This window comes from Carlito syrichta, unplaced genomic scaffold, assembly GCF_000164805.1.
Source record: "Carlito syrichta isolate Samal-C Ts95f unplaced genomic scaffold, Tarsius_syrichta-2.0.1 Scaffold93688, whole genome shotgun sequence".
In the NCBI taxonomy this organism is placed as follows: Eukaryota; Metazoa; Chordata; class Mammalia; order Primates; family Tarsiidae; genus Carlito; species Carlito syrichta.
Genome location: NW_007037784.1, coordinates 829,118 through 1,059,375, shown reverse-complemented (window position 1 = coordinate 1,059,375; position 230,258 = coordinate 829,118). Strand labels below are relative to the sequence as shown.

Below are 230,258 nucleotides of genomic sequence, written 5' to 3'. Positions count from 1 at the left end.
TCCATCCTTCCATCCACTCATCTATCCGTCTATCCATTCATCATCCATTTCTCCACCTCTGCATAGGCAAAAGAGATGTCTAGAATGGTATTTTTTAATATTCAAGGTTTATTCAGCAAGTCGAGGGATGGTAAAGTAAACTATTATACGCTTTCTTTTTGCTCATTATCTTTTGAACTATCGCTTAATTTTAGTTATAAGATTATATCATATTTGCAAAATGATAGTCTTTTTTTTCTTTCTAACTTAAAAGTATTCAAGCTGATCTAGGCAAGTTGTATCAGCTCTCTGCTCCTTGGTTTCCTCATCACCAAAGTACAGATGGTATTACCAACATCTGTGAATAGTGGGAGGAGGATTAAATAAGATAAAGCAGACAGCAGTGCTTGGCCCATAATCAGTATTCAGTAACTGTTGGCTGTTGCCACCATCAATGTACTTTGTAGCGATGTCTACCACATAAATGCCTGACTAATACTAGCCTCTCTTCTAGTTTTTTCTTCCCTTGCCACTACCCTATAAAAAGCCCTTGCAGTTGGAGGAATAGAGGACTTGGCACGGTATCTATCACATACTTAGCCCTTTAATTGGTAGTTACTGTTGTTCAACCTACAATACCTCTTGTCTGAGACTTCACATCTTGTGACACCTTTTCTCATAGAAAAGGTGTGTCATTTTAACCTGGATGCACATGTTTGCAGGAGAGGGTGAGGACTTCTTAGGATGCTTATCCAGAGGTCCACACCCTAGCGATGCTCCTGATTTTGATTTTTCTCAGGGAGATGTGAGCTGAGGAATATTCCATATCGTCCACAACTCAAAACAGGCATTTCTGCACAGCCTCTCCTGGGATGGTCCATGTGAATTGTGAAAGCCTGTCCTAGTCTCTACATAGAGAAGACAGCCTTGTTTTTGAACCTGTTCTTTCTGCAATTATATTTGTGACACACCTTCATAGATAGAGTTAGAAATAGGCTAATTATCTTCTGTTGTGCTAAACACTAAGGTGTCCTGAATGACGGCCCCTTTCCTGGGTTTCTCAGGTAGGTCTCCCAGACTTGAATGGCTTTAGCTTGAACCTGGGAGCCACTAGGAGCAGACTTCTGTTCACTCAGCTGTGCTAACAGGGCGCCGAGCCCACTGAACTCAATGACAAATGGAATCATGTAAAACTAGAGCCTTGACCCAGTGAAGGTGGGCCAGATTCTGCTATGTGATCATCGTTTAGCAGAAGTGCTTGCTGAAGAGTAATGACACCACTAGGAATGAGGACGAGTTATACTGAAAACGTAGTTTGTGCTTTTCACGAACCCCTGACCCTGGGAACAACTCCAGTCCAGCACCTTGGAGAAAGGCTTGTGTGGGAAGACATGGAAACTGTTCCTTTAAAGAGGGGATCTTTCAGTCCACCACAGCCAGAGCAAGCGTCTTACAATGCAGAATGGCTTCCCTTTGCACTTAGAAGAAAATGCAAACTCCTGCCCCCCCGACCTGCAAGGGCCCACAGGATCTGGCTGCTGCTGGTCTCTCTGACCTCATCATATACTGAGCCCTCCCGCATGCATACCTTCCCATCATGTGACCTCCCTTCAGCTCCTCTGATACTCCTAGCACAGACCCACATTGGGGGCTTTGCATCTGCTGTTCTGCCAGATTTTTGATTGACCTATTTTCATCATCCCTGTTTCTATTCAAATGTCAACTCTCAAAGAGGCCACCACTGTCCACTCTGTTGAAAGCAAGGTAGACACTCCATCTCTAACATATTACTATGTAATATTTCATTAGCAGCACACATCATTGTCTAAAATGACCTGACTTATATATCATTGAAGGTATGTTCCCCTATCCCTGGCCCTCCCCAACTGGGATATGAGCTTCTTAAGAACAGAGACTTTGTTGGCCTTCTCAGCTGTATCACCAGCACCTAGAATCATGCCTGGCACATAGTAGGTGCCCAAGAAATATTTGTTGAATTAAGGAATGTGTGAAAGAATTACCTTTCCTCCAGCTTGATGGAATATAATTTAAGATAGGGTATGCTCAGAGGTAGAATAAAACTTCCTTCATTCTCAGTCTCTCCTAAGGCGAAGGTAGTCAACATATGACCCTGACGTTTCAAAAAGTTTGGAGGGGGGAGGGTCCCTGTAACATTCTTTTAGAAGTCGGGAATACTATAATAAATTCAATTTTCCATCTAACCAATACTTATTGAGCCCATACAGTATGCAAGCTCAATTCTAGATTCTGGCAAGCAGCAATTAGTAAAAGGACAAAAATCTCTGCCCATGACAGTGCTGGCATGGGCAACATGGTGTGCTTTTGAAAAGAACATAGGCCTTAGAGTCAGAAGGCTGAGATTTTAATTCCTGTGCCATCATACACTAAAGGTCTGTCTAGGCAAGCTACCTGACCTCCATGCATCTCTCTTTCCTCATCTGTAAAATGGGCACAAAGCTGACCTCATGAGAATATTGAGAGGATTCAGTGAGATGATGAATGTAGGGTCCTGGGCAAAAGAAATGAATGAATGGGATTTTCTTTCCTTTCACTTCCCATTGTGATTAAACATCCCATGATAGTCTTCAGAAGATTGAAGTGATCTCACAGCACAGAGCTATAAGCACAAGCTCCAATCAGGATCCAAAGGTGTTAGATTCAAATGAGTACATAATGAATCCAGGCTCCTCTTTGAGCCTTGATGCAAGGCAGCCTGCAGTTCTGGCCCTAGTTTGTGCTTGAGAGCTGATCTGTCATCAGTGCCCACGGTGTCAGGCTGGGGTACACATGGCTAACGCGACTAGAGTTGCCATGTTGTACAGATGGAAGCTGTCAGGGCGCAGCCAGAGTGTACAACATCCAAGTGACACCTTTCTGTTTTCCTGTGATGTTGTGCCTTTGACATGTAGCAGACCACATGGACCTCCTGGGTCTCTGCCCATCAAGAGGCTTCTCCGTGAAGGGCGGGAACTTGGTTTACTCTGTCTCATAGCAGGATCCCCTGGGTAGCCAAAGAATGTCACTGCACACACAGACACCCCCTAAAGCCAAACAGCTGGGGGACTCAGTTTTTGATGAAGACAGTTATATTTCATGCTTTTGAACAATTTGGACACTGTTGTCACTTTTCCTACCTGCCAGCAAATGTCCCTGAATCAAAGAACTCTTCCAGCATGCTTTGCTCCGGGAGGTGCACACTGGACTTACTAAGCAGCTGCACTTTAAGTGTGTTGCTAACCAAAGGCATGTTCAGGGTCAAAGGCACTTAGCTGTTTGTCCCAAGCTGTGATTGGGAGTACTTGATGTGTCCATAGATAGTCACGGGTAGGCGGAGTCATCATTTCCTCTGTCCAGGTCAGGAATTTCAATGAGCTGATCTGCATAGTTTCTCTGGATCAGAGTCAGCAAGAAAACAACACTAATAATAGCTGATGTGTGTTAAGGGCTTGCTACATTCTAAGTTCTTTACAAAAATTGATGTACTCCTCATCAGAACCCTATGAAGTAAGACATTTTTATCTCCTTTTACGAATGAGGTAACTATGGCACAAGACCCTTCTCAAGGTCACAAGACTAGTAAGAGGTAGAGCTGAGATTTGATCTCAGATTTTCTGAATCCTAGGCCCTTGCTCTCATGCACTCCAACCCTGAAAGAGCCCTGGAAACCTTTTGAAGCATGACTTACTTTATCCATTCTGCTCACTGTGGTATCCCTGGCACCTAGCACAGAGCCCAGAACTTAGTGGTCGCTAAGACAGACTACACACCTTAGTTCCCCCCACAGATTGCAGCAAATTGCAACTCTGGTCTGCCTGACACAGCTCTAAGATGAACGGGTTTCAGAGTCCCTGTTTTTCCTGCTACCGAAGCCTCCCACTTCCAGTCCTGAGCCCACCACACAGACAGCACCAATTTCATCCAAGAATAAAACCTGTTATATAAGCACATGGCAGACATGGGGTGAAGAGAGGAGCAGCCTGAGCGTGCACTTGGCCACTCCTTGTCTCCAAAGGATACTCGCAGAAAGAACTTTTCATCTCCCTGTGAGCCTCCCTCGGCATGCAAACTTTCCTTCATCTCCTCTCCTTGGCGCTTTCTATATTTTATTTTATTTTCGTCGTGCACATTATTTGAAGTTACTATAGCAACGTGTCACCAGCTGGTATCGCATAGTAATGTTGGCATTTAGGTAGCAAGCTTCCGAAGTTGGCTGTCTCCCTCCCTCTGCAATCTCATCACTCCCACTAATCTTAGGTGACTAGGGGAGCAGCAGTCATGCCTCCTCCCCTATTTTGTTTGGTTCCCAAGGTAGGGCAAACCGATGGCTTCTTCCTCAGTTCACTTGGCACTGCAGGGGTCCTGGCTCTGTGTGTGTATGTGTGTGTGTGTGTATGCGCATTAGAGGATGTTAAATATGTTTTAAGTTGAATATTGTGCCCCAAAGTTATTGACATCAATATGGTGATAATGATAATGGTGGTGATGATGATGATGGTGACTTCTTAATGCAAAAGAGTGGAGTGATTTGGGGGTAGCTACTCTCCACTAGCTACAATAACCTAGTGTCCCAGCAAATTAATTTTGATCACACAACACTGAGTTTCTCTTTTTTTCCCTTGACATAAGAGACCCTGATTATTTCCCTTCACAGACTTCGGGTCTCTCCCAGGTGTGCAAGACCTCCCTACGTACAGATGGACTGAATGAATTAAGAGGATTGATTGTCTTGGACCGCTGGAGAGGGATGTATACAACAAATAAGCCCTGCCACTCCAGGTGTTAAGTACCCCCTCATCAGCCAAGTGCCTGCGATGGTTGTACTTATTTTTACACGTTTGACCTAGTTTCAAACCGTGTCTCTTCACGCTGTGATTCATTAGCCACATTTTAAGCCACCCCTTTTGGAGCGAGGTGACACCGGCTGGTTTGCGCCAGAGTCTCAGATACAATTTCTCTCTGGAATTTAATATTCAAGTCTCCCTGGTATTCTGTTTTAAGAAGCAATTTCCCGTCCAGGCACCTGGCATGCTGCTTGGGTATGGGTGACTGGTTGCCTCATGCCTAGGGAGTAAATAGATGTCGATTACAGAATTGTTGCCAGGGATGCAAGCAATGGGATTCTCACTAGCCCAGACCACAGGGGATCCCTCCACCCCTCTGTCCCCCAAGAAGTATTCAGGCTTCTCCAGGCTGCCGACAGGACTGGGAGTTTGAGTTCCTACACTGTAAAGTTTGAACAATGTCAATGTGAGGGCTGTCTGAGTTGCCAGGGAAAATGCACCCTGATCGTCACCCCCCTCCCAGCCTCAATTCTTGAATCTCCTAAAAATGTTAAGACATGGTGGATGTGGATGCAAGGTCTCAAACTTGTACAGAGGGAGGGAGTAGGACACAAATGCCATTTCAGGGTACCACTGAAAAAGGGACAGATGTCAGGGGAGCCTAATGCTATTCCAGCAGTCTCTCCTTGTATGCCAAAGAGGTGGTTTTTAAAATTCAAATGACAGAGAAGAACCTTTTCTGAATGTGAACCTGCTGCTGGTGCCTCACTTTATTTCTGGTAATAATCAGTCACATCGGGGTGACTCCCTACAGATCTGATACAAAAGTGGACTAGATACACCATGGTAGAAAAAAAGGTGTTTCCTATTGGAAGTAAACATTGTCATTTTTCTTTAGCAGCCAAATGCAGGTAACTTGCCCAAACTTCATTCACATTGCACTACAGATCACTTCAAGGCACCTTACTGAATTTTTCTCCGTGGTAGTTAGGACGAAGAAATTAACGAGCTGATAAAAGTAATTGTGATTGATTAGTGAACTATAACCCGCTGACCAACTCCTAATAAAAAGATAATGGTTTCTTTCATAAAATGGTCACTCTCTCTAGCTGAGGACTAGAATCCCCCTCCCTTACTTTTTTCTTGTGAAACCAAGAATGGAAGTTTTTCTAAAGGAAGCTTAAGACAATGCAGCCTTTTCAAGGTAATCCCAGGCAACTTGAGACCCAAGGTTTGTTGTTTGCTTTTTTCCCCCCTTCAAAATCAAATCAAGCCATTGGAAATAGCAAGCATTCCATATCTGTGCATTTGGGGCAGCCTGCAGTTCTGACAATGGTGGATTTTCTACTACACACCACCACGCACACACATATAAGCTCACAATTCCAGTACTCATTGAAACCAAAGCTTTAAAAGTAAACTGTTGTCAAAGAGACGACTGCATTTTCTCTTAGAGGAACATCGATCATGAAAAATAAAACCTACCCACATCTCTTACCTTGAAGCAGTGGAATTACCTGCAGAGAATGTCTCCTTTCCCTTGCACGACGAGCCAGGCTTTGACCAGCAGCAGGATTACTCCAAAAGAAGGAATAATAAGTCCTTTATATTGTAATTTTCACTGTTTATATGCAAGAAGTGTAGTGGGTCTGCTCACGTAGGAATAAATAAAAAACCGAACAAACTGCACGGCAGCTACCATGTGAAAAGAAAAGCCCTCTAGTGGCCACAGGCTGAATTCCTCAAGGAAGGGAGGGAAGAGCCAGAGGGAGTGGAGGAAACGCACACTTGTGTGTACGTACACACATACACACACATATCACACGTGCGCAGGCACAACCCCCCCACCCCGTGCCCCCTAAACTCTGAGATTTCTTCTTTCTTGCCTTGGTCTGGCTGGAGGTATAAACGATAATAATGCTCATTTCTTGGTTTAAGTGGGACCTGGTTAAGTTAGCAGTGATGGTGGTGTTCTGTCTGACTTGAAAAGTGTGGATAATTTCACACACTCATTACCACCTCTTGAGGACCTGACCCTGAGAGAGGATCTACTTTAGATCTTCAAGGAGGTGCCACCCAGTGTAGAGGCTGCAGTTCCCCATCAAGAGGGCGTCATCAGCCATTGCTCCTGAGATTCCTGGCTTTGCCCTCTCTGCCAGAGTTGCACGTTTTCTAAACATTTATGGTGCGTGAGTGTGCTGGTCACAGGCCAGTAGGGTCATCTTCCCCGGGCACATGACCTGTGACATTGTGTAGGCCCCTTGCTTAAAAGGACCCTTGGCTGTTTAAAAATTCTGAGTAAGTTTAAACAAGGGCCCTGCGTTTTTACTTTGCTCTGGTTCCCCTACAAATTACATAGCTTGTCCTGCTGACAGGGAAACATGCTATCCCTAACTTCATAATTGGAAAGGACCTGGAAGCACATGAGAATCCACATCTTTGGAAGCTGCTTTTGGGAATGTGAGTTTGAGGAACATGCACTTTCCCAAAGGCTTCCTGGGAAGAATTCAGAAGGAGCTTCCTGGGGTGGTCAAGGCTGTTCCTCTACCACTGCAACTAAACTGGAAATTTGGGGAGATACTCCAGGGGGACCCCCAGAAAACGGAATTTATTAAAAACTGTGTATTTATTCTTACATGTTTAAACTTCAGTCACATTTAAAGTACTCTCTGTGTGACAATACACCTACTGAAATGCTTTTTTCACAAATAAAACAGATTTTGAATTTGTCGATTTGGATGCCTTTTAGTGCTTCTGTCGTTTTTTGTTTCACCTCTTCCACACTGGCAAAACGTTTCCCTTTCAGGACTTTTTCTAATCTGGGGAAACAAAAACAAAGTTGCTTGGGGCGAGATCAGGTGAATAGGGAGGGTAGGGTATGGAGGTCATGCCATTGGGGGTCAGAACTGCTGAACACAGCGCAGTGTGGGCAGGTACAATGTCATGGTGAAAGAGCCAGTCACTTGTTTGCCACAACTCTGGACATTTCTTCCACAAATCGTGATGCAACCTTCCAAAAACCTCCTGATAAAAATTTTAGTTGACCATTTGTTCCAGAGGAACAAATTCTGAGTTTACTACAAGAAGCCCACCTTCCAAAAGATGATTCTGGGTTTTTTTAGGGTCTCCCCTCTTATATACACACAGGCATACTTTGTTTTATTGAGCTTTGCAGACACTGCATTTTTTACAAATGGAAAGTTTGTGGCAATCCTTCATGGAGCTAGTGTGTCAGTGCCATTTTCCCAACAGCGTGGTGCTTACTTCATGCCCCCACCCACATCGCGTTTTGGAAATCTGAGCAATATTTCAAACTTTGTCTTTCTTAATATATGTGTTATGGTCAACTATGATCAGGGATCTTTGATGTTACCATTGTAATTATTTTGGGGTACCACAAACTTCACTGTGGCAAACTTCACTGTTGTCTTATTTTAAGAAATTTCCACAGCCACCACAGACATCAGCGAACACTAGCCTGATCAGTAAACAGCCATCAACATTGAACTAGTCCCTCTACCAGCAGAAAGATTACAATTCACTGAAGGCTTAAATGATTGTTAGCATTTTTTAACCATACAGTATTTTTTAGCCATATAGTATTTTAAATTAATGTACATTATTTCTAAACATAATGCTATTGTACATCTAACAGACTTCTAGGATTAGTGTAAACCTAACTTTTATATGCACTGGAAAACCCAAAAGTTTGTGTGACTACTTTTATTGCAATATTTACTCTATTGTGGTTGTCTAAAGCTAAATCTAAAATATCTCTGAGGTATGCCTGTATATATTTCATAATGGCTATATATTTTTAACCAAAAGGCAGTGGTTTGAAATACACCCCCCCTTTTTTTTTAATTCAAACACGATACTTCCAGCCAGCCCATCTTCCCAAGCCTTCGCTGGACTGGGACACAATGGAACTTCCTTTGACCAAGATGGCAGCCCCAGTGGAATCTTGCAAGACTCTCAATGACTTTCCACCCCTGGTGGATTCGTGGTCAGGCTTCCTTTACCAGGTTCCAGAATAGATCTCCCTTAAAGCTACTTGCAGACACTAGCACAGACAGAAAACTTACCCTCATATAGACTCATAAAACCTTGGAGGAACAAAAGCTGTGCTGAAAATTTTGGCACATAAAATGGTGTGTCTTTCCCTCTGCTCCCAGGGACTCCTCTTCAAGTCCCTGCCTTGATTTCCCTCTTATTTGAATCCTTCTGCCACTTTTTCTGCTTTGCAGATTAAGTGTCTTTGGCTTTTTCTCTCAAGGATGTTCATCTTGCATTTTCAGCTAGATGACAAACTCATAAACAGCAAGGGCCATCGCTTCTCATTTCCTTCATACTTCACAGCCCTTACCAAGGGCGAGGCTCCAGTAGGTGCTGGATTCTCGCTGGCTGGTCCATGGTGATCCAACAACGGATCCCTCCTCAGAGACACTTAGTTCATTTCAAGGTACAACAGGAACCACCGGCTTCTTTTGATACTCCTCTGGAGGTAGATACGAAGGGATTATTGTCCCACTTGATAGATGAGACAACTGGGACTTACATATGTAAAAATCATTCATCAGAAAATGAAACTCTCTCCAGGACCTTGATTGAGGCCATCACTCTGGACACTCATACAGTGCTCTTTTCTCAGTGTACAAGCAGCAGGTAGGTAATAGACCAGTCTTGTTTTTATTTCTGAAACTCCAATGACAGTCCCAGGCACACACAGTGTCCAATAAGTGCTTTTTGATGAATGAACCATGAGGAGTCACCTCCTCACAGGGAAGTGTCTCGTGTTGTCCTGATTGGAGTGCTTCTCCATTCTTGGAGGACCTTTTTACCTTTGCCTGGGATGGTTGTGTGTCTTCCAGTTTGGCGTGAAGGAAATAGAGAAGATGAATCCCATGATCCTCTCTCCACTATTTCATGGAATTTTTCTTTGTTTCTTTTAGAGTCATTTTGTGGCGTGTATGACCGCCATCTTGAATCAGATGGGCGACCAGCACTATTCCTTCTATATTGAGACCTTCCAGACCAGCTCTGAACTTGTGGTGAGTCTGCAGGATGCTTGGGGTGAGAAAGAGCTTTTGAGTCTCAGGAGTGTAAGGCAAGAAGGTCTCCCCACAGACCTCAGGGGAATAGTTTTCGTTTCTTTACAGATGTGCACTTCTGATTCCCTATCTCTAGTGTTTCTCACCTCTGTCATGTGTCTTCAGTCTACGTCAGAGTCGAGACCTGAATGTCTGACACATAGTCTAGATGTGGCTTAACCAATATTTGTTGATGAATCATGAATGTCTTGGGGTTTAAGAGCATGACTGTCAGAGTCATACAGTCTTAGGTATGCAGCTAGGATTTGTCACTGGCTAGCTATGTGACCACGGGCAACCTAATCTCTCTTAAGACTCAATTTCTCCATTTGTAAAGTGGGAATAGTATCATTTATGTTACAAAGTTGAGAAGAGTTTATGTGAGAGCACAGTAGCTACTATTAAGATCACAGGGGCATACAGAAAATTGGCCTCTGAGCCTGTTTCTTCTAGCTTCTCAGGACATATCTACTGCAGGACTATCTGCCTGTGGCCTGGGCTCATATCTCCGCAATGAATTACTTCATGAACATGGAAACCAGCCCGTGTGCCTGTCCTGGGGTATAGCAGAGCACTCTTTGCCCTCAGTGACCTTTGTCACGATCTCCTTACTACTTCCAGGATCAGGAGTCCTGCTGCCCAGGGTCACTCTCAATTCTCCTGGAGAGACTAAAGGTACCAAGCACTGGACACACCTCAGGGCATAGCCTATTAAAAAAGGAATCATTAGAAATCCAGTGCCCTACTCCTTCGTCCATTCAACAGTGAGACACTCCCCACATTGGAGTAGGATTGGCAAGAGATGAAACCTTTTCCCCAGCTTCCAAATCCTTTCTGGCTTGGGACACAGAAATAGAAAAATAAGAATCCTGATTTTTGATCCCCTATGGAAGGAAGGTTTCTGGGGAAGGAAAACCGAAAGGGAATTCTTATTGAACATATACCTTCCTTATCTAATCCTCACAACAGTATAACATAGGTGTTAGGAGTTGCACTGTGAATCTACAATCTGCTTGCTCAAGGCCCCATAAGCTAGTGTGTGACAGAGTTGGGATCTGAACCTCGACTCTGTCCCTTACGCCATGCTACCCTTCCAGAAGCCATGTTTTCCATCTATGACTTCGAAGCCCTCTCCATTCCTGTAGGAAGGGGGTGTGCCTGTGTGACATCCACACTTCCCCATTGAGGTTGAATAATAATACTCACCATCATCATCATTACGCACGTGTTGAGCATTTACAAGAGCCCCGGCTCTGTGTGGAGTATCTTGTAGACAGTAGGCACTTAACCCTCACAGGAACCCTTGGAAGTAGATATTATCCCCATTCTGCTGATATGGAAACTGGGACTTTAAGGATGGAAGTAATTTTCCCTGGAAACAAAGATTACTGGAAAGGAACAAATGCCATTTCCGGAATTTTGCAGTTTAGCTTAAAGCAGTGATTTTTAAATTATGTTCATCCTAGTTTTACTCTCCTCCACCATTCACATGCACACACACACACACACACATACACACACACAAAATTCAACCAGAGCTGTTCTACTTTTATGCTTTGTTTTGGTTTGGGTTTTGGTTTGGTTTGGTTTTTTGAATCAGAGTCTCAATTGGTTGTCCAGGCTGAAGTGCAGTGGCATGATTACAGCTCATTGCACCCTTAACTTCCTGGGCTCAGGAAATCCTCCTATCTCAGCCTACTGAGTGACTGAGACTACAGGTGTGGGCTACCACAACTGGCTAATTTTTAAATTTTTTTGTAGAGACAAGGTCTTCCTATGTTGCTTAGGTTGGTCTCAAACTCCTGGGCTCAAGCAATCCTCCCACCTCAGCCTCCCAAAGTGCTGGGATTACAGGCATGAACCACCATGCCTGGCCTACTTTTAAGCATTTTATATATTGGGTTTCAGGGGATACTTTCTTTGAACAAAGAATTCTGCTGTTAAAACCACTGGCTTAAAGAAAGAACTCTGAATGGGTTTCCTCTGGATTTTATATTTTGCCTAAAGTATACTGGTGTATGGCTTCATTACCCCAGCTCAAGAAGGTCCCAGTGCCAGTGGTTCCAGTATTAGTTCTCTGGACATGTCTTTAATTTGTGTTCTCCAAAGATAGAGAACAGTATGGCCCACTGCAAAATCTAAAGACGTGTGTTGAATTCTACTTTGAACCTCTTCAAAGAGAGGAAGAGTCCCCGCCATGGTGTTTCCTCTCATTCGCTCAAGTGCGTGTGTGTAATGTTTGAATTAGCTGTGTTTACAACGCTGCCAATTAAATGTTCATTTTAATAATAGTTTGTTTGCTCAATGACCTGAGATGCTTTCATAGAGTGTAGATATTTCTCAAATACATATTTGGGAAGATGATTATAAAATTGCCACATCAGTGAGTACGTTTACTTTTTTATTCCCAAGACAGAATTAATAGTGCTGATTTTGAAAGCGTTGTCACAGCCCATATTCTCGTTGCACTGATATTCATGGAATAGTCTTCCGGTGGCCAACTTGCACGTTTCCACTTAAAACCCACTGCTGTGGGTTTCATTGAATTTATTTTGTGAGAGGCTGTGCCCCTTTCCTTTCTCTCCCTTCAAAAAATAATAAAGAAAAAAAAAATGTAAAGGGCCCATGAGATCTCAGCACCTCCAGGCAGTTCCTATGAAATAGGATGCCATTCGTGTCATGCTTTGCTGTTTCAGGACTTCTTAATGGAGACCTTCATCATGTTCAAGGACCTCATTGGGAAGAATGTGTATCCTGGAGACTGGATGGCTATGAGCATGGTTCAGAATAGGTGAGCTGCCCCCTTGCTTCCAAAAGCCCCCTTACCTGGAAGTCACCTGAATGATCACTGGTAGAGATAAAGTAGGAATTGTTTCTCCTTGGTGAAAAGTTAAAATGTTAACATATCTTTCTTCCTACCTTTAACCCCAGGAAAGAGCTCCTCACCCATCTTGAAGCTATTCAAAAAGTCCTCCCCACTTTCTCTAGTCTTCAAATCTCAGTTAAAAAATCATACCTTTCTGTGAAGCCTTCCCTAAACTCTTGAGAGAGGAGAGCCTAGGAAATCATTTTAAAAATTATATATTTTAAAAAACATATTTAAAAAATCATAAAATTCATTCTGTGACATACAGTAAAATAAGTTTAGGAAGCACTGGATTAAACAACTGGGTAGGCTTCTGTGCTGCAGGGCTTCTCAGAGCTTTTAATATGCTAATGTGATTTTTCTAAGAGGATTTAGGATACAACGTTTGTCCACAGAACCATATGGTGTACATTTGGTATGTCTGTATATGTATGTATGTATAATACCTGTTAACATCTCATGGACTGTCAGTGTAACCCAAGTATAACTTGGATCCCATATGACCCAGCACATCATAAGATAAAAGTGATCACAAGCCGTTTCAGCCTTTATTGTGAGATCTCTAGCATCATGCTACTAAAGTGAAATCCAAATCATAACACTCACGGTGTTTCCTAAGAGTTCCTTTCTCCATTCCTTTGACTTTTGAGCTCTCTCTCATGCTGTGGTTTCCCTATTCCTTTCGCAGAACCTTATCCTCAAATTCTATTCATCGTTTCCTTTAACGCAGCATCTTCTTGGCTCTTCTCTTTCCTTCTTCTCCCCTTTTCTTTGACTTTTTGTATTTGTTCTAGCTCCTTTCCATGAGATGCCCTTCATCTTATACTGGCTTCCAGTTTTATCTCTTTCTACCTATCAGCCTTGATTTATATTTTAAAAAAGCCAGGCATTGACTGGCAAAGACAGAAATATCTCTAGAGAGTGGAATAAGGGAAGATGTTAAAAAGGCAAAAGCAGAATTCTCTGAAGTGGAAGGAAAAGGGGGAAGATGTTACACATTTATATCCTAATAATTGTGTTATTGGATATAGTCTGGGAATTTCTATCTCATGCACATCTGAAAGCTGACTCCTATCCCTGACAGCCTCCATCCCTCACCTGTCCATCTTCTCAAAAGTGATCCTCCTACTGCCTGGGTACCTTAGTGCCCAGCCATGTGACTTAATAAACACAGTTTCCTACAGTGTTCCTGGGTCAGCTTTAGGGGCTGGTGGAGAGGGGGGATGTTTGTCAAGGCAGAAGGAAGTTGACACTGTGAATCTCTGCTATGGTAGAAAATCATCTGAGCAACACAGCATCAAAGAACTTTCTCAACTGGGGCCAGCCCTCCTTTGATTCTCCCTGTTTGTATCCCACAGGGAGGAGACTGGTTTTTGAGATGACTAAAGGACTGGTGGGAACTAGGCCCAGGCCACAACATGGGCCAAAGGCCTGTTCATCCTCAGCTCTTATGTCCGGGCCAGCTCCTGTGGTTATGAGACCTGTGCAGTTGTATAAGACCTCATGCTCTGAAGGGCCCATCTTCGGTTGGCTAGTCTGGGATCATCGGCTTGTAGTTCTTAATAATTTTTTGACAAGGGGACTCCAAGGCTGCAGTGTACCTTTTGTGCTGAGCCACACTAGTATGTTTCTGGTCATCCCTGAGTCCGTGTTCACTCATCTCAAGTTGAGGTGGTCGCCACCTCATACACTGCATGTAGGTACCTTCACTGTTTGCCAGCTGATCAATAACGTCTCCAGTTGTGCTAGATGACATGAGGCATTGGGAGATGCAGCAGTGGTCATTTGCTTCTCACCCTACGTTTGAGATACACTCAGCTGCTCGTGGTTGCCTGCTTGTCCACACTTCTGTGGTTTTTCATCACATCCCCAGATATCCCTCCTCCCTTCTAGAACAGGCTCAGGATAAAAAGCACCCTTCAAATTCTTGACCCTACTTTGTGGATCTTTCTAAGACTTCCTATTATAGCATTTGCCCCACTGTATAGAACTACCTCTTCATATGAGCGATTCCACCATCAGGGAATGAGGATAAGTATAGTGTGCAATTTATCTCTATGTTTCCAGCTCCTAGTACGCAGACATTCATAAATATGTATCATAAACTTTGTGTATCCAAAAGATACTTATTGTTTAAGATTATTAAAGAAATCCGACTCAAACTTCCTAAGGAAAAAGAGAATTCACTGACTCAGATAACTGAAAGAACCCAGAAGTATGGCTTCAGGCAAGGTTGTATCCAGATGCTAAAAAATGACATAAGAGGCCGGGCTCGGTGGCTCAGCCTGTAATCCTGCGCTTTGGGAGGCCGAGGTGAGTGAATTGCCTGAACCTGTGGATTCGAGACCCACTTGGGCAACTTGGTGAGACCTCATCTCTACAATAAATCAAAAAAATTAGCCAGGCATGGTACGCAAGCCTGTAGTTTTGGCTACTTGGAAGACTGAGGTGGAAGAATCACTGGAGCCCAGCAAGTCGAGGCTGCAGTGGCCAGGAGCGGCCATTGTACTCCAGTCTGGGTGACAGAGTGAGACTCCAACTCAAAAAAAAAAAAAAGAAAGACATAAACCTGTGTCTCTGTCTCTGCTTTTTGTCTCTCTTGGCTTCATTCTCAGGCAGGCCCTCTCTTTCTGGTGGGAGAAATCAGCTCTAGAAATTGCATATATATATGTATATATATGCCTTGTTGGATTTAAAACCCAACAGAAAGGGAAAGTCTCTTTTTTAATAGGTGCAGCACACATCCCCAGAGTGCTCTTTAGAGGTCTGGCTTGAGTTATAGGTTACATGCCCATCTGTTAGCCTCTGTGACCAGCAGAATGAAATGTGCAGTTAAGTCAGGCTTGGATTTCATGACCCACCTTTGGAACTGAGGTGATATGGTCAGTTCTACCCAAACCACAAAATCAGGGAGCAAGGTGGAAGGCAGGAGAGAAGTTCTCCAGAGAAAAATCTCAGAGGTGTTACCAGAAAGAGGACTAAATAGTATGTAGGCAAACGCACAGATATCCACCACTGACACAGGATCAGGAAGGCTGGAGCCCTGACCAGGCATGTTCCCCCTTCCAAGCTGTTATCACAATCATTCTGGAAGAAACGCATGCTGGTCCCCGTGGGAGTGCCTAGAGGAACGTCCCCTCCTGAAATCCCAGCTTGCTTCGGGCTTGAGTCATTTTTGGGACAGACCCTCAAAGATGACACAATGGTCCTTGTTTCTTCATACCTAGAAAATTAGAATATAATTTTTTAAGGGAACTACGAAAGTAGAATTGTCTCCTAAATAGAAACATTTGTATCTCTGAAAGATCAGCCGAGTACTTATGTTCTTATATTAAAAAAAAAAAAAAAAAAAAAAGACTCAAGAACACAGCCTGGAGTTTAGACTCCTTAGACTCCTGCCACTTTCCCTTTCTTGGAAAGTCATTTAACCTCTCAGAGTGTCAGTTTCCCTATCTGTAAAATGGGGATAATGCGAGTCTTCATGTCATGGAAATTTCTTTGTGTATATGAAAATAGAATGAGTTATTTCTTAGCACAGTGTCTGTATCTAGGAAGAACTCAATAAATGGTAGCATTGCCATCATTGGGGGATAATGACAGATTTACCTTGGACTAGAGAAGCATGTGCTAATATCAACCAGAAAAGATGTCTATTTTTCATCTTGCAGGCACATAGCTCAATTTGTCAGTTTCCTTCATCTTCTGACCTCAGTGATCTCATATATTTATGGAGCACATGAAAGTTTCTCACTGTTTTTGCATTTTGTGTGAATTATAATAGCTAACATTTATGAAGCACCTACATCCATCCCTGTTGTAAATGCTTTACGTATATTAGCTCATTTAATCCTCACAAAAACTTTAAATAATGTAGAACTATTGTGATCCGCATTTTATGTGTGAGGAAGCTGAGGCCAAGAATAGATAAGTAGCACAATCACTGTTGCATTGCTAATAAGAAACAGATGCCATTTGATCACAGTCCATACCCTAAGCCTCCACATTATTAAGTATTTTGTACAGATACGCAAACTGAAGCGCAAAGAGGCGAAGCTTGCCAAGGTAATGCAAACGGTTAGTGGAAACTTTCGACCTAATTTGGACAAATAGAACAGAGCCCATGGCTTAGCTCAGACCAGGGTGCCCTGGAATACCATTTTTTCTTCTCCAAAAATACACAACTAATTCATGTGTCTAAGGCCAACTTCACTTATCAGTAAGTCTGAACATTCCAACTAACTTTCCTCCCTCCCTCTCTTCCTCCCCTCCCTCCCTTTCTTCCTTCCCCTTTTATCTAAATGTTTTATAATTTGCCTGCATTTATAATTTTTCTATTATCACTTATGATTTATGTATGTATACATTAGTCATCTATTATTTATTTATCTATTTGTTGGAAAAGGGAGTAGACTCTCTAGCTTTGAATGTCTCCCCAGCTGTGTGCTGTTTGTGAATGCAGACGTAGTGACACATCTACTCAAGAAATACTTCCTGTTAGACCATTTTTTTCTTTTGGGTAAGATGCAATGCTCAGTAAGATCTGATTTACATGATGCAGTTAATTTTTCAATGATCAAGTTCTTTACAGTGTTGTAAATGAACAAGAAGCCTAGAAGCCACTTTTCCCTCTTCCCTCTGCACCTCGACCTGGAAATTCAACATTTTGAGAAGCCTTGGGGACTAAAACACATCCCTAAAGTTTCCCTAAATGCAAACAGCCAACAAATATTTATTGTATGTCATGTGCATCCATGGCTCTAGGAAACGAGACCCAGTTAAGCTACAGTCCCAGAAGGCAGGCAGAGGGCTTTCAGTCTAGCAGGGGAGACAGTCAAAATTTCTGTGGAAATGTGACTAAGTGCTACAGGCACTGTCATGAGTTCAGAGCCCAGGAGCAGCATGGAGAAGACTCATGACTGCCTGGATTCAAATCCCATCTCCACCATTTAATAGTTTTATGACTTGGGGAAAGTTACTTAACCACTCTGAACTCAGTTTTCCTTGCTGTAAAATGGAGCCAATAATAGCACCTATCACAAAGGATGTTTGTGGGGACTACAGTGAAGTAATATGCAAAAAGTCGTCAGAACAGTATTTGGCACACAACAAGCACTTCGTCCTGTTGGTTACTATTTTTATATTCCTACGGTCTGGGTGTGTCTAAAACACTTCACTGAAGAGGAAAATCTGGACTCGATCTTACCTACCTTAGGTATACAGTAGGGCCACAGCAATTGACCCTAGGAGGTGAGTAGAGCAGGGCTCAGCCATTCGCTAGTGCTTCCATCAGAGAGCTGATGAGCCCTGACACTCACTTGCCCTTCGTCCTATGTACCTTCATTTGTAGTGACTATTTATTCTTGCAGTCCCACCTCCTTCAACCCACATCATCCGGAAAAAAAAAGAAGCCTCTTCGTGGTTTTTTATTTTTATTTTATTTTTTTTATAGTTTTTGGTTTTCAAGAAACTTATTTCATCAGACCTTCTGAGGGCTCTAGAACCCCACATTTTTTACAAAGTCCTCAAAAGGTTGTAAGTTTTCATTTACAGTGTGGTTTGGAGAAGCAATTTTAACTTTCTTTGTGTATTAGATCACATATACAATAAAATTAAAAGTCATGTAATTAAGCATAAAATCTCTTTACAAAAAATATCAATAGATACCTAAATACCATATGCTTTTAAAAATGAAATCCTATGTACATAGTTGTCCTCACAGGTACTGCAGTTCCCTGATCTGCAGTGTCACTTGGGGTGGTTTCCGGTCTTCACAGTTTCTTTCACCAGAGCAGCACACCTAATCCTCACGCCAGCCGACTGCCGGACTCCAGATCCTGGGAGCTTGCTGCATCCCTAACTGGAATCCCAAATTATGCAGGAAATGTCGGCAGGCACTTGGGTGAGCCCTACCCTGACACGGAGCTGGAATTTGCTGATTCACTCTAACCTTTCAGTGCAGGGAGCATTTTGTGTGTTGCAAAGGAAGCGGCTTAAAGGCTCTGGGAGAAGGGGTATCTCAGTGCCTCAAGAGAGGGATAAGACCTCCTGTCTCCAGGCCAACTCTTTTAGTTCTTTCTTCAAGTTTTGACCAGTAGAATCGACTACAATCCCATGAGCCACCTGGGGGAGGGGAATGGGATTCAGAGCGGCCTTTGTCCTTCCTCAGTGAATATCATCAGATGGGGCATGCCTGCCCTAGTCATGCCATACAATCAGTGGGCACGGGCTGGTTCTGTTATCACACCAGAGTATTACCTGCCCAGATCCACCTGCCCCAGAGCTGAGAGGCAGCAGGCACTGAAGGATAATGCTAAGAACAACTGACATTTACCAAGGACTTCCTCGTGCTGAGGCACTGGGCCCCCCTTCACAGACTGCATCTCAGTTAGTCTTCACACATGGTCCATTTTATGATGGGGCAGTGGAGATTCACGGAGGTCAAGCACCCAACCTGTGACTACAGCCCAGCAGAATGGCTGATTGGGGAGGTGGCCCCGGAAACCTCATAGAAGCCTCTGTGTACCTTCCATCCCTGGATCCAGGCCAGAGAGTTGTGCATGTAGTGTGTACAGGCTGACAAGGGTTTGTTCTGCCACATGGGGGGATGTAGAAAGCTGAGGACCCCAGCCGGCAGCCACCACGAGGACTCATGCGGAACAGTTTTCAAGATACCAACACCGGGTTTGGGTCCTATTCCTGCCATCTTCTACTCACAGCAACTGCCTTCTCTATTTCCCTGCTCCATTGCATGTGGCTTCTGCTTCCTCGTGTAATCAGCTGCTCATGACTGCTGCTCATGGCATTCTTTCTCCTTTTGGACTGCCTAGAAGGATTTGATTGGCTTCTGTTCAGACTTGGGTATCCCCATTGGGCAGTACTGCCTATAAGACCACCTGTGGGCTGCTGGCCTCTCATGAAAGACTTTGAGTCAAGTGCTGACCCTTGGGCCCGGTCAACTGTGAGCAAAGGCAGCAGGATGGCATAGCAGAGTGTGAAGGACCATGTGCGTGGTGGTCGTGCGTAGAAGCAGGCCAGTACCAGAAGTTCATGTCAGGCCAAGCTTCCAAGGAGCCAGGGCATCCTCCTAAAACAAGCGCTTTAGAAAAAGGTCAACCTGAGATTGGGTATGTACTCTGCTGCTTATTAGCTGTGTGAATGTGGGGAAATTGTTTGGTCTTTCTAAGGCTCAGTTTCCTCTTTTGTTAAATGAGTTTAGCAATAGTTCCTGCTTCAGTGTATAGAATTAAATGAAATACTGTCTGTAGAGCTCTTACATAGGATATATACATGATAACTATTGATACTTCCATCATTGTTAATATTATTTTTATATATATTTATTTGTATAGACTTAGGGAGTATAAGTGTGGTTTTGTTACATGGATATATTTTGTAGTGGTAAAGTCTGGGCATTTATTGTTACCATCACGTGAACTCACTTGAATAGTATATATTGTACCCTTTAGGTGATTTCTCATTCCTCATCTTCCTCCTAACCTTCCACCTTTCCAAGTCTCTAGTGTCTATTATTCCACTCTCTATGTCCATGTGTACACATTCTTTAACTCCCATTTACAAATGAGAACATGCAGTATTTGATTTTCTGTTTCTGAGTCATTTCACTTAAACAGCCTCCAGTTCCATCCACATTGCTGCAAAAGACATGATTTCATTCCTTGTTATGGCTGAGTAGTATTCTATGGTGTATGCATATATATACACACCACATTTTCTTAATTCAGTCATCTGTTGATAGACACTTATGTTGATTCAATAACTTTGCTATCATGAATAATGCTCCTGTAAGCATATGAGTGCTGGTATCTTTTGATACAATGGTTTCTTTTCCTTTGGGTAGATACCCAGTAGTGGGATTGCTGAATCAAATGTTAGTTCTACTTTTAGTTCTTTGAGAAGTCTCCATACTGTTTGGGAAAATTTGCTAGCCTTATGCAGAAGAATGAAACTGGACCCATCTCCCTCATCATATACAAAAATTAGCTCAAGATGAATTAAAGACTTACATGTAAGACCTGAAACTATAAAAATTCTGCAAGAGAACCTAGGAAAAATTCTTCTGGATGTCAACCTAGGCAAAAAATTCATGACTAAGACATCATTGGTATTGTTAATAAAGTGTGTTCACAGCTTGGCTTGAACAGAATTGCATAGATGTACTTGTGGATAAAATCGCATAGTGTTAAATCCGTAGATTCTAAAGGCAGCCTGCCTTCTTTTAAATCGTGATTCTACATGTAATGATTGGGTTATTGGGAAAGTTACCTAAACTCACATCTCTAAAATGGAAACCATATCTAACTCAGAGACTTAATGTGAGAATTAGAAAAAATAATGATGAAAAGAATTTATGCAGCACACTTAGCTGAGCACATAGTTGATAACCATTGTGATTGATATTACTTTTATACAGACTGCTAAGCATCATGGATGAGCTACAGGGAGTGTTAAATTGAAATCTGATAATGAACTTTGTTTTCAACAATTCACGTTCATCACTGAGAGTAACAGTTGAGTGTGTTTTCATTCCAACCCACTTCACCATATTAGTGTTTAGGCTTTAAATACAAAGTTTAAAAAGAAGAAGAAGGACCTACTTTTCCAAACCCAAACATGGGAAACCAAAGTTAAGTGACATTCTGAATCCTAGTGTGTGGCTGTGGAAGAATCTAGAGAGAAGGAGGAACCTTGATTTACGTACTACTAATCCCTGATATCAGCATAAGGGGCTGGTCAATTTCCTGGTTATTGGACTGGCCTTTGAGAGCTGGAGACAGGCTGAGGTTGACAACTAAAATAATGACTGTTACTGGAACTACTGATAGCTTTGTTGCGGCTAGGAATATAGAAAATCTTTCATTTTGGTATTGTATTCGAGATTCTGAGATGTGTATACATAATATGACAGCCACTCAATGCATTTCCATCTGGGGAATCAGATAGCTAATCTTTAAGGGGGAAAATATAGATGTTGTTTCAAAGGCCTATTAGCAAATGACAGAATAGCAAAACCAAAGAAATCTCACTTTTTGACAGCCTGATGGGGTGGCAGATTTTTTTCTGTCTTTGCAAAGTCCTGCCTGCCTCAAAACTGGCTGCTAACTGCTTCCTGTCCATTTTGCTGTCGGCCCCTGTCTTTAGAAGAAAAATGAAGCAATCCAAAGGGGACCGAAGAAACCTCAGCTACTGAGTTACTGTTGTCACTGTGTGTCAGTAACACTGTGTGTCAGGTGCTGAACTCAGCACTTACCAAGACTTTGCCCATGAAACCCTGCAGTGACCCTGTGAAAGAGGTTACATTACTGCTATTTCACAAGGGAGGAGACTGAGACTTCAGAGGTGATATTAACATGTCCCAAATCTACACAGCTGGAAAGTGGCAAAACCAGGAATCACGTGTGTGTGTGTGTGTGTGTGTGTGTGTGTGTGTGTGTGTGTGTGTGTGTGTTCCCAAATCCTGTGCTCTCAATATCAGGTTACGCTGCTTCTGCATTCAGCAAACATTTAAGTGTTTAGTGAACACCTGACCCGGCATTCTTGGCAAAGTATGCCCAATATAGCAAATAATGTGGATACCTTACCCACCCAAAATGTAATACAGTTCAGTGGACATTTCCCACATATCCTGAGAGCTTCTTTCTTTCTCTGGGCTTTCTCTGGCTGCAGAGTGCTCAGCTCACCTACAGGGCAGGACAGAGGTACCAGGGACTTCATGCTCATAGAAACAACTTTCAACCAGTAAGGGGCTGGTGTTAGTGGATAAATAGCACAGCTGCTATGACCCCTGTGAGAGGACACTTCTGATATGCACGTGTTCTAGAAAATCTCTTAGAGGTGCCCAGACAGAATTGAACCCCAATTTTTGCCCACATCAATAACCTGCTCGCACCATCATTTTTTGATCAGCTTCCCAATATGACTCAGGTAGGCCAAGTGGGTGTTTCCCCGGACCAGCCAATGGACAGATAGTTATTGATTGTCCTCTGTTAAAAAGTGATAGATAGTAGTATGGGTAAGATCTGGTCCCTGCTCTCTAAGAGTTGACAAGCACACACACACAATAGCCGCATCACAACCATGAGACTTGGTTCAAGTCAGTGGCAGTGGGTGTGAAGTAGTTGAATCCTGGATATATTCCGAAAGTATTGCTAAGAGTATGTGCTGACAGGCCAGGTGTAGGATATGAGAGAAAGACAAAAGTCAAAGGTATTGTTACCAATGTTGTTGTTTTTCCTTTGAGCATTTGAAAGAATGGAGTTGTTCTTAGCTTAAATGGGAAGACTCCGGAAATAAGTATTTGGAGGTGGTGAGAGTAGGTGTTAAGAGTTTAGTTCTTTTTTTTTTTTTTCCATTTTCATTTTAGATCCAGGAGGTACACATGCATGTTCATTACATAGACACACTGTGAATGGTGGGGAGTGGGTCTCAGATGGGCTATTCCCCAGATAGTGAACATTGTACCCCATAGGCAATTTCTAAACCCTAACCACCCTCCCCCACCTCCTTCTCTGCTGGTGTCCCCAGTGTCTATTATTTCCATCTTTGTGACCATTTAGCTCCTGCATATGAGTGAGAACATGTGTTTGGTTTTCTGTTTCTGAGTCAGTTCACTTAGGATGATGACCTCCAGTTCAATCTATATGACTGCAAAGGACATGGTTTCATTCTTTTTTATGGTTGTATTTCATGGTGTATATATACTCACATTTTCTTTATGCATATATCTATGTGTATGAGATGACTATTAGTCATCCAAGTAGGGATATAGAGTAGAGAGCTGGAATGCAAGCTATTGTTTATGGGAGAGACCAGGGATCAAGATACAAATTTGGGGGTCAATACCACGTGGATTAGGGGGTACATGAAATTATGGGGAGAGTCTCTGATTTCAAGGAGAGTTCAATCTAGTGGAGGAGACATGTCACTGAGTCGTACAAGGAAAACATCCTAGATCATGTTGAATGCTGGGAAAGGGAATTGCAATGAGTATCCTTTGTGGGGAGGAGACACAAAGATGCAGCAAGACCCTGCCTTCTGGAAGCTCACAGCCTAAAAGAGAAGACTTGGCTGCATACAGACAGCAGGAGATAAAATGGGGGTAGCCAGAGGGGTATAGGAAACACCCTCAGAGACTGGAGGAGATCACAATCACTTAAGGCTGGAGGAATGATAGATGACTTCATGAGAGAGGCTTTGGAACCAGACCTTGAAGGATAAGCAGAATCTTGACTTTTAGAGATTAGATCAGGAGGAGTCTTCTACCCAAAGAAAGAACATGGCTAGGTACTCAGAAATAAGTACTCAGAAATAAGGTTATCTAGAAAAAAAAGGTTGGGATCCAGTTGTGAAGAGTAGTGACTATCAAGATAAGAGTTTGGATTTTACCCTGTGGCAGTGGGGAGCCATTGGAGTCAGTGACATGTGGTTGGAGCTGTTCCTTAGCCAAGGTGCCTTTGAGGTTTAAGGGACAGAAGATAGGAAGCCACAAGACCAGTCAGTAGGGCTTGGCAGGGAGGAAGGAGAGAATGAGGTAGACAGGAAGATATTTAAAGAGACACATGATTTGATAACATACCAGAATGTGAGGGACATTTGACTTGTATTATTTCTTGGAAAACATACTGGAGAAGAGATTTATACAAGAGGTATAAGAGATACACAGAAGAATGTTCATTGGAGCATTGTTTATCACAGAAAAAGCTGAGAAACAACAAAAAGATCCATCAATAAGAAACTGATTAAACACACCATGATACATTCATACAGTGGAATGCTCTTCAGTGATTAAAAAGGATGATGTATATCTAGGTTCATTGGCATGAAAGGAGCACACAATTTATTGTCGAGTAAAAAAGACAGGCTGTGAAACAACATTTATTGTATAACCCCATTTATCAAAATGATATCTTTAAAATATCATTCGTGCATATATGTCTAGGGAGACCTTTGAAATTATGTTCATCAAACTGTGGATGACAGTTTTTGATAGAGGATAGCATTTGGTGGCATGTTTGTTTGTTTTGGGAGGGGGTGATTTATCTTAACATTTTTTCCAGTTGGCATGAATTTTCTGCCATAAGCTTATAATATCTTAGACATACGCCTATGCTAATTTTTAAAAAGAAATCAAACAGTTCATGAATTCTTACAAGGCAAACAGCTCCAGGTCTTGTGTGAGCAGTTGGATTTTTGCTTGTTTGTTTTTTTTTGGTTTTAAGTTGGGGTCTCATTCACTCTGTTGCCCAGACTGGAGTGCAGTGGCATAGTCACGGCTTACCACAGCTTCTAACTCCTGGGCTGAAGGGATCTACCTTCTTCAGCCTCCCGACTAGCTGAGGCTACAGGTCCCTGCCACCATGCCCAGCTAATTTTTAAAAATTTTTTGTAGAGATGAAGTCTTACTATATTGCCCAGGCTGGCCTCAAACTCCTAGCTCAAGTGATCCTCCCTCCTTGCCCTCACAAAGTGCTAGGATTATAGGCATGAGCCACCGAGTCCAGCCAAGTGTGAGGGTTAGCTGATGTCTCTAAAACAGTGTTTGGTCTTTGAGCCTCTCCCAGAAACAAGATAGGTCTGGCACAGGGCAGAGGGTGGGGAAGAGCCTGAGGGATCATGTTCAAATGGTCTAGTAACCTTATCCTCCCTTCCAGGGTCTTCCTGAGAGCTATCAACAAGTTTGCAGAAACTATGAACCAGAAGTTCCTGGAACACACAAACTTTGAGTTCCAGGTGAGTATGGGATGGGCACCAGAACGGCCCTGGGAGCTGCCAGGGCTGCTCTGGCATCTTGGGCTGATTGCACCTCAGACACATCCTGAGCCCAGCCCACAGAAGATGTCAGTGTCTCTGGGGATTTTCACAGAAGGGTGTGAGTGAGGAGGAAGGTTCTTGGGTTTTCAACCAGAGCCTTGATTAAATAGTCATCAACTGAACAGCTTATGCAAATATGACTATATAATGGGCCTTGTGCTGATGAGAAGATGTGTTCATTCATTGTCAGAAGAGTACTGCCTTTTAAAAACATAACACCTTTTTTCTTTTCTATTCCCTGGAGCCAAAATGCAGCCAATCATAGCCACTGAAAATCATTTACAATAAAGCTTCCAAGGGCATTTTTGTGGCTTCCTGATTCCTTTAAAAGTCACATTTATGCTCAACCAAAATCTAGACCTCTGAGAGATTCAGGGACATAAAAGCATGTCCCTGGGGCACACAGAGGGACATACCTGCCCCAGGTTCAAGTCCAGGTCCAAGAAGAACAAACTCTTCGAAGCCTGTGGGAAAGTCTGGACTGCTGTCTCTGGCTGGAGATATGAGAGTGAAGGCCCCCAGAGGGGATCCCCTCCAGAGAAGTCCCTGACCCCAGGATCTCTTGCAGTGGAAGATTATGGAGTAGAAGTCACTGAGCCCGGTGAACTGGGATGAAGGGATAAAGGCGTTTTCCTGCCTGCTCATCTAGGGTGTTCAGTTCCCATCTGGGCTTTCGTCTCCTACCAACTGAGCAACTTCAGGCAAGACCTGGTCTACATCCATGCCCCCAGATGACTCACCTGTAAATTGCCAGCCACTACCCTCTCTACTTCGTAGGGCTTTTCCAGAACTGGAATGTGACAGGTGGCTTGCTGGGAGAATCCACTTATAAAGTTCCACAAGTTTCTGTTCAGATACTTCCTCCTTTTGGAGACCTCCCCTGCCTGACTACTCTCTGAGGGTCACCCCCACCAACCCTGTGGTCATTTGACATCACTTGATCTCTTGGAGTCTCTTCATAGCACTGAATGTCATTGGAAATCATCTTTTTTACTCATCTTCCCACATGTTTTCCCTCTTTCCTCCGGTAGAATGTAAATGTCCTGAGTGCGAAGACCTTGAGCTCACAGTAATGTTGTGCACTGTGCTGGGCACATAGTAGGTCTCCTTTGAAAAGGTGATGTCTGGGCTGAGGCCTGTGAGATTTACCCTACTGAGAGCACCAACCTCATAAGTTTTGGTTGAGCTGAGAGTGTGAGCATTATCTTTGAACAAAATTCTCTTGCACTACCTGGCATTCAGATCAGGTAACTGAAGCATAATGAGAATGATGCTAAAATGAGTAGCTGTCATTTTCTGATGGCTTAAACCTGCTGGATCTCATGAGAAGCTATGGAAGGGCATTATCTTTTTCAGTCCCTATGAGCTAGCTACTAATATATTATATATATATATTTTGTGTGTGTGTGTGTGTGTGTGTGTGTGTTTATTTCTGCTTTAAGGACCCTGGAGGTAAGACTAAGGGATGAGTAGATAGCCTGATGTCACATAGAACATCATGCAGAGTTGGAACCAGAACTCAGCAATGGTTGGCACCAAGGCCCACACAGATAACCACAGCCACACACCAGATATGGGGTTTCACTACTATATTGGGTTGACCACCTGGCAGGGTCTGGGTGGCAGTTTACCTCTCCATTATAAAACTTTGACAGGGGAACAAACATGTCTCTCCAGCTGTTTTGAAGCAGGATAGATGTTTGATTCTCTTTCCAATGTGGCCCAGATGACTGCAGTCTCTGGTTATGGGTGCACACAGAAAAGTTAGTAAGGCCATAGCTTTTTTGGAGGGGTGACTTGGAACAACATACCCAGGGCCCAGCGATGGCAGCATTTGGGCCATAAAACTGCAAGCTGTTTGTTTGTCTCTTTCCATGGGCATCACCAGTAGCAGCCTTGGACTTGCTGTCCTGACTTCGCTCACCTCCATGGTCGGAGGATATTTTCCAAGAGAAGCTCGGCTTCAGTCCTTCCTGTCATTCCATTAAGTCTTATCCTGTTTCCCTGAAAGAAAATCTGTATCTGAGAGACACACAGAGATTGAAGGTTTCATACATGGAAAGTTTGAGCTTATGAGCCATATGACTTTAGGCAAATTACTTTACCCCACGTGCCTCAGTTTCCTCAACATTAAATTAGGATTTTCATAGTAGGATGTCCTATTGCTTGGAGGATTAAGTGAATTAATTCATGTGAAGCACTTAGTATAGTACTGGGATCACAGTAGCCATTTAATAAATGTTAGCTAATAATAATACTAATAACAACATTATTTTAATGATGGTTATGACAATGACCCTAAGTGAGTCAGGGCTGGAAACTCATGTCAGTCCCTGATAAACAGGACAGTAGCGGAATCCTGTTTCTGTCCACTACAACATTGCCTGGGACTGTCACACCCACAAGTAAAACAGGAGTATGGCCAATGTTCCAAAGTAAGTCTCTTTTTCTAATGAGGCTTCTGTAGATATTTACTGAAAAGTACCCAAAAATAGGACCATTTTTTCAGGTTTATCTTTGTTCTACCTTTTCTTCCCCCTGTGTGAGAATGAATTTGTTTTCTGTACCCTGCCTGGAACACACCTTGTCTTCTTCTTATGGTTTCATTAATTATGCATTTAATATCAGCAGGAGCGGCATCCGTCACTGAAGCTGCCTGCATTGGCAGTCCCTGTCCAGGGGAGGGGCAGGTGCAATGAGATTATCCCTAATGTCTTTTCCAGACCCGTGGCTTTGTGATTCAAAGAGCAGAAAGCCAGAAGCTCAGTGGGTGCCACCTGCAGGTGACAAGACTTAGGAATAATACAAATGGTGTTTTCTACTTGGGGCTAAGGTCACTCGCATTTCTGGACCCTAGTCAGGATACTGGACCTTGGTGTTTGCATCCATTCACATGGTCAGAGAAGACCAAGAGAAGATTTCAAATTCAACTAGGCAAGAATTTTTGTTTAAGGGCAATTCTCACGGGTCTAGGCTGTTGCAACATTATTTGAGGAATTCAAAAGCAAAGCAGAACATTGCCCTGCCCTCAAGGATCCTGGAATCTCTATAGAAGGCTATATAAATCCATCGTCTAGCATCTAGTCTTTATCGGGCATCTATTTAGGGTATTTTGATCCTTATCGTAATTCTGCTAGGGAGGGATATACCCATTTCACTGGCAAATAAACTGATCTTCAAAGAAGTGGTTGACTTTTCTGTTAAAGGTCATCTAACCACTAAATGGGCCACTTGGATTCAACCCCAGGCCTGTCTGCAAAGCCCATCCTCTTTCACTTTTCTGTTCTCTTAGAAACAAAATGCCTTTAGATTCTAGGATACAGCTCTATTTAATTTAGAGAAGCACTCTCTGCCCTTGCTAGTTCTTACTAGCACTGGGCTAGAGAGCTCTAAGATGATTGGCTGTACATGAGAATCCATGCTGAAACTCTGAGTTGCTCTGGAATCAGTGGTTATACTGGGGCCCTTTCTGTTGTAGGAAGCTCTGTGATTGGTACTGAGATCATTCTCTGTACTTGAGAAGCTCTGGGTGTGGTCGTTCCTGCCTAGACCCTGAGGCCTTTTTGGATTAGTTTCTGGACACCAGCTCATCTTGAGATCATTTTGGAACCTGTACTGGAATCTGCGCTGTGAAATGAAAAACTTCCAGAATATCCCGAGCTATTAGTGGAAGCCAGTGTGGTCTTTATAATGGAAAATGTAACCAGTAGTGCCAAAAAAAAAGGAGGTGAAAGAGAAACACATACACAGAGGGAAGAGTCATGGAAGCAAAAAGCTCGTAGCACCCTCATAGGGTCACCACGCAGAAAGATGGGCACATGCCTAGGGGCTATTTTCCTAGCCCCTGGTTGCTCCAGCTTTGGGCCCCAGACAACCTCTGGTGTGATGTTCCTTGCTTGAGTCCGTCCTTGGCACCTTCCACTCCCAGAATCAGCTTGCCCACTGCAAAGGAGGGCAAGCTGATGCATATCAGCAATGCTGGGTGCTGGGTTTTTATCTTTTTTAAAAAATTAGAATTTGGGAAAATAATAACACAATTTAGAAAGAAACCCATTGAGAAAGACTTCGGTGGGATCAAAAATCCTTGATCTCTCTTCTATAAAGACTGTAAAACATCAGATGAACCAAGGAAAACCTTAACCAACAACAAAGGCCAGGGGAAATTGAGAAAGATTTTAGCAGAAGATCAGGATGGTAAAGAATGCAAGTTCTATGCCGGGCTCGGTGGCTCAGCTTGTAATCCCGCGCCTTTGGGAGGCTGAGGTGAGTGGATTGCCTGAGCCCATGGGTTCAAGACCCGCCTGGGCAGTGAGACCTCATCTCTACAATAAATCAAAAAATCAGCTGGGTGTGGTAGCGCATGCCTGTAATTCTGGCTACTGGGAAGGCTGAGGCGGAAGGATCGCTGGTGCCCAGCAGGACGAGGTTGCGGTGGCCGGGAGCGGCCACTGCACTCCAGTCTGGGCGACAGAGTGAGACTCCAACTCAAAAAAAAAAGAATGCAAGTTCTAGGGTCAGATAAACTTGAATTCAAATGCACCTTCACCATTCTGTAGCTGTGTGACCTTAGGTAAGACATGTAACCTCTCCAGGTCTCAGTTTCCTGATCTCTAAAGTGAGGAGAATAATAATACAAATCTCATAGCTCCTTAGGAGGATTTAACAAGAATGCATGCAGAGCACTTGGCCCATTCATGAACTCATTCAACAGATTTCCTGTGCACATACTGGGTCAGACATGACGCCAAATGCTGTGTATACACCAGTGAACAGAAATCTGAGGTTCTTGTCTACGTGATGCTTATATCCAGTAGGGGAGACAGAAAATAAGTTAATTTTGTTTAAAATATGTCATAAATGCTGCAAGTTGGGTGTAATGAGTGTGAGTAATGGATGGATCAACTTTAGTCTGGGTGAACGGGGATGACACCCCCGGGAATTGATCTGATGTTGTAAGACTTAAGAGTTTACGAGGCAGTGATTTCCTCATTTAGTCCTTGCAACTACTCCCTTTAGAGAATGTTATCTTCATTTTCTAGATGAAGAAACTGAAACTCAGAGAGGTAGGATAACTTGCCAGGGATAATGGAGCTTATCGTTGAGTTGGAAAGCAACCTAAAAAGATCTAAAAAACAAACCACACAGACAAAAACAGCAATAAGATCTACATAGACCCTGTGACTTACCAATTTCAACTCTAGGAATGTATACTGCAAATATGATTTCCCATGCATAAAGATGTTGATTAGTGACTAGTAAAAAAAAAATTGGAATCAAGCTAAATGTCTACAAATAGGGAATTTGGTTAAAATTAAAGTACATCCTTATAGCAAAATATGATGTAGCAATAAAAAAGAATGACACAGATCCATATATGCTAATATGGAAACATTTACAAGATATATTAGTAAGACAAAAAAGCCATGTACAGCAGCAGAATATTTTTAAAAAGATGTCTACACATATATTTGTTTATGCGTTAAAAATTTCTGAAAGTCTTTCAAAGGAATTGTTAATATTTTCTTCTGGGAAATTAGACTAGGGTTTAAGGTAGGATGGAAAATCACTTTCAACTATTTAATCTTTTTTATTATTTAATTTTTGTAGTCTATGGGTGTATATTACTCATAGTATTTTTGAGAGTTAAGTAAAAATAGCTAGATTCTCATTACAACCACTAGTAATATGACTTCAGGTGGTTTTTAACTTCCTGGACCTTGTGTGTTTACATCTATGAAATATGTGCGTCAGACCAGATGACCCTTAACTTTATTCCAATTCTAACCCTCTATTGTCCTATGATTTCAAAACATTAAATTCCCAATCAGAAATCACCTCACCTCTTCCCCAGGGCAAAGTGACCTGTGGGATTTGCTAAAGAGACCCCATGGCTTCTCTGAGTCAGCTAAGCTAGGCACTTACTAGAAATATCACCAGGAAGCTTATAGCAGAATATAAAAATCTTGTAGAAAAAAAAGCTAGGACCTTTGGAAGAATATCTCTGATACTCTGGTGATCAACAAATAAATATTTTCTGGAGCCAAGCTGTATTCAATCCATCGTGCTGAGTATGGCTTTGGGTTACAAATCAGTGGAAGATGGGACCCTTGGTCCTCATGGCACTTACAATTGGGGAAGACAAGACATATAAATACCCCATTGGCAGCGCCACATCAATACCACCCTTCCATTTGATAAGCACATGGAGTGTGCCAAGGTCATGATGGATGCCTCATGCTTGTATTATCTCATCCAGCGTTTATAAGATTCCTTTTTGGTGGGTATCATTAGTTTTGCTATTTTACAAGTGAGGAAAATAGAGGTTCAGAAAGGTCAAGTAACTACCAAAGGCAATCCAGCTAGTCAGAGATAGAAGTGGTTTTCATGCTGTGATCTGCAAGACACTGACAGGTATGTTCTTGACCTGGACAATGCTGTCATGGGAAGTGAATGGCGCGCAAGGCCAGGTGCAGAACAGTGGACCAAAATCTGTGGTTGCAAAAAAATAAGTGCTCCTCAAATTAGGAAGGGATCAGCCAGATCCACTGTAGTCTGCTTCCTGGGAAGTCTTCATGAAGGAAGTAGGTCTTGCATTGAGCTTTGATGGAAGAACAAGACACAGACACTGTAGGTATGAGGACCACCCTGAGCAAAGCCACAGGGACCAAAATGTTCCTGTGAGCCTCTGTGGAGTAGTAGCTGACCAGCCTACCTAGACAGGCAGTTTGTTGAAGGAGGAACCCCTAAAGTCCATGGAAGTTGTCTAAGGCCTTAAAAGCCAGGTGAATATTTCTGGTCCTGATTCTTTGGGAACAAGAGTCAAGGAAGGTTTGGGGCACAGACATTATGCCTGTCCAGCAGTATCTAGCTGTGGCCAATGCTCATCTGCACAGAGCCACTGACTATGACAACCTTCCTTCAGAGCCTCCTGGGCAGAACTGGGCAGGGCTGTGGGTGAGGTGCTTAGGTGTGTTATTTCTGATCCACTAAGAAGATGAGGTACAGCTATGGCCTCTTAGTCCATAAGATTCTTCCAGGACAAGGGCCGAAAAACAAAAAAATAGGTCTGTTTCCATGAGAATTGAGAACATGTCTACTCAAAATCTCATATAAACATGTTCTTATGGCATCAGTCATAATGGTCAAAAAGTAGAAACATCCCAAATGTCCATTAGCATGGATGTGTCTTCAAAATATTGTACCAAGTGTAAGAAGTCAGACACAAACGGTCACATATTGTATGTCTTTATGTGTATGAAATGTCTGAATAGGCAGATCCACAGAGACAGAAAGGGGATTAGTAGCTTCCAGGAGCTGCTGGGGGTTTGGAAGAGAAGGAGAGAAGGGAGAATGACTGCTAATGGGTAGAGGCTTTCTTTTTGGGATGACAAAATGGTCTAAAATTAGAAAGCAGTGATAGTTGTATTACCTTGTGAATATACTAAAAACCACTGAACTGTACACTTTAAAAAGTGAATGTTATATGTAAATTATATTTCAATTAAAAAAGAAAATCAGGAATCTGGTGCCAGCGAAAATATTTTTTAAGGATTAATTCAGAAAGAGTAAAGGCCAGCATGAAGCTCAACTATATTTGACATATCTTATGTGTTGGGGCATTTCTGGAATTGTTCTCAGAAATAATAGTAATTCAATTTGCTGTGACAGATGTCTGTTTCCTCTTGTACCCCGATTCCTCTTACACAGCCCCTAAAATCAGAGATTCCTCACTTTGAAAATGCTCTTGCAAGCTGGTGAAGCAGGTTCTAGTATTTGTCCCTCCCATTTAGTGCCAACAGACCATGTGTGTGTTTTTCTCTTTCCCTGGCTTGGTGTTTCATGTCCTGGTCTTAAATGTGAGGGGATATGAGCTCCCAGCATGAGCTGACCACAGCAACATGTTTCCAAACACCCTAGAGCAGGAGTCCCCAACTCCTGAGCCACAGAGTGATCCATGGCCTGTTAGGAACTGGGCTGCACAGCAGGAGGTGAATAACGAGTGAGCAAAACTTTCTGTCAGATCAATGGCATCATTAGTTACTCATAGAAGCACAAACCCTCTTGTGAATGGTGCATGTGAGGGCTCTAGGTTGCACACTCTTTATGAGAATCTAATGCCTGATGATCCTCCCAGGCCCACCCCAGTGTGTGGAAAAATTGTCTTTCATGAAGCCAGTTCCTGATACCAAAAAGTTGGGGACTGCTGCCTTAGAGGACCTGCTCCCTCACCAGGCACCTGGGGGAAAGACAGTCTGAGCAGCTGTGGACAGGAGACCTTGACCTGCACTGTGTGTGTGGATAATCAAGGTTGCTATGGAAACAAGGAGGTTTGATGCTAAGTGGTACAGGAAAGCCTTTGGAAGACTTCAAGGAACATGATCTGACTTGTTTAGAAAGATCCTTCTAGTCTGTGTGGAGAGTTGACTTTCTGGGGACCATAAGCCAGGAGGCTGCCTCACTGTACCCCAGGAGTGGCTTGGTCTTTTAGGCCCTGGGAGACAAAGGTCTACCTAAAGAAAAGTGTATTTGCTCAGCCAAAGGTAAGTTGCACGAGGGTAGACATTTCTGGCTGTGTCACACTGTCCTGCTACCACCCTGTGGCAATTCCTGGGCACTTAGAAGAAATATCCGTTAAATGCATCCTCAGCTGGAGATAACCATGGTGTGTTTAGGAACCCCAGACATCAATCCAAAGGTCTGGGTGCAAGTCCAAGCTCTGCTTGTGTATAACAAGCTGAGTGACCTTGGATAAAATACTTAACCTTGCCAAGCCACAGTCTCTTCATCTGAAAAAGAGAATAATAAGAGCTATCAAGTTTTGAGGGATAAAAGGAAGAGGTATGGGAAAGTACTTGTCCCATGGTAAAAATGGAGTGTTTGCTTTGCTTTCTTCTGTAACTGGAACCAAAGCCCACTTGAAAGTCATACTTTGGGCAACAATAATGTGTTCCATGATCAATGGTAGAGTTGTCTTTTCCTGGTCTTGGCCATCTGCAAACTCTGATGATGGCCATCTGCAAACTCTGAGTCAAGGATGAAGGTCTCAATGGCAGAATGATTTCTCTAGCTAATGTTACCCATCCTCTTGCTATATGGTGTTGAGGGGGGCCTGAAGTGGGTGGGCTTTGTTAAGCAAGACTATCTTCCACCTGTTTCCCGCAGGGTCTTGGCATCTCGTAACAATTGCCCTGAGCACTCAAGGCTCTACCATTGGCTTTGGTACCAAAGGAACCACTCGAACAATGAAAAGCATGACAATAAGGCTAATGAGTATTTTTGAACTCTTACTGTGATTCGTGTCCTTTAAACACATGATTTTGTGTCATCTTCACTGTAGCCTGCTGCAGGGGATACCAGAGTCATCCAATTTTGTAGACAGATTCACTGAGGCTCCATAAAATCTTGGTTTGGAGCGACACCTCTCTGGTTCTGAAGGCTGTATATCAATTTCGCCATCCCTGGGGCCAATCTTCCCAGCATTCGCCATGTGCTGACTCCTATACCTACTCTATTTCATGGCAAGCCGATGGAACAGGTTCTAGTATTCATCCCTTCCATTTAGCATCAACAGACCATGTACATGTGAAAATTATGATGAGTCTACATACACTATACCTACAAGGGTGCCAACTCAAATGAGCATCAGAATCACCTGGAGCATTTGTTAGCCTACAGATTTCAAGGCCTCACCCCCAGAGGTTCTGATTCTGTAGATCTGGGCCGGGACCAGAGATTTGCATTTCTAACAAGTTCCCAGGTGATGCTGCTGCTTCTGCTAGGAGTCTGGGGACCATTAAACTAAAGGGAAGGACAAGAGAAAAATATCTTGAGACCAAATGCAGGCTGGTCCTCTGAGCTGTCAGGTGAAAGGACTTCAGAGAGGCTGTGAGCCCTTGAACAACCTTACCCTTCATCCCCCTGTCCTTCAGGTCAGGAGCCAGCTCACCAGGGCAACCAGCTAGGGTGAGCTATTTGTCTTTCAACAGACAAAACAAAGCACAACAACAATGACACACACTAAAAAAAATCCCCAAATCCTCTTCCTTGCCTGTACCCTGCTGTCTGCAAGTGGACGTGGTCAGTGCCTAGAGAAATCCATCCATTGTCCTCGCTTTGGCCAGGATGTTAATTTCAGAGTCGGTGCCAGTTAGAAAATTGCAGTGGGCACAATTAAACTGGTTCTGCCTCTATCTTCTGCCATCTTCATAAATTATTCACACTCGCCAGCGCTGAATATGCCTTCCCACTTCAGACCCTCTCCATAACTGTTCTTCTGCTCTTTCATTTACAGCTGTGGAACAACTATTTTCATCTGGCAGTGGCTTTTATCACTCAGGATTCTCTGCAGCTGGAGCAGTTCTCGCACGCCAAGTACAACAAAATCCTGAATAAGTAGGTTGCATTTTTGGATTTCCTGAAGAGGAGAGGGGTTTCATGAGATGCTCTGAGATGGTGCCTGAAGCAAAGGTTTTTGTTCCTCCCAGGTATGGGGACATGAGGCGGCTAATTGGCTTCTCCATCCGCGATATGTGGTACAAGCTCGGTGAGTCGGCCCACACATCCAGACATACACATCTGCACGCGCTAGCCTCCTGCTTGAAGACCATCTGGTAGAGGGCCACAGGGGTTTCAGCAGTGGGAGCTTGGGATAACAGTTTATCACTGTGTGTGTCCTAGTCCTTAATAAGTGCCTAATTGTGCCTTGAATGAGAGGGGTTGCCCACCCCCATCTCCCACCCCATTCCCCACCTTATAAGCAGCTGTGACTCTACTGCTTGATGCTTCCTGAGAGATTATGAAGTCAAGTGGAATTTATTAGAGAGAGCAGGATTGCTGTGGGAACCCATGTGCTCACCCATCACATTCATGCTTGCTGCTGATTGATGGACCATTCTGCAGCTTGCATCCTGGGTCCTGCTTCTTGTGTGATGTAGTCCACAAAACACCCCCTAACCTCATGGGGGAGAATCGGTTCTCTGAAAGATGAGAGGACCTTTTGAACTGAGCAGTAACCCCAGAAGCTGTGTCTGCCTCAGTGAACCACAGGAATCCTGTCTAATTACCTGAGCGATACCCGCCATGGAGGGAGGGATGGAGCCATGGAGTCATTTACTGAGAGTCTGAGTCAGGCCTGTGCTAAGGAGATCTTATTTAATCTTCACATCACCTCCTGCAAGATGGAAATATTTCCTTCTCCTTTTGTTGATCAAGAAGCTCAGAGAGGGAAGTAACTTGCATGACATCAAACAGCTGGAAATCTCCGAGCATGGTTTTGATTCCACAAGGACAGGGACCATAAACCTTGCCCATGGTCTGACCCCTCCTCCATAAATGTGCTGCAAGGATAGATGGATACATGGATTCATGGATGAATAGATGGATGGGTGGGTGGGTGGATGGATGGATGGATGGATGGATGGATGGATGAATGGATGGAGAGTAATAAGTTGTTGATTTTTGTGCTCCCTCCTTGACTCTCTGATGCAGAATTTCTCTGCCCTGGTTTTGGCTGACTTTTGACCCTGCAATAGAGAAACTTACAGGGACTGTGCTTATCTCTTGGATTTAACCTCCATTCTCTCCCCAGACTTTGCTTCTTGCTTTCCCCAGACCTCTTAGTGCCTGTCAGTCCCCATCATATTTTTCAGATAGCAATTACTTGCCTTTCCAGCAAGTTCTATCCACTGTGGGGGAAGCATGGCACAGTGGGTAGACTCTCATCTGTCTAGATTCTGTGGGTGCTGGTAACATCAGACTCCAGCTAAGAGCATGTGCTGGACAGCAGGGAGGTAGCAGGTTGACACACAAAGTCCAAGGCAGAGGTGAGAGCCCAGCCCAGAACAGACTGCCACATCTCTGCCTTGGGCTTAGCCCTGATATTTACATACTTTGAGGCCTAAAGCAAGGTACTTAACATCACTGAGAAAAGCACCTTCTCCTGGACTGCTCATAAGGGTTGTAAGAGCAAAAATAGGGGAGAGTGAAGCCATGGAAGCCACCACACCCACATCTGAGCTTTAATTCTTATCCTTACCCTCGCCCCATTAGGATGGACTCTGATTTCCCTGTTCTGCCTCCTAAATCCTCAAAGCCAGGCCTGTGTCACTAAGGCCTGAAGGGCAGGGCTCAGGTAAATAATGTGAGAGAGCAAAGGGACTGGGCACATTAAACTCACAGAAACTCCCTAAAGCAGGTGCTGTCAACTATAAACATTTGGGGTCGGATGATTCTTTGTTGTACGGGCAGTCCTGTTGCTTTGTTTTTTTTGTGTGTGTGTGTGAGTTGGAGTCTTACTCTGTCACCCATACTGGAGTGCAGTGGCTGCTCCGGGCCACCGCAGCCTCGACCTGCTGGACTCCGACGATCCTTTCGCCTCAGCCTTCCAAGTAGCTGGAACTACAGGCGCGCGCTACCACGCCCCGCTGATCACCAGGTTGCCCAGGCGGGTCTCAAACCCATGGGCTCAGGCAATCCACTCATCTCAGCCTCCCAAGGCGCGGGATTACAGACTGAGCCACCAAGCCCGGCTCTGTCCTGTTGCTTTGTAAAGTGTTGAGCAGTCTCCCTGGTTGTGACACTGTAAGATGACATTAATACCTTCTTTAGTTGTGACAACCAAAAAAGTCTCTGGACATTGTCAAATGTCTCCTGGAGAGAGTGAGAACCATTTCTGCCCTGTTTTTCTTGTTTTTCTGAGTCTATTTTTTGCTTCTCCACTTTGGTTAATGACTAGGATATAAGGATGTATGTTTCAACTGCCATTGCTTTGCAGTGAGGGAGAGGGAAGATGGTGCAAGGTGGTAGCCGCAGTAGCTGGCACTTGGCCTCAGGGTCAGGAATATGGGGAGGAATAGGGCCTAGGGCAGAGGGAAACAGACATGCACTGCGCACTGCGAAGACAAGAGACAATCGTTGTTCCTCTCCAAACAGTTGCTATCCTATTGAAATGCAAGCCCGATGCTGTCACACCTTCCGGTTTTTCCAGAGGAAGCCGGGTTTTTCAATGCATTTTCCAATGTACAAATACTAATGATCACTAATGGAACGTATACAAAACATCAGATGTGCCCAAGGAAACAGGAGGGTCGGGATTCAGTTCACTTCTTTGCAGTCTTTACTCAAGAACCACAGAGACTGGATCAAGCTGCTGCAGGCTTCCCTCCCACCCCGACACCCCAGGCCTCGCCAGAATTGCAAAATAGTGATCTGTGCTTTGTCTGTCTCCAGTCCTTCCACACATCCTGCTCTTTTCTAAATGTCCTTCATTGCCATTGTTTTGCACACAGACGATTTTATTTAGATATAGATTATGTTTTGGCAGGCATTTCTGCACTCCCAATTATGCTGATGATTGAAAAGATGTTACCAAATATTCCACCTGCTTAGAATCACAGAACATCAGAGCTGGAAGAGCCCTTTAGAGATCATGTGGTACAGCGTTTTTTCAAATATTTATTTTTAGCTGAGGACCAATAAACAAAATCTCATGCTTAATAAGTAAATTGGACAAAAGCAGAGCTATTCTAATTGAAGTGAGTTGGGTGGACTGCTTGGAGCTCCCCAGGTAGACCCCTGAGGGTTTTCTGGGGTGAAATCTGAATAACTGCAGGGGATAATTGGAAGCTGCTGGTCTGGTCCAACCCACTATTTTACTAAGGGGGAAACTGAGGCCCAGAGAGCAGAAAGAGTTTGTACAAGGTCAGGTAATAGATTAGAGGCAGAAACCAGACTAGCACCCTGGCCAGAGTGTTTGCTCTGAAGCATCACAGACTCCTTGCTGTTGGCAAAAACCCATAGGATGAATTAATGCATTTAAGAGAGATGTATCAGGGGGGACTTCCCCAAAGAGCAGAATTATCTTTTGGAGGGCAGGCCCCTATAGTACAGGTTTCTTCCACTGAGTTAGTGTTCTAGGAACCCATCAGCATCAGTGTACCAGCTAGCATTGTTGTGAGAGGCTGAATTGTGGAAGGAATGTCCTGAGTTATGGCAGACAGGTGACTGGTTCTTCAACCATGACAATGCACCTGCCCACACCATGCTGAGTATTCAGCAGTTTTTGACCAAAAACAACATGACCCCCCCATGCCCCACCCCTATTCACCCATTCTCACCCCGAGTGACTTTTTTTTGTTTCCTGGGATGAAAACAGTTTTGTTTTTTTTGTTTTTTTTTTTTAAAAAAGCAGAATTTAGTGAGAGGACAGAAAAACTCCCATAGTGGGAGGGGACCCAAGGGGTTTGCCCAAAAACAGTTCTTCAAGGGAAATGTTTTGCTGATGTGGAAGAGGTGAAACAAAAAAACAGCAGAAGCACTAAAAGGCATCAAATTTGATGAGTTCAAAAACAGTTTTGAGCAGTGGAGAAAGCATCTTGATAGGTGTATTGTATCAAACAGAGAGTACTTTGAAGATGGCTGAAGTTTACGCATGTAAGAGTAAATACACAACTGGGCTCGGTGGCTCAGCCTGTAATCCCAGCACTTTGGGAGGCCGAGACGAGTGAATTGCCTGAGCCCACGGGTTTGAGACCAGACCAGGCAACTTGGCAAGACCTTGTCTCTACAATAAATCAAAAATTACTTGGGTGTGGTAGCGCGTCTGTAGTTTCGGCTACTTGGAATGCTGAGGCGGAAGGATTGCCAGAGCCTAGCAGGTTGACGCTTCGGTGGCTGTGAGTGTGCCACTGTCCTCCAACCTGGGTGACAGAGTGAGACTCCAACTAAAAAAAAAAAAAGAGTAAATACACAATTTTTTAATAAATAAATTTGTGTTTTGGGGGGGGTCTCCCTTTATATGTCAGGGTTTGATGTTGGTTGTAAGAAAGAGGCATAGACTGTCACTGCCTTGATCAGAGAAGGTTTTTCTTGGAAAGGCAAGGAGAAGCTGAAGAACCGGGCTATGAAGGGACAGAGTCCAGAGCCCTCGAGGGTCCGGGGAAGGTGGTGAGCCTCTGGCATTGTCTTCAGGATGCTCTACCCCTGCATTGTTCTGCTAAAGATCCAGTCTCCAGAGAACACTATACTATTGGCCTTCCTTGGATGCACTCTTGGTGATTCCCCCAAGGTTACGTTCATCGAGAGAGGTAGAGTTTCCCAAAAGAAAATCCTGGAAGGAGGAGGTATGGATAGAGATTGGACAAAAGCCACAGATGTCCACAGAAAACAAGATGGAAAGGATGCTTTGCAAAGACAGCGCCCCTCACTTCTTGGCCTGCTCCTGAGGAAGAGGAAAGTGTGTCAGCCTGAAGTAGTTTTCTGGCTACACCAGCCTTCCACTTATGGGTTACATGGCTGCTTTCTTCTTGCCTGTGTCTGTCAAGGATAAAAGAGCAGAAAGCAAAGGCAGAGGGAATGGGTGATTCCCCCATTCCCACTCTGCCCTGTACTCTATGAAATGATGGCATTAGCAAGCTTCCTTCTAGTACGCTAATGAGATTAGCTTGATAATCCAAACCAGAACTAGACACTATACATTAGGGGCCAGTGTCGTGAGACCACTACATTGACTAATGATAGGTCTTAATGTGCAATTAATGGAATATCCAAGGCAGAGAAAGTCTTAGAAACTATCTGTAGCAGACTCTGGTGACTGCCCATGCAATAGTTATGTTCCTCTTCTTCCTTGCTAACTGAATCCTGATTTTTTTTTTTTTTTAAGGATTGCAATTTGCTCAGTTAACAATGTCTTATAGCAGGTAATGGCCATGTGACCCAGGTCTGTCCATGAAAATCAGCAGAAACTGACTATTTGGATCAGGAAAATATTCTTTTTCCTAATAAAAAAAGAGGCAGGGAAGGACCAGATTAAATTAATACAACACTGTTTTTGCCCATAGCCCCATTCCCTCTTGCTTTCTGGAAAAGGACAAGATGCTTGGAGGGGCAGTAGCCATTTTAAAACCCTAAGGACAAAAGTCACATTCTGACATAGAGGGGCAGCTCTGGACTGAACATCTTGTGACTTCTTATTAAGGATGAAAATTAAAGCTTCAAGTTAACCATGACAGTCAGATTTCTGTGACATCTCTAACTGATACATGATCTGTGTGATAGGTAAGGTTGCCAAGTGAGGCCCAGAGCAGCACAAGGACATTCTCAAGGTCAACAACAAATCAGTGTCTTGAGATGTTGCTAAAAGAAGCTGTCTTGATCCCAAATTCAATGTTCTTACAAATATTTTTTTTCAGAATATGCAATTTTTTCAGAATATGAAATAGCCAACGAACTATATTTTTCAAAGACTACCAATAATGAGTAAATCATAATGCATGTTAGTTTTTTAAATTTTGTTTTAATGCCAGAAGCAATCAGGGCATCATCATCATGATCATCAGTGTCATCACCTTCTTCTCATCAAGAACAACTTGAGCAACCCTGTGATTAGAAGATAGCTAATTGCAAAGCTATAATCTCAGGCCTGAAGATTATTTAACATCCTTCAGGGGAAAGTCTAGACAAATGTGGTCTGTGTGTGCGTGTGCATGTGCGTGGTTTTGGGAGAAGAGGTATGGGTAGGGAGGTCTTCACGGGGAGAAGGACAACGTATTGTTGAGGACCCGGCCACTAAAGGGTTAATGCCATTTGTGTTTTGGGATCCTGGGGCTATGCCAAACAGAATATACTCTTCTCAATAGTGTAGCCTCATAACATTTGATTTCTTCTTGGTGTGAAGCAATGCAAATCTTGCTAAAATAGCTTTGCAGGTCACCCTCCCACAATCACTTGGGTTAACACTGGGCTGCTTGCTAACAGTCATCACGAGAAAGGAAGACACGTGTCAGCGGCTGGCATCTTGGCCTCACCTGTGGCGAAGTCGCTCCTGGCAGAACTGTGATAGCAACTGGGCCCTTACTGTTTACACATCGACAGGGTGCCCAGCTCGGTGCCAAGCTTCAGGACATGGTGGGAGGGATGGGGAAGCATAAGGCAGGGTCCATGCCCTACTGTCAGGCTGGGAAAGGCAGCAGTATGGGTGTTTAAAGTGAAACGTGGGTGGAGACTCAGGAGTTTGGGCAAAATGAGGCCTATAAGGACAATTCTGTTTGGGGAAAGGACTTCTGAAGTGGGCACCAAAGTTGGACCATGTCAGGACTGAAGGAAGGACAAGGAATGGGTAGGAACACCAGGAAAGCAAATCGCTAAAGCTAGCACGGCTTCTTAGAGTTGGGGAGAAGGTGCTGGGTATTAATAGGAAATGGGCTTGGAGAGGTCAGCTGTGCATTCATTCATCTGTTCATTCATTTAACCAGTGATATCGAGCTCTGTGGTCGGTCCCCCCCATGTCCCGCTTCCAAGAACCTGTGGAATATGTTACCTAACATGGCAAAGAAGACTTTTCGAGTGTGATTAAGTTAAGGCTCTTGAAGATGGTAAGAGGATCTTGGACTTTCCAGGTGGGCGCAATGCAGTTATGGAGTCTTCCTAAGTGAAAAACAAAAGCAGGAGAATTGGAGTCAGAGAGAGCTTTGAAGGAGCCGTGTTGCTGGCTTTGAAGATGGGGGATGGGGCCATGAGCCAAGACACACAGGGAGCCTCTAGAAGCTGGAAAAGGCAAGGAAATAGATTCTTCCTCAGACCCTCCAGAAGGAACCCAGTCCTGCACACACCTTGACTTTAGCCCAGTGAAACCCTTTTTAATCTTCCTACCTCCAGAATTTTAAGAGAACAGATTCATGTTGTTTTAAGTCACTAAGTGTATTGTGATTTATAACAACAACCATAGGAAACTAACACATGCACCCTCTAAATGCCAGGCATTATTGCCAGTACCAGGGGTTAAAACCAAAATTATGTTAAAGTATAACCCCTGACCTCATGGGCTGGTGACCATTGCACTGGATAGTTACATACCAGTTGCAGAGTTATTTAATTGTTGTAGTAAGTGGCAAATAGCCCTAGAGAAGAAACTTGGAGTACCCCAAGAATCTGTGATGGACTCCTGCCTAGTGTGTGAGCCAATGATGGCCTCCATGAGAAAGAGCCAAAAGCCCAGAGCTCCAAGCAGTGCTGTCCTATAGAAATAGAATGTGAGTCACCTATTTAATTTTAAATGCTCTAGTGTTTGTTAAAGTTTAAAAGTAACAGTGGAATTAATTTTAACAATATATTTTATTTAATCCCATATTCCAAAGCATTATACCAACATGTAATCAACACAAAATGTTACTGAGAATTTTTTTAGTCTTTTTTTTGGAACTCATTCTTTGACATCTGGTAGATTTTTTTTTTACACTTAGAGCACATTTCAATTTGGACTAGTCACATTTCAAGTGCTCAAAAGACACATGTGGCTAGTAGCTTCCATATAAAATAGCATAGCTTTAGAGAACGAGGAAGGATTAACTAGCAGGGGCGTGGGTGGGGTAGGATTCTCAGTGGGAACAGGATCCAGGAGAGGGAGGGAAGGCTCGAGGCAGAGGAGGGCACATGTGAAGGCCCAAGGAGAAGGCACAGGGTGCACCAGGGGAGCGGGAGGATGGGCAAGTGGGTGGCTTGAGATGGAGTAGAGATGGGGCACAGGACCACACAGACCTACAAACTTGATCCCAAGAGCAATAGAAGCCATGTACCAAAAAGCTGTGAATCAACATGATGACACTGGGGGCTTTTCAGACATCTTTGAGGACGGATGATTAAATATTTCAGTGGGATAGAGAGAAGGTTGGAGGGTTATGAACATCAACCATGATGGAGAAGGTAAATCCACTCTGACTCTTCTCCCAGTTCAGCTGTTTACCCCAAAGGTGAACAAATAAAATGACCAGCCTGAAAATTTCCATGAAAAGCTCCAGGGAGCTTCATGAGGCTGGGCCTTATCCTTTTGTATTGATCCAAAACCGGCATAAGGCTGAACCTAAAGTACTCATCATCATCATCATCATCATCATCATCATCATCACCACTTCTGAGCTTTTTGTATGTTCCAGACACTGCAAAGCCCTCTGTGTACATGAACTCTTCCAAGCTTCTCAACAATTCTACCAGGTAGATATTATGATTGTCTTCATTTTACAAATGAGATTGTAGAGGCTCAGGGAAGGTAAGTGACAAGCACAATGCCACCCAGCCATGGAGTGGCAGTGGAGGGCCTGTCCCAGGTTGTCAGACTCAGAGACTCTGCAGGGCCTGGAGGGAATCTGGTGCCAGGCGCATCCTGAATATTGAGGGGAGAATTGGTTGCCTGTCTCAGCGTATTGCCACTAGGGAGCTTTCAAAGCCCGAGACAGAGGAGCAGGGAGATCTATGTTCTTCCCCTCTTGAACTGAATGAGTGATTTTTTATTATTATTATTATCAGTGCAGCTTTGTTTCAGAGTCCCCAGGAGCCTTGCTGGACCCTGAAGTCTAAGGAATTCTAACTTGTCCTCATCCTTGCTCATGTAAGGGTCTGTACCAACCTTTAGAGAGCCATGTACTATCAGTCAGAGCATTCCTCTGTCCCATGTCAGCCTCAAAAGACCAGCGCAAGCCCAACTCCATTCTCAGCCAGATTCACAAAGGCTAGCCTCCTGGCCTCCCTCCCTCCCCTCCCTCCTTTCCTTCCTTTCCTTTTTTTCTTTCATGGTAATCTTCTTAATCCTCTGTCTTTCGCATTCCATCTTACAGTCCACTCCTGAGAGGCCTGATGCATGAGGTCATTATACAGATGAGACACTGAGGCCAGAGAACACCCAGGACTCCTATCTACCCACACACCTAAGCTCCTTTCTGCCCTCTCATGACTGCCAGATCCCTTCCCAAACCCTGTGCCTTTTGGCATTTGGATCTATCGTGCTGGCTTATGGCACTTTAAGAGCCTTTTCTAATTGGTTTTGCAGTGAGATCCAGCTTCAATTATATGAAAAATCCCTCTTACTAACTCCCTTCCTTGCCTTTTCTAGAATACAACAGCAGGTATGTCTCTTACATGAAGACTTGTTTTTAATGAGTTTATATTCAACTAGCCACAGATATGTTCTGTATGCATGTATGTATCATCTACGTAGATAAAGACATATACCTTTGGATTACTTGAACACAAAATCTAATGTGTTAAAATAGCCATTTGATGTAAATGAATATGATTTCTTTGGAAGCAATGTATGGGCCATTGAGATCACACTGTACAAGGGGTGACCCAAAATAGCCCAGAATTTGTTTATTTAAAAAATTGTGTATCCTTACATTTTTAAACATCAGTCACTTTCAAGATACTCTCCATTTGATGCAATACACTGATTGAGATGCTTTTTACACTGCTCAGAACAGTTTTTGAACTTGTCAATTTTGATGACTTTTAGTGCGTATGACATTTTGTTGTTGCTGTTATTTGTTGTTGTTGTTGTTTGTTTGTTTCATCTCTCCCACATCAGCAAAACGTTTCCCTTGGAGGACTTTTTTCATCTGGGGAAACAAAAACAAGTCACTCGTGGCGAGATTGGATGAACAGGGAGGGGGGGTCACTGGGGTCATGCCCTTTTTGGTCAAAAACTGCTGAACACTCAAGTAGTGTAGGTAGATGGGCTTGTAAATCACCCATCAAGAAATGGGCAAATACATTGAAAGACTCTCCAAAAAAAATTCATTGAAGCCGAACGCAGCCTCTTGCAACAATGCTAGCTGGTACAATGATGCTGATGGGTTCCTAGAACCCTTACCTAACATGGGAAGCCTGTACAAGGGGCCCACCCTCCCAAAGACAATTCCAGCTTTTTTGAAGGTCCCTTCTCATATTTAGAGATCAACATCTCTTTCTCCTTTTCCTTATTCTGTCAAATAGCTCCTCAACTGTCTGCAAAGAATGCAGATCAGAAGTATCTAAGAAATCTCAGGTCTACAGCACGTCTGCCTTTATTTTAAACCATCTTAAGTAGATCCTTATTGTACTACTATTGTATACCCTCCAATATTCTGAAGGCCTTTGTTGCATAAGCAATTTCTTTATTCTGCAGTGGCTTTGCTGACAGTTTCCCATTTACCTTCTACCAATTTTTGCACTCTATTTTGAATTGTAAAACCCCACTGTGGTTTGAGAAAGAGTTGAAGGACGAAATCAGAAACCAAGATTAGCAATTACTATAAACCTGCCAGAAAGTAAGTTGTTGTTGTTTTCTATTTGGGCCAAAGCAAAGACTCAGGGCTTAAGTGTAATCCATGCATCATATAATGAAGCTGATATCCTAGAAATGTGTCTTTATAGTCCACTGAACTCTGTGCCTGAGTTCACCCATTTCATTCTCGCTAACTGAAGGTATTCCTAGGATGATGGCTTTTTTATCTGAATTCAGGGGGAATACTCCAACATTAAGCCTCATTTAGACTGAATGAAAATTCATTTTCTTGCTGCCTTCCTTCCCTGCTCCTTTCCTCAGCTTTAATCGAAAGCAACCGTGTCAGGCCACACGGCAAACCACCTGAGTCTCTACACCCTCACGAGCTCTCTGCCCCAGGGGAGGACCACACATGCTTATCCTGATGATGAAGAAAACAAGGGTGGGCTCTGACGTTTTGGAAAGGAAAGAGGCAGCAGCTGATGAAATACAGAGGGTGCCAGCTTCGAGGACAGGGTTGCTTGAATATGCCTACTCTCACCTCCCAGAAAATCCCTGCTATTCTTAAGTGCTCATTTGTAGTCCCTATCTGTCACTTCTGAAGTGTATTTTCTGAGGAGTCTGCTCTGTTCTGCTCAACAAGAGTGCCCTTCATAGTTCATTTTGACCAAACACCATAACAGTAATGACTAACACCGTAGAAACTATGCCACATGCCAGATATTGACGTAGGCATGTGATTAATAATTCACTTATCCTTCAATTCTTCACAACAAGCCTATGAGATTACTATTATTAGTCCATGTTATAGGTGAGGCCACTGAGGCCCCAAGGGGTGAGACAAACTTGCTCAATGTTACACAGCTAGCTGATAGTGGAGTCACTACAAATTCAGGCAATCTAGCTCCAGATTCAGTGCCCCAAACTACTGGACAACACTGCCCTGCCACAAGGCATGAATTCTTCTTTCTAAAAACATGCAGACATATTTCTACATGATCTTCTTAGCAGCTGGGTATTGCGGTTGCATTTTTATGAGACACATATCCAAGTCTCCCAGCCAGGTAGAGTAGGAGCTAGACAAATATATTTCATCATTCCACAGCTATTTACTGAGCATTTAGTATGTTCTGTGCTCAGTGCTACAGATACAATGATAAGACCGGACATGGTCTCTCTTCTCACGAAGCTCTTGATGGGGGAGGCAGACATTAATCAAATAATTCCACAAATAAGGGCATCATTTCAATATTGGGTGAGGAGGCAGAGCACAAGAAACCAGTGCAGATATCTGATCTAGCTGGGGGTGGGGTGGGGATGCACAGGTAGGTGGCTTTGCTCCCAGAGTAAAGAGTGTTGGAGCTGAGATAGGAATGATGAGGGGACACATCCAGGGGAACCCACATGGACAATGGGGAGGGTGGGGAGCTGGCAGGAAAAAGTATTCCTGACAAAAGAACGAGTAGCAGTGTGTGGTCTCCTTGTAGTGGGAAGCCAGGTAAAATTGTGATATCTGAGCCAGACCAGAGAGGCCAGAATGCCAGGAGCCAGGGGAGGAGGACCAGAGGAGCACCTTAAAATGAGGCAGAAGAGAAAAGAATTTGTGGATCGTGTGATCCTCCAGCAATGTTTTAAATCTCACTGTTCCAACTGCCCACACTATTTGAGTAGGTCCTTAGTAGCAAATTTTGCCTTCCTCATTTCCTGAAGCAGTGGGGGGGAGAAAATCACATTTTAAAACATCTCAGAAACATGGCTTATGTTGCAGACAGACATAATTTCAAATGTCCCTGTGGTTTGCCGTCACGAACACACTCAATCATGGTCCTATTTGCAGAGCTGATAATGCAGGTGAAAACCCTTGTAAACAGCAAAGTGCTTTCCACACGCCCGTGTTATTACCCTTAATAATGGGGCTCATTTTGGATGATGCATGTGCCTCTTGCAGGAGTTAATATATGTAAAGTGTTCAAAACGGTGCCTGGCTCACAGCAAACAACTATAGAAGTGTTAACTATTGTTTTTACTATGTTGCCTCCCTTGTTTTTCTTTCCCCAGCTCGGTTTGGAGAGAATCTGGGCATCACCAAACTGTTTTTTACAACCTGTCCCTCTTTTCTTTCAGGCCAGAACAAAATCTTCTTCATCCCGGGCATGGTAGGACCTATATTAGAGATGACACTTATCCCTGAGACTGAGCTCCGTAAAGCCACCATACCAATCTTCTTTGACATGATGCTATGCGAATATCAAAGAAGTGGGGATTTCAAAAAGGTAAAAAATGAGGCCGGAAACTCAACCAGCATCCTGACCCCCAGCCCATGTCCCCATAATGATAGCCTCGTTCCTTCTGCCTGCACTTCAGTCAGAGGCTCAGCGGTAGGACAGGGGACACATAACCACATGCCCGGAATAAGCCGGATGATCAGATTTGGTCAGTCTTCTATCACACTTTTCTATCCAAGAACAAGATTAAAATGCACTTTCTTGCTGCGCATTTGCTTCATCCTTTCTGAGAGTCTAAGAACCCAACTTCTCTACCTGATGGTTCCCTAAAGTGTGCCCCAAGGGCCTACCCTTCCAAGCCACCCCACTCTGTACCCGCTTTGGGCTAGCATATTGTCTTCTGGGCAAACTTCAAAGAGCTACATTATCTGGAAAAGCCAACTCTTCCAGGAATCATCCTTGGCCATGCATCAGATTTGACAGCAAAGGGAGTTAGGGGTGCATCACTAAGGGGGGACCTGTGTGTGGTCAGAGCCTCTGCAAAATACAAGGATCATCATCTTCATTGAATATTTGGTGAGATTTGAAGCACAAGGACCATTTCCTGGGCCCAGTCCCATTAGAAGCACCCATTTCCACCACAGACTCCTGGCCCTACTCAGGAATTTCACCCAGTTTGGAAAGGTTGGTCTTTAAGTCCTGTTGAGGCTGCCTGAGCAATGCATTCCCTTGGACCTCGCCACGTCTTCTCTGCCTGCCTCCTCACCTAGTTTTACGTCTAAGCAGACTCCTCCCCACTCTTCTCCTCCCAAGTGTTTCTCATTCTGCACCATATCCTGCGACCTAAGAATTTTCCATGAAACAGGTACTTAAAAGGCAATAGATTCCAAACTGCCTTTTTAAAAGATCCTCAGGAATATTTTCCTTCCTTGCTCATGAATTCTCTAATCCCCACCCAGTAGAGTCCAAACCCTCCTGGCAGCATTCAAGGTCCTCCCTGCTCTGACCTTTTGCAGAACTTTTCAGTCCCCCCCTCTTGCTTTCCCCCCACCTCACCTGCAGCTCACCTGGATAGTATTGCCTATCTGTCTTGATGGGTGTCCTCCTTTATGCATATTTTACTTCCTGCTACCTCTCTGCACAGTTGCAACCCTGCCTACCAACACCATCTAAACTCCTACTGATCCTGCAAAGCCCATCCCAAGTGCCATGTCACTTCAGAGGTCTTTGCTCCCCGCTCTATGTCATTTTATCTGTCTAGGACATGACTGTTAATATGCTGTCTTGCTTTATACCATTTCTGTGCATCTTTCATCTTCCTCATCCTCAACTAATAATAATGAAACAATGATGATGATGATGACGACAATGATTGGCTTTAACTTGGTGTTTACTCAGTATCAAGCACTATGACAGCTAATTTGCACATATTAGTTCATGCAGTCTTTTTTATTATGACTCTGTGGAGTAGGTGGCATGATCACCCCCATTTCAAAGATGAAGAAAACTGAGACTTAGAGAACTGAAATCACCTGCCCCAAGTCACACATCAAGCATGTGGCAGAACAGAGGCTGTGACACACAGGTCACTTCAATTCTCAAATCCCTGCTGTAACCACCACTCTCCAGTCCCCAGTATCTCACAGTAATGTGGACAGATACGAGACTGAGTAATGCCCACTATAGTGCTTTCTCAAAATATGTCCCGTGGAGCACTAATCCTACAAGACGCTCCAGGAAAAAGGACTGGGGGTTAAATACCTTTGTAAGTCACTGCATATGGTGACCCTCTTGGAGAGTCTAGTGCACATCCACATAGTCAAGGCACTGAGACCTTCTGCAGCAAACAGACCAACTTTATTTCTCAAATTTATTTGTGCAAGAAACATCTATCGGATCCACCATTCTACCAGTCCTATTTGGGATAAGGTCGTTCTGAAAGGAATAAGAGCCTAGTTTAAGAGCGGTGATGATACTACTTTGAGAAAGTGCTTTCCCTCTCAGGGATGTAGAAGACTCTAGAAAGGCCACTGACCAGCTGCCTCTTTGCAAGGAGCCTAGAAAGAAATCAGACTGAGGAGTCCAGGTGGAAAAAGAGATAATATTGGGGAAGTTAGGATTGGGGCTGCCGGTGGAGGGTGAAAGCCTGGATTGAGTATTTGAAGGCAGTTGGAAATTGGCTGCCTTTTAAGCACCAATTTGGGGGTGGTCTCTGTGCAGCTTGGGACCATGGGATGGGCACCCAACATGATATGAAGGGCACTTACCCTCAGACCCACTTCTGAGACAGCCTGGTGCCTTAGAAGAGTTCCCAGGAACAGGTGTGCAAAGAAATCACCTAAAGTACCTGATGATAGGCAAATGCCCGAAAGAAACAAGACCTGGCTCTTGCCTGGATTGTGACCTGACACATGTGCTTGGCAGGCTCCTGTCCTCAGAGGCTTGACTCTGATGGGATTTTCCTTCCCCAAAGGGTTCCTGTACCAAGGCTTCTCCGAGACAAGCACCCACCTGTTTTCCATGCACGGGGTCACTCCTTGGGCTCCTAACTCCCACAAACGTTCATTTTAAGCATGTTTCCCCATCCCTTCTCCTAGTTGGTCACTCATCAAAAGAGACAGGCCCATTAGACTGACTAACAGGGCAGATGCCCATGTGAAAACCAGCCAGTGTGCTTGGTGGGGCTCAGCTGGGAGATAAGCAGGCGTGAATTTTGGTTCGGGATAAGCAGACTTAGAAGATATCCCCAGGAAAGGGAAAATGACCAGGCCCTGCAGGGCCCCCAACAGCCCTAGTGGCCAGAACCAGAATGAACCCCCAAACTAGGGTCTGGAATTCAGGAGAGCTTATGTGCAAACTGGCGTTAGTGCATAATTCCAGAATAATCAGATAAGAACCAGGTGCCCAGAAGAAGACACAGTTCCCTTTCTAAAATGCATGTTTCTTAGATGAAATAGTAGAACCTCAGCCTCCCGAGTCACTGGTATAAGCACGAGTCACTGCACCTGGCTCTAGGGCTTAAGATTCATAGTGGGTCTCTATAGAATCTGACTTCTGCCAAATTAACTTGTGGATACTCCTTAACAAATAGCCACCTCGCTGGGTTAGGTAAGGAGTCAATGATGTAATAGTAGTTTTGTAGCTGTGAATGAAAATGGAGTTAATTTGCAGTAGCCAGAGATGTATCCTAAGCCCTGCATAGTGATAGTGTTGGGGGAAGGCCTGTTGGTAATGAGATAGAGCATGTATGTGGGACAGGCTACTTGTGTGGGACCTTGGGCCTACCCAAGCTCAAGTTCATGTATCCTTTAAAATGCAAGACAAAGGTCCTATTTTGACTCAAACTTCTCATTTGTAAAATGGGGAGGACGATACCCTTCTCCCTTGGCAGTTGTAAAGATCAAATGAGATTATGATGTGTATGATGATGACAATGACAATATCATGATGATCATTGCTACCAATTACTTAGCACTTACTATGGGCCAAGTGCCATGCTTGACCTTTTAAATATGTTTTCCCTCTAACTTCTTACAGCCCTACTGTGGAAAACAGATGCTGTTTTAGATCTCCATTTAATAGATGGGCAAACGGAGCCTCAGAAAGCTTTATTAACTTGCCCGAGGTCATGCAGCAGGGGAAAATAGTCAAATAAAGACTCTATTCAAGGGCAAGGCCTGTGTCACAGCCCCTCCCGAGCACAGCACGAACCCTGCACTGTGCCTGACTGTGACCTTAACCCTCCAGGCCACCCCAAGGACACAGGCAAGACGTGGCATCATCCAACTCTGCATGCTCTCTGGCACCCTGTAATTTCTCTCCCGGCAAGCTCTTTTGTGACCCTGAGACAAGTGTTTATTTACTCCCTCCACATCTCTGCTTCAAAGAAAAGTTCATCTCACCAGGAGTAATAGTACCAGCATCTCCCAGCGAGCCACTCAGACGAGCAGGAGGGCTGGTGTTCTCCCCAAGAGCCGCTTTCCAGTAACACTCAGCAGTAATAATGATAACACTAGCTGTAGTCACAAGTCAAGCAAGCACAGGGCGCCTGAGATCTCATGCACTTTGCTGATGCTTTGCATGGTAAATCTCTGCTCCTCGTAACCACTCCATGCTGTAGGTACTACTGTTATGCCCATTATATTGATAAGGGGTCGACAAACTCTCGCCTGCAGGCCAAACCAGTCCTGCCACTTGCTTTGTAAATAAAGTTTTATTGGAGTACACCCATGCCAGTTTGTTTATGTGTCATTATAGCTGTTTTAGTGATACAACAGCAGAGTTGAGTAGCTGCAACAGAGACCATCTGGCTTTGCAAAGCCTAAATTATTTATTCTCTGGCCCTTTACAGAAAAGGTTTGCTGGCCCCTAATATAAATAATGAAATGAGAATCAGAAAGATCTACCAGCTTTCCCAGGATAGAGAAGGGATTTAAAGCCAGATAGCCTAATAGGGAGACCTATTTGTGTAGTCCCTCAACTGTATTTTTCCTGCCCTAAGCTGGGCACAGAAGACATCTCTAAGCCTGATAGCCCCAGCCCCCAACAGTGGACAGCTCTTAACATTAACAAATGCTTGACAGGATGCACTATATAAGGGGTATGATTCATTTGCAGACTGGCAACCCAGACTCTCGCCAGATTGGCTGGCATTTAGGTATGGGCTCTTAATTTCCTTCCTTTCTTCATCTGAGACTTTAGACAGGTCACTTAAATCCTCTGAGCCTCCACTTTGTCATCTGCAATAATATCTGATATTTACTGAAGGTTGTACCAAGCAAGGGCTGGCTACTTCTGCGTGCTCCTTCCTCCCTTCCTTCCCCCGTTATTCCTTCCTTCCTTGAAGATGCAGTGCTCTGTCACATACCTCTGTATCTTTGCACATGCTGTGTCCTCTGTTTGGAATGCCTTTTCCCTTTTGACCTTCCTGCAAAATTTCTATTTAACCTTTGGGAACAAGCTCAAATGATAGGGGCTGTGAGATGACTTCCCTGGCTCTCCTTCCTCTCTCTGTTTCTCTCTCTGTTTCTCTCTCTCTGTGTGTGTGTGTGTGTGTGTGTGTGTGTGTGTGTGTGTGTGTGTGTGTTTGTGTCTGTCTCTGTCTGCCTCTCTATCTCTGCCTCTCTGACTGTGTGTGTGTGTCTCTCTCTCTCTCTCTGTCTCTGTCTTTCTCTTTCTCTATCTGTCTGCTTCTCTCTCTCTCCCTCTCCCCGCCCCCCCAGCACTTATCACTTGCTGTTCTCCACTCTCTGGACACACCTAAAACACAGACATAGTATCCTGACCCATTTTGCATTCCTAGATCCCAGCACTGAATCTGGGAGAGAATAGATGCTCCCTAAAGCTTTGGTTGAAACCCTGGATTGATTCATTTCAACATTCAGCCCTCTAATGTTACCATTGCTTTTCATCTCCCCCTTCTTCAGTTTGAAAACGAAATCATCCTGAAGCTGGACCACGAGGTGGAAGGGGGCCGCGGGGATGAGCAGTACATGCAGCTGCTGGAATCCATGTAAGTTCAGCACCTGTGAGCCAGAAGAGACTGCGACAGTCCCCTGAGGCGAGGGGTTCTGGACTCCGGGGGTTTCCGAGTGACTCCATCCTCCCCTGGAAATCAATTCAGAGGCTCGTGGGTATTGGGAACACTCAATTTTTGGAAGAAATCTCACATTTCTCTCTGGAGTGGCCATTTCTTTGGAATTGATGGAATGAACCAGATAAAAAAGAATCTTTGCTTTGCTGGGAAGAAGAAAATAATCTACCAAAATGTCTGCTTTTATTACGCCTTAAGTGTGGAGTAATGGTTGCTCTTTTCCCCTTTTTTCTTTTTAAATTTGTGGCATATATTGATCGTGACCTATGTTTACTGAGCACAAACAGCCACCTAGCAGGACACTGTGTAACGTGCTATGTGATACCTCCTTTAATCACACTGATTCTCTTTGATGCCCATTTCACAGAGGTGAGGCCTGAGGCTCAGGGGAGGAAGCATATTGCCCAGGGAAACTAGGACAAGCTGAGATCCAAGGCTGACTCTGCCTGACTTCAGCCCCCAGGCAGGGGGTGGGCGGTGGACAGTGCATAGTGCCCAAGCCCACTGAATTGGAGTCAGGATATTGTTTGAATGGCTTTATTGAGATGTCATTCACATACTATACAACTTACCCAAAGTATATGATTCATTGACTTTTAAGCTCTCCACAGAGCTGTGCAATCATCACCACAATCCGTTTTATTCCATTTTCATTGTCCCCCAAAAAGAAACCTTGTACTCCTTAGTCACCCCCCAACACATACACGCTCCTCCATCTCCCCAGCCCTAGGCCACCATTACTCTACTTTCTTCTCCGTGAACTTGCCTGTTTTGGACGTTTCATATACTTGGAATCATACGATATATGGCCCTTGTGGCTAACTTCTTTTACATAGCGTAGTTCTTTCAAGGATATAGCATAACGTAGTTCTTTCAAGGTTATAGCATGAATCAGTACTTAATTTCTTTTTATTGCCAAATATTATTGTACTGTATGGATGTACCCCATTTTTTTTATTTTGAAGCAACCAGTTTCTTATATATTCTTTTTTCCTATTTTTTTTTTTTTTTTTTTTTTTTTAGATTCAGCGGGTGCAATGTGTATGCTTGTTGCATAGACATATTGTGTTCTGGTGGGGATTTATTCGCCCGATAGTGAACATTGTAGTGAATAGGTAATTTCTGGACCCTAAGTACCCCCCTGCCTCCCTTCTTATTGGTGTCCCTGGTGTCTATTATTTCCATCTTTGTGGCTATTTAGCTCCTGCTTGTAAGTAAGAACATGCAGTGTTTGTTTTTCTGTTTCTGAGTAAGTTCACGTAGGATGATGATCTCCAGGGCCATCGACTTTGTTGCAAAGGACATGATATCATTCTTTTCTATGATTGCATAGTATTCTGTGGTGTATAATACCACATTTTCATTATCCAATCAATTGTTGGTGGGCACATAGGTTGGCTCTGTTATTTTGCTATTGTAGGTTGGCTCTGTTATTTTGCTATTGTGAATAGCACTGCAGTGAACATACAAGTTCAGATATCTTTTTATTTTATTTTATTTTATTTTTTTATTTTTTTGAGTTGGAGTCTCACTCTGTTGCCCGGACTGGAGTGCAGTGGCCGCTCCCGGCCACCGCAGCCTCAACTTGCTGGGTTCCGGAGATCCTTCTGCCTCAGCCTTCCAAGTAGCTGGAACTACAGGCGCACGCCACCACGCCTGGCTAATTTTTTTTTTGATTTATTGTAGAGATGAGGTCTCACCAAGTTGCCCAGGCGGATCTCGAATCCGCGGGCTTAGGCAATCCACTCACCTCAGCCTCCCAAGGCACGGGATTACAGGCTGAGCCACCGAGCTTGGCTCTAGTATCTGTTTAAAATATTGATTTATTTTCCTTTGGATAGATCCCTAGTAGTGGGATTGCTGTGTCAAATGGTAATTCAATTTTTAGTTCTTTGAGAAATCTCCATATTGTTTTCCACAGAGGATGAACTAGTTTACAATCCCACCAACAGTGGATGAGCGTTCCCTTTTCTCTGAAACTTCACCAACACCTGTTGTTCTTTGACTTTCTAAGAATAGCCATTCTGACTGGTGTGAAGTGATATCTCATTGTGGTTTTAATTTGCATTTCTCTGATGACTAGAGATGTTGAGCATTTTTCATATTTTGTTGGCCACTTTTGTGTCTTCTTTTAAGAAGTGTCTATTCATCTCCTCCTTTGCCCACTTTTTGATGGGGTATTTGTTTTTTCATGTTGAGTTTGAGTTCCTTGTAGATGCTGGTTATTAGCCCTTGGAGGTGTAATTTGCAAATATTTTCTCCCATTCAGTAGGTTTTCTGTTCACTCTGTTGAATTTTGCTGTGCAGAACATCAGTTGAGGGGTGTTTAGACTGTTTTCATGCTTTGACTATTGGGATTGATTCTGCTATGAGAATGCATGCGTGGGTTTTTGTGTGGACGTATGTTTACAGTTCTCTTGGGTGAAGACCTAGAAGTGGATCTGCTGGGCCATGTGGTGCTTCTGTATTTAACCTTTTGAGGACACATCCAGACTATTTTCTAAAGGGATGCACCATATACATTCCCACCAGCAGTGTACGTGGGCTCCAATTTCTCCACATCCTTGCTAACATCTGTTCATATCAATCTTATTGATTCTAGACATCCTAGGGTGAAATTATATTTCCTTGTGGTTTTGAATCGCATTTCTCTGATGACTAATGATCTTCACCGTCTTTCCATGTGCTTATTGGTTATTTGTGTATCTTTGGAGAAAGACATTGGGGTTTGATTCCACCGCTTAGCAGCTGTAGGACTTTGAGCAAATCACACATCTCTGGCCTCAGTGTCCCCCTTTCTAAAATGGGAATAATAAGCTGTTGTGGTTATTCTGAGGACTTGATAATTATGAGGCATCTGGCACACAGCAGGTAAATACTTAATAAATATGCTTTAGTTCCCCGGCCTGACTCCCAGTTTCTGTCTTTGATTGCTTGGTAATTGTCCCTTCCCCCGTGGGGCCATCTCCAAGGCTTAGGAATGGGGCCCAGACTTCCCAAATCCCCCTCCTAACTGTATATGTTCTGATTTGTATGATTCTCTGATATTACTCTGGCTCTAGATTCTTTCCTCAATCCCTTTTGAATATTTTAACTTTAATGACAAAAGCAAATGGAAGGCCTTGCTCTGACCCCCGTAATGACCTTTTGATCCCGCCCAGCCATACAGAGCCCAGCGGGCAGGATGGAGCCCTGGGCAGTGCCATCTCAGCTGGCCCCTGCCCCTTCCTATCACTGTGCATGGCCCTGACTCAACACCTAGAATGCAAATGCTGTTTGGTGGGAGGAGAAACCCACCATCTAACCCTCAGATGGATTTCAAGACTGATTGCCCAGAGGGGAAAAAACATTTGGTCTGAGTCAGTGTTTATCTTAAAGTTCTAAACAGGAAAATCTAAATATTGACCAGAAGTGAAACCCTGTACGATGCTGGCAATTTCCATTTTTTATAAGCGGGTGGGACGCTGCAGCAGTCTTCAGATGATCAGCAGGGTTTTCAAATCCTTCCTGAATGATTATTTATAAAAGGAGTCCTTAGAGGTCGCGGAAATTAAAGACAGCTCATTATTTCTCTCCTGAGATAGAATGTGAATGATTTTCACGAAAAACTAATCAAGCCCAACCCAGGGAATCAGGGCCCCATTTGAAATCCAAGGAATCCCAGTTCCTGTTCCTTTCTTTCACCTTTCTGAGCCTCAGTTTCCCTATCTGCAAATTGGGGATAAAAATATTATCCAGCCCTCAGAGTTTTTGTTGGGATTAAATAAGAAGAATCATGTAAAGTGCTTAGCACAGTTTCTGATACTGAGTAGGTAGACTAGAAATATTAGCTATCACTAGAACAGACTGAGTATCCCTTATCTTATGCTTGGGAGCAGAAGGATTTTGGATTTTTGTCTAATTTTGGAATAACTTGTATTATGGTTACTAGTTGAGCATTACTAATCCAAAAAATCCCAAATCCAAATGTTCCAATGAACACTTCCTCTGAGCATCATGTTTTGGATTTTGAAGCATTTTGGGTTTTCGGATTGGGGTATTCAGCTTGTATTCTTATTTTCCAGGTGGCTAGCAATGTAGTCATTTGAAGCCATGAGCCTACCCATCTTTTTCCTCCAGGCTAGTCATCTCAGTTCCCCCAGCTCCTCATTTGGGGCCTCCATGGACTTAGGGCCCCCACTGAAGCACTCCTGTGAGTGTATGTCTTGGTTATTGGATGGTGTCTTGGCGAATAGAACAGAGCTTCCCTCCCTGTGGCAGCTGCAGCCTTGCATCAGGGAGCAAGGCCAAGGGCATGGAGAGGGACTGAATTTCAGTCCTCATGTGCCCCTGTACAGTGCACGAGCTGTGCAACCTTACACAGTGTCCCAGTTCTCCCTGTTTTCAGAGCTCTCCTTGGAGCACATTGTCATTAAGCTATACATGTCTTAAAGTGTAAGTCTCCCATTAAATGGAATAATGAGATCACCCCTACCTTCCTGTATTCAATATTTCTAGAAGCAGTGACAGAACTAGAAGGCTAAAGGAGCATAAGTTCTGAGACAGAACATGAGTTCTGAGGCCTGGATCCTACCCAAACCAGTTCAGTACCTGGAAGAGGGCCTGACACACTCCATACATAGTTTTAACAGGAATAGATAGAAGTTCATCAGCTCTGAGAGGGTAAGGGCCAGGTCTACCTTTCTTTGACGGCCTCCCATGTTGAATGCAGATGAGTTCCAGGAAGGTGTGCACCTCCTCTGGTCCTCCCCGGGTAGGAGCAGAAACAGAGTGGCAGGGGTCTGCCAACCGCCGCTCCCCACTACACTGAGCATCTTCCCATAATTCTCACAGCTCATCTTCATTGCCACTTATACTCCATCAGAGGAGTTCAAAGGAAGAACAGCTGTGTGACCTTGACAGGTCCAGCATTAGAACCCAACCCCATGGGCCTCGTGCCTCGTTTATAAATTGGGATTATAGTAACGCCTACTTTAAGGAGAGTTTTTATGAGTATTATTCAAGATAACTAATTAAGCATACTTAGCACAGGGTCTGGAACACAAGAAGTACTCGATTAATGGTAGCATCATGATATATTATGGCTAATTTTTATCTCTGTCTCTGTTCCCCCTGCTAGACTGTGATCTTCTGTGTCTTAACAATCTCTGAATCCCTAGTTTCTAGAACAGCGTGCCTTGAGGATGGATGGATGGGTGATTTCTAACCAACTTTTCCACCCTTTTTGCCAATCCTAGACAGTGAGCAGTTTTCATGCTATTTGCTAAAGAATAGAGAAAGTAAGAAAGCCAAGACCTAATCCTTCTAAACCCTGGTTTCTCAAAGTGTGGTTCATGGACCAGCAGCATTTACCTGAGAGCTTGTTAGCAGGGCAGACCTCAGGCTGCAGCCCAGATGTGACGGATCAGAATTTGTTAACACCATACCCATGACGTCCCTGCACATGGGAGTTTGCAGAGCACTGGACAAAATCAATAGTTCTCCACGTTGGCTTCAAGTTGGAATCTCCTGGAGAACATAAAACAAAAAGTACTCCTGCCAACTCAGTGTGGGCATGGGGCTTTGTCAGAGCACCCCTGGTGACTCTGTGTGGCCAGGGTTGAGAATCTCAGGCCCTGAGAACCTCAGACACTGAGAACCTCAGGCACTGAGATGTCTTCTGTCCTGGGAGGCTGTCAGGAATCACACAGCAAACACTGGGAATAAGTTCCACTGCATTGTCATGAGAGAGGGTTGCAGGGCTGGAAGTCACTGTTCCAGAATGAGACAGACACAACTATGGCTGAGACAGACAGGGCCGTTGGCACCTCCCGAGAGCCAGGGAACACGTGCATCTCCCAGGGCAAAGATGGATCTGCCATATCACAGTCACAGTCTGAGCCATCACCTCCTTGCAGCCTGGCTTGGCTTCTGGGAGGAAATGAGCCTCGGAGTCCTTGCTTTTGTCACCTTTACCCTCCTAAGAACTCTTGGGACTTACACTGCCATGGGGAGAGGATCCAGAGACTAATTATGCAGCCCAGGTAGCACTTGTCTACAGCAATGACTGATAACATGCCTGATAACATGCAGCAGGGTTTCTCTGCAAGATACTATCTACCCCAGATTGAGCAATGTTTGACTTGATTCCCAAGGTCTCCACTTAAGCTTACTCCCAGAGTGATCGTGGGAAGAGCCTTTAACCTTTCTCAGCCTTGATTTTTTCATCTGTAAAATGGGAGGAATAATTTTCACTTATCAGAATTACTGTGAGGATTCCTTAAGAAAAGTGATTACTACAGTATCTGGTGCAGAATAAGGAATTAATAAGAAGCCACTACTCAAAAGTTTATACCATCTGTCTCTCCCTACCTAACCTGTGGCTTGCCTGACGGTAGCCAATGGTTCTTTTTATGTTGATATCTTTCTTGCCAGCACACAATCCAAGAATAGTACCTAGCAATTAATAGATGCTTAAGGAATGTGACATGTTTTATTCTTGTTTTAAAAATCTAGAATATGAATATTACAACAAACATAACTTTAAAAAATAATATATACATATTTAAAAAGAAAAAAAAGAAGACTTTCTTCCTCTGTTCTCCTACCTAGTGCCTTGTCAGAACTACCGCTAAAAGTTAGGTATTTATCCTTCCTGGAACACTTATAAACACACAGAGACACATAATGCCCACATGCACTTATGAAGGGGGACCCAAGAAACCCCCAGAATTTATTCATAAAATATTGCATATGCATTCTTACATGTTTAAACGTCAGTCACCTTCAAGGTACTGTCCGTTTGATGCAATACACCTATCAAGATGCTTTTTCCACTGCTCAAAACAGTTTTGAGCTCGTCAATTTTGCTGCCTTTTAGTACTTCTGCCGTTTTTGTTTCACCTCTTCCACATCAGCAATACATTTTCCTTGGAGGACTTTTTTCATCCAAGGAAACAAAAAAAAGTTGCTCAGGGTGAGATGGGGTGAATAGGGAGGGTGGAGCACAGGGGTCATGTTGTTTTTGGTCAAAAACTGCTGAACACTCAGCACAGCGTGGCCAGGTGTGTTGTCATGGAGGAAGAACCAGTCACCTGTTTGCTACCACTCAGGATGTTTCTTCTGCAAATCATGACACAACCTTCTCAAAACTGGTATCCTACTGACAATGGGTCCCTAGAACACTGACCTAGTGGGAAGCCTGCTTACTTACAAGTGGCCCACCCTCCAAAAGATAATTCTGGGTTTTTTGGGGGGGGTGGTCCTCCCTCATACATGCAGTGTTTGGTGGTTGAGACATGGATGCTGGAGCCAAACTATTGATACTACAAACTGTGTGACCTTGGACAAGTTAGGTGACCTCCGTGCCTTAGTTTCCCCATCTTCAAAAGTCCCATCTCATAAGACTATGACAGGAGATTAAATGAGTAAATACTTGTAAGATGCTTAGAACATCTAGGACGTGATAAGCTCAATGTCAGTTGGTAAATAAAAATAATGTTCTGAAAATTTACTTTTCTCATTTAACTATTTCATAGAACTTTTCATGCCCAAACATATTGCTCTCCCTAATATTTGTATCGGCTTTGTAGTATTACATTTGGTGAATATAGCTTAATTTATTTGACCATTTCCCAATTGATGAATATTTAAGATGGAACTATCTATTTCACCATTAGACACAATTTATTAGTATTATAAATATCATTGCACACTTCTGGGAATATTTCTGTAAAACAGATTCCCAGAAATAGAGTTGTTGGGTCACAGGATATATGCATTTATTTATTCTTTATTTCAGTAGCTCTAGGGGGTACAAATAGTTTTTGGTTATGTGGTTGCATTGTGTGGTGGCAAAGAAATCTGGTCTGTGAGTGTACCCACCACTCCCACCTGTGCACATTGTACCAGGATATGCGCATTTAAAAACTTTATAGACATTGTGAAAAATGTTTCCCAGATAAGTTGTGCTGATTTACTCTCAATGTGGGTATGTAAAAGTGACTATTTGCCCATACCACTGCTTACACTTGGAAGTTATCTTATTTTTATTTTTTCCTATTCCTATGCTAATAAAAAGTGAATACTTGCTACATGCTATGGATAAATACACGTATAAAAGAACAAAATAAGCCAAGTCATGAACAAGGGGAACTTGGATTCACTGACTCTTTGCCCCTGCTTCCCCCCGCTCCCCACCCTCCATCCCCTCACCTGCTCTACCACCCCGCACAGTCTTTCCCCCAGCCCTGAGCTCACCACCCTCTCCTTCCATCCCATCCCCTCATGCCCCGCACCCCAGCACAGTCCCCCCCACCCCCAGCCCTGAGCTCACTGCCCTTTCTCCCTGCCCCATCTCCCCCTCCCCTCAACTCCACCCCCAGCTCACCACCCTTTCCTCCCACTCACAGCCTGATGGAGTGTGCTGCCGAGCACCCAACCATCGCCAAGTCAGTAGAGAACTTCGTGAACCTGGTTAAAGGCCTCCTGGAAAAGCTGCTGGATTACCGGGGCGTGATGACAGACGAGAGCAAAGACAACCGCATGAGCTGCACTGTGAACCTGCTGGTGAGGGCTCGCGGGTCCCCCACTGTCCTAGTCAGGCATGAGTCCTAGGGCAGGCTTAGCTTGGGTCTCACGATTCTTTTTGGTAGGGAAGCGGTGCTATGGGCTTTGGAAGTCAGATAAACGTAAGTTGAATCCCTGCTCTGTCATCTAACAACTCTGTGTCCGGAGACCATCAGTTCACCTTTCTGTGCTTCAGTCTCCCCATATATAAATTGGATTAATGAGCATTCCCTTTAGCACTTAACCACGTCACATAGAAGGAAGATGACCGTATAGCCTGGTTAAGAGGTGGAGCTTTGGAGTTGCACAGCCCATGAGTTTCTCATAATGAGCAGGATAAACAACTCAAGCGAACGCTCTCCATTCTTAGTTTGCTTATCTGCTACATGGGAAAAAAAAATAGTTCCTATTTCGGTAGGTTGTGTAATCCTGGCCCATGGTTAAATGCTCAGCATGCGTTAGTTTCCTTCTCCTTATAGAATGGAGTAACATGAATAACTGGAATTACTACTGCTATGGGCCAGGTTAACCAGAGCAGCTTATCCTAAGCTCATGTTCTTAATCACTGTATTCCACTAGCTCCCATGTCCTGGCTCCCAAAACAGCCTCTCGTGTGCTCTGTGTTCAGTCAAGAGACAGATGGCAGCAACCAGAATGCTTCCTGCCCACCTGCCAGCCCACCTGAAAATGCTTTAAAAGAGTCAAGTTGACCCACAGGCCATGTGGCATCAATCATATCAACCCCTTGTCATTCCCAAGGCTCCAGAAATATAAGTCCTATCTCCATAGTTCTGTCGTTTGGCCTCATCTAGCCCTAACTGAACTCTTTTTAACAGCTTAGATATTGCCATTGATTTTCCAGAATGCTAAGGGGAGTTTAAAAATCCTGATTATAGCAGAAAGGAATTCATTGCTAATAACTCCACAAGGCCCAATTTACATAAAGAACAGGAAGAGGGCTTTTCCCAGAGTTTAGCAGCTTCTCTCTAAGGAAAGATAGAGTTGGTTGAAGAAACTGACCTTGGACCGTCAGACTAGCATCAGAGAGGAAACTGGGACAGACAGTTCCCCAAGCTGACAGCGTCTGCTAGTTTTTGGTGTGTGACTGAAACGTGATGTCAGGGAAGAGGGCAGGATGGTGGGAAGGAGGTCATGTCAGGAGAGCTGATGTGGAATATGATTTGCCGCCTACTGACTATGGGCCCTGGAACATGTCACTTTCCCTCTCTGAACCCCAGATACAGGTGGGTGCACTAGATTAAAAGAGGGTCTGCTCCTGGCATGGCTCTGAATCTGTAAGGACTTGTTTTAAAATGCCACAGGATTGGGATCTTTGAGAGTAAAATCCAGGGAAACTACTAGTCTAAACATCCCTGAGCTGAAGTTGGGACCCGGCTTCCTAGGTATTGCCAAGTTTATTTATTTATTTCTGTTTGTTTGTTTTTGTTTTTCAGAGACATAGTCTTGCTCTGTTGCCTAGGCTGGAGGGCAGTGGTGCAATCACAGCTCACTGCTGTCTTGAACTCTGGGCTCAAGTGATCCTCCCACCTCAGCCTCCCGAGTAACTGGGATTACAGGCATGATGCATGCTCAGATAATTTTTTAATTTATTTTTTGTAGAGACAGGGTCTGGCTATGTTGTCCAGGCTGGTCTCAAACTCGTGGGCTCAAGTACAACTCCTTCTTCAGCCTCCTAAGTTACTGGGACTACAGGCATGCACCACCATGCCAGCTAATTTTTAAATTTATTTTTTGTAGAAATGGGGTCTGGCTATGTTGTTCAGTCTGGTCTCAAACTCTTGGGCTCAAGCGATCCTTCCGCCTTGGCCTTCCAAATCACTCCTGGGATTACAGGCACAGCCACCATGCCTGGCTGGTGTCGCCAAATTTAAATGTTTTGACGTGGAATCCCATTATAACTCCTGCTAGCTTTGCCCTATCAGGAATTATGATCTAGTAACTAGGATGCTGTTACTCACTTTCCATCTCAGGTGCTTCCAGGTACGAGGCCTGAGCTTTGAAACATCAAGCTAGGCTGCCTTTCAATGTGTGCTTGGTCAAAGTTTACTGCCACCATCTTGACAGCCCACCTCTCAATGCAGCAGTTAACTGGACTTCAGCAACTGATACACAAGGCCAAGACACTTCCTCTGTCCTTTGTCGTCTAAGGCTTAGGAAGTGACTTTCAGGACAGAATTTTCCAATTAGGCTGTTTGATGCATCCAGAAAGAACATTTCTTTCTTCCATCTCAGGGTGCCCAGAGAATAAACAGCAATCTTCTCACCTTCATCACCACACCCTTGACCTGTGTGGCTTTGCAAAGAAAAACACTCATCACTGTTTTTCTTCCTCTTCCTAGAATTTCTACAAAGATAACAACAGGGAGGAGATGTACATAAGGTAAGATTTTTATTTTCTAAAACCCAGACCTGCTGTGTCACCCCCCACCCAATCCCCCAATATCCATCGATGGTTCCCTGCTACCTTCAGGATAAAATTTAAATTTCTCAGCCAGGTTCAGTGGCTCAGCCTGTAATCCCACGCCTTTGGGAGGCTGAGGTGAGTGGACCCACCTGGGCAACTTGGCGGGACCTCATCTCTACAATAAATCAAAATGAGCTGGGCGTGGTAGCGTGCACCTGTAGTTCCAGCTACTTGGAAGGCTGAGGTGGAAGGATCGCTGGAGCCCAGCAGTTTGAGGCTGCGGTGGCCAGGAACAGCCACTGCACTCCAGTCTGGGTGACAGAGTGAGACTCTAACTAAAAAAAAAAAAAAAAATTTACATTTCTCTTCTTGACACTTGGGCCCTCTGTGTTCTGATTCCTGTGAATTCTCCCAGACCCAACTCCTTTCATAAATCTATAATCAGCCCCATAAGTCTACTTAGAATTCTCTGACCTGCCATACTATCCTGCTGTAACCAAGATCATACTTTTCTTAAGAGTAAATATCTTGCAGGTTGAGCTGGTGGCTGTCATTGGCATTTGTTGCAGGGCTGGCTTATGACACCCTAGTACAGGCATGTAGGCGGACTGTGGGCTCGCCTTGTTTTGAAGGGGAAAAAATACCAAGATGCATGATGCCTGCTTCCTTGCAGACATTTAAAAGATATTTATTTGAATATATCATGAAGGGTTTTTTTAGAACATTAGCCTGGAGCAAAGAACTCCTTTGCCAAATTTTCTCAGAATCTCATATTTTTTTCTGCAAAGTTTTTTTTATTATTATTTTTACTCATTGCAAAAAATGTGTACTTATTACCAAAAAAGTCATAAAATGCAGACAAGCAACACAAAAAGTGAAACATATTTTCATAATTCCTATATATTTCCAGACCTTTTCATATATATATATTTAATTCTATGCATGCATATTTTTCAAAAATGGAATTATATCACTCATAATTTATTCTTTGCTTTTTTTATTTGACAAGAATTTCGTGTCAATATCAGTTTTAATGAAACTATAAAATATCTTTTCCAGAATATACCATAATTTATATAGCCAAGCCTATGTTGTTGAACATTTAGGTTGTTTTCAACTCTTTTCTATAATAAATAGCACAATGACAAAATTCTTGGATATATACCTGTGCACAAATCCTTATGAGGCTAAGGCTCCTGAAACAGAATCAACCAGAAGGTTAAGGAGCAAGGCATTTATAAGGCTTTTGGCATATTCTGTCAAAGGGTAGAGACTTCAAGTCTAAACTCATTCTGCTATTACTGAATATATTTTTAGGTGTGTAGCTTAGCATTATTCCAGAAATAGGAATTATCATTTGGAAAAAAACAAACAAACAATCCCATACTTTGTCTTGAGCTTTGGGTATTTACAGCATCATTAGACATGCCTAATTTTAGCAGTGTAATGCTTTGGGGTCTAGACGACCTAGGGTCTTCACCCCATTTCTCTGTGACCCTAGATACATTACTCAGTCTCTCTGGGTTGAGGTTTCACTCTCTGTAGACTCTCTTCAGCCTACCTTCTGTTTTGAGGATTAAATGAGATATTATGGGCAGCGTGACTGGCACATGGTTCCCTCCCTCCATCCTCTTTTAATTCTTCCCATTTTAGAAACACAGATGGCAAATCCCAGACCTCCGCAAGCTTTGGAGTTTGGAAGCCTGTAGTAATCTAGGAAAACCATATTTGCCTAAACCAGACGGCAAACAGAGGATATAGTCTGAAAATCTGTTCTCGTTGGCAGGCAGAGTATTTCAAAACATCTTTTAATTGGTTGCCAAAACTTAAAAATCTGGGGACTTTACATATAAATCAAAATGTCTTCTTCTGAAAACCTCAGATGGTGTGACAACACTGGGCTCTCATCCTGTTCTGACAATCATCACCTGAGCTGGCTGGTGGCAGCTGGAGCTCTGTAGTCGTGACACCACCTCTGTTCCTGATTGTACTTCAACCATCCACCTCCCGCTAGCTTCTGGCACCTGGAAGGGTTTGCATTTGGTGTCCCTGGCTGAGCTCATTCTGGTGTCTTCTGTTGGGCTCCATAGTAGATCACCACACCCTCGAGTTAAAAAAGAAGAGGAGGGGGTGCCTTGGCCCATGAAAAAGTTGAAAGTAGCAGGGGACCAGGTGCGGTGGCTCACGCCTATAATCCCACTTTGGGAGACCAAGGCAGGATGACTGCTTGAGCCCAGGAGTTTGAGACCAGCCTGGGCAACATAGCAAGACCTTGTTTCTAAAATAATAATAATAATCATAAAAGTAAGAACATAGCAGGGAAGATCTCCCCTGGGCTGCTGTTTTTGGGACTCAGCCATCTAGGGTTCTAGGAAAGAAGGATGGGCAGGAGGTAAGGCAGGATTAAGCCACATGTGTACGCAAGGGTGTTGCTAAACTCCAGACTCTCCACATGGAGGCCGTGTGCAACCTCACTGTTGACTCTGATCAGCAGAACATTAGAGAGAGGAGAGTGGAAAGGCCAGGCCTGTGGAAGCAGAACTAACTGGGCTGAAAGTCTACTTCTACCTATTTCTGGTTCTGTCTACCTTAACTCCGATCTCTGTTTTCTCATCTTAAAAGCATTGTTGGAAGGATGAGTTCACAAAATACATGGTATAATAACAAAGCACCCATTGGTTGAATGAATGAATGAATGAATGAGTCCTTCTGCTTGGGATGCTCCCCCTACTCATCCCCTTCCCCTTCCTAGCTCAACTGTCATGCTGTGGAAACCTTTCTCGAAATCCTTCCTTTCCCCACCTGAATAAATTCTGCTCTGCTAGTACCCTGGTCCTCTCCTTCACAATATGTAACACAGCTGTGGTTTTGCAGTGCTTTATTTGATGATTTGATTCACATCTGTCTCTTCTTCTAGACTCTAAATTCCAAACCCTGAGAATGGTGTCTGTTTTTGCCACCCTTTATTTATCTCTAAGTCCTGGTACAGCCTGGATGCCCAGTACAGCTTTGCTGAATGAACAAGTGAATCAGCAAACAGTTACTAGGATGTCCTGGACACTTAGACGTCCAGGTACCAAATAACCACGAGATGACCTTTCTTCCCTTCTGACTCATTGACAGTCCCTTCCCTGAGTTCAGGCAGCCAGGGACACCAAACACTAGCTCCTCCTTTGGTAAAACCTTTCTTCTTACAGGAACCAAGGTCTGGGCATTGAGACTGGCATTGAGTGCACGTGTCTGAGAAGTCCTGTATTCCCTGGGGAGACAGTGAGTCAGGGTGGAATGCCGGCACCGTGGAGGACAATGCCTCCCCTCTCAGAGAAAGAGTCAGCATCTTCCCTTCACCACATTACCAAGAGCTGGGTTTAAGTAAAATACTCCTAATGAAATGCAAGTCGCCAAAGCAGCGGTTCACTGACTCTGGATTCTGTTTCCCACAGTGGCAAGAGTGAGTGTTTTGCAGAAGAATCTAGTTCACAATGATAATAGGCAACAGCTGTCGTTGCTCAGTGCCAGCCACAGTTAATCACTTTCAGCACACACTCATGTTTCTTAGTAGCAGCACTAGCTGTTACTCACTAGGCTTTTTGTATGTTGCCCATAGTCTGCTTGGCCCTTTATATGTCAAGTAACTTTATAGGCAAGTTTTGTGAAGGTTGCCATTTTACAGATGGGCAAACTAAGGCACAGAGAAGTTAATTCACTGCCCCTTATTACCTATTATGGATCAGTTATCTAAGAATTTACCAAAGCACCATTTCTTTGTTCCTGTTCCAGTCCTCAATACCCCTCAACTCTATCATCATCAAGGATTCATAAGTAGAGTGTCACTTTGCACAGGAACAGGAAGTTAGAATGTGATTGTAGTTGAACAGCTGATCTTCCTACTGACACACAGCTCAAGGCCTCCATAGGAACAACCATCCTACAGCCCCCTCATCTATTTCCTTTTATTACCAGAAACTATACTTTCTTTACACCCAGAGAATGCTGAACAGAGGACAGGGGCTGCCTCTGCAGTTATTGTGGCTTGTTTATCCTTCTAGAGTTACACAGCAATGAAGAATGGAGCCACAGTCCAGCACTTCCATCTTTGAGCACATGACTTCCAATACATTGTCTCTCCTTCCTTTGTTTCTCTTACTTGTCATATTGTGTTGGCTGGACTCTTCAGTATCAAGGTGCATACTGGCTGGATGGCAGGCACCTCACTTTTCCAGGTCATGGTTTTCCCACCTGAAAATGGAAATCCCCCATGGACGCATCCCACAGGGTTGTCGTGAGGATTCAATAATCCAAGGCATTTAAAATACTCAGCATAGGACCCAGCATGCACTAAGTGCCCAACACTGGCTACCACCATCACCGTGCAGAGGGCTGGATGTCTAGGGTGGAGGACTTCCTTGTGACCTGGAGAGGTGCCCGGTCATTCTCTCTGGCCTCAACCATGCCTACCAGATGCCTCCTTATCACCAAATGCTCAGCACATTTCTTCCCAAACAGATACCTGTATAAACTTCGTGACCTTCACTTGGACTGTGACAATTACACAGAGGCCGCGTACACCCTGCTGCTGCACACCTGGCTCCTCAAGGTACTATCCCTCTGGTTGAAAGGGATTCATACCAGGATCCTCACATTGCCCTCAAGAAGTTGAAGAGTTAACAAAAAAAGAAGAAGAAGGGCAACAGAATAAGCCAAATAAATTTTGTTTTTCTCTGTGTCCCCAAACTCTTGACATGGCAGGATACTTTCCTACCTTACCGGATCACAATCACTTTTGGGAAACCTTTACATTTAGCAACAAGAGTGACCCCACCCCCAGGATATGTTGTGCAGTTTTATAAAATATCCAGACTCTTATCAACTATAAATCATTAGCATGTCCACTAAGCTGTGTTCTTTCTGTTGAAAACTTTGCTGAAGCTAGACAAAATTAAAATGATTTCTTTTGGCTCTTGAAGAACTAGGAGCATATCTCAGAGGGTTTGTAAATACCTACAAACCACACATGGGGAACCAGCGGAGAGTCAAATACAAGAAGTCCCCCACATATGAACCTTCAAGTTAAGAACTTGAATAGTGTGCACTTGTGTTTCTCTATGTGCTATTTCTCTACACTAGGTGTTGGCACAGCCTGTTAAATATATACAGTACTATATAGCTGATTGTGTTAGTTGGGTACCTAGGCTAACTTTGTTGGACTTAAAACAAATTGGACTTACAAACACACTCTTGGACTGGAACTCGTTAGTATGTTGGGGACTTCCTGTAGGTGCAACTCAACCAAAATCAAGAGACACCTCACAGGTGAAAATTTCAGACCAGCATCTCCCTGACAGACCACCAGTACCTAGGGTGGCGGGGAAGCCAGTGGAGGGTGTTTGCAGGGTTTCATCTCCCTCTTGGTCAGTAAGGTTCTGATATCTTAGGTTTCCTTGTTTGTCTGTTTTGGTACATCAGTGCTTCCTGAAGGGCAATCCTCTAAAGTCCCGGATACTCATGCCCTAAAGGGGCAATCTCCCTAGTGGTACCCCAAGTTTCCAGAATCTGCTGAATTATGGAGAGGTGGAGAGAATGAAAGGACAGGGCCTGGGGAGGGCAGTTTCAACCTTTCATCCTGGGAGTACACGAACCCTCAGCAGCCGCTGGTCCTGTTTGACCTCCTGTGTCCTCTCTTGGCAGTGGTCCGATGAGCAGTGCACGTTGCAGGTAATGCAGACGGGCCCACAGCACCCCCAGACCCATCGGCAGCTGAAGGAGGCACTCTATGAGACCATCATAGGCTACTTTGACAAAGGAAAGGTAATTTGTCCCTGCCCCTTCACTCTGTGTGGAGACCCCGGCCACTGGAAGGACAGTTTTCTTTTATACCCTGCATCCAATCCATCCTTAACTCTGGCCAGCTGTCCCTCCACATCCTCAATCTGCTCATGTCCCTCCATCTCCATTCCTTCCATCTCCATTTAAGGCATCATTGGGCCTCAGAAACCGATACCCCAAGATATGGCATTTTGGTATGCTGAACTGAAGAAGTCACGGGTCCCTCTGACTCCCCTTTCTCCCCTGCCCCCACTAACTATCCCCAAAGAAGCTGGTTCCCCTCCCTTTATCTGACTGTCTATTGCAGGAAAGGAGAGGAAGAATGTAACCACACCCAGCCCAACCATTTTACAAAATAATGCCTGACTCTCAGGTTCATCCAACTTCTCAAGAGCATTTACAAATCCAGCTCTGATCCCCCATCCATTCATTCTCCCAAGTGTCTCTTCATTTTCCCCTAGTCATTTTTTCCTGATCAGCAGTAATCATTTGTTGGCCCACAACAGCATTCCTCTTCTCCCCGTCCCATAACCTGTTTTGCTGGGATCCAAGCCCCATTCTTTCTGTAACTTCAAGATGGTATTTAAGCTTCTATAATTCATTGGGAAGTCAGGTCTTCATTCTGAAGACTCCTGTGTATACACATGAAATAAATTTGTATGCCTTTCCTTCCGTTGATAATCTGTATACAGCCAGTGATCTTTCAGTGAACCTTTAGTGGGCAATGGCCATGGCCCCCACAGCCAACATGGCTCCTGTGCCTCTGTGATGGACCCTAAGCAGTTTCCCTGCTTCCTTGACTGTCTCTGACAAATCTTCCTCCATAGAGGAAACAGGGCAATTATAAAACCCAGATGGGGTCATGCCATCCCCCTGCTTAGAATCATCTCAATGGTTCCCATATTCTACATAGAGTAAATTACACAATCTTTCTTATGGCCCGTAAGGCCTCACATGAGCTATGCCCTCACTATCTCTCGCGTTCCATCCCTGCCAGGGTCCCTCTTGCTCACGTGCAATATGCCAAGCTCTTTTCAACCTCAGGGCCTTTGCACCTGCTTTTCTCAGTTTGAAGCGTTCCTCATCCATAGCTTTTCATAGGACAGCTGGGCTTTTCTCACTGCTGGGTCTTCACTTGGATGTCACATCCTAAGGCGACTTTCCCTGACCGCCACCCGACAAAGCAGCACCACCCTGCCCCGAGCACTGTCATTATGAGACATCATCTTTTAAATGTATTATTACTTGTTTATTGTCTGGCTTTCCACTTTAGAATGCCATGAGGGCTAAGACTTGTCTAGTCCACTAGTCCACTGCTGAATGCACATTGACTAGAACAGAGCCTGGCTCTCAGGGCCCAATGAATGGATAACTGCATGGTGGTGCATCATTGACCTTTAGACAGCAAGGAAACTTGGTTGGGTTTGGTCAGGAGATAGGCCAGACTGGCTGCTGCCCAGCCCCAGCCTCCGATAGAACTTCAGGAAGCACGAACCCAAATGATGCCATTCATCTGACAGGAAGTACGGCCTGGTGGCCACAGGCTCAGGCCTGGGTTTCAGTCCTTGTCCTTCTTCTGTCTACATGTCCTTTGACCTCAGAGACCCCCTTTCCCCACCTATAACAGTGAAATGCAAATAATTCCTCTTTCTAGTTGTACTGTGAAATTATAGGAGAAAACGTACGCAGAGCACTGGCATAGAGCCTGGCACTTAGTAAGGCCTTGTTAAATATTTTTGTTTGTTTGTTTTTTAGATTGAAAAATGTAGTTTATTTAGAAAGGAAATTAGAAAGAGATTGAGAGAAAGAGAGAGGATATTCACCTCCCCAAGGTAGGGAGGGAGGCCAAAGCTAGGAAACGTGGTGGCCATAGCACAGAGTTTAACGAAGCAATGGCCAGACCTTGTTAAATGTTAATGAGTATCATGGTCACCTGACTCCACCACTTACCCCATCAGTCCTTTCTTGAGACCCCCAGCCAGCTTACCTACAGCCCTGCCTGTCCTCTGAATTGCAGGGCTCTGTACAGCTCATCAGGACATAATTTCACACCTGATTTTGTTCTGTCCTGTCACAGCAATTCATTACATCCATCTTAGTCTGATCTCTCCACCTCCCTGAAAGGATAAAATGAGGTAATGTCTGTAGAAGGACTGATAACTTCCCCAGAGTCTAGTAGTTGGAGAACAGTGCTTTTATAATTTACAATTCTAAGCCTCTTGAGGGCAGAGACTCTGCCGGCTTGTGAACCTGCTGCCTTGCTGGGCATTGTCAGAGTTTACTATTTTATTTTTTTTATTTTTTTGAGTCGGTGTCTCACTCTGTCACCTAGGCTGGAGTGCAGTGGCATGATCACAGCTCACTGCAGCCTCAACCTCCTGAGCTCAGGTGATCCTTTCACCTCAGCCTCCCAAGTAGCCGGGACTACAGGTGCATGCTACCATACCTGGCTAATTTTTAAATCTTTTTTGTAGAGATGAGGTCTCATTGTGTTGCACAGGCTGGTCTCGAACTCCTGGGCTCAAGGAATTCTCCCACCTCAGCCAGAGTGCTGGAATGACAAGTGTGAATTTCTGCGCCTGGTCCTATTTCTTTATCAGCTGTCTGGTTTGGTCACAGTGTGAACCCCAAAAGCAAATGTTGGGCTTTGTCCTCAGCAAGGTATTCAGTTCAACCCACTCTGCTGAGCAGAGAGGAACAAGTTGTAATCCCTAACTTCAAGGAGCTCCCCATCTAGTTGACGAAACAGACGTGCCAATAATGGTCTTCTCTGAATGTTGTCCTTTGGAGTTGTGCAATAATGGGAGAAAAGGCAAGAGGACAGGGAAGTGACAGAGTACTTTAGGAGAAAAGAGGAGGGAACAGATGAGTATGGCTCACCCTGAAAGCCACTACTGTGGAGGTTTCTAAAATGAAACCCCAAATCCTCAGCACCCTCTTCAGCTTTCCTTCCCCACACTTCCTCAGAGAAACTCATTGCTCCAGACACCTAAGATGGCTTTCCATTCCATGAATTCATCTTGTCGCACCTGATGGACTCCTCTGCATCCCTCAAAACCCAGCTCTCTCATCTATTGATACATATGTTTTACTCATTTAGGTTCCATAAGTGCAGAGAATGTTCTTATTCATCTTTATATCTGCTCCATCACTGCACACCACACCATGTCTAGAACCCAGCAGGTACTCAATAATGAATGTAGAGACTCAGAGAGAGCAGTGATTGTCAAGGATCTGGAAGGAAATCCCCTGCATATGACTTCCTGTCTCGCCCTTTCCCTGGCCTCTTAGTGCTCTTAACATATGGCAGGGCATTTCTTCTCCCTGTGCATAATATGGTGAGAAGCAGGCAATGCTCTCTATTTGAACCTGACAGTCTCCCTGGGCTAGCCCAAAGGACACCTATAACCTTCTAGATCAGGGCAAAGAGCAAGCCCAGTCCAGCCCAGCCATAGACTTGGTTCCTCTACACATAAAGCATCTTTATGCTACTTGCTAAGCTGTCTGTGGGTTTACAGCCACAGCTTCTCTGCTCAGCACTTGGTTTTATTTATTTTTATGCTTGGATGCAGAGAGAGCACTTTTGTTACAAAGCTCATTCTGCATTCTGGCAGCCTTACCCCTCTCCTCCTCCTGCCTCCCCCAGCTTCTTCATTTTCCAATTTAAACTGAAGGTGAAATGTGACGGGTCTCCCCCAAGACTGCTAGACCTCAGTCAGCCCTGCACCTCCCCCTGCTTCTCTGCAGGGGTTCCTGGCCCCCTTCGGTCTAAGACAGTGTGGGGAATCTGTGAGCATCTGGCCTAAGACAGAGAAGTATCCCCTATGTCCAGGGTTTGTTTTTTCAGATATTTTTCTTTTGAGATGGAGAAGACCTACCATAAAAAGTCTTCATTATTTGTTAATCCTTTTGTAACCCCCACATTCATCTCTATGCTACGCCCTGCCCCAAAACTCCTACCCACCAGATAACCCCATTCTGAAGTGACAGAATTGGCAGAGTGGAAGAATTCCAGACCTGGACATCAGGAGAACTGAGGTCTAGCCCCATCTTGATCCCTTGAAATTCTGACCTTGGGTCCATGGTCACTTCACTGTGAACCATTTCTCCTTAGAAAATGTGTCCAGCACCTCAGTAGGGAAGCTGAGGGAATCAGAGGTTTTATTCATTAACACATAGGAGGCAGAAAGTGGGAGGTAGGCCACGGAGACGCACACACTTGGGTCTGCATCCTGTCGCTGTTTTCTTTCGGGCATTTGACCCAGGGCAGCTGGCATTTGACACAGGGCTGGGTCTCTCTGAACCTCCATTTCTCACCTGGGAAATGAAGTTTTCAGTTACCTCTCAGAGTAGCTGTGAGGAACCAGAGAGCATGTAAATAAAGCATGTAGCCTCGTCAGTGCCATTACTTATCAAGAAACTAGGGTGGGAAGGCAGAGGAAGGTCATCCTCCCTGGGAAGCCCCTGGCTCCCTCTGTGTAGGGGATGAATCTGAGTCAGAGCAAGGTTTAAAGGCTCAGTCCCAGGAAGCACAGCCAGGCGGTCCCTTCCTTGGCAAGGGCTCTGCAAATCCTGGGGCACTTCCTCACCTCAGTCCCTGTGACCTTTCTGCAGATGTGGGAAGAGGCCATCAGTCTGTGCAAGGAGCTGGCGGAACAGTATGAGATGGAGATCTTTGACTATGAACTGCTCAGTCAGAACCTGGTAAGGTGTTCCCGGGAATGTGGATGCCCGGCATGCCAGGTGCTCAGGGCCTCGGCCCACCCCAGAACCTAGGGACAGGGGCTGGGGGCCAGGTGGGGAAACAGAAAAAGAATGGAACCAGGGCCTGAGCATGACTGTGCCGAGTGCTTCCCTTGAGTTGGGAATGTTTCCAAAGAGAGGCATTGTGGGAAACTCATCAGCCACTGTTCCTAGGATGGAGCATTGAGTACCTGCATGGCACTGGGACTGTTGCCGCCACACCCCCAATAAACACTGTGCCACATTTGCAATGAAAGTTCCACAAATCACTAACCCAATTAAATAAAAACACAAATTTGTGCTTTCTGATGAACAGATAAATCACATTAAAATGCTTCCCATCTGGAGACTGTCATTAGCATCCCGACGCTTGTGATTTGGTGGAGGAAGTGGAAAGGGGGGCAACTGAGCCTGCTTGTGCTGCAGAAGCCAGACCTTGCGGGGAGCTGGACTCTGCTGGGAGATGCAGAACTTCGTGGCTGCTGTACTCCCCCACCCCCACATATTTCCTGGCTGCCTCAGTGCCAGGACCCCCCAGGGCCCCTTCTTAGCTCATTTAGAGAGGCCAGTCCAGCCATTTCAGAGTCACAGTTTTTTGGGTAGTGGAGGAGGTATGGTGATCTCATTAAAAACAACTGAGCTGTTGGCTGTTTTTCTGTTTATAAGATATGATGCAAATAGATACACACACGTTTGCACCAAGACACTCAATGTCTGCCACACATGTATATCCACATAACTGTTTGTTGACATGGAGACACACAGGCATTCCAAATGTGTGCATTCAGGTGCACACACGTGCCCAGGGCACATCCATGCATACATGCATATACACTCAGGGGACATTTACACATGCACACATACACCCAGGGTACATGCATGCACACACATGCACAGAGGGTACATGCATACATATATAGGGGTACATGCATTCGCACACACACAGGGTACATGCATGCTCACACACACACACACACACACACACGGTACATGCATACACGCATACACGCACCCAGGACGCATGCATGCACATGTCTGCTCAAAAATCCACATGACACAAGCACCTCTCTAGGTCCACATATATCTTCCAGATTGTATCCAGTTGAAGATAGAATCAATTGTGAGATGAACTGTTTTTTGGGTTTTTTAATGTGCCATGTCATGATTTCTTTAGGGCCAACTGCAATTGTAAGATGCCATCATGTAAAAAGTAAGACTCAAGCTGTTTTCGGAGATGTTAAAATATGAAAAACACACACCCCTCAGGATGGGTGGAAATGATAGGTATACTGTCTATATCCAAAGACGCTTCCCCATCCTTAGGCCTTAGTTATACACACCCCAGAGTGCATGGAGGTGGGAACAGAGGGGCATGATGGGCCAGAAGTGACTGAGTGGGTTCAGCTTCATGCTTACTGGCTACACTGAGATACCATTGTTACGAAAAGGGTACAAGCAAACACTCTAGTGCAGGTAGAGTGATGAACACAGCACCTGGCATCCTGTAAATTCAGCTACTATTACTCTTGTGATTATAGACATAGCACAGATATGCAAATGTGTCTTGACTGTGTCCTCTTGAAGTTGAATGTGCCTTTGACACACATCTATGTTGTGACAAGTTGTGTTTTCTTCTCTTAGATCCAGCAGGCAAAATTCTATGAAAGCATCATGAAAATCCTCAGGCCCAAGCCAGACTACTTTGCTGTTGGATACTACGGCCAGGGATTCCCCTCCTTTCTGCGGGTGAGTTTGTGGGTAACTTGGACACCAGGCTAAGGCCCCAGAGCCTTGGTAACTCAACCATCCTGTGCTTTGAGGATCTGTTTGTTCTCAAAAGTTGTGCTCCCCTCTGAGCACTTCCTCCCCCAGAAGGTTCCCCAATCAATCCCCCTATCATAATCACCAGTATCTATCATCTGCTGTGTTTCTCTAACTACACAGTAACAAAGCTGCCTTGTAAGGTAGTGAATTCCCTGTCTCTGGTATGAGATCTTCAAAGAGGATGGAGGATGTATGCTGCCCACAAATTACTATAGAACAGTCATCCTCAGACTTTTTGGCTTCAGGACCCCCTTTCTTTCTTAAAAAGTATTGAGGATCCCAAAAAACTTCTGTATCTGTAGATCATCTCTATATACATATACAATAAAAAATTAAAACTAAGAAAATTGTTTGAAATGTGACCATTTTTTTTTTTTTGAGTTGGAGTCTCACTCTTGTCGCCCAGACTGGAGTGCAGTAGCCGCTCCCGGCCACCGCAGCCTCGACCTGTTGGGATCCGGCGATCCTTCCGCCTCAGCTTTCCAAGTCGCTGGAACTATAGGCATGCGCTACCATGCCCAGCTGATTTTTTTATTTATTGTAGAGATGAGGTCTCGCTGCCCAGGCGGGTCTCGAACCCGCGGGCTCAGGCAATCCACTCACCTCAGCCTCCCAAAGGCGCGGGATTACAGGCTGAGCCACCGAGCCCGGCTGTGACCATTTATTTAATGGTCACATTAATAATAAACTCATCACACATGAACATAAACTGTGTTTTAAGGAAAAATAAGCCAATTTTCCAATTTAAAAAATCAGTGAAAAGGGGTGAGATTGATTGATATTTATGCAAATCTCTTTAATGTCTGACTTAAGACAGCAAAACTATCTTCCTGCTGTGGCAGTCTGTTGTGACCACTTATCGTACAGCTTCTGGAAAGCACCACTTTGCACTCATGAGAGCATGAGAGGGAAAGAGGCACACACGGTTTTAGTGTGATTGTGAAACAGTCTGACCTTGGGTTCCTGAAAGGGTCTTGGGGACCCTCAGGCATCCCTGGAACAGATTCTGAACCACTGCTCTAGAGACTTCTTCCATCTCCATTACGTGGGGAGTAGGATTAGGTCACCAGTAGGCTTCCTTCAGTCTGTGAGTCTATGGGTCAATTCTGGGTGAGGAAGATACAAGAGAAGAAGCAAGTCTGGTCTCTGACTTCGCTTGATTGAGTCCAGTCAAGGATATAAACCACTCGCCATTACCAGTTGGAATGGGCTATGGGCATAGGTGATCACCCTGAATAGTGGACAGGGTGCATGGTGAGGGTTTCCTGGGTGCAATGGAAATGACTTCTCCAACCTATGTGAAAGTTCCCTGGGGGACTTAAAAATGCAGATTCTTGGGCTCAACTCCCATAGATCCATTTTGGTGGCTCTGGGGGTAAGGCCTGGGAATCTGAATTTTTGAAAGTCTCTGAGACTCTTCTGATGATCAGCTAGGTTTGGAAGCCCTGTTATATAAAGGTAAGTGACATATGTGGGTTTAGACAGAAGAACTTGAGGGCTACTTGAGGCAGGACTGATGGCACAGACATTCGGAGTAGCATTTCTCAGCCTCTGCAATATTGACATTTTGGACCTGGTGATTCTTTGTTGTGGGACTGTCCTGCGCATTGTAAGGTATTTAGCTGCATTGCTGGCCTCTACCCATGGGTTTCAGTAGCACATCCACCCCCAGTAATGACAACCCAGAAATGTTTCAGACATTGCCAGTGTCCCTTGGGGAGGTAACATCACCCCTAGTTGAGAACCACTACTCTATAAGAGACTGACGTGGTTGGGAAGGGTAAAGAGTGTGTTTCTGGGGATTGAGGTCCAGAAGCTGGGGGATGAAGAGCCAGAATGCTGAGCCCTTCTAGCCCGCAGGCCTAGACCATGTGGTCCATGAAAGGCAGAAGGGACATTTTGTGGCTGTGTAGATAGGAAAGTGGGTAGGACACAGTGCAACTTGAGTGAGGAATTATTCTGGAAGCTGTACACAGGAAGGCAAGAAGATACATGGATACGTAATCTTCCCTCTCTCGAGAGACCCAGACTCTTTAGAGAAGTGATGTGTCCAGCTAGGCAGTCAATGAGCTGAGCTCCTCCTTCCCCTGGTGGGAAGCTGGGAGGGTAGGGATCCACCGGAGGCCCCCACAGCCTGTGCTCATTTCTCAAGCTCCCCCGCTTTGCGTGGGCTACACCTGGGCCCCAGAATCTCTGATGGGTATCCTTTCTCTGCAGAACAAAGTGTTTATTTACCGAGGGAAGGAGTACGAGCGAAGAGAAGATTTCCAGATGCAGCTGATGAGCCAGTTCCCCAACTCAGAGAAGATGAACACCACCTCTGCCCCCGGAGATGATGTGAAGAACGCCCCCGGCCAGTGTATCCTTGGAGAATGCCCCAGCCAGGGGACAGATGTGGGCAGGCCTGCTGGGGCTTCAGCCCACAGGGATGCCTCTTAGAGCTCAGAGCTGCTGCCAGGATCATTGCAGTGGTGCCACTTGTAGTGTCCAGTGTGAAAGTCAAAGACCCCATCTCAGTACCTTGTAAAGGATGCCCACATTGGTTAACTCAATCACTTACTTTTTCACTCATTCTTGGAATGAATTCTAGAAAACCCTGACTCCAGGCCAAGCATGGTGAAAAACACTGGAGATTTGCACTGATAATGTGGTCCTACCTTTAGGGAGCTTACAGTGTAGCAAGTAAAAGAGACATTGAACAAGTAATTGCACAGTATATACTTATTTATAAAAATAGGATCCCTGTCACAGATCCTACGGGTGCTGTGTTGGGAGGGCAGAGACAGCCTCCTTGAGGAAGGTGATGTCTGAGGTGACAACCAGTCAAAGTTCAGTGGGAGATGGGTAGAGTATCCCAGACAGAGGGAAGGATGTGTGCAAAGGCCTGTAGTGTGAAGAAGCACAGACGACAACAAGAACTGAAAGTCACCATGTTGCTGCTATCGTAAAATGAGATCTCCTAAACGAGGTCAACCGTCATCTGACCCCAGCCTGCCTGTCCTACGCCATGACCCCAACTTTTCCTTCTCTTTCTCACATCCCTCTGACCACACTGGCTTTGTTTCTGTTTCTTAAACAACCCCAGCTTGTTCTCTCCTCTGGGCCTCCAAATTCTCTGTTCCCACTACTGGGGATGCCCTTCCCCAGCGCTGTATATGACTGGCTCTCTCTCACCCAGCAGATCCTAGCCAGGCATCACTTCTGGAAGAGGCCTTCCTTAACCTTTCTCACATCTAACAGGTCCTTTTCTGGACTCCTTATGACGCTGTTGGGTTGTTTTTTTGTTTTTTTTTTTAAGAGAACTGATCTCAATCTGTCATGATCTTTTGTACCTGTAGCAGATACATGGATGTAAGCTAAAATGTTAGCTCTGTGAAGGAGGACACTTGCTCTACCGTGTTCCCTGCAGTCATTCCCCATTTCCCGCAATGCCTGGCCCAAAGCGACACTCAGTAAATATTTGTTGATTCATAGAAAGGAAAAGCAAACAAGACAAAAAGAGAAAAAAAAAAGAAGAGAGAGAGAGAGATAAATAGAGAAAAGAAGGAAGGCAGGAAGTAGCCAGCTCACCTGGAATACACGAACTCCAGCAACGGTCACAGGGGAGGATGCTGGTGAGACTGGGTGGTGTGTGGTATAGGTGAATGCCAGGGCAGCAGAGCATGGTGTTCAGAAGGTCAGGAGCTGGTGCTGGCAGAGGCACAATTCACCATGGCAGAGAGCGTGTAAACACATGGGAAGGCCAACTGCCGAGCTGGGAAGTGTGTAAACTTAGCCTGGCTCCCTGCATTGTGCCCTTTAGCACAAATTAAGTTACAGCCTTTAAAATGGGGTTGACAGGTTGCATGGCTGGTCTGTTAAGTCTGTTGAACCTTAATCCAAAAATTTTCCCTTGGGTGATAAATATTCGTCTGTAACCTTTTCATGGTGCCTGCCTGCCCTTTGTGCCTGCTCTGCTGTGGTTGTTTGCAGGAGGAAATGCAAGTGGTGGTTGGGACTGGCTATCACAAACATGAGTTTGGTTACTGGCGAGACACGGGATTAATGATGAGGCTTTTGTAAGTGGATGTCCTGGTGGGGAGTGGCTCCGTAACCTTTTAACTTGGAGTCAGGGAGACTGCATAGGTTATTGGGCCATATCATCAAACTTAGGATACCTTTTCTTTCCCCCGGTACAGTGCCAGGAGCCAGGTGCAAAAAAAAGGTGGCTGGAGTGGGGGATGAGCTGACATTTGCCAAACATTCTCTTCATGGGACTGAGTATTTCTTTAAACCCCATGAAACCCTATAAGGGAGGGTGTTAATTTTCTCTATTTCGTAGAAGGAATTCATGGGGCAGAGATGTAAGGTGGTTTGTCTAGGGCTACAAAGCTAGTCAGTGATGGAGATAGCACTTAAACACCAAGACCTATCTGTTTCAAAACAGATGGTTCTGAAAGTGCACCATCTTTTCTTTTATAAAGAAGATAAACAGAATGTTGTTTATTAACTGTCTACTATGTACTAGGCATTGTTTTATTTTATCTTCATAATAATTCTACAAGTTAGGTATTATTGCTCTCTTCATCCTGTTAGTAAGAAAACAGGGGCTCACACAGAATTCAGACAGCTTGCATGAGGCCACAGCTGGAAAGTGATGGAGCCAGGAGTTAAACTCAGACCTCCTGTTTACCAAAATCTTGAGTTCTTGATAATCGGTTCTCTTACCTTCACTTGTTAAAAAGCTGACAAGCAGTTTGGGAAGGTGACAGGTCTCATGTCTTCCCACTTAGGCGTCCAAGAGAGGGGAAACATTTGAAAGCAAAGATCTCTTGGTAGAAAGGTTGCCAGTGCCCAGACCTCCTGGACCACAGTTCCATGTGTAAATTTGCACATGGTGGGAGGGTCTAGCCAGGCATCCTTCTGGTCATCACTCCAGGGTACTGGTGTCATGAATTTCCCTAGGACAGATTTGGATTCTCCTCTTGGACCAAGGCCAAGGGGTAAGATCAGTAGACATAATCTAGAACCATCTCTAGAATAAGGGTTGGAAAACTTTTCTATAAAGCATAGAATGAGAAGTACTGTAGTCTTTGTGGGCCACGTAGTCTCTTTTACAGCTCCCCAACTCAGTCATTGTGGCAGGAGAACAGCCATGGATAGCACATCAATGATGGACATAGCTGTGTTCCAACAAAACTGTATTTATGGACATGGACATTTGAACTTGATATGATTTTCACAAGTCACAAAGTACTCTTTTTCCCCAACCATTTGAAAATGTGAAAATGATTCTTAAGCTTGTGGACCTTATAAAAATAGGCTGTGAGCCAGATTTCACCTAGGAGCCATAGTTTGCCAACCCCTGCCCTAGACTTAATCTAGAGTCATTTCCTTCCCAAAATGCTGTTAGCCAGATGGCTTGAGAAAGAAAAGGTTTCCTGAAGACTGTAGACATACTTCCACTGAGATGTATTCGTTTGTAGTAAGCATTGCCTTCTCTCTGGGAGATCTTCATTTAAGGCAGAAATGATCTTCTAAGTTAAAATGATTAAATCCCTAACATATTAGCATAGGTAAGTTTATCAGGGACAGGCAATGAAATTTAACTTGAAACTAGGTTTTGACCATTCTTATGTATAAAAGAATGGCACCCTCTGCCATCAGAAAAGTTCACGATCTGGGCAGGAGCTGGGGGGCAGGGGTGGGTTGGGAGGGAGGGAGAAGACAGGGAGCTGGAGAATTGATTCTAAGGGAAAGCTAGAGTAGGAAAACAACTCCCAACTGGGGGTTGGTTTAGTTCTCATGGACTGTGGTATTTGACATCTGCCTGAAGGGTTCATAGGAGAAATGGTGATGGGGGAGGATGTTTCAAGCAGAGAACAGTAGGACCTGTTGGATAGCCACAGATAATGTTGTCAGAATGGGTTATGGCCATATTGACCTAGCTTTGGAGGCAGCAAGAGGAGTTCTTGATTCCTTAGTTGGCAGATATGTCAGGCCTAGGAGAAGACTTTTTGGAGTTATGGTGGTCATGTATAGAACAGAGGGAGGAAACAACTTGAATTCCTAAATAAGAGATGTGAGCAGAAGAAATAGAAATTAGGGAAAGGGGAGTAGTGGTCAGGGATAGGACCAGTGACCACTGACTTTTTTCATTCTATTTAACCATATTGTTGGCTTATATTGAGTAAAGACAAGTCTAGAAGAGGTGTGACAAAGGTGTGGCCCACATAATGCCTCTCCAACATCTGTGCCCATGGCAGGCATCACTAATCAATCTTCTCCACTGAGTCTGGACATGACTCCTTACAACCTGCTACAGGCAGTTGCTTTCAAATTTTCAGAGTTAAGAGTACAAAATGACGTGTTATTTGCATGTTGTAAAGTTGTCCTTCTCAAACTTTAGCATGCATATGAATAACTGAGAATCTTTTAAAATACAGATTCTGGCTTAGTAGATCTCAAGTAGGGCCAGAGATTCTCCATGACTAACAAGCTCTCAAGTGATGCTGATGCTACTGGTCAGAGGACTGCCTTTGAGTAGTGAGTCCAGTGTATAAGAATTCTGAGCATAGAACTAAAAGACCCAAATACAAACTCTGATCTGTTCTTGTAAGCTATGAGAGCTTTGACAAGTTACCTGTCTTCTCTGACCTCTACAGAAACAATTTGGGTCAATAATGCTACTCGGTGGAATTAGAAAGATGACAGGAGACCATGAGGAAGTGTGCCCTGCAGTTGATTGACAGCTGTACATGCATTGGATAGTATTATTGTTAATGGTAAAACAATGGTGATGAATAAGCACCACTGGCCAACTCTGTTAGCAAGGGCTGGGCCCTGGGATAGGGTGGCAAGGTGACAGCTCTGTTAAGGACCTCAGTGACTGCTAACTGGTCATGAGTGCCTAGTTGCAGCCAGCAACCTGAGGTTGATAGTTCAGTAAGACATGGCCCAGAAGTGCTGGCCTGGAACATCCCAGCTGTGACCTGCTGCTCTTGAAACTGTCCCTGCAGCCAACAGACGTGAGATATGTCCTTAACTGCAGGGATTCCAGACATCCAGTGTTTCACTGTCCAGCCGGTCTTGGATGAACACCCCAGGTTCAAGAATAAGCCGGTGCCTGACCAGATTATAAAGTAAGACCCACAGCCCACTGGGAAGAAGAACGGGAAAGAAAGCCCAGTGGAGCCACCAAGCCGAGCTCGTATCCAGACAGGCCCCAGAGCCCTTCTTGTTCCCTCTCAATCTTAGCCAATGTATCCTACCTTTTCCTATTGGGAGAAGAATCCCCCAAAGTCAGCTGGACTCTGCTCCTAATAAGGCTGAAGCCAGAGACGAGGGAAGGGACAAGGCGATGTCTCTGCAAATCCTCGATAAGCACCAAGGAGATTCACTGAACTGGACGTAGAAGACCTGTCACTCACATTGAGCCTGTAGTGGCTCCAGAGAACCCACACGCAGAATGTGACTGGACGGGTGACAAGTAGGGTGGGGACATGGTGGCCTTGGTGATGCTGAGTATGTTCTCCCAAAAGGACATCACTTCAGCATTTGTGAAGGTTGTACATTGACCATAGGTGTGCTCAGACTCTGATAAAGGAACATTAGAGGACATAGCATGAAGGTGGGTGTCCATCTGTGCTATACAAGATTACAAGGTTACTGATGAGGCCATGAGGCTAGGCTCTGTGGGAGACAAGGCTGCACTCCTCCCATCTACCCAGCTCACCCACACTCAGTGGCCATGTACCCCAGAGAGCATCTAGAGTGTCTTAGAATAAGTCATCCCCTCTAGGTGACCAGTCAGAAGCAGAAGGTGCTTTTGAGAGGAAGAGCCCTTCCCTTCAGGGGGAGGCAACCCCTCCTGGCTGCCTCACACCAGTGCCAAGGCTGAGCAGGGAGCACTCAGTGTGGGTCTCACCCTCCCCTCACCATCTCAGTCTGTGGACTAGGGACAACAGCCATGTGGTTGGCACAATGTCCTGCTGGCCTCAATGTCAGAACCTTGCTAGGGATTCAGGAAGATTGATTTGGGGGAATGACTGGGACACCTAAGAAAATCCTTTGAGCAGGCAGGTGCAGTGTAATCCTGTAATCCCAGCACTTTGGGATGCCAAGGCAAGAGGCTCACTTGCAGCCAGGAGTTTGAGACCAGCCTGGGCAACATAGCAAGACCCTGTCTATACAATTTTTTTTAAGTTAGTTGGACATAGTGGCTTGTACCTGTAGTTCCAGCTACTTGGGAGGCTGATGGGGGAGGATCCCTTGAACCCAGGAAATGGAGGGTACAGTGAGCTAAGACCATGCTGCTGCACTCCAGCCTGGACAGCAGAGCAAGACACTATCTCAAAACAAACACAAATTCTTTGAGGATACCGTTGGGACATTAGGCTTGGACTCGGGGTCTGTCTAGCTCCTTTGTTGACGGTCACAGGAAATGGTGATGTAGGCCACCCTATGTGCATTAATGCTAGGATTTCAATTACCTGGACACTCTAGGGTGCTGTGTTCTTGTGTGGTCATAAGACCAGCCTACCTTCTAAATTGCCTTGCCAGGAAAGCCTGTGCAAGAGTCACTTTTATGAAGCCCAGAACACAGACTCTAATGTTAAATGCTACCACGGGGACTCGGCCAGGTCTGAAATCATTATAACAAGCCTCCCTAGACAGTGTGGGGTCAGGTCAGATGTCAGCAGCTGGGTGTGGCTGCCAGGAGCCTCAGTCTTCTCCTGTCTTTCAGCTTTTACAAATCCAACTACGTGCAGCGATTCCACTACTCCCGGCCTGTGCGCAGGGGCACCGTGGACCCAGAGAATGAGTTTGCCGTGAGTATCCCCCTCACCCTTGACCGTTCCCCCCTGTGCATCCGTCGGCCTCAGAATAGGAGGGAACTTGATCTAAAGCAAAAAAATAAAATGAGACTGACCTCCATGGATATGATGCCACACATTCCACAGTATTTTCCATTGGGTTTGTTTTTCACTTCTGGATCCTTTTCCCTTTCGATATGGAACCTGGGCTTCAGATCAGATGCACTTTTTCAACCACAGGGCATCCAGGCATCCAGCAGGTAGAAGCCCTCAGGCTAAGAAAGGGTGTTGATAAAGTCAGACACCAATAGGAAAGCACAGAAATTCTGTCATCACTGTCCCCTGAGAGCTGGTCCCCTGTGTGTGTGTTTCCCACTAGGACCTGTCTTCTGTTCCCAAGGGCCAAGGCTGGCATGAAGTGGTGGCTCCAAGTCTCTCTCAGCCCTTTACCTTAGACTGTGAGTCTTAGCATTTGGGGAGTCACTGCCCCTTTGAGACTCCAGTGAATACTGTGGATTCTCCTCCCAGAAAACACAATTGGACACATTCAATATTGCCCAAATTCAGACTGTTAATAAACTCAGGTTGGAACTGATTTGGCCTAAGTCCAGGAAAAGCTTGAACTTCCTGTTGGGAAGGAATTCTTAAGAGTAAGGTGAAAGCAGGTTTCTGGGTCTTGCGGTGTTGAGTCAGCTTTCAGGTCCAGGGGAGGCCTGAGGGCTGGCTGGGTTTCTGCTGAGCTCCTCTGATACTCACATGTCATGAATGTTTTACTTTCCTGCCACCCTTACCCATGGACAGTCCATGTGGATTGAGAGAACCTCCTTCGTGACTGCGTACAAGCTGCCGGGCATCCTGCGCTGGTTCGAGGTGGTGCACATGTCCCAGGTGAGTCTGCGGTGTTGACAGTAGGCCATCTCCTCCTCTGTTGGGTAGGGCATGGCCAGCCTCTTGAGGCTCCTTTGACTTTAGAAAGGGGACACGTTTTTGTTTGACACTACAGTGGCAGTTCCAGAATTCAAGTGTAGGAGGAGACCTGAGGCAGTGTCCAGAGCAGCTGCTTTCAGGTTTGTGTGTAAGGCTCAGATAACCCCTTTGTTTTTTGCAAATGAAACTTCCCATAGACTCCAGTCAGAAAGCCAATGAATGGGAGCTACTGTAGTGGAGTGGGACCTGGCAGAGGGCCTGGAACTTCATCTACTCCATCACCACTTCATACTCCTCCCATCTTAATAGCCCCTTGGGGTCACCTTTGCAGTATCCCACTGTGAACCCATTTTATAGGTTGATAAACTGAGACTTAAAGAGGAGTCACACAAAGCCAAGGCACTGACAAGAATCCAACTGTTTGAACTCGCTTGTGCAGATAGCATGTATTTTGCTTCTCAGTACACCTTAGTGTCTCCCTGTCTTCAGTCAGCTAAGGATCTTGCAGTTCCCAAGATACAAGGGAAGGGCAATGTGGTTATATGAGGAAACCTTACAAACAGGGACATATCCAGAGTGCCTTATTTATTTATTTATTCAAATTATTTAGTCAGCAAAAGAAATCTGCACTTTTAGAGTGAAATCCAGGCTTAGTAGTTCAAGTAGAAAGTTACCCCTATGGAGATGGTTATAAAGAAATGGTCAGAAATAAAGGAAAACTTGGGTTAAAAAAATTTATTTAATGTGTACCTAACATATATGAGGAATGATTCTAAGATCTGAGGATTCTGCAATAGAGCTTACATTCTAGTGGGGGAGACAGACTAAGAAGTCAATGTAAATAGATAATATGCCAGAGGGAGAAAAATAAATCGGGAATGTGGTGGATGAGGAGTTGCTATTTGAAATGGGTGTTCACAGAAAGCTTCCCTCTAAAATGATTGTTGAGTAGAGGAAGTAAGGAAGAGGTTCGTGCAGACATTGAAGAGAGGGACATTCCAGCAGAGGAAACAGAAAATGCAAAGACCCTGGGGCCAGAGCATGCTTGTATCCAGAGTGAGGGGTGAGTAACAGGAGTCTGATACCAGATCACATAGGACCACCATAAGGACTTTGGCTTTTCCACTGGGTGACATGAAGCCATGAACAGAAGAGGGACACGGTCTACTCACATTTCTGAACTACTGTATTGTGAGCATTAAGACCATCTCTCTTTTGCCTTTAATGACACCCTGCCCCCCGCTTCAGTGAGCCCAGCAACTCAGTATCCTTCCAACCTCTTTTTTATAGGTATGGTCTAGACCTTAGGAAAATATAATAATCGTGGTGACAAGAACAAGATGTTTTGAGTGTGGGCTAAAATGTTCACATGCATGATCTCATTTCAACCCCCTCCAGCAGCCCCCCATTTTACAGATGAGAGAACCAAGATGCAGAGGGAAGTGAGGGGTTGTTGGAGGTTAGGGATAGACATAGGGTTTGACTTTAGACTTCTATATCAGGCACCTGGCCCGAACACATTATCTTCTTTTTTAGAGTGTCTCAGCTCACCACAGCAAGTAGGATCCTGGAATAGAAGAAACTGTTTGTGCCCTTGGATCATGGGACACACTGACATTAAAAAAATTTTTTTTAATGTCCCAGGGACATTATCTCATTTATAGCCCAGGGATAGCATTATCCCATTTAATTTTTACTAAACTCTGTGAAGTACATTAATCCTATTCTTGGGGTAACGAATCAGAAACTTTGTACCAATCTGTAACCTTTGCCCATTATCCTTGGCTGAACCCTGTCCCCTGGTTGAGCTCAGCAAGGTGCCTCTTTTCATGAAGTCATTCCTGCCACACTGTTGCAGACTAAAGGGCTCATCCCTATATTTTATTTATTTTTTTAAACATATTTTTTATTTTAAAATTGTGGGGTACAATTAAGGGTTAGGTATACAAATATGCATTGTGCAGGTACCCTTGTTGATGAGGTGTGCCCCCCATTCCCAGACAGATATCGACTACTATTAATCCCACCACCCTGCCCCCCATAGTTTCACGCCACTGTCAATCCTTGTCTTATAGTATTATGATAGTTGTTCAAGGTCCACTTATGAGTGAGAACATGTGATACTCAGATCTTTGTTTCTGTGAGACATCACTCAGTATTATAAACTCCAATTCCATCCAGGTTGCTGTGAAATTCATGATTTTGTTCTTTTTTATGGCTGCATAGTATTCCATCGTGTATATGGACCACATTTTTTAATCCAGTCCTCTTTTGATGGACAGCATGGTTGGTTCCAGGTTCGTGCTATTGTGAACAATGCTGCGATAAACATACGTGTGCAGGTATCTTTTTTATAGAGTAATTTGAATTCTTCAGGGTGTATTCCTAGTAGGGAGATTGCAGGGTCATATGGAAGGTCGATTTTTACAGCTTTCAGGAATTGCCACACTGATTTCCACAGAGGCTGCACTAGTTTACACTCCCACTAACAGTGTAGAAGTGTTCCCTTTCACCATATCCTCTCCAGCATCTGTTATTTTTTGAGTTCTTGATAATGGCCATTCTGACTGGAGTTAGGTGGTGTCTCAGTGTGGTTTTGATTTGCATCTCCTTGATGACTAGTGAGGTTGAGCATTTCTTCATGTGTCTGTTGGCTGCTCGTATGTCATCCCTATATTTTAGTTCCCTCGATGGCTATATGTCTCCTCAAAGCACTCATCACCCCAATAGAATACATAACTTTCCTGTTTATTTTTAATATTAATTGATAGAATATAAAATATAATATGTTAGACTATACACTGCACTAGAATATAAACTCCATGAAAATGGAGATTTTTGTCTATTTTATGCCCTGCAACATCTCCAAGAGCTAAGAGCAGTCCCAAGCCCATAATAAATGCTAATGAAGTAAATCAGTCATCAATCAATATGCAGACATCCATCCTGTGGCAGAAATCAGAGGTAATAACAACACCTATCCTGTGCAGCTCATGGAATTCCTAGGTCAATTTAAGAAGATGATCCTAGTCAAATGCCTTTGAAGAATATACAATGCCACCTAATTGCAAGGAATGGCAGTCACTTCCTCTTTTATGTGATGTCCCCCACCTACTTGCACACACACTTGCGCACTATTTTTCCAAAGTACTTTTCCCCAATAATTAATTTTCCCTTTGCAGCAAGCTCAGCAGGGGCTATTATACCCATGCTGCCATAAAGAAACTGCAGCTCAGCTTAGGAAAGAGGCCAGAGATTTGAAGGCTTGACTAAGTCCCAACAGTCAGTTGATGGAATGTTTGGTCTCAGGGCTTGATCCACATGTGTTGGAAAAAGCCACTTTCAGAATCAAGAACACCTGAGTCCTCTCTCAAGCGTTACCACCATGTATCCATGGACAAGTGACTTAATCTGTGGTCAGGAGAGTGAAATGAGCATGTGTGTGACATGCCCATCAATCGATATGTGGAGTTATTTTCACTGTCATGATCAGTACTTTTATTCCCGTTATCAGCTTCTGACATCCAGGCTTTCCATCAAATTTATAGTCTCCCTCTATGCTCTGATTGTTATATATTTGATCTACACAAATGCCCTTAGGTGAGAAACCAAAGTTATTTTCACTGTCATTCCCTGTTCCTGATGGTTGTAATAGGGATAAAGATTTCAGAACCAAAAATAGTTTCAAAAACGAGCAGGAAAGCCAATCAATTGCTCTTTCCATTTTTAATGGCTTACCTTAAAGCCTGAGTCTGTCAGATATGCCAGACTATTGTGGAAATCCAGGTATGGTGCATGGGTCTGTCCAGGTGTTGATGATAGACGTTCCTTACAATTCAGTCTAGACCTTGGCCCTTTTAAAGCCCCTACAGGGTTGTTCTGTGCACTTGTCAGATACTAGACTGTGGGTTTCAGTTTGAGGGACTATGGACTGCAGCCCCTACCAGGTCAAGCACCATTCCCCAACAGTTTTGTGTGTATGTGTGTATGTGAAAAGGGGTGTGTGTGCTGAGTGTGTGCCTGCATTCATGTTGTGTATGTGCAAATGTGTGTGTGTGCGTGTGTGACAGAGACTGACAATGACAGAAAGAGAGAGAAAGTATGTCTACTTCCAGAACCTTCTCACTGCAGAGAGCAGCCGTCTTCAAAAACATCCAGACATAGGGGAAAGGATGAAAAGACTGCAATTTCACAGAAACTTAAGGAAATGGTTTTAAGAGATGACCAAGAAGAAGATGGTCAAAACATGGAAGAATAAGAAGCTCCTGTCTCTCCTTCCTCTCTTATTTATGCATCAAATAGACCCTCTATTCATGGATCGATTCCTTCTGAGAGATAGAGACCAGTTGAGAGACTCCTACTCACCAGGCAATTGAGGAAGCACCCACACTGAACTGATAGGAAAAGAGAAGGCACACCTGGGTATGGACCACGCACCGGGCACTGCACCATACAATCAGGAAAGTAATCCCCAACACTTGGCTTGTCCCTGTGGAGTGGAGGGTTTGGGCCTAATTTCATGGTTCCCACAGGTTGGCTCTTAATTCACTGACTCTGGGAGTACACAGGATTAGACACATACAAGTCTCTATAGACCACAGGAGAAAAGCAATAGGTTTAAGGGTGTACAAGCACTTTCAGGGGCTCTGTTCTCCAGGAGCAGTGTGGTAAAGGGACTTTAAAAAATGAAGCTCAGCCGGGCTTGGTGACTCAAGCCTGTAATCCCAGCGCTTTGGGAGGCAAAGGCAAGAGGATTGCCTGAGCCCAGTGGTTTGAGACCAGCTTGGGCAACTTGGCGAGACCTCATTTCTACAATAAATTTTTTTTTAAAATTAGCCTGGCATAGTAGTGCACCCCTGTAGTTCCTGCTTCTTGGAAGGCTGAGGCAGAAGGATCACCTGAGCCCAGCAGATTGAGGCTGCAGCAGCCGTGAGCATGCCACTGTTCTCCAGCCTAGGCAACAGAGTGAAACTCCAACTAAAAAAAAAAAAGTTAAGCTTCCTGTTTATTCCCAGAAGGGATTTATGACACACTCTTCCAGTGGCTACTCGGTGACTTGGCTTCTAAGTAACTTGCACTGGGGAGTTAAGGGGCAGACAAATATTCATTCACTGGCACCTGAGAATCAGACTGTCACTTTTAAAACCTTGTCTCCCAGCTTACCCTAGCAATAACTACAAATCTGTTAATTCCTCCTGGAAGGAGTTTGTTCACACATTGCTCCAACTTTTAGTTTCTACCCAAGGGACTGCATCCTAAACCTCCTAGCTCTGTGAGCAAAAGTGGCTGGCATATGCAGGTCTCTCTGGACCACAGGGAACAAAAACAGGTTTCTATGGGCAAACAAGCACTTCCAGGACTTAATTCCCTGGGAGAAAGGGTTTAAGAATGTCAGCCCCCTGTTTCTCCCTAGGAGAAATTTATGCCATACATTGAGTACCACAGTTTTTATAGCTACCTCCAGAAGGACTCCATCCCAAACCTCTTAGCTGTGGGAGCAGGAGGGTGTAAGCATATGTGAATCTTCCCAGATCACAGAACAAAGAGGTAGTTTAAATGGGTGCACAAACACTTTCAGGGTCTATATCCCCCGTGGAGCACTGTAGAAAAGGGACAGGTATATGCAGCTACATTTCTTTCCAGAAGAGACACACTCTTCCAGTAGCTACTTGATGACCTGGCTTCTAACAAACTTGCACCGGAGAGTTAATGGAGCAAACAAGCAATAGTCCTCCTGCAGCCACAGCCAAAGCTTGACACTTCACAAGCTATTTGTCTGGCCTGCCCCAGTGATAAAACCAAGTCTACCCCATTCTTCCCATAAGGAGTTTGGCCATACATCATGTGCCACAACTTCTAAGTTTCCACCCAAAGGACTGTCTTCTTAATGTCCTAGCTCTGGGAGTTAATTGAGTATTGCCTTCCGTTCTGGGAGTCAATTGAGTGTTGCCTTCTAGAGTGGCCCCAGACCACAGAAAAAAAAAAGAGGTGGCTATACAATAGGCCCAGTTTCTTCCCCAGAGTCAAAGGGTGCACCTGAACCTGAGTACAGGAATTTGCCACAGATCCTCTCCCCAGCTTAGTGCAGACAGAGTGGGAAATAAACACCCATGCTCAGTATCATCATGAGGATAGAAAGAGCTGGAACACATATCCAATATCTCAACCTTTCTGACTACATCTAGAGAGTCTGTCTTTCAAGTCTCAGAATACTGACAAAATGTGGCACATCCTAAGCTCCAAGGGCCACCAAAAGCAGAGACAGCAGTCTGGACAAGCCTCAAGATTTGAGAGGCACATTCAAATCTTGAGCTGGATGGATTAGTCAGATCCTTCTTCTACACAAGGCCAGCCTGACAAGATTAGAAGAGGTAGTTGCCTTATCTAATGCACATAAACCAACAGAGAGTCAAGGAAAGTGAAGAAATTGAGGAATATATTCAAAATAAAAGAACAAGATAAATCTCCAGAAATGGACAAAAGTAGAGTGGAGATATGTAATTTATCCAACAGGGAATTAAAAATAATGGTCATAAAGATGCTTACCAAGGTCAGAAGAGCAGTGTGAGAACACACTAAGAATGGCAACAAAGAGAAAGAAAATATAAGAAGTACCAAACAGAAATCATAGTGCTTAACAATATTATAACTGAACTGAAAAATTTAATAGAGAGGTTCAACAGCAGACTAGATCAAGCAGAAGAAAGGATTAGTGAACTTGACAAAAGGTCACTGGAAAGCATACAATCTGAGGAGCAAAAACATAGAAGAATGAAAAACAGTGAGGATAGTATAAGAGATTTATGGAACACCATGAAGCATAACAACATACACATTGTTAGTGTCCCAGAAGGAGAAGGGAGCAAGAAAGGGACAGAAAGCATATTCAAGGAAATAATGGCAGAAAACATTCTAAGACCGGGAAAGAACATAGAAATCTAGATGCAGGAAACTCTAAGGACAAAAAATAAGATTAATCCAAAGAAACCCTCACTAAAACATGCCATAATTAAATTGTCATTAGTTAAAGACAAAGAGAGTTTTGAAAGGAGCAAGGGAAAGCAAGTTGTTATGTACAAGGGAACCTCCATAAGATCACCAGTGGGTTTTTCACCAGAAATCTTGTGGGCCAGAAGAAAATGCTATGATATTTTCAAAATTCTGAAAAAAAAAAGCCAACCAAGAATATTATACCCAGAAAACCTGCCTTTCAAAAATGCAGTGTTGATCAAGACTTCCTCAGACAAACAAAAGCTGAGAGAGTTTATCATCACTAGACCTACCTTACAAGAAAAGCTAGAAGTAGTTCTTCAAGCTGAGAAAGAGGATGCTAATTAGTAAAATAAAAGCAAATATAAAATTTAGTGGTAAAAATAAGTATATTGTCAAATCCCAAGCACTCGTATACTGTAATGGTGGTGGGTAAATCAATTCTATCTCTAGTATAAAAGTTAAAAGGCAAAACCAGAAAAAAAACTAAAGTTCTAATTATTAAGGTTACAAATTATTTTTTAAATGTAAATTGTGACATCAAAAACATAAAACAGGGGGAGTAAAAGTGCAGTTTGTGTATGTGATCAAAATTAAGTTGGTATCAGCTTAAAATAATCAGTTATAAATGTAAGATGTTCTATATAAGCCTCAGTGTAGCCACAAAGCAAAATCCAATAATAGATAAAAGTTAAAAAGGAAAGACTCAAAGTATACCCCTACAGAAAAAGCCATCAAACCACAAAGGAAGAAGGGAACAAAGGATCTACAAAACAACCAGAAAACAACGAACAAAATGACACTAGTAAACCCTTAGCTATCAGTAACTACTTTGAATGTAAATGGATTAAATTATTTGATCAAAAGGCATAGAGTGGGTGAGTGGATACAAGCGCAAGACTCAACTCTATGCCTTACCTTAAAGGACACTCATAGATTGAAAGTGAAGGGATGCAAGAGATATTCCATGCAAATACAAACAAAAAGAGAGCAAGAGTAGCTGTGTTTTGGTTTTTGTTTGTTTGTTTTTTCCCCAGGGAAAAAAATAGACTTCAGTTCAAAAACTATAAAAATGACAGAGAAGGTAATTATATGGTGGTAAGGGGTTCAGTTCATCCAGAAGATAATAATTGTAAATATTCGAGCTCCTAAGTGTGTAAAGCAAACATTAAGACCAAACATTCAGATGAAGGAAGACATAGACTGTAACACAATAATCATAGGGATTTCACTGCCCTACTTTTCAATACTGGACTGGTCATTCAGCAAGAAAATCAATAAGGAAACATTGGATTTGAACTACACTTTAGAGCAAATGAAACTGACAGACATACACACAACATTCCACTCAAGAGTGACAGAATACACATTCTTCTTAAGTACATATGAAACATTTTCCAAGATAGATCATACATTAGACCAAAAAACAATTCTTAACAAATTTAAAAAGATTTCCACTCAGTCTAATTATTTTAGTCTAGTACAGAGTCAGCAGACCATGGCCTGTGGGCCAAATCCCACCTGCCACTTATCTTTGTAAATAATTTTATTGGAACAACCATTCTCATTCATTTACATAGTGCCTGTGCTTTTGCCCTATAATAACAGAGTTGAGTAGTTGCAACAGAGTCCTCCTGGCCTGCAAATCCTAAAATATTTACTATCTAACTCATTTACAGAAAACTTTGCCGACCTCTAGTTTGGTTTTTCACTCTAGAGTTCATGCTTTAGCAAATTGCATTGCTTTGCCAGTTCTCATCTGATGGGACTCCATTTACATTGCCTTCTAAGAGGACCTGGAGAGGAGTTTAGTTTTATCTTCCAAAATAAACTGATTCTACCTTGGAACAGCAACACACTCCAACAGTAACCAGCCTTAGGACTTACTATGTGCCAGCCTGGGTGCACAGATGGCAAGCTGCTCTGATCTTTCTGGCTAGTAGCTTACACATAATAGCTGCTTAACCAATACCCAAAGGGTTGCATTGATCATAAAAGCACAGGAGCCAAAAATCAAAGTTTCATGTTTCACCCAGGAAATAAGAATAGAAAACCTTCTCTGGGGTACACTCAGTCTCTGAAACACCACCAAGTGCCTGACACTTCTGCCTCTATCTCCCCAGAGAAATCCCTTTCTCACTAAGCAGAAAGTCAGCCTGTCTGTCTCCAAACAGCAGCAGAGCTCACTAATTACAAGATCCTGCTACAGTCCCTCAGGGAGCATTGCCTCGTTTGAATTCTCATCCCATGTGAAGTCAATACAAATAATGATATAGTAAGTCCCCTACATATAAACCTTTAAGTTATGAATTTCATGCACACCTGTGTTTTTTATGTATTATTTCTCTCTACCAGGTATCAGTATAGCCTGTTAAATACATACAGTATTATATAGCCGATTGTGTTAGTTGGGTACCTAGGTTAACTTTGTTGGACTCAAATTGGACTTACAAACGCGCCCCTGAAATGGAACTTGTTCATATGCAGGGAGCTTTCTGTATCTGTTTTTAAAGCATCCTACTAAGACCCTTTTTCCTTGATGATCTCATATTCAACAGACCACGATGAGTCCTTTGGAGAATGCCATCGAAACCATGTCCACGGCCAACGAGAAGATCCTGATGATGATAAACCAGTATCAGAGTGACGAGAACCTCCCCATCAACCCACTGTCCATGCTCCTCAACGGAATTGTAGACCCTGCTGTTATGGGAGGCTTCGCCAAGTATGAGAAGGTGCGGGTTTCTGTGCATCAGGCCCTGGTGGGGGACAGAGCAGTGGTGGGAGGAAAGGAGGAGAGAAGCAGATGTAGCCGCAGGTCACTCACCTTACCGTGACTGCCCTTGAGCCCCAGAGCGACACTCAGTGTGATTGGACCTCATGTAGCTCCCAGAGTTTCTACAGCCTCATGTCTTAGCTGGAATCCCATCTCCTTCCTGCTCTCATCATTGCACTCTGTGTTGGGACAGGAAGGGGCGGAGTCATGAGTCCCTTATCCTAGGGGACAGATCCATGTGGCTCTATGAAGGAAAAGCTCTAGGATGATTGTGAGCCAGATCATAAAAGCACAGTAGCCAAAAATCAAAGTACATGCCACTTTTATAAACCCACCTCTTCCACAGAGGATCTGAAATTATATACACATGGGGAAAAAAGATGAAACTTAGGATTTTTGGAAAGACAGAAAGATTAGGAGAGCAACTCCAAGACAGAGCTATAGCCTAGATATCTAGGTCATAAGATCCCTCCAGAAAGCCCCACACATTTGAGCCACAGATTTCATTTTTGTGCTTCCTGGTGTCCACAGCAAAAAGGGAAATAGCATCAGTTATATGAGTCGCATTATCTGCTGGTGGGGAGTGAGGGAGGAATGCCAATTTCTCAGTAGGGAGACATAGGTTTTCTTGGCATTGAAGTAGAATAGAAAGTTCTTCCTTGATTTTCACCTGGCAGACACCGAAGGAAAAATGGACCCTTCATGCTAATAAGTCTCATGATGATTTCCCTATTATTGTTCTTATGTTTTCTATCGGTGTAAAACTAAGAATACAGCACAGTAGTATAATTCAGGGATAGAAATTCCAATCAGCAAATCAGTACTTCCAGCGACCCTCAGACACCCCATATAGTCATCACTGGTAGCCCTTTGCTTGGTCTTGATATCAGTATAAATGTGTGTGCACACTAGGGACACAAGACCCAGAAAGGGCTAGGGAGCTGCCAGGGTCACTTACAATGAGCCTGGCCACGAGGTAAGCCTAGCACGCACAAGGTGAGATTCCATTCTGAGTTTTTCCTCAGAACAGTGTCATCAAACTTGGCGGTGCATCAGAATCCTCTGCAGGGCTTCTTGATACATGGGTCCCCCCCTGAAGTTTCTAGTCTGGGCTGCGGCCAGAGAATTTGCATCTCTAACAAGTTCCCAGGTGATGATACTGCTGGTCCAGGGACCCCACTTTGAGAACTACTTCCCTGGAGTTTGTAGCCCATTGCCAGTGGGTGCTCATCTGAGCCTCCAGGCAGAGATAACGTCAGTTTCTACAGTTCTCTTACTGTTGTTTCATCCAAATGCCTGTGAGTGCATCCCTGCCCTTCTCAAATGGAATCTTCTCCTGATGCCAAAGAAAATGAATCCCCAGGAAACCCCAAATGAACAGGAAACCCCACATCTCTGTCCTCCCTAGGCCTTCTTCACTGAAGAGTACATCAGGGACCACCCTGAGGACCAGGATAAGCTGAGCCACCTCAAGGATCTGATTGCATGGCAGGTAAAGCAGGCTGGACCAGGGAGCACCCGGCCTTCCTCCTCGCCCTCTCCATGGCTCGCCACCCCGCTCTGGGCTCTGGCTGGTGCAGCCTAATTTCACATGACCTCCTGGCCTTTGCTTTCTGGCCCCTTTTCTGACTCTCTGTCACACCTGAACGGGCTCACCCTTGCTCAGGGATTGGGGTCACTCCACTTTTGGGGGTTGCATGGTGCTGGGCAGTAGTGCTGTGCTGGATGTTGCTAAGATTGTGTTATTTGATGTTGAAAGCAGGAGGTGGCTTTCTGCAGTGGCCAGAGATGATTATCAGCCCCCTCCCCCACACATACCCAGCACTGGCCAATTAGATCATAGAGACTTGGGCCTCCACCTCCACCCCTCCTCCTTCTAGGGCTGACCCAGTTTGTTGCAGATAATGCTTAGATGGGTATCAGGTTGTGAGAATAATTTCATTGGCCTTTCATTGGTTGTGGGTCCAAGGGTCTGCCTTCCTGCATCTCATATAAGCTGGACTCAGTAGGCATGGCCCTTCCCACCACCCTGCTCGCACGGCCTGGTCACTCATCTGTCTCTCTTTGCACCTCTTTCCTTCCTTTGGACTCTTTCTTCCCTCTTTTCTCTCTTTCTTGGCATCTGTCTCTGTCTCCCCCCTGCCCTTAGAAGCCTTCGCTTCTATCCCTGTCCTTTCTGTCTTTTGCCCCACTCTGCCCTCTACGCCCTCACGTCTTACTCTTCTCTCGGCTTGTCTTCCTCTTCTCTCTTTCACTTGTTCTTAGCCAAAAGACCAAGAAGTGATCCTCTTCTCTCTTTCTCTCTTTTCCTGTCCCTGCAGAAGAAGCAGTATGCTAGATCCCTTCTCCCATAGGGCCAGGCTTCTCCTCCAGGTCTGGGCAACCCTCTCCTCACACATCGTCAGCTCTGGGCTCTCAGCAGGCCACCCAGCAGAAGACAGCGGTGGGCTCCAGAGGGCAAAGCTGGCGGGAGGCAAGCAGTAGGCTCAGGGGCAGGGAGCAGCAGCTTGCAGCTGCCTGCTGTCCCTCCCTCTCTTCTTGCCAGTCACTGTGCAAAGAAAAGCAAGCTTTTGTAGTAGGGCGTTTTGTTACTCTAGGGAAATCAGGGAATGAGAAGGATTGGGTGCAGCCTCTTTTCTTAAAATAAGGATTCCTAATTCAGGTCCTTCTCTGCCTCTGCCAATTTATGCAAAGTGGGCCTTTAAAAATGAAACACCAAGCACTGCACAAGATGCACTTTTCGCGAATGCATTGTGTGTATCTGTCTGAAATTTTGTCTCCCTTTTTACCTTATGCCACCTGTGAAACCCAAATATTCCCAAGGTCCCCAGCTTTTGGGGGTCACTGTGCCCTATGATATTCAAGTAATGATATTCTCCTTCACCATCTCCAATTTGGGAAGCAGGAAGGCCAGGCTTTAATTGGCTCCCATCCTTGGTTATTTCTGGGGTGCCCCAGGGAAGGTTAACATGTTATACAAATTCACTTAATTGTTGGGTGTCACTCTCAATCTGATCCTCTCCATTGACGACCTCTTCTTATCCAGAAACAGCTTCTCTGTGCTGTGTCCAACCACATCCAACGAATGGGCCTCAGCTTCACAGCACAGCTAATACCAGGGACTCCCAACAAAGAAGAGAGACTGAAAGCATGTGCAGTGTTACATATTAGGACTTCCACCAGCCATTAGCTAGGCGCCTTCCGACAGCGCCCCCTAATGGTCATCTTCTTGGCATAGCCCACTGCCCTGGAGGCCACCATGTTACAGAAACCAACTTAACCCCCTAAGATTTTCCTGGACCATGTTCCTTCCACCCAGGGTGATGGACGCCTGCACTCAAAAGATGCAGGTCTGCTTATGGGGAAGGCATACTTTTTACATAATTACACACAGTGGCTTAGCTCTTCCTCATCTATTCTATCTCATTCATTCTTGCAACCTATAATTATTGAGCCTCTACTATGTCCTAGGCACAGTGCCAGGCAACAGAGATAGTAATATACAAAATGGACTTGTTCCCTGCCCACTTGGAGCTTAATTCTAAATTAGATCTTGATTTTGCAAAGTCAGATGCACTTTGAATTTTCTCAAAACATGAGAACCTTAAATTTTGAATCTACTCGCAATTCTAGCAACCCAACAAATGCTGAAGCTTTCAAAGTTATTCAACATTTCACAGATTTCAAGATCGATAGCTTCTTATATTTTTTTCTTTGTGAAGACTTTCTCTATATTTATTGACATGAAAAGATGTCTACACTGTATTTATTCTTTTGAACATTTTGTTGTGAAATATTACATACAGAAAAGTACACATAAAAATATACAGCTCATTGATTTATTACAAATCACATACCCATGTGACTACCACCCAGATGAAGAAAAGGAATTCTACTGGCACCTCTAAGCCTACTTTATGCCTCCTGTATTTATTACCACCTTCCCCAAGAGTGACCACTATCCTGCCATTAAAGTAATTTCCTTGCCTTTTAAAAATAGTTTACCACAGGGGTGTCCAACCCCCGGACTGTGGACCAGTACTGGTCTGTGGCCTGTTAGGAACTGAGCCAAAAAGCAGGAAGTGAGTAGCTGGCAAGTGGACAGCGACATTAGATTCTCATAGGAGAGTGAACTCTATTGTGAACTGTGCATGCGAGGGGTCTAGGCTGTACGTCCCTCATGAGAATCTAATGATCTCCCCTCTGCACCACCCTCTACCTCACAACCTGTGGAAAAATTGTCTTCCACAAAACTGGTCCCCGAGGCCAAAAATATTGCATACTGCTAGTTTACCACCCAAGCGTTTATTCTTAAAAACTTTAATTTCCTTTTGCTTATATTTTCAATGTATATGTGAACAGAATCACACAGTGTGTATTCTTTTGTGTCAAGCCTCCTTTGCTTAGTGTTATATTTATGAAATGTGTTCATTTTGTTGTGTTTCACTATCAGTCATTCATTCATTTTCATTGCTGCCTTGTATAAGTATACCAAAATGTATTTATTATTTTTCTAACAATGGAGACTTGGGTTGATTTCAGTTTGGGGCTATTATAAATAATGCTGTATGAACATCCTTGCATGGGTCTTTTTGGCACACATATGCATGGTTTCTGTTAGGTATCCACCTAGGCATAGAATTGCTTGGTCACAGCATGTGAAGATAGTCAGCTTTAGTAGATGTTGTCAAATTTCCATCACTATAGGCTAGTTTTGCTTGTTTTTGAACTTCTCATGAAATGTATTATACAGTCATACTAGTATATATCTGGCTTCTTGTGCTTCATACCTTTAGATTTCTCCAGGTTGTTGCATATATCAGAGGTTTGACTTTTTTTGCTTATGACTGTTGTCTCTTGTGTTAGGGTGGCCCCCCAAAAACTGGAATTTATTTATTAAAAAACTGCATATTTCTTCTTACATGTTTAAACTTCAGTCATCTTCAAAGTACTCTCCATTTGATGCAATATACCTATTGAGACATTTTTCCCACTGCTCAAAGCAGTTTTTGAATTTATCGATTTCGATGCCTTTTAGTGCTTCTGCTGTTTTTTGTTTCACCTCTTCCACATGGATGAAATGTTTCTCTTTGAGGATTTTTTTCTTTTGGGGAAACAAAAAAAGGACACTTGGGATGCGAGTGGGTGAATAGGGAGGATAGGGCATGGGGGTCTGCCATTTGGGGTCAAAAACTATTGAACACTCAGTGAGGTGAGCAGATGTGCTCATAAGTCATTCATCATGAAATGGGCAAACATGTTGAAAAGTTACCCCAAAAAAGATTCACTAAAGCTGAACGCAGCCTCTCACAACAATGCTGGCTGGTACACTGATGCCAACGGGTTCTCAGAATGCATACCTATTTTGGGGACCTGTCCTCCAAAAGATAATTCTGGTTTTGGGGGTCCCACCTCAAATAATATGCAGTATACCAATCATATGCCAACGTATTTATCCATTCTCCTGTTGGTGGATATCCGGGTTGTTTTTAGGCTTTGCAAAATGAGTGAAGTTACTATGAATCCTCTTGCTCGCGTCTTCTGGTGGACATAAGCATTCAGCTCCCTCAGTCTACATCCAGGAGCAGAATTGCTGGGTCACACACACTTACCTTAACTGGATACAAGAAGCAGTTTTCCAAAGTGGTTGAACAAATTGTCACGCCTACCAACAACTTCTAAGAATCAGTGGATCCACATTCTCACTGAAACTGGCTACTATGAGTCTTTTTAAATTTTAGTCCCTCTGTTGGTTGTATAATAGTATTTCAGTTTAGTTTTAATTTGCATTTCCTGTATGAACCATGGTGTTGAACTACTTTTCATACGCTTATTGCAAATTGGATAACCCTTTTGTGAAATACTTGTTCAAATATTTTACTTATTTTATTAATTAATCTGTTTACTATTAAGTTTATTTATATTCCATATATGAATTGTTTGCAAATATGTGTATTGCAAATATCTTTTGTCAGTCTGTGGCTTGTCTGTATGCTTTCTTAAATATGTATTGATGAACAGAAGCCTGTAATTTGTATTAGGTTCAATTTATTGTTTTTTGATTAATGCTTTTGTGTCCCCTTAAGAAATCTCCAACTATCTCAAGTTCATGAAAATATTCTCATATGTTTATTGTTTTATCTTATTTATTTAGATGTATGATACATTTTGAATGATGTAAAGAAAAGGCAGATTACTTTCGCACACAGATTTCTAATTGCTTCAGCACCATTTGTTGAAAAGACTATAATTTCCCCCCATTTTGATCAAAAAATGATCATACATGTATTGGTCTACTTCTGAACTTACTATTCTGTTCCATTGATCTCTTTGTCCATGTTATCACCAGTACCACTGTCTGAAGTCTTGAGATCCAGACATCAGAGTACTCCAAATTATTGTTGTGTTATGTTGTTTTTGTTGTTGTTTTAAAGACAGGGTCTTTATCACCCAAGCTGGAGTGCAGTGGCATGACCTCCTGGGCTCAAGCAAGCCTTGCTTCTCAGCCTCCTGAGTAGCTGGGACTACAGGTGCATGCCATCACACCTAGCTAATTTTTTTAACATTTTTTGTGGAGATGGGTCTTATTATGTCACACAGGCTAGTCTCAAACTCCTGGCCTCACGTGATCTTCCCACCTCAGCTTTCAAAAGTGCTGGGATTGCAGGTGTGAGCTACCACACTCAGTACATCTTGACTCTTCTAAGTATATGCACTTATTTATATGTATTTCCATATAAATTTTTTAATCAGCTTGTCAATTTTTATACACTCCCCCCAAACACATTGATATTTGTACTAAGAATATATTTGGTATTAGATTAATTTGAAGGATAATTGCTATCTTAACATTATTGAGTCTTTTCAAACATGAACATAGAATATTTATATGGTTCATTAATTTCTCTCAGCAAAGTTTTGTAGTTTTCACAGATTTTATTTCCTTTCATATATTTTATTAAATCTGTTCTTAGGTATTTGATATTTTTAGTTTTATTATAAATGATATTATTTTTACATTTTATTTCCTGTTTGTCAATATAGCTACAATTTTTTAATATGTTGACCTTGTATCCAGCAACCTTACTAAGTTTGCTTAAGTCAGATAGTTTGTAGAATTTTTAAGATATTCTTTGTATAATCATACCTGTCTGCTAATGTGAAAAGTTTTACTTCTTTTCCAATCTTTTGTCATGTAGTTATTTTTCTTGCATTTTGCATTGAAAATAGGAGAGAGATGATATGTCTATGTCCCTAGCATCAGAAAAAGTCAATATTTCACAGGGAGTGTGATGTTTTAAAGATGATTCATTCTGTGCCTAGTTTGTTGGCATATTAGGAATGAGTTTTTAATTTTGTCACATGCTTTTTCTACATCTACTGAGATACCCATACAGTTTTTCTCCTTTATTTAGTTAATCTGGTGAATTATAGTCACTAATTTTGGAATTTTTTTTTTTTTTTCAGTTAGAGTAACACTCTGTTGCCCAGTGCAGTGGCATGCTCACGGCCACCCCAGCGTCGACCTGCTGGGCTCTGGCAACCCTTCTGCCTCAGCCTTCCAAGTAGCCAGAACTACAGGTGCAAGCTACCATGCCCAGCTAATTTTTTATTTATTGTAGAGACAAGGTCTTGTCAAATTGCCCAGGCTGATCTTGAACCCATGGGCTCAGACAATCCATTTGCCTTGTCCTCCCAAAGTGCCGGGATTACATACAGGCTGAACCACTGAGCCTGGCCGATTTTGGAATATTAAACCAATTTTATATGCAGAAAATAAATCCTACTTGATCATTATGTATAGTCATCTTTATATATTGCTGAATTTTTTTGCAAATGCACTCTTTATGATTTTTGCATCTATTCTCAAAAAATATATCAGCCTGTAATTCTCCTTTATTGTAATATCCTTGGTCAGTTTTTCTAACAAATTTACCTTAGCCCTAATTAATGAGTTGGGGATTGTTCCCTATTCAACATTTCAGAAGAGTTTGTTTATAATGGGCATTTATTTATCTCTTAAATATTTGCTAGAATTTGTCAGTAAAGCCTTGTGAGCCAGGAATGTTTTAATGTAGGTATTCAATTTATTTGAGAATTTTCAGATTTTCTATGTTGTGTCCTTTTTCATTAAATTGTGTTTGTCTAGCAACCTGTCCATTTTAACTAAAAAAGTTATTGATACAAACCTTTTGATAATATCTTCTTATGATCTCTTATACTGTTTGTACCTCCTGTCGTGATACTTCTTTTTCAATTCTAATATTGGTTACTGGTACCTTTTGTTCTCTTGATTAATCCCTTTAGGGGTTTATCAATGCTATGTCTTTTCAAAGACATAACATTGACTAGACTTTATGGACATGTAACTTGACTTTATTGACTCTCTGTTGCGAGGTTGTTTTTTCTTTTTTATTCATATCTAGTCTTACCTTTATTATTTCTATCCTTTTGCTTCTTTGGATTTAATTTGCTGTTCTTTTACTAATGTCTTGAGATGGCTGCTCAGATAATCAATTTTTTCTCTTTTCCAATATGTAAAACTAAAGCTATACATTTATCTCTACAGCTCTGACTGTATCTCACTACCTTTTTTGTGTAGTATGTCCATTGTCATTTATTTTTTATATAAATTTCTTGTCCTTTTTTAATGGATGGAGGAACTTTTCTGTTTCTATATATTTATTAAAATGTTTACAAATATTATTTTATTAGGCACTTCTTCATATTTGATTACTTCCCAATTTATTTGCCCCCTTCCTTTCTCCCTTTTCTGGCTTCCCTCCCTCCCTTTCTTTCCTATCTGCTGGTTCTGGTCTCTGTCTTTCACACTGGAGAATTTCCTCCAACGTCTGGTGATCCTTGACATTCTCTTCATAGTTAGGAGTGAGGCTAAGAAAACCCATGTACGTGAGAGAGGGTCCTGGCCACTGGGTGGCAACTGAATGATCCTGAAATGTCCATTTCTTCCTGGGACCACTCACTTTCTCAGAGTCGGACCCTTCACACTGCTGCACAGGAAGATGATTCCGGCTGCTCCATTGCTGACCATTTGAGAAGTAAAGGTCTCACTGTCCACATGCAGACTATTCTTCAACCCCTTATTTCCATTCTGGCTCCTTGTCCTATCCGCTGTTTCTCCTGGCACCCCTAAACCCAGAGCGCCTTGTTTTAGCTGTTCTGTAGGGTAAGCTCCTGCTTCCTGGAAGTGGGAGAATGTAACACTCGTACAAGGAGAAGTAATGGGCACCTGGCTATCCAGTGGCTCCTGATACAGAACTTCAAGCCACCCTTCTGTGCTTGCCCTCAGCTCAGTCCAACTTTTCAGTGCCCGGTGCCTCCCATCCCTGTATCCTTTCTAAATTCCTGCCTAGAGGTAGATTGGCCTCTGCTATCCCACCTCCTTCCTTTACTCTGGAGTCAATGACCATCCTCTATCGTTCGTTCACCTGCACATGGTGTGGAGCAGGTTTATGCATGTCTCTGGGTTTCATGGAAGGTTTGTTTCTTCTTTGCCTTGTCATTTCGGGAAGATCTCCAAGAGAAGAGGCAGAACTACCTTTGAGTCACCATCATAAGCATTTTTTCCCCAAATAATTCATAGTCTCCCCCTTCACACACCTAGTTATGTATCCCCAAGACCACTCTACTAACGTGCTCAGCTTCTCCTTCTAACAGTGGCCACTGTGGCTCCACCGCTCCCCTTGGTGCAGCTACCACTTAGACCATGGAATCCTTTGTGGACAAATAAGTCCTTGTGTCAGTCCTCCCTTATCCCCTTCTCTTCCCTCCTTTTCCTTCACTTCTGAAAACTCCCTGTCAGTGGGCCATTTCATGATACTGACACATCCATCCATATCTTGCTTCAGCTGCTGTGTAAGGTGTAATTGGACCTCCATGTTGGGAGTTGATGCCATTCCCGTCCTCCTCTTCCTCTAAACTCTTTCCTTCTTCTGTCTTCCAGCTTCAGACATTCACATATTCACTTTTGTATGGCCAAGAACCTCTTAGGCAAGGCTTGAAGTCAAAATAGCAGAGAATCCTTTCCTCTGGTCTTCTTACTCTGCCCCCAGCAGATTCTATAAGGGGACAGTCTTCCTCAGTATGTGGCCTCTAATGTGGGAGGGAGGGTCCAGCCCTCTTATGAGGCAAGGGCACTGGAGATCTTTCTCCCTCTTCCAGAGCAAGCCCTAAGGCTGCAGCTCTCCCTGTTTCTCATGGCTGGGGACCCTGTATGCCGTTCTCTGAGGACCCTGCAGCCCCTGATGAATCGTAGCAGGCCAACTTGACTTCAGCGGCCTCAAAGAGCAGGTCCCAGGATGAGACCTGCCAGCCGGCCCCTGACTCACTGCTTCCCACTTTCTTTCCAGATCCCCTTCTTGGGAGCTGGAATTAAGATCCACGAGAAAAGGGTGTCGGAAAACCTGCGGCCCTTCCACGACCGGATGGAAGAGTGTTTCAAGAACCTGAAAGTGAAAGTGGAGAAGGAGTATGGCGTCAGAGAGATGGTACCGGTGATCCCTGTGGCTGGGAAGGGAGAGATGGGGTGGGGATGGGGAACCAGGGAAGGACAATAGGGAGCAAAGTTGAAAGGGACCCAGCAGAGAAACCTGCCTCCAAAGGGCAGGGACTGGTGGCCAATGTGGCTGGAGCCCATGTAGGAAAACCTTCCTGAAAACTTGGTTCCAAAAAGCCACCCCTAAGTAAACTCCAGTTTCAGCTGGGACTGTGCAAACACCAGTCACTATATGGTGTGACTATATAAAAGAAAACATTGACAAAGCACCTACTAGGTGCTAGGCCTGATCTAAGCACTTGACATCTACTAGGTTATTTAATCCTCACAGGAAGCCTGGGAGATAGGAAAGATTTTTAACCCTCTGTATCTCTTCTGAGATTTCGAGGATTAAGTAACTTACCTGAGGCTACACAACAAATGGGTATGGGACAGAATCTATAGCTGGCTATGTTGGCACAAGGCCAGCGCTTTGGTCACTGAGTTCCTTGGCCTAAATAGGCCTTCGGCCTGGTGTTCACAGGGACATCTTTTTATCCTCCTCCTTATAAGGTAGAATTATAAAATGTCAATGCTGTACAGGCCTTTATAAACCATCTGGTCCTGCCTTTCCATTTTACAGAGGGAAAACTGAGACCCAGAGAGAGGAAACGAGTCACTGGAAAAGCCTAGGGGTGAACTCAGGTCTCTTTTGATTCAAGAGTTGGTTTTGTTTTACTCGTGAGACAGGTTGTCACTTTCAGTACTTCCTGCTTGAAGCTCCTGCAGTGCAGTTCTGATGCTAATTACCTGGAGTTAGGTCACATTTCACAGGTTAAGAGCACACTGTTAGACTCCTTCCACTTCAGATGCCAGCCATACACTCCAGGGTCCCCAGGCCACCCACACTTCTGCCCAACTAGTAACAAATAGGGGGGCTCCCACTGCCCCACCAGGTTTGGCAATTAGCTAGAATGACCTACAGAACTCCAGAAAGCACTGTACTTATGATCTCCATTTATGATACATATCAAGTGATAAAGAGATATATAGGGTGAGGTCTGGGAGGGTCCCAAATAGGAAACTTCCATGTCTTCAGGATGCTCCCCTCCCTTTCTGGCACCTTCATGTATAGTTACCAACCAGGGATGTTCACCTGAACTTGAGTGTCCAGAGTTTTTATTGGGGTTTCATTATGTAGTCATGATAGATTTTTAATCACTGGCCACATGACTGAAGTCAATCTCCAGCCCCACCCCCTCCCTGGAGGCTGAGCTGATATTACATATCACAGGGCTGGCCTTTCTGGCCATCCAAATCCATCTCACTAGTCAGGTACAGTCCAGGGGGCCACCAAGAATAACAAGGCCACTACTATCACATGGGAAAACACTCCAAGGATTTAGAGATGACCTTCCATGAGTCAGGAAAAACGGTCAGCCACATTTTTTATTCTTCAAGAACCTCCCAACCTCAGCCAGCCAGGAGGCTTTTGTGCTGATGGCCCACCCAGTCCCACAATTCCATTCTGCCCCCATGGAGGAGGAAGGCAGCAGGAAGGCTGAGGCTGCATTGTCCAGGCTACAGCTACTAACCCTCTTCTCCCACTCCCAGCCCGACTTCGACGACAGAAGGGTGGGCCGCCCCCGGTCCATGCTGCGCTCCTATCGGCAGATGTCCATCATCTCTCTGGCTTCTATGAATTCTGACTGCAGCACCCCCAGCAAGACCACCTCTGAGAGGTCAGTCCCTGCCTCCCAGGGAGGCAACCCCTGCACCCCACCTCCCTGTTCCAGCCCCCAGGAAATCCCCCTCTTCTCTTTCTTCCCCTGCAGCCTCCCTTCTACTTCCCCTTTCAGTTTCAAAGTCCTTCCCCATCTCGAGCCTCATAAACCCTCATGGCTATATCCCAGGAGGCTTCATGGTTAGTGCCATTTTTAGCTGGTCATCGCAGGCTCAGAGAGGCAAGACAGCTTTACTTGGGGACCCAACAGGACTCACCTGCAGCCCCTAGAATCCTATTCCCAGTGACCTCTGTTGGCCATCCGGAGCTCCTCTCCAAACCTGCCTCCTTCTGGAATGTTCTTACCTCTGACAGGGGTTCATTCTCCCTCCTCCCAACCAGGCGGGATATCTCCATCACAGAACTTCTCCCCCAACACCACTCACCTATGCCTCTGTCAGTGTCCCCCTTCCTTGCCCTTTCTACCTTCCTGGAGCCTCGGGCTCTACTCTGCCCAGCCCAGCTGTTCATTAACAGACACCACAAGTGACCCGGTGCCCACGATGTGCCATGAGTGTGCTAAGGGTTCCTCAGACCTCATCTCACGGCCTCTCTGTGGAGTTGCCGCAAAGATCCCCTCTTTATTGAGAAGGAAATGATGGCAGGAGCAAGTTGAGCAATTTATCCGGAGTCATTCGGCTAAGAAGTGGCAGTGCCTGGATTTGAATCTGCAGCCATATTTTTAACCTGTTTTCTCTCCTCACCACCAGTTTCTTTTTTTACATCACGTGCTTGTATTTCATTTTATCATGAATAAAATAAAGTGAACTTTATTCATCTCATCTGAGTGTTTGCAGATTGAACGGATGGCTCTGAGTCCTTTGCCAGGTTAGCTGATCTCCCCCTGACCCCGTAGTGACAGCTCAGGCGCCTGTGGCCCCCTGGATCCCTGCAAGGCAGTTCCACTGAAGATCTAATGGCAGTTTCTACTGCTATCCTTCTTGCCCCTCAGCTTCGACCTGGAATTGGCAGCACCCAAGACTCCGAAAGCGGAGCAGGAGGAGCCCATCTCCCCCGGGAGCACTCTGCCCGAGGTCAAGCTGCGGAGATCCAGGAAGAGGACAAAAAGGAGCAGTGTGGTATTTGCAGACGAGAAGGCCACAGCTGAATCGGACCTGAAGCGGGTGAGCCATTGAGGTTGCGTGCCGAACCCAATGACCAAGGCTCAAGGCCTGGGCTCACTAGAGCCTCGCTTCTGAGGTGTGGGGGTGTTGCAGAGATGGCACCTGACAAAGTAGGGAGGGGACGTGTGTGCTTGTGCCCAGAATTCAAACCCAGGCCATCACACTCCACCGCCTGCGTGGTCCTTCCCACCCTCACACAGGGCTTTGCTGGGCAGAGGACAAGCCACCTGCTCTCCCACAGAAGGGGACGGCAGACTGCCTGGTGTAGAGCCTAGGGTCCCCCAGCCTGCAGCCTTCTGTCTCCAGCCTAGGGCCATTCAGGCCACTGGCCTCATAGACTCCCAAGCTCCTCCTGGTGCCAGGAGTCCAGGTATGATGCAGGGGTGAAATCTCACTGCCCAGCCTTGAGAGTTTGGGTCTTGTAGACGAATTGCTGTTTAGTAATGAGACTTGGTATTGGCAGACCTGGGTTCAGTCTCAGCTTCCCCTGGAAAAGAGGTTTGTTGAAATTGTTCTAGCATCCTAGGTCGGGGAGAGGGAGGAGGGCCAGCTGAGATGCCTTCTGGTGAAGAAAGGACCCTCCACAAAGGACCTTCCCAGTGGGCCTCAGAGGCTACTCGTGCCTGGGGTGGGGGAAGGATGGAAAGTCATCTGTGTTTCAGAATTCTAGGGGCACCATGCACATGATAGTCTGAATGAATGCCCCACATGCACCTGGAGTTGTGTAGTGTAGAACCTGTGCAACCATACATGGCAGGCTGGTGTGGAATGGGATAAAACTGAATAAATAAACTTGGAGCCAAGTTAGTGGAACCTATACCAAACCCTCGTCTCTGACCTTTTGGGGCCCAGATCTGCCTCATGTTAAGCCTGTATGTGTGTGTGTATTCATCCAGCTTTCCAGGAAGCACGAGTTCATGAGTGACACCAACCTCTCGGAGCACGTGGCCATCCCCCGCAGGTCATCTATCCTCTCCCAAATGAGTTTTGCCAGCCAGTCCATGCCCACCATCCCAGGTATGCACCCTGCCACCCCCAGCATGGGGGAACAGAAGTAGGGCGGGCCACCAGCCTGGTGGGTAAATGGAGACCATGTCTATACAGCAAAGAGGGCCAGGCATCCAGGGGGTGAGAGGCTCTGCTCATACACCCCCACTGCCCGATCTCTTCCCATACCCACCCCTTCCTGTGGGTGAAGCCACTCCAACATCACCTGGAATCAGGGGAGGTCTACTTTTCTCTGGCTCTCAGGATTCACTGGGCATCCGTGTGTCACACCAGGTAGCCTATATTCTCAGTTACTCCAGCCAGCCCAAGGGTCAGAAGTCTGCTCTTGGTGCATCCCTGAGACCTGTGGCTCCTTTTTGGACCAGGAAGACTATTTCTGGATTTCCAAAACTGGCCACCCCATGTGACAGCTGCAGAGTGTTTGATGCATAGTCGCCACCTGTATCCACCCTGTGTCACCCACTCACTGTCCAGGGAAGAGGTTAGCAGCACACAGCTGGCTTTTCCTAAGTCATGTAGGGGAGCCTTAGGCACTCACAGAGGCCACCACACACCTGAGACCATGCCTTCTGGCACACAGTGCATCCTTAGCACCTGCTGCTCCATGCACAGGCTCTCTGTGCCCAGGCCCAGATTCGAAGGGAGCCGGGCAGGGCCAGGGCTGCCCCTGCGGGTCCTGTGGGTAGATCACAGTGATGACACCTACTGTTTACTGAGTGCCAATGGGGCCAGGCCCTGTGTCAATGGCTATATCTTCATTGATTTATTTTTCTTTTCTTTTCTTTTTTTGTTATTTGGGATCTCACTCTGTGGCCTGGGCTGGAGTACAGTGGCACAATCACCGTTCACTGCAGCCTCAACGTCCTGGGCTTAGATCATCCCACCACCTCAGCCTCCTGAGTAGCTGAGACTACCGGTGCACGTCACCACACCCTACTAATCATTTGATTTTTTTGTAGAGACAAGGTCTTGCTCTATTGCCCAGGCTAGTCTCAAACTCATGTGCTCAAGCAATCCTCTTGCCTTGGTTTCCCAAAGTACTGAGATAATAGGCATGAGCCACTGCGCCAGTCTCATTAATTTCTTTACACCACTACACATGCCTAGGAAGGCGATGATGTCATTTGCCCCCTTGGAGGGATGAGGAAACTGAAGTACTGAGAATGTCAGTCTGTTGCCCATCCCTGGGTAGTAAGAGGCAGAGGCTGAATTCAGACCTAGACCCTCTGCCCTGGAACCATGCCCCTCCTGCTGCCCAGCTGTACCACACAGGCAGGATGATCCACACACAGCTGCGGCCTTTGAGCAAGCACCAGCCAGTTTGATTGCATGTCCTCTACAGATCTCACAATGCCCTGGTTGTCTGGGCTTTTACTTCCATGTGACCAGGGTCAAAAACAGCAGCCAGAGAGGTAGCTGGTTCGTCAGGTCTCTGTGACTACAAGCTGGGGCTGTAACCACTAGGCACACTGTCCCTCCACCAGGTGACACCTGGGTCAGAAACACTCTCCCCCCTTCCCTCTGCCTTGGGTAAAGATGAGAGACCCAGTGGTTTGGTGTTGGGAGGTGGAGGAAGAGGAAGCCCATGCTGTCTCCTTCCCTTGGGGCTGAAGACTCGACATTTCCTGGGGAATTCAGTGCCCTTGGACAAGGCTTGGACCAGGGGTCAGGAGGCTGGACTCCTGTGTGTAGGGCTGGCAAGCTCTGCTCACAGAGGATACCTTTGATACCCTGCCAGCATGGCAAGGTAAAAGTAGGCCTCCTGTCTCCTCCTGCCTGGCATACACGATGTGTGATCCCAGGGTGCAGGCTCTTCCCAGCTGCTCCTGCCTATCTCCCAAGGCACCACCACCCCTTCAACCACCCTCACACCCACTTGGCTCTCCTTCCAGCCCTCATCCTCTCACCAGCCGGCGTGCCAGGGTTGGACGAGGCCAACATCTCCCCCCGCCTCAGCCAGACCTTCCTCCACCTCTCAGACGGTGACAAGAAGACGCTCAAACGGAAGAAAGTCAATCAGTTCTTCAAGACGATGGTGAGGACCGGATGGGTGGAAGGGAGGGAGGATGATGGGAGGAGGAAGGAAGAGAACCTGGCAAAGAGAGAAGAAAATGCATGTGAGTGTGCAAATGTGTGCATGTGTGTGTCTACATGTGCATGTGTGGGTATAACAGGAAGTCAAGGTCACAGGAATGTGAAGTCTGGGACACTGTATAGCCATGCCCAGAGTTTAGTTCTCCTCTGGGAGCCCTGGTGGCTCCTCTGTCCAGAGCTGATGCAGCTAGGGCAATGCAGGCCTGGGACCTCAGAACTAGTAGGTATCTAGCCCTTGCCCAAAGTGCCCCTTGGTGTTCCTATCTGAACTACAACAGCCCTCGCCCAACGTGCCCCTGGTGCTCCTACCCAAGGCACAAGAGCTGGCTGTCTTTGGAAGCTGAAAGTGTTTTATTTTTAGAAGCACTTTGCTATCAACTTAAGTTGCAAAATCCTACAAATTACCAATGAGTTTCCAATCCCTGACTCTTAAGTCCCACCTCCAATTTTTATTTGCTGGTCTTTGCACAAGATCAAGAAGGTACCAGAACCCGAAAGGAAATGAAACCGGCACTGTGCCACCATCAACATCTCCAGTCTGCCGAGGGCACACAGTGAGCCAGGCCCCTGGTGGGTCCTTCCCAAATGTCATCCATCATCTCCCACTGTCCCAGTGAGGATTTTATTGCTCAGTTAGGCAGGTGACATGCACAAGGCCATTCAGCTAATGAGGAACCCGTGAAACAGCAAACCCTATGCTTGCTCTGACTAGTCCTCACACTGCCCCTCTGGCCAGAGCCAAGGTTATGGCAGCTTACGCTAACTGGGCTTTGAGCGGGGGTCAGGCCCTTGGGATTGGGACTGGGAAGCCCCACTTTGGTGCTTATAATGACCCCATCATGAATGGGTTTGTTTATTCTCGTCTCTCAAAAGCTGGCCAGCAAGTCGGCTGAAGAAGGCAAGCAGATCCCGGACTCGCTGTCCACAGACCTATGAGATGCTGCTGCCCAGGGCTGCCCAGGGGAGCCAGAAGGAGTTACCAGAAGAGGAGAGCCAAGGGCAAGACATCAAAGACGGTCCCCATCAGTTGTCCTCACTTAGAGGAGACAGAGGGGTCAATCGAGCCCTAGACCTTGAGCGGTAACAAGCCAAGCATCTTCTGGGCGGTGACTGGGTAGTGGGTAAGGAAGCCCCGCTTGGGTCTCGGACCCAAGGGACCAGCAAGAATGCCTTCTCCCAGTGTGCACTCTGGAGACAGCTCTTTATAGCCCAGTTTCTTAGGGATAAGAAGCTGTGCTTTTATTTCATTTATTAAGTTCCAGAACTTAACAGAAGAGAAAAGCCTTTTAAATATTCTTTTTTATTTTATTTTAACAGTTTTGTACTTTACATTTTTTAATACAACCAACCAGTCTCTTTTCTAGCTGATCATCTCTGAAGCATTGCTGTTTCTTACTGACAATAAAAATGGTTGCTTGGCTCAAGTAAGCCTTGTTGCCTAATTTTGTTGGTCGGATCTGTTAGGCCCAGGACTGGGCGGGAAGCCCCATGGAGGAAAGACAGGCTCGGAGCTGCAGTGATGTGATGTTAGGAGGCCTGGCACTGTCTTTGCCTGATGCCAAATCGCCCTACCTTGTCTCTGAGAAGATTCTTCAATAATCTTCTCCAAGACTCTGATTGCTTAGGGGTCAAAATCCTGGACTACCAGGATGCTGGAAAAGTTGACCTGAACTCTTCCTCATGTTTTCTGAACAATGGAGAGTGTCGTACCATCTTTTTCCACTTCTGGAAATAGTTGGCAAACCCGCTCAAGCCTGGTCACTCTAACAATGACCCCAACCAAATTCTAAAGAACTAGGAAAGGGAGGAGATCTCAGGTTGGCACATTTATGGCCCAGCCTTTGGATCTTGTCAACAGGTCAGAAGTGGTCACTTTTCTTGGAAAAAATCCCTAGGTTTTTCTGGTGAGACCTGTATTAGTCTGTTTTGTGTTGCTATTAAGAAATGCCTGCAGCTGGGTAATTTATTTATAAAAGAAAGAATTTTATTTTAGCTCAGAGTTCTGCATAGCACCTGTATCTGCTGGGCTTCAGGTAAGGCCTCAGAAGCTGGAAGAGAGAGAGGGACAGGGAGAAGGGGGAGGGGGAGAGAGACGGAGAGAGAGAGGAAGGAGATTCCAGGCTCTTTTAAACAATCAGTTCTCATGGGAACTAGCAGAGAGAGAGAACTCACTCATTGGCATGAAGTCATCCATGAGGGATTCCCCCATGATCAAATCACCTCCCACCAGGTCCCACCTCCAGTATCAGGGATCACATTTCAACATGAGATGTGGAGAGGACAACCCTCCAACCTACATCAAGGCCCAAGGGGTATGAAAGCCACTGTTGGGTAGCAGAAGGACAGGTGGGAGCAGAATCATGCCCACAGCCTTCAGGGAGCAGAGCCATGCAGGGATGTTCTCAGCCAGAGGCTGAGCACTCCATCCACTGGGAAAGAAATTGATCCTGGGTCAGTGTTAAGGGCATGACAACAGGGGGTTTCAGAACCAGAGCCCTCTGGGGACCTGGGCGTGGATGCTCACTTCTCAGGCTGAGCCCCTGGGGGCCATAAGGAAGATGATGGTAATAGCTCCAATTGATCAAGCCCTGACTGTCCCTGACACAGTGTTATAGACAGGACAAGGATGAAATTCCTATCTTGATAGCAGCCCTAGGAGGTGGGTACAGTGATCATTACCCAGATGAAGAAACTGAGGCACAGAGGAAAGAAGTCATCTAAGATTGTACACTTGGTAAGTGGGACAGCTAGGATTCAAACCCAGGCAAGGTGAGAAGCTCTTAGCTGCCACCCCTTTGCACCAGAGATCTTAGTGCACCAGATAACCCTTTGTCCACCCCCGTCTCTCCCTGCTGGTCTCTATGTTCCCTCTTCAAGCCCTGTTTCAATAGCTGTTATCTGGTCCAGCTTCCAATTTCTCAACTGTCCAAAAAGTTTTCTTGTGGTGGTGGTTTGGGTTTTGGCTGCACCAGATTCCATTGGGTTCCCCCAAGGCAGCACCTGGAGGATTAGACTCGGGCTGAGTCACCTCCCAAAGACACAGGGATGTGCACATGGGCAGAGGAGTCCCTGGGTTTCCTTAGGGCTTCATGTAGACACCAAGTGCTGGGTGCCTTCTGTCCCATCTGCCGTCTCTCCCCTTTTCCTCTCCATGTTAGAAGTTTGAAATCCTCAGGCTGGTTTCTTCTCTCAGTACAAAACAATGAAATGCCAACCTTTAGCCTTGAAATGGAAGCCCTTCCAACTCCCAGTGAGAGCAACAAGAGAAAGGAAATGGTTCCTCCTTTTCCCACTACAGAAAAATACAGGAAAATAGCTTCAATCCTATGCCTTGAAACCACTGGTGTTATTTCTCACCAAGGAATCTTGGAAAACACCCAGGTTTAGAGATGTCTACCGCATCCTGGAAAGTGAGCTTTAACCTCTAGAAATTCTGTAACGTTGATGGATCCCCTCACTTAACAATGTGCAGCCCTGGAAGTGATACCTCTCTGAGTTCCATTTTCTGAACATTAACCATATCCATGAGTTTTCTTATGAAGTCTGAAGGGGACCATTGGCACTTCCCTCTCTTTTCTCATAAAGCCCTTGGATTCCTTTTTCAGTAGACTCTGGGAGTTAAATCTTGCTTCATTTAGGACTGTCATTAGGCTGATGGCTCATTGGGCCCTTTGCCAGAAGAATCCCATATATGCCCATTACATGGCAGGAACAGCCATGCCGGAAGTAACAACAACAAACAATAATAATATAGCAGCCACCTCCCAGGCACTTGGTCTATACATCCTTTCCTGAAATCCTCACTTCAATTGTGCCTGCTCAGTACTAGGATCCCAGCCATGGTGTTGGGGAAGCCCAGGTTGGAGAGTTTGTGATGTGCCTTTGTCACCCAGCTGGGAAGGGGCATAGCCATCTCTGTCCACTCCAAGCCCTGTGTTCATAACCCACACATTCACCTTCTTTCTTGGGCCTTGGCTCAAAGTCAGACCCTATGACCACAGTCCATGCCTGTCTGTAAGTTTCTTCCACAATGCCAATGATGGCACCTGGGACAAAGGAAGGTGGAAGATGTCTGGCACAGTGCTCTTTGTGCCATGGATGTTCCTACTGTATGCCAGGTCTGTCCAACACAAGCTAGAAGTATCAAGGAAGTGTCTATGCCTTCAGGACTCCCTGAGGGAGGACTGGGAGGGATGGGAGGGAGGACCCCTTTACACATCTCCCTTTCTTAAGGCTGTTTTCTGGGACCCTGAGAGATCACTTCCTCTGACTCTCTCATTTTACAGTGGGTCACACAGCTGTGGTCAGCAGACCCTCATCTAGAATCCAGGTTGGCTGGCTCCAAGCCTAGTCTCCCTCCAGGTAATCTCCCCCCAGTGGAACCCCCTTCAACTTCTCTTTAGCCACTCAGCAATCCTTGCTCTTTGTCTCTGAGACAGAGCTGATATCTGCCATTCACACTTCAGTTTGATCTAGGGCACCAAGTTCCCCTTCCTTAGGGGAGGGGCATTTTAACCTTATCTCTAAGCATGGAGTAAAAGTCTTCCTTTTTTTCTTCTGGACTTGTGGGCTTATATCAATATGTAGGAGAGAAACGGGAAGAAACAAATAGTCTTTCCAGCACCTAACATCAGACTGGGCTCTGCCCTTCAGACATGCTAACATGTAACACATCTGTTTGCCACTCTTGGCTGAACCTTGGGTGCCCCTGTCTCCTTATCATAGCTCCAGTTCTCTAGGAAACAGGTCCCCAGGCAGTGATTGAATGCCATAGGCTTTTTAAGCTGTACAATCCTAGGGAAGAGAGACTGAGGGAAAGAGGACAGGAAGCAGTGGAAGTCGGTGTGTGAACTGTGCTGGCCTTTACTTCACAAGTCATGGAGAGACAGAGCTTGTAGGACAATGCTGATAGGGACATCTTGGGCCAAGGTATATGGTGAAATCTTGCCCCAGAAGGCTGTGGAGAGAGGATGGAGGGGGAATGCATTTGCCCAGCTGACCTCTTAGCCCAACCTCCTCTTTTTCATTGGCCAAAGTCCACCCTATTGCCTGCAGTAAGACCCAGAAAGGTTTTGCCTTTGAGCTGCATCCATGTACCCCTTTCAGTAGCTGCTTGGGAAGCTAGATCCCATACCCCACAATGCAGCATTCAGTCTGAGTGCAGAGCTTGTGAAAGGGACCAGCAACTCAGAGAATAAGCCCAGTTTTCTTGGCTCCACAACTGAAGAAAAGGGAACACCAAGCCTTCCTGGACAAGCAGCCAGTGGACCTCAAATGGTAGAACCATGTGGGCCCAAGCTGCAGTGGCTGCAGAGGCTACTGAGGCAGAGCAGGCAGCAGAAGGCCAGGAAAACCATGACACCCGAAGAAACTGAGAAGGCATAAGATGGTCTGATACCTTCAGATCCTTATGTGCCCTTCCATTATGTCCTGCCCTGTTCTAGCATGTGGAGCCTCCACTTTTGTGTGTGGAAATAAGGTCTTCTTTCTCCTTTCCCAAGATAGCATGTCCAAGTACAGTCAGTCATAGAGTCCATTTCAAGGTGGTGGCCAGGTAGGATCTTCCATGCAACATAAGGCAAGAAGATTCATGAAACAAGCTACGGTAGCTGCTGCTACTGGACCAAGACTGTACAGAACATTTAGCATCTCCTCCCACCCCCACCCATTTATGTTCCCCTGGTCTAGGTTGCCTGCCTGATGGGGTGACCCAGACCTCCCTCCCACAAAGGCTCTGAGCCCTTAGCTGTCCTGCCTGCCTTTGTTGTTGGTAGTTGCTGTAATTACCTATTGACTATTATTGGTGGTGTGAAAGTCCTAAGAAATGGTCCAGGAACCCTTGGTTCCAGACATGCTTCTCTGCCCTGTTGTATCATGACAACCTAAGCCCTCATGTAATCAGGATCAGTTACTCCAGAGTTTGCTGATTCATGAGCAGGTGATGCCGAAGCGTCCAAGTGCTAGTCACAGCTCCATTTCTGTGGGGACTTCATTGTGTCTAGTGCCGCCTCTTGCAGTATATCATGGGTTGATGTTGATATGTGTCCCCCCTGCCAAAGTCATATGTTGAAATCATAACCACTAATACCTCAAGATTTGAAGGTAGAATCTTTAAAGAAGTAATCCAATTAAAATGAAGTCACTAAGGGTGCGTGTTAATCCAAAATGGCTAGCGTCCTCATGAAAAGAGCAAATTTAGAGACAGATGTTCACATGGGAGAACATCATGTGAAGAAGGAGACAGATTGGAGTGACACCTCTACAAGTCAAGGAACACCCAATCGCGAGCAAACCACCAGAAGCTGGGGCGAGGCATGAGCAGATTCTGTCTCACAGCTCCTGGAAGAAACCAGTCCTGCCAACACCTTAATTTTAATTCTATTTTCCAGAAGTCTGTAGCTATAAATTCTTGTTGTTTAAACCACCTAGTTTGTGATGTTTGTCACAGCAGCCCTGGCAAACTCATACCAACTGGGACATCAAATCCAGAAAAGCCCAAGATGGCAGGAATGGGAGGCATCAATTCCACAAGAGGGTCACAGGGTCTAATAGGGGGAAGGGCTTCTTCTACACCCACCACTTGGCTCCCAACTTGCTATTTTGAAAATGTAGCATCATATGTCAGCCATTATTCAGTGCATTTAGTCTAGTCGGTAGGATAGCCCCATGGAAGGTATTGTCCCTTCTGGAAACTTGGCTGAGCCTCCAAAAGGCTGTGCCACTGTCCTATCAGTCTGGCTGCTTCTGAAAGACAGGGTTCATGGTAAAGCCAATGAGTCCCATGGCCTGGAATCCATTACTCTTAAGTCCTCTGCTGAGATTGAGTCCCTTGTTCTAAGTCAAGGTTTGTGGGATACCAGGCCAAGGAATGAGTCTGGAAGCCTTTCAATGAGAATGCTGAGAGAAGCATCATGGGTCTCAGAAGGCTAGTGCATATCTAGAGGATGTTTTGATCCTGATAAGCATGAATTGCTGCTCTTTCCAGGGTAGAAAGATCCCAGTGTAAGTGACCCAATACCAGGAAACTAGTTAGTCTCCCTAAGAAATGACTCGGCAATAGAAAGAACTATACACGTGAGAAGGATTCCATGTGTTGGACCCAGGCAGAGCCTCACTGTCTGCCACCATGACCACTCACTCCATGAGCCCATTGAGCAAACAATGGATGACTGAGGCACAAGGCTGATCTATGACTGGTCACCCCCTGACTGTTGAGAGACTGGTCTGTGGTCCTTCTGGTGAGCAGGAAACAAGGATGTAGCTTTGAGTCTACTCCCACTGGATCGTGAACACACTTCTTCCTGAGACCCTTCCAGTAATCAATCTTCGAGCGTTGTTCTTTTCAGTCCTCTGACCAACCAACAAAGCCATCCTCTACTGCCCAGAATGTAAATGTCTATCTCAGTTTGGACCCCTTCTATTAAGAGAAGATAGTCAAGCATACTGCTCACAGCTCTGCCTCTGCACTGTAGCACAGCAGCAATCCATGCCCAGCTTTCACCAACATAGATAGCATGGTGGCAGATAAGGCTTTGATCCTTTCCTTCTCCATGAGTGGGCCATGTGAAATCTATCCATGAGCCCGCGGGTGTGGGTTGAAGGTGAAGCAAAATTAGGTACCATGGAATTCTGAGCCACCGGTTCACATATTTACTCTTGCCTTCTAGACTTGCTTAAGGCTGATCCCAAATGAAGCACAACCATAGTACGATGAGTCTCTGCCATGTCCACCCACCACACAACTTGGAGACACCCATGACACCTATGTTGGGCATCTCAGGTTGCATTGTTGCTTGGTGTCCCATAGTGAGGAGCTCAGGCTCTGCTAGGTCCCAGTAGCACTCTGGGAGCCAATTTTCAAACAAAGGGTCAAGGAGAACATAGATTTGATTTAGATTCCTAGAGGTACAAGAGGGAACCCCCCCCAAAAAACAGAATTTATTTATAAAAAATTGTGTACTTATTCTACATGTTTAAACTTCAGTTACCTTCAAAGTACTCTCCACTTGATGCAACACACCTGTTGAGATGCTCTTTCCACTGCTCAAAACAGTTTTCAAACTCATCAATTTTGATGCCTTTTAGTGTTTTTTGTTTCACCCCTTCCACATCGGTAAGACATTTTCCTCGAAGGACTTTTTTTCATTCAGGGAAACAAACAAAAAAAGTCGATCAGGTGAGATCAGGTGAACAGGGATGGTGAGGCATGTGGTTCGTGCCATTTGTGGTCAAAAACTGCTGAACAGCCGGGCTCGGTGGCTCAGCCTGTGATCCCAGCGCTTTGGGAGGCCGAGGTGAGTGGATTACCTGAACCTGCGGGTTCGAGACCCGCCTGGGCAACTTGGCGAGACCTCATCTCTACAATAAATCAAAAAAATTAGCCAGGTGTGGTAGCGCGTGCCTGTAGTTCCGGCTACTTGGAAGGCTGAGGCGGAAGGATCGCCGGAGCCCAGCAGGACGAGGCTGCGGTGGCCGGGAGCGTGCCACTGCACTCCAGTCGGGGCAATGGAGTGAGACTCCAACTCAAAAAAAAACCCCCCAAAACCAAAAAACTGCTGAACACTTAGCGTGGTATGGGCAGGTGCATTGTCATGGTGGAAGTACCAGTCATCTGTTTGCCACAACTTGGGACATTTCTTCTGTAACACAGTTTCTCACAACAATGCTAGCTGGTACACTAATGCCTATAGGTTCCTAGAACACTTACCTAGTAGTGAAAGCCTGTACTACAAAAGGCCTGCCCTCCAAAAGATAATTCTGGGTTTTTTTGTAATGACCCTATCTTATGGAGCCTTGCTAGAGACTCTGTTCCACATTTATAATTACCATGAATAGCTCTTGTGTAATCAGATCTACTGGACCACATAACCTGAGAGGCAGGGAAGCTTGAGCCACAAGCTACACCTTCTGCAGAACATTTTTGCTCTAAGTCCCCTCCAATTGGCATACTCCAGAGTCCACCCGATAAATAGTTTGACACAATAGTCCCCATTTTCTTGGTCCAAGATCCAAAAAGACCCCAATGTGTATGCCTCTTAGTGAAAGGAAATGTGAGATGCAACAGCTTGTCGTTTATATTAAAGATGATATCCAGCACACTCTGACCTAAACACTGGTGAGAGTCACATTGGTGACATATAGCAGGCCACTAAACCACTCTGAGGTTTATTACTCACCCTTACAACATGTATATGTCTTAGTAGGGAACCTAGGGTACCCAGCACTCCCTGATCACCAAGCCAATAAGCATGATGTTATCAACACAGCAGATGTTCCCTGGGATATCAGTATATGCAAGATCCCTGTGAACTATATTAGGATGGAGAAAAGGAGAGTTGACATAGCACTGAGGCTGCACAGTGCTAGTATCCTGTTGTCCTATATCAAGGCAGCCTGCTCTCATCTTCCTTTTACATGGATGCTGAGAAGAAATTATCCAGCTAATGGGTCACCACATACCAAGTAGCAGAGGTTGTACCGATCCATTCCAGTGTAGATACCAAATCCCACACAGTATCTAGTAATATCAGTGGTAGCCCACTATTATCTGTCATGTCGCACTTCATAGTTAGAGAGGACATACAGGTGAATTGAATGAGAATACTCAAGGGCCCATCACCCCTTCTTTCTTTAAGTCTTCAACAGCTGTGTTTATCTCTGCAAGTCTTCCTCCTGACACTGACAACTTGAGTAGTTTCTGGGGCATCCACTTAGACCTTCCTAATATAATAGGTCTAATGACACAGGTCAACAAGCAGATGCATATGTGTGTATATTCTACATTTGGGGATCAGGTCGACACCCCGATCCCTTGGTCTCCATTGGCCCACACTCTAACCTGAGGATGATAATGGAGTTTCAAGTCCCCTAATGCTAGTGTCAAATCAGACTCCATAGCCACTAGTCTTTGAAAGATCTAGATATTCCTTTTTCCCTCGTCTACAATTACTCTGAGAGATGGCCAAAATTCCCTTTGAGTAAAGATTGGAAGGCTATTTACTGAAGATACCTGTGGATACATTGCAGGGTTTTCTCTTAAGGAACTAGTCTCCCCTTCAATCGATGGGCTTTGCCTCAGTTCTGGAGTGAGGGGTCACAGTTTCCCACTACCATGACTGATTTTTTGAGTATGCAAACCAAGCAACAATCTAAGTAGCTGCTCATCTAATTGACTCCTAGTGATATCATGAACTATGAGTCCAGGTCATGGACCCCTATGGGTTGAGGCAGCTTGACTGTGTCTCTTGCCTGCCACTCATTATCATGATTACATGCTCCTAGGAGGTGGTGGTTAGGTATAGCTACCTGCCTCTCCAAAACTGGGGTTCATCATTCCCATGACATCAGGGAATGCAGTTCCATGCAGCATCTTCTGCTATTGACATTGACCTGTAGGGTACAGCTACTACCATGCTTTGTGTCTATATTATTTCCTGTGGTTGTTATTGCAAATTATTAAAAACAAAACCACAAACAAACAAAAAGCTTCAGTTGTTTAAAACAGTAGAAATGTATTTTCTCACAGTTCCAGAGGCTAGAAGTCTGAAATCAAGGTGCTGGCAGGACCGTGCTCCCTTGGAAGGCTCTGGGGAAGAATCTCTCCTTGTCTCCTCTTAACTTTCAGTGGTGGCCAGCAGTCCTTGGTGTTCCTTGGCTTATTGTAGCTGCATCACTCCAGTCTCTGCCACCATCTACCTCTGTGTATGCCTGTGTCTCTGTCTCTCTTTGTTTTGAAATCTCTATCTCCTTATGAACACACAAGTCATTTAATTTAGCACCTACACTAATCCAATATAATCTCATTTTAACATGATTGCACCTACAAAGACTCTATTTCCAAATTAGATCACATTCACAGATTGCCTGAAATTAAAACTTCAACATATATTCTTGGAGGACGCGATTTAACTCACAATATAGGTACCCATGGATTCCTTTTGTTCTGAATGAAAAGAATGTTGATTCTAGATGTTAGGAATATTATGCAGCCATAAAGAAGGACAAATATATGGACTTGGCAGCAACTTGGATGGATTTGGAGTCAATCATACTCAGTGATCTATCACAGAAACAAAGAACAGAGTACCATATGTTTTCACTCGTAAGTGGACCTTGAACAATTATAATACTATAAGAAAGTATTTGGCTGTAATGGGAAACTGTCAGGGGAGGAGGGGTGGGATTGGCAGTTGAGGGAACTGCCAGGGAAGGGAGGGGCATACCTCATCAACAGGGTACTTGAATAATCAATGTTTGTATACCTAACCCTGAATTGTACCCCACATCTTTATAATTAAATAAATAAGAAAAAGGATAGAATGTCCTCTGGGCTATCCCAGAGACATAATCTAAGGTCATACATAACAAATCCATTCTCACATTCCCACTTCCCTGAACCCTCTGACCTCTTCTTAAATAGCAGTGTTGAGTAAACCAAGGAAGTCCTGGTGTCTCCACTCCATTCACTGCAGGCCACCACCAGTCCCAGCTTCAAGGGACCATCTCAGAAAACTATCAAAACCAGCTCCGGGTGTCTTGGTCATAACAGTGAATCCCAGACCAGGGATAGTTCTCTTATGTCAGTGAACTTTCCTCTATTCAGCCTTATCTATAACCTCCTAAACCTTAGCACCCCTGATTCACTCCTATGCATGGTCCCAGCACTATCAGCCAGATCCTACAATTCCCTGGCTAAGCCAGGTGCCCTGGAAATCTTTCCAGGAGAAACTCCCAGGCTGGCACGCTCTCAAGGCCAAAGGGCCGCTGTGCTCCTTTCCTATTGCTGTAACACGCTGCAGCAAATGATTACCCATTTAATGGCTTCAAACACACAAATTCATTATCTTCGACCTGTGGATCAGAAGTCTGATGTGGGTCTCACTTGGTCACATTCAAGGCACTGGCAGAGCTGTGTTCCTTGCTGTGAACTCTGGGGCAGAACCTGCTTCCTTGCCGAGCTTCTGGAAATGTCCCGCATTCCTTGGCTCCATCCTCAAAGCCAGCAACAGGCGGTGAGTCCCTCTCACATAGTGTCCTCTGGCTATCCTCTGCTGCCCTCCCACTCTACTTTTAAAGACCACTGTGATTACATTGAGTCTACCCAGATTATCCAGCATACTCTTCCCTGTTTTAAATTCAGCTGGTTTACAACCTTAATTCCATTCACAACCTTTATTCTTCTTTGTAACCTGACATATTCACAGGTTCCAGAGATAAGGTTACAGACATGGCCGGAATAGGGGCACTATTCTGCCTACCATAGCCGCTAAGAAATGTTTGACACTCCATCCTCCATCCTCCGTTCGCTTGCACGTGTTGTAGGGCAGGTGTGCAGATATCTCTGGGTTTCACGGAAAGTTTGTTTCTTCTTTGCCTTGTCATTTCAGGAAGATCTGCAAGGAAGGGGCAGAACTAGCTTCATGTCACCATCATGAAAGTATTTTTTTCCCCAAATAATTCATAGTCCCCCTTTCACACTACTAGTTATATTTCTTCAAGGCCATACAACTAGCGCTCTCAGCTTCTCCTTCTAACGGTGGCTGGAAGCGTATCTCCTGCGAGTTGATGCTTATTTTTCTAGAGAACCAACCCCAACCCCTCCCTTTCTGTCCCCGCCTGGTAACCAGAGGCAGGTCTTAGCACAGCCTGAGAGGGGAGCTGAGGTGGGAGGATTGATTGAGCCCAGGAGTTGGAGACCAGCCTGGACAACATATAGAGACCTCAATTCTACCAAAAATAAAAAAAATAAGTCAGGCCTGGTGGCATGTACCTGTAGTCCCAGGTACTCAGGAGGCTGAGGCAGAAGATTGCCTGAGTCCAGGAGGTGGAGGCTGTGATGAGCTGTGATTGCACAACTGTACTTCAACCTGGACAACAGAGTAAGACCCTGACAAGAAAGAAAGAAAGAAAGAAAGAAAGAAAGAAAGAAAGAAAGAAAGAAAGAAAGAAAGAAAGAAAGAAAGAAAGAAAGAAAGGAAGGAAGGAAGGAAGGAAGGAAGGAAGAAAGAAAGAAAGAGGAAGGAAGGAAGGAAGGAAGGAAGGAAGGAAAGAAAGAAGAAAGAAAGAAAAAAGAAAGAAAAAGAAAGGAAGAAATGCAGAATCTCAGACTCTACCCCAGGTCTGTTGGCTCCTACTCTGCGTTTGCACAAGAGTCCCAAATGATTAAAATGCACATTAAAATTCTAGAAGCGCTGGCTGAGAAAAAACAACCCAAGGGTTAAAAGCTGATGGTTTACTCAGGAGGGCACATCCAGGCAGCAGGAGTGAGAAGGAAAGTGAAACAACAAGGAGTCGGTCAAGATGGGGCATTTCTGTGCTGGCTGCTTCACGGTTCAAGCCTGGAGAAGTCAGCTGGTTGCCCTCTCTTGACACCCCTGGACAAGCTATCAAGAGGACATTCAGCCTCTTATTTCTCACACCCAAAGTGGACATTGACAAAGCCCTTGCACCTCCAGGTGCATCCCCCAGCCTCTTTGGCTTGGGAAGCCGGATCTCACAGTCCGTCATAGGGCTTTTTACTGCTACTGGGTTCTGCCTGAGATGCAGTGAGTGTGATAATCAGCCTGACCATGCAGCAGCTTCATGCGGGGTAGCAGGGGAATGGTCCAGCCTTTGCATCTGAATAACTCACTGGCCCCAGGTGGTGCCCCATACCGACCCCAGTGGGACAGGTTGGAATCACACACCATGAGGACCCCAGTGGGGCAGGTTGGACCCACACACCACACAGACCCCAGTGGTATACGTTCAGCCCCTCTTACTGAAATGCATTGGATCACCCAACCAGGCACCCCCAGGTTCACCCTCCTCATCACTCTTTCATTTGAGCCCGATATTCAGAGCATATTCTGGGGACTATGAGGTGAGATAGACCATCCCCTCTGCCACTTTTTGTTTGTTTGGTTGGCTGTTTTCTGCAGAGTGAAGGAAAATTCTCATCATCGGAAGCACTGGTGTGCAAGGGGACACAGCCCCCAAACTGAAGATGACTTAGACAATTCCCCTTTCTTTCTGCCTTTCACCTGGGAAGGGCTCAGAAATCCCTGAGGATATTAAAGAAAGTATATAATTCCAGAAGAATCTCTGGCTCCTGGAGAGATGTAATCAGAGAACTGTGACCTTGGGAAAGAAACTTGATCTCTCTAAGCCCAATTTTGTCATCTGTGACAAGGGACAATGCCAGATAACCATTAAGCCAGTTAGTGGAACTAAAGGCATGGGGCAATGGTGTATCCCAATTCTCCTGATCCCCATAGGCTGATCACATGGTGCTGTCTTAACAAGGAGCTCTTTTAAAAGAGGCAGAGACTCTGGTGGTGACAGGGGACAGCCCTGGGAGTGGCGCCACGTCCTTCCCTCCCTAACCTCCCACCCCATCTCAAGGATGTTAGGATGGGGACTTCTCCCTGGTATGTCTATGGCTGGTGGCAGCTGCATTATCTATGACACACATGTAGACACACAGAGACCTCAGCCCCAGGGCTGTCTACGCTGGGTCCCAGCCAAGGCATTTTCCAGGAAACATCAAATAGATATATTGTGTCTCAGACACTGAGCAAGCAGGAAGGACATATCCCCTTCAGAGGTCCCAGACTCCCACAGTGCACCTACCCTCCCATTTCTGTCCCTCCAGATACAAGCTTCACACACCCCCACCTCAGCCTCTCCAACACCAAGAGACATTGAGGAAGCACCCACCATTGTCCAGTGCTATATAAGACGCTAGAGGTAGACAGAGCAGCAGCCAGCATCACCACTCTCCTCACACTAGAAGTGGAAGTGAGGGCTTAATGACCATTGGCTGATTCATTCCTAAGACTCACCCTACAGAAAGAGCTCCAGATTACCAATGACTCACCGGCTTTTTGCTTCATGAGACAATATTCACTGACAAAAGGAATGAAAACATTTTTTGTGAAAGAATTTGACAGTGCAAAGTGGAATACTGCCAAGCCCACCAGGTCTCGGATAATGATCATTTTCCCAAAGGAAAGATCATCCAAGGCTAGTCTGTGGCGAGTTCCCCATCCTTGCATTTATCAATCATCCTGAGATGTAGGGCTAAAATATGGAAAGCCTCCTGCTCAGAATCTGACAGAGATAATCAATACAATGCACTCAGTAGGGTGATCTCCAAAATGCACACGCCCCTGGGTTGGAGAACACACAGTTGAACCACCGTGAGTAGTAGGTTGAGAAGTTGAAATGCTCTTGGGTGGGTGGGGGATGAGACAAGCAAGTTTCAGAGTGGAGTATAGTAAGTCCCCTACATATAAATGAGTTCCATTCCAAGAACGTGCTCATAAGTCCAGTTCGTTTGTAAGTCCAACGAAGTGAGCCTAGGTACCCAACTAACACAATCGGCTATACAGTACCAGCTCCATCACTGCTGTGTTTACACTTGTTTCTGGACATCCTGGACCTGAAATAAAGATACTATACTACTGTACTCTATACAGTACTATACGATAATGTACACAAAAGCACAACCACTTGTAGAGGAGGCACACACGTGACGATGTATGCCAGACATGTCAGCTAACTTTCATGACTGGATATGTGAATGCACATTTACATCTTTGAAAGTTTGCAACTTGAACACTTGTATGTAGGGGACTTGCTGTAGTGAGGGTTAAGAGAAGAGAAAGAGACCCTCCCAAGCCCAATTTTGTCTCCAGAAGATTCTTGCCAAAGGTAGGCTTTAGAAGGGAAAGTGTGGAATGGGTGAAGACTAGGAGGACTTGGGTTCCCTTTGGGGGATGGAGCAGGGGAAGCTTCTCCTGTCCACCGGGAGACAGGACAGAGCATGGAAAAGGCAAGAGGTGAAACCCTTCAAGTACACAGAGCAGGGACAGTACTGAAAGATTTTAATGGTGCTTTATCAGATATTAACGTGTTCTATTTACTTAGAAGTTTATAATAAATAACCCTTAGGCTGATAAGGGTTAATAACTCAAGCTCTTATAATAAGCACAATTAACCAGCCGGTTTTCCTTAGATTCAATGCTTAATGTTCCCGGCAATAGAATCCTCACGAGGGTTGCATACACAGTTATTTTATGACTGTTTATGAACTTGGGAGAAGGTAGATTTTATGAAGTCTGCCCCAAGTTAGACACCCAAAATTCACACAAATCTTTAAAAGTTAAAATAGATAACCTATTTGGTGTTAAATGTATAGAAAATCCAATGTTAATTACAGAGCGTTCACACCAGTGAACAATTGGAAAGCCTTTGGTTTCCACATTGAGTCCCTGCCTGGCATTCAACTCTGAGTGATCACTTTTACAAGTGAGTAGGTGTGGTTCCTGTGATTTGGAAACCTCTGAACTGCCTTCGGGGTTAGTCACGTGAAAATCCACACAGCTGGGTGAGGAGCTGCACAGGTGACTGCAACTCACAGGGAGGGCCATGGGTGATCACCGTGCCAGGTTCTGTGGAGGCATCTACCCGCTTCTGAAGAACAGAGTCCAGAGGGATGGTCTCCACTGTGGCCCCCATTTCCACAGGACAAACCAAAGGAAAGAGCACCTCACACAGCCTGTTTTCCTCCCTGACAAATGCACCAAGAACTTAACCCAGACCGAGTGTGGTCTAAAGCCTGCCGGGAAACACCACCTCTGTCCTTCTCGGTAGCTTCAGATGCAGCTGTGAAGTCAGGCAGCAAACTGGTTACCCCGACAAAGAGGGGCCATTGTGGTCCTGAAGGGGGTTTCAGGTATGGAGGGAACATGGTGGGGGGTGAGACGAGGGGACCTGGAGAGTGGATGGAAGGAAGGCTTCCAGGGAAGTGGAGTTGGAGCAGATATTGAAGGTAAGTCAAAGTCCCCCAGGGGGAAGGGGGAGAAGGGCAGTCCCCACCAAGGACATCCTGCAAGAGGATAGGCAGGGACCTGAGCAACTGTGAGAAGTTTACTTAGCCACAACCTGAGGGGTGACACAGAGAGTGGACAGGAGTGTGATGGGGAGGTTAGGCTGGGGCCAAGTGCATAAGGGTCTTGAATGCCACACCGAGAATTTGTCACATGAACAGGCAGCACATATGAGCATCTACTGTGTGCCAGGCTCTGTTCTTAGAAACCTGCACTTAGCTTCTGAAATCTCACATCCACCCTCTAAAGTATAGACTATCATTCTTCCTCACGTATAGGAATGGAACCAGGCACAGAGAGGCATAGGCACTTGTCATGGGTCACACAGCTTTGAAGTGATGGAACGGGGACTTTCTGCTGCAGGCTCAAAAGAGGAGGCAATCAAGTGGCATGTTTCCAAGGGATGGCTTTGGTAAAAGAGTCTGGGTCCCCATTTTGCTTGCTGTCTAGGCTGGGTGTGTATCAGAGCTTCTAGGGAGCTTATTGAGAGCTCAGAGGGCTTTCTGGGGCCCAGGTCCAGGAGAGTGTTTTGTTGTTGTTTTGAGTTGAAGTCTCTCTGTCATCCAGGCTGGAGTGCAGTAGCATGCTCAGGCTACTGAAGCCTTGAACTGTTGGCTCAGGCGATCCTTTCAAGTAGTTGGGACTACAGGCCACCGTGCCCAGCTAATTTTTTGATTTGCTTGTAGAGACAAGGTCTTGCCAAGTTGCCCAGGCTGGTTTCAAACCCTGGGCTCAGGCAATCCTCTTGCCATCGCCTTCCAAAGTGCTGGGATGACAGGCATGAGCCACCATGCCCACCCGGGAGAGTGTATTTTATTTTATTTTATTTTTTTGAGTTGGAGTCTCACTCTGTCACCCAGACTGGAGTGCAGTGGCCGCTTCCGGCCACCACAGCCTCATCCTGCTGGGCTCCGGCGATCCTTCCATCTCAGTCTTCTAAGTAGCTGGAACTACAGGTGCACGCAACCACACCCAGCTAGTTTTTGATTTATGTAGAGATGAGGGCTCGCCAAGTTGCCCAGGCGGATCTCGAACCCGCGGGCTCAGGCAATCCACTCACCTCAGCCTCCCAAAGGCGTGGGATTAGAGGCTGAGCCACTGAGCCTGACTTGAGAGTGTATTTTAATCAGCTCCATAGATGAGTCCTGCTAGGCAGGCCCTTCAAAGCCGCACAGCTTTGCCTCCCACTTGCTAGACAAGGAGATTGAGGCCCAGAGAAGACACCACAGCCCATCAAATCCCCCAAGAGGTGAGATGAGTGAGACAAGGAATGAGTGACTGAGCCCAGCTTAGAGACACTACCACCAAGCAGTGTTCTGTACTCAGATGGCTCGGGAGCGGTAAGGAGGGGAGGATATGGGAACACCTCTTGGAGCTGACACCTTCCCTAGGAGTAGACTAAGATGAAGGTCAGCAGGAATGTGGGAGGGAATCTTCAGTGACGGAGTCATGAAACCCCTGGTATTAGTTTCCTACAGCTGCTGTAACAAATCATCCCAAATGTAATGGCTTACAACAACACAGATGCTTTCTCTTGCTGTTCTTGAGGTCAGAAGTTTGAGTAAGTCTCACAGGGCTTCTAAAGGCTGTAAGGAATTCAGCATTTCTTAGCTTGTGGCTGTGTCACTCCAGTGTCAGCATCTGCTGTCACTTGTCATCTCGTCATTCAATGTCCCTCTGTCTCCTTCTACATTGGGCCCCCTGGATGATAAAGGATAACCGCTCCATTCAGTCTTTAATCATTTATGCAAAATACCTTGGAAGACGATGTATTCACTGATTCTGGGGTCTAGACCTCTTTGGAGGAGGAGTGGGGGTTATTATTCTGTCTACTACTCTCATGACGAGGAAAATCATTCTTTTTTCAATTCTCTTCCAATCCTTTTGCCTTCTCCAAAAAGAAAGCCCTGGGCCTTGGCTGGTGTGATTCACTATCTAACACTTGCCAATCTTATGTTCCAGAAGAGAGAGTGAGTTCTGGCCAGAGCCTTCAGCAGACAGTGCACACTGCCTCAGTTTCCCCATCTCTAAAATGGGGATGATTATAGCATGGACTTCCTAGGGTTGATCTGAGGACTGAATGAGATAATGCTGGTAAGGAGTTTAGGCTGTGCCCAGCGTGGTACGCGTGTTAAATAAATGCTAATGCTTCTTATTTTATTTTTGGCAAGTGATCCTGGTGACTGAGGATCCATTTTCAGAAGTTATATGGAATTTGTCTTAAAAATAAGTTCACTATGGAGACCATCCTACTTAGTCACAGAAACAAAGAGCTAATACCGAATGTTCTTACTCATAGATGGGACCTGAACATTCATCACATTGGCACAAGGGAGGCATCGGCAGTCGCTGGACACTACAGGGGCGGGAGTGGGAGGGACACGTAGCATCACAAAGGCTACCCTGTCCTAAGCCAGGGGAAGTGAGGGCCAGTTGGCGGTCCAGACTTAACCTACACGCAACCTGTTGGTGTAGCTAATCCTGACTTGTCCCCCACATATCTATAATAAAAATAACTGAATAAAATAAGTTCACTAAGAAAAAAAAAGAGTAAGCCAATTAAAATATTGTAAACACAGTACATCAAAACCACAGGTGCTGCACCAAGGTGGCAAAAATCACAAGCAGTGTGGGCCCCGACACTGTGTGACAATGTCACAGCAATGGTGTCCTGAACACTAGCCCAGAACCACTGCTGTGAGGACAACCTACTATTTGCCAAATACATAAAGGGGTGAATTACAGGCATGCGTTTCTTCAGAGGCGTTTCCCACATCCCATTCGGTCCTTGCAACAGCCGCTTCCAAGAGGAGGAAATAGGCTCAGGGATTAACGAATGTCAGAAAATAGAGCTGGCGGAACTGGATTCTTGTCCAGTCTGGTCTGCCTGCTGCTGGGCTGCCGTCTAAGACACTGCCATTTCCAGCCCTCTTCCCACGATTCCCACTGCAGCAGAAGGCAGGTCTTTTTCTCCAACCTACTTTTCCTCCTGGGAACCTGACCCTGAAATCTCTCACTCTGGTCGCCTGTCCTTAAAGGAACCCAAAGAAAATTTGTGGCCAGCCCTGAAATTTCAGCTAAGCCCTGCCATTAAACTACTTTTTCTGCTTTTAAGAGAAAGCAGCCAGAGGGCGCTATTGATCTATGTTTCTTCAGACAACCTCACCAGACGCCAAAAGCAGATGAGCAGAATTCCACAAAGTCCACGTTTAAGGACAGAAAGACTGTCACAGTGACAAACCCCAAAGTATCCAAGGACACAGCTCTAGCACAGGTAAGAAGAGCTCACTGCCGCTCACAGGGAACTACTGAAGACAGTAGGTAGTGCTGCAATTAATTATCTGTCCCCATTTTACAGATAAGGAAACTGGTGGCAAGTTCAAGATAGAGGCCAATTAGTTCCTAATCCTCTGATTCCTCATTCTCCCCAAAAATTTCTACTCTGCGAGGCTCCGCTCCTGAGAACCCTGGAACTTAGAAAGGTTTTGCGTCTTACGTGGAGAAGGGAGAAAGAGCCCGTGAACCAAGCCCCTATCAAAGTTGAATCGAGGGAGGGTCCATGATCTTAGGGAAGTTGTAGCTGTAGCTGGTAGACTACCAGCTGCTCCATTCACCCAGGGATCCTGATTCTCTAATGAGAGTCAACTTTATGGGACACCTACAGTACTACATGACTGACCTTTAGTCCTCAAAGCAACACTTGGAATGAGATCGTTTTTCTTATTTTACAATGAGAAAACTGAGACCCAGAACAATTGGTGGCTAGCTAAGGTATCCTAGTGCCTAAGAAGTAGAGGCAGGATTGAGATCTGGTAAGTTTGGCACCAGGGTCACAGCCCCAGTGAATGGCAGCCAGGTTAGCTCCCCACTGCCTCCCTTTGTCCCTGTGGTCAGTCATTCTCCCCGTTCCCATTTCCTCAATTTGAAGTAGAGAAACAGAATTCGTACTGTGCACTATGGTCCAGAGAACTAAAGGAGTGAATGTAAAAATGCACATCAGCCCCCACCAGGCAAATGAATTGAGATCAGATTTCCAGAAGAACATGATTCTCCACCCCTGAAAGTCAAGGCCAGAAGGGACAGCCTGGGCTGATCATGGTCTGACTGGGGGGCCTGTGTGCATTCATTCTTTCTGCAGGACTTGGGCTGGCGTTGGCTTCTGGACCCAGCAATGTCTACAGCTAACTGCTGGGCACGTGCTCTAAAAGGAGTGGCAGGCCTGTCCTCCTTTTCTGGCCCTCAAATGTCAAGACTTTCCCAAGGTGAAAGCCAATGGCACAATGTGACTTGGAGGAGGCTGTGATGCTGCCTCCTGCCCAGAGCCACCACCCCTGTCAGTACCTGGCCTGAGGGTATCCTGTCATCTTCATCATCCTCATTATCTAAGCTTTCCCAGGGCTTTACACTATATATATATATATATATATATATATAATTTTATTTTTTCCTTCAAAATTCACCCATGACAGGTTCTATTTATACCCCTATTTTTTTGATAAGCAAACGGAGGCCTTGCGAGATTAAGAGATTTGGCCAAGATCACACAGCTCTCAAATAGCGAAGTCGGAATTTGAACCCAGTTCCATCCAATCCCAAAGCCCATGTTTTACACGTTCTATTGCTTTGTTGCAAATATCCCAACTAAGGCTCAGAACACAAGATCTTTCTCTTTCAAGAAGGTCCCCCTCTGGATGATAGCATGCAAACTACAGCTCAAGCATTTCCTAGGCTGGCTCAGGCCCTGTGCCCCAACTCTTATTTTCTATAATTTTATTATTTTTCCCTGAAGTTGAGCAGAGCACATTGTCTCAGCTTTGAATTTTTACTTCTGGAAATTTCAAGAAATCTGAAATAAGTTCATCCACAACATGACCTTGATCGATGGAGACACTGGATCCTTTTCCCAGAAACCCTGGAACTGATCTGGAGAATTCAGGATCAAAACTCCCAAACCTCCCTGGGGGTGGGATAAGAATAGGCATTTCTTGCTGCCCACCCCAAGGATGGCATCTGTTGTTCTTGAAAATCTGGGCTGAGGGTCGCCCTCAAGCAGCTCTGGACACCCTGCCCTGAAGGCTTAACTAATCCTGTGGCCAAGTGCAGGGAGGCTGGGACTTCTAGCCATGGGGATCTGAGTGCTGGAGGTTTGGCATGACACGGCTCCTGAGACAGGCCAGGCTATCTCTGACCCCCCAGGTGAGGCAACATGCAGCCTGGGAGACACAGTGAGCCTGCCTCAGAGAGCTTGAGGAGGGAGAACCCAGAGACAGGGGAAGTGGGACAGAGCAAGATCAGGACACCAGGTCCTGCCCCAGCTCAGTCATGAACTTGTGCGTCTCTGGGCTCTCTCTGATTGTCACCTGCAAGGGGCAGGGTCTGGCTATACTATCGGTGTCTTACCTGAATTCTCCTCTCTCCATTCATCCTGGTCACTCTACCACACCTCCCCCGTGCACAGGCTGTCAAAAGGTATTGATGAACTCGTAGGGTGGCAAACTCAGATGGGCTAGATAGCACACAGAGCAGGTGGATATTGACTACAACATAGAATAGTAAAGAATGTTGGCCATTGCTTTTGCTAAGCTCTGGTCTGGCCATGTGACTCTTTGAGCTATGGCCACCATGTTTTCCTAAGCTTTGGCGCCCTCCCCGACCTTGGGGAGGTGAATCTCCTCTCTCTCTCTTTCTCCAGTTTACATTCTAATTAAACTACATTTTCAAATCTAAAAAAAGGAATGCTTATTGCAAGAGACCTTATGCACCGTGTGAAATGACTTACATTGGTTACGCTGACCACCTCACTGAATGCTTATGACAACCTCATGAGTTAAGTACAGGTTCTATTTGTAGCCCCCATTTTATTGTCATCATTCCCATTTTCACCTGAGAAAACTGAGGTTGAGGAAAGCTCAGTGACCTGTCAAGGTCTGCATAGTTACTCAGCACCAAGCCTGAGATTTGCTGCCTGGTCCTCCTGAACTCAGATTGGCTACCTCCCTATTGCCTCTTTCTGGTCTTTTCTTTTTAACCCCCAAAGCAAATCACCTGGGTGCCTGCCTTTTTCTAATTACTTAGAAACTGCAGAAAAACAACAAAAACCACATCCAATTCTCCATTCAGAAATAGTAACTGACAGCTTTATATTTATATTTCTGGGTTTCATATAGATGTGTGAGTATACATTTTTACCCCCCCAAAATAGTATTTTGCAACAGGTTTCTCCAAAGAATATCATGTGATTATAAACATCTTCTCCTATAATTAATTATTATTCTACAATCTATTTTTCATAGGTGCATAATATTACATCATTTGGATAATACATAATTTATTTAGCCGATCCCCTATTGTTGGACATTCAGATTAATTACAATTTATTAGGGCCATAAACAATGTTGCAGCAAACATCCCTGTAGCTAATTCTTTGCTCTGTTTAATTCTGTAAGATGAGGTTTGATAAAGTAGACTTGCTAGGTTAATTGTAAGGCTTTGGGTTTGTATCGAGGGATGGGGTTGGGATGCTCTAATTTGATTATTCTTTGAAAAGTCAGGGCTCCCCTCTCAGCAAGCCATGCCTCTTGGTAGAGAAACTCCAAGGCATAACTTGGTCCTTTGGCTTTACTCTGCAACGTGTGCTCACCCCAAGCCTCCCTTGGGCCATCAGACCCTTTTAGAGAATCACACTTCATCACTGCTCCATGCTGGGGACAGGTGGTTCCTCAGGGCCTGGGAAGACCCCTGCTACCCAGTTACATGGAACTCATCCTCTGGGCACCAACACACTGACAGTGAAATTCATTCCATAGTGTTCCTGTTTGCCACAAGCATCCCCACAGCTGCGAAGAGCAGAGAGAGGGGAGAATTCCTTGGCACCCCCCCTCCAACTGGGACTGTCAGCGACCTTTTTCTCTGGCCTCAAAGAAACATGGGACCTGGAGGACACAGGAGGGAGTTGAATGGGTAGAAGGAAATTGAGACAAGAGGGCAGGGGGGAGGTGGTGACCTGAGAGGCTGACTCCAACGTTCCCCATCAGCTTGGTTGCAGAGAGAAGTTTTGGCTGCTATCAGAACCTACCCACCTCTGAAAAGGGAGACCCCTGCCCACTCCCCAAGCAGAGCAGCCCCTAGCCTGGGAGACTGAGGAGGCTGGGACAAGAGGGAGGACGGAACCCAGGGAGAAGCCACAGGCAGGAGATCCTGCTACTGGAGGGAGAGATGGTGCAAGGGGAGCCGTGAGTCAGTGGCTCCTCTTGGCTTTGCTCCCACCATGCCAGAGACCCCTGCGAGCAGAACCAAAAAGGACTTTGGACCAGAGGAAGAGCGGAGAGGTTGCCTCGCCCCTGCAGCCAAGAAGAAACTTCAGTCGTTCCGGGTCTTGCTCCTGTTTTCCCTCAAGTCCGATTCCCATTTTCCCCTTCTGTCGACACTTTTAAAAGCCCTTTTGCTCTCCCGGCTTCTCTGCCTGCCTGCTGCGTGTGAGTGTGTACACACGTGTGGGTGTGTGCATGCATGGATGTGTGTGTTGGGGCAGGAGGAGAGCTGCCCTTCTGAAACTTGCCAGAGGCCAGGCAGGCCCCTCTGTGGTTACTTCTGAGTCTCCAGGGCTGTTTTTTCCCTGGCAACCCCAGAAAGTGTGTCTTCACCTCAAAACACTGCCCAGTGGGGCTTCTGATCAAGTGTCTCATCCAGTGTGGGTGGGGGCAACTGACCAGAGAATGAGGTGTCAGGGTGGGGGTGGGGGCGGGGAAATGGGAGACCGAGTGAGTGGAAGGAGAGGAGAGGTCCAGAGAACATGAGCGGTGGAGAGGAAGAGAGACCATGAGAGGGAAGGAAGAAGGGAAGAAGCCAGGGAAGACAGATATTGAGGAAGGAAGGCAGTGAGAGACAGCAGTGGAAAGAACAGAAGATGAGAGACAGAGAGAGAAAGGAGAATAGCAGTAGAAGAGAGGGGGGAGAGAGACAGAGGGAGAGAGACAGAAGGAGAGAGAGATTGAGAATAAGAGAGAGAAACACATACAGACAGGAGGGGGAGAGAGAAAGAGATTGAGAGAGAGAGACAGAGAGCAAGAGATTGAGACTAAGAGACACACACAGAGAGAGAGAGAGAGAGAGAGAGATTGAGAGACTGAGAAAGAGAGACAGAGGGAGAGAGAGAGAGATTGAGAAGGAGAGAGAATGAGGAGTGTGCACTGGCCTGGGTAGTGCATAGAAAACAAAGGCAGTCCAGAGCAGAAGAGAGAGAAAAAATAAGAGGCAAAAAGAAGGGAAAGAAAGATAGAAAGAAGGAAGGAAGGAAGAGGAAGGGAGGAAGGGAGAAAGCAGAAGGGAAAGAAGGAAAGTGAGAAGAGTAGAAACAATGTGAGAAAAAGAAAAAGAAAAAAAGAGACAATACAAGACAGGATGGGGCGGCCTCCGAGGGACGTGCCTAGGAGAAAGACCTGAGAGGAGAGGGAACGGGAAATGGAGGGAGGGGAGGCAAGAGGGGGCCCTTGGTGTGTAACTCAGTTCTAGGAAGCTGGCTCAGCGAGTCATTAGTGGGGACCCGTCCCCTCCCTGCAGGCTGGCGGTGGAGGGAGGGCGGGCCCTGGGCTGCTGCGGGCAGGTGGCCGCCCCTGGGTGGGGCCGTGGCCAAGCCCTCGGGGTATAAGTGGGAGGCCGGGGCCTGCGAGCACCTGTTGGGGCAGCTCCAGAGCAGGTGTCAGGCAGGTGGCTCGGCCAGGCCAGCTCCAGCATGAGCTCCTTTGACCTCCCAGCACCCTCCCCACCTCGCTGCAGCCCCCAGTTCCCCAGCCTCGGCCAGGAGCCTCCTGAGATGAACCTGTACTATGAGAACTTCTTCCACCCGCAGGGCGTGCCCAGCCCTCAGCGGCCACCCTCCTTCGAGGCGGGTGGCGAGTACGGGGCCCCCTCCAACACCTACCTGTGGCTCAACGGGCCCACCATGACCCCGCCACCCTACCTGCCTGGGGCCAACACCAGCCCCTTCCTGCCGCAGGCCTACGGCATGCAGAGACAGCTGTTGCCCACCATGCCGGGGCTGGGGGGCGGCGACCTGGGCTGGCTGCCCATCCCCTCGCAGGAGGAGCTGATGAAGCTGGTGCGGCCCCCTTACTCCTACTCGGCCCTCATTGCCATGGCCATCCACGGGGCCCCCGACAAGCGCCTTACCCTCAGCCAGATCTACCAATACGTGGCCGACAACTTTCCCTTTTACAACAAGAGCAAGGCCGGCTGGCAGAACTCCATCCGCCACAACCTGTCACTCAACGACTGCTTCAAGAAGGTGCCCCGAGATGAGGATGACCCAGGTAAGGGGCCTTTGAGGGTGTGGGGGGGAGGGCTTGACGTGGGGGGTGTTCCCAAGGAAGTCTCACTGGAGTTCCTCCCCAAAACCCCATTCTAGAACGTTCTTAGTAGGGTGATGTCCCTCAAAACTGGGAGCAGCTTTGAGGCAGGGCTGAGGGGAGCACTGCAGTCGAGGAGGATATGGGCCAGGGGTTCAGTCATGGCTGGCTGTGCTGCTGACCGGTCGGTGACCTCAGGTTAGGACTCAGAGGCTCAGTTTTCTCATCTGAAAGACAAGGATGATCACAGTGCCTACATGGCAGGCTGTGGTGGGGGTGATGAGATCATGTATGTAAAGTCGTTGGGGTTCACATGTGGTTCATGGACTGCAATAATCTATGATTCATCTGTAGTCTTGACACCCAGTACATGGAAAGTCTTTGGAATGAATGATTGGACCAAACAGAGACCAAGTACATCCCAAGTCTGCTGGGAAGAGGATCTGACTTTAAACAACCACGAATGGCCCATTTTGCTGCCTGTCCTATTTCTACTTACATGGCCCCTACAACAACCCTGCAGGGTAGCTCTTATTAAACCCATTCTGCGGATAAGGAAAATAACACTCAGGTGAAACAGCCTGCTCATCTAAGGTGACATTATCTAAAGTGATATTGACAGAGTTTGAATTTGAACAGATGTCTCTCTGACTCCAGGGATTGTGAACTTTTCCTTTTGAAGGATGCATTTCTAAAATATAGAAACCTACAGAGAAAAGTGTACCAAATATTTATATATCCATTTCCTAGAATTGAAGTCCATTTTTATTCTACCACAGGAAGCCAGGGTATGGCTCAGAGGAACCCCACCGCTGCCCCCTTTGAGGTTAGCAAGGGCCAAGCCTATCTGTCCCCAGAAGAGGGCAAGTGTCCCATCTGAGGACTGCCCTCCCCCTCAGACCGAGAGGCAGTAGCAGGAAGAGCTCAGACCTGGCTTCAGGATGGCACACCCCAGCTATAAAGCACATCTGTCTGTGCTTTCTCACAGTGAGCCTGGAGACAAAGGAACAAGTACAACGGGCCCACTTTTCAGATCAGGAAACAGTTCACCTGAAGTCCCTCTGTCAGTTAGGAGCAAAGCCAGAGTAGGACTATCAGCGTGTCCTGAATTTTTTCCTGAGTTTTCTTCAGCAACGGAAGTACTCTATCCCCCAACCCCAGCCTCCCTGCCCCCAATACTTCACCCTTTTTAAAGACCCACACTGTAAATTTCTTCATGCCTCTGCCTCTCCATTTCTGTGATTCCAGAGGACTCTGTGGAGGGGGGCTTAAATAAAGTGGGTGTGGTGTGGTTGGTGGAATTCCTCCTTCCTCAGCTCTGCCTTTTGTCCTTGCTCTTTCTGCATTGGCCACTTTTTTCTTTCGTTTATGACAATAAGGGGAACAGAAGCAACACATTGACTCAATCTCTCTACTCACCCCCTTTCACTTTTGTATCAGGCAAAGGGAATTACTGGACCTTGGACCCCAATTGTGAGAAGATGTTCGATAATGGAAATTTCCGTCGGAAAAGGAAGAGAAAATCAGATGTTTCCTCCAGCACAGGCCCCTTGCCCTCAGAGAAGACAGAGAACAGTCTCATGGTAGGCAGCCCCAAGACCACAGAGCCCCAGGACATCTTGGACAGTGCCTCGCCAGGCACCGCGGGCTCCCCGGAAAAGCGGTCCTCCCCGTTGCCCTCGGGTACGCCGTGCCTCAATAGCTTCCTCTCCACTATGACCACCTACATGAGTGGGGCCAGCCCCATGAGTCGACCTGGGGCCACGACAGGATTGAGCCCCGAGCCCGCCGACAAGATGGGACAGAACTCCCTGGGCTTCAGTTCCTTCACGCCACTCACCAACCTCGGCGGCCATGGGGCCGGGGGTGACTGGGCCAACCCCATGCCCACCAACACACTCGGCTACGGGGGCTCTGTCCTCAACCAGTTCAGCCCTCACTTCTACAATAGCATCAACACCAGCAGCGTCCTCTACCCTAGGGAGGGCACCGAGGTCTAGGAACAGAGACGCTCCTGAACCAGAGGGATGTGCCTGAGAGAAAAACAGTGGACATGCTCCATGCCAGCCGCTTGTGACCCATGACGTCTGTGCTGTCCAGACACAACACAGGAGCCTCTGGGGAATCCTTCCTCTTTCTAGAACATTGTTCAGACCCTCTGTTTATCACATGTACATCCACATAGACTCATCAACTTTTCGATGGAAACACTGGTACCTGGGTACCAGCAGTCATGGTGACCGTGTATTGATCACTTATGATGTGCCAGGCACCGTACTAGGCACTTACTATTTACAGTTGCCCTTTGAGGTTCATATAAGCCTCCTCATTTAACAGATGAGGAAACTGAGGTTCAAGGAAGTTAAGCAACTTTTCCAGGTTCATACAAACCAGTAAATGGCAGAGCTAGGAGTCAAATCCAGCTCTACATGACTTCCAAAGATTGGAGGCAGGGTAAGCAGCCAAGGAATGACATTATGGCAAATATATCAAGATCTCCCCATTGCCTTCTGGCTGTCCAAAATTCAGCACCAGTTCAGGCACATCTTGTCCTGGTCCAAGTCTTCTTGTCCCAACTTCCCTCAAGGAGGGAAGCCACCAACGGGCTTAATTCAGGAAGTTCAGCCCCATGTTCCTGCAGGACAACACATCCAGCACATGTCAGTGGGTCCCCATGGAAGGATGTCACTGCTTCCTCAGCCTCCCAGAGACCTCCAGCAGAGCCAGGGATCAGGGAGAGGAGTGGTGTGCACCCCTAAGTCCCCACCCCAGTACTACCCCTCTGTAAAATCTTGTAACGTCTAGTTTCCTGTGTGCACGTTCATGGACCAGTGAGCTGGAGACCGCCGAGTCTTCCAAGAGAAATAAGGCTGGGACGCACTTCTTATTTTATAGGAGAGGTGGATGTTTGAGAAAACAGTGGCCTCAAAGGAGGGACTGCAGGCCCACCCTTACAGGGAGTCTCTGTGTGCAGACCCTAGGATTTCTCTTTCTTAGTTTTTGTACATAGTTTATATGCCTGTGGTGTTTTATCACAGCACAACCTGAGAAATGTTGTTTGTTTTCTTATTTTCTTTTTAATAAAAAAATTGCATACTTTGTGCAGAAGTGTGTGACTTTCTTGCACATTTTTCTGTTTCTCAGCTGCCTGATCTATTGAATACAGGGCCAAGAGTAGCCTGGAGCTGAAGGCTTTTGGGACAGGAGGTAGAGAAAGAAAGTCTGTCAAGACTCTTTCTTCTAGCCTAGGCAACACAACCAGTCTTCATCTCTAAAAAAAAAAAAACTAGCCAGGAGTGGTGCCATGAGCCTTTAGTCCCAGTTACTCAGGAGGCTGAGGCAGAAGTATCACCTGAGCCCAGGAGGTCGAGGCAGGGGTGAACCGTGATTGTACCACTGTACTCCAGCCTGGGCAACAGAGTGAGACCCCGACATGGAGACCACCCTAGCATGGAGACTCCTCTGGGGAAAGGAAAGAAGTCTATGGAGGTGAGTTAGGCACATGAGAGGAACCTATCTGTATTAAGCACACAATGTGGACTCAGTGTATCCCAGGCAACAGATCATGCAAACCTCCCAACTGTGCTATGATCATTTAATCCTTCCAACATGCTGTGAAGATGGTAGTTACTAGGATCATAACACAAATGAGAAAAATTGAGAATCAGAGTGGTTGAGAGATATGCCTGAAGCCCATGCCCAATTTTTGTCTGACTCCTGCACCTCATCATGTTGCAGTACAACCTCAGATGTGGCCAATGCTAGCCACAGAAACTGTGGTGCTATCGGCTATGATTCACTGAAGGCTGTGGGCGGGACTGGGGCCAAGTGCTGCGGGTGGGACCTTTTTATTCTCACAGTGGCCCACAAATGCACTGATTTTCTGGGGTCCCAGTAGAGTGCATGTTGGAGGGTTTGTGCATCCACGCTGGGGATCTAGTTATGAGTCCCCTCCCCAGGTATGCATGCATAGGGCTCAAGCCAGGGGAAGCCAGCCATCTGCATAGCTGCCCACTCAGACCCTGGGATCACTCCTTCCCTGGAGTGAGAAAGCGGAGATAATAAATAACAATAACAATAGTGAGGATGATGATGATATGATAAAAGCCTGCATCATGGGTTTACTATGTGACAGGCACTGTGTTAGGACTTCATCTGCTTTATTGCATTGAGCCCTCAAAATAACCCATTGTAATCAACACCAGTATTTCCATTGTATGGGTGAGAAAACTGAGGCTTGGAGAGATTTCTGACTTGATAGAGGGCACATAGTCAGGACTCAAACAGATCCACTGATGGTGTGGCAGAAACAGTTCTCCACAGCACCTGGTGTTGGGGAGCCCTGGACTTACCCTAGGAAATCAAAGTCATGAGAGCTGAGAAGAGGAAAGGCAGGGGCTGCCTTGGAACTCTTTCTTGGGTAATCCCTTTCTGCAGGGAGACTGCTCCTGGTAGATGCCATGGTGGCTGAGGGAGGTAAAGGGATGGGACCTGGTGTCAGAGCATCAAAAATCTTAGAAAACCTGGAGCAGGCTGACCCCTTGCTATACAGAAAGAAAGCTTGAGGCTTTGAGGAGGAAGAAACTCCACAAATGTCACCAGGGCAATGGGGCCAGAGGCACAGTTTAAAATGTAGGTTCCTGAAGCCCAGTCACACTAGATCCCACAGCCAAAAAAATTTGCCCAATCCAACCCTGACCTTCCATCCCCCACCTCTCAGCCTTCCACTGATCATCTCGGTGCCTGTTCCACTCCATCCCCTAGGCAGGTCATCAGTGGGCAGGGGGGCTGGGGCAGGAGCGAGATGCACAGGGTCCAAGGAGAGCCCAAGCCAGCCCAGCAGGGAGCCAGAGATTAGAACTAAGACCCAGAGCTTCAAGTCCCTTTTCTTCATTGGCCCGGAATCTAATGAGTACAAGTAGAGATGGGAAAGTGTTCAGGGCTCTGACAACACAAAGACTCTGCCAGCTCTTGCCTGTGGCCTGCCAGGAGTTCCTGGTTGCAGCGCCAAGAGTTCATGGGAAGCATTGTGCCAAAAGCACCCAGGTGGGTATAGCTGAAGGGGAGACCCAGGTCAAGAAGGGGATCTCCTAGGCAGGTCCCACGGGCTGCTGCTTGCCCCTCTACTGGTTCTCTTCTCTGAGAAGAAATGAGCACTGGAGTGAGAGAGGGAAGGAAGAAAAGGAGGATGGAGGAAGGGAGAGAGAAAAGAAAGACTGGATATTTACCAAACACTTAATCCTGTGTGCAGAGCTGGGGATGGACATTTTGTGGTTAGCTACCTACACTTTGGCCCGACAATTGAAGCCATGGCACCAAGCACCAAACAAGGGTCTGAGAAAAGGGCCACTAGGAAGGCTGGATAGAAGAGGAGAGACTGGACTGAAGGATGGTAGGCATGAACTAATGCAAACTACTGGTTTACACACTCACCCTCCAAACACTGGACCCCAGTATCCTCACAGACCCTGAGTTAAAGTGTCTACATTTTCAAGCTACAGGAAGGCTGGCAGGAAGCACATCTCAAAGTAGAATATACATGCAGAATCTATGTATATATCATAATCCCATTTATTTTAACAGATGAAGTTGCAAGGAGAAAAGTTAGAAAATACTACACAGTAGTATTTACAGTCACTGTCTACTGGCTAATAGAATATTAGGTGATTTTTTTTGTCATTGTGCTTATCTTTGTGTATAGTGAACATATTGTCAGCCCAGTCTACCATTGCTAGATACCCTCTCCTCCAAAGATGGGGGCCCCAAGAGACCCGCCAGGTTGTTTTGTGACCCCACCCCTTCCACAGCTGATTGGTCCTAGGGCAACACTGACTCAAGCTGAGCTGTTTCTGCTAAGTCTGGGACATGGGTTCCCTTAGCACAGACATGGTCCTTGGCAGCCACCCTTAGGGTCACACTGAAAGAAAGAGGAATCAGTGTGATGCCAGCAGCTTATCTAGAATGAAAGAGTCAGGAAAATGCACATTCCATTTTGCTGAAAAGCTAACACCAAGCAGTGGGAATGTCCTGGGGGTTTCAAGGCAGCAGGGCTCTCCTTGGTGCTCTTGGACACCAGAGTAGAGGGATCAGGACACAAGTAGGGGCGCTTAAGGACAGAGAAGTGGGCTGTGGAGGAGTAGTGGGTTTTTATAGAGCCCCTGCCAGGCACCAGCCCAGGGAGCATGACGAGCACACAGTCATGTCCTGTCATCGTCAAGATGCCCTGGGTGGTGGGGGCTATTATTTTGTCCATATGACCTTGAAGAAACTGAGGCACGTAAGGTTTAAGTAGCTGATCAAGATCTTGGATGTGATCTGTCTGCTTTAAACCAAAAGCTCTCCTACAAATGGGCACTGTGAAGCTGGTTGTGGAGCAAGCCAATGAATCTCTTTGCTAAGATGGACATGGGATCACAGCGCCCTATCAGGACGTGCACATCACTTGTGAAAGGCTTAGCTCAGCCCCGGCCCTGCATATACTTCATCAGCTAATCTTGCTTCCCTCCAGTCCAGAGGGCATGGCCCGAGCTGCTTTCTCTGTTAACCTGCCTGTTAATTCTCTCCTCAGGAGCTGCTAGGAAAACACCATGAAACTGACCTTTGTCTCCAACCTTCACTTCCTAGTGTTTCTTTGGGGTTCTTTGGAGCAGAAACATCACAAAGTTGCAGGCACCATTTGCTTCCTTCTATCTCCCTGTGGGTTCCTAAGGAACCCCTCATACATATGGTCCTCCTTGCAGAAGTCATAGGGACTCCAAGTCAACGACGAAACATGAAGCATCTATCACAAAAGTGGTACAGCAGAACAGCCTGGGCAACTTGGTGAGACCTCATCCTTACAATAGGAAAAAAAAATTTCTGGACGTGGTGGTACATGTATGTAGTTCCAGCTACATCATGGAGATTTTAGTGAGGTCTTTAAGGACCAGGAGGATTTCTCCTCATAAAAGAAAGGGAGTGGGTGTTGCAGGCAGAGGCAGAGATGACAGATAGAAATCTAAGTGATTCAAGATGGCAGGCGTTTAGTCAGGAAGGAAACAGAGGAGCAAATACAGGTGGGATACAGACCTTGAATCCCAGTTGAGGGGCTCATTCTTCTTCCCCAGAGTACCAGGGAGCCTTTCAAAGGTTGCCAACAAGACTGGGGTCACACTGATGATGCTGAAAGACCGGGGCATCACCTTCCCTGCCTTCTTGAGAAAGCTGAGTGCCTATAACCCAGTGCAGATGGAAGCCCCTTCTTTGTATGACAACTGAGGCAGGAACTATAAAAGAATGATTTATAAAGTCGACTACTTACAAATGAGATGTTTCTCTGTGTCAAAGCTTCCATCCACAGAGTGGGAAAGTCAACACAAAGGGAGAGAAATATTATAGCATACATGTGAAAAATTTAATAACTATTATAGGAAGATCTCCAGAAAGTTACTAAGATATAGACTTTCTCAGTAGAAAATGGACAAATTCATTTTCAACAGTAAAGAAATATAAATAGGTAATAAGCCTATGAAAAGTTCCCCAATTTCATTAATGATCAAAGAAATGCAAAAGAACATAGCAATGCTATAGCCTTTCTGCCGACATATAAGCAAAGCCTAGAGCTCTCAAGGACAGGAAGAAATAGGTGCCCTCATTTTATATGTTCTCGGATGAAGGTCAAGGTGAAACAATCTTCCTTAAGGACAATTTCACTAGCGACCACCAAAACGTCTAAGGTGCATCTCTTTGGACTTAGGGATCTCTCTACTAGAAACTTATTTTTGAGGCTGAGTATACAAAGATTTATGCACACATGTTTATGCACAAAGATATGTTTATGCACACAGATATGTTTATGCACAAAGATTTGTGCATCACAGATATGTTTATATTAGTGCAAAGTTTGTATGAGTGAAATGGTGGAATAATTTGACTGTCTACACACAGAAAAATGGAATAAATAATACATGACATATAATTATGATGGAAGAGTGGGCAACTGTTAAAAAGAATGAAAGAGATTTGGCAGATCTCCCTGAAGAGGTTTCAGTGATATTTGGAATAGGGAGAGGGTGGAGAGCTAGTTCTCAAACAGGATGTCAAATGTCCTACTTATACGAATACACACTATGGGTCATTTAATGTTTGGTAGGTGGGTTAGGAAATAAGTGATTATTTTTATGATTACCTTCTCTATATATATATAGCAAGTGATGCTGGTTTACTTTTTAAAGTTATGACACTGGTCGGGTACAGTGGCTCATACCTGTAATCCCAGCACTATGGGAGGCCAAGGCAGGAGGATTGCTTGAGCCCAAGAGTTCAAGGCTGCCGTGAGCTATGATCAGGACACTGTGCTGTAGCCTGGGTGACAGAGTGAGAACTTGTCCCTAAAAAAATTAAGAGTAAAAATAAAGATATAAAATTCCCTTTTCAAATAAGCTTAGTTTGGAAAACAAATAAACCGATTTAAAGAAATAATAGCAAGTGAATAATAGTGTAGGTAAGGTGTGACTACAGCTTAAACAAACAAACAAACAAACAAACAAAACCACCCAACAAGTAATGCTTGAGTGACTGATATTGCTGGAGGTAAAGTACCAGACTCAGCTCCTGCTCTGAGAATTACTTGAAAATGGCAGCACCCTCCTGTTTCCTTCCCTGGTGGAGGTGGCACCATCTCTGTCTGGTTGGAGCAGGTGGTCCCTTCCTTGAGGTCCTGTCTGTTCCATCAGGGCTGCTGAGCAATTTGCATTCTGGATGAGTGGGTTGGCCAGCACCCATGGGAGATGTTGCTGACAGATAACAGGAAAAGGAGGCTGCTCTGGCTCTCACCTCAGGCAAACCTGGCCTCTTGTTCTACCTCTGGCCTGGGTGAAGTAGTCTCCACTATTCCCAGTAAGGGGCTACAGAGAAGGCCTTGGCTTCCTGAGCTCCAAGCTCAGGGCTCGAACCACCCTGCGGTAACCAAGGGTCTGAACTGGCTCCACTCATCATCTTCTAACCAGCCCAGGCAAAGCGCACAATTTGATGGGCATTGTCAACTGGGCTGCCTGGGTTGAAAAAACAAGTCCTGGGCGGCAGGGTCACCTGGCCCACTGTTTCAGCAGGTTTGTCTAATTCTAGATTTCCCTGAGAAAACAAAAAAGTTGAGTCTTCAAGAATTATAGAGCCTAGCTTCTGGTAGGCACTATCAAGAGTCTCCAATTCTCTCATTGTGCAAAAAAAGAAACTGAGAGCCCAGAGAGGAAAAGGGACTTTCCAGGGTCACACAGCAAGTTAACAATAGAGTTAGCACAAGAATTCAAGTGCCCTAATATTTTAGCTAGGATTTTATATTTCTAAAAAAGAGTTTTGCAATAGTATAAGCATAGCAGAAATGTGAGAGTCCCAGGTCCCACTATTAAAAAGAAATCAGAAAGAGGAAAGGAATTAACATGTATTAAGCACCATATACTATTTTAGTGTTTAAATGAAAATATCTTATGTAATCTTGTTACTCTCACCTCCCTCCCCATTCCCTTGATTTCCTATAGTATAAAATAAAAGCTCAGAGAGTAACCTGCCCTCTTAGATTAGCAACATGCACTGGGAATAGCATGAACCTTGGAACAAGGTAGGCCCAATTCAGCCAAGCATTAGACTGTGGCCTTGAGAAATGAGAATGCCAGCTGGGCGAGGTAGCTCATGCCTATAATCCCAGTACTTTGAGAGGTCAAGGTGAGAGGATTGCCTGAGTCTGCGGGTTCGAGACTTGCCTGGGCAACTTGGAGAGACCTCGTTTCTGCAATAAATCCAGAAAAAAGAGAGAGAATCCCACTGAGTTCAGGATCTTCATCTGTAGCTTGAGAGTAATAAATCTTGCCTCCCAGAGCTGTTCAGAACAAATGATCATGCAAAGTTCTTGGAAAAAAGTAGGTGTTCAAAAACAATGGCTTGTAAACAAATACTTAGAATAGCTGTATTCATTAAGGCTCCAAAAACTAGAAATAAGCAAAATGCCCATCAACAGGTAAATGAGAATAAACAAACGGTGGTATATCAATATGGTGTAATTCTACTAAATAATGAAAAGAAATGAAATATCAATGCATGCAATAATGGATAAATTTTAAAACCATCATGTGCCTCTGCTTCTGGCCAAGTAACTCTTACTAGATCCTACCTTTAAATAGATAACAAACTAACTCTGTGGGAAAAAATATATACATGTAAACAAAACAACACCATGATCAGAAGACACTGAAGAGTAAACAACAGTCAAATTCTCAAGTAGAGTAAATAAATGAAAAAAATGAACCTGCACAGAGTTGCCTGATATATATATATGCCTATATTCCATCTGCAATCTTCACCCAAATCTCTGACTGGTTCCTGGATCAGGCATGCACAGAATGGACTTTGGCTGAGAATTAAAAACAAAAAAACAAAAAACTGAACTTAAATTTTAGTTGCAAGACAAGATGCATAGTTAAAGTTGAAGTCAAACCAAGTTAATTACCTACTAAAGCAAGCAAACAACAACCAAAATCAATACTCTTCAGAGGAATATATCAGAATACAGAGATTTCACAATGTTTCAATGTTCAGAATACGGAATCCAAAATTACTCATCACATGAAGAAACAAGAAAATATAACCCATTCTCAAAAGAAAAGATAATCCAAGAAAACTAACTCAATATGACCTGGATGTTGGAATTATTAAACAAGAATTGCTGAGCTCGGTGGCTCAGCCTGTAATCCCAGCACTTTGGGAGGCCGAGGTGAGTGGATTGCCTGAGCCCGCGGGTTCAAGACCCACCTGGGCAACTTGGTGAGACCTCATCTCTACAATAAATCAAAAAATTAGCTGGGTGTGGTAGCGTGCACCTGTAGTTCCAGCTACTTGGAAGGCTGAGGTGGAAGGATTGCCAGAGCCCAGCAGGTCGAGGCTGTAGTGGCTGGGAGCGGCCATTGCACCCCAGTCTGGCTGACAGAGTGAGACTCCAGCTCAAGAATTTTAAAGTGCTGCTATAACTGTGTTAGACTTTGGGGAAATGCTGATATAAAATGAATGTATTTTTCATGGAGGATGAATGTAAAACTTTAGGGGTCAAAAGGAAAGGTTGTGGTAGGCTGAATAATGGCCCCCAACTATATTCAGGTCCTAGTCCATGAAATTTGTGAACATTATCTTATACAGCAAAGGAATTTTGCAGGTATGACTAAGTGAAGGATCTTGAAATGTGAAAATTATCCTGGATTACCCAATTGGATTGTAAATATAATCACAAATGTCTTTATAAGAGAAAGGAAGAGGGAGATTTGACTACAGAAGAGGGATTATAAATCTTGAAGACAGAAGCAAAAGTAACATTAGAGTGATATGAGCCAAAATATACAGATAGCCAAATAAGTTTAAAAAGTCCAATAAATGTAATTTCCCCCAGATTTTCCAGATTGTACCAACCTTGACAGCACTTTGACTTTAGTGCAGTGGAACTGATTTAAGGCTGCTGACCTTTAGAATTGTAAAAGGATACTATATTTGTGTTGTTTAAGACACCAGACTTGTGATTTGTTACAGTAGCTATGAACAGAACCTTGGAACAAGGTAGGCCCAATTTTTCTCAAGTAAGTAAAGATACATATGTTTTTAATGCAGTAATTTTTCTCAAGTAAGTAAAGATACTATGTTTTTAATGAACAGAAAATTAGGATATCACACACAAAAAGAGAAACTACAGAAAGAACAAAATTCTAGAGCTGAAAAATAAAATATGTTTTAAAAATCACTGGATAGGTATAACCATATGAAGGAAATGACAGAGAAAGTGCCAGACAAGTTGAAGATAACTCAAAAATTATCTAATCTAAAAAGTAATGTGGAGGGAGAAGTTGACCACAGACCTATGGATTTAAAAAACAGTATCAATAGGTTTAACATATGTATAACTGGAGTTTCAGAAGCAGAAAAGAGAAAAGAATGGGGTAAAATCTACATTTTTGAAAAAAATAATGGCCAAAGTTTCCCCCAATTTGGTAAAATACATCATAGTCAAGCTTCTGAAAACTCAAGATAAAGGATAAAAAAGAAAAATAGTCAGAGAAAATGATGCATTTCATATAAATGACTACTGACTTCTTAGCACAAGCTATTGAAACTCAAAGATAGTAGAAAAATATGTTTAAGGTTCTTAAAGAAAAGAACTGTCAACCCAGAATTCTCTGTCCAATGAAAATATCTTTCAAGAATGAATGCAATCCCATGTCCAAGGATCAGAAGAATTAACATTGTTAAATGCCAATACTCTCCAAATTTATCTATAGAGTCAGTGCCATCCCTATCAGAATCCCAGCTGACTCCTTTGTAGAAATTGATAAATCAATCTCAAAATTTATTTGTTTATTTATTTATTTGAGAAAGTAGGGTTTATTGAGAAAACAGAAAAACTCTCACAATGGGAGGGGACCTGAGAGGGTTGCCCAATCTCAAAATTTATATGGAATTTCAAGGGACCCTGAACAGCCTAAACAATTCTAAGCAAACAAGAGCAAAGTAGAATAACTCACATTTCCTGATTGTGAAACTTACTATAAATCAACAGTAATCAAGATAGCATGCTGTGAGCACACGATAGACATAAGGACCAAAGGCAACGGATTGAGAGTCCAGAAATAAACCCAAATATATGATACAAACTGATTTTTTGACAAGGATGCCAAGGCCACTCAATGGAGGAAATAATCTTTTCAGAAAATGGTGCACAAAAATGTGCATGTTGTTTTGTGCTGTTTATATTGGATTCTAGAGTTGGCAAAGTGACAGAAAGCAGATCAGTAGTTGTCTGGTTCTGAAGTGAGGGCAGAGGTGAAGATTGTTTGGAAAGGGACCCCTCTGAACTTTCTGTGATGATGGAAATATTTTATATCTAGATTATTATGGTCAATACATGGATGTGTGCATTTGTCAAAACTCATGGATCTGCACACTTGAAGTAGGTACATTTTACTGCAGGTAAATTATATTTCAGTGAAGTTGATGGAAATAAAAGCAGACTTTTGGAGTTCACACCAGGAAGTGACAAAGCTGATTAGAAGCCTGGCCAGGGCTGATTCCAGAGCACTGAATCAATTACATTGCCAATATTTGAAACCTGTGTGACTTCAGGCACATATCAAGACTTAGGTATCTCTGAGAAGCAGGAAGCTCTGGCATGCAGGGCCAAGACTCCCCCTGTCAAAGCACAGCAGAAGCTGAGTCGCAGCTATCCTTCAGCGGAGTACTACCTCCCGGTGGCCTCTCTGCCTGTTTTCCTTACTCAGAGCCTCACCTGGCCCTGAAGGCCTTTGAGATTGTGGCCCATTGGCTAGTTTGTTAGTGGCAGTTACCACTCATTATCTAATTTACCTCCAACTTTACCCTATACCTTCTACATTCATCTCTCAGCACCTGACTTAGGCTCCTATCAGGTAAAGAGATATGTAGCTTTATTTTGATATTTGAGCACTTACTATACGTAAGTTGCATTGCTAGGCACTTTGCATATGTTAGTTTATTAAATCCTTGCAATGACTTTACAAAACAGGGCCTGTCATCATCCAGATAAGGAAACTGACACACAAAGAGGTTAAGTTCATGCCCCACAGATTGTAAGTGCTGACACCAGAATCTGAGCCCAGAGCAGTCTGATGTTATGGCTCCTGGCTATCCAAGGATGCCCAATGCACAACTCCATGATGTGCCATTCACAGTGTAGTCTACCAGGCTGTGTCAGCTACAGGGGGCGCCACTGACCTTGAACACAGTGCAGATGGTTCCTTCGTGCTAAAAGGGAAAGTTTCTCCTTAAAATATGAGAAGAAAGGGGTAGCCATCTAGTGAGCCAGGGAGAGGGTCCCTCTAGTTCTGTGAATAGAGTCATTCAGCAAGAGTTTCTTAGCACCTACCTTGTGCCGTGTGCTGAGCCGGGTATAGGAGATGCAGCAGTAGACAAAGTCCCTGTTCTCATGGAACCTACCTTCTAATGGGAGAAACAGTCAATAAAACATAAGCAGCTTAGTCAATTATAACAAAATGTAATACCATGCCCTTGATCATTGCTGTGAAGTAAACCAAAGCAGGGCAAAGTCTCAGATAGTGACAGGGACACTATTTAAGATAGCGAGGTCCGAGAAGATTCTCTGAAGACATGACATTTGAGCAGCCAGCCATGGAGCCAGACATGTGAAGGAGCCAGCCTCGCAAAGATCTGAAGGAAAGGTATTCCTGCAGGTCATGGGAACAGCAAAGTACAAGGGCCGTGGAGAAGAAATGAACTTGACATGTTTGTGCAATGACCCAAAGACAAGTGTGGTCAGGAGTGAGGGTGAAGGAGCAGAAGCAGGTAGGACTTCACAGGCCTTGGTAAGGAGCTTGACTTTATTCCATCTCATGAGGGTAAGGGTTGTGGTGAGAATTTGCACAGAATGGGAGATGGGAGGCATTAGTTCAGGGCTCCCTGAAGGGCAGTAGAAGGGCTCAGCGTCCAACCCCAGGAGCAGCTGGCAACACCCTTGAACTCGGTGTTAAAGTGCAGCCAGCAGTGCTTCTTATAGTGGTTGTTTTTTCCAAAATACAGATGACAATATCCTGGTTTCCAGGTGATGATATCTGGTCTGGCTTTAATAAATCCTGCTTATGCAAAATTCCAGCTCCATCTCGGTCACCAAAGCCTCTGACTCATTCCGTCTGAATCTGGGGCTGCAGGATATACAGAGAGAGAAACAATATCTCTGAGTGACAAAGTGGATGTACTCCAGCCCTTCCATTCACCCATTCCCTTGGGTGAGTTCCTTCTCCTCTCTAGTTCAGACACCCCTCTGTACAATAGGACTACCCAGGCCTAATGTATGGGTTGGCTTGTGATGATTCCTCAAGATCAGGTTTTTTGAAACACTTTGCTCAGGACCAGTTAACATAGTTATTGCTTGTTTTCTGTGTTTCCATAGACTCCATGAGGGTCTCATCTATGTGGTTCATCTCAGCCATCCCAGGGCAGAGAACAGAGCCTGGCACCCAGTAGGTGCTCAGTAATTACTTGCTGAATTAATAAAGAGCATCTGCTCATTAGTCATCTGCACATAGAGTGTTGGATATGGCTTCAAGAACTTTTAGTTTCTGAATGTTACCAAAAAGGAATTTTATGTTATGTCTAAATGGCCACTGCTTGATTTATCTGTGTTAAGGTGAATAGAAGATGGCTATTTTCATGTTAGCTTCTCTCTAAATGAGCACATTTGCCTGTGAATGTTAACTCGTCTCAAGTGTCTTTAGATTTTCTAACCAATCTATTGATTACATTGGCCAGTGTCTATTCCAAAAACCTATAGAGAAGAAATTAAATTAATGTCTTTAACTAATGCATTTATTAATTTTTGGTAAATATTTATTGAAAACTTTCATTTGTACTGTAGGACTCAGCATGGAGTAAGTCATCTATAATTCCTATTCCCAAGGGACTTACCTTCTAGAAGAAGAGACGGGCATACAAATAATTATGCAAATAATTAATGTACTGCCATTGTAGTCAAAGCTAAAAAGCCCAAGTACAGGTGCTATGAGTATGTCCATCACGGCACCTGACTCAGTCCAGGCATTAGAGGGCTTCTGTGAGGAAGAGAGGCTTGTGCTGAACTGGAGAGGCAAAAAGAGAGGAGAAGAAAGAGCTCTAAGGTAGGCACAGGGATCAGCCAACACCAGACCCATCCTGGGGAAAACTTTTGTACTGCTTGAAGACCAAAAAGGTGATCGATGAAAAAGAAAGGGACACTCCAGGTTCAGTGGCTCAGCCTGTAATCCCGCACTTTGGGAGGCTGAGGTGAGTGGATTGCCTGAGCCCGCGGGTTCGAGACCCACCTGGGCAACTTGGCAAGACCTCATCTCTACAATAAATCAAAAATTAGCTGGATGTGGTAGCACACGCCTGTAGTTCCAGCTACTTGGAAGGCTGAGGCGGAAGGATTGCCGGAGCCCAGCAGGTCGAGGCTGCGGTGGCTGGGAGCAGCCACTGCACTCCAGTCTGGGCGACAGAGTGAAACTTGAACTAAAAAAAAAAAAGAAAGGGATATATGACAATACTGGAGCTTTGGCAGGGAACAAGTCAGTTAGGGTTTTGTGGACTGTAGAAAGAATTCAGATTCATTCTACAAACAATGTGACACCATCAAAATGGTTTAAACTAGGTGGAGACATGAGCATATTTACCCTTTGAAATCACTTTCCTGTGATTTCAAGTTTCTATGAGATTCTATGATCCTTTCAGTGTGTTCAGAACTGAAATCTCAGGCTGGATCTTCATAGCAATCTTGCAAGTCCAATAGTGCAGTTCAAACTCTCCCTTGTGTTACAGATTAGGAAACAGGCACTAGGACACAGGGAGAGCTTGACCAGACAGGGCAAAGTGTTTAACTCTGAATTTAAGCCTTGGGAGGAACTTGACTCTATCAATGAATAAAAGAGTGTGGAAAGGGGCTGAATATTAGACTCCATATTCTAGTATTAGAATATTAGTGTAAGCACCTGGATATTGGAAGCAGTCCTATGTTCTCTTCTCTTATCTTCCCTGATAATATTGGAAAGGTGACTCCACAGTGGGGTGTTCTGACTATGTGTAACCAGGTCTGCTGATGGCTGACCTCAGAGTGAGTGATCACACATGCCCCCTTTCCCAACACTGAAATTGTAGCATGAACTCCCATTGGAAAAGTCAGACTCCTCCACTGGGTCCACAGCTTGCCTCCTGCCCACTGCTCCTCAAGGATCACTTATCTCCTAATGAAAGCACATTGCCTTCATTTTGAAATTTATAAAATAACAGTGATCATGATGAATGTGTAAGGATACTGTTGAGTTTGTCAGCTCAATATCTGTTCCCCACCTCCTCCTTCTGGTACAGCACCCTGATCTTTCCCTTGGGTAATTTCCCACGGGTAATTCAGGACTAGCCAGGGAAGCTCAACATTGGTCTCCACTTGACCCATAGTAGGTACTCAGAAGATGTTGGCTAAATTTAGTGACAGTTATCATTTAATGATATGGGTCAGGACTTTGGATTGCAAGTGACAAAAACTTCCACCCAAGAGAATTTAGTTGCACACTAACAACGAGTTCTTATGATAGAGATGGCTACTGTCCTGCCACTGACAGCAGATAGAAATCTATGACAAGGTGAAAGAACACAGCAGAGCCAGAGCTCAAGGAGAGGACAGAAATAGGGTGGACTCAAGGCAGCAATTATTGCAGCGATAGAAAGTCACCCTGGGAGACCATGAGTGAGAAAGGACAGATGGGAAGGCACTTGAGTGGCTCAAAGATAAGCCTGGAGAACAAAGTTCAGGAAAAAGATGTGAGCTAGGAATGACCCAGTGCAGGAATTGCAGCCTTGGTCATGCTGTCAGTACACTTCTCGCCACGCCCCACGAGTAATTCCTTAGCAGTGCCTATATGTTGTCCTCAATGCTTAAAGCCCAAGGGACAGCACCCAGCTGATTAAGCTGAGGTCCTAAACCTCTTCTCTGCCTAGGTAGGGAGAGGTGGCAACTGGGCCCTTTCCAAGACTCACAGAGAATTCTTTCCAAATAAAGATGCCAGTCTGGCAAAAACATGACAAATGTCCGCTTCAAGAGGTGAACAAAGTAAGAACCTAGTGGAAGGTCAAACTTGGATGCTTTCAGGGCCAGCTGGGCATGTGTCCCTAAAATCACCCAAATTTAGTTTTTGAAAGTATCCTTGTGAACAGACAAACCATGTCAGACTCAGCTGTGAGTGACTCATATGTAAAAAAACTTGGTCTTTATCCTTTGAGCAATGGGGAGACAGAGGATTTAAGCAGGAAGGGAGAGACACGTGACCAGACCTGCACTAAGAAAGATCTCCATGCCTGCTGTGTGGAGCATGGGTTGCAGGGGAAGAGACTGGAGTCCCAGGAGACTAGAAGAGAGATGATGGTGCTGCAATCTATTCAGACAATTGTTGTGGGGCTTAGAAGGAGGGGATGGACTGGAGACCCTCTAAGAGAACATGGCAGCAGGAACTGGTGGGTGAAGCCACAACCAAGTAAGAGGAATAACTCACTGAATTTCAGGCTTGGGAGACCATACATCCCCTCCCGAGTGCTTCATTTTTGTTAGCAAGGAAAGGACATTGTAAAGGCCAAATTGCACAACCCAAGAGGAAATCCAAAGGCAGACACAGGGAATAATAGAGATGACTGTGGGGCTGGCAGCGTGATTCATTATTATTCTTTAAGGTAAGAAGAAAAAAAATAATTGGTCCTGGATGAAGAAATGGGGCTTGGCTGAGCCAGGGTTGTGAGGTAAGTCCTGCTCCAGAACCCCTTGGGGGCATGTGGTTGAGGGGCCAGCAGGAAGGGAGGGTGGTTGCTACAAGGGCTTAAAAAGACACTGTGTCCCAGACTGGTGATGGGAACATCGAGGAAACAGGGTTTTAGAGCTGGGCAGGGAGGAAGCCATTGGCACTGCTCAGTGTTGTCCCTGCGGTATGCCCTATTCCCAGCTCTGCCAGTCTGAAATAAATCTTTGATCTAGCCTGGAGGCAGCTCTCCCTGAGCCCTGTCTTTCAGATGAGGAAATGCAGACAGTGAAAGCTCAAGCCACACAGGAAGCGTGGAGCACAAGCTCAATCTAGGCACGAGATTCTTGGTTCCCAGTCCAGTGCCCCTGCGCCACCCTGCTCCTGGAGTTGGATAGGTGCCAGAGAGAATCTCCCACTGATTTAGCCATGAGCACCATGTTTGAGAATTATTTGAATAAGGGAATCAATTTTCCATTGGTTTGGTACCAGTTGATTTGTCAAGTGACCAGCATGAATTCAATTTCTCCTCTGGGAAGTCAGAGCAGAGGAAAGAAAAATCAATGAGCCTTTGATGGGTCAGATAGGGTTCCCTGAGAGGATTAAGGCAGGCACTGGTTATGGCAGGAGTGGGTCAGGAGGTCAAGACAAGGGGGGCATTTTAACAGGGCTTCCTGTTACCTTTTCATTGTTCCCTAATTGTGATGAGAGTAGGAAATCCAAACTTTTGACTGTGGATTTCTAGCCTCTCAATGTATGTAAGACAATCTAAGACATGGTGTTGGAAGAACAAAGTAATGAAATTTCTGGTGCAGGTCAATATTTTAGGTCAAATGTCTGCAAACATTTTGTGTAAAGTTTCAGATAGTAAACTTTTTAGGTTCTGCGAATCAAGAGGCAAAAATAGGATGTTATGAAGGTACAAGGGAGAAAAAAAGGTCCACAAAATTCTTATTGATGAAAATAAAAATGTAATAATAATTGAGTACAACTTTTTTGAAATACAGGTCTACAAATGAGAAGATAGAATTCTTTCTGAGGGGTCAATATTTCATTTAACTGGGTTTCAAGGTTACTGTGTTCTCATATCAAAATAAACTGCAAATGTTTATTTGTTAATGCTGATCTGTAATGACTTTAGCATTATTTCACATCTGAAAATGTCTTTTAACACTGGTAGGTGACACGGGTTGCATCACTGTGATTTTTAATGCACCAAGCAATGGTGCTTAGAGCTGAATACTGCTCAGCCCTGCTGTTGTAGCAGGAAGATGGCCATAGACAGTATGTAACTGAATGAACTGGGTTTGTTCTAGTCAAACTTTATCTACAGACACTGAAACTTGACTTTCATATAATGTTCACGTGTTACAAATGGTCTTCTTCTTTTGAGCTTTTTCAATTATCTGAAAATGTAAAAACCATCCTTAGCTCATAGGCCATCCAAAATCAAGTGGCAGGCCAAATCTGACCCAGCAGCTGTAGCCTAGCATGACAAGTAAAGCTGTTCAAAATCATAATTGTCAAAGGAAAACTCTGGTGTTGCATGATTACCCTTAATATCAGGTTGGTGATAAAGAAGTACCCATGAGCAAGGCTAAAGAGTTGAGAGGAGATGGGACTAGAAATAGGGGGCTACTTAAGTTTCACCTTGAGGGGACATCAGCCTTCGTCCAGGAATGAGGGTTCTCAAGATTGCTCCTGACTTAGTGACTCTGGGTAGGACTTAACCTGTGCCCTCTGGCCCAAGACTCTTCCTATTCTGGAAATCCCATCATGGTTTCCTTTCTGTGTGGCCATTCCAGGTCACCAAAATCTTGATACAAACGCAGAGTTTCCAAAGGACAGAGTAGAGCTGCCCACAGAGGACAACTCCCCATACAGCTGGGACCAAGATGGCGGGCGGGCCAGGCATGCACAGTGCAGCCCTTGTGCTGAAGCTTGAGAATGGCCCTTATCTCCAGCTGCTCAGGTGGAGTGTGCCACCTGTTTATGAGTAAACTAATGGCCTAATCTCAGCTGGAGGTAAGGTAATGAGGCAAGGCAGGGTTGGAGAGCACACAGGCCCTGCGCCCAAAATTTAACCCTTTCTAGGCTACAGCAGTGAATGTATAGACACTGCTTCAACCAAAGAACCAGCCCTAACCAAACTGCTGATTTCCGTTGGTCCCTGCAGGAAAGAGGAGGACTCTGATCTAAAACAGGGTAACTCAATCCACTCATGGTCCAGTTCATTGGTTTTGCAACTTTACATGACTCAGAAATGGCCGAGAAAAGCACTGAGTCATTTATTCATTCAGCAAATAACCAGGGAATACCTATGATATACCAGGCACTGTGAGGAATATGGACTTGGGCATCTGACTGTGTTTAAGCTGGCTCAGTCTCCGTGCCAATGCAGGGAGCATATTATTATGTCCATTTTACAAAAGAAACAGCTGTCAGGTGCCAGATCACACAGGAAATCAGGGCAGAAGGTAAACGATAGTTCAAGTAGCTTTCCTCTTAATATAAGACTGTTTTCTAAAAGTGCTCCATTATTCACTATTTATTTGCTCACTTATTCATATTCTGTGACATGGTGATATTTATTCTGCACCTGGCTGTGTGTGGAGTACATGGCAATGTAAAGACATGAGGGTACATTCCCTGTATTTAAAGAGTCTGCAGTCCAAAGAGATTCACAGGGGTCCTACTTTCCAAGCCAAGACAGTGGAGGAGTACTCAGAGGGTAGTCCTCAGCGTGGAGGCTGAGTCATATGATGACTAAGAGGCAGACCCTCCATTTTCTACATCACCTTGGACAAGTCACTCTCCTCTCTCTCTGAGCCTCTGTTTCCCCAACTGCTAAATAGGCATAACAATAGCACCTACTTCAGTGGGCTGTTGTGAGGACTGAACGAGGTGGCATGGAAGATGCCTGGCACACAGCTGGTGTTCAATAAATGGTAATTACTAAAGAAAATCCACAAGAAAAAGTTTAAAAGTTCTGGAATTCAGTGGAATGACTGACTTTGCCGATTTGTTTGTTTGTCTTGTTGTTTTGTTTTCAGATTCAACGTTTTTGCACATTTACTAAGTGTGTGCATTGGGTATTTTTATGCCTTTGATCTAGTTGGATCGTCAAAGCAACTCCCTGACTCCCTGAAGTAGATATTGTTACTTTCCTTTCATTTTTCAGATAAGGAAACTGAGGACCAGTGCTAGGAAGTTCTCCCAGATCACACAACCAGAAAGGATTTGAGCCAGGGTCCTGGACAGCTTGTCCCACCCTGAGCTCCCTCTTACTACATAGTGGAGAGACATTGGCTGCAATTTTGTTGTAAATAGAACAGGAAAACCAAGTTTCAAATGGGGCCAGGAATGACTCAGATGTAGTGGGGAAGCCCTGATGGGAAGAATTGTTGAACTTTGGAATGGGCAACTCCAGCTGAATCCGAGTCCCTGTCTGGGGTGACTTCCTCACCTTCTTCCTGGATGACTCCCTGTGGTCCCAACTAGAGGCAGCAAGTAGGGAACTGGGAAAAAGATGACCAGCCTCTGCCTTCAAGGTCCCCAAGTTCCCAGAAAGTTGTCCATCTTCAGTAGTATGCTGTTCAGTCAATGATGACAAAGCTACCGCCATGGCCGTTGCTCCCTACACCCCTCACCCTCCTCCCCTCAGCCAGAGGAATGTGATCCTGTGCGATGTATGCACCAGTTAAATCTGAATCACTTTGCGATAGAATGTTCTGTTATCTGCTTACACAGAGGAAACCCCCAGCCAGAAGACCTGGTTGATCTAAGTCAAAGTCAGCTGACCCTCACCATGTTGCCTCCCTTGCCCATGCAAATACACAATATGCCAGGTGCTTCTTCCCCCTGAGCCCCAGGAAGGCCACCACATTCATTTGCTAGGTCTGTCTTTACAAATGACCACAAACTGAGTGCTTGAAATGCCAGAAATGTACTCTTTCATAGTTTTAGAGTCCAGAAGTCCAAAACCCAGCATTGATAGAACCTCGGTCCCTCTGAAGCCTCCAGGGAGAATGGTCCTTTGCCTCTTCTGGCATCTGGTGACTCCAAGAGTCCTGAGGCTCGTGGCCATCGAATTCCAGTCTCTTACTTCACGTGGCCTTCTCCTTTTCTCCATGCCTGTGTCTTCTCCGCTTCTGTTTCCTGAAAAGATATTTGTCATTGATTTTAGAGTTTACCTGGGTCATCTAGATAAGCTTATCTCAAGATCCTCAAATTAGTTACATCTGCAAATGTAATTTTTCAAATTTTCCAATTCTTATCTCCAGGTAGAGTCACATTCACAGGCTCCAGGGGTTAGGACATGGGCATGACTTTTGAGGGGCTACATTCAGACCATCACAACTGCAGACTCTTCCTTAACACCATACCCCAAGTAAATGACCCACACAAGATATTGGCCTATGAGTTGAGGCTGTCTATAATTTCTGTACAAGATCAAACCCGCTGATTTGATCTAATCTAACATAGCAAGACCTTGGGCAACATAGCAAGGCCTTGTCTCCACAAAAAATTTAAAATATTAGCCTGTATTCCCAGCTACTTGGGAGACTGAGGCCGAAGGATTGCCTGAGCCCAAGAGGTTGAGGTTGTGGTGAGCCATGATCATGCCACTGCACACAAGCCTAGGTGACAGAGTGAGACCTCCAACTCAAAGAAAAGAAAAGAAAAGAAAGTATTTACAAAATGTCATTATATAATAGCCTCAATGTCTCAACTGTGTAAGGGGACATCGAGTTTCCATGAAATGAAAGAACATCTCAGAAAGGGCTTAATGCAGTGCCTGGTGCGTGGTGGTATTCAGGCAGTATATTCATTGGCTCTTCCAGGCACCTAGCTGGGTCCCACAAGGCGTAGTCCCTGACCTAAGGAAGAAACTAGCAAAAACACTAGCAAGACCATAACCTCAGGAGGTCCTAAAGGGAACAGCCCACAGGACATTTCCTCTGTAGAGGAAACATTCCTCCTACTTGTCACCACATGTTGAACATCTGTCTTCCTCAATTCTCTCATGTATTCAACAAATATTTTTTTTAGCTGGATTTGTTCTGTGCCTCACCCGAGAAACAAAATATTACTCCTGGGACATGGTCTATGGAAGGGGACAAGATTGGACAGATATTCAGTCATAATGAAGATATAATTACAAACTCTGATGAAAGGGGAAGGGCATTACCAAAAGAGTGTCAAGGTATTGCTGTAAGTGGGGTCAGAGAAGCCTCTTTGAGGAAGAAATATTTCAACCGAAAGATGGCAGTGATGAGCTGGGGGGAGACACACAGAGAACTCAGTGGTGTAGAAACTGTCTGTGTCCAGCTCTGTCCCCCCAAGAAGCCAGCCTAGTGCCCGGCAAGTTAAAAGAGCTCAGTGAATGGTGTCAAATTGCATTTAGCTCAAATGTATCTACTCCTCCCCCATTTTACAGATGGGAACAGCAAGGCAGAGCACTGAAGCTTGCATCTGACAGGCATGGATTCTAAGGACAAGGAGACTCTAGCCTCCCACTGCTTGCTGTGGCTGTTCACACTGTCCTTTTTGCCTCCCTTGGTCCTCTCTCCCAACTCTTCCCTACTTGGCAAGGGCTCCCTGAAGGAGGTATGTGCCCAGGCAAAGTGAGGGGAAGGGCGGGAGTTGCAGAGGGAGGCCTCATTTCAACCTGGCACAAGGTGAATTCTTTATGACAAGAACCAGATGAGCAGGTGGCCTGAATGATGAAAAGCCACAGAGGAAATTACCCGATTCCCAACAGGCATGCCAAATAATTGCTCTGTGGGGACATCTCTCCCCTGCCACACACTGGGCTCTGGGCTGCCCCCAGTGGTGCTAGATAGATGACCCCTTTCCCACACCACCCTCTCCCTGACTACCCCACTGTGCTCTCCAGAAGTGGAGTCCTGGGTGGTTCTCATACGTCGTCCAGGCTCAGCTCAGCTGTCACCTCCAGCAGGAAGCCAGAGCCCCTCACCAGCTGGGCTTTCTGTTCCTGTCCTACTTCTCTCAGATCCTGTGCTTATTTCTCCTGTTGCTGCCCTTGAGGTGTGTGGTGCTGTCATTTTCAGAGTGAATTCACTCAGAGCAGAGATCATAGATTGTTCACTGCTGTGTGAGCCCAGCACTCGTCCCTGAGCCTGGGGCATGGGTCCAATGCATGGGTACTTGAGGAAGAGGTGAAGGAATAAAAACATTGGTCAATCACAACTTGCTTGTAAACAGGTTGTTTGTAAAATGTCAGAGCCTCGCTTCGGCCCCAAGTCTGCTTTGTGCCAAACCCACTGGCTATTGGCACCTCTGTGCTGCAGGGATGTGTGGCAGCCAGAGGGTCTGGGGGTCCAGAGCAGGAGGAGGAAGGTGAGAGTGACAAGGAGTGCATGTGGTTTATTCTTCCATCATTACTGAGTGGCTGCTATGCATCAGGGGCTGCATTCATGCTGGGTGCTCTGGTATGGGACACAGCCTCTGCCTTCAAGGAGTCTGCAGTTCAGCCAGGACAGAGGAGACACATTGGTGAGTGCTGGCCAGAGGCGTGGGGGGCACGGAGAGGAGTGGGAGGCATAGGAGGAGTACACAAGCCCAGACCACGGTTGGTGTAGGGCAGGAATTGTCCCACAGCTCAGGAGTATGACTGACTCTTGATTGCCCAGAGGCCTCTGAGTGCACAGCACCACACTCAGAGATGATGCCTACATTTCCAAGACCATAGTGTCAAATTCTGCTTGCACTTCCAGACTTCTGACCTGCTCTACAGATTTCAGATTTGCTAGTCCCCATAATTATGTGAGCCGATGCTGCCTGCTCCTCTCCTCCTGTCTCCTCTTTTCTCCTCTTCTCCCCTCTTCTCTTCTCTTCTTTCCACTCCTCTCCTCTCCTCTCCTCTCTTCTCCTCTCCTCTCCTCTCCTCTCCTCTCCTCTCCTCTCCTCTCCTCTCCTCTCCTCTCCTCTCCTCTTCTCTTCTTTTTTCCCTCCCTCTCATCAGAGAATCAGTAGAACCTATTAGTACTATTTCTCTGGAGAACCCAGAGATCTTTCTAGAGCACTAGTTGGATTTGTCTCTCTTCTGCTTAAACATACCTTTAATTCTCGATGCTTCCGGGATAAAAATCCAAGCTCACTAAGGCGACTTCCAAGGATGAAATCCTTGTGTGTGCTTCAGTCTTGGCATCCCCACCTGCTAGGACTCTCTTCTTTCCTCCCCTTCTTGGCATCCACTCTTCAGCCATGCTGAGCCATCAGGAGATAGTGTGAAGACAAGAGCCCAAAATAGGATCTCAGAAGCAGACCTCTCTAGAAACCCACAGTCCCTCTACCCACCGCACTGCAGGTCTTCCAGAACTTTCTGGGACAAAACAACAAGGAGGGCCTGGGCCCGCATACTCTGGATTCAGGCTGAAGTCTCATAGCACACGAGTGTCCAGAGCCTGGGGAGGAGGTGAAGGAAGCCCTGCTTGCACCAGTCCTTCCTCCTGGGCAGTGTTGGTGCCAGGCTTGGCAGAGCTCCTAGGCTTGGCTTCCTTAGCTCCCGGAGGTGGAAGGCCCCCAAGCAATTGTGGTTCTTTCTGGTCTCTCAGCCAACCCGGAACCCCAGCACCCGACGGGCACCCATGGATAGTGACCGTGAAAAAAAAGGCACCGTGATGTCATCCCTGAAAATAGTGCTGGGCACTGACCCGGGCTAACAGGGCTCACGCTGGAACCAGTGCAAACCCATACTGCGAACTGGTGACCACCAGAAGGAAATCCTTGTCCCTCTGGGGGCCCAGCCTCCAGCCATGGCCTAGAGACTACAGGCTTCTCCGGAGCACACTAGCTGGAGCCTCCAAGCTCATCCACAGCAGACAGTGTTTGGACAATATCCTGCTAGAGCCACAGGGTTGGCTATAATGCAGTCCCTGCATCATGAGACACATGCTCCATGGAAAACCTTTCCTTCTGGAGTCTCCCAGACACAAAGATGCTTGTCCAGGGGCATTCACAGAAGGATGGTGGTGCTGTGTAGTGTTTGGAGCCCAGGCTTGGAAGAAGACCAGGTTCAAATTCTAGTTCTTTCTCTTAAATAGGTAGACTTGTATATGTCCTTTGACTTTTGTTTGCCTCGGTGTGCTGATCTGTAAAATAGGGACGATGACAGTCCTGCAGCTGATGCCCTGCCAGTTTCCTGTCTGCCCCCCTTGCCAACCAGGTAGTGTGCCATAAGGTGACATTACATTGAACCAGTCCAGGGTGGGCTTGAATGCAGCCTGAGATGAGTCTTGACAGGGCAGTTCTTTCACTTTTGATGCAGATATTCAAAGGTGTGAGTCACAGGTCACAATATCTCTTGAAAGACACCCTATTCCAGGTAATGTACTTGGCACTTCACAGAATATCAGTTAATTCTCACAACAATGCTATGAATATTATTATTAACCCCATTTTACAGATTAACAAAACAGGGATCAGAGAAAGGTAGCGGTTTTTCCCAATGGTGGCAGAGGTTGCTGTTGTCCCTCAAGACATGATCTTTCCTGGTTCCTTAGGTCTAGACCCTCTGATTCTCATCTGAACACAAGATCAACCAGAAAAATGACCTTTCCCAGACTCCCTTGCATCTAGATGTGGCCTTGTGACTAAAACTGGCCAATGGGACTTGCGTTGAGGTAGACTAAGCAGTCCCAGGAAGTGTCCTTAAAGAGAGATAGGAGGGGAGGGCTTGCTTTTTCTTCTTCCTTGCTTCTTCCTGCCTGCTAGGATGTGATCACGAGGGCTGGAGCTTTAGCAGCTACCTTGCCCTATGAAGTGACTTTTGGAAAGATTCATACATGCATGGAAAAGTTTGGGTCCTGGAACCAAGGACTGTCATATCAGTCAATCTGCTGGCCTCAGACTTTTACTTCTATCTTATTCAGTCACTATTATTTAAGGTCTCTATTAATTTGCACATTAGCTTAATTTCAATGGCTATTCCAAAATTAGATGGTAAATGAGGGGCAAGATTAGAATTTAAACCCAACCTCTTCTACCCCAAATGCACCCTTAAATGTCTCCCTAATTAACATACACATGTATTTGGTTGGACTGGGGATCCGGCCCTGGTGTTTTTAGCATCAATTCATCCTTAGACACTTACTGTGTGACTTGTACACAGAAGCCCCATCATGATCCACTGTCTCCCCCACTGCTGTGTCCCTGGTAGAGGCTCAGCACTGGACCCAACTACTGGCCCAAGGAAGACCCAGACACCTCAGATCAGGCCCCCTGGGCCCATGAGGCTGTGGAGGCCTCGGCTGGGGATGGAGGAGTTGACAGGGAAGAGTGACCAGCCTCTTAGTCTTTACATAGAACAGAGAAAAGTTGTCCAGAGGGCTTTGAAAAATAAGAGCACTAGGCCAGGCATGGTGGCTCACACCTGTAATCCCAGCACTTTGGGAGGCTAAGGCAAGAGGATTGCCTGAGCCCTGGAATTGGAGACCAGCCTGGGCAACATATTTTAATTTATTGTAGAGACAAGTGATACCTTGTCTCTACAATAAATTTTTAAAAATAATTAACTGGATATGGTGGTGCTCACCTGGAGTCCCAGCTACTTGGGTGACTGAGGCAGAAATATCACCTGAACCCAGGTGTTCAAGGCTGCGGTGAACCGTGATTATACCACTCACTGTACTCCAGTCTGGGCAACAGAGACCCAATCCAATAAACAATAAGCAAATAAATAAAAGCACTTGCTTGAGTCCTGGTATCTGGGTCTACCTAGATCAGCAGTCCGCAACCTTATTGGCATCAGGGACTGGCTTCGTGGAAGACAACTTTTCTGCAAACCAGGCGTGGAAGCGGGGGTTGGGGAGGGGTGATCATCAGGCATTAGATTGTCATAATGAGCGTGTGACCTAGATGCCTCACATGCACTGTTCATAATAGGGTTCTCATTTTCCTATGAGAATCTAATGCTGCTGCTGATCTGGCAGCAGGCAGAGCTCTGCTCACCCTCAGCTCACCTCTTGCTGTGTGGCGCAGTACCTCACACGCCACGGACCAGTACGAGTCTGCAGCCCAGGGCTTGGAGACCCCTGAGCTGGATGGTCCTATCCTTATTATATCACTTTGTATTTTCAAAGTAAGCCCCCACTCCACTGAATGAGCAGCCTTCCCCATGCTGAAGGTGCAGTGGAGGCTTCTCAAGCGGGGACTGGCCTGAGAGCAGGGGAAGGGGGTGGTGCTGAGATCCTCTCTCCATGAGTCACCATAGTCATTAGAGGTGAGACCTCAACTTATACCCAAACTACCCCATGAGCAGACACAACTTCTCTTGAACTGATTTGCAGATTAACACTAGTTTTGATAAAAAGACCTGCAGCATTAGACACAAGGGGCTGGATACAGTGTCAGTTTCCACAGCCCGTGCCTCTTCCTCTCTGGTGGATTCTGTTCTGTTATGGGTAGTGGTGGGAGGCCTGAGACCAGGAAAGGCCTAGAGCTCTGCTTGACATCTTCTTTTCTTAGAAGGGGCTCATAGTGGGCCAGGAAGTGTGCACTGGCTTGCTAATCTTTTCCATGACTCTGGGAGCCAGGTATTACCTTCACTTAGGGAATAAGAAACTGAATTTCAGAGAGGCTCACTGTCTTGCCTAAGGTCACAGAGCAAGTAAGCAGCGGAACCAGGATTAGAACAGAAACCTGTCTGAAAACTCTGTGACCAGTAAGCATTTGGCTGTACAACAGGTGGAGTGGGGTGGGCATCTGGAATGCCAAGGACACTGCAGCTGGGATGAAAAGAGAAGGGGATGGTCAGAGGTATATGTAAGATGGGAATCACCCTTTCTGTCAGGTATTCCTGAGTACCTGCTAGGCGTGAGCACCATGGATCCCAAAATAAAGCACTGCCTTTCCTTTTCCTCAAATAGGGCAGCAAGGACAGATGCAGATGCTCTGAGACTCTACCCACACTGGGATGCTTGTAGGAGACCTGTCCCATGCTGTTTTCTGTCTCTTTCTCTCTCTCTTTCTTCTCTCTCTCTCTTCTCTCTCCTCTCCTCCTCTCCTCTCTTCTCTTCTCTTCTCTTCTCTTCTCTTCTCTTCTTTCTCTCTCTCTTTCTGTCTCTCTCTTTCTTTTTGAGACTGGGTCTGACTCCATTGCCCGGGCTAGAGTTCAGTGGCTCAAACACCACCAGCGATGGGTCTGCCAGTGTCTCCCTGCCTCCCTGGTCACACTTCCCACCTGGCTCCCCACTAATTCCCTCTTCCTTTAGGCTTCAGTCAGGTAGGGCCCTGGGAGGCACTTGAACAAGCACGCTTGCCTCCTACCACTGTGCCTTTGGACACCAGCACCCGCCCTGGAATGTCCTGCCCGTGCCCAGCCCACGTGGCAGTAGGAAGTGACCACCTCAAGAAGTCCTGATCTCTTGCCCATGACACTAATGCCCCTAGGGTACACATCAAATAGAGGAGCAAGTCCCAGTCTCCCACATGCTTGGCTGGTGTGGCCAACGCCCACCCTTTTAGACGCTCCTCCCCAGTGCCTGTGTCCACCAGGTACATTGATCTTCTTTAATGTCAGCTCTCTGCCAACTCAGGGACTATACACTCTCTGCTCTCTCTGTCCAGAATGTATCTCCCTGGAGATAACAAACTTTCATTTTTCTAACTCCAGCTCCCTACATGAGAGAGATTCTCGTGGACTACCCTGCTTAGGATGGAGACGCCTCCCTGCTCCTTGATTCCGGCACACTGCTTGGCTGTCTCATAACACAGCACAGTTGCAGTAATTTTGTGGATATCTTTGCTTGAGATTGTCTTCCTGTGTCCTGCACTTTCACCTCCATAGAGGGAGGAGGCCTTGCTTATGACATCCACCACTGTATTCCCAGGCTTTGAAAAGCAAGGCTTAATATTCATTGAAGGGATAGTGGTGACGTGGGTACAGACATATGAAGGAGCTCAGTATGTATGCATGATACTGTATGCAAATTACACTTTAATAAAAAATAAACACCAAATGTACTGAACCCTTGAAAGAACAAATGGATCATGAATTTGTCTGTGAGTCCCATTCTTCATATTTTCACCACTGGTATTTGACATAAGCCTGGCCCAATTTTCTCCCATTTTTTTAAAATTGGGGTCTCACCCTGTCACCCTGGCTGGAGTACAGTAGCATGATCACAACTCTCTGCATCCTTGACCTTCCAGGCTTAGGCGATCCTTCTGCCTCAGCCTCCTAAGTAGCTGGGACTACAGGTGTGTGCCACCAGACCCAACTAATTTTTTGATTTTTTTTGTAGGGATGAGGTCTTGCTATGTTGCCTAGGCTGATCTCAAACTCCTGGGCTCAAGCAATCCTCTCATCCCAGCCTCCCAAAGTGCTGGGATTATAGGTGTGAACTTCTGTGCCTGACCTATTTCCTCCATTCTAAGATGCTCGTGTTCTCATGATGCAAAGTGGTAGATTTTATTTTTATTTATTTATTTATCTTAGTTGGAGTTTCAATCTGTTGCCCAGACTGGAGTGCAGTGGCCGCTCCCGGCCACCGCAGCCTCAACCTACTGGGCTCCGGTGATCCTTTCACCTCAGCCTTCCGAGTAGCTGGAATTACAGGCACGCGCTACCACGCCCGGCTGATTTTTTACTTATTGTAGAGATGAGGTCTCGCCAAGTCGCCCAGGCGGGTATCAAATCCGTGGGCTCAGGCAATCCACTCACCTCAGCCTCCCAAAGGCTGAGCCACCGAGCCCAGTCAGTGGTAGACTTCAGAACAGGTTACGTTCGTAAGCTCTTTCTGTGTCTTTCTTCTCTGAAAGTCATCATGAAACCAATGGTGCATATTGAAATAGGTGATACAACTTAGAATACTGAATTTGTAAAACACTGTAGAAATCACTCACTAAACGTTGAACTGACAGGGCTTGAAATACAATGGGATGAACCCTTAAGGGAACTTCAGAAAGGAGGTTTAGGGGATTCCCACCCTGCCTCTGTCACCTGTGTAAGAGGAACAGCCCTTTGAACAGGCTACAGAGAGTGCACTAGTGAAGGCCTTGGAATTGGATTGCCTGCAGCTGGATCCGAGCTCTACTGCTTGCCAGCTGTGTGACCTTGAGCACAGCATTCAACATCTCTGAACTTCGGTTTCCTCATGAAAGAGAACACCGTTCATACCTCACAGAGCCCTGGTAAGGACTGAGTAAGCCAATGCCGGGGAAGCCCTTAGCCCGGAGCCTGGCACACCGCAAGCCCTTAATAAAGACTGGCTATTATGAGTAGGATCTTGCTCCAGCCCAGCCCCTGCCCCGGGTCCTTGGTGCTCACAATCAGCCCACTGTGAGCACCACATAATGGTGTGTGTGTGCGGGGAGGGACCGGGCCCAAGGGAAGAGGAGGAGGTACCTGCCCCAGGGCCTAGCACCCTGGAATTCTCTTCCTTCCCAGCCCAGCCAAGCTCTTTCCTTCCCTCCACCGACCTTCAGTCCCCTGAGAACCCTGCTCTGGGCTCCAGGAGTACAGGGAACAAAAGGACTCAGCCAACAACCATTTCAGTTGACGTCGGGACCTCTTGTGCCTCCATTTCCCTGGACTTCAAATGCTGAGTATTTCCACTTTAAAACAGGAACCTGCCTCCTTGCAGTCTTCGCTGTCATGAGTATCCACCTCCTGTCCCTTCCTATGCATCCTGAGCTAGCTGGAGTCCTAGGGCAGCCAATGCTGACCCTCTGAGCCTCTGCACATCCTGTCTCCGCAACCCGACGTTACCAGTGTGTGTCACCTCCAGCCCTTGGCCCTGAGTGAGATGTCTCCCTTGCCCCTATTTTAAAGGTGAGTCACTGAGTCCCAGAGAGGTTCAGTGTCCTGCCCCAGGTGACACAGAGGCTTCTCACCTCTGAGAGCCATAGGTGACCCCACATCCTACCTAAAATAGTCATCAAGCACATCTGCAGAGCCCCCAGGTGCCAGGCTTCACTTTCTCCATCACAATGCTGTGAAGTCGATATCATTCTCTCCAGTTGGCATGCGAGGAAGCTGATGTGTTCAGTTACTTGCCTGAGTAACATATCAGGTAGCAGAGGTAACCCTGCATCTCTAGTCTACCAAGATCTAAGCCTGTGCCCTAACCGCCTCCCTATACCAAGTCCTGAGGACTGGTGTCCTGTACTTGGGGCATGCACTTTTGGAGTAAAACATAAAAAAATTTAGGCCCTTGGGAGGAGCCTTGAAGGAGGTAGCTTTCCCTAGCCAGGCCAGATAAGTAGCCCTTCCTCCTCTTCAATTCCTCTGTGATCCTTGTTTCTTGGAGGGTATAGTGAAGTTTCAGCTCTGGGAGCCCCAGAGCTGAATTTAGGCCCTTGGCCAAGTGCAGTTTTTAAGAGTAAAGAGCTGCCTGGGTTCATATCTCAGAAATAATTGCGAGCTTTGAGCCTTTGGACAAGTGACTTAACCTCTCTTTGCCTTATCTTCTTTACCTGTAAAATGTGAAAAAAAAATAGTGTCATTGTTGGGCTATTAAATGAGAAAGTGAACAATCAAAAAATGTTGGGCCGAAGGTGGGGGTATGCTTTGTTTTTGTTGATGTGAAGCCAAAAGTTCCTTCTGGAGATGGGTGCTGCAGTCAGACAACTGGAAACGGGATATAGAAACAGCCAGGAACTGAGTGGGGACAGCCGATTTCAGCAAGTGACCCTACCCAGTGGGCAGGAGGTGGGTGCTGCTTGAGATTTGGAGAATACCTGCTTAGGCCTGTCTACCAGTCCAGTGAGTAGGCCCCTCTGGGCCGAGTGCCCATTTTCATTATCAAGGCCACATACCTGGGATTCCTTGGTGACCAGGCACTTATTACAGGAGAATCAAAGTGCCAAAGGAAAATACTCATTTGAGGCCAAGACCTAGATTTTTCATTTTCATAATTGGCCGTTAGGTCTGCACGTCCTAGGAGTGCAGGTGGAACTGATGGACAAAGTGTCTCTATGAGAGCCCAGTCACCCACAGGGAGGGCGGGACCGGCACCTTGCCAGATCCACAGGGCCGTCCAGAAGGCCCTCCAGAAGGCCCTCCAGAGGTCATGCTGTCTGGCCCCTGCCGCTTGGCCTGACTCCTCAGCACCAAGGCCAGAGGAACAGATGCTTACCTAAAGACTGGCAAATCTTTATAGAAGGGGCCAGAGACTTGGAAATAACACCCAGAGTCTCCCAACCAGCTGTGCGTCCAGCCCAGATGTTCTGAATTGGGGATGAATTCCACCCCCCGGGAGACATTGGCAATGTCTGGAGACATTTTTGGTTGTCACAACTGGGGGTTAGGGGAAGGGAGATTGTTCTTGCTTCTCATGGGGAGAGAGGCAAAGGATGCCGCTATTGTAGATGGAGTGCCTGTGTCCCCCCCAAATTCATATGTTGAAATATTAACCCTCCATGTGATGGTATCAGGAAGTGGGGCCCTGGAGGTGATCAGATCATGAGGTGGAATTCTCGTGAATGGGACTAGTGTCTTTATAAGAAAAATTTCAAAGACCTTTCTTTCTCTCCCTGACACAAGGGTACAACGAGGGGGGCAGTTTGCAACCAGGAAGAGAGCGCTCATAGGAGCTTCACCCTGCCAGCACCCAGATCTCAGACTCTCAGCCTCCAGAACTGTGAGAAATGCATTTCTGTTGTCTATAAGTCACCCAGTCTAAGGTATTATAGCAACCTGAACTAAGGCACATGCTAAACATTTACAAGGCACAGGACAGCCCTTCATTATAAAGAATGAGCCTGCCCAAAGTATTTATTTATTCATTTTTATTTTTGTGAGATGAGCTCTTTCTATGTTGGCAAGGCTGGTGTTGAACTCCTGTTCTCAAGCAATCTGCCTGCCTCAGCCTCTCCAAGTGCTGGGATTACAGGCATGAGCCACCGCGCCTGACCTTTTTTTTTTTTTTTGAGTCAAGGTCCTCACTGGTGAGGTTTAGAGGCCTTGATCTCTCCACAGGTATGGCCCACAGTTTTTTCAGCTAGAGTTCATGGAGATGTAACAAGGGAAGGAGGGGTCACTCAGGAGCATGCTTTAGGAAGGCGACAAGTGTGACCCAGTGCAGGGTGGAGAGTAAAGCCAATGTACACACCTTCTTGCCCAGATAGGTGGCAAATGGGGATTCTAGGGGACTTGGAATACAACAGACCTGGGGCCACACGTGGACTTCATACCCCGGCTGTGGAGTCCTTGGCCAATCACTCCATTGGGTTAAATCTGATTTGTGAAATAAGAGAATCATCCTCACCTCACAAGGCTGGTGTGAGAATTAGCAGTGATGACTTCTGGGAAGTACCTAGTCTCGCCTAGTGCATGGAAAGTTCTCCACACGCCTCAGCCTCCTCCTCCCTTGCCATACCCATGCTTCATACCTCCCATCTACACCTTCTTCCCCATGGCCTCTTAGGAGTCTTAGGACCCATCCTCTGCACAGCCAGATGGTGCCTCACTGCCCCTGTTCAGTCGGCCTCTCCTTTGTACCCTCCACCTCCAGCCTATCTGTCTCTCCAAACCCTCTTCCTCCAGATTATCGTGCAGCACCCAACCCCCGACCATTCTCCTAACCCAGCGCAGATGCCCACCTGGCTCACACATTGGCTTCTGTGGGTTGTCCCTGGCTTTAGGAGAAATGGAGGTGCGTTGAGGAGCATGCGGTATGTGCATGTAGGTGGGGGGCTTGAGTACAGTGTATTATATATACAAATCTACATGTGTACTGGGCCTGCTTGCGTATGAGCATGTGTCCCCATGTCCTGTGGGACTGCCTCCGTCTTTTGTTTTTTCCCAGCCACTGCAGGATACTTTGCAGTGTGCTGGGTCATTCACTGTGAAGGGTCCTTTGGGAAATGTTGGAGAGATGGATGTTTCCAGATTCTAGAACAGGCTCTACATGCCCTCTGCCCTGAGAAGGTGCCGAGAAGGTGCTCAGTTTACCACAGACCCTTCCATCTCTCTCCACACCCTCCATCCTCTTCTAAGCAATGACTCTGGCCAAGCCCTGTCTCAGGCCCGGGGATGGAGAGACAGACTCCACGGCCCCCACTGTGGGTCAGCTCCTGGTGAACAAGGAGCTCTCAGGGCTTCTGGTCAGCCAGAACAGCTGTCCCTGCTTCTAAAAGGTTGAAATACTCAAAGTTTGGACCCTGAGAGCCCTCTGATTCCCCAAATCTATCAAGTAAAGGGTTAACCCCAGGGCCTGTAGAGCCCCTGCTCCAGGGATGAACCTGCCTTCCCTCTATCAGCTCTGCCATGCCAGTTGTTAAATATTTGTGGTATGACTCTGGAGACAGAGGCATCATCGTGTTCCACCAGACGTGTCAAGGGCTTGGAAATCACTGAGGGCACAGTCACTATCTCTGCCTGCAAGATGTCAAAGAAATCTTCAGCTGAAAAAAAAAAGATTTTTTTTTAGGGTCATGAAGGATGAGTAGGAGTCTGCAGGGAGATAAAGAGAGGGACAGGTTTACCAGGGACAGGGAACAGGAAGTCCAAAAGCAGAGGCGTGTGGAAGAATCTCTGGCAAAGGCAATAGGTTCCTGAGACTGTGGGATGTGAGAATAATTGGAAAGGTCATCTGGAAACTAAGCTGGAAAGGGCCTTGAATGCCAGGCTAAGGAACTGCAGCTACCTCAGCAATGCCCAGGACTACAGGGGACTCTGTCAGCCCCATGCTGTAACCCAGGTCTAGGACCAGCCACATAGTTCATGGGGCCCAGTACAAAAAGAAGGCCTCTTGTTCAAAAAGTATTAAGAATGTCAAGACAGCAACAGCAGAGCATCGACTCAAGGACAGAGTTCTTCTAAGCCCAAGACCCTGTGTGACCGGACAGGTTGCAGGGGCCTTCAGGACCACTGGTCTGACAGACATTCTGTCTGAAATATAGGAGATGGTAGCCTGAGTCCCTGGGCCTGGATGAGGCAGGAGGAAATGCCTCCACAAAATTCCCTTGGCCTCACTGGAGATTCACCATTCAGGTAGGGTGTCGGGTTACCCCTGCAGATGCTGTTTTCAGGGCCTGCATTCACCAGACGAATTTGTGCAGTACTTTTCTCTTTGTGCCCTAAAGCCTCACCCAGCTGACCCAGCCACTGTGCAAACACAGCAGGCAGGGGCCCAGAGGACCCAGAAGCCTGTAGCTGGCCAATGGTGGCTCTGGTCACTGACTGGTGGCTTGGGAACCCGCTGAGAGACCGCCCAGGCTCCATCTCACCCAGGGCACAGCTGGGAATGAGGAGGGGCTTTGGTGGCCACACCGCTAGCAGCCAAAGAGCCTTTGGGAAAGTCACGGGTCAGGGCTACTTATTCTACTTTCTCAAAGATGAGATAAGCTGGCAGGTGGGAGTAGGAATGAACAGGGGCCTAACTGTCCTTCTGATGCAAATTGGGGCCTACATCAAAAGCTCTTCTTCTTGGGGTTAATAGAATCATTTGGTTAGAAGTTTAGAAGCATTTCACCACAACCTCTGGCCCCAGCAATCTGCCCTCAGTATTTGCATACGTTTTGAATGAAAATTGTCAGGACCATGCAAACTAGACAGCTAAATGTGTCTTATCAGATTGCTGTGAGGGAATCTTAGAGGAACCGGAGAGAAACACAGGTCGGCTGAGGCCCTGGCATGGGTCGGGGCCATGGTGACAGACACTGTACCAACCCCAGCTGATAAGCAGACTTCTCTGGTTTCACCTGACCCTCCGTGACTAACGAGCCACCTGCCACAGACTCGATGGGACTTGGAGAAAGAGAAAGAACTCTTCCTGTTCCTCCTGGTCCCACTGAGGTCAAGTATGAAGAGCTGGAGGAGCTGCTGCCCCTAAACATGGTTCTTATCAGCTAATCATGAAGTACTCCAATCATATCTTTTTTCAATCTTTCCTCTGTGTTCACAAATAATACCTATCTTTAGGGGAAAACAAGTCTGAAAGGAAATAGTCATTTTCCACATTTTAAAATCATATCATATACATCACTTAAATTATTTGCAGGATAGAAAATTAGAATACACATTTGCAAAGTAAAAAAAAAAAGAAATGATTCTAAAGCTCCTATAGTTCCATTGCCCAGAGGGTTACCGCCTGCTCTTCCAGACTTGCCCCTACGTTCATGCAGAGAACTCTGTTTTCATATTGAGCATAGCTCTTTCCTTTCTTTCTTTTTCTTTCTTTCTTTCTTTTTTCCTTCCTTCCTTCCTTCCTTCCTTCCTTCCTTCCTTCCTTCCTTCCTTCCTTCCTTCCTTCCTTCCTTCCTTTCTTAGTCAGGGTCTCACTCTGTCGCCCAGGCTAAAGTGCAGTAGCATGATCATGGCTCACCACTGCCCCAACCTCCTGGACTTAGGTGATCCTTCTGCCTCAACCTCCCGAGTAGCTGGAACTACAGGCGGGCACCACCCACACCACTAATTTTTAAAAATTTTTTTGTAGAGATGAGGTCTGTTCAGGCTGGTCTCAAACTCCTGGGCTCAAGCAGTCTTCCCGTCTTAGCCTCCCCAAATACTGGGATTACAGGATTACTTGCCTGAGCGTATCACTTTCTAACCTGTTTTCCTTCACAGTCACCTTCACTACCTTCAGAACTTCTCCCTGAAGTGTTTCTGGCATTTGGGTGTAGAGGATTGTCCCTCACATGCCTAACTCTTGTCCATATGCTGTCAGTGTCACACTCAGATGCTCATGGCAACCAGAAACTCCCCCACCCCCAACATTTCTGAACTCACCTTGAGCTGTGGAGGTTGGCAATTCCAGGCTCAGACTTCTACCAAACATCTCCTTCCTGCCAGGCACTCTGCTAGACCCAGGGCATGCTGAGATGAGCAAGATGTGGTGAAAACCAAATAAGCCATGTGTCCTGGTTTGCAGAGTTTTGCAGAAAAGCAGCCCCATTCCAACCCTACAGTTTTCAGACTAGGTTCTGCAGTTTGCTTTCTGAAGACCCTTGAACAAGTTAACTTTGCCCACTACCCTGCAGAACTTATTTCTTCTTCCTGCCCATCTGTACATGCCAAGTCTGATAGGAAGCTTAAATGACTTCCTAATGAGGAAACACAAAAAATTAAATTTTTACAAAGTTTATTTATCAGGTATTCCAGGCCCAGTATTTGGGCAAGCATTGTGTGAGAGGTAATAGATGCAGGTGAAAACTCTTCAAATTTACCCACAAATAAGACAGTCCATTTTCATGTTAAACTGCTTAATATATTAATAATATATTCAAGGGTTAGCTGGGTGAGGCGGCTTACCCCTGTAATCACAGCACACTGGGAGTCCAGGGTGGGAGGATCACTTGAGCCCAGGATTTCAAGACCACCTTGGGTAATACAGTGAGACTCTGTCTCCACAAAAAATAAAAAACTTAGTCTGGCATGATGGAATGTGCCTGTAGTCCCAGCTACCCAGGAGGCTAAGGAGAGAGGATTGCTTGAGTCCAGGAGACTGAGGCTGCAGTAAGCCGTGATCATGCCACTGCGTTCCAGCCTGGGAGATGGTGTAAGACCCTAACTCAGTAGTCCCCTACATGAGAACATTTAAGTCGCAAACTTTCAAAGATACAAAATGTGTTCGCATTTCCACACACTTGTCTGGTGTACACTGTCACGTGTATGCCTCCTCTACAAGTGGTTATGCTATTGTGTACTTTACCATACAGTGCTATATAGAGTAGAGTAGTGCAATATCTTTATTTCAAGCCCAAAGTATCTGGAAGCAAAGCATAAAAGCAGCTTGTACCATATCGCTGACTGTTAGTTGGATACCTAGGCTCTCTGACTTATGAACAATTTGGACTTATGAAGTTCTTATGTAAGGGACTTACTATATATATTCAAGGGTTAGAAGGTAAGAACAAGAAAGTCTGTGTGTGTTTTAGGGGATGATTCTTGTATTGCAGGATTATTGAAGGCAGGCTTCCCTGGACAGTTGATAGCATGATTCAGAGAAGCTGCCTCCTACCCCAGGACCATGAGCTGTGCACATCTCTTGTAACAAAAATGAGAGTGACACTATAAATGACAGTATTACACTTCTCCTCAATGGCTTCTGCACATTCTGGTAGCAATGATGATGGTGATGATGTTTAAGTAATGAACTTAAGTGATGCTCTGTGCCTGACATACAGTAAGCGTTCAGCAGTACAGAGTTACTGTGCTTATCTCATGTTTTCTCATAATAACCAACACAGTTGGTATTATACTTCCTGTTTTATCTATCTGAAGCTCAGTGAGACTCAAACTGCTGGAGGAGCTGAGATTTGAACCTTGCTTCTCCAAAAGCCTAGATGTACTAGAATTTCCTGGCTAAATTAGGGAATACATTAATCCAGCTTTTCTTCTTAATGTGCAAGTTTCTTTGATAGGTTCATTTTTATGGGCTTTTAATTATTCAGCATCTTCCAGAAATTTACTGGCATCTGACTGCTATTTCTTACCTTTTTGCTTTGGTTTGAGTGGAAAATCCTCAGCAGATGATCCCCTTACTGTGTAGTTCCCATACTACCTTAAGAAGGGTAAGGCGTGTTAACTTTCACTTCACTTTTCCCAAGCTCTTCCTGTTCCTGTCTAGATTAAAGCCTGGTTTGTGGCCTAAATATTGAAATATATCCCTTGGGTATATCCAGTTGCTAAATTTGTTTCAAGCACTCTTGGGATATTAGCTTGAGAGAAGGAAAAGTAAGCATTTGCTTTAACCTGAAGACCCCTCACTGACTGGGATTGTCATACTCTTCGAGAGCTTTCATTGATCTCTCCAATGTAATGCATAAATCCTTCATGCTTTTCAGAAGAAGGCACACTAAGGCATGATGGCAGCAACCAGATCGCATTTGACCCACATGGTCCTTTAAATATATTGAATGAATTATAAAAATCTTGAGGGTTCACATAACAATATTGATTCCCTGCTTCTGCCTGAAAAAAATCTAGAACTATCCAAAAGATCTGGAAAGAGTCAGCCTACATTTTGAGCTCCTGAGTGACAGCTGCTGTCTGTAGACAGCAACGTGTGACCTCCACCAGGTCTTCTATGTCACATGTGTTACTCGCCAGGCCCTGCTGAGGTACCCGGCAAGCTCTGTCACTCACTGGCCATGTGACTCAGGACAAGTCACCTATGTTCTCTGAGCCTTGACTCTTTACATGCGGCCACATAGATACCTGAGTCATATTACGCTGTCCAGTCCAAACTTCCATGATGAGCCTTCTGCCGTGTGCATTAGACAACTCATCCAGTTCTTCTTGGTTAGACTCCAGTGCCCTGAGGCCAGAAACGCTTAAGGAACCCTGGAGAGCTCTCCATGGGTGTGGGGAAAGGTGCTGTCTGTGGTTTCTGGGTTGTCTAGATTCTAACTTTCAGGAATATTTCTTCTTTCTGGACAGAGGGCCTTATTGTCTTAGTTGAAAAGCTACCAGGTCCCACTCTCTTTCAGACCAAGGCCCAGACTGCCAGAGTCCAGCTCCAGGAGAGAGTCAGGGCTTGAGACAGGGGAATCGGGAAGCGGCGAAAAAGAAAAGACCAACACGACAGGATCCTTCTTCCTGGGGAGAGTTCAAGACTCTGCCAGTTTTTATTCAACTCTTACAAGCTTATATAGTTTTTTACTGACCCCCCACCCACAAAATGTTACACATTAAATGCTTACATCATGTTTTTTCTTTTGTTTATGGGGAAGTTGACCTTTACAAGTTTCATTTTGTTCCTTTCTGCTACCAGTGGTGTAACAAAATACCAGCTGCCAATTTATCAGCCACATCCTGTGACCTTTAGGCCAACTGAATCTCTTCCCTTCACTATTCTATTTCTTTTCTTTTACTAATCTATTTTCTTAATTCTACCCATTTTACATTTTATATTTCTAAACAAAACTTATGTCTAAATCTACACTTATATATGAAATTAATCTTACTTCTAATCCTAAATGTATTTAATTTTAAACCTACATTAAATATATATAATTTTAAGTTTACCTTAAAACTTAATTATTTCCTATTCCTTCTATTTAACTAATACCTACATCTATAATAAACATTTATCTTTTAATTATAACTGCTATTTATCTAATCCTTACTTTAATTTTAACCGTTCTAAATTAAACTATAATGTTTTTTAAATCAAAAGGCATGTCTGTGACTTGTTTTTCCCAAAAAACACCTGTTTGTGGAGATACTCTGTCTCAGTTTCCCACTTCCTCATCAATCACAACTGTCAATGTTGTTACTTATAAAGGATATGAGGAAGTACTTGTTTTTCCTTTTTTAGCTAAAGGTTTCAAAATTTGCTTTCCCTTGTCCCTTCAGGGGGGAGATATTCGCTGTTGAGACTTTTTTTACATTTTTATACATAGGTTTATTGCTAATTCCACATCCTTGCACATTCTAAGGGGCACCCTTTTTGCTGCAATCTCACCTCCATTATGCCTATGTATAATTTTTGCTGTCAAATGCCATCATCCATTTGCACATCTATTATCTCAACTAAAGAGGGAATATTCTCAAGCCTATGCACGCAATCCTTCAAAGTTAGGGAAGGTCCGTCAACAGGATCCATGGGGCTTTGCCTCCGTCATGGCCACGTCTTACGCTGGCCTTGCTCCCAGCCGGCGTTTTTCCTGTTTTCAGGTCCCTTTTACCTTACTTTCACTAGTGATTGCGGCTCCCGGCACCAGAAAGGTTATTTGGTTCTCCCATTGTCTCCAGGCAGGTCATTATTACCCTCCTAAATCAAACATTTGACTTTTCTCCTACAAAAAAGAAGAAAGGAAGAGACAGAAGGAGGGAGGGAAGGAGGAAGGAAGGAAGGAAAGAAGGAAGCAAGGAGAGGAAGGAAGGGAAAGAGGGAGGGTGGGAGGGGTGAGAAGGAGGGAGAGAGAGAAGGAGGGAGGGAAAGAAACAGAGGAAGGGAGGGAGTGAGGGAAGAAATGGAAGGAAGGAAGAAGGAAGCATTTTGGTTATAAATACAAAATTTTTGCAATGTTAACATAATTTAAATCTCGATAACAACAACCAAAAGGCTTATCTGCAATTCCTTCACAACAGCAAAAATGCACACTTTAATCTTTGTCCATATACACATAAGAATTTCATTATAAAAACAGTTGATATTTGCTGAAAGCTTGTTACCTAGATTATGCCTTTGGAGTTGTATCTAAAACGTCATCACCAAATCCAATGTCATTTAGATTTTCTCCCATATTGTTTTCTAGGAGTTTTATAATTTTACATTTAGGTCTATGATTAATATTGAGTTGATGTTTGTGAAGGGTGTAAGGTTTGTGTCTAATTTTTTTTCACAATTAGATATCCAATTTTTCTAGCACAGCTTAAAATATTATCTTTTCTCCCTTGGATTGCCTGTGCTCCTTTGCCAAAGACCAGCTGACTGTACTTGCATGAGTTTATTTCTGGAATCTCCATTATGTTCATTAATCTGCTTGTCTATCCCTTCACCAATATCTCAGTGTCAAGATAGTTTCATAGCAAGTCTTGAACTTGGATAGTGTTAGTTTTCCTTCAATATCATGTCGGCTATTCTGAGTCTTTTGCTTCTCCACAGAAACTTTAAAATCTGTTTGTGGCTATTTACAAAATAACTTGCTGGAATTTTTATTGGGGTAGCATTGAGTTTATAGATCAAGTTGGAAAGAACTGGCACTTTGACAATATTGAGCCTTTCTATCTATGAATATGGAATATTTCTCCATTTACTGAATTTTCTTTTGACTTAAAGAACCATGAATTCAGATGAAAACAGATACAAACAGAGATGATCTGGGGTGCAAGGATGAGACTTGGGTAGAAGAGCCTCCCATGCCCAGCTGATAGAGACCATCCCCTTGGCCAAACAGTCTCCTCTGAGTCCTCTTTTTGACTAGGCCTCGTCCTAAGTCTTCGTTTTTGGCCTGTCCAGTCCAACTGTAGCAAAAATCCTTCTCGGTCAGTTTAGCAAAAATCTCCACATGCCTGCTACATGGACACCTTTGCTCTCTGTTCCTGTTTCTCATCCCCACCTCTAATGTTTAAGTCTCTAGCAAGGATTCTGTTAAGTTAGTTTAGCAAGAATCCCCTGTTCTTAGATGTATCCTCTTAGTAGTGTATCCACTACTGACTCCCTCACTTTGTGCATTGACTAAAAATTCCTCTTTGTCTTTGTTGTATTAGAGTTGAACCTCATCTCTCTCCCCTATTGTAATAGTCTTGGCACCTATCGCTGTAGTCCTGAATAAAGTCTTCCTCACCATTTAATATGGCAGAATATTTTTCTTTCTTTAACACAGTTCGCCAGCAGTCTGACACACCTCTGAGGAATCCTAGGGTACCAGGAACACTGTGTGAAAATCTCTGTGGGAATTCTAGCTCTGAGAACCCAAGGAATTTGGCAGCGAACCAGGGATGAGATGATTTCATGGTACTTAGAATTTCTACACAAACTCAGAGGTACATTACTATATAGTTCTCTCATGAATTATCTTTCATGGAGTTGGAGGCACTGTTACTTTAAATTAATTTTGGTTTATTGTCATTGTGATCAGCATCATTCTGATGTTTAAAAGTAAAGACACAGAATCAAAAGAATGTAACACACCCAAGGTCATACAAACAGAAAGAGGCAAAATCGACACCAAAACTCAGAACTTCTGCTTAAATTCACATACTGTAGCCTTTGAAACCCCACCCTGCATCTGGATAAGTAGAACCTCAATCTTTTAAAATTTTCTATTACTAAGTAATTTAAAATATTGTTTTCTATTAAGGTAAACATTGACATATTATGGGCTAGAATTGCAAGGTCCCTGAAATCGTCGAAAGTAAAATACAAGCAATTTCAGAAAATAGATTGAATGCAGAGTGCTTCTGGCTTCCCCCAACACTCATTTATTTTTCCTTGCTCCTTAAAGTTCTTACATAATAAATTTTTATAAACAGTGGACTAAATTATACACATTTTACAGATTGAAAAACTGAGGCTCAGATGTGCTATTTCAGCTTACTGCATCATTACATTCATTTGTCTGATACTTTTTCTTTTTCCTTTTCCTTTTTTTTTTTTTTTGGTCAGGGTCTGACTCTGCTGTCCAGGCTGGAGTACAGCGGCACAATCGTTATGCACCGCAGCCTTGACCTCCTGGGTCAAGTGGCCTCCTATATCAGTCTCCTGAGTAGCTGAGACTACAGTTGTGAACCACCACACCTGGGTAATTATTTTATTTTTTGTAGAGATTTTGTAGAGATGATGTCTTACTATGTTTCTCAGGTTGGTCTCAAACTCCGGGCCTCCAGTGATTTTTCTGCCTTGGCCTCCCAGAGTCCTGGGATTACAGGCATGAGCCACCACACATGGTGCTGATACATTTTCTTTTAAAAAAAAAAATCAAAACACATTTTTTTTGTTTATATTGTACTTGAATCCTCTTTCTAAATCAACAGTTATATTTTTTTGGCATCTCCTATGTATGCACTGCTCAGTTCTGAGGATGGAAACTTTCTGCTTTCATGGAGCTTAGATTCCAAAGGCTCAATTGAGTTCCAGATTAGAAAAGGTCTTTGGGCAAAATAAAGATGTGCTCAACACTCCCCATTACTTCATTCTAGTGTTTTCTACATTTGTTTTCAAAGTGTGGTCCTAGAACCTCTGGGTACCCCAATACTCTTGCAGGGGATCTGCAGGATCAACATTCTTTTGATGATAATAATAATATTTTTTTTTGCCTTTTTTAATGTATGGGCACTTGGCCTGACAGTGCAAAAGCAATGAAAGGTAAGCCTGCCAAGCTTTGCAGGAATCAACTTTCTCATTTTTATTTCCAATACAGTAGCTGTGGATCAATATAATTCACTTAAACAAAAACTATTTGGGGTCCTCAATAATTTCTAAGAATGTAAATGGATCTCGAAACTAAAAAGTCTGAGAACCAAGGCCATCAGAAAAGGATGGAGGTCTGTGTTGCTTCAGGGGTTGTATAAGTATTACCCAGCTGTGCCCAGCATCCCTTCAGGACTATAATGCTTGCCTCTTAGGGCTTAGGCAGGGGCACCAGAGGCTCCATTACACAGGTTCCTGGCCAGAAACAGATGGAAGACTCCAAATGGCATATCAGGAAATATTTGATGAAGGACTACTTATTAAAGTGTGGGCCAGGGTTAGGGCCATACATCAAGAAGAAAGCACCCAGATTGTCAACTGTGTGATGCCATTGCTGCTCTGGAGCCTGAATGGCAGAGGAGGGGCGGTCACCTGAGCCAAGCCAGTTCTGCAGGTGTAAGAGAGACCTGCAGACCCTGACTTTGGCCTTGATAGAGAAGCACAGTCTCCATCAACCCATGGCCTAGGAGGAAGTACCTGGGGAAATAAGTGCACAAAACTCTCTCTCTCCTTGTCTATTCAAACTCGTTTTGATGTCACCAGTTGGCTGGACCCAACCAGAAACCAGACATAAAAGAATCTTTGTGGTACAGGTCAAGGAGGTCAACCTCCTGGGACTTGAGCAGGATGGAGAAGCACAGAGAATGTTATGGATGATAATTTGGTTTAGATGAGGTCACAAGGGTGAGGGTACCATAATGGGAGAGAAAAGAGACACTAGCATGCTTTCTGCCATGTGAGGATGCAGTGAGAAGGCAGGTGTTGTGAGCCAAGAAGAGGACCCTTGCCAGAATCCAACCATGCTGGCACCATGATCTCAGACTTCCAGCCTCTACTGCTCTGACAAATAAATCTCTGTTGTTTAAGCCACCCAGTTTATGGTATTTAGTTATGGCAGCCTGAGCTGACTAATATATATATTAAAACTGAAAGCAAGGGAACCCACTCACCTCTAAGAGAACACTTAGCATAGAGGTGAGTGGTTTAATATTCCTTGAACTACTACTGACTGGGGTCTCAGCAGGGGATGCCTCACAGCCAGTCTCGATGGATCTTTACTGCCAAGGGCCACTGTCCCCAGCTCCATGCAGTCTCAACAACTGCCTCTAAGCAGATGACTGGAGGATTAAAAGTGATCATGACAATAGTAATAACAAGAAAAACTGACGTTTGTAGATCATGTACTCATTTAATCTTATTTCATTCTCACTTAATTTTCACAACAATCCTATAAAGCAAGAACAATTTTTAGTCCAATTTACTGATGAGAACACTGAGGTTCATTGAGGTTGGAAAATTGTCATAGGTCATGAACCAGGCTTCAAACCAAGTCCATCTGATTCCAGACTTATTGTTTCTATACTCTTTACTGCTATGCCAGCTTCTTTGGCCTTCTTAGTGAGGGGACCAGGTCTGGTTTTCCAAGTAGGGCTTATATATTTAATTCCATGAATCAGAAGAATTCAGTGCTGAGAATTGTGAAGGATCTGAGACTTATCCTGCTTTCTTTCTTTTCTTTTTATTTTATTTTGAAACAATTTCTTTTTTTTATTTTAAAGATGTGGGGTACAATTAAGGTTTAGGTATATAAATGGTCATTGTACAGGCAAAGTTTGGGCCTCGCTTTGGTCCCCATTTTACCTGATTTGAGATCAGGTACCCTTATTGATGAAGTGTGCCCCTCCTCTCCTACCCCTGGCAGTTTCCCACTACTGCCAATCCCTTTCTTACAGTATTATGATAATTGTCCAGGGTCCGCTTATGAGCAAGAACATGTGGTAGTCAGTTATTGCTGTGATAGATCACTGAGTATTATAGACTCTAAGTCCATCCAAGTTGCTGCAAAGTTCATAATTTTGTCCTTCTTTTATGGCTTACCCTGTTTTATGCTAATAATTTTATTTCTATAGTCTCTTGGGTGCTGGAAGAAGATACAAGACTCCTGGGTCAGAGACAAGGGACCATCATTCACAGCACAGTGGGAAGCATGAGTTTCACCTTTGTGTCAGTTTCACTTGCCCTAATTCCCACTGAATGAAGTATAGAGGGATAGGTCACATTGCCCATGCATAGGGGCCATGGGAGGGTATTCCAGGGGAGGAAGCTCAGGCTTAGAGAACCCAAATATTTTATAATGAACAGTTAGCCTACCTGATCTTTACCCTTGATTATCCTGAATAATAAAATCTGCTCTTTGCTGTGGAGAAAAACACTATCTCTACCTCTATCTCCCAAGGCTGCTTACCATATAAGTACCCTTGAAAAGACTGGAACGAAGGCAGCCAGCTTGCAAGAGACACAGGACCCATGGAGAATTGTCTCCTAATACTCAGAATTCCCCAGACTTGTCCATATTACCTAACTGGACATGTCACCTTGTTCAAGGTCCTGGACGGCCAAGGTCCTGGGAGCACCTGGGAGCAGGGAGCACTATGCCTCTTATCCCTGCAGACACCAGGTACACAGTAGGCAATGTGCAATCAGTTTTTGGTAACTGCCTGAAGTCAATAAACTTTGGAGGCCCAACGTCTTGATCCTGGAGGGCCAGACAGTGATGGGGGTGCGGGGTAGGGAATGGGAGATGGGAGGGAAAGAATTAGGCAGCAAAAGTAAAAACCAAGATGAAATGCAAAAACCAGAGTGACATCACCTGCATGTTCCTTAATTTGCTAAGTGGAAACCTATGTGCCTCCCAAGACTGGGTGAGGGTTCTCCAAGGTCAAGTTTGTCAAATGCTCAGTATGGCCATGTTACTACCAGCAGTTCCACAAATGCAAACTATATAACAAGTGTGGGACGTCAGATGGACAGCCGCGCTTCGATTTAGGTAAATGTGTTTATTTAGAGATAGAATCTTGCTGTCTTGCCTAGGCTGAAGTTCAGTGGCATGATCATAGCTCACCACAGCCTCGAACTCCTGGGCTCAAGCAATCCTCCTGCCTCAACCTCCCAGGTAGCTGGGATTACAGGCACGTGTTACCACACCCAGCTAATTTCTTTATTTTTTGTAGACGCAGCGTCTCACTATGCTGCCCAGGATGGTCATGAACTCCTGGCCTCAAGTGATCCTCCCGCCTCAGCCTCCCAAAGTGCTGGGATTACAGGCATGAGCTATAGCACATGGCCCAATTTGAGTAAATTTAATTTTAAAAATATTAACTTCCTAAGGACGTTGCATCGCTTCACATTAAAAAGCCAGACTTCCATGCTCTTTGTTCCTGCTGCTGGGGCTGCTGTTTTTGTTTTAAATAACTAATCGCTTTGGTGGATTTCCAATAAGATCTAATTTGCAGAAATGCCTCTGACACTACATATTTCTCACCTGATCCAAATCCATACACGGAGCCAATTTGCATCACTGTGAAATCACCTGTCCTCACTTCCTGCCATGCGGTGAAGAATAACAGGGCATCTCAAACATTAAAATGTGGAACAATCACCCTCAGGGGCTTGTGATTTAGCAGGCATGGGATGCTTCTGAGATTCTGCCCTTCTACGAACTTCCAGATGAAGGCACTGGTTCTGCAACCACACTTTGAGTAGCAAGAGATGAAAACACAGTAACCCTGTCTCATTTGGACGTCAAGTTTCTCCAGAACCTCCCTAGCAGCCAAAGGAGGAGGAGAAGGCTTCTGACAATCCTTCAAGGTTGTCATTAGCTCCTGCTTTGGGCTGGGCGCTTTCTTGATACACCCATCTCTGGGTCAGTTGACTCTTACTTACCACATAATCTGTGCCATCTCAAGGTACTGTGCCCTCCTACTCTCCCCACCCATGTTTAATAACCCAGAGGGTCAGGAGAGAGGCGGTTTTCATTAGCTGCTCCCCTCCCTTCTGAGGACCCAGCAGAGGCTGGGCCACCCGCCTCTGTTTACTGTAAACACAAAGAGCTGCTGCTCAGGCTTCCACTAATCCGTCTCCACCTCCCTAGCTTCTAAGCCCCAGTCACCTTTAGCCTCCCTCTCTCCCTAAAACCTTCTTGTCTGGCTGACCCTGGAGGCTGCATTCCAGTCCCAGATCCGCAGCAAGAGAGGCCTTATGATGGCTCTGTTGTATCTGAACTGGCACAAGCTTTTGTGTGCTCCCTACACATTAGAGACATCCCTCCCTTGTGCCCTCCCTTCCTTCCTCCTGTCCACTTGACTTCTTTCACCTTTCTGTATTAGTAAGGGCTCTTAGTTACAAGTGTCAGATATATCATACAAATTAGCATTAGGAAAAAATATAAAAGGACAAAACAAAAAATGATTGGCTTATAAAACCAGGAAGGACCTTCAGGTCTAGCTGAATCCAGGGGTTCCGATGAGAGGGTCAAGTCTTGCTTTCTCCATCAGGCTAAGTTGCAATCATTCTTTCCCACCAAGTCCCATCTGACAATCTACAGCTCTAACTTCATATTCTCTCAGCCTCATTAGCCTGTTGTAAAAGAGGCTGTAGCCTGGGCACAGTGTGTCAAGCCTGTAACCTCAGCACTTTGAGAGGTTGAGGTGAGAGGATTGCCTGAGCTCAGGAGCTTGAGACTAGCCTGGGCAACTTGGCAAGACCTTGTTTCGACAATAAATCAAAGAATTAGCCAGGTGTGGTTGCACACACCTGGGGTCCCAGCTACTCGGGAGGCTGAGGCAGAAGTATCACCTGAACCCAGCAGGTTGATACTGTGGTGGCCAAGATCATGCCACGACACTTCAGCCTGGACAACAGAGTAAGAATCTGATTCCAAAAGAAAAAGAGGCTCTAGCTGAGCCAAATGAAGCTATAATAGCCACAACACTTTCCCTTTTCCCTCTCCCCTTCTTCCCGTCTTTCCATCTTATTCCAAAATGAAAAAAACAAGGTTACCATGCTCTGTCCTCAAAGATCTTACAATTGCATGGAAAAATCACATGTGCCTACCAATGACCGCAACACTCTATCAGGACCATGGCAAAAGCACACACAGATTCTGCACACTTTTACTGGTTTCCTGATCCGTGCCAGTTTTGCTCTACCTACTTCCATTTCTGTCACCTGAGCTAGTCCTGCGGTGTGTGCCCTGTCCACTGCAGGAAGGGTATAGCTCATGACAGGGGAATCCACTGTAGGCTGCTCCAGCCCACCTGTGCAGCGTCTCATGCAGGGGTCAGGGAGACTGAACATCCCACGGAACTTTAGTGGCATCTACCTTCCCTTCAAGTACGTCCCAGCAGACAGACAAGGGACAGGATGAGGGGAAGGACTGGAGGGAGAGCATGGGCCTCACTTGTAAGAAAAGCTGGGCATAACAAGGGATGGGGCAGGATCCAGGCTGTGCCACTCCCGCACAATGTAAAACTCTCAAGACCAAGAGCTTCTCTCACGTGGGGATCAGGGATGGCTTCAGAGAAGCTCACAACCCCTGAGACCATAGGTAACTGGTTGTGTCAGTGGAGGGGGCTGTTGCAGTTTTTGGGGAGATGGTTAGTATCTGTCGGATTCTCAAAGATGGTGGCTATTCCTTTACAATGGATGCAGAATCTGACAGCAATGTCCCATCACTGCTACCAGCCCAGTCCAAGCCAGCTCCCCTTGCAAAAGTCCTCCCTCTCACCTTATCTCTAGGCCTTGATTTGAATGCCTCATCTCAACTCTCACCTCAGTCTGTACCCCTCACCTTAGCCTGGGTTCAGATCTGGTTCTACCTGCTTGCTGTGTGATCTCTCTAAGCCTCACTTTCCTCATCTGTAAAATGGCCTGGTATTATGATCAGTTAGTGTCTAGGAAGTGCTCAGGATGATCTAAACACCTCCACAGGACACATATTTCACCCTCACTGTGTCTCTGAGGGATGGATCTTGTTTGGCCCGATTTCACAGCTGAGCACACCTGGGCCTGAAAAAGCAGCTGTTGTAAGATCAGGGACCAGGAAGAGTCAAACAAGCCACCCAAGACCAATACCTAAGGAGGTCCTCCTTAAAACTTATACTCTCAGAGGCCAAGCCTGCACTTTTACAACCCTGAAAGGGAGGGCCTCCTTAAATGGTAGCCAGGGAGCCCACTGCATCTCACTTGCGGCCAGCTTCATCAGGGAACCAATAAGCCTCTGGTGTCTTTCACGGCATAGTCCATGCTCTTGTCTCATAGGGACGAGGTAAGTATCTGAGATGACGCATCTACTGAAACATCCACCACAGGACTTGGCAAGGGAGAGAAGGGACACCACTGGGTCATGTGGAGCTTTTCACCTCCAGTCTCCTTCTCTCATTCCCTCAGCCAACTCCTGCCTGCAAACTGGGTTTCTGAGTCTTAGCCCAGAGGGACCCAGGGAGGTGTTTTGTGGGAGTCTTCCCCCAACCCCCACCACCACTGACATTAGGACACTGAGACCCCAGGAGTTAAGGGCCAGCAGGGACCCCTCCCTACTGAGCCAGGTCTTCTGACACCAGCATCTCCGTTAAAACCGGTTCACCAGGTTTCACATAAGACAGGCCCTTTCCGGAGCCAGCACTTAGGCAGGATTTCAAATGGTTTTATTCCAAATTTTTATTACCTTACATTTAAAACATTTATTGCCTTGCTATTTTCCAGCAGTAGTGCCCAGGGATATGGGGACAAGGGTGCTCAGTCCTTACCTTCTTGGCCAGGGGAAGCTCCCATCCTTCCCACACTCTCTCTGCAGGGTGGGTACCCCAGGGCACACTCAGTAGGGAATGAGGCCTTCCTGGAACTCCATGCCCCAAAAGGCCAGGAATGGGTGGGCTGAAGGCTGATTCCCAGAGACAGAGCCAGCCCTGCCTAATTTTAGAGGGAGTTGCAGCCCAGACCACTTGGAGCCGGGAAAGGGAAGGAAGTCTGAAAATACCAAAGGTGTTTATGGGCCAGGCCTGCTGGGAACAATATTTCACTGAAGCCTCACAGCAACATTGCTTTAGGGATTATCAGAGCCAATTCATCTGCAAGAAAACCAAGACTCTGTGAAGTTACCTCATTCCAAGGTCACACCACTGAAGGCAGCAGAACCAGGATTTGGCCTACGTCTCTCTTCCTGGCTGTGCAACCATGGGCTTCAGTTTCCACATCTGTACAATGTGGACACTCATTGTATCGACCTCCTGGAGATGCTATGAAGAGTCAGTGAGCTAACCCACACCAAGAGCTTGGCATGGTGCCAGGCATACAACACATATTTGTTGAATGGATGAGTGAGTGAAGGAATGATGTGGAGGCAACTCAGCTATGGCAGGAAGGGGGCTGGTAGCAGTTAAAGGTATTTCCTTTGAAAGTCAAGCGGCAAGCTCTAAAGAGCCCGCCCGGCAGGTTTTGTTTTAAAAAAAAAAAATCCAAATGGCCAGAGACTGATGGCTCTCATGGAAATGCAAAAGAAAGAGTACCTAATTCACAACTGCTCTCCTTATCAGTTACAGCCCCTGCTCACCCTGCATTTCCTGGAGACCGTTTGTTCTTTGACAGATCTGATTTTTCTGAACACAGACTTGTAAATTCCAAAGAAAATGTGTAATCGCTCAACACAACTCCTTCCCTTACCTAAACAAAGGTATAAGATCCTTCTTTTCCTATTCTGGGGGGCTCGACCTGAAAGCATTAACACGTCGAGCCCGCCGGCGTAATAAAGTTGCCACTTCCTATAATAGTCTTGGTGTCACAACGTCTCTATCTTCCCACTACACAGCTACAGCCCTATTGAAAACTCTCCTTTCATGATTTGTGGAGATCATATTGACACCAGAGCATATCAAGATTTCCAGTGAGGCTTCATATTTGTCTGAGAATTTTTTTCTACTTAAGTGATTTCTCCCATTCCACAAGTGACAATCCTGTCTATACAATGGCCGGCAATTCTCAGAGGCTTTGTGGGAACTCAGCAGCTGAGTATGGAGTACTTCCTGACACTCTTGTTTCAGAACATTCCACATCCACCTCTAAAAGGACTGCTTATTGCTGGAAGCAAGAGGCCAAGCTCCCAGCACAGCAGAAGGTCTGAAAACAGCTTCCATTCCATTTCGTGTGTCCCTTAAGGAGGGCTACCACCTGGCCACACGATGAGGCCTTCAGTTTTCTATATGGTGCTGACATCAAAGAAATGCTCAATAAACACTTGGGTAATAAGCAGAATTGAAAGAGTTGAAGGCTGGCAGGATGGCTTATGCCTATAATCCCAGCACTTTGGGAGGCTGAGGCAGGGGGATTACTTAAACTCAGGAATTTGAGACCAGCCTGAGCAACATAGGGAGAACTCATCTCTATAAAAAATCAAAAAGAAAAAGTAGCTGGGCATGGTGGTGCACACCTGTAGTCCTAGCTACTGGGGGTGGGGGAGGGCAGGGAGGGGGATGAGGCAGAAAGATTGCCTGAACCCAGGAGATCGAGGCTGAGGTGAGCCATGATCATGTCACTGAACTCCAGCCTGGGTGACAGAGTGAGGTTCAGACTCAAACAATAAATAAGTAAATAAATAAAATGTCATTAAAAGAAAAAGAGTTGAGGCCATTGCCTTGCTAAGCTATGGTGTGGCCATGTGCTCTTTAAGCTATGGCCAGGTCATGTTTTCTTAAGTTTTGGCCCCCTCCCCTATCTTGGGAAGGAGAATCTCCTCTTTCTCTTTCTAATTTAGTTTTTAAATAAATTATATTTTCTAATCTAAAAATAAATAAATAAAGAGTGTTGAATATAAATGTGCATGACTTGCTAGTTGTTCCTTGTACAGGAAACATCGGGGCTTCAGTTAACATGCTAGTACAAACACATGCTAGTTCAGTTAACATGCTAGTACCTAGTAATAAATCCTAGGTACCCCTGGGATCTGTGCTTAGCAGACTGTGATCCACTGGCCTGTATTGTATTAAAATGTGAGTTCCTTGGGACCCTTTGACAAGGTTCCCATGAGGGTACCTGAAAAGGAAGCCAGGGAAGGCAAATGACCCTCCTTAGTGCCTGCAGGGAGCATCTTTTATGAGGCTGTCATTTCAAGTGCCCTCTTCCTCTTACTTTGATATCCACATATCCACAGCCTCTTTGGGGGGAACAGACTGAACCTTTATTTTCCTACTTGAAGATCATATCAGTGCAAGGAGAACCTATCTGGAGGAGGAGGAAGCAACCCTCAGAGACTGTCTGAAGTCCAAGTTCAGCTCTGGGTCCCTTAGGAGCAAGCTTCTGGCTGGTATCTACCAGGATCGCATCATTTTTGAACCACGCAAAGGCCTGTCTCCCTGCTGGTGAGCATGCTCAGGGCTGATAGCTGATCACTTCCAGAAGGAAGAAGTTCAAAGGAAAGTCTGGGGCAAACAGACTGAGGCTGGTAGGCAAGCCATTGGGTGCCAGGCCTGTGCAGGTGTGCCCTGCAGAAAAGGGCAGGGGTTCATCCGAGGGGCTAGGACCTTGGACTCTGGGGTCACAAAGATTGGGGCTTGAAACTTGACTCCACAAACCAAATGTAAGATAAAATCTTTCACAACTTCAGTCCAAACTCCAAGATGAGGATTGTGACAAATCCTACGATTAAATGAGCCAAAACCTGTACCTGGCACTTGGGAAATGCGGACTCTGGTGGGTGTGCATAGCTTGGTTATCTTGTCATCTGTCTCGCCCGCTAGACTGTGAACTTCTCGAGAGTAAGAACCAGGTGACCAAAACAGGACCCGACCCACAGTAGCTGCTCATCAGGGTGTGTGGCAGAGAGGGGCTGATAACAGTTAAAAGTATTCCTTTTAAAAATCAAGCAGCAAGCTCTAGACTTGCTAGACAATGAGATGTGAGAAAATCAAATAGCCAAAGTCGCTTTCCTGAAAATGCAAGATAGTAATCCATTCACAACTTTACCCTCACATCCTCTCTTTGTAAAGTTATCGGTTTACAACCCCTGCTTGCCCTGTATATCCTGGAGACAATTTGTTCTTTGAAAATCTGATTTTGCTAAATACAACCTTGCAAATTCCAAATAAAAATGTATAGTCACACAACCTGACCCCCTCCCTTTTCTAAACTAAGGTATAAAGCACCTCTCCTCTTTCACCAGGTTGCTCAGCCTTGGAGCATTAGCCTGTTGACTTGCGCTGGCGCTAATAAGCCACTACTTCCTAAGATAGCCTCGGTGTCATGGTCTCTCTGTTTTTTTCCCCACAACAGGTGTAGTGGCAGCTTATTTTCCCATCTCTCTGTCCTGGAGCAACCCTATTTATCTATGTGTTTCTAGTGACTGCACACACTCAACCTTTCTGAGTGTCAGTTTCCCCACCTGTGAAATGGGAATAAAAGCCCTGTGTGGCAGGATGCTTGTGATGGTAGCATGTGCCAGTACACATGGAACACTTTACATGGTGCCTGCTTTCTGTACAGCACTATTATGACAACTGTGATCATAACTAATTTATATAAAGGTGTCGCACCCAGTGTCCATGACTTGAAGGGCAGCTTCCTCACACTCCCAGGGTGTGGCCATCTGAACTGATGAATGGACAAGCTTAGAGGCCGCTTACCTTTTAGTAGATCCTGATCTTGTGTACACCGGGACATGCACTATATCCTTTAACATGAAGCACAGAATGGCAAATAACTTACTCGTGACCAGATTTGAACCCAAACATCTGTCTCTACAGTTCCCATCACTGAATTTGACTCCTTGGCTCCCTTAAGTGGGGCTCAACCTCAGCACTACTGACATTTCCAGCTGGATCGTTCCTTGTAGTGGGGGCTGTTCTGTGCACTGTGGAATGTTTAATGGCATCCCCATCTGTGCCTACCATTTGCCATGAGTCTGCTGCTCCAGAGTTGCAACAATCAAAATTGTCTCTGGACATTGACAAATGTCCCTGGGTTGAAAACACTCGGTTGAACACCACAACTCTAAAGGGACACCATCTTTCTCCTCTCCCAAGCCTTCAGCAGCCCTCTCCCCATAGGCACCCGAGGCCAGGGTCTCCTGGGTCAGGAGACCCTTAATAAGCTTTTATGGAGCTCTGCTCCAGATCCTGTGACTTGTGAATCACCTGGTGAGCCAACCCCCTTTGTCAGGATCCTTTTTCTCATCAGCAAAGAGTCCCAACATCCACCAAATTGCTCAACTCAGAAATGTGGGCACCACTTTTGACCCTCCCTCTTCCTTCACCTGCATCTCATCTCTCACCCAGTCCTCTTGGCGCCACCTCCTAAATACTGCTCAAAGTTACCCCTCTACTCCCTCTCCCTCTCCTCCCCTCACCCTCTTCAACTGCCTGACTGAGGCTGCCATGTCTCACCTCTGGATCAGCCTCCTCATGCTTACCTCCAATGGCACTCTCTCAAGTCCAAGGTGACCTTCCCAAAACTCAAATCTGGCAACTTCTAGCCTTGGGTGTTTCCTGAGTGCATCCTCCATTCCTGAAAGAGTTGAAGGGATGGCAAAGCCCAGTTAAACTTGGAGCTCTGATGTGAGGCACAGGTGGGCCTCTCTCCAGGTCTTGGTTCCCTGCACCGTGGTTATAGCTGCCCTGTCTGCCTCCTCTACTGCATGGTACACCCTGCATAGGCAGGGATGTCTCAGACCCTAGACCCTTATCCTCAGTGTGCGGCACAGGGCAGGTACACGGCCAGCACTCAGCAAGTGCGTGTGGATGGATGAGTGGAGGGACAGATGAATGGATGGAGGGATGGATGGATAGATACTGGCTCAGACATATTCAGTGCTCTAAGTTAAGGAGGACAGCCTGAGCCCACTGCAGGGGCTCCAGAAATATTTGTGAGGTGACCTGCTTCCTGCCCTCATGTGGTTCTCCACTGTAAGAAGAAGATGAATGTCTTTCTCATCTGGGCATTTTAGACCCAGAGACAGGGACATACAGAGTGAGATGCCTTAGTACAGCAGATAAGTTGCTGCACGTATTCTGGCTCAGCTCTCCTCTTTGAGGTCATGCCCCAAAGAGCTAGACCATGGAGATCAGGGGTGTCTGGCAGTCTTTATTTTTGGAAAAACACATACCTGTGTTTATTTGGCAGGCACAACATCACTCCGTCCAATAGGCTTCCTTTTCAGGATGGGGAACAGGTCTGTTCTAGCAGAGGGGCTATAGGGGCTGGCATGGCCATGGCTACAGGGCAGCATGGCACCCTGCTCCCTTTCCCCTGCAGCCTCCTCACACTCATCTCCCTGTGCCTGAGACTGAGGGAGGGGCCCAGCCAGCCAGAACCTGGGGCCGGGGACAGTGACAGCTGCACCTGCCCAGAGCCAACAGGATTCGTTCCCCTGAATTTTCCACATCAGTGATTCCAAGATCAGGTCTGATTGCCCGTGTGCCCTCTGAGGCATGCGAGGGGCAGAGCGGGGGCTCAGGGTAGCTGTAGTCTGAGTTGCCTGGAAAAAGGCAGTCCTGAAGGTGGCAGGTAGATGGGGCTTCCCTCATCCCTCTCTGCACCCATATACACATACAAAGACATAACTGGTGGTAGCAGAGGAGTTAGACCAGGCCGGGTGGGGGAAGGGGAGCACTACATGCTTGGTCCTGAGCCAGGGAGATGCCAGCAGAATGAAAATCAGGACTCCAGCTCTTAGGCTCTAGAGTAGAATCTCAGAGCCTTTGAATCAGGTGAATTAATAACAGCACCTGAGAGGGCAGACTCTGGAGTCAAGAAGAACTGAATTTCATTGTCTTCCCTCACCATCTGCATGACCTTGGGCAAGTTGCTTTATTTCTCCAGGCCTAAGTTCCCTCATCTGTAAAATGGGGATTGCTATGAGTATTCATGAGATGATAGACAAGGTGTTCAGCATGGGACCTGGCATGTTGTGGGTGCCCAAGGCAACCCGTCTTTGTAGTAAGAGACCCTCCATGTTCACAATCCTATCCTCACATGGAGTAGGGCCAAGGATGAAGGGAGCAGTCTGGGATGGAGAGCTGGCAGAATGGACAAGTCACATAGAGCATCTGACTCCAACAGGAGCTTCCCTTGGCTGCATCTTTCCATGTCCCACATGGCAGGTACCACAGAGCCATATTGAAGGAGTGGTCAATGGACTTCTCTTTGCCACTTGTAGCAGGTACCATTGATATCCAGCTAACAACCACTTTCTTGCAACCCAAAGCACTTCTTCCTTGCAGAAGGGGCCTGCTTCCCATTATCAAGGCTGAAGATGGTAAATATGGTCTTTCCCAGCTTCCTGACACATAGGCGTGTGATCCACTCCTGGAAGGACACATTCTTCTTTGGCTGGATATTGACATGGGTATCTGTGATACTGGAAGCTGCAGGTACCATGTTGCAATCATGCGGGGGACAAGCCAAGACCATACCAATGTGCAAAGGATCAGAAAGGTAGAAGGAGCTTTCACGGCTCCAGAGTTCTTGCAACGTGAAAGAATAAATGAATTCACTAAGTACGTCACTTCTAGTCAGGCCTGTTATTACTTGAAGCAACAAGCATTCAAGCGCCAGGGTTTTTAAGCTTAAGAAAGACATCTTGACAGGTTGTGGGTCTGGAGCTATATACTAGCTGGTTGCAGAGCCTCCCACTGCCTTTCTCTGGCCTGAGTGGGAATTACACATCTTAAGATGTCATAGAAAGCCACTGGATCTGAGACTAAACCACATCCCAGCTCCCCAGGCCTCCAGACAGAAATTGGTGAGTCAAGGCTGGGCACGGTGGCTCATGCCTATAATCCCATCAATTTGGGAGACTGAGGCAGGAGAATTGCTTGAGCCCAGGAGTTCAAGACCAGCCTAGGCAACATAGTGAGACCTCATCTCTACAAAGCAAACAAACAAACACACAAATAAATAATTAGCCAGAGGTGGTAGCACACACCTGCAATCTCAGCTACTCAGGAGGCTGAAGCAGGAGGCTTGCTTGAGCCCAGGAATTGGAGACCAACCTGGGCAACATAGCAAGACCTTGTCTCTGCCAAAAAACAAACAAAGAAGCAAACAAACTTAAAAGGTAAGTAATTAACTTAAAAAGCAACATTTTAAAAATTATCCAGATATGGTGACACATACCTATAGTTCCAGCTATTCAGGAGGCTGAAGGAGGAGGATTGCTTGAGCCCAGGAGTTTGAGGCAGTGGTGAGCCATGATTGTGCCACTGCAATTCAGCCTAAGTGACTAAGGGAGACCCCAACTCAAAAAAAAAAAGAAAAAAAGAAAACAAATTGGCAAGTCACTGAGATTTCAGGAGTCATTAAATGTGTTTTCTCCTTCGACAAAGTAGATTCCAGGGTCCACAAAGTGGCCAGCCCTGGAGAAGGGGATGAGGAAGCAGAGCCGGAAGTGCATGTCTGTATTTGTGTGTTCACTTATGTATCCAAAACATCCAAAACATCAATATTCCTCAAACTTATTTTTAAGAAATTTGGTGTTTGCTTTGTAACCCTTTGTGTGTGTCCCTCACATTTCAATATTCCCAAGTGGTCCACGAACACAGAAATGTTGGGAACCACCAAATTGCGCAAGTTGCCAACCCTTTTGTGCCTCAGTTTCCTTCTCTGAAAGAGAAGTTGATATAACTTCCTCAGGTGGCCACATGGGTTCTGACTAAGGATCAACGACTGTCATGGTTGTACAAGCCCTCCAGAAAGCAGAAACACACTACCCCAGGGAGAGGTCTCAATGGGATCTGCTTCCATCATCAAGACGGCATGCTCTGGAATGGAGCCAACCTGGATTTGAATACGGGCTCTGCCAATTGTTTACAGTGTAAACATGGGTAAGAGATGTATGTCTCTGAGCCTCAGTATCCCCACCTGTAAATGGGAATACATGGCACCCATCACCCAGGGGAGGTTTCAGGATTCACTGCACTTAGCTTTGTAAGCTCTTGGCACAGACAAATGTTCAATAAATACCAGCTATTTTTCTTGCTGTTGGTGTTCTTGTGACTGTTAGAGGATCTTCAGTTTTCTTGAAACTTTTTCCATAAAAGCCTAAACAAACTCTCCTGACAAAATTCATTTTAACTTAAGAGAGACATACATGCACCTTAAGGTAGGGGAGGAGGGAACATTTCCACAGTCTGAAGAAAACAGGGGAGTCAGAGTGTCAGAGCGGAGAGCCCCGTAAACAGCAACTTGATCCTCGCATCCCTTATTTCACCAACAGGAAAACTGAAGATCAGAAAGGGAAAAGGGCTCACTCAAGGTTACACAGTGGCAACCCAGATCTCCTGACTTCTAGGGTAGCATGATCCCAGAGCAACAGCATTAGGGGTCGGTGGTAGACACAATCCTGTCAGGCTTTCTGGCTGTAGAACATTGGGAACAGGCATAGACGAAGGAGGGGGGCCAAAAACACTCCAGCATTGCTTGGGGCTGGTTCTTGGGGAAGAGTGAAGATGGTATCTCTGTTTCTTGTCCTTTTAGCGCCAATTGCTCTTACCCCTCAGTGGCCTGAAGTCCTCCTTTCTGCTCAACCTCCAACATATGTTCTTGGAAAAGAATATAGTTCCCAGTTGCAGAGATGGTGGGCATTTGGATTTTTTAATTACAAAGAATATACGTGAACGGCAGCATTTGTGCATCAGGGACCTTGGCCCGAGAAGTACCCATTAATTACTTGGTGGAATCAACATCTATTAGGATCTACTCGATGTCCAGCGCTATGACAAACATAGAATATAAAGACAATGGATCTAATCCAGGACTCTGCCCACACAGCTCAGAGTCTAATGAGGGAGAGAGACCCAGGAATCTATCACTAACGCTCAGTAGTGCCAATGATTAGGGGGGTGGATTTAGGGGATGCAGGAGCGAAGCATTCTACCTCTGAGGAGCAGAAATCACCAGATAAGAGAATCACTCAAGGGGAGTCTCAAGGGGTCAGAGGAGTGGCCCTTCCTGCCAAGAGGAAGGACCGGAGGGAAGGCCCCTCTATGTGAAAGGAGAGGCAGGAGTAAGGGCTGGGAGCATGGAACCCTGGGCTGTGACTATGGAAGAGTAAGAAATTAGTGTGGGGATGGCAGGGGAGACCTCTGAGAGGTGGCGGGGCTGGCTCCAGGCATCTTTGGAGGTGAACACGATTCCTTCTGCCCACTCTGGCCTGTGCCCACCTTTGGGTAGGTCAAGGCCAACTCCAATATCCACATTTCTTACCTTTCTAGTCTTTGCCTCCCTAGAGATGCATGTGTAGTGCATGAGGCCTCAGAAGAAATTCCAAGCAGTTGATGCGGAGTAGTCACTGTGACCTCAGCGAGATGATCTGAGAAGAAACTGGAGTCTGCAGCAAGGGTTCGGGTCTGGGAATGAGCATAGGGTCAGACCAGAGAGGCGGAGCTGAGAATTTGGAAAGAAAGCTTGTTTTGATTTTCTTCCTTCTACCCTCATTTCTTCCCTCTCATTTTCTTTCTTTTCTCATTCATTCCCTCATTCATTCATTCTCCTGACAAATATTTATTGAGTACCAGCTGTGTTCCAGGCACCTTGCAGGGTTTTGAAGGGCAAACAAAGAAGACGTGGTCCCTGCCCTATGAAGCTAGGGAAACAGATGATAGCACAACATTTACACCTTTTGAGGAATGGTTGAGATTTCTACCTCAGCTCCCCAAGACTGGACGTTCCTGGAAGACAACGATGAGTATGTCACAAGGCTTATCTGTACCTCACACCAGGCTCAGTCTTTGCCCAAGCACCATGGTTCAGGTGTGGGTTCTAGAGATAAAGGGTCTGGGTTTGAATCTTGACCCAATCACTAGCTGGTGTGGTCGGCCACTCTGAGCCCCTGCTCCTTCATTTATGAAATTGGAATGGGATTGTGGTGAACACTGAAGGAGGGGATGCAAGTCAGATGGTGGCTGGTGGGTGGAGCAAGAAGATGAGGGCTTTTTCTGGGATGCTAAAGATATCCTGCCCTTGATGGGTGCTAATAACACAGGTACGAGGAGGGTGTGGGAATTGATTGAGCAGCGCACTTATGATTTGCACACTTTTCTGAAAGTACATTACATTTCAACGACAAGGTTTCAAAGTCTTAGTCCAATGCCTGACACTGAGCACTGCAGTAAATGCTAATTCATGTTTCTACAGTGAATGTTAATCCATGATAGTCAGTGTCACACAGCCACAACCCCAAGAGATGCTTCAGTAGAATCTTCTGAGTCCATGAGCTTACTGCTCTTCGAAGTTCTGGAAGGGTAAATAGTGATGGGGAAACTGAGGCATCAAGACCCAGAGGCTCAAGGTTGCGAACTCAAGAAGAGGAAGTCAGCCAGAGCCGAGCAGCACCCTCCCCTTTTACGACCTCCCTTTTACATCCTCTCCTCCCCCTCCCTGGCTACCTTCAGGCTTGTGTCTGCACCAAGCAGCATTGTGGGGCCCATTAATTCCTAGGCAAATGGACTTTGGGCGCGTGCAGGCGGCAGGTCCCAGGACAGCTTAAACAGGCTTGGGCCGCCTGGTGCCCCGCGGCAGCAGCCGCCCCCTGGCCTCTAAATGATAGTGTGGAGCACTTGGCTGTTTGCATGGTAAACATGAGGGCTGCAGCCACCAGGGGAGGCGGTGTGCGCCTTCTGCCAAGCCAAAACAGAGCCCATGCAGAGCTCCCCACACGCCCTAGGGGAGCCACTGAGGGCCAGCTGGGGGCCAGCCTGGGCCAGGGGCTGCTATCAGGGTCAACACCAGTTATCGACAGGGCATTGCTTCATTGGCCTCTAGCAAGTTCCCCACCTCCATCCTGGCTGCCACTGGCCAGGGCCAGACAAGCAAGGTGGGGTTAACCCTTGCCTCCCCAGCACAGGAAGTGGGTAAGAGGCCCAATAAGAACTATGTTATCATTATTAAAAACTCAAGTGATAGAAAAGATATACAGTGTGCCCTACCTAATTCCTCCCCCCTTCTCGGAAACAATACTACCACTGCAGAGAGATCACTGGAAGCCTCACTCCGCCTCCATCTGTCTCCACAGCATCTGGCACAGTTCTTGGCTCCCTGACAAGAGACAAAATGAGGAAATAAATGCACACAGAACCACACTGCATGGGTTCAAGTCCTGGCTCTCCTGTTCACCTCGGTATGATCTGAGGTCAGTGTGTAACCTCTCTGTACCTCAGTTTCCTCATCCCTAATATGCAGCTGTTGTGAATATTAAACACCGAGTAGCTCAAATAGCTGAACAGCCTGTGTAGGTGAGTCATGTGTCAGGGGACAGCCCTGACCCAATTTCCAGCAAATGTCATGATATAGGCCCAATGTTGCCAGATCTGTAGACTTCTTAGGATGTGCAAAATCTAGGCTTCTGTGTGCAATCTCCTAATTTTAAATGATGGCAGCTAATCAGAAGATACTCTGTGGCCTACAAAACAAGTCTGATGATTGTGTTTGACTAGTGGCCCTAGTTGAGCATCTCAGATCTAATCATGTTCTCCTCAGTTTGCTAGTGAGGGGCCTGAGGTCCAGAAAGAAAAAGTGATTTGCCCAGCCTTGCACAGCCAACCGATGGCCAAGATGCCAAAACAGTCATCATGGACCAGGCACAGTGGTTCACACCTATTATCCTAGCACTTTGGGAGGCCAAGGATGGAGAATGGTTGCACCCAGGAGTTCAAGACCAGTGCAGGCAGCATAGTGAGACCTTATCTCTAGAAAAAATAATAAAAAATTAAAAAAAAAAAAATTACTGGTTGGGCATGGTGGCTCCTGCCTGTAATCCCAGCACCTTGGGAGGCCAAGGTGGGAGAATTGTTGTGCTCAGGAGTTCAAGACCAGCCTGAGCAACATAGTGAGACCTTGTCTCTCCAAAAATAAAAAAAGTAGCAGGTCATGGTAGCATGTACCTGTAGTCCCAGCTACTTAGAAGGCTGAGGCAGAAGGATCACCTGAGCCCAGGAGGTCAAGGCCACAGTAAGCCATGATAATGCCACCTCACTCCAACCTGGGTGACAGAGTGAGACCCTGATGAAACAAAAACAACAACAACAAACAAAACAAAGATCACTCAGTTGACAAGTTCCCAGTTTGGAGTCAAAAATCCAGGATAAGTTACTCTGTCTCAATAGCACCAAAAGGACTAGAACCCACACTCATTTCCTGCTCAGGAGGACCATGCTGCTGCCATCAGGCTGGACCAAGGGAAACAGCCACTGCTCCTACCTGCTCACCTGAACTGTCTCCCAGATGCCCAAACAGGATGCCTTGACCCTGGCAGGACAGTGGGACTTCTTTAGAAAAAGTCTATATTATTATTACACAATATGGAAATATGCTGTCATTATTTTTTTTAAATCGAGTGATACAAAGGATATAGAGTGTACTCTACCTAATTCCAACCCCCTTCTCAAGCACAATACTACCACTGGAGGTAATGCCACCCTCCTCCTCATAGATCTTTCCTTGGATGGGAGGCTTTCAAAGCAGCCCCAGGAGTTAGCTGAGTGCTCTGGCAGGTCTAGAGGCAGGCTGCTAAGCCAGCCATCACTGTGCAAGACGAGTCTCCTGGTCAAGGACATTTCCCAAGAGACTGATGCCATGGAAGACCTTCAAGCAGTTGTGAGAGCTGTGTGGATAGCGTCATCACTAGGGAGCAAGAGTGTGGTCACAGGCAGTGCTTCCCAATTGCAACCAACAGCTTCACAGGCAGGTCCGCCAGCCCCAGATGCAAAGGGAGGTGTCACCAGGTCTTCCTCAGGCCTTCAGGTGGTGTCCAGCAGAAAGTCTTGGGAGATGCTAGGTTGTCCCAACCGCCTCTCCAACACTTGCTGTCTCGTTTAGCAGAGGGTTGACTTGCCTGGTCTCAGCACTTGTGTTGGCTACACTGCCTAGCAATGACTGACTTTGTTCTTTCCTAGTCTTAGCTTTACAGTAGCCCACTGTTTATGGCCACCCACACTGGTTCTCCGTTTATAGCAGTAATATAGATTTCCCTTTAAAAGTAAAAGTATTTTGCTGTTGTTGTTGTTAAAGACAAAATAATAAATAATGTTTCAGGTGATTGGTAGAAATGACAAAAATCATTCTGATGGGAAGAAAATGGCTAGGTTCTGAGACACACTGCCTTAGACAGATGAAGGTGGCCTTCTTAGCAAAGCCCTGAGGAACTTGTCCCGCCTCCCAAGGGTCATGTGACCTGGGCTGCACAGTGTTGGACTTGTGGGGAGCAGGTAGCAGAAAATCCTGGAGGATGTAGAACTGAGATGCTCTATGGTGACCCAGAGAAGGCAAAGGTTCCTCCTGGAAGCCTCATAAAGTCAATTAGGGCAAACTGGGGAGACAGGCCCAGTCACATCTCCCAGCCTCACTCTGCACAGGTTTGTTCTTTTCCTGCAGTGCCAGGGGACTTCCGAGACCTGGGCTCCAGTCCCAGAGCTGCTGCAGCAAATGGTTGTGTCTTCCTGGGGATTGGAAGGGTAGACCTGGAGTCAGACTGCTTGGGTTCAAAGCTCTTATCTTCACTTTCCAAGTTGTCTCCTTATTAAAATTGCTTATCCTCTTGTGACTCAACTTCCTCCTCTATAAAATGGGATAATTATGGTTCCTATTATTGAGTCCTTGTGAAAACTGAGATCCTTGTTTAAATGCTTGATAGAGAGTCAGCAAGGAATGGAACTAAGGCTTAATAAATATAAGCTGTTGTTACGACTTCTGCGATGATCGTTCGTATTGTTCCAAAGCAGAAGTGTACCAGTATTGGGATTAGGGAACCGTTCCACGTTGTCTTGGAATTGGACAGCCTATGTTTTCATCTGGCTCAGCTGTTGGGGTGGAACCTTAGGCAAGATGCTCACAAGCTCTTTAAACCTTAGTGCCCTTGCTCATAAAATGGGTCAGGCACACAGAGGTGCCTGACTTGACAATTTCCTCTGCTTCTCTTCCCAAACACACACACACATTCCTATTTTCGTCTTGACCTGAGGCTGACAAGCCCCACATTAGTGACCAGTGACAATTTAGGCTTTGTCTGTCCTTCTCAGAGGTATTTGCATGTTGGCAGAGAATCTGGAACATGAAAACACTTCTCATCACAAAAGAGTAAATTGTAAATGGTAGGATTAGCAGACTTCATTCATTCACTCATTTCATGCACTGAGGACTTTTTGTGCAGTGGTCTTCTAAACAACTTTATTTCCTTAACCAAAAAAAAATGAGGCATGTGTTTAGAAAAAAGCAAGCAGTTCAGAGACAACTGAAATAAATTTGGTAGATTCTTAAGCTTCCTTTCTCCCCTTCATATCTCCCTGTCCTTCCCACCTTCAGACAGGCCATGTTGACACCTGGTGTGATCATTACATAACTCTCTTTAAGGACAGGGAAACAGGCACATGGCTCACACCTGTAATTATTCCAGCATTTTGTGAGGCTGAGGCAGGAGGATAGTTTGAGGTCAGGAGTTTGAGATCAGCCTGGGAAGTACAGTGAGACAAATATATATATTTATTAAAAGCCATAGAAACATATATGCCCACACATAGAAGTAGAAGGGGGAAAAGGTAGTTTACTTTTTTTAAAAAAGCCATACTATCCATATTTCGTTGTATACTTTCTTTAAGTGAATGTATCATGCCCATCTCTCTAGATCAATTAGAAAACTCATTATTGTTCACAGCTACTTAGTCCAGCACTGTAGAGTACCACAGTTCATTTGGTTTATTCAGCCTCTCGCTACTGCTGTACATTAGTCTTGTGGGAATTTTCCAGTCCCTCTTGACAAACACAACCAATGCAGCAATTATCATCCAAATGCATGTATCCTTAAGAGCTTCTGTTTTTTTCTGGTTAGAGTCTCAGAAGTGCAATTTCTAGTCAACCTACTACTTATCTGAGGAGTCAGAGGGTTGCTGCCTGTGATGCAACAACATTCTAGAGAGACTGGAGCCATGTCAGGGGGTGAGGAGCCTCATCTGCTGAGGGCCAAGCCCACTGCTTCTGCATATTATCTCATCAAATCTTCCTGTTAACCCCGAGATCTGGGAGCAGGAACGGGAAGTATCTATCATACAGGTGAGGAAATGGAGGCTCAGAGACAAGAAAGCACTTGCCAGAGTTGGGAGATTCTGAGACTTTGACCTGGCTCTGTGGAGCTGAAAAACTGCCACCAACTCAAAGCAGCTGCTGTGGGTTGAGACACAGACAGATGATGTCTGGTGTGGGGAGACCAGAAAGACCCCATAAGGGAGAGGTATCTTGTGTCAGGGCAGGTGGATAGTCTCTGAGGGCCGCCTCTGCTCAGGAATGGTCAGTGTTATTGATGGTGTTGCCTTTTCTCTTCCCTGCCCCCAATCCATCAACATTCTGGCTGGATGCCACCTTAAACCAAAAGAAGAAACGTACACGTCTGGAAGTCTGAGGGAAACTTTCCTCTTCTTATCTCTTTGCAAACTGGGGGTGGAGTAGAACTGGTGCTTTGTAGATGAGCCCCAGACCCTACCACACTGATGTGCCCAAAGTCTCAGGGGGCAAAAGCACTGACCAGAGCACTCTGGCATTTCTCAATCCATGGGAGCCTGAGGGAGAAGAATTCTTCAACGAGCTCTGAGCTGTGGGGTCTGGAAAGAAAATTCTGGTTTCTAGTCATTCAGATAACTAATTTGAATAGTGAAGAAATGGGGACACACCGATTAGAGATAGAATGGGATGGGGAGGGGACACAAAGAGAGACACACAGAGAGAGAGAGAGAGACAGAAAGAGAGACAGAGAGAGAAACACACACACACACACACACACACACACACACACACACAGTAAGAGACAGAGACAGACTGAACTGCCACAACTAGACCAGCATAGGAATCATTCAAATGGACTATATGAGTCCCATTCGCCTAGCAGGATAGAGAGAAAGTGCAGTCAGAGAATCCTCCTGAACTGATCAATTTCTGAAAGCAAGATAGCACTCAGCAGTCGCACTAAGTAAATGCTGACTTTTGCATGCACGTTTGGGTTTCCAGAGCTTCTCTGTCCCATCTGATTTCACAGAATCCTTGCAAATTGCAGGTGCGGCCTTATTTTACAAATAAGGAAACTGAAGTTGATACTCTAAAGGCAAAAGGAAATGGAACTAGAAAGTCTGGTGCCCAGCAGGCTGAAGGCATCTGAAGACAGAATTAACAGGACCCTCAAACCCAGACTCTTCTCCTGCTCCCAGCCCTGTTGCTGCCAAAATGCTCAGGGCTCACGGCCACAGGGACTCTGGCTGATCAGGAGAACTGAGCCCCCTCTGGCAGGAGCCAGGGTGGTGGAGAAAACAGAAGGCTTAGTCTTCCTGTCTGATCAACTTTCTTTTTAAGTCCTAAGTGGTGTAGTGCACCTCTTTGAACTTTAGTCCAGCCCAACATCACAAGGACCAGGTGAAGGAATAGGTGAAGGCATATTGCGAAGGGGAGAAACACATAGAACAATATCTAGGGAGCATTTAGCGCAGGGCCTGACAAGAAGCAATCAATAAACGGCCATGTTCTTTCCTCACAGGCCTTCTATCAGGGTTTTGTCATCAGCACAGAGGCTATTAGATGTGAGCCTCCACTAATAGCCTCTGGACTGCTGGCCAGAATGACAGAGATTCTGACTCAGGGACCTGGGGAGGGCCCAGGAACAGGGCACTCGGAGGGTCCTAGAGCCTCAGGGTGTGCAGGGGCCACAGAGATCCAAGTGCAGCCCTAGGAAATGCCCTGGGCTCTGTGTGGTCTTTGGTGGTTTCGGAAACACTCTCTGGGACAGACTCCATCCAGCATGACGCCCCCAACTGGCCTCCCTCAGTCCCTGCAGGGCTGGAAATGTGTCCCATTCAATCCCCCAAGTCACCTGGCCAGGCTCTGCCTCTATTTACTGAACAGAATGGAAATGGTGGGGAGGAAGCTGCGGGGGGGGGGCTAGCATCTGAACTCAGCCGCCCCTCAGGATTCTTCTCTCTCCAAGTCCAACCTGGTCTCAGCTCCCAGCACAGGCCGCCTGGCACCAGGAGGCCAGCCCCTCCCCAGGCTCTGGATGGCCTGATGGGTGCACTCAGCTTTCCAGCTGGCAGCCGGCTCAGTCCAGCCCCAGCCGCCAGCCTGGGTTTCCAGGGCTCGTGCTGCCCCCTGGAGGCCGGTTCTCACATCTTTCCCTCCCGCACCCTGTCAAGGCTTTGAAGCAATTGGGTAGTCTTAGCGGGGCGCAGTCCCAGAGAGAAGGCGGGGCGGGGGGTGTCAAAAGACTTGGAATGGCTCTGCTTCTGCGCACGGCGCCCCTGGCCCGCGAGCCCCCAGAGTCCAGCCAGAGCCCGCCTGGACGGCAACTGTGTGCAAGTGAAAGGGTCTACCCATTGTGGGGCCTCTGTCCCTACCCTTAAATTCCCCTTCTGTAGAATGGGAACCAAGACGATGCAGCACCCACATAAGCTTTGAGAGAACTAGATGATTGTTTGAGCAGCAGGAGATCATGGTAATTATGATGATTATGGCCAAATTATATCGAGCACTTATTATGAGCCCGGCACCGTGCTTCGCATACATTACCTCATGAGATCTACTTTGAAAAGATACTTTTGAGGGAGGAGTTACTAGAATCCTCATTTTACAGATGAGAACAGTGAGGCTCAGGGAGAGCTGGTGACTTGTCCAGAGTTACACACTGTACAGCCAGGTTCGCAGCCAGGACGGTAGGGCACTAGACCCTTGTCTGCCCATCACAGCGTCTGCCTCTCAGAGTTCAGTTTACCCGTCACCATCACCTCTGCATACTCCTCCCATCCCTCTCCCATACTCCCCCGTCGTCCTTTCTGGGTTCTTGTTGCCTTTCATTGATTTGCTTGTCAGCATCTCCAACTCACTGTCCAGCACCACCGTCCTGGCCCAGGGCAGCCCCCAGGTCTTTGCATGAGCAGATATGCTTCAACCGGATTGTGAAGGGAGGACAGTGACCCACAGAAGGCCACTCTGGGCCTGGACTCTTGTGCTATACAGCTCAGTCTCAACGTGCTAGACTCCAGGTGAGGTGGAGATAGTTATTCAGGTCTGGGAGCTGGGACTTTCAGAGCATCACCTGGAGAATAGCAAGGATGCAGCTCTTGGTGATTAAGCATGTCCTGACTTCTGGGGGTCAAGCAATGTCTTCACCTGTTGGATCATCTAGAGTGACACTGAGGTAGGTTTACTGGTCCCATGGGACTAGTGAGTAAACCAAGGTTTGACTTGCCTCATGGGTCATGCCACCCAGCCTGTTCATTTGTGGGGTGCCTGTGTCCTAGTCTGGTGGGAAGTCACTGTGCTTGATGTTGGGAAGCCCTGTGTGCCCCAGCCCAGTGCTCCCGGACTGACTAGGGGTCCACCTGACTGTCACCTTCACCCTCTGCAGCTCCTCAGTCCCCTCGGCTTCTGGGAAGGAGGTCCACTCTTTCAGGATGCCTAGTGGCAGTCAAGGGCTCTAGGTTCAAAAGGCCTGAGTGGTTGCTTTTTTAATCTCAATAAGTTGCACAGACTATTGGAGGCTCCTTCATGGTACAGCTCAGTGGTTCTGATTCCCGGGTCTGCAACTTTCGGTCAAGATGGCTTCCTTAGCACTGGTCCCTGCAACTGTGAAATGAGAGTAATAGTAGTACCAACCTCCAAGAGTTGGTTGAGGGGTCAGATGAATTAAACCCATCACATGCTTCCTCAGCATAACACCTGACCGGCGGCCAGCACTCAGTTCAGAGCCACTGTAATTGGCACCTTCAATTTTCCAATAATCTCACACTGATTCAAGGTTTCTATCTGTCTTTGAGCAAGAAAACTGGAAAAAGTAGTTTGTGATTGATGAATAAAGATAATTCAATAGTTAGCCAAGATCTTTCAAACAAAGAATGTTTGGGGCAAAATAGTGAGTGGAGTCCTTGGTTCCATTGGAAGCAAAAATGGGAAAATTCATGAGTAAGGGTCTCTTAGGGTCTTCATGAGTGAGAACTTCCTTTAGGGTCAGGAGTAAGGAACAAGAATCTCACAAAATGGCTGTTCTGAAATTTGTCCTTGAGTCTGCAAGAGGTCACAGGAAAAGAACATGGGATAGTTGAGCTGTTTTAAAGGGTTGGTTATGAAATGGCCTCCACTGACAGGTTCCCAGAACTCCGTTCTTCTTTTCTCTGAACTCGACCTATGGAGGCAGGTGACTTGGGAACAGTCTTGCTACTAATTCTCCATTTTCTTTTCTGGCAACAGTCCCCCAGTCTGCCCTTGGTATGCTGTGGAGGTGAAGAGCTCTAATCTGGGAGTCAGGAGTTTGGGTAAGAGTTCCAGCTTTGCAGCCTGCCACCTGTCACCTGGGCAGGTCAGATCGCCTCTCCACACCTCCATCTGCTCATCAGCAAAGCAGCACAAACAAGGGAGTTGAATGATGGTGAGTTACTGACGTCTTGACATTCTTGGATTTCTTTTTAATAAACATGAAACTATTGTCTTCTCAGGCCACAGATAATTCAATTGTGTCTGGCTCACCTTTGTACCCTCCATACACATTCCAGGACCTATTATAGTGGAAGAGAGCTCATATTCTGGCCAAATGTGGCCATTTCTTAACTGAGGGAACATACGGAGGCACACCTCGCTGAACCTGTTTTTCCATCTTAATATAATCCCTTCATCATAGAGCTATTGAGAAAAACAATATGTGCAAAGCATCTAACACACAGTAGGTCTTCAGGAGTCCTCTGTGGCATGGTAGGGCCCCCATAGACTTGGCTTTAACTAAACTACTGGCTTACAAAATGAAGTGCTGATCCGACTCTACCAGTGACATGGGACACATTTATCCCCATCAAAGCTCCAGTTCCTAGCAGAGGATATGCTTCGTGGCACCAGCCAGCACATGCGGAAACCAGCAGCTCTATTATTTTCCCTAATGGGCTTGAAAATAGCACAGATTTAAGCCCACTGATGCGAAACACTGGCTCGATCTGGAAACAAGAACTGACTTCCTTTATTCCACGTAGAGAATTTTCAGGCAAGTCAATTGTTCTCTGACAAATCACCCTGATTTTTCCAATCCAGGAAAATAAGATAGGCCCCTTCTCTGTCATCCTACACATTACAACCCAAGCGCGTCCAAGATGGAAGGCAGCTTGGAGAACTCTAATTCAACCTCTGCCTGAAGGGTAAAGAAGCTGAAGGTCCAAAGAGAATGAAACATGTCCCTGTTAATCCCTCTGGATTTATACAGGAAGTTAATCCAGAGTGGGGTGAAATTAAATGATCAGGTTGACAGTCAGTGTACAGTACTTTGCACAGCACTTTCACACACAAGTGCTCCCTTAATGATCCCATGGGGTAGACATCAGTGTCTCCATTCGACAAAGAAGGAAGTCAGAGTTCACCAGGATGGAGGATTCACCCATGGCCACCTGGCCTTGCCCCTCATCTCCACTCCTGGCCCAGAACTCCTCTCTCCAGCTGTGAGAAGCATTCATGATCCTGAAGAGAGGAAAATGTGCATACGTTGCCTGAGCCCAGAAGTTCAACTTGTGGGGTGTGGAGGGCTGTGTGTGTTGGGTTAACTGTCATGTGTGGTCACATACCTGGCCGGGGTCAGGGAAGATGGGTCACACTGCTCCCAAAGGCCATGTAGGTACCTAGACTCATAACAAGAGTCAGGGTATCAGAAAATATGGCCCCTCCCCTCCAGAAGTTGATGGCTTGCATGGACAGACAGAGGCAACCCCATGAGGCCTTCAGAGAATGGAATTATTCAGTAGTAGAATATTACTAATGCACCTTGCAGGAGTGGCTCTCAAAATGCTATGTTGAGTGGCAGAAGCCAGGCACATAGGATACTTTCCATTGGGTTCCATTTATATTCTAAATCTAATGTGTAGGGACAGAAAGCAGATCAGTGGCTGCCTGAGGCAGGACTTGGATGAGGCACAGTGGAATTCTCAGGGTGATAAAAATGACCAATATTTGATTGTGGTGGTGGTTACACAAATATATACATTTTTGTATAAATTTCTCAAAACTCATTGAAAGGTGCACCTACATGAGTGTGTTTATCATACATAAATTACGTAATGTGGTACTTCATTGTACCACAACGAAGTTGAGTTTTAAAACACAGTCCTTGTTCTCACGTAGCTTCAGTCTGGTGAAGAAATACAGACATCAGTACAGTCACCATGTACACAAATGCAAAATAATTATAACTAGGATAAGAGCTTTCAGGGATATCACATGGAGCATGCGAATGTATAATAAGGACTTGGACAATTCAGGTAGACTGGGAAAGCCTTCCTGAGCAAGTCACATTAATCTGAAGCAGACATGAACCAGCAGAGATGGTAGAGAGAGCAGCTCGTGTTAAGGGCCTGTGGTTGAAGGGCATGGTGAGGACCACTGAAAGAAGGGGCAGGGAGGTTGGAGGAAAAGGAGGAGGGAGGTGGTAGGGGATGAGTCTCGGAGGGGAGCAGAGGCAGCCTGTATAGACCCATATGAGAGCTTACATTTTCTGAGACGGGAGTCCACTGAAGTGGTTTAAGACATGGTAGACAGACATGTGACCAGCAACGTTGGTGGGTTGACACTGTGGAGTTAGGATTCACCTCTCCCTCCTTCTGGCTATGAGGGTCTTGAGATTAGAACCAAGTCTTACTAACCTGTGTAGTCCCCAAAGAAAAGTTAGCAGTGCTGCCTATATAGTGATGCACAAGAACTGTGCTGAACAAGCCAGTAAATGAATGAATGAATTTTCTTGGGTTTCAGATACCTGCTTTTCCAAAGTGATCTGATACATGATACATTTGGAAGAATTTAATTCTCCCCAGGCTGAGGGGGTGAGCCTGAGGATAACATACCTGCACCTCCATCATGCCCAACATGGCACCAACCTCTGAACACGCAGAAATTAGAATTTGTCCCTTCCCCTTGCCACTACTCCCATCACAGGCTGCTCAGCTTGTCAGTTGAGACCCTCTGGGACATCTCTCCTGCGTAATGGCCTTGTCCCAAGTCTTCTTTACCCAAACGTGTGATCCAACCTCTCAAGCCCATGGCAGGTTCATTGTGTGTTCTCCTGCCCCATTGCAGACTCTTCCCTTTCCCTGAACTCACCTTCCTTCCTTTCTCAGTCCATTGGGAACCACCCACTGCAGCCTTGAGATGCCAACTCAAAGTCCTGCTCCTCTGGGAGCCTTGTCTGCCCACTTTGCCCCACGAGCCTCTACGTCACCTGCCTGGAGTCTTGCACTTCTCATCTGATCTGTCTACCTGTGTTTCTTCTTATTTCCAACACTCAGCCCTCCAGCGCTCCCATCCATACTGCATTCTTGCCTGTACTCTAGTGCCTGGCACAAGGCAGGATGAGGTGGGCTGGGAGGGGCTATGGTTGAGTTTAGGTAGATCCCTTAAAAAGACATGATCAGAGGGACAGAGAGAAACCATTAATACTGACACCCTTTACAAGGAGGTGACATTTTTGAGTGATGTAGAGTCCCGTTAACAGAATGTTCTCTCTGCTTTTGGACCCCCACTGGTTTTGACTCAGTTTCCTGGGACTTCCGATCCTAACCTATGGGCAGTCAGCACACACCTCTTGGATTTTGTAGCTGAGGCCTTCAAGTCTCTTCCTGACATACTGCCCCTCCCCTATGTGTCCTTTTGCTCCCTGTTCATGACCTCTGCCTTCCAGCCAGAGTAAACCAGCATGCTCTGATTAGGAGGGAGATCTTGTCATATTCACAGTGGGGCAACAAGCCAAGTGATGCAATATCACATCACAGGCTGCAGAAAGAGTTTTCTGCTACAAGAGACACATGCTATAGAACTCTGGGCAAAGTTGCAACATCCTGATAAGGGGATGCTTCTGTCTTCCTCTCATGTCATTGAAAAAACTCATTTCTTCTTTGATGTTTTCATGAAAATTTAGCTTTTCTTTCTGGCAAGCCCATAGGGCGAACTTTAGAACAAATTTTAGTTAAACGTAGAGGGTAAATGCAGCATCTGGTTGGGGTAGAACCACTGGCTTTGGAATGAGATGGATGTGGGTTCAAATTCCAGCTCTGCCACATCTGTGAAAGTACAACTTGCAGATGGTTGCCCATGGACAACAGCGCCATGATGACAGCCATGTGACTCGTGCTGAGGATGGACTGTTTGCAAAGCAGCTTTCTCAGGCCTGTACATACAGGCTTTATTTAGTCCCTGCAATGACCCTGTGAGGTAGTTTACATCCACAGAAGAGGAAACTGAGGCTCAGACTTGACATGGTCAAGAAATGGAGATGAATTTCTCTCCTGGTGAGGTGGCTTTGAAGCTGGAGCTCCCGGTCACTCTGATGCTTCGTTGTATAATTATTACTATTACTCTTGACAGACTAACTTCTAGGATACAACCTTGCAACTTGAAGAACTTTGTCTCGCCCATTGGACTGTGGTTTCTTTGATTGAAGTTTGCATCTCTTTTCAACTCTGTATTTCTCACCCCCACCCAGCCCCCAGCCAACCCCCTGCAAAATGACTGGCACATTGTTGAGGCTCATGAAATACCAACTGAGTGAAAAGAACAGGCTTTGGAGAGCTTGCAGTTTGTTTCTACAGCTGATTTTGCCCATTCATTTTTTAAAAATCATTTTAACTATGCATGAACCATTATAAAAGTAAACACATCAAATGCAGAAAATTCAGAAACTATAAAGCTAAGAAGAAAAAATAATTCATGATCTCACCATTCAGCCGGTATCATTTTGTCTGATTGCCTTCCAGTCACCTTATGCAGAGATTTATGTTCTTGCTGTTTATCTGAGACTATTCTTTATAAGTGTGTATTTTTTATGACAAAAAATGTGTATTTGGGCATCAGAAATGGGAAAAAACTGAAAGAGGATATAAATTACTCAGAATATCATAACCAAAAGTTGGTTATTGTTAACATTTGGCATATTATGCCTTGACTTCTCCACATCTCATTCTGAGGGTCCCTAATCGCAGAGGTGGAGGCATTTCTTCATTTACTTTCATCTAACACTGGATGTGGGAAGTATGGGATTTTTAAAATTTATTCTTCATGGCTGCATGATATTTCATGGTATTCCATTGTGTGGCTGAACCAAAAACCACCTGACCCATCCCAAATGGTTGGGCATATAGGTTGCTTATAAGTACCAGTGAACTAAACAATTCTGCTGTTGCTGTTGCCCAGGAATTCTTGGCCACTGACCAGAGGCAGAGGTAATTGGGGCGACCTCTACATGGCTTCAGACTCCAAACTCTGAGTCTCATTTGCCTTCAGCTGTTCTTTTCAGTGCATGTCTGAACCACTGTGCATCTGAAAGCATCCGAGGGGCTAGATGCCTCTGGAGGAGTAGTTTCTGACAAGGAAATGACTTTGTGTACACCCCCTGGGAATCTCCTGCAACTTTTCTAGAGTGTTGGCGTCTGATCTCTCTTGTAAATTAACAAACGGCAATAGAGGGCAACAAAACATAAAATGAGCTTTTAAAAAACTAATTTTTGCATGTGAAAAACATTACAGCAGTTCAGAGGGAGCAGAAACAAACAAAAAAAAGAAATTCTCTCTCTTATTCGTTAGCTCTCTTTCTGTCTCTCGCTCTTTGGCTCTCTCTCGCTCTCTCTCTCTCTCTCTCTCTCTCTCTCTCTCTCTCTCTCTGTGTGTGTGTGTGTGTGTGTGTGTGTGTGTATGTTTTCCCCCAGATGCCTCATTCCATTTCTAGAGGCAGCCATTGTCCAGTTTCTTATGCATTCTTCCAGAATTGTCTACATAATCACTTGTCTATCTATCCACCTATACGATCAGCTTTATCACTTTATTGATCCACCTATTCACTGATCCAGCTATCTTTTTTCTACATATATACCTGGTTATTTATCTATCGATTCATTCATCCATTCACCTATCCATTTAAAAACCAGAAATCTTTAAATGAATTATTGTTACAAATAGACCAGATCAGAGAAGACTTTGGGAGGCAGGACGGTGGGTCCCCAACCCAGCCACCAACCTACTTTATAATTTTGACCAAGATGCCTTGCTGCTTTGTGCCTCTGTTTCCTTCCATGTAAAATAAGGTCCAAATGAACCCTGCTGGGGGAATTACCTGCTGGGGGACTGTGAATGTGCCTTGGAAAGTGGAGACACGGGCAGGATACAGTGGCTCACACCTGTAATCCCAGCACTTTGAGTGACTGAAGCAAGAGACTCTCTTGAGTCAAGGAGGTTGGACTGGGCAACATAGCAACACCTTGTCTCTACAAAAATCAAAAAATTAGCTGGGCATGGTGATGCACATCTGTAGTCTCAGCTACTTGGGATGCTGAGGCAGAAGGATTGCCTGAGCCTAGGATGTCAAGGTTGTGGTGAGCCATGATCTTGCCACTGTACACCAGTCTGGGTGACAAAGCCCCTACAAAAAAAGAAAGAAAGGAGAGAGGGAGGGAGGGGGAGGGAGAGAGGGAAAAAGAAAGGAAGGAAGGAAGGTAGGAAGGAAGAAAGAGGAGAGATAGAGCCCAGGGAAAGGTGGGCAGAGGGTCCTGCCCTCCCCAGGCCCTCAATGAGGAAAGACCTAGCATGGTTTTCCACTGGAATGAGGGAGCAGAAGGACAAAGGGACGCAAGGTGGGTGAGGGGGTCTGCCATGACACGGTTTGGTCACGTTAGCACCCTCCCGTCTGGTGGAAGGGGACAAAGTGATCTTTCATAAACATTACCTCACGTGTTTTGAGGGAGTTAAGGTGTTTGCTAAACTTTGTCAGAGGAGCGTGGCCCGGGAAGGCAGACCGAGTGGCCACCACCAGGACGGTGGCCGCCTGTTCAGACTGGCTTTGGGGGCCTCCAGTCCGGCTTGCCCAAAATACAGAAACCAGTAAGTGGAGCTGGCTCTATTTAGTGTAAATAGAGACAAACACTCTCAGGCTGAAGGACAAAGAGGTCACACTAGAAGAGGGACAGCGGCCTTCTCAGGTCAGGAGCCAGAGTCTGTGTGTACCTCTATGCCACATATTTGCCATTTGGGGTTCAGCCTGCTTGTGTGGCATTAGTACAGGGATGCTTTCTGGGGCTGGGCTTGCCTCAGGGCTTCTATGCAGCACAACATGAAATACCATGAGAATGGTGCCACCTGACTGTGCCCTAGTGTCTCATGCAGGTACAGGGAATGGGACAGAACTTGCTGGCAGCACAGGCCTCTGGGATCCCAGGAATCCTGAGCTGGTCACATGCTCCCCTTCCCCACCACCAAATACCCTCCTCTTGAAAACAGTAGGGCCCCTGGCTGTGTCGTGTTGGCTGGACAGTAACTTGTACTTTTCCTCATTACAGCACAACCTCCCTCCAGGTCCCACCCAGTGGAGTCTCAGACGGCAGCAACACAGGAGGCCTTCCCAGAGCCTCCCAGGGAGCAGAAACATCACCAGGGTACAGATCAGAAATCAACAAGGAATGCCCTTGCTAACTCTCAGGACCTCTAGCCACAATAATAAAGCTTCCTGCTTTATTAACAATTGAGAAAGTGCTAACATAGATGTATAAAAATGATGATATAATGGAAACACTTGCATTTAACAGCTTGACACACAACATATACTCACCCAAACACACTAAGTGTGTATATCGCTCACATAGGAATGCTAGCAAAAGTCTGAACTGCAAAGCCTTCAGGAATATTAGGTCCAGGACAAATTTCCCTCTGGCTCTACTGTGTCATCCAAAAGTGAGAATTTAACTTGGTACAAGAGGAAACCCAAAAACCCCAAAATTTATTTATTGAAGATTGCATATTCTCACGTTTAAACTTCAGTCATCTTCAAAATACTTTCCGATTGATGCAATCCATCTATTAAGATGCTTTTTCCACTTCTCAGAACTTCTCAGCTTTTTACTTGTCAGTTTTGGTGTCTTTTAGTGCCTCTGGCGTTTTTTGTTTCACCTCTTCCACATCTGCAAAACATTTCCCTTGGAGAACTTTTTTCATCCAGGGAAACAAACAAACAAACAAACAGACAAAAAAGTAGCTCAGGGCAAGATTGAGTGAATACAGAGGATAGGTCACAGGAGTCATGCTGTTTTTGATTGAAAACTGCTGAACACTAAGCATGGTGTAGGCAGGTGACCTTGTTAGTCACCCGTAATGAAATGGGCAAACGTGTTGAAAGAATCTCCAAAACAAATTCACCGAAGCTGAACGCAGCCTCTCACAACAACACTAGCTGGTACACTGATACCGATGGTATCCTAGAACACTTAACTAGCAGGGGAAGCTTATAGTCTAAAGGGGGCTCGCCCTCCAAAAAATAATTCTGTTGTTTGGGGTCCCCCTCATAACTAGTGACGCGCCCATCACCGGAAGTATGTGAGCAGAATTAAATCACTGCATGGGCCTGAGTTTTTTACCAAAGCCTTGCAAGTCAGGAATTATCACTCCCATTTTATACGTGAAGAAACCAAGGCTCAGAGAAGCAAAGCTGTTGGTTCATGGGCCAAAGTGAAATACATCCTTTACCCCAAATTTGGTTTTCAATTCCTTTCATCAAACGCCATGCAGTTCCAGAGATGCCAGCACTTTGGGAGACTGAGGCGGAAGGATCGCTTGAGCCCAGGAATTCGAGTTCAACCTGGACAACATAGCCAGACTCCACCTCTAACAATAAAATAAAATAATTAATTTTTAAAAATATGTGGGAAGGTGTTCTCTCTGGCTTTGTCTTTCCCCTCCAGTTCCACAGCCCTGGAATCAGTACACGCCAGCCCCTTCCACTCAGAACTCAAATTCCTGGCCTTACTGTGGCAATGTTAGAAGCACAGGCTAGGGACCTGGGGCTTGTGCATGGGTGAGTGACCTCCCTCCGGACTTACATGTAGCTTTTGAGACATTGTTGTCTGTAGGTCTTACTAACCCTAACCAAGGGACCAAACAGATAGACAGATAGTACCTCTATTTTAATAACTATCATTTGTGTGTTTCTTATCATTTGCCACTTACTTATTGTGTGACCTTAGGCAAGGTACTTAACCTCTCTGAGCCTCAGATTCCTCATCCAGAAATCAGATTTTAAAAATTTTTATTCATTGAGTGATTGTAGAAAAAATTGTCATACATATAAAACAGAACAGTGTTTGATACACAGTAATTTCAAAATATAAATATAATTAACAATATATATATATTGAAACAATATAAAATTAGTTGTTATTTGTCAGGCACTGTGCTATAAGTACTTTGTAAGTATAAGAACCACCTTCAAGGTATCTACTATTATTATAGCTCTCACATTACAGTTGAAGAAACTGAAAAGTACAGTAAATATCACCCTAGACCCCTTGGCCAGTAATTGGCACAACCAAAGTTCAAAATTGATGGTCTCACTCCAAAGTCAAGCTCTTAATCTTTACATGCTTATCAGTGTAGCAGTAGGAGTTTGTCAAATCTCACTTCACCACCCTCTCTTCTTTAGTTAAAAAATGAACCACCACCATCACTTGATGCCGTCAACTAGATAACTCAGTGCCACCTCGATTTCCTCTAGTTCTACCTGCAGGTGGCATTGACCCTGACTCTGCTGCCATGAAATGACCTCAAAAGAGCCATGCTTCAGAGGACCTGAGTTTGAAGACAGTCATTAGAGACATCCTGGTTTGGGAAACAGCTGTCTCTGACCCTGATCTCACAGCAGGGATCACAGGGCCTTAAGGGTAGATTTGTCGGTATTCTCTGCCTGTCCCTGCTGCCACGCCCTCCGACTCTAACATCACTGGAGCTCTGCCTCTCCGTCCCCTTCATCTCAAATCTTTTTCCCATCAGCTCACTGCACTGACGGTCACCGAAGTTCCCACTGGCGTACACATCGGTCCTCAGCTATTTAAAAATCCTGCTAATTCGAGAAGTCTCTGCCCCTGCCAGCCCCATGCCCGTACGTGTTTGGCTTTTGCATTCTGTGCTTCCTAATTCCATTTCTGGGGCTTAATTATGATTACACAGCTTTATTATGTAGAATTGATTTTAAGTAATGGCCCTAATTAAGAGTGAATTTTAATTAAGCTTAACTCAGAGCCTGCCTCCGATTGCCAAAGATTTGCAGCCTCAGAAGAGGAAAGGCCGCCCGTGCACAACGCACATGACTTTGATCTTCATGCTGCGGAGAGGTTGCAGCCAGATGGGTTTGTTCGATTCTCTGGCCTCAGAAGTGCATTTCTTCACCAGGCTGCTGGCGGTGTGAACTCTAGCCTGCCTTTACCTCCCACCAGAGGCAAACTTGGGGCTCTGGCAGTAGGAACAAAGAAGCAGGCCCCTGCACTCTGGGGCGAATATGAGCCCACCTGCCCTGTCGTAGAACATGAAGATCACCTGCTTTCCTCCAAGTTCATGTGAGACTCACTTTGTGGTGAGAAAACCAAAGCTCAAGGAGGCTGAGGAGCAGTGAGGGCAGTGGGAGTCAGCTGTGGTCCCACAGCTTCAGACCCACTGTCCAACACAGCCTTCCAGCAAGTGGCAACCGTCCCTGAGTCTGGGAGAAACCACCTCTGTGAGTTTCCATCACGGCCTCCTAAGCTGGGGTTTCCACAGCTTGTGAAGGTGGATTTTGTCCATCCATATCCATAGATGCTATTATTTATCTAATAGTGAAAAAAATCTTAATTTGTTTTAAAATGAATGTTTTATCCTATCTTTAAAACTGCCATAAAACAAAGGTTATCATATCTTTTTTTTTTTTTGAGTTGAAGTCTCCCTCTGTTGTCCAAGCTGGAGTGCAGTGGCAGAATCATAGCTCACTGTAGCCTCGACTTTCTTGGCTCAGGTGATCCTTCCACCTCAGCCTCCTGAGTAGCTGGTACTACAAGTGTGTGCCACCACACCTGACTAATTTTTTAATTTTTTTTTTTTGTAGGGATGAGGTCTCACTATGTTGCCCAGGCTGGTCTTGAACTCCTGGCCTCAAGCGATCCTCCTGCCTGAGCCTCCCAGAGTGCTAGGATTACAGGTGTAATCCCCCCCACACACCCGGCCAATTATCATAAACATTGTTAAAAGGAAGGGTGGGTTCACTTTGGGAAGCTGAGATAAAAGAATTTCTTGACCCCAGAAGCTCGAGAACAACCGGAGCAATATGGCAAGACTCCATCTCTATACACAAAAAAATTTAATAAATTAAAAATGTAGAAAAAAAATAAAGCAATATTATTAAATCCAAATCTAAAGCCCCAAGACTAAGGCCTGGTCTGTCTATCTTTTAAAAACAGATGAGAACAAAGTTAGACACAAGAGCATCAAACCAAGATGCTATTCCTAATATAATTGGAAAGATTGAGAGTTGGAAAGCAAATCGTGTCACTGTGTGATTCAGTGTTATTTAAAGTCCTGTCCAAGTGCCACCTACAATCAGTTCTCACTGTCCAACATGTTTGGAGACACTGATCTAAGCCTATTTAGCTCAGGATTCCAGAATTTTTTGTCTCTGAACAATACTGCCCTTCAGCTGCCCTACAGAAGACAAGATTCTGGACAGACATGCAGCTCCCCTGACCCCAGCCCTGGCCCAGGACAAGGTGTGGACATTCCTTTGGTGTGTCAAATAAAAACAGTGAACTCGATATGTTCTCCAAGGCTGGCTTGTGGAGTCCAGGGAGTGGAGGGGCCGCCCCCGCAAATGTCATCACCACACCAGAATGTTTTATGACACTGAAGTTCCCACCTTAGAGAGTCACCCACTAAGAAGCTCAGCTCTAAAAACATTTTCATTTTTCTAGAGGGAAATGGAAAGTAAAAAATGGCATTCAATTACACTGAGAATAAAAGGGGCAATTTCACTCGCAAATGTTATACTTAAAAGCTCGATTTGAAAACAGGCATTGAAATAAGTCTCAGGCTAAGTTAAAAGAAGAAAGAGGGAGGGAAGGAAATCGTGTATTAATCCCTTTCCCTCTACCCCTTCCGATTGAGTGAATCTTCCTTAGACGCAAAAAAGATCAGTGGACTTGAAACACAATTAAATAAGTATTTTACGACTTTAACAATCCAAGCCACAGACTTTTCCATTAAAAGTTGGGTATTTAGAGACCCATTTGGTTAACCTAACCACTCTTCTGAACAGAGCTGACTCAGGGGCTCTTCTCCCAGGGACGTGGGAGTGACGTTACCACCAAACCCGCCAAAGACTCTAAGATGCACTTACCCAATATACTCCCACTTTCTACACCTAGGAAGCTTCACTGGAAGAGATGATGGTTTTGATTGATATAGAAAAGCATTACGGAAATTAAGTGAGCCAAACAACTCTACAGACTTCATTATCCCACTAGAACCACTATTCATCCATTCTTTCTTTATATTCTTACTCTTGCTTGGTCAACGCAAAGTGTAGGAGTGGCTTTGTGACCACCATTGTTGGTTTCCCAAGGCAAACTTAGCATATTTTCTATTGCCACGAATAACTACAGCCAGAATGCCTGGTGGCTACATTTCTATTCTTCAAGTCAAAAGCTGTAGAACAGCTGTGGAATTTGAGGCCTCAGATTCTCCATCTGTAAAATGAGGATAACAGTAGCACCTACCTCATTGGATTGCTGTGAGGATTAAATGAGATAATGCTTAGCACAATGTGTGACACATAGTAAGCTTTCAGTGGATGGTCAATGGTGAATATTAACCTTGTCTCAAGTTTTTGTTGTGGTTTATCTCAGCAACTCCTGCATGTTGGGACCAGATGCTCCTATGCCCAGAAGCTTTCAGAAAACCCACAAGAAGATGGTGAGACACTCAACTCTTCTACAAGCCTCTGAGATGCTTTTCTGTCCTCATTCCAGTATTCTTCCCATCACATGGACCAAAGTGCTCTGACCAGAGCTGAAATGGATGCTGTTCACTTTCCTGAAAACATGGTTGGTGGGAATGCGCCACATGTAGGCTAAGGAAAAGGTATTTACTCAGCCCAGCTTCTTCTTGGAAATCCATTTTGATTGTGGATCCAAAGAAAATATTTCCAAGCTTCTTGTGTGCACACCAAAACCTGCACATGTGTGCATTTCTTTCTCTCTATGTCGCTCCCCGCACATCTGGGCAGAAACCAACCTCTGCAGGTAGCATCGCGTGCACATGGCTGTCCAGTTCTGTGATGAAATGCGCTGTTTCTCCCCGAGTGACGCTTAATGCGCCTCAATCTGGGGATTTATACCGAGCAATAAAATACACAGAATAGAGAAATGCAAATAGATTGTCAAATATAATATTATCATTGTCAACATAAAAGACTTTTATTTACTGCCCCCCAAAAGAAAATACGCCATAGTGTCATTTGTTTCAGGGAATGCAAAAAAGGTTTCAACAACTAACAGGACATGTTTCTGAGCAAAATAAGCCCCGTATATAATGTCGGAACACATATTGTCAGAGGCCACTTGAGTGTCTGTGTTCTCGCAAACAAACCCATGGAATCGAGTCATAGAAGGTCACTCCCAGTCTGCCTCTCTGAGCCACAGGCAACCTACCTACCTCTGTCCACAGAATAACAACAAAAAAAAGGAAAAGTGTTGGATGGGAGAGGCCGCTGAGGGAGTGTGTACTTGAGTAGCGCACCTCAGGACGAGGTGTTGGAATGGCTGCTGACTTGGCTTCCTGAGCAGCTTAGTGAAGACGTGGAAGAGGCTGACTAAACAAGGGAGATTTAAAGGGAAGATACAGCAGAGCCAAGGTTGGAGGCAGCAATGCCATCCTTCCTCCAGGACATATCCCTGCAACACTCTCAAACGTTGAAAGTCATTCCACCAACCATTTTGTTGCCCAGGAAACTGACAACACTTGAGACCAATTATTTGTGTGAATTTGGATGAATAATAAATCTGTTATTTTATTTAGGCACTTGTGTATCATAGCTGACCTGGTCAAAGCAATCATTCCATTTCTGTCTGAGAGGGCATAATCTAAAATTTTAAGGCTTAAACAGCAGTGAATAACATTTCATATAAAACATATTGTAGTTGGATCTCTCAATAGTCCTAGAAAATATGCAGATATTATTATGGCCAGTTTGCAGATGGGAAAACAAAGGTTTGAGAGAGGTAACAGGCATTACCCATGGTCACCCATCTTGTAGGGAGAGGTGAAATACGACTCCAGTTGGCCCGGCTCCAGAAGCCTCAGTCCTGAGCCCTGTCCTACACTGCCTGAGCACGCAGCTGGGGAGCCCTTATGAGACCTGTGTTGGAGGATCTGCCACCTGTGTTGGAGGATCTCATAGTCTCAGTAAGAATTATCACTCCGCTTTACAGATGTGGAAACTGATGTCCAAGAGAGGAAAAGCACTTGCCCAAGTCACACAGATGTCATTTAGCTTGGCTGGGATTAGAGTCCAAGCCCTAATCCCTACTGCTATGGGATAGAGAGTGAGAGCTGGAAGATGTCATGGGTATGTCCTTTTTAGACCACCACACCCCATACCACTGGGTGAGGCTCTTGAATTTCAGGAACTCATTTGCATCCACAAATTCCTGTTTTTCCTTGGACAGGAATTATCCTCCATGTTCAAATAGATGGTTCAGAAAGGAGCCCTTGGCAATCCCCAAGATTTCTGTACCCATAGTAGACTGGAAGGGTCATGATACCCAGCTATAATAAAAGAAGGAAAAGGAAAAAATTCATCCCAGAGAGGACACTGATTTTCCACTCCCAGAAATCACAGGCCATGATACCCCTCACTCAGTCCTAACCCATCCTCCATGGAAAGCCTCCTAGGATCTCATTGTGTGCCCTCCAAGTCACAGCAGGGGCCCTTCACTGGGCTCATCATCACAGAGCTGTTAGAATGAAAGGGGATTCATTTATTGAAGCATTGACTATTGGTGACCAAAGAATTGGATGACCACCGTGTTATAGGCTAGGCATTCAGTGGAGAGTAACACAGCCTGTTCCTTACACCTGGGGTTTACAAATAGTGGGGAAACCGACAGGAATCAAGTAAACAGCTGGGCATAGTGGCTCACACCCCCACTTTGGGAGGTTGAGGTGAAAGGATTGCTTGAGGCCAGCCTGGGCAACATAACCAGACCTCTTATATGCAAAAAAATTAGGCATGCATGGTGGTGAGTGCCTGTATTTCCACATACCTGGAAGGCTGAGGCGGAAGGATCGCCTGAGCCCAGGAAGTCCAGGTTGCAGTGAGCTGTGATTGTGCCACTGCACTCCAGCCTAGGTGACAGAGTGAGACCCTGACTCAAAAAAATAAAATCAGGTAAAAAGACAGGTAGACCAGAGAGTGCTAAGGAGACAATAAAACAGAGAACAGTGGGGGGTAGTCAGCATTAAATGCAGAGCACAGGGAAGGCCTCCCTGGAGAGGTGACCCTGAGCTGACCCTGGGAAGACCTGGAGATACATTCCAGGAGGTAGGGAGCCAAGCCTTGGAGAGCTCTGTCTCGGACATCAGAGTTTCCATGATGATACGAAGGTCACTTGGATCCCCAGAGTCTAATTTCCATCAACAGTGAATCACAACCACCCTGGGCACACCAGCACCCATGCCCCAAGCCTCCAATACAACCACCACACCCACGACGGCAGGTTGTTTGACCAACAGAGAAAAGATTATTCCATAATACGCTTGGTGAAAACATCCACAGGGAGGGTGCAGTTTCCAGTTTCTCCTTTATAGAGCTATCATCTTTGGGTGTTCAGGACTTCTTGCGGGGCAGCACCTGCTAGAAGGGCTTTGCCCCTGGAGTTACTGTCCACAAAGTCTGTATTTTCCTTTTGAGAACTTGTGAAAGTGGGGCTGGGGCAACCTCCTCGGGTCTCTTCCCCTCTGGGATCTTTTCTGTTCTTTCAATAAATCCTGCTTTCGAAAGAAAGAAAGAAAGAAAGAGAGAGAGAGAGAGAAAGAGAGAAGAGAAGAAAGAAAGAAAGAGAGAAAGAAAGAAAGCAGGGGTGATGGGGGGAGAGGGAGACTTTATTGCTAAGAGGCTAGGCAGAATTTGTGAAAGGAAAGGAAACTAGCATTGAGCTGGAAGTTCTACCTGTGTGACCTCCTTTCACCCCAGGAGGAAGGAGTTCAAAGTTCCACTTTTACAATCGAGAACTTGGATCTCTGAGAGGCAAAGCAATGTCCTCAAGGTTATATAGCACGTAGCAGAACCAGCACTAATTACATAACATCAGGTACATTAACCAAATGCGGGGATCACTCACTAGGCTCCAGGCTCCTTGCTAGATGCCTTTGGATCCTGCCCAATTTCACTGACATCTCACTGTATTTGATTACTATTCCCATCTGGCAGGTGAGAAGACTGAGATTCAGGGAAATGAAGTAGTTTGTCTGAGGCTATGGTAAAGCTAGGATTCAAACTCACAGATGTCTGATGTCCTTTTTCTCCCGAAAAGGAAAGTCATGTCAAGAGAGTGAAAGATGGAAATGTTCCATATTAAAGGTGATTAAAGAGATATGACAACCAAATACAAGGTCTGATTCTAGACTAGAAACTGTACCAATGGGAAAAATGCTAGAAAGGATGTTTTGTGGTCAATTGATAAATTTAGAAAGTGAATGGGAGATTAGATAGCAGAGTTGTATTGATTTTGAATTTAGGCTGTTGATAACTCTACTGTGATTATGAAAGAGAGTGTCCTCATCCTTGGGAAACTCACAGTAAAGTAAGTGTTCAGGAGGGAAGGGCTATGACATATGTAACTTCTTCATATGGCTTAGAAAAAAAATTGTGGGGCAACCCCTTGTGTCCCCTCCCACTGTGGGAGCTTCTCTGTCCTCTCAATAAATCCTGCTTTCTTAAAAAAAAAATTTGTGTGTGCACAAAGAGAGAGAGAGAGTAAATGAATTAAAATGCTCACAATAGACTTATCTAATGGATATATGTACTTTTTTGTAAGTTTGAAATTATTTTCAAATGAAAAAAATTAATAGAGAGAAAAAATATGGCCAGATGTCGTATAAAGAGCTTGTGGGTACTTCCTGAGTCCTACTCCAAGATGGCTCAACTCTTTTCTGTGTCCTAATATGTCCCCTTCATCTGGCATCCACCGTTACTAATTCATCCCTTTAGCTTTACATATCCAGTTTCTAAATGCATATCCTTTGAGAGTTACTAGTTATTTGGATCTTAATGAGACTGATCTTGAAAATTTTTTTTAAATTAATTGCTAGCTGAGACCCTTTTACTGAGTGAATCTGCCTAATAAGGAGAGAAGAATATCTGTGGTCTGAAGTAGTAGCAAATGGATGGTGGGCAAGTGGCACCACATGAAAAGCTACTGGGTATTAAAAGATAATCAAGAGTAGGGCTGCCAAGAGGAGGAAGAGGGAAACAGAGAACCACAAGACAGCAGACTCTTCTGGATGGCGCTCACCCGTCAGGTCACAGAGGAGCCAGTTCAAACACCATGTAAAGGGCAGGAGTTCACATCTTTTTTCTGTTCTCCTCTGCCAAAGAATCATTTTCTTTGGAAAATAAATATACAAAAAAAAACAAAACCCTGGAATTTATTTATAAAAAGTTGTATATTTATTCTTACACTTTTAAGCCTCAGTCCCCTTCAAAGTACTCTCCGTTTGATACAATACTCCTATCAAGATGCTTTTTTCACTGCTCTAAACAGTTTTTCAACTCATCAATGTTGGTGCCTTTTAGTGCTTCTGCCGCTTTTTTTTTCACCTCTTCCACATGGGCAAAGTGTTTCCGTTTGAGGATTTTTTTTTTTTCCATCGGGAAAACAACAAAAAAAGTCACCTGTGGCAAGATCGAGTGAATAGGGAGGGTGTGGCATGGAGGTCATGTCATTTTTAGTCAAAACCTGCTGAACACTCAGCATAGTGTGGGCGGGTGTGCTCATAAATCACCCCTGAAATGGCAAATGCATTGAAAGAATCTCCAAAAGGATTCACTGAAGCCGAAAGCAGCCTCTCACAACAACACTAGCTGGTACACTGATGTCGATGGATTCCTAGAACATTTACCTAGCAGGAACACTTACCTACAAGGGTAAGTGTTCCTAGAGCACTTACCTAGCAGGAACACTTACCTCTAAGGGGTCTATCCTCCCCAAAATAATTCCAGATTGCTTTTGGTCTCCCTTGTACAACCTTAAAAATGAATAGCAAATGTTACCCCAATGATTATCAAACCCACTACCACCCTGGGGTTAACCTTGCTGGTTATAGAAAAACGGAAATAAGCATAAATGAGAAATAATGTTATATCTCTATAGTAGCAAGAAATAAAAATAAATATAATATTTAATATTAATGAAGATATTTTTATGTGTAGAGAAGCAGGCTGAAATTTTTCAATCCTGCTCATTATCAAATGAATAGAATAAAATGAGTAATACATTTATATAAATGAATTAACTAAAATTAAAGACAATCATAATCCATAGCATTATGGAGCCACATTCTTCCAGTGCTCATGGCATGTAAATAAATAAGAGCTTCTGGGAAGGCAACTGCTGATACATTTTAGGAACTATAAAATGTTCACATTCTTTAACATGATAGCAAGGCTCTCTAGAATTAGCTTCAGTCATTCATCCAAAAGAAGCAAATAGTTAAAGACACGAAAATATGCATATTACTATTCTTTAGATTATTCTTTTAAGATCCGGAAAATAACCTAAATGTCCCAAAATAGAAAAAAGGTGAAATAAATATGGCATAGACAGTTGATAAAATATTAGAATAACAATGATAAAGAATATGGTTAACAAGGCCAGGCATGGTGGCTCACACCAGTAATCTTGGCACTTTGGAAGACCAAGGCAGGAGAATCACTTGAGCCCAGGAGTTCAAGACCAACCTATGCAACATAGCAAGTCCTCGTCTTTATAAAAAAATCAAAAAATTAGCAGGCATGGTAGTGTGTAGTCTCAGTTACTCTGGAGACTGAGGCAAAAGGATTGCTTGAACCCAGGAGGTTGAAGCTGCTATGAGCCGTGATCATGCTGCTGCATTCTAGACTGGGCATGTGTGACACCCAGACTCAAAAAAAAAAAAAAAAAAATTATGCTTAACCAAAAATTCTTATGTTGAAGCCCAAACCCACAGTGTGAGGCCATCATTTAACCTTAATTATACCATAGGATTAGTGTCCTTATAAGAAGAGACACTGCAGAGCTCGCACTCTCTTTTCACCTCTTAAGGACACAGCAAGCAGGCAGCCTTGCCATCTGCACCTCCAGGAGGCATTCCCTGAATCCTAAACTCGAGTAGGTGCCTCTCCTATGGACTTTCCTGTCACCAAGGCATTGGCTTGTTTGAGTCCTTCTTATCTCCTGATAAATGCTCATTTCTCTCCCTTGATAAGCTCTTTGTAGTCCCACAAAGCAGGGAC

The 230,258-nt window shown here is 45.3% G+C and overlaps 2 protein-coding genes across 3 annotated transcripts; both read left to right on the top strand.

Annotated features, from left to right (window-relative positions):
- Window positions 1-9,739: 9,739 nt before the first annotated feature.
- DOCK2 (dedicator of cytokinesis 2) lies at window positions 9,740-115,190 on the top strand. Its single transcript, XM_008061153.1, has 25 exons — window positions 9,740-9,832; window positions 12,568-12,662; window positions 25,406-25,484; window positions 35,857-35,957; window positions 36,050-36,108; window positions 48,718-48,866; window positions 54,245-54,330; window positions 62,802-62,958; window positions 65,319-65,359; window positions 69,890-69,980; window positions 71,072-71,191; window positions 75,824-75,913; window positions 77,594-77,698; window positions 79,994-80,135; window positions 84,816-84,897; window positions 86,502-86,586; window positions 87,373-87,459; window positions 97,047-97,223; window positions 98,673-98,756; window positions 107,635-107,772; window positions 109,374-109,501; window positions 110,495-110,666; window positions 111,563-111,683; window positions 113,567-113,709; window positions 114,642-115,190. Exons 1-25 carry the CDS (start codon window positions 9,752-9,754, stop codon window positions 114,702-114,704), a joined length of 2,676 nt encoding a protein of 891 aa, XP_008059344.1. The 5' UTR covers window positions 9,740-9,751; the 3' UTR covers window positions 114,705-115,190.
- A 24,132-nt stretch (window positions 115,191-139,322) lies between these two features.
- On the top strand, window positions 139,323-141,983 carry FOXI1 (forkhead box I1). 2 transcript variants are annotated; one of them, XM_008061141.1, is made up of 2 exons: window positions 139,323-139,947; window positions 141,706-141,983. In XM_008061141.1, exons 1-2 carry the CDS (start codon window positions 139,371-139,373, stop codon window positions 141,981-141,983), a joined length of 855 nt encoding a protein of 284 aa, XP_008059332.1. In that variant the 5' UTR covers window positions 139,323-139,370. The 2 variants fall into 2 exon arrangements, with proteins under 2 accessions (XP_008059332.1, XP_008059324.1); XM_008061133.1 differs by having other exon boundaries at window positions 141,424-141,983.
- The last annotated feature ends 88,275 nt before the right edge of the window (window positions 141,984-230,258 follow it).

Coding starts and splice junctions, on each gene's coding strand:
- DOCK2 (XM_008061153.1), top strand. CDS start 9,752: ATGACCGCCATCTTGAATCAGATGGGCGACCAGCACTATTCCTTCTAT. Junction 71,192..75,823: donor GCTACTTTGACAAAGGAAAG/GTAATTTGTCCC, acceptor ACCTTTCTGCAG/ATGTGGGAAGAGGCCATCAG. Junction 110,667..111,562: donor CTGAATCGGACCTGAAGCGG/GTGAGCCATTGA, acceptor GTATTCATCCAG/CTTTCCAGGAAGCACGAGTT.
- FOXI1 (XM_008061133.1), top strand. CDS start 139,371: ATGAGCTCCTTTGACCTCCCAGCACCCTCCCCACCTCGCTGCAGCCCC. Junction 139,948..141,423: donor CCGAGATGAGGATGACCCAG/GTAAGGGGCCTT, acceptor CTTTTGTATCAG/GCAAAGGGAATTACTGGACC.